Genomic DNA, 283014 nt, shown 5'->3' on the forward strand with positions numbered 1-283014 from the left:
CATCAGTCCAAGTGGCTTTACACTTGTCCCAACCAGGGCCGGATTTAAGTTTGATGAGGCCCTAAGCTACTGAAGATAATGGGGCCCTTTATATGTCTAGCTGTCCTTTGTCCACAACAAATTGTCACTGTTTTTTGTGTTGAATATATGCTATATGGTAATTTATGGACCTACCGGTAATAGGTATCTAAAGCCATTTGCACATAACAAAATATGTATTTTTTCAAATTAATTGTTGAACTGAAATCCGGAACGGATTAAGTTTGAGAACCAAGTTACCACTGTATATAGAAATGAGCAAACCACTGATATTTTAGGGAGCAGGCTAGCAGGCGGGGCCCATGACTTACATCATAGGAGCCTACACAACACAGAATACTGTTGCTGTATGTAGGGACGCAGGTGGTGCTGTGGTCTAAACCACAGAGCCTAGGGCTTGCCGATCAGAAGGTCGGCGGTTCGAATCCCTGCAACGGGCTGAGCTCCCGTTGTTCGGTCCCAGCTCCTGCCCACCTAGCAGTTCGAAAGCACACCAGTGCAAGTAGATAAATAGATACCGTTCTGCTGGGAAGGTAAAAAGTGTTTCCGTGCACTGCTCTGGTTTTGCCAGAAGTGGCTTAGTCATGCTAGCCACATAGAATCATAGAATCATAGAGTTGGAAGTGACCACAAGGGCCATCCAGTCCAACCCCCTGCCAAGCAGGAAACACCATCAAAGCATTCCTTTGGCTGATCGCCAAAGAATTGATGCTTTTGAATTATGGTGCTGGAGGAGACTCTTGAGAGTCCCATGGACTGCAAGAAGATCAAACCTATCCATTCTGTAGGGAATTAGCCCTGAGTGCTCACTGGAAGGACAGATCGTGAAGCTGAGGCTCCAATACTTTGGCCACCTCATGAGAAGAGAAGACTCCCTGGAAAATACCCTGATGTTGGGGAAGATGGAGGGCACAAGGAGAAGGGGACGACAGAGGACGAGATGGCTGGACAGTGTTCTTGAAGCTCCTAACATGAGTTTGACCAAACTGCGGGAGTGCAGTTTGACAGGAGTGCCTGGTGTGCTCTGGTCCATGGTGTGCTCTGGTCCATGGGGTCACGAAGAGTTGGACACGACTAAACGAATAAACAACAACAATAGAAAAATAGCAGAATAAAGTTAATAAAGACATTTCATAAAGCACAACTACACATTTCTCCCAACCCAGCATGGTGCTGATTCCTTTTACTATTTCTATCTATTTCCTTAGGGATCCTCCAGGCCTCTTCCTTCCTTCTGGGCACACACTCCGTTCACATCTGCATTTCAAACACAACTTTTACACACAGTGATTATCTGAGCAATTTTAACAAAGTATTAATAATTCACCAGTTCTGACCATGAGAAACGTGTAAAAAAGCACAATTTAGCAGCGTTACAATACCATTGCTGACTTGCAGGAAATATCCCTGCAGGAAAAGTAAACAGCCCCCATAGACCAAACCCCTCACCCACTCCTCCAGGCAGCTGCCTGCATGGTCCATTGGCCTGGGGTTTCCACAGAGTTTTTTGTTCAAGTAGCTTAGCACAGAATTCCTCTTTCATTGGATCTTCACCCCGTTCACAGTGGAAGCAAATTAAGAAGCGGATCAAAGCCCAGGCTGCGCCCCAGTCCCTGTTGGAGGGAAACTTCTTCCAACCCAATTGACCCAGACCACCCCACCCCACCCCCATCCTTGGAGGCCAGAAATTTCTCTCTCTGCCTACTCCAGGCATGTCCGAAGTCCTGGCCTGCTGGTCGGATTCATCCGGCCTCTGTAGCAGTTTATTTCCTGGGGTAAAATCCTAAAAACCTCAACAACAATTTCAGCCCTAGAGAAAGGTCGTCAACTTTGGTTGGCCCTTTGGTCAGCCCCCACGGCCCCTCACTGCATCAAATCTGGCCCTCTTTGAAAAAAGTTTGGACGCCACTGGCCTACTCACAGTCGTCTCTGGAACACTTCAGGGGGCCCAACCAGGGCCGGATTAAGGTTTGATGAGGCCCTAAGCTACTGAAGGTAATGGGGCCCTTTGTATGTCCTGCTGCCCTTTGTCAACAACAAATTGTGACTGTTTTTTGTGTTGAATATATGCTATATGGCAGGCATCCCCAAACTGCGGCCCTCCAGATGTTTTGGCCTACAACTCCCATGATCCCTAGCTAGCAGGACCAGTGGTCAAGGAAGATGGGAATTGTAGTCCAAAACATCTGGAGGGCCGAAGTTTAGGGATGCCTGCTATATGGTAATTTATGGACCCAATAGGTCCTTACACAACACAAAACACTGCTGCTGTATGTAGGTTTTATTTGTTTTTTATTTTGGAAATGTACACCCAATGTTTTCTTTTCCTTTAATTTTTTGGGGGGCCCCCAAAAGAGTGGGGCCCTAAGCTATAGCTTGTTTAGCTTATACGTAAATCCGGCACTGGGCCCAACCAAGGCAGGCAACTCTCCCAAGGACTCTTGCCCCCTTCCGCTCCCGGAAGGAGGTGGCTGCACTCATCACTAGGGCCATTCTCCACCCCACAAGGCCATCTTGGGGCAAAATCACTGGCGGTTTTTATTTCAGCCAGCTCTGCAGGCACAAAAGCGTAGCTCTGCTCCTGGGTGTTCCCTCCCATTAGGTAAAGCGCCAGCATGTTCCCAGGCACTTTCCTCTCCCATCACACTCTTCAACAGAAGCTTTGGTTCCCCTTTTCCTGGCACCCCCGCAGTCTCCCGCTGCTCTTCCTTGCACGCTCACATGCACCTCCAGCTCCCCGAGTGCAGGCAGCCTGTCCTTCTCCAAGGTGTGGTCTTGTCCCCCTCGCCTTCAACTGCAGACTGCTTCTCTTCACAGGGAGTCACTTTTCTCCCCCCAGGATGAACCACTTCTCACACCGCTTTCAGCAGCTTTATTTCTTGGAAGCTACATGCAGCCCTTTTTGTTACCGTATATTCCGGCGTATAAGATGACTGGGCGCACAAGATGACCCCAACGTTTCCAGTTAAAATATAGAGTTTGGGATATACTCACCGTGTAAGAAATATGACCTGGCATATAAAACGACCCCTGACTTTTGAGATTTTCCTGGGTTAGAAAGTAGTCTTGTACGCAGGAATATACAGTAATAGATTAAACCACATCACAGGCCAACATCACCAATCACAATATCATTTGAATGGCGAAGCTCATCAACTTTGGGTGGACTGGCCCCCTCAAATATTTTATTGGGGGGGGCAATGAGTCCTCTGCCCCTAGGACCTGTCTCCTATAATGGTCAACCGTGTTCTACTCAAGGGTTGTTGTTGTTGTTGTTCAGTCCTTTAGTTGTGTCTGAGCATGCCAGGCACTCCTGTCTTCCACTGCCTCCTGCAGTTTGGTCAGACTCATGTTGGTAGCTTCGAGAACACCGTCCAACCATCTTGTCCTCTGTCATCTCCTTCTCCTTGTGCCCTCAATCTTTCCCAACACCAGGGTCTTTCCCAGAAGTCTTCTCTTCTCATGAGGTGGCCAAAGTACGGTATTGGAGCCTCAGCTTCAGGATCTGCCCTTCCAGTGAGCACTCAGGGCTGATTTCCTTCAGAATGGATAGATTTGGTCCTGCGAAGGAACTGTGAGTTAGGAGACCCTTATTCCCGTCACAGAGCTACAATTCCCAGAGTTCCTTGGGAAGAGCAATTGATAGGTAAACCACTGTGGAAATTGTAGCTGCGTAAGGGGAATCGGGGTCTCTTAACAACTCCCTTAGCAAAGTACAGTTCTCAGAATTCTTTAGGGGAAGCCACAATTGTTTAAAGTTGTATAATATTGCTTCTAGGAAGCCCACAAGCCAGACATGGGCACAATAGCACCCTCCCCACCAGGGTTTCCCAAGCAGTTGGTGGTGGCCATCGTGACACCTTTATCTTGCAGGAGCCACACAAAGCGTGGGGGAAAACAATCTCTGGGGCTGGGGGGGGAGGGGGGTTGCGGACTTGGGACACCCTCCCTCTTCCAGCTCCGGCATGTGGTATCTCAGGTGATGCTCGAAGCTGAGCGATCCCTGACTCGTTGCAGAATGCATGCCCAACTTGCGTGCGCGCGTGTACCTGCGCGCTTCGCTCTGCGTGACTCACGAGGTCTTTGCTGTGCCTTTAAAAGCCGCCCGGCTCTCATCCCTCCTTTTTGCCTTTAGGTGGCTGCTGCTGCTGCTGTCTCCATTTATTTAGTCTCTCTCCGGTCGCAACGGCGCCTGCGCTCCCAGGGAAATAAATAAATAAGGCGGAGAGGCAGAGCTGAGCTCTCCTGCGCCCTGAGCCTCGCAGGTCTTTTGTCTGAAGCTGGAAACAGCAGCGGCTGCTCCGCGGATCCTCTCCTCCGCCAGCCAAGCCAGAAGGGAGCCTCTGCTTGGACCCCCACTTAATTCTCCTCCTTCTCCTGCGAGAGACAACAAAAAAGGGATTTCCCCCCTCCGCAAGAAGACTCCCAGAAGAAGGAAGGGCATCCCCGGCGCGCATCTGGGCAGCTGTTTGTACAAACAAAAAACTGGAAGAGGAAGGGGGGGGCAAAGAGGGATGAAAAAACACAACAACAACTCTTAAGGTGGACTTGGTCTTAAGGTGGAGGGTGGTCTTTTTGCTGGGTCCTTTTTTTAAGGTGGATTTGACGTCAAGGTTGGAGAGGCTGGTTTTGTTTTTTTGAGGTGGATTTACGCGTCTTGCATCAGCTCGCGTTTTTGAGCTCCGGATGGCCGGAGATGGGTCGGTGTTCGTAGCCGGGCGGCCCAACGGGACGAGCTCTTTCTAGTGCTGGGGCTCATTCACAAGGTCTTTTTATTTGGAGACTTGATACCTATTCTATCAACACATAATATATGTGTTTTAAATATTGGTTTTAATTCTCTCTTCCCCGCCACCCCACCCCCACTTTTTTCCTGGCGGCAATAAAAATGGGGAAAGTTTGGTAGCCAGGACTCGAACTCCCTCCCCTCCCGTCCCTTCGTAACAATGACTAAATCCCGGCCTTTTTACAGAAAAAGACAGCCGATGGCCGAAGAAGAGGTGGGAGTCCAAAGCCAGAAATTTAACTGCCGAGAGCTGGACAGGAGAGAAGTTTTGCTTTTTCAAGTTTCTAGTTCCTCTTGATTGTCCTTGAAAGAGAGGGCTTCGGTGTCTTTCAAAACTTTATTATTATTATTTTTATTGTGTGTGCGTAGGGTCCCACCCCCGCTTTAACAAAGAGGGTTTGGGGGAGGCCTTCGACTCGCCTTCCCACCCCCCTTTTCAACTATACATATATTGTTGCTATTGCTACCAAGCTCCTTCTCGCCATTCACACTTGAGGCCCAAACGTGGAAAGGCATGGAGACGGTTGGGAAATTTGAGTTCAGCAGGAAGGACTTGATCGGGCATGGAGCTTTCGCCGTCGTTTTCAAAGGGAGACACAAAGAGGTAAATACAATGTTTATACTTATTTCCAAACTTTATTTTAGTGGCTCTACTCATTTGTACTCGGGAGATAAGTAGCAGTTTAACACACACACAAACACACACACACACTCCCTCTCCCCCTCTCTGGGGTTTTGTATTTAAACTATTTTTTTCCTTTTTGTAATATGTATGCCACACACACTTTCCCTACTGCTCTCTTAGGCAATATATCTATTTTGGAAGAGCCTAAAAAAACACACACTTAACTGGATCACTTTGCTTGCTAGTCCTGTGGGTCCAACAGGCAACACTCTGTTGTAATAAATACCACTCTTGGCCCTGCAAATCGGGTCAGGATGAGACCAGTTCTAAACTAGTCAACTCAGAAGACGGAGTCACTTGACTTCAAGGGATGCACTTCCAAGAAAAGGAGCTTAGAAACTCCCAAGTTGTTGTTGCTGTTATTTTATTATTCTAACAATTTGATCTATTGCTACGTACTATGCTGCAAGTTAACTTTCGCAGGGAGTTGATCAGCTTTAGGTTTGATGCATTTTATTCTCAACATGCCAAGAAGAAATCCGAGGCTTTGGATAGGCAAAATGAAAACAGGCCTTATCTCGGAGGCTTGGCAGCCCTGCCTATCTAAAGCGGCCACAAGCTAACAAACACATTGCAGGACTGGAGGAACTATAAATACTCAGCTACCGTATGTGGCTCTGCAGCCTTGCATTTAAGGCACACTAGCCTGGTAGTCCATAGGCGACAGAGTAACTGCATTCAGGCTGGAATCCAAACAGGGTGAGAGAGGAGGGAAGGCTTTTCCTCTGCAGACTGGTAACCTTGTCCTCAGCTTTCTTTGACCAGGCCATTGTGCTACCTTGGTGAACAAGGGGGTGAAAGTTGCTGGGAAACTGGAATGACATCTGTGGCATGGTTGCTGTCTGACTTCCTTATCCCTAAAGATTAGCCCATGTCTCCAAAGTGTCCTCGGCATTGTTAAATGTCTCCTACATCACTTAATGATTAAACGAAAGAAACACACAGTCCATTGGTGGGCACTTTTAAAAATATCATCTGTAAAGCTGGGGATGAGCTTATACAATCCATATATTTGTATTGCTTAAATTAAGAGGATAATGGCAGCATAAAGAGCCATTTGAAATGAATATCTGTTCCCCCTCTTTCCGGTGCCTGACAAATGCAAATTCAATAAAAGGCAAGCCCGGACATGTGCTCTGTATGGTTTGGGATAGTCAAGCAGGGTTTTCTGAACACCTCTCTTGTGGTTTGAAGCATTTGGACTCATTAGAGAGACACGCATGTATGTTTCTGAGCATGTGAAAATAAAATGCAGCCTTCCCCACCTCCAACTTACATTCTTCATCTTTCTTTTTTATTATTATTAACTTTCAGAAACCTGAAGTGGAGGTAGCAATAAAATGCATCAACAAGAAAAACCTGGCAAAATCCCAAACTCTCTTGGGAAAGGAAATCAAAATACTCAAGGTAAGGGGGAGGGTGGGGAGAAAGAAATGTTTTTGCTGCTATTGACATTTTGATTTAAGGCGACTGTTTGCGATTTTATAAATGCTTATACCATCCTCCTCCCTCTTTCCTTCTAGGAACTGAAGCATGAAAATATCGTTGCCTTGTATGACTTCCAGGTATTAAGTTTACTTCTATCTTGGAAGGATGTTGTAGGGAGGGGGAGGGATTACGGTGTGATACTTTTAAAAAATTGCTGAGAGCTGTGGATTATTGGAGGTTTTTGGAGAGTGACGGGAGAAAAGTCTGTACACTTTGGAAAAAAAACTATTTATAACCCACTATGAGTAAGGGGGCACACAGGCTTAACTGCAGGGCAGAAAGCTTTAACTATAGGCCAGGATCCCATCAGTGCCTTGAAATGAAGGAGGGTCGTTCATCTTCAAAATGCGGACATTGAAATGGAGTGTGTGTCCAGTAGATGTGTTTTTCCTAAAGTCATCTCGTTTAGGCTGCCTGTTTGCTATTGCTCCCTTTGGCACGTTCTGCTGCTTAATTAGATCATATTTTGAATGTACAGTGTAAGCAGACCAAGGTTAGGAAGGCTTGGCTGAACCTCACTTTTGATCCATTTGGCCTTGTTGCTGTCAGTCAACAACTCATGCCGGCGGAATCTTTTCTGTCTTTGGGGTTTAACTTTTCCTCTTGGGATGCTCCACATACTGAGAACTAGCTGACTCTACAAAATCTGTAGGGACATTTGTCACTTTGCTGCTGAAATTAGCTAGCCCTCCTTCCCTACCCCCCACCATGAAATCCCCCTTTGATTTTTCAGGCAGGTTTTTATTAAAAATCTATTAACATGGCAATAGCACCACTAGGTTGTGGCAAACCAAAGTGTGTGCCCAGAATCAAATCCTGTTTTGAACTGGATCACTGTGCCAATTTCCCCCTTGGAGTCCTCTTGTTGTTTAGGTACGAAAAGCCTTCAGTTGTTTTTATAGCCACAGGAGGAGGAGGAGTTCCAGCTCTGAACCCTGGCTCTCCCTGTTGCTTATCTGAGCTTTGTTGCTGTCTGGTGTCATGTGGCCTCCAGACCTCCTTGTTTGTTGACATTCCCTCCTGCGCTCTGGGATTGGTTGAGTCAGGGCTTTGCATCATCAGTGCAAGCAAACTCCTGCCTGTGTGTTTGGCGCAGGCTGTGTGCAATGCTTTCTGGGAGCCGTAGTCTCTAGTTCTCCGCTTCTGTTTCCTTTCGGTTCTGTGCTTCTCGGGCGCAAGGACTCTTTTTCCCAGTGTACCTCTGGAGTCTCAAAAATAGGGGCTGGATGTGGCTGGGGGGTGGGGGGTGGGGTCACCTCAGGTCAAATAATCAGGAAGCAAATAGGTTTTGCACAAAGCAGCATGTTTCTCCCCCCCCCCCCCCCGCACCTCCAGTCTTTATTCTTTATTCTCCCCTCCCCCGCCCCAGTTGCCCTAGGGAAATGCTGCAAGGCCTTTTCTCTTGCAGAAGCAAAGGATTAATATTCTGATTTTGTTCCCACGAAAACCTTGGGAAGGTCATTGGGTCAACACCCTTGCTTTTGTTTTGTTGGTGTGGGTGGCAAAACACCATGTTATGCATGCAAATCCCAGAGGCCAGTTCTTGTTTGTAAAAAAATCTGCAAATGAGCGGCTTAGTGTTGATGAAACCTTGGGCACCCAGTTGCAGTCCAAAATTTACACTTTGTAGTAAGTGTAATAATTTATTGTTATTCATTTCATTTTGATAGATGCGCCCATGTGGACTAGGCAGATGGGGTAGTTGGGAACATAGGAATGTGACTTATACAAGGGGTCCATCCAGCTCAGTATCGTCAACACTGACTGGCAGCAGCTCTCTAGTACAGGCTTCCTCAACCTCCGCCCTCCAGCTGTTTTGGGACTATAATTCCCACCATCCTGGACCACTGGTCCTGCTAGCTAAGGATCATGGGAGTTGTAGGCCAAAAACATCTGGAGGGCCACAGGTTGAGGAAGCCTGCTGTAGGGTTTCAGGTGAAGTCTCTCCTGGAGATGATGATGATAATTTATTCCTTATACCCCATCCATTCAGGCTGGTTTCCAGAAACAGCACCTTGTGTGGTGCATAAAGTTTGGCTATTTCTGAGTCATCTACACCTGATATGGGATGCTGCCAAAATCTGCCCCCCAGGGGAGAACTTGGCTAGGTCCTCAGTGCCTCTAGCATTTAATTTGAATCTTAATTAAGCCCCATTGGATGGTGTTCAGTTAAATTTTACTCAGACCAGAACCATTGAAATTAATGAACTACAGTTAGTTATGTTTCTTGATTTCAGTGGGCCTACTCATAGAGTAGAGTTATTATCATTGAATACAACCCAAAGCATCTTCCTGAGTTAGTAAACATGTGTCTCTGGTACAAACGGACACGTTGGTTCTTTTGCACCAACAGTTAATCCTTGCATGTAGAAAATGAGCATGTCAGGGACGGTTCCAGCCCAGCTTGTTTTTCTCCCTGTCATGCTAATTCTCTAGTTTCAAGGATATCCTATAACTTAACTTGGCATGAAAGAGCATTCCATCATGCGAACTCTGGACTGCCACAGCCAAGATGCGTGCTTTCGTCGGCAGGAACTAAGCCCAAGTCTGTAGTCTTGGTTCAAGGTCCTTGGAGGTGGACAGCAATTTCTGCATCTTACCCCATTGAGTCCTGCTTAGCTTGTATCTTTCCCACACCGACTATGTTGTTTTACTAGACGAGGTGGGGGGTCATATTTCTCTGTGTGCATCTGATGAATGTCAAATCACAAGACGCGTGGATCTGCAACATCACGAGAGTCTCAGTTATCATTTTGGGGTAGGGGCTGGGGCTTGGTGGCACTTGGGTTTTGATTCCAGAAGGCCTTTCACACAGCAGGTGTTGTTATGTAATTCAAGACTCTGGTCTTTACACCACACCAGCTTAACGTGGTAACGAATATTACTTCAGAACGCAATAAGTATTTGTTTGTTTGTTTGTTTCACAAGTTTTATATGCTGCTTGATTGCAATGAAACCTCAAAGTTGGCTTGCAAAAAGAGCAATTATCAGTGAGAAACAGCTTAAATCCACTATGTTGTTTCAATTCAAAAAATAATAATTTATAATCAACAGAAAGCTTAAAAGCCAAACTGTATATTCCTGTGTATAAGACTACTTTTTAACCTAGGAAAATCTTCTCAAGAGTCGGGGGTCGTCTTATACGCCGGGTCGTATTTCTTATACGGCGAGTATATCCCAAACTCTATATTGTAACTGGAAAAGTTGGGGGTTGTCTTATACGCCCAGTCATCTTATACGCCGGAATATACGGTACATGTTGACATTCCAAATGCCTATGTCTGAACAAAAATGTTCTTAGAAGGCACCGAGAAGAATGCTGTGAAGGTGTCTGTCTGATGTCACTAATCAGGGAGTTCCGAAATGTAGGTTTGCTGTGTATCGTACTTTATAGAGGGCAGTCCTTTATTCAGGGGTGCAAAACCTTTTTTCTTTTTCTTTTTTGACCGAAGGGCCCTTATTATGGACAAACTTACCAGGGCCAGAGGCAAAAAGTAGGTAAAAGGATGGATACAGCTCTTGCCTTTCCACACCGGCCTGTATTTCAGTAATGGAAAAGCCAGAGGTCTCTTCATTCTGCATGCAGGCAAGCCAAAGGCACTACAGTGGTACCTTGGTTTGCAACCATAATCCATTCTGGAGGTCCATTTGTAAACCAAAACAGTTTGTAACCCAAGGTGCGCTTTCACCAATGGGGCCTCAGTGGTGAAGCCATTTTTTTTAAAAAAAAGAAATGAGTAAAGCAAGTAATAAATATTGAGAGTAACAAGTGTTTGAATTTCACAATACTGTAATCCAGAACAGGATTAAGTGGGCTGTGTACACACACACCCCTACCTTGAGCCTGAGGCCCTGCTGGACCACATTCTGACTCTCACCCCCCCCCCGCCCCCATGGCAACACGTGAGCCCTCCCACAAACCACACAAAGCCTGCATCAGTTGTGTTTTAGCATCTGAATGGGACTGCCTTGCAGCCATTGCACAGTGAGGACAAACCAATTTGAGGAAATTCTAATTCATTTCCTGCAGTCGGATCTGCCAGGGTGCTAAATGTGTCACCGGGTCTCCCCTTCAGCATCATAAAGCATCTGCCTGGGTGTGTCTATGTGACTTAAATCACTTTAATGGTTCTTGGCTTCCTTGTTGTTTGGAATTCCGGGAACTGTATCTCAGGAAGCTGATGGAATTACCCCTTTCGATTTTTCTTATTTAGTTGATAGTTTCCTGTGATATAGTCTTCTCTAGAGCGCCGCTTTTGGAATCCATAGGATTGCAATATAATTTAGGCAATCATGTCTATTAATCTCAGTGGGCCTACTCGGCCTCACATTTTGTACAACCCTTGTGCTTTTATTGTTTTGTTGCTGCGTTGTGATTTTTAAACATAAAGCTGCAGCCCCCTGCACCTTGAACTTGAAAGTAAGTTGCATTATATTTGGTGAGGTTTGGTGGCGCTGTGGGCTAAACCACTGAGCCTAGGGCTTGCCGATCAGAAGGTTGGCGGTTCAAATCCTCGCGACGGGGTGAGCCCCCATTGCTCGGTCCCACTTCCTGCCAACCTAGCAGTTCGAAAGCACCTCAAAGTGCAAGTAGATAAATTGGGACCACTACAGCAGGAAGGTAAACGGCGTTTCCGTGTGCTGCTCTGGTTCGCCAGAAGCGGCTTTGTCATGCTGGCCATATGACCTGGAAGCTATACGCCGGCTCCCTCGGCCAATAATGTGAGATGAGCGCCGCAACTCCAGAGTCGGTCACGACTGGACCTTTTTTTTAATTTTACCTTTACCTTACTCCCAACTGTGTGCGTAGAATTGCAGCATTAAATCTGTCTCTGATACACAGAGAGCTCTTACGGAGCAAATGATAAATAAACCTCAGTTATGCTGTGGTCTGCAGAAGTTCATCTCGTGCCAGTTTGAAGGGCCCTTTCCGTGGTGGCCCCCAGTCTGTGGACTGAACTAGGTATTTGCCAATGTGAGCTTCCATCAGCTGTTAAAAGCATATCTATGTACTGAAGCTTCCCCTTGGCCTCAGATACCAGTGGAGTGATACGTTCTTTTTTATTAGATTGGGGTTTCTCATATTTGGGATTGTTTGTTTTGAATTGTGTTATTGTACACGTCCTTGGTATTTTGAGAGGCAGTATATAAATTGGAGATGTTTTGAGCGCCCTCACATGACTGAAATTCTCAGGCTAGTTTGTGTGTTTGTTTTTGTCTGCTTGTATGTGCATGGTAGCTGCAGCAGTGTCAGCCCTGGTACTTAAATCGAAAGTGAACCGGTTGGAAACCGTAGGCCAGGGATGGACAATGTGTGTCAGGACAGATGTTGTCAGTCTACGGCTCCCATGGTCCCTGACGGTTGGCCATACTGGCAGGAGCTGTCGTGCTCTGGGACTAGGGTTGCCAGACTCAATAGAGGACAGGACTTCTGTGCCTTTAATTGCCCTGCTCTCTTTTGAGTCTGGAAACCTTAAAGAGAAACCAGCAGACCTTTTGTTTAATTTCCAAGCAAAGTTTCTCTTTAAGGTTTCCAGACTCAAAAGAGAGCAGGGCAATTAAAGGCACAGAAGTCCTGTCCTCTATTGAGTCTGGCAACCCTATCAGGGGACCCAGTGTCCTGCCACTTGCACCTTGATGCAAGCTGACAATCTCGGACAATCTGCGGGTCTATGAGACAGTCACTGTCTGCCAGGGCTAATTACCCCCATATCAGCCCTGCCAGGGCTAATTACCCCCATACCAGCCCTGAATTACTGGCACGGCTCTGATCGTGTGGGAGTCAGCCATTTCTCACTGCCGGAAACAGGAAGCCCCACATCTGAGCACATTCTGATCCTTGGAATTTGTTTTCAGTATCCGAATTGAGCTGAGCTTGCACTTCTTTTACACACCAGCCAAGCTAACCCGGTTAGCTTTCTTCCCCAGTTTAAGTGGGGGAAATGGTTTAGCTGTTGCTGTTGACCGTTAGGAAGTCAGCCTTTCAGATCTACCTCATATCAGCCAGCAATTCTCTCCATAGGTCCACAGGTACTTCTTGCCCTCCCATGCTTGTAGACCAGTCTCACCCCTGACTCCCAGCTTGCGTCATGGGGAGAGAGACCCATGAGTTGACCCAGACCTATTTCAAGTTAAAGGGAGTGAGGTGATCGTTATGGGGAATTCCTGCTCCCTCCAAGCACTCTCACGGCCATCACTAATCCCAGGACACCCTCATTGCTGCCCTGATGGGCAACCAAGCTAACCCTAACTAACCCATCGTAGCTGAAACTTCCGCATGCCAGTCTCCTCGGCAAAATTCCATTTAAGGAGAAGCCTAGAAAACGGTAGAAATAGACTCGAAAGTGCACAGAATGCCCCTGCTCCAGAGAGATCTCCCTTCCTACAGGCCTAGCTATAGGAACGTGGGGCATATGATTGATCAGAAATATGTATCCTATTGAAAAGGGCTCGTGCCTTTTCCCTGCCAAGTTGCAGCACTCATGGAAATAGACAAAAGGAGTGTCTCATCGGAAAAAGGCTTCTCAGCCCAGTAATGACATATGGTGCTCCTTTGGTCCAGTAAGCCTTAGCTAGAGAGCCATATGGTGTCAATAACTTGGCTGCAACCCACCTGGAATGGCCTTGTGACCTACTTGTTGAGGACCTATGCTGTAGACCACCACACAGCCACTACTTGCCTTGCATTTAATTTCTAAACAGAGAGTTTTTATCTATATATATAAAAATGTAAAAATCGTGAAAGTGTGTGTGCCACTTTTCTCCGTAACCGCTTGACCGATCGTCCTGAAATTTTGACACAACGATCCAGGCCACTCCCCGAGCGTTGTTGGATAAGAAAATCCCTCAAATCTCACACCTGGGTAGATATATACCTGGTTTTCCACCAAGTCAAACAGCGCCCTCAAGTGGCGTTATTCCCTGAGCTCCTCCTCCTACACGCCCTCCCTTCCTGTGAAATCTACACCACACCCACAAACCAAATAATGACATCATCAACCAAGCAACTGAAACCACCAAGGCGGCCATTATCAGACCCCTAGGCCCCTGCCAGGCTGCTGGGTCCCCACTAGGCCCGGGGGGGGGGAGAGGGCGAGCACCCGGATCGCAGGCCACAGCACGGCCCTTGTTTTATGTAGGAGGCTGCCAGGCCCCCACTAGGCCTGGGGGGGGGAGGACAAGCGCATGGATCGCAGGCCGCAGCACGGCCTTCGTTTTATGTAGGCCCCTGACAAGCCCCCACTAGGCCTGGGGGGGGAATAACCCACAGCAATGCACTTGGGGGCACGACAAGGGGTTTTTACTTTAAAATTTAGCACCACTACCCCACCAAAATCCCCCACCAAATAACCACAAGACAAAAATAAATACCATCCTTCAAAACATCATGAGATATGCCGGTCACGGAGGGGGAGGGGACAAACAGAATAGATCATGGATCGGGACACGTGGGGGCAGTCACAGGGATTAGCCACAACAACGTGCCACACCCACAAACCCTGCCTCCACCACGAGATCCTGTAAAACAGGGGGACTCTGGGGGATCTGAAGGGGGCCTATTACCCGCCATTTGACAGACTAACGCACAGCAATGCGTGCTGGGCCAGCTAGTTTGTTCATATGAATTATCTATTTTTTAAACAACCCAAGAACTGACATGATGCTAGATTTAATCCGGTAACAGAACATCGGAAGGAACAATACCCAATCTGTCATTCTGTTGAAATGTTGCTGTTCTGTGCCACAAGAAGTTGCTTCCTCTTTAATTCCTGGGAACAACAACAACAAAAGTTTTGTGTGTTTTCTTCCTCTATGTTGTAGTTTCTCTCTGTCAGAGAGAGTCTGTCTGAAAGTCAGACTCAGGCCATTGATCCATCTAGCTCATTATCATCTGCCAAGGATGGAGAAGCTATAGTCCTCTGTAGTCAGCCCCAGCCAGAATGGTCGCTGACCAGGGGTGATGGGAGTTGGAGTCCAACAGCTTCTGAATGGGCACATGTTGCCCAGTCCTGGCCTGTGTAGAAGCAGCTCATGCTCTCAGGGGTGGGAGCCTTTCCCAGCCCTATCTGGAGAAGTGGGTCTAAACCAGGCATCCCCAAACTTTGGCCCTCCAGATGTTTTGGACTACAATTCCCACCTTCCCCGACCACTGGTCCTGTTAGCTAGGGATCATGGGAGTTGTAGGCCAAAACATCTGGAGTTGTAGGCCAAAACATCTAAACCCAGCACCTTTTCCATGCACAGGATGTGCCCCTCTCCATTCCACCTGTCCACACAGCTTTGCAATATTGCAGAACTAGACCTGCAGCTTGACTTGTGGGTGGAGGGAGAAGGGGGTGGGTCATGTGCTTTGTCCACTCCTGTTAACCCTGTGCTACCCAGGTGTCCATATTATGTGCAATAAGTACAATTTAATAATCGGCAAGCTTTTACGCAAATGCCTTCAGCTGATTTGCGGCGATAAAGTGCCCTTACATGACAAAGGCATTATTAATCCAAACTTGTATTTGTTTAAGCGCAGGCTTGGTAGCCATAGGCAATAAGGAATTAGCATGTAGGTGAGTGTGCCCAGCGTAAAAAGCAGAGCGGGCTGTTGTTGAACGGACATGGTTCACTATCAGGCTAGTAACTTTTGTGGGCTTATTTGCAAGGCTGCAATACTCTGAGCACAATCTCTGCATGTTAGTTCTCCTTTTAAAGGATTTCTTAGAGCAGGGTTGGGGAACCCTTGTCGGATGTTGTCAAACTGCAACTCCCATCATCTTCACTGGTCAGTGGCCATGCTGGTTGGGGCTGATGGGAGTCAGCATCTCGAGTGGCACCTGAGAGGAGCGAATGACTTCATAGAAGGAAGCTATGTTTCAATTTCATGAGAGTTTACAAAATCTAAATAGTGTTGAATAGTGTTGAAACCAGGATGGCATGAGCTAGGTGTCCGCTCACCACAAATGACAGCAGCAACTTTACCGCTGCCAGAGATTGAACTAATCTTGAAACCAGAGAGCAATGCTATCGCAAGATCTCAAAGGAACTCTTCCCCTAGTGACCTGCCTGCTCCTAGCGTCTAGACTGTAAATTCTGTTACTTCCATGTCTACCTTGGTTCATTAGCTTACAAGACCCTTTCTACAGTTTCTTGCTTTCTTTCCCATCGTAAGTACTGTATTCATTCCTTTTTTTGTCCTTGAAGACGTTTGCAAAGTGGCTCTCTCTCGTCTTAAGTTGACCTTTCCCTTTCCTCACAGTTGCCGCTCTGTTTGTCAACATTCCATGGCCATTACTTTCAGCAGCTTGAGGGCTTATCCACACTTCCTCTGGTCTGCTGCTCTGCCCAGAGGAAAACTGCCCTTTAGTGCTCAATCGGAGCAAATGACAATTCTGGTTTTCTCCGGATTGACATTTGCTCCAGTTTAGAGCTTCAACAGTGGGCTTTCCTTGGGAAAGATGCTAGGCAAGGGGAAAACCACTAGGGCAGGCATAGGCAAACTCGGCCCTCCATATGTTTTGGGACTACAGCTCCCATCATCCCTGACCACTGGTCCTGTTAGCTGGGGATGATGGGAGTTGTAGTCCCAAAACATCTGGAGGGCTGAGTTTGCCTATGCCTGCCCTAGTGGTTTTCCCCTTGCCTGGCATCTTTCTAGGGCTTTTTAGGCACAAGAGAGCCAGAGTGTGGATGAGCCCTGAGCATCCAAATGGTCCCTTGTCATCAGAGGTTTTAAGCAAGCGACTCTAGGATAGCTGGTTGCCAGTGACAGAAACTCAGCTAACAGCTAAATGGCAGCTTAAACCAAGGTTATGGTCACCACAATGGAATGTCTAGGTATCTGTTCCCCCAATGGAAAGAATAAATAATAATAATAATAATAATATCTATACCACTTCACATTTTAAAGAACAATTCTCAAAGCTGTTTACAACACATTAAAACATAAAATAAGACAAGCCAGAATAAAATTAATCCTAACTTTAAAGTATATTTCAGATCCTTTTAAGCGCCATTTTGCTTTCCTCAATCTCCCAGCCCTGCCTGGGGATGGCTGCAGTGTGAATCTGGGACCTTCTACATGAGAAGCAGATTCTCTACCACTGAGCCGTGGCTTGTTAAAGTTGTGTTAAGGGGATGAGATACAAGAGCCAGCCCACCTGTGCCTTGTTTCCTATTGCAGTGGTACCTCCCGTTACGAACTTAATTCGTTCCGGAGGTCCGTTCTTAAGCCGAAACCGTTCTTAACATGAAGTGCGCTTTCGCTAATGACGCCTCTCTCTGCCGCCGTGCTGCCAGCGCGCAACTTCTGCTCGCATCCCGGGGCAAAGTTCGCAACAAGGGGCATCTACCTCTGGGTTAGAGGAGCTCGTAACCCAAAGCGTTCGCAAGGAGGACGGTTCGTAACACGAGGCTCCGCTGTAACAAGTCTCCATCATGATCTTGAATGGTGTTTCAAAAGCTTTGGAAATCTACCATGTCCCAGTTAGTTTGTAGCTATGTATTATTGAGCAGTGCTAATGGGGCCAGCAGTGCGCAGAAGACCTAGTGAGATTGACCCCGATGAGGGCGGAATCGAGTATTTTTAGAATACTGTTTTCAAGCTTGCTCTGAATGAGTTTGTGCTGCAAACCTGCATCAAGGGCAGGGTGGGAAAGAGAAGTGTTGAAGGTAAAGGGTTGTAACTCGGGGGTAGAGCGCCTGCTTTGAACTAGGAAGGTCTTAGAGCGAATCTCTGCTATTGCCAGATAGGGCTGGGAGAAACCTTGAAAAGCAGCTGCCACTCAGTGCAGACAGTACTGAGCTAGATGGACCATTGATGCGACTCTGTATAAGGCAGCTTCCCATTTTCCTAAGGGCTTAGGCTCCCACTTAATTTAATGGGACGTGACTTCTCAGTAGAAACTGTAATTTACTTTGGTCCAAACCATTGAAAGCACTGCAGATGCAAGGTGGTCTTCCATTAGGGCTGCCAACTGTGGTGGTCTGATGTAGCCCCTGAAATCCATGCATATCTGGTCTCAGTGCACCCGCCCCAGCTTTTTTTTATTGAGACATGCTTTTAAAAGTTGGCTGTGTTTCTCCTGCTATAAAGAAAAGAGAACTGTTTTGTCAGTCTGTAAAAGGGAGGGAGGGAGGAAGCGCTTTGGGTTTCCTGTGCGATACACTGTTTACAGGAAGGGCTGTAACTCTGTTGCAGAACATGTGCTTGGCATGAAGAAGGGTCCCTTCTTAGTTCCCAAGCATCTCCAGGTGGGGCTTGGAAAGACCTCCATCTCAAATTTTTGGCGAGCCGCTTAAGGTTTCGCACTAGATCCTAGAAAGAGTTCAGACTTGGTTTACTTAAATGAATGGGGGGTGGGGGAGAGAGAGACACACACACAACTTACACTGCTTCTGCAAAGCAGTGGTGATTTTGATGAACTCCTAATAGTGGCTACTTTCACACACAACATAAAACCAAATCATGGCTTAGCACTAATGCGCAAATGTGTTGGCTCTTGGAGATGAGATTGCAGGCTGCTTTGCTCTCTTCCCCCCCCCCTGGTTTTTTTTAGTTTGGTGTGTTGCAGCAGGTAAACTCTGTTTTGGCTTAGGGTGTTACCCAAGCAGTTAAAGCTTTTTCCTTCTTGACCAGAATCTGAGCTAAAAGGTCAGAGAAGGAAGAAAGTGGGTGTGACTCTTCCTTTGTGAGCTAGCATGTTCTTTTAGTCTCAGTAATCCAGATTTTTGGTTTACTGTTTACATCACGGGTAGGCAACCTAAGGCCCGTGGGCCAGATGTGGCCCAATCACCTACTCAATCCGGCCCGCGGACGGTCTGGGAATCAGTATGTTTTTACATCGCCATAGTCTGAGTTTTGTTTGATGCGGTCTGAGGCTTTCTTTACACACGAGGTGGCAAAATGGATATGTCATCACTTAAGACTGCAAGTGGAAGGGCAGTTTAAAAAAATGTTTTTCCTATTATGCCATGAATGGGCAACCTTTGGCACTGCCAGATGGTGTTGGACTCCAACTCCCATCAGCCCGAGCCAGAATGGCCAGTGATCAGGAATGCTGGGAGTTAGAGTCCAGCAACATCTGGAGGGCCACCTTTAGCACATCAAGGAGCAGGTGGCTTGAGCCCAGCCTTGTCCCTGTTTGCTGGTTTTCTCCTTGCGGGGAGAGGATGTTGGCGAGTTTGTGTCCCTGCAGAGCAGAGCACTATGTGTTCTCATGAATGAGTTGGGAGAGCCGTATTCAAATATTCTCTCTACCTAACCTCCCTCGCAGGGTTGTTGTAAATATAAAGTGTATGTATGGGAAGAACCATGTAAGCCATTTTGAATCCTTTGAGGAAACAAATAATGAAATGAAATTTATTATGGTCCCAGACCAGATTCACATACCGTACTAAGCGAACATAAAACAGAATAGAATTAAGTTTGAATTAACAATCGAATATGACAATAAACAATACGACTATGGCAGCCATTAGAAATGTGGTTTAGGTCTTAGTCTCTAAAACATTATCTAGAGTTCGCATCTGAGGCCTTAGTCTTTGTAATAGCACAGTTTGTTCCCTGAGTTTTATGGCAGCTGCGCAAAATTTGGCCACCCTTAGAGTGATTTCTGTATCCTTATCCTCTATCAGGGATTTTAAGCATTGAGGTTCAGACCCAATTGGAATTTCCTGTGTAACAGGGGTGATAAAGACCAAGCTTATATCCTCATAAGAACGACATCGTAGCAAGACACGAGAGACAGTTTCCACCTCTTATCAGGCTGCAGGGGCGGACTCACTCCGCATACAGTTTACCCACATATCTGCCCTGCAAAAATGCAGATGGCAGCACATTGAATCTAGCGAGGGTGAACGACAGATATATTGCTGGGGTAAAACCTCTCCCGTTGTCTTTGATTGCTGGTGCCTATTCATCTCACTCAAATGATACTGAAATCATGTGCCTATTCATCTCACTCACACGATACTGAGGAAACAAATAGCATAAGCAAAAATTAGGAAATGAATAAATCGATTTTGTGGGGTGTTTTGATTGTTTTGTTTTGTTAATATGATCACCCTACGGTCTGAAGTGCAACCCTTTATTCCATCTCCTCCCCACTGTAAAAATGTTTTTAAATATGTTGAAAATGAATGTCAAAAGCTTGAGCGAGGGAAGCATTCAAACGTCAGCTAAAGTCTCATTGAGTGAGCACGTCCTTCTAAAATCTAAATTATCTCACGAGGGCAACGTGACGTGATGATTTTGGAGGGCGTGTCCCATTTTGTCATTTTCAAAATGGTGATTGTGCTCTTAGTCAGGGTTGTGGATTTGTCACGTTTGCCTTAGAGGACGGGGTGGCAACATGGTTACCATCCTCTAAAACTTCCTTCTGGAGCCGAGGGCAGCATTACTCAGAGCTCTTAGTAAGGTGACTTCGTGGCTGTTTCCCAAGAGTAACTGGAGATTGGCATGTGGTTGTGCTTCTCTGAATGCAGCGGTGGATCATCTCCAGTTACTCGTGTGTTGTTCACATGACTCTTTTCTCCGGGCCCTGTCAACGTCTCCATTATGAAAATACCCACTTCAGAAGATATTTTATGACTTGCTTCTTGTCTCTCTCTGCCCAAAGCTGGTCTGCGTGGGGTTTTGAGGGATGACATTTGCCCACGGTGTACGGTTTCTGGCCTGGGGATTGAAAGAAGAAGAAGAAAAAGCTGGGGGGTTGCGGGTAGAAAGTTCACTCTTATTGAGATAGCCGTGAACTCATGTGCAGTCAGTCTCTCATGTCTTTTTTAAAAAATATATTTATTGGTTTTGCAATATAAAACATGCACCACACACAAAAAAACCATGCAGAATATACACAAAGACAAATTACAAACACTACACTAAAAAAAATCTTCTATCAAAAACTTCTATCTTTGTCAACTTCCTCCAATCCCTTCCCACTGCATTTCATTATGTTGCTTCCTTAGTACTTCCATATCTTGATTCCCATCTTCTTAATAATTATCTAAACATCACTTACTAACGTATCAATCTTATAATCTCTTATAATTATCTCAACATACAATTCTATTCTTATTAAATATTAAAAGCGCAATACAATAACAACACTTAACTAAATCTTAATATATAATAATAACTCAACTAATACTCTTCCACAACCTCTTTATACTTCCAAATCTTTTAATAAAAACTACTAATCTTACCATTCTTTTCTAAATAAACTTTAAATTTCTTCCAATCTTCTTCCACCGATTCTTCCCTCGTGTCTTTAATAGCATTTAACTCCTGCTTTCGTTGTGTCCGAATAGTATTTCCTCACCTCCCTATGCCACGGTCATGCAACTTCTGGTTGGTTCGCATCGAACGTGAAAATCATGGCTTGGCATTTGCATAAATAAACCCAGTCCTCGCATATTCCTGGCCTTCCACCTTCGGACGCTTGCTTCCTTAATGAGTTTCTTATCTTATGGATTTGCTGTTACGTGCAAACTAGCAAACTCTGGTTTTGCAGGCTTATTTTGCCAGTCGTTCGTTCACTGCTTCAGATATCATAGGAAAGTAGGATGGCAACGTAAACATTGCACACCCAAGAGAAGTAATACAAAGGGGGGTACGAGGTTGCACAATATCAGTCTATGGTGATTTAGATGTATAGGAGCAAAAGCAAGAATCATTGCTATGTTTTAAACAGAAATGCATTAAATTTCACTGTATAGTTGGCCGTAGTGTGACTTGTGTGGCTGCTCACTTTGTTTTTACGGCCCCACCTGCTGTCCCTTCTTCGGGTTTTTTGTCTTTAAATTGGACTTGGGCTGGACAGGCCTTCCAAGCAGAGGACTCTTAGAAACAGGAGACTGTCCTCCGGAAAACCGGACGGATGTCCCCCGCCCCCACTGTGGACTTTGGTGGTTTCTGTAACAGTGGAAGCAACTCAGAACAGTGAAAGAGGCTTGCTCACTTTGGTGTCTCTCTAGTGAGAGAAGAGGGACACAATCCAGTCAGAAGTCTCATGATAATGGGGGACAAGGAAAATGAAGATGTGGGAGGGAGACAGGCTGAGCACTTAAAGCAACAAAAGGGGAAAAGTGGAGAATGGTCTGGAATGGAGTGGCTTAGGGAGGGTGTGGGGTAAAAATGTATTTTTTTGTGAAGTATTATTTAAAGGACGGCTCATGAAGTTTAAGAATTGGAAAGGATTAAGGTTCAAGGTCTAAGGATTACCGATCTGGGGGTGGCTCTGAGGGAACTGCTACCCAGGAGAGGAAGGGGGAAGAATTAAGAAGTATTGTAAAACTTTATAAAGAGGGAGGATTTGGGAATACGATATATTTCTTAGAGAGAAACTAGAGGCTAAAGGATGTAATTAGAAGAAGTTAAGAGGGTTACCAAAGTTTGAACAAATAATAGTAGTGATGTAAGATTAAGAATTGTAATTGTTTAATTATTCGTGAGTATTGCGAAAGCTGTATAAGAGAGAGAGAGAAAAAAGAGTCGGGCAGGGGGGACGGGGAAGTCGATGATAAGATGTTAATAAGATTATGTGATGTTTTTATATTTTCTTTTTTCTTTTTCTTTTTTACATTCTTTTTATCGTTTTTGTACCTTTTTTTCTTATTTTTCTTTTTTAATGTATCTTTTATAAAATCAATAAAAATATTATTTAAAAAAAAGAGAGGCTTGCTCACCTGTGAGTTTTGTGTTGCCCGTGAATTCACTGTTTGTGCCAACTTGAGTTGGCAATGGCAAATGGTCGGGGATGATGGGGAATTTTAGTTCTGTAGCGCCGCAGGTTTGCAATCTCTGTGCTGCCCTATAGTTTGTAAGACAGGGGTGGGGAACATTGGGTCCAGGGGCCAAATGTGGCCCCGCAACCAGACTGGCCCCCCTGGGGGCTTTCCCTGCGCCAGGGCTTCCCAAACCGTGGTCCATGGACCACCAGTGGTCTGCGAACTTTATTTAACATGATCCGCCTCTCCTGGTATGCCCCACGGAGGACCTTAAGGTCCACAAATAACAACATTCTGGAGATTCCGAGCCATAAGGTGGTTAGATTGGTCTCGACTAGGGCCAGGGCCTTTTCAGTACTGGCCCCGACTTGGTGGAACGCTCTTTCACAGAAGACCAGGGCCCTGCGGGATTTGTCATCTTTCTGCGGGGCCTGCAAGACAGAGCTCTTCCGCCTGGCCTTTGGGTTGGATTCAGTCTGATCCCTGTGTTTTCCTCCCTCATGGTTTTGATTTATGGACTACTTAAAATGAGGCTGGATTTTAAATTTTAATATTGTATTTTAATCTGTATTTTAATTAATTGTTTTCTTTTCTCTTACGTCTTATTGTAATTTTATTGGTGTTAGCCGCCCTGAGCCCGGTTTTGACTGGGGAGGGTGGGGTATAAATAAAAATTTATTATTATTATTATTTCTAATTGTGTTTCAACTCTATGGAGTGTGGATTGTAATGCAGTAAAATGAAATGAAAGAAGCCATAGGGGTGCATAACTGAAAACCATGCAGTGTCTACTGCAGTTGCTGTAACCCGTGGAAAAATTCGTTGGTCCACCAAGACCACCAGCAATTTTCAGATGCGGAGAGAATATTTGGGAACCACTCCCAAACTGTTCTGCTCACTGGTCCAGCTCCATGTTGTCCTCAAGCGCTTTTTGTCGGCCTGAAATGTGCCTTAGAATGGTGAATGCCTTTTCTTTACTGGATGGATGTCTGTCTAATTTTCTGTGTGCACATGGAAACCAACTTGTTTTTGCATGGCCGGAACGTAGCCTACTGTGCAAAGGTAACAGTTGCATCCGTTGTGCCACCTGCCTTTGACTCTGCCCATCTCTGGATTGTGGCCGCCTGGAAGACACACCCCCCCCAAGGGAATTTGGCCCTCAGATTGAAAATGGGTTCCCCTCTTTTAAACTGATGTTCAAGCACAGCCTGTGTTTATCTGCCCTCTCCTTTCTTCTTTCCCAGGCCCTCCAGTCTCGCTGCAGTCCTTGTGTGTGGCAGGTGTAGATTAGATTAGCGGAGAAATCCTGGATGCCTTTCATGCAAATAGCTAGGTATTCCATATCTTGGAATATTGGGTTCTTTTCAGTCTGCTGTAATAAGGCACCTTTTACCTTATTTGGCTAAATGTAAAGCTAATCCACGGAATGCAGAATGCCTTGTGAGCCTAATCTAGGTCTTGCAAAGCAGGCAAGGTCATTCTGCCGCTGCTCTAAAAATATTTTTCTTTCTCCACCTCTCATAAGATTGACCTGCTTCCAGGCTTCATAATTGTGTAAAGAGCCTTCATTGTGTGGCCTACTGAAGGTTAAATATCCCTGTTTCTCTTTCCCCCCTTTGCTTTCACTAGAACCGCTTATGGTTTTAAAAATAGCCGCAGCCGTTTGTTTGTATTTCCCTGTGATCCCCGAAGAAACGCTGTGTTTGCAAAAAGCCAAACAGATGAAACGGAAGCACACAGGCACAGAAAGCAGACATCTCTGCTTCGGAACGATTTTTGGTTCCCTAGATAGAGCGGCAGGCGAGTTAACATCAGGACAACAGGCAGAATTAGGTCATCGGAGCTGGCAATCCCTCGATCAACCAGATGTTAAATATCACGCATAAATAGTGAGGGGAGCTGAATTTAATGCCTCCTGGGATCCAATTAGCAAAGCGTCTTATAACTCCCAAGAAAGGAAGACCTTTGCAAATCCACCTTGGTCTGTCTCTGTTGCTGTGAGATGCTGATGCCGTTTGTGCTGCAGGTGTTGAGGAGAGTAGATGTATTTTCACGAGCAAGGGAATACAGTAGTACCTCGCAAGATGAATGCCTCGCACAACGAAAAACTCGCAAGACAAAAGCATTTTGCGATGTTTTCGGCGCTTCGCAAGACGAAGTTTTCTATGACCGCGCTTCGCAAGACGAAGTTTTTCGGCGGTTTTTGTTTTGTTTTTGTTTTTTTGCCATGGCAAACCACGCTTTGCAAGACGAAAATCTTGCTAGACAAAGTGACTCGCGGAACGAATTACTTTCGTCTTGCGAGGCACCACTGTATGGCCTAAAACGTTTATGCCTTCACATGGCCGGTGGTTTGTTTCCAACAAAACAGGCATGTGTCATCTACTTACTTGTCCAGCAAGCTTGTCAAATATGCCACAGTTGTGTTTTCTTCTATATATAGTATCTTAATTAATAAATTGGGACCCAGGTGGCGCTGTGGGTTAAACCACAGAGCCTAGGGCTTGCCGATCAGAAGGTTGGCGGTTCGAATCCCTGCGACTGGGTGAGCTCCCGTTGCTCGGTCCCAGCTCCTGCCAACCTAGCAGTTCGAAAGCACGTCAAAGTGCAAGTAGATAAATAGGGACCGCTACAGCGGGAAGGTAAACGGCGTTTCCGTGTGCTGCTCTGGCTCTCCAGAAGTGGCTTTGTCATGCTGGCCACATGACCTGGAAGCTGTACGCCGGCTCCCTCGGCCAATAATGCGAGATGAGCGCGCAACCCCAGAGTCGGTCACGACTGGACCTAATGGTCAGGGGTCCCTTTACCTTTACCTAATTAATAAATTAAAAGAAGGGAAGCTGCCTTATGCCAGTTTGGACTATTTCAGTCTAGCACAGTATTGTCCGCTCTGACTGGTAGCAGCTCTCCAGGGCGTTGGGCAAAGTTCAGTATGTCCCCTTGCCTATCTGATTCCTCCGAAAAAGGAAACTAAACATGAAAATCTGTTTGCCTCTTGCTTTGGGACACAGCTGGAGATTGGAGCCCAACAGATTTAAGCGTCATCAACAACAGACCTGTGCTTAAAAAACTATTTCAATTATTGTTTTCTTATGGTTGTATACCTCCCTGGGGCTTCTACAGGAGGAAGGGCAGGATAAAAAAATAATTATTATTGATATTATTATTTGCTTTGTTGTTAATCGCAGTGTGTTCACTGAGGCTGACTTCCTGCAAATCAAAAGGCCTTTCCAATTATTTGGGCAGCACATTATGTAGAACGAAATGTTAATTTTTAAATATGATTATTTATAAAGAAAATTGCAGGCGGAGGCAGCGTGTTAGAAAAAGCATTCCGCCTTCGCTGTCACACAGAAGGTCATGGTTTTCTAAGCTTTGGGGCCTGCTATGACATCAGTAAACAGGAAGTGTTGAAATTAAAGCAATAGAAGTATCTTCTCTTCGCTTCCGGTATTATTCCTAAGCTTATTCTGAGTGGATCAAAACAGGCTGATTGAATATGCCTTATTTCACTGGGCAGCGTTGGAAAGGCATGCTTAAGAAACCCAACATGGTATCGGCAACACCCAACTTCTGTGACAACTGCTTTTCTTGGTTTACAGCAGGCATGGCCAAACTTGGCCCTCCAGATGTTTTGGGACTACAATTCCCATCATCCCTGACCACTGGTCCTGTTAGCTAGGGATGATGGGAGTTGTAGTCCCAAAGCAGCTGGAGGGCCAAGTTTGGCCATGCCTGGTTTACAGCATTAGGGCAGGGGTGACCTCCAGATACGGTAGCGTTGATCTTCCAATTCCCATCCAGCACTTGCCAGCGGTCAAGAATGATGAGAGCTGTCTTCCGATGACATTAGGAGAGCACCACATGGGCTACTGCTGGGCAGTGCTGTCAAGTGTGTTCAAAAAGCGCTTTGTATACATTACTGAGTTGGAATTCCTAGCAGCTCTCTTTTATGGCGAATAAGGATAGATTACCCCACCCATTGCAGTTGGGTTGGGAACAGAGGCTGAAAGACTGGCTTGCTCAAGCCCACCCAATGAGTTTGCGGTAGAGCCCAAGATACTGGGTTCTTCCTGAATTTCTTTAGCCCATCTCTTAGCCACTGTGTTTATACCAGTTCTCAATAAATAATGATGTCTGTCTCGCAGTGGTAGAGCATTTGCCTTGTAGCCAGAAGGCTGCAGGTCCAATCCCTAGCATTTCTGAAGTAGTGCCTGGCAAGGACCCTATCTGAAATCCTGCCAGTCAGTGTAGACAGCACAGAGCTAGATGGACCAGATATTTGAATCCCCTCCTCTCCCTATTGTTGGTAGAGTCAGCGCTTGTCCTGGGTCTATTCTATAGCCATAGGTGTTGAAAAAGTCTGGTTCCTGTTTGGCTTCAGTACATTTTCCCCACCCCCTCCACCCATCCTATTTACGTGGGTAGCAGAAGGCCTGAACGAGCAGTCAGGAATCAGGACGGCAACAATCATCTTGTTATAGGGAGCCCAGACAGGAAATGTTGCTTCGGTGTTGGGGGGGGGGGGGAGAGAGAAAAACAGGTTGGACCATCTTTGCTTATCGTCGCAGTCATAGCTCAGCAGCTAAGCACCTGCCTAGCAGCCAGATTGGTCACCACAGGCTTACTCACTGGCTAAAGTATTGGTGATGGGGAAAGAGCTCTGTCCCAAGATCAAAGAGAGTTATTGCCAATTGAATACTGGGTTAGATGGGTGAACAGTCTGTCCACAGAGCCTCTTGGGCTTGCTGATCAGAAGGTCGGCGGTTTGAATCCCTGCGATGGGGTGATCTCCCCTTGCTCTGTCCCAGCTTCTGCCAACCTAGCAGTTTGAAAGCATGCCAGTGCTTTCCGGGAATCAGCGTGTTTTTACATGAGTAGAATGTGTCCTTTTATTTAAAATGCATCTCTGGGTTATTTGTGGGGCCTGCCTGGTGTTTTTACATGAGTAGAAGGTGCGCTTTTATTTAAAATGCATCTCTGGGTTATTTGTGGGGCATAGGAATTCGTTCATTTTTTCCCTTCAAAATATAATCTGGCCCACCACATGGTCTGAGGGATGGTGGACCAGCCTACAGCTGAAAAAGGCTGCTGACCCCTGGCTAAAGTGCAGAAGGTTGGGTGAGTCAGACAAATCTGAATTGCATTTACTAACTGAAAATTGTGGGACCCAGGTGGCGCTGTGGGTTAAACCACAGAGCCTAGAGCTTGCTGATCAGAAGGTCAGCGGTTCGAATCCCTGCGACGGGGTGATCTCCCCTTGCTCTGTCCCAGCTCCTGCCAACCTAGCAGTTTGAAAGCATGCCAGTGCAAGTAGATAAATAGGTACCACTGTGGTGGGAAGGTTGATAAATAGGTACTGGCGCGGCGGGAAGGTAAACGGCATTTCCGTGCGCTCTGGCACTCGTCATGCTGTCCCGTTGCACCAGAAGCAGTTTAGTCATGCCCTGGAAAGCTGTCTGTGGACAAACGCCAGCTCCCTCAGCCTGAAAAGCGAGGTGAGCGCTGCAACCCCATAGTCACCTTTGACTGGACTTAACCATCCAGGGGTCCTTTACCTTTACCTACCTGTTCATAGGGCAGCTTCCAAAGGTCTCATAAGAAGAGCCCTGCTGGATGAGGCCAAAGCCTACCTAGTCCAGCATCCTGTTCTCACAGAGGCCGGCCAGATACCTATGGAAAGCCCATAAACAGCACCTGAGTACCAGGGATGCCGTGCCCGTTTTGCTGCTGCTGCACTGCCCTCGCCAAACCATTCTTGACCTTGGTTGTGCAGCGATGGTGGGTTCTGGCAGGATGCTTCTCCACTAGAGTTGGCAGGGTGCACAGTTCCCCCACAGGGGCTTCATCCTGCCTCAGGGGCTGGCCAGCCCCTGCTGTGTGTGTAACTGTGTTCTCCCCACTTGCGATTCCCAGCAGCCAGTATCCAAAGGCTATTGTTGCCTCCCGTGGGAGTGAGTTCCACAGTTTAGCTCAGTAATGTGTACTTGCTTTTATCCATCCTGAATACTCCCAACGTTTCAACTTCATTGGATATCCCCGAGTATTTCTATGAAGACCACAGAGGGGTTTGAAGTGTAAGAAGATAGCACCACATTAAGAGACATGTTGGAATGGATGAAGTTAGATAAAACGGAACCTTAAAACACAATTGTATGTGTTTTGGGTTATAAACATCGATGTTGGGTGAGCGGGAAGTCACTAGTTTTGTTGATTTGCAATACAGTCGGACCTTGGTTTTTGAACAGAATGCGTTCCAGAAGTCCGTTCGTCTTCCGAAACATTTGGAAACCAGGGAGCGGCTTCCAATTGGCTCCCAATTGGGCGGGTGCTCCGGAAACAATAGCGGAATCCACATCGGTCGTTCAGCTTCCAAAAGAACATTCGAAAACTGGAACACTCACTTCTGGGTTTCGATCGTTCGGGAGCCGAAACGTACGAGTACCAAGGCGTTTGACAACCAAATTGCGACTATAATGGTTGAGTAAAAAAAAGTAACTTTCTATACGGAGGAAAGAATAAAATAATATTATAAAAAGGGATATCCCTGAGTTCTAGTATTATGAGTAGGGGAGGAAACATTTCTCTACCCACACTTTCTTCACTTTGATAATAATTTACTCTGCATCCCCCGGGAAAGAATACTCAGTTTGGTGTTCGGAAATCATGTGACATTCGGGCATCTTGTCCATTGGGGTTTTGTTTCTTTGTGAGAAATGACAACCAACTCTGTCCCTGACGAATGAAGGTTTTGAAATAGAACTACTCAGTAAGGGTTATGAAATGAGCTTCTTTCTGCTACTCCCTTTATTATTAGTTCAGTCACGGACATCATCCGGAGGAGCGCCTGTCAGTTGCCCCCCCCCCCCTGCTACAGAAGAAGCCAAGAGATACCCTTGCCATTAACTTCCATGTGTCTCTCAAATACCTTTTTTCTCCAGACGGGCCTATTCAGTTTGAGATTAGACAGTTTAAGATTACGCAGCCACTGTAATGTTTATTTAATGTTGGTTTTATTATATGTTATGTTTTATGGTCCTGTATATCGCCTTGATAGTTCACATAAGATGGTATTATATAAATCCTTCAATAAAATAAATTATTGGTCTCTTTGAAGAAATCCAAATACTACAGTAGGGCAGTGCTTTTACAAGGACCACCCCGTAAGGTGGTGCTGGGATGCTATCTCCATGCTTAAAGAAAAACTGATTTGTCCAACCAAGTTGACCTGACCTGCTTTTATTTGGAATGCAAGCCAAACCGTTCTTGTCATATGAAGAAATTTGATAAAGGCTCTCTTGAAATCTCATGGGGCGAGGGGAATGACGCTGTGACTTAAACAAAAGGGATCCTTGTCTTCCTCTCCACATCTACCTTCAACAAGTAATGTTAACAGCTCCCAGAACTGCAGACTTTCAGAAACTTCACGATCTGGTTGAATGTTTTGTGTTTGGGGTGGTGATGGTTCCCATTTGAACACATACAGTACTGACAAGCTGTTCATTTCCTTGTATCGTTAATTTCCTCCTGCAAGAAGTGGGGAATCCTTGCTTCACCATCTGTGTACAGTGGTACCATGGTTCTCGAACTTAATCCGTTCCGGGAGTCCGTTCGACTCCTGAAACCGTTGGAAAACCAAGGCGCGGCTTCCGATTGGCTGCAGGAGCCGCGTCGGATGTTCAGCTTCCAGAAAATGTTCACAAACAGGAACACTTCTGGGTTTGCAGCATTCGGGAGCCGATTTGTTCGGGAACCAAGCTCTTCAAGTACAAATGCCCTGCAAGACTAATTTTTTGCTTAACAAAGAGATTTTTCGAGCGAAGTTTGCCTCGCTAGACGAATTCGTTTTATGAAAAATTTGCCTAGCAAATCACGGTTTCCCATAGGAATGCATTGAAATTCAATTAATGCGTTCCTATGGGCAAAAAATATTTTTTTTAAATGCATTCCTTTGGGATTCGCTAGATGAATTTTTCATTATACGAATTGACCCGTGGAACGAATTAAATTCGTCTAGTGAGGCACCACTGTAGTTCTATCAGCTCAGGTCTTTGCTTTAAATACCTGTAGGTCTTTGCTTTAAATACCTGATCATGCCATTGCTGTCTCCCAAAGAACCCTGGTGCCACCTGTACTTTTGGGAGAAAGGAAGAATTGTTATTATTTTTGCAGACTTCTTCCAATCTCTGCAGAAGAGGCAGGAAAAAAAATATATAAAGCCTCTTTCTCAGAGAGTGGAGATTTTCATGCATAAAATAAAACGAAGCAGGATTTGGCACAGCGTTTGTAGCGATGGGCATAATATGAGCAGTGACCCCTGCTGAGAAAGCACATTTGCCCTGCTTTGTCTAGATTCACAGAATATTATCTTCAGAAATTGGGAGAAAGTGATTGTGTGTGTGTGTTTACGGCAGAAGCTCTGTGCTCAGCAGTGAGTGGTGAGAAACAGTGATGTTACTAACCCACTTTCTGCATCGTCATCGAAACAGAGTTACAGTAGTTTAAAAACCTTTATTCTGCTTTTTTTAAAAAAATAATAATTGACTGGGGTGGGGGGTTGCTGGGAACTTGGCAGGGGTGGGGGTGAGTAGGGCAAGCCATGGTCCATTTGTCAGAGGAGAAACGAAGCCCCAAACTCTATGGATGTTTTGGATACACTCAAATCCCTTTCCTAGCCTCCTTCCCTATGAAACAGCAGCTGCAAGAGCTGAGCTGGCCAACAAACCATTTATTCACCTGATTATCAGCTCATCTTCCTCCTGTTTCTTTCTACCCCTTATCCACAATGTTTTCTAGAAGAATAGAGGAGAAAGCCTCTTCTAATTCTGTGCAATAGGCACCCTGGCTGATTAATTTTCAGTTAGTAAATGCAATTCAGATTTGTCTGACTCACCCAACCTTCTGCACTTTAGCCAGGGGTCAGCAACCTTTTTCAGCCGTGGGCCGGTCCACCACCCCTCAGACCATGTGGTGGGGCAGATTATATTTTGAAAGGAAAAAAATGAACGAATTCCTACGCCCCACAAATAACCCAGAGATGCATTTTAAATAAAAGGACACATTCTACTCATGTAAAAACACGCTGATTCCCGGACTGTCCGTGGGCCGGATTGAGAAGGCGATTGGGCCGCATCCGGCCCCCGGGCCTACCCATGCTTTAGCCCCATCTCAGGTTCCCTTGCCACAACCAAACAGAAGTACAGTGATTGCCAACATCCCATAACCCACATTTCCCTCTCAGCATCTGGATTGCTTTTGAACTTTCTGTGCTATCACAACAGCTTGGCTAATGGCTGGTGGAGGGTCTCTGGCTGCTAGCTGGCAAGTAGTCCATTATCCGTCTCCATCACCTGAGGTTCTTATTATATTTAATGGTCCATAAAAAATTGTGTTAATCTTTATGCAACATTCTCTTCCTGAGAGATGCCGCGGCTACTTGGGGGAAGATATAAGGAGCCATAAAGCTTAATGGCATGCAATTTTGGATTTGTCAGAATCCGTTGTATGCAAAGCAGTTGGCTTCCACATTTGCATAGTACTTTGACTGCATGCTGACAGTGTGGACTTTAGCTGGTCAGTGTGGAATGTGATATTTAAAGGATATGCACAATTCCTGCTCTGTGATGACGGCCACTCCATCAATAAATATTGAGCAATCATAAGCAAGCTACCTGCAGTTAAGGCATGATGTGATAGGTCCAGACATGCATAGAAGCAACTACCGGTCCCGGCGCTGCCCGATTTCCAGTGCCCAGACATGGGCAGAGTGGCACTGGAAGAAATCCAGGGGAATTACCTGATATTTCGCCATTCGGGATGACAGCGGAAAACAGCTTTAAAAACGGGGATTTCCTGGGGAAAACGGGATACTTGGCAGCTATGTAGTGGTTTGGTTTTTCTGTCTCTTCCCATGATCCATGGTTTGGTTTTTTAAAAATCTCCCATCCTCAGTTTCCAGCACACATGTTACTTTTACAGGAATTGTAGTTATGAAGCCTCGGAGGGCTGTGTTAAATTGGAAACAGCGAAGGCTTTTGATATTGCACTCAAGCAAGTATGTTTGTTAAATGTGCAGCTTAGGAGTACGCAGGAGCCTCCAAGGAATATGGAAGGGGTCCTAAATGATTCAGGTCTGTTAAAAGGGAAAGGCATGTAGAATTGAACACCTTGGTAAACTCTGTGTTAAATTCTCCGGCACCCACAATGTATTCTGCTTTGTTGACTGGATCCATACCTTTTCCTGAAAAATAACTGATTCTCCCCCCATCCCCTTTCTTTTCTTTTAGGAAATGGCCAACTCTGTTTACTTGGTTATGGAGGTGAGTAATTCTGAGCTCTTGTCAAAGGTGAAAGTTACTCTCAGGTCTCATCTGCACTAGACACCTAAAGCATCACCATTCCACTTTAAACTATAACGGCTTCGTCCAAGGAATCCTGGGTTCTGAGAGTTGCCAAGTGAATCATGTTCTGCTCAGAGATTCCCCTGGGAAATGGGATCGAGTGTTAAGCCATTCTGGGAATTTTGGCTCTGCGAGGGGAATAGGGGTCTCCTAACAACTCACAACACCCTCAACAAACTATGGTTCCCAGGATTCTTTGGGGGAAGCCATGACTGTTTACAACAATATGTCAGAAGCAACTGATGGAGGGCATTCAGAGTGCAAGAGCAAAGGAGGGAAATATAATTATTTTTTGGTCACCAGCGTGATACTCTGTAGGGTATGGTTCTGTAAGTAAAAATTCTCCAGGTGATCTAAGTTATCTCAGATGTCCATACAACATCCTGGGTTGTCCAGGTGTCATGGGAGTACCGTGTTTCTCATATTATAAGACATGTCTTATATTTATTTTTTCCTCAAAAAAACACACTATGGCTTATTTTCAAGGGATGTCTTATTTTTTTCCTCCTCCTCCTGCCGCGGCTGGCATTGCTGCTGCGCCTATCACTATGTCTTATTTTCGGGGTATGGCTTATATTCATTGAATGCTTAAAAATCCTGCTATGGCTTATTTTATGGGTATGTCTTAAAATATGAGAAACAGGGTACAATAATACATGGAGCGTCACAGTTTCCTATGCCTGCATGTAAATAATTAGTCAATGACATATATTTTAAGTGTAAGAGTAAAATATGCCTCTGGTTTTAATTCAGAAAACACAAGATGCACTCACATTAAAAAATCATATCGTTGCCTGCAAGGCTATTGTATTTAAAAAACGCTATTTGGGAAGGGAGAACAGTAAGCCAACCTATTGCCTGGGTTACTATCTTGGTGGCAGCATCTAAAATGAAATGCTTGGCTGTTGTTGGAAGGCTTCTGCTACTTTTGGTCTCAAGGGTCACTAAATTAGCCATGGACATCCTCTTGAAAGCAACGGTGGAGAAAGAACAGGATTTGCTCATATTAGCTGGACTATGTCAATGCGGCAGAACTTGGGATAATATATTTGCTGTAGAAGGGGGCTTTTGACTCGGTGGCAGGGGGAGAGGGATTGTGGCAGTGCCTGCTGGTTTCACCCCTAATCTTTGTGAATGTGTAGGCGTGCAGACTTTCTGTTCAGACCCCAGAAGTTGAGGGTGGGCTGGGGGGAAGGGATCCAGTGGAAACAGTGATCCACACTCACATGTGTCCAGAAAGCCCTAACCTGATATCCCAAACTCTCCCTCTATCTCTGACCATTGGCTATGCTGGCTAGAGCTGGTGGGATTTGGAGTCCAGCAAGATCTGGAGGGCACTGGCTGACTACTCCTGCCCAAATGTCTCCTGCATTTCAAGAATCAATACTTGTAAGCTGAAGAAATGAAGGAAACAAACCTACACTGCAGTTACCAGATCCTAAACTCTGGCATTTTGCAATTGTAAAAGGCCAATCTCTTTAGTTTCTGAAGTTGCCTGAGTTCTGTGAATTGCTGCTTAAGGCAGGAAACAACTATTGTTTCTGTGCTTTATTGTAGAGCCTTGGTGAGACAGAATTTTTTAACTAAACTCTTGCTTACAGACCTCTCTTTATCTCCCTTCCCTGATCTAGTACTGCAATGGTGGAGACCTGGCAGATTACTTGCACAGTAAGTACCATCCCTGATGTTTCTTGTCTTTTTGGCAGAACCTAACTAGCATGTTGAAATGTTTGCCGCTCCAGTGTGGCACCTGGAATATGTAATTTTAATTCTGCAAAACTTGTGCTTAGGGTTTTTGTGCTGTTGTCCCTGTTTTGGGGGAGTTCTGATCAACTTTCAGCTCTTCTAGGGGTTTAGGGAATTTGGAAGCATTGCTGTGATGTGCCAAGGTTGGCTCGGACCCTGCCCTGCCCCCTCATGAGGGGTGTGGCAAGACAAGCTCCTCCTGCCACTTTGCCTGGTGCATGGAGAAGTTCCATGCAACCGTGCTGACGTGAGCGGTAGGCTCAATGATAACAACTTGGAAGGTGTTGAACGCTCCTTCATTGGGTGTTTTAAAAGAGAGGTTGGGTGGGCATCTGTCAGGGATTATTTACCTGTGATTCCTGCATTGCAGGGGGCTAGATGACCCTTAGGGTCCCTTCCAACTGTGCAATTCTATGACTCCATGATCCCATCCACATGCCAGAAGTACTTTTCTATGGCTTTCATGTGGAGGCATGTAATGTTAGGAAGTACTCAGAGGCCTAATTCTCCCATAAGGGGGAGACTCCGTGTTTGCCCAACTTTCTCCACTGATGGACCATGCTTTGGCAACGTCACTGGACTGTGACTTGGGACTGACCCCAGATACCCTGGAGATTCTGCAGAAGCGGGGACCTAACCTTTCGGATCTTGACTTTGGACCTTGCTCGTTGTATTGGACCTGGACTGGTATTTCTGACCACTCTTGGGACCGTGTGTACCGTACTATTAGGACTTAACTTTGGGTACGCTAGGGTTCAGGACAATTAGAGGCCCAGTCTGTCATTAACAATGACCTTAAGGGAGGCGGTGGTCCTGCTTGGACAACTTTAACCTGATGACAACCCACCGCAAATCAAAACCTAGTTGTGGCCCCGCACCCTCCCACCCAAACACATAACTGTATGCAGGGTGAATGTGTTTAGGAGGAGTGAGTGGGTGACTTGGTGGGGGAACATAGGAAGCTGACACCTAAGATCCGTCTAGCTCCAGATTGTCTCCACGGACTGGTAGCCTCTTTCCAGGATTTCAGACAGGGTTCTCTTGCAGGCTTACCTGAAGTCGTCAGAGATTGAAACCTCCGCATGCAAGGAAGCCTCTGAGCCTCTGCCTCTGAGCTATGGCTTTCGCTTACAAAGGAGGTCCGCTAAAGTCTGAAATGGCCCCGGAAAAGTGCAGCATTTGTTGTTTTCTATTGTGAAAGCAAGGTCTGGAGGAATATGCTAATGACTAGTTTGCAGCCTGTCATCTCTGCTCCTTTGGACATTACTTCCTCATTGATAATCTCCAAGCCCTGAGCCCTCATTCACCCACTGGCTGTATATAATCTAGGTCAGTAATGACTGGTTTTGTTTGGACTACTTTTCAACAGTTGGTTTTCTGTTTACAAGACCATTGCAATTAAGTCCCGCCCCCCTTCCTTTTGCTGATTTTGTTGTTTGTTTTTAAATACTGCAAATGATTTGCCTGAAGCAAGGTTTAGCATTGAATGAAAGGAATTAGGAAATGTTTGTCTGCTCAACAACCACATCTTGCCCTTTAATCTCATGTTTTAACGTTTGAAAACCCCAAAACAAAACCCAGTTTTTATACCTCTTCCCCTACCCCATTTGGGGGAGGGGGAAGGAGATGTGACTCTAGGATATTTTCCCCCTTCTTGCAACAACTATTCCCCTTTTATTTATATTTTTAAAATCCTCTGTTGTTGTTGTTTAGTCGTGTCCGACTCTTCGTGACCCCATGGACCATAGCACGCCAGGCACTCCTGTCTTGCACTGCCTCCCGCAGTTTGGTCAAACTCATGTTCGTAGCTTCAAGAACACTGTCCAACCATCTCATCCTCTGTCGTCCCCTTCTCCTAGTGCCCTCAATCTTTCCCAACATCAAGGTCTTTTCCAAGGATTCTTCTCTTCTCATGAGGTGGCCAAAGTATTGGAGCCTCAGCTTCACAATCTGTCCTTCCAGTGAGCACTCAGGGCTGATTTCCTTCAGAATGGATAGGTTTGATCTTCTTGCAGTCCATGGGACTCTCAAGAGTCTCCTCCAGCACCATAATTCAAAAGCATCAATTCTCTGGCGATCAGCCTTCTTTATGGTCCAGCTCTCACTTCCATACATCACTACTGATGCATCACTAATCCTCTAGTATTAGCTAAAAGTCACAGTAAGTTACATGAACCCCAATGCAAAATAAAAAAAATTCCTTCAGTAGCACCTTAAAGACCAACTAAGTTTATATTTTGGTATGAGCTTTCGTGTGCATGCACACTTCTTCAGATACACACGAAAGCTCATACCAAAATATAAACTTAGTTGGTCTTTAAGGTGCTACTGAAGGAATTTTTTTATTTTGCTTCGACTCAGACCAACACGGCTACCTACCTGTAACATGAACCCCAATGGTCTCCCTTGCAAGCACCAGCCAGAGCCACATGCTGGATAGCCTGCTGTTTGACCCTAAAACGAGCCCGCAAAGTGACATATAATAACATATTGAACAAATATAGAATTAATATCCAGTAAAAGAGACATGCTGGATCATGCCAAAGGCCCATCTAGTCCAATATCCTGTTCTCAGAGTGGTCAACAAGATCCCTTTGGGAAATCTGCAGGCAAGACCTTGGGGGCAATAGCACTCTACCCGCTTGCCATTCCCAGGAACTAGCAAAATAAAGCCACATCATTGTGTTCTCCCACACCATCTGTGAGGCCATGTCCACATCTGCTTCCTCCGCCGCCTAGCTTTTAAGAAGCTTCTTCATGGTATGGGCAGTACGACAATATAACCCAGGGGTAGTCAACCTTTTTATACCTACCACCCGCAAATGCATCTTTCTTGATGGTAAAATTTCCTTACCGCCCACCAGTGCTCGATGGAAGGAGGATTCAGATTGTGTTGTAGAAACCAGTAGCGTCACAATGTGGGGGGGGGGTGCGCCCCAGGTTCCATGTCTGGGGGGGTGTGTGACAAGAAGGCACCCCACGGGGGCTTGCGGCGGCACGAGCAGCCATCGCGCTGCCGAGCACAGTTCAATGTGTTGGTGATGACCTTTAAAGCCCTAAATGGCCTCGGTCCAGTATACCTGAAGGAGCGTCTCCACTCCCATCGTTCTGCCTGGACACTAAAGTCCAGTACAGAGGGCCTTCTGGCGGTTCCCTCACTGCGAGAAGCCAAGTTGCAGGGAACCAGGCAGAGGGCCTTCTCGGTGGTGGCGCCCGCCCTGTGGAACGCCCTCCCATCAGATGTCAAAGAAAAAAAAACAGCTACCAGATTTTTAGAAGACATCTGAAGGCAGCCTTGTTTAGGGAGGCTTTTAATGTTTAATAGATTATTTTATTTCATTTTTCTGTTGGAAGCCGCCCAGAGTGGCTGGGGAAACCCAGCCAGATGGGCGGGGTATAAATAATAAATTATTATTATTATTATTATTATTATTATTATTATTATTATTATTATTATGTGGAGGATCCTCCATTTGCGTCTGCAGCCGTGAGCAGAGGACCCCAGCACCGTCTGTACGGCGCTGGAGCAGCGCCGCCGGCAGATCGCTATGTACAGCGCATGTGTGGCATCACTACATATGGCACATATGGCGTACGTAGCAACGCCGCACATAAGCCGTACATAGCGGTTTGCCACCCCGGGTGTCACAACGCCTTCATTTGCCCTGGTAGAACCCCCTACCGCCCACCTAGAATCTTGAAATGCCCACTAGTGGGCGGTAGGGACCAAGTTGGCAACCCCTGAAATAACCCTTTACTCAGTGGGCTGGTGGCCTCTTCCTTGTTGGAAATCTTCAAGAGGAGTGCAGGCAGCCATATGTTGGGGCTACTATGCATTTCCTGTGTAGGAACTTAGGAAGCTACCTACTAGCCTGAGACCTTCTGCATGCAAAGCCGGTGCTCTACTGCTGCGATAAAGTGCTTCCCAAACCCCACCTGCATGGAGAACCTACATGCGGAGGAAGCAGCCTTGTACCAAGTCAGACCCAGTTACCCCAAACGAGAAATGGGCCTATCTCCTGCTGTTCTCCTTCGTTCCAGTAATTCTCCCTTTAGCAGTAAAAGTTAAAAAAAAAACGCAAGCTAACACCAGATCTGCAAATGTTTGTGATGTCTTCCAAATGGAGACAGGCGTCTATATTTCTGGATTTTAAAGTAGCCACTCTTCTGAATGCACAGTGAATTTAGAATGTGTGTCTCTTGACTTGTTCCTCCTGCCGCTAAACACTCTTCCTTTTTAAAAAGCCTTTAGTCCCGCCTGCTAACTTAAAAGATTAAAGCTGTCTCTCCATGTTTAATCATCTCTCAGAATGTTTTTTTCCTCCATGTTTAAACAAACAACGTTAATCAAGGCTGTCATCCTCCTTTTTGTCAATTTGGTGCTAAGTTGATTCATGGCGGGGAGGGGAGGGGATGGGGGAAAATAATTATCCTACTCCAGCCCCACTGATCATGGCCGCTTAAACCTCTTTCGTGTTGAGCTGCTGGAACGGAAAGATTAAAAAAATGAATTCTTTTTCCCCCCTCCGGAGCTAGGGTTGTAATGTTTTATGAATCATGAGTTCAGATCATTTATTTGCGTTTTAGCAGCCGGAATGCGGAGGAGTCTTGACGGCAGAACTGTGCATACCACATGGCTTAAAAAATATAGATAAAATTATTACTTTTAAGATTGGGCCACTATGCTCCAAAATGTCTCAGCTGTGGCAAAAAACAAACAAAGGGAACAACACCTGTCAGACAGGGCCTTCTATATAGATTTGCCCAAGCCGTAAGGATAGTAGTCTCAGATGCCTTGCACTCTGGCATGTGCCCACTGCAAATACAGGGTCTCTCTGGTGGTGGTGCCCAAACTTTGGAATGCTTTCCCTATGAACATCAGTCAGGCAAGTTTCCAAAGCTCAGGTTAAGTAGAGGAGGCCTCTTTAGCTAGGGACTGAATTGTGTCTACGATCTCAAATGTCAGTATGGGATTACACATGTCCCAGGCAAGATGTATAGAGGTCTTGCAAAGTGAATTAACCATTGACAGCCTTCTTCTCCACAAATTTGCCCATTCCTCTTTTAAAGTTAGTCTATGCCAGGGGTCAGCAAACTTTTTCAGCAAACTGTCCCTCAGACCTTGTGGGGGGCTGGATTATATATATATATATTTTAAAATGAACTAATTCCTATGCCCCACAAATAACCCAGAGATGCATTTTAAATAGATGCACACATTCTACTCATGTAAAAACATCAGGCAGACCCCACAAATAACCCAGAGATGCATTTTACATAAAAGGACATATTCTACTCATGTAAAAACACTCTGATTCCCGGACCGTCCACGGACCGGATTAAGAAGGCGATTGGGCTGGATCCAGCCCCCGGGCCTTAGTTTGCCTATGTTCTTACTGCAAGCATGCATGCATGTAAACTCCTATGTGTGGACACTAAGGCACCTACCGTAGCAGTGCAAAACCTGCCACACACACGGCAGCTGTTGAGTTATTGCTGCCTCCCCCACCCCACCCCAGTAAATGACAGCAACAGGCAGAACTGAGCATTCAGTGGGTGTGAGGGAAGGACCTTGGGTAATGATCCTTGCGGGTGAGAATAGGGGTCTTAGTGTTCCCATTTCCATCTGTGAAAGTGGGAGGGTGTGCTTAATCTGCAAGGTGATTATTTACTGACACTTGATAATGTAGTTATTTTGGTTCCCCTTTCACATGGTTACTCTGGTACGCTACATCTAGCCCCAAATCTTTGTACCAAGAATGCCCAGATACAGTGACCTGGATAAATTATGTAAATTTGGTTACATTATTCAGCTTTTGCTTGTCAATAGGGGGAGTTGGGGGGGAATACCTCCCCTTTGTTGTTGTTGTTTAGTCGTGTCCGACTCTTCGTGACCCCATGGACTATAGCACTCCAGGCACTCCTGTCTTCCACTGCCTCCCGCAGTTTGGTCAAACTCATGTTCGTAGCTTCGAGAACACTGTCCAACCATCTTGTCCTCTGTCGTCCCCTTCTCCTAGTGCCCTCAATCTTTCCCAAAATCTGGGTCTTTTCCAAGGAGGTCTCCCTTGAAGGTAACCTCCTCTTGAAGGTTGGAATTCTTATTTTGGCTTTCTCTCTGGGTTCTGAAATCTCGACCAGTGTACCTTTAGACTTCTCTTTCAAGTTTATCTTTACACCAACAGGACTAGAAACTTCTTTTAAATTTGTTTTTAAAAAAGATGTTGTTCAGCCCAGTATCATATTTTGTGTGTTTTCTTCATGGGCATAGACACAGGGACACCATTCTGCAAGATTTTGGAAACATGTCACTGATAGAGGCATTTTGACAATTGTTTTTTTTTAAAAAAGTGGTTCCTAATTTGCTTACTGTTTTGTAATGCTCTTTTGTCTGCCCCCTCACTTTCTCCATTAGTTGGTAGCTAATCTTTGGTCTTAATGGAGTTATGTTTCCTAGAGCAGGAGCCAGCCAATCTGAATAATTGGTTCTGTTCTTGGAACTCCCCCCCCCTTAACAACAGAGAGCTTTTAAAGATTAAAATGCTACACTTCTTTGGTGTGGCATTTAAAATGACAGCTACTACCATCCAGATTGTGTTCCCTCTTTGAACCCTTTTAGTTAAGCTAAGCCCGCAGTTAGAAAGTTAGCATATGAGAATTGTAAAATATGCTGGAATGATAGATAAGTAAAATGAACCATGGAAGGAAAAGAAGGGAAGTCAACTGATATATAATTTGAAAATGTAATTAAAATTACAATAAAAAGTTACAATAGCAATAATAATAATTTATTATTTATATGCCCCCATCTGGCTGCTCCCAACAGAATATTAAAAACACAACAAAACATCAAACTTCCCTAAAAAGGGCTGCCCTGGAGCATATAAGGAAGTTTAGGGCCGGGGGGGGGGGAGTTGTTTTTGTGGAACAATAGTACCACAATAGTACCCTACAACAATTCTCTGATGACATTAGGGAGTTCTCCTCCTCCTCCCAAGGCTACTCGGGTGCCTTCCAAAATATATAAAAACATAATAAAACATTAAACATTAAAAAACTTCCCTGCCTTCAGATGGCTCCATACCCTCCAACATTTCTCTGCTGAAAATCGGAAACCGTGGCGGCTTTTGTAAATCCGGCACTGTCCCTGGAAAATAGAGACACTTGGAGGGCCTGCAATTCCAACACCTCAATCTGTATAAAAGATAGATCAACTGGGAATGATAAGAACATTACATACTTGTGTATAAGAAACAGAACAGATGCTCCTTGATGTTATTAGAAGGCAGGAAGGATAGAAATGAGCTGGGAAGTTGTGAGCCACCCTGAAGCTTGCTTCCAGTTCCCCAAATTTGCCAGTAGTTCTGCCACATAGAATCCTTCATTCTCATTTCCTGGCTTTCTCTCCGTAATGTTTGCTCTCTACCCGTTTTGAAGCTTCCCCCCCCCCCTGAATCAATGAGGACTAGAAACTTTTCTTTCCTTCTTTACAATGATACCAACACAGTGCAGCGAGGACCAGATTTTGAGCAACTGTGCTGCAAGACAACTCCAAATGTGGGACGGCATTGCTGCAGTGTGTGTTACAGTATTGTGTGTAACCTTGGTGCTCAGTGACTGTTTTGCCTCTAGATTTATTGCGCAGGGAGAATACAGGAGCAGCAAGCCCTAGTCTGGGCCTGGTGCCTGACATGTGCCGTAGTCAATCTCAGGTGCCTTAAACACCTAGCCTGTGCAGTGCAGGATTAAACCCAGAAGAAGCCTCTCGGCAGCCGAAATCTTGCCCCCCCCCCCCGTGCGAGTGCTCTAGTGGGAAAGCACTGAACTAAGAAAGCTTGATTCTAATTTTCTTTCGAGATCAAATTGATTATTTTGATCTGCTTTCGCAGGGCCCCTAAAAGGGCTGCCTTATGGGGGTGAAGTCCTCATAAAGCGGCATAAAATACAGTAAAATACAGGGCCCATCGTCCGATACCTACTCTACCCGTGCAGCAATTCTGTCTGTGAAATGGCAGCAATTCGGCTCGTGTAACTTTGCCCTGATTCCTAGATTCCACTCCTGGGTCTGCAAGCTCAGCGCTGCGTTCTGGACTCCCTTTACCCCTCAACTGCAGGGCAATGGCAGGTTTTGAATTGCCAAGGCACCTGTGTGTTTACTCCCTGGCCCAAATGTTGAGGATGAGCTCAGCTTGTCCCTCCACGTGGCGGAAGAGGAGAAGGGTTTGCTTCTTGCCAAAACGTTGTCACGGCATTAGTCAGCATGCCTTGGCATTGAATGTGCACATTGGCAAGCCCTCGAAAGAAGCACCCAGGGTTGGCATTGGCTGTGTGAACAGGTGAAGGGGTTGGCGATGTGCTGCTGACTAAGCTTGGTTTTTGATGGCCTCTGCCCGCTCCCCTTCCTCCTCCTGTGTTAAAAACCTATATATATAATAATTGTGAATCCCAAGCTTGTGCTGCGGTAAATTTCATCAGCAAAAGGTCCTGTGTGTTTTACCCAGTGGGAAGTACGTTTGTGTGTGTGATGGGCAGTCCAAAAGCAGAACCAAAGTCCATCTGCAGCTCCCAGCAAGTGGTATTGAGAGGAGTTTTGCCTCGATGAACCTGGTGGCCCTCCATATGTTGTTGGACTCCGACTCCCATCAGCCCCTGCCAGCTTGGCTGGTAGTCGGGGATGATGGGCATTGCAGTCCAGAAACATCGGTGCCTCTGTGTGTGTGCGCGCCCCACTTAATCCTGCTCTGGATTATTGTATTGTGGTTACTGTATTTTATACCGCTTTATGAGGAATTCACCCCCAGAAAGCAGCCCTAAGGAATTCGTTAAAACAGGGGTCAGCAACCATTTCCAGCCGTGGGCCGGTCCACCGTCCCTCAGACCATGTGGTGGGCCAGACTATATTTTGAAAAAGGATAATGAACGAATTCCTATGCCCCACAAATAACCCAGAGATGTATTTTAAATAAAAGGACACATTCTACTCATGTAAAAATACGCTGATTCCCGGACCATCCACGGGCCAGATTTAGAAGGCGATTGGGCCGGATGGGCCGGATCTGGTCCCCCGGGCCTTAGGTTGCCTACCCCTGTGTTAAAACAAAGAAAACAAAATCCTCTTAGGACAGGCACGTCCAACAGGTAGATCGTGATCTACCGGTAGATCACTGGATGTCTGTGGTAGATCACTGGCTCCCCCCCCCCAAATAAGCTCACCAACTTTGGCTCCCCTAAAAAAGCTCATCAACTTTGACTTGAACCCCTAAAAAACAGGCCTTCCTTCTCCCAAAAAGAAGCTCAATAACTTTGACCTGAACCCCCCAAAATGGGGTAGATCACTGCCAGTTTTTAACTCTGTGAGTAGATCACAGTCTCTTGGGAGTTGGCCACCCCTGTCTTAGGAGTCCTCGGGAACCGAATGATTAGGCGGCAGGCAGGCCATTAGGCTGTCCGGGACCACATCTTGAATGGTGTGAAAATAAGGCAAATGTTGGTTAATTTGACTTTTCCTGAGTGCAAGAGGCAACATTGTCAATCCGAGGGGATGGCGAGAGGGTGACTTGTGTCCGAGGAAGTGGCTAATTCCGCCCTGCTGCATTTTGTGTGTGTGTGTGAGTCTTATCTCACTCAGCTGCTCTGAGGTAAACGCAGCAAAAGCATGTCGTGTACGCACAGGCACACACCTCTCTAATAACTCTTGAGGTATTTTCTGACGCATCATGTCTCGTAACTCGTGCCCGGTTCCCTGAGGGCTTTGGAAAATGGGGCTCTGCTCACTTTTGTCACTTGATCTGAACTTGCGGCTCACAGCTTAGGACTGACCAAATTATAACAGATTCGCTGTCGATTCGTCAACTGCATTTAAGACAGTTACAAAAAAAATTAATGTGAATGTTCATTATGGAGCCGAGGTGGTGAGGTGGCCAGGAGTGTTGGATGGTGACTAGGAGACCCGGGTCCAAATATTTACTCAGTGGTGAAGCTTGGGCCAATCTCCGCCTCACAGCCTTAAGCCTACTTTGCAGGGTTGTTGTAAGGATAGAACACAGGGATAGAAGTGTTCATTCTCCTGAATTCTGAGCCTTTTTGGGGGGTAGGGGGACGTTCCTTGATAATATGGAAACCTATGTGTTTTTATTGCTGCTGCTGTTTGGGAGGGGGCTGTGATATGATGCTGCAATGGCTTTTGTAAATTGCATTGACTTTGGGAGCATAGCTGCCAAGTATCCCGTTTTCCCCGGGAAATCCCAGTTTCTAGCTGAAAAAACGGTTTTTTTTGTTTTTTCCCAGTTTATTCTGGTGCGGCGGCCATTTTGGAACTGGGCGGAGCATGCTCAGAAGCGACTTTTGATGTTGCTCTGCCCAGTTCCAAAATGGCTGCAGCGCGACTTCTGATGCGGCGGCCATTTTGGAACTGGGCAAAGCAGCATCAAAAGTCGCTTCTGAGCATGCTCCGCCCAGTTCCAAAATGGCGGCAGCGCTACTTCCGGTCTGCTATTTCCGGCCCAGTCCCTTATTTCTCTGACAGCAACTTGGCAGGTATGTTTGGGAGAAGCAACAATTTTAAATAAATTCTACCATGCCCCTATCCCTATTGGCCCTTGCGCCTCATATGTATTCGTTGCAGCACTAGATATTTATGGGTGATATTCGCTACTTATCATAGATGGTTATCAATTATTATAAAGTTGGTTTTGCAGCTATTAATCTCCCACTCCCCACCTTTCCCCCTCTCTAGGTATGAGGACCCTCAGCGAAGATACGATCAGACTCTTTCTGCAGCAAATTGCTGGCGCCATGAAGGTGCTACACAGCAAAGGGATTATCCACCGGGATCTGAAACCTCAAAACATCCTCCTTTCTTTTGTGGGGGGCAAAAAATCAAACCCCAATAACATTCGCATTAAGATCGGTAAGCCCCTGGAGTCGCCCATTGATTTCTTTCAAAAATAAATAAGGTTACAGGTAGGTAGCCGTGTTGGTTATGTTTGCTGGTAATACGTAACAGATACTGCAGTCAAAATATCTGGTTTTCTAAATATCACGAATGGAATTCCAAACCAGGCCAAGTAATTAACTAAAAAAAAAAAAAGCATGCCAATTATTTATTTTTGTCCGCTTCACTCGGTGGATGACTATGGATTGCTATGGTGCAGTTCTGTGTGAATTTACACATAAGTATTCAGCTTACTCTATAGCAAATGTGTTTGACAGCTGAGTGCAACAGTTTCCTTTGTTAAAATATATTCTGTGTTTTGGGGGCGATACAAATACTATCGTCTGCGCTCAACGACAATTGTTTTGGCAGACGCAAGAGCGCCTTTGTCGTCACCAAGTGGTGGTCACTCACGTACGTGTACTGTGTTTGTGAGCTGTCATTTATCTTAACCTTGCTCTGTTTTCCTTTCTTTTTGGCTTGTTTTGGTTCTGCGTGTAGCTGATTTTGGATTTGCACGATACCTGCAGAGCAATATGATGGCTGCGACTCTCTGTGGCTCCCCCATGTATATGGTAAGTGTCCATTTCCATCCTGGTTATTTTGCTCTCTGTAGGGACTATTCTTTACACTGCAGAATGTGGGGAGTTAAAAACAAGCATCAGTTAATGAAGCTTATTAAATGTGAATGTAAGGCTCTGTTCAATCGTGTCTCCTCTCACTTCCTGCTGCATGGTGTTCTCTGCCATCAGTCCCGTTTTGTATCTCTGCTGCCATGTGCCTTTAAATGCCTGATTAAAGCAAATGAGGCCTGCATTTTCCTGTCAATTCACCACAGTGGTAGTGAGCAGGGCAAAGAACAGTTCTTGTATTACAGCTCCCCGTTAAAGGGTGTGGTGTCTCTCTGTTGCTTTGCTTCTGGCAATCTCCCATGTTGTGGGGTCGCGAGAAGGTAGAACATAGGAAGTTACAGGGTCTGACCACTGGGCCATCTGCCTCACTATTGTGTAGGTGGCAATGGCTCTCTAGAGTTTCAGACAAGAATCTTCCCTATCTTTCCCTAAAGGTGCCAGGGATTGAACCCAGGACTCTGCTCCCCAGTCTTGCCTGTGCTTTGTACCATAGAACTTAATGGAAGCCATTGAGAATCGAACCTGTGCTTCTCTGCATTGCCCTGTTCCACCCTGTGTTTCTTTGCCTTCATTAAGTGTGATGAATTGTGCATTTGTGAGCGATTGATATTTACTGTAAGAATTCTGCACCCTCTGGGCAGCTCCCATTCAAAAGTGGGTCGTGTTGGTGAGGGGCTTTTGCACACTCCTTTGGCCCTCAGCCAATGCTTAACCGAGCTGATAGCTCGATCTGGGCCTGCGGGCTGTGACAGTTGAGTGTGGGTTGATGTATTGATTGTAGAATCCTAATTGTGAACGATGTATCTCCCCATAACTTATTATGCAAAGGGATGCTGTTCGGGGTCGTAAACCAATCTTCATTGCCGCTGCTGCTTTGTGTGAACACAGGTGGTCTTCTGTTGCTCTGGCCTATTGTGTTTTCTGCTGTTGTGCAGGCAAAAAGCCATAGAATAGTCTCATTCAGAAGTTAGCTTAGCCAGGGCTCAGCTCCAGGGCCTGTACTCCATGATAAGGCTTGGCTCTGAAAATATCAGTTGAGCTATGATTGTGTTTATTTACCTAGACCTCTCTCTCTTTTGTTGTGGAACTCAAGGTGACATGAACCAATTTCCAGGGGGGTCTTCCACCTAGGCACCAGATGCAGGCCTGCTTAGCTTCAGCAATATTGCAGTATCATGTACCTTCAGGCAGTGCTTTAAAGGGTGCCTTCCCAGGTGGCGCTGTGGTTAAACCACTGAGCCTAGGGCTTGCTGATCAGAAGGTCGGTGGTTTGAATCCCTGTGACGGGGTGAGCTCCCATTGTTTGGTCCCAGCTCCTGCCAACCTAGCAGTTCAAAAGCACATCAGAATGCAAGTAGATAAATAGGAACCGCTACAACGGGAAGGTAAACGCCGTTTCCATGTGCTGCTCTGGTTCGCCAGAAGCGGCTTTGTCATGCTGGCCACATGACCTGGAAGCTATACGCCGGCTCCCTCGGCCAATAATGCGAGATGAGCGCGCAACCCCAGAGTCGGTCACGACTGGACCTAATGGTCAGGGGTCCCTTTACCTTTACCTTCTGCCTGCTTATGGGGCTTATATGCAGCAGCAGCAGAAATTAACTTCAGTTAAATGAATCCTTACTTGGAGCACACCTTTAATTGAAAGGTATTGAGACTGACACTTGGTATAAAATAAGAAAGCTTATGTTAAAGGAAGTATATCATTGATAGGAAAGCGTTCTGTAGTCCTAGCTAACCATCCAGTTGGAAGAACAAAGAAGCCATGCTTGCCTCTTAGTACTCAGGAAAGGACAGGAGTGATTGAAATTTGCAGGCACAATAGCCCCTCCAGAGTGCAGAGAGCCTTCCACTTTACAGGCAAATAGGTCCAGGGGCTTTTCTGCTGGGCCCCATTTGAAGTTGATTTGGGGTGGGATGATATAAAAGGGAATCACTTTCTGACTAAAAGCATTCCTTCTGATCCGCTCATGAAGGAGCTCCCCCTCTCTACTCTGAATCCTGTCATGTTTTCAGCTAGAGACAGAAGTTTTGATTTTTGTAAAACTGCCCCTTCTCCTTTGGGACTCAACTGGATTCTTTGCAAACCTTTAATACAGTAAAAAAAAAAACAGCAATCTAGGAGAACAGCCAATGAAGTCTGAGATTGAAAGCAAGACGTCTGTCTCCTTGCTCTCTTTACTTTCCATTTGATGGTAGTGTTTTGCTATGAGACAGAAATACAGCATCCATTTGGTATTGCCTCCAGTTCTATCTCCTGTCATTAATTTATAATCCTGTTCCACAGTAATAGTGTTGCCTCTTCTAATGGAAATAAGGGAAGAGGGAGACAGAGACTGTCTGGTTTGAACTGAATTAAAAAAAAATTGGGGGTGGGGTGGGGGATATCTTTCCTCATTGCCATGAGATTGGCTACCAGGCTTATGTTAGAAAAGGCAGTTTGTCCCACCTGAAGAGTCTGCCTTAGGACCTTTATATGTTAAGTAACAGCAAGCTTGGTCTACTTCTGAAAGCACTTGACAGCCACATTCAGTCCCAGCTTCCCAGTTACTGTGACATGGTTCACAAGTTCTTGTTTTTCAGTTGTCAGTGAAGTGATGAATTGCAGGGCCGGCTCTAAGTAGAGTCCCGGTGGCGTGGGGCAGCAGGGCGCCGGGCTGGTAGGCAGGGTGCCGCGCGGCAAAGTCGCGCGGAAGCCATGCTGCGCCCTGCAAGGGCGCCGGAGCAATCTCCGCCCCTCAGCGCCAGGGCGTGCGACCTGCTCGAGACTGCCCTGATGAATTGCATGTGTGAATAGCCTATATCAGGTGTCAAGAACAAGGCATTGTCCAAACAAACCAAGTCATGATGACTTGGTTTGTTTGGACAATGCCTTGTTCTTGAGTCCTTCCTCCTTCCACTCTCTGATCTCCCTCCTTTTTCTTTTCCTGGCTCACAAGAGCTACAGTTGATTTCTCTGTGTATATGAATCGGGCAAACCAAACAGTGGTTTCCAATTCTGACTTGGTTTGCAGCGCTTTGTTTGTTTGTGTGAATCGGACATAATGACAAGCCTTGGTTACAGTGGACCTGGAAGTGAGGCTGGGTATCGGAGCATGCGAGGGGAGGAAGAGCATGAGTGATTGACTCAAATCATGGCTTGGTCATGACATCCAAACCTGGCTCTGCTTTTTCATAAATCCAGTTTGCACATCAAGCTGCGAATCACCAGGTGTACATTAATAAAATTACAAACACACACCAAGCCAATCATATATGTGCATGATGTGTGTGTAAATCCAGCCTCTTTGTGTACGATGAACACATCCTCAAAACTTCAAGTTTGTTGTCATGTGTAACTGCTAAAGACGTGTTAACAAAATGCTAACTCCCCCCCCCCGCCCCCACATATCCTTGTCTAGCTTACTTCCCTGTGGTGTGATCTTTAGCTCAGCCCTCGGGAGAGATGAATTCTTGTTCCATTATGCACTGCCTCATAAAGGGAGAGGTTCCTTGAGGTCTGCTGCTGCTGCTGCTGCTGCTGCTGCTGCTGCTGCTGCTGCTGCTGCCAAGGCCTCATTTTCAAAGGATAGCCTTTGATGGCATCTAATTCTTCTCTCTGGCCTCTTTGTTGTTATGACTAGGTTGCCTGCAGAGTGTTTGCTAAGATTGCAAAGATCAGCAGGGGGAGGGAAATCCTGGCGAAGGACCAAGCTTAGGGGATGCAACCACAGCTTGTTTGTATGAGGTTAGCAAACATGAAATAGCAGCTTGGTGTGCAACCCAAATAAAGAATAATGGGAATCGAGTCTCGGCGGCTCTTTACATGTGTGTTTTAGTTTCATGTGGCGGTTGAAAAGAAAACAGTTCACAATCTTCCCACGCAACTCTTGTCCCTCTGTTCCAGCTAATAAGAGGCCATATCTCAGTGGTACAACCCCTGTCTCTCGTGCAAAAGATCCCAGGTTCAATTCCTGCCACCTCCCAAGTTTTTGCTTGCTTGGTTGGTTTTATAGGATCAGGTAGTAGGTGGTGGTAGAGACTCCCTGTCTTAAACCCTAGAGAGATGCTGCCAGCATGAGCAGACAATACTGGACTACCTTATGTGGGCAAATAGTCTGAATGGATAGAAGTCAGCTTCCTAAGCTTCCACATTATTTGAGAGAGAGGCTTCTGAAGCAAGTTCCACTTGCTGACTACCTGAAGCTACAGGCACAAGTATGTCAGCTGGGCTAGACCACTTTGTTGTGTTTAATGCCCCCCACCCCACACAAAAAAACTTTCTGGTTCTCAGATTATCCTTTCTCACACCAGTGTTCTGCCAAGGAACTTCTAATAAAGCAAATAAAAACCCGGCACAGCTGCACACAGGAGATCTCTGCAGGTAACCTGGCAAATGAGCAGTTGCCTTTGACGTCTAATTCACCGAGGGCATTGGATAGACCTGTCATCATGGCTTCCAGTGTGAATCAAGACCTAATCGCTGCATGCATGGTAAAAGGCTGCCGTGTTAGAACGGACTGTTCCACTTTGCGTTGCAGGTGGCGGCAGCAAACTCCCAAGTCTCTTCTCTAAGGCATTTAAACACCTCAGTCTTCCTCAGAGGAACTCAGAGCATGGCTGTGAAGATAAATTGGCACTATGAGGGATGCAAGGCGGAGGGAGAGAGGGAGAGAGAGAACAGCTGAAGGGCTCCTGGCTGATGACCAAACTAGATGTGCTGTGTAAAACCAAAGGGTTAGATAGGCTCCAACATCATACACATTTCGTCTAATGCTAAAAACTCTTTATTTCTGCAGGCTTTCCGAGAAGGAAGGGGTTAGCATGCAGGCAGTATCTGATTGCTTTTGGGGAAACTGTTTCTGTCCATTTTATTCTGTTGCAGCCTACTGAGTTTGCTAGTGTTTACCTATGGCCCTTCTGGTGTTGCTGGGCCTTAGATCCCATTTGCCTTGACCGCTGGCCAATGAGGGTTGAAGTCCTATGCAGGTTCTTTACCCCAGATTAGTGTCAATTGTACAAATGTTGGAAATGGAAGCACTGGCTTTTGGTGGGAATAAAATGGCGAGGAATTATGTGCACTTCTCTGAGCTCCTTGGGACAAGGGTGGAGTAAAAGTATAAGAAATACAGTGGTACCTCCAGTTGCGAATGGGATCCGTTCCGGAGGTCTGGCCGCATCCCAAGAAATTTGCAGCTGGAGTAGAGCTTCTGCGTGTGGCGTGGTTTAGCGCTTCTGTGCATGTGTGTGGTACGTGCGTGGCGAAACCTAGAAAAATACTTCCAGTTTGCATTCCGAAGTTTATGTATCCAGAGGGACACGTAAGCGGAGGTACGACTGTATAAGGAAGGATGCCACCCACCCACCCAAAAAAACCACTGCAGCTTTTGACGCCTCCTACAGTTCCACACTTTCTCACAGCCAAGTTTGCTTGGGTCTTGTTTAAAGTGGGGAATATGCACGTGAGGAATTGCAAAGAGATTCTTCAGAGGGAGGGGGGGTTCTGTAATAAAAATTGGGCACACACACCCCCGTTATTATGTATGATCAGGACAAATCTAGGTTTATGCAAACCGGTCTGTTTGCCCTCCTCTGGTGTGGCCCTAAAGCAGGGAGCTGACTGGCTTTTCCACTGCCAAGGCTTAGGGATGGTTGCCAGACTTTGGGGAGCCTTCTCTGCCATTCCTGGAAGTTGTCTTCACGCTCTCCTTTGTAGTAGGCCATATTCTTGGGAAGCTTGTTGTAGATTGTCATTCAGGTTGTGAAGTCTGGTGTTACGTGTCCTGGCTTGATTCTTCTGTTCACCTGGGTGGCAGGTGGTAAAAGATGTTGCTGTTTTGCTTTAGTGTGGTGACTTGGGTGTGTATGCAATAGAACATGGGTTAGCCCACGTGGTGACCTCCAAATGTTGTTGTTAAACTACAACTCCCATCAGCCCCAACTAGCATTGCTCAAGGGTCAGGGATGAGGGGAGTTGTAGTCCAGCATCATCTGGAAAGCACCATGTTGGCTACCCTTGTAATATAGAATGCAGATACACATGGATGCAAGTACCGTACATATGACAAGAGTGAAAATAGGCTTTATTTCACCCAGGTCAAAAATCCTATTTGGCACCCACATTTGTGTACACACATACAGAGGCTGGGAGCATCAATAAGGCCCCTTCAGAGGCTTCACCCGGGACAAAAACCCCAGCTAGCATCCCCCACCCTCCGTAGCTATGGCTCTGTATATGCAAATGCGCATTATATATTCTCACAAACAGAAACATGCATGCATGAGAAGGGCATGGACCTTCTTTTCCATCTCCAGCAGGTCAGGAGATAAGGTGTTAGATGTGGGGTATTTGTGGCTTGTTTCTTTATCTCATTAAAGCAAAATCACGCCTGAATTAACCAGATTAGATTTATGAAATAACCTTCTCCATGCCTGTATTACTACATCATTCTAAGCTGGGAACAAAATCTCTAATCACTTTTGTGGAATCTTGGCCTCTCTCTCTCTCTCTCTCTGTGTGTGTGTGTGTGTGCATATATATATATATATATATATATATATATATATATATATATGTATATGTATATGTATATGTATATGTATATGTATATGTATATATGCATGCCAGTTGTAAAGGGAGACTCTGAAGGGACTCACTTTCTTTCACAGTTACCAACAAAATGTTTAAATAATAATAAAAAATCGGAAGCTGAGGCATTAAAACAAAATGTCACGCTCCCTTCTCCTATTGCAGGCCCCAGAAGTCATTATGTCCCAGCACTACGACGCCAAAGCTGACCTGTGGAGTATTGGCACCATCATTTACCAATGTCTGACTGGAAAAGCCCCCTTCCAGGTGAGTTAACGTTTGTGGTTTAGTTTCATGGCTGCCCATTAGGCCTTCTGGATTGCTCAGCTGCCTCTCCTCAGAGGTAGTTATCGTTGAAGAAAGGAATTCGGGCCTCCAACTTGAGCATCATCCAGGTCACATAGGGGAAGGCTTTGGGTATGGCCTCCTGAGGGACGCAAGCCATCTGTTACAAATGCCACAAGTCTCACACTGTTTTTCTTCCTTCATTTTATTTATTCTGTTTGTTGACTTTGTACTCCTCCCTCCACCCAAAGATCCCAGGGTGGTTCTTCCCTTGCTGTACTTGGAGGAAAATGGGTGTGCACTTGTGAACCCAAGTGTGAGGAGACTGGGGGCAAGTAGCTGCGATTAGTGCCCGTTTCCCAGTTTGCAGCTGTCTGGGCATGCCATTGGCCTGAGGGGAAGTTTCCTTGGGGATTAGCAACTGCATGGGGTAGACCCAGGGGTCAGCAGACTTTTTGAGAAGGGGGGTCGGTCCACTGTCCCTCCGACCTTGTGGGGGGCTGGACTATATTTTGAAGAGAGAAAAAATGAATGAATTCCTATGCCCCACAAATAACCCAGAGATGCATTTTAAATAAAAGGGCACATTCTACTCATGTAAAAACATGCTGATTCCCGGACAGTCCGCGGGCCAGATTTAGAAGGCGATTGGGCCGGATTCAGCCCCCAGGCCTTAGTTTTCCTATCCATGGGGTAGACTATAGAGCTTCCTGCCCAGTTAGGAGGCACCATCCGCTCTGCAAGGACTGAAACGAGACACTTTCTCTCTCCCACTCTTAACTTTTAATGCCATCCTCCTCCTCCTCCTCCTCACCGTTTTGTGAGAAAAGGTTTTAGAAAGCTTTTTCCCATTTAGACTCCCTCCACAGCTCCTTTGGATGATGAGGCTTTCCAGAGCGGCTTGTATCAGAATTTAAAAATTCAAAATGAAAACAAGCAAACCCCTAAAATCAATACCAGCTCCTCCTCCGCTCTCTGAGCCCAACCACTATTCCCTCAGATGTAGCAGCAGTGGAATGAATCGGTAGGTAAGAAATGTAGAGGGGGGAAACCCCACCTGCCTCCCACCAGCAGCTTTCATAAGCCTTTGAGATTTGGTGCCTCCCCAAAAAGATATGCTGGAATGCTGCCACGGTTAAAGCCTTCTCTGGTTGCCACCCACCTGTTTCTGAAGACAGGCCTTTTGATGTCCTCAGCAGGTTCCTACAGGAGAAGGCAAGCCTTCTGATAACCTTGCCTTGGGCATTGGAGCTTTTGTAGGTCAACACCAACACTGCCCAGAAACAAACCAGAAGTACTGAGTAATATCTCTTTAAGTAGTTTAGTAATCTGTTCAGTACAGAGGGCCAGCCCAACTATTAGGCAAAATGAGCCAGCTGCCTTAGGCAGTTGATTTTGGATGTCCGTTGCTTAAATTTATTTTGGCTTCCAGGAAGCGGGAGAGGCACCTGTGAATTTTCTGCCTCAGTTGCCAAAATAACTTGACTGGCTTTGACCCGTGTGATTGTGTGTTCATGTGCCATTGGCCTTTCTGCCTTTCTGGAGCAAAAGGTTTTGGGGTGTTCCAACAAGGTTTGCCTAACAACCTGGCCACTGTGTTCTGGATGTTTTCGAAAGGCAATGCTTGACTTTGCAATCAGATTATGCTCAGCTTTATGCTTGCATACTGTAGCTGACTTTACCAGCTACCTCTTATAACCGCGTATGGGATAGTTAACCAGGAAGTGTTACCAATTCTGCTCTGAGAGACTTAAGAATGGGTGTAGAGAATAATCAAGGGTGTGCAAGTTTTCTTTTGAGCATAGCAAGTTCAACCTCGAGGAGAATTGCTGTACTGCCGAGCATGGAGATTAGCAGGAAATCTGCCTGGTGGTATCCTAAGCACTTGGAAAGAGCATCAAGGCTACCTGTTGTGTTTTTTGAGACTCTGTGGAAGAGGGATGAGCCATCTTTCCCCCTGCTTTCTAGTACCCCAGCAGAGGAGGGGCAGGGGCTTCTTGCTCCCCATCACTTCAAGCTTCAAGCATGCCGTAGCATCGAGCACATCCTTTGCCCCTTTGTCTGCAGGCTGTGCATGTGGCAAGCGTACATTTTGGCTGGATCCCAAGGCCAGCTAAGATGTGTGGACCTCCGAATGTTTCGGCTTCAGCAAGCAAGCAAGCAGCAACAGCTGCCAGTATGATTGCCAGGCACACAAGTGACCTGGCTAGGAAGGATAAAACTGATTGACAAGCTTACTAGACAATCTAGCACGGCAGCAACCACGTTATAACATGCAGTACTGTACTTTTTAAAAAGCTGCTTCCTCCCTTAGATGACCCCCCCCCCAATGCTCCTTTTCCGTGGTGGGCAAAGCTCCAATAGTGACCACAAAGAATACTTCACTTTTCTAGTCTCCTTGTCTGTGTGTTCTTAACCCCTGGTTTTACAAAGATTATTGGGGTGTGCATATTTAAATGTGCTGGCTCCACCCTGGCCGGGGATTGATCGTGAGAGAGGTCATCTGGAGCAGGAGGGAGAGGAGGAAGTAGGATTTTGTGTGATTTTTCTTCAACTGTTTTTGTTAATTAAGTAGTAAAATGAGTCACAAGGGCCCCCTGGAGCATTCTAAACATAACAGGAGTTCTTCAAAGGTCTTCCTAAACAAATATTCTTTTTTATAAAACAAAAACAAAAAAGTAGTGCAGTCAGGTTTTTGCAGATCTTGAAGATGTTTTGACTTGCACAACAGCACTTCTCTTCCAGCCTTCAGAAACTAGAACTGGAGTTTTGCATTTTCACATACGGGCGTGATTTTTAATAATAACGGGGAGATGTCTGGGACCTTCTGGTCTGATATAATAATTAATTTGGGAGAACCAGATTGATTACGCCCATGCTAAGTGGTGATGCAACTTCCAGCCAGAGCACTTTTTGAGGTCTTTCCTTTCCTAGGTCAGTGGCTTCCCTTCTCTCCTTTCTAAGGCGAGATTTACGCTTGGGACTTCCTGGTTTGTACTCTTAATCCCACTTACTACACCAGCTCAGTATGTTCAAGTAATGACGACTGGTGCCAATTGGGACAGAAAGGAGGGGAGACCAACTGGATCTCTCAGCGGCTTTTGACACCATTGACCATAACATCCTTCTGGACCGTCTAGAGGGCTTGGGAGCTGGGGGCACTGTCATGCAGTGGTTCCGCTCCTTCCTCCTGGGCCGTGTTCAGAAAGTGGTGGTGGGGGATGAGTGTTCAGACCCCTGGGCGCTCACTTGTGGGGTGCCTCAGGGTTCTGTCCTCTCCCCCATGCTTTTTAACATCTATATGCAGCCGCTGGGAGAGATCATCAGGGGGTTTGGGCTGGGTGTCCATCAGTATGCTGATGATACCCAGCTCTACCTCTCTTTTAAATCAGAACCAGTGAAGGCGGTGAAGGTCCTGTGTGAGTGCTTGGAGGCGGTTGGAGGATGGATGGCGGCTAACAGATTGAGATTGAATCCTGACAAGACAGAAGTACTGTTTGTGGGGGACAGGAGGCGGGCGGGTGTGGAGGACTCCCTGGTCCTGAATGGGGTAACTGTGCCCCTGAAAGACCAGGTGCGCAGCCTGGGAGTCATTTTAGACTCACAGCTGTCCATGGAGGCACAGGTCAACTCCGTGTCCAGGGCAGCTGTTTATCAGCTCCATCTGGTACGCAGGCTGAGTCCCTACCTGCCCACTGACTGTCTCTCCAGAGTGGTGCATGCTCTAGTTATCTCTCGCTTGGACTACTGCAATGCGCTCTACGTGGGGCTACCTTTGAAGGTGACCCGGAAACTACAACTAATCCAGAATGCGGCAGCTAGACTGGTGACTGGGAGCGGCCGCCGAGATCACATAACACCGGTCCTAAAAGACCTACATTGGCTCCCAGTACGTTTCCGAGCACAATTCAAAGTGTTGGTGTTGACCTTTAAAGCCCTAAACGGCCTCGGTCCGGTATACCTGAAGGAGCGTCTCCACCCCCATCGTTCTGCCCGGACACTGAGGTCCAGCTCCGAGGGCCTTCTGGCGGTTCCCTCATTACGAGAAGCCAAGTTACAGGGAACCAGGCAGAGGGCCTTCTCGGTAGTGGCACCCACCCTGTGGAATGCCCTCCCACTAGAGGTCAAAGAGAACAATTACCAGACCTTTAGAAGGCATCTCAAGGCAGCCCTGTTTAGGGAAGCTTTTAATGTTTGATGGATTTCTGTATTTTAGAATTTCTGTTTTTTTGGAAGCCGCCCAGAGTGGCTGGGGGAACCCGGCCAGATGGGCGGGGTATAAATAATAAATTATTATTATTATTATTATTATTATTATTATTATTATTATTATTAACTGTAGTTGAGGCCTGACCCAACTAACTCCAGCTTTGGCCTCATCCTTCTCCCTACCGAGTTCTACAAGGACAACGCTGAAACTGAGCAGGAGGAAACTGATAAGCAGTCCTGTCCCCTTCTGCTTATAAGAAAGAGGGCAGGCAGGTGGGGGCTGGCTGGCTGAGGGGAGAATGAGGTTGATAGGTGAGTGCCCCCCCCAGCCTCCACTGTACACCATCCTTGGTGAGCTCTTGAAACAGCTCCATGTGAATATAACACACAATGGTTCTTGTTGTCACAGGTCAATTTTTCTACTGCTTTATGTTTACGCGTATTGCTGGCATTCCTTTTTGCCCAGGGCATTTGGAGTAGGTGTAGGCCCGTGGGTTGATAATCCTTCCATCTGTGTCAACACAGTTGGTGTCTGGAGAAGTGCTGATTAGACAAAACAGAAAATAGAAAGGGAGCAGAGTTGGGCTACTCAAAATTCTGTGCAAAGAAGCAGTGAGAGTGAAGTAAGGGGGGGTAATAACAATGCAAAGCTGAACGTCCTCACTTTGCTTCTTCATATGGTTATATTTTATTGCTTACTTTTTTTTTTTTTGCAAACATGCATACGCAAAAATATTCTATTTTAAAAACAAACAAACAAACCCCACAATGGACACTGAAAAGCACAAAACACTCATTATACTGAGAAGGGCACATCCAGATTCATCATCTTGATTTATCATTCCAGAATAATTTATTTATCATTCCAGAATAATAATACATTGAGAGTCTGTATTGGCTAAAAAGGGGGTATACCGGTAAATATTATGGGCATAAACTTCAGTTGTTTCCTTTATAAAGTTATTTTGTATATTATGCCTTTCCTGAGCTTTTATATAATGCTTGAGCTTTGTTATGTAGAACGATCCCCGTCTGTTTCTTCTGTCCAGATCTTATCCAGAACTATGTCCATTTTTGGCAATCTCTCATCGCTTAATTAGCCACTCTTGATTATAGGAGTAATTGTTCTGACCCCGCAGTGGAAAGCAGCAATCTTGGCAGCTAATAAAAGGGTTTGAAACAAGTTAATCCAGCAGCCCGTTGAAAATAGTTGTCTAAAAAGTTCAGCAAAGATGGCCAGTTGATCACGGGAGCAAAGCAAAAAAAAAACCCAGCCTGAGAGACGGTGTCCCTTCGATTAACAGGTGTTGGGGGACAAACAGACGGTGGCAGTGGTGTGGGGGGTGGGGGTTACTAAAGCTTATTGGAAACACTGCTTAGGCCACAGGTCACCAACCCAGTACCACGTTGTTCCTGGATCGGTGTCTCAGACTCTTGATCTTTCATTTTGACAAAAGTCTCTAGCTCTCCTAGAAAGAAAGATATGGAATAAAATATGCATTTACTTTCTAAGTAATTTCTGTGAAATGAGAGTGGTGATGGCGTCTTGTATATTTTTCCTGGTGCTGAATAACGCTTCCTGTTATGACAACAGCACACGTGTGTGTGTGTGTGTGTGTGTGAGAGAGAGAGAGAGAGAGAGAGAGAGAGAGAGAGAGAGAGAGAGAGAGAGAGAGAGAGATCTCAGTAGCCAGGACCAGTTGGATATAGCTGATTTTCCATGTTAAGCCTAAGGGTGTCATGGATAGCTATCCCTCTAATTTTTAAATTATGCCATGCTCCACCCCCCCTGGCAGCCATTTTGTGACTGGCACCCCCAGCTCACTCTCAAAATTCAAAATGTGCCCACTAGTCCAAAATGGTTGGTGACTCCTGGCTTAGCCAAGATTTGCTTGAAATGGGAAGCTGCAGTAGATGTACTTTAAGACTGTGAGCAGGCAGGGCTTCCCTTAAGTTCTCAAGGGAGAGCCTGCAAAAAAATCCCTTTTTGAAACTCCCCCCTCCCAATCTTAAGGATCAATAGGGAAATGTATTTGTATCTCGCTACATCCAGCACCCTCTGTATCAAGATATAGATTCCTTGCTCTCAAATGGTTCTCTTTGCATTTGAACTGGCACAAGGCTTCCTGGTGGCTTGTGGTGCTGTCTGGCAGGTGCAATATGTGTGCACAAAGATCCAGTTATCAGGGGGACGTGGGAGCGACGGCAGAGTGGCCTTTGCAAAACTATTGCAAGGGTGTGCCTGGCTTTTTGAAAGCCTGTCCTGTAAGTTGTGAGGGATGAGTTGCAGCTGTCTTTATCCTTCCAACGCATATGAAACCTGCTGGGAGTATTTTTCTATCTGAATGGATGTGAGCTGATGGTCTATCTCTCTTTAAAGCCCAAACTTAAAATCAACTAGAATAAATGTGCCCCTTCCCTTTTCCCTCTCTCTCTCCCACCTACCCAAGCAAGGCTCAGCCAGCTGTGACATTTTAAGTCCAGGACAGGCTCTCGCGACTGATAATCAACAGTTGAAAAAAGTACCTCACTTCTTTAATAATAATAATATTTATACCCCACCAATCTGGCTGGGTTTCCCCAGCAACTCTGGGAGGCTTCCAACAGAATATTAAAAACACAATAAAACATCAAACATTAAAAACTTTCCTAAACAGGGCTGCCTTCAGATGTCTTCTAAGTCAGATAGTTGTTTATTTGTTTGACATCTGATGGGAGGGCATTCCACAGGGCAGGTGCCACCACCAAGAAGGCCCTCTGCCTGGTTCCCTGTAACTTCGCTTCTCTCAGAGAGGGAACCGCCAGAAGGCCCTCAGAGCTGGACCTCAGTGTCCGGCCTGAACAATGGGGGTGGAGTCGGTCCCTCAGGTATACTGAGCCGAGGGCATTCAGGGCTTTAAAGGAAAGAGCACCGCTCGCTCCCATGGCTGCCACTGAAAATGGTCTTCATGAGCCGCATCCTTCTGCTCTCCCTGTAACATCTGCATCTGCTCAGTTACTCTTGATTTAGTGCAGTGATGGCGAACCTATGACACGTGTGTCAGACGTGACACGCAGAGCCCTCACTGCTGGCACGCGCCCCATCGGCCCATTCACGCTGTTCTTGTTGCCCCCCCCATTTGTTCTCCTGCTCCTCCTCACGCTACAGCTTGTCTCCGCTGTGTTAAAACCCGGATCCTTTTTTGTTGTTGTTGTTGCTGGTAGCCAGAGATTGGTTTTTTTAACTCTTTCTGTGCTGTTTTTTCTGGCGCTTTGGCAGACTATGATTGGGTGTAACAGCATTCATTTTTTAACCCGTTCTGTGCTGGTTTTTTGTTTTTTTGATGCTTTGGCAGACTATGTCGGTGCTGCATGTTAGTTCCAGCGAATGTATTATTCATCATTTAGCTCTGTTCTCTTTCCCCCCAAAAGTGCAGCAGCTTTGGGCACCCCCCCAAAAAAGCAAAGCAACTTTTGCACACACCCCCCAAGAACCTCCAAAACTTTGATCAGCAGCTCCCCCCAAAAAGCTCAACAACTCTGGGCACTTTGTGATAAATAAGGGTTTTTTGGTTTGGTTTGGTTAAATAATTAGTTTTTGGTTTATTAAATACAGTTATACGGTATATTACAATTATACATTTTTGTTATTTAAACTATAAATATCGCAAAATTATGGTTTTTTTCTCAAAGTGACACACCACCCGAGTTATGCTCGGTTTTTTGGCGAATTTTGACACACCAAGCTCAAAAGGTTGCCCATCACTGATTTAGTGTCATCAGGTTGGGTGTTTCCATGCTCTCTGTTGGCAGCTGACAATGTGACAGTGACAGCAAAAGGCACACATATATTCCACATTAATGGGAAGAGAGAAAAGAACATAGTCTGCTATGTTATAATGTGTAGCATGGTTCTCCCCCCCTTTTTTAAAAAAAATAAAGGAACACACTTCCAAACTTGTACTGCATGACACCCAGCAGGTTTACCACCCCCACCCCACCCTAAATAATAGCCAGATGTCTGACAGGTCATTTAATTTTAATTTTAAGGAGCTTCTTGTGCTCACCAAAGTCTCTAAATTAAAACAATGGACCCTAACAGAGGGATGAGATTAATGGGATCCATAATGCCTGTAAACAGATTGGATGACAGTTTATTGAATTGTTAATTCAATTCCCGACCCTGGCAAAAAAAAAAAAGCATGCCACTGAAGGGTTTTTTAATGACGATGAGGAACAGAAACATAGTTAACATCCTCATTCTAATATTTGTGTAAACATAGAAGCCATGTTTCTTGCCTTACAAACCGACTCCTTAATATCACTGGTTTTGCAGTTATAATTGGCCAACACTGGCATATTAGGGTGCAGGAGTTTATAATATAATTTTTTTATATTATAATTTTATAATTATAAAAATATAATATAAAATAATTTTTTTAAAGGAAAGATTCAGTATAACAACAGAACGTTACTGTGCAGATAGCCCCTGTTCTGGACTGTAGCCCAGTAAACTCTCCTTCCATTTCCTCCCATCCCAATAGACACTCTGCATCCTTTGCCAAGTAACCGTGTTAAGTCCTTACTGAGCAATTTATTTTTTGGTGGTAGAAAATTGCACCATTGAGGGTTTTTCGCTAAAAAAATTTTTTAGCATGTGTGCGAATGTGCACCTCTGTAAACATCTGAGTCCCTCCCTAGTTGCGTTTGGAGATGGCACTGCTTTAGCCACAGAAGAACCAGGCTTTTGGAGAATTGGGATTGCTTGTGCGTTATATATAGGGTTCCAGATGGCTGTATGAATTTGCTGATCACTCTTCTCCTCTTTCTCCCTCCTTCACAGGCAAGCAGCCCTCAAGACCTTCGGCTCTTCTATGAGAAAAACAAGATGCTCATGCCCAAGTAAGCATACTTTTGGTGCTGCTATTCTCTGCTTTCTCTCTCCCTCGAACTTCACTGCCACTTGCTCGACTCTTCTTAACACCTGTCCCTTTGTGCTCTCAGCTTGGGATGTTTAGAAATAACTTGGCAACCTGCCTCCTCCGTCTGTTAGCCTGGAATGACAGAGCCCAGAGGCTGGCAAGCTGAAACTTGGTTACCTCGGTTGACCCCGTCCAGGAGCACAAAAACAATCCAAGCAGATTCTTTTTCGCATTTGAACAGCTCTTACTGTCAGAAAGTTTTTCCGTATGCCTAGTCGGGATCTCCTTTCTTGTAACTGAAAGCCACTGATTCGAGTCCTACCCTCCAGAGCAGGAGAAAACAAGCTTGCTCCCTCTTCCATGTCCCCTCTCAGCCTCTGCTGTCTAGGAATGATAACTGTCTCCCTCGGGAGGTGGTGGACTCTCCTTCCTTGGAGGCTTTTAAGCAGAGGGTCGATGGCCATCTCTCATGGATGCTTTAGCTGGGATTCCTGCATTGCTGGGGGTTGGACTGGATGACCCTTGGGGTACCTTCCAACTCTATAATTCTATGAGACCAACTGTTTCCTCACTGGGAATTCCAGGGTTTAAACAGGGGCTGCCACCATCATTAGTATTATTACTATTCACTCATTAATTCACTCATTTTATGCTTATAGCGCCTAAACTGTTCTAATTGCTGTGCAGAGATTAAAAGGGTAACACATTGGACATCCATTGGAAGTCTTTAAACAGAGAGTGGATAGCTGCAATTCCTTCATTGCAGGAGTCAGGCTACTTTCTGAAGCAGCTGAGCTTCATTAATACTGCATAGGAGTTTGGATGCCTTCTAGTGTGATGGCTTTTATCACTGGAGAGCTGGATTTCCATTTATTCTAATTTTTTGGGCAGGGTTGGTGGTGGATCCACCTGCCATTTCCAGTAATTGGCTAAGAGAGTTTTATGAATGAATTAGTGTTTCTCAAACTTGGTTCCCCCCCAGCTGTTGTTGGGCTACAACTCCCATCATCCCTAGCTAGCAGGACCAGTGGTCAAGGATGATGGGAGCCGTAGTTGAACAACAGCAGGGAACCAAATTAGAGAAATGCTGAATTGGAAACTTGGAAACTAGACTGATTTCATCTATTTTGCTTGTTCGTTTCACATGGAATGGTGATCTGAGGAATCTGTTGGTTTTCATGATTGTAGGAGAAAGACAACTCTGCAGGATGTGCTCCAAGTAAGCAAGGATTTCCCAGCTATGTTGGAAACCCCCAACGCATTGCTATTCAAACTGTGTTTGTGAATCCTGGGGTTCCACAGCTCTCTGAAACCATGGTAGTAGTGAAGAAGTTTCCCTTTGCTATCATCTTCCTGGGTGTACACTCTTATCCAGGGGTAGGCAACCTAAGGCCCGTGGGCCGGATGCGGCCCAATCGCCTTCTGAATCCGGCTCATGGACAGTCTGGGAATCAGCATGTTTTTACATGAGTAGAATGTTTCCTTTTATTTAAAATGCATCTCTGGGTTATTTGTGGGGCATAGGAATTTGTTCATCTCCCCCCCCCAAAAAAAAACAGTTCGGCCCACCGCATGGTCTGAGGGACAGTGGACTGGCCCACGGCTGGAAAAGGTTGCTGACCTTTTCTCTTATCTCTTGTGAAGGTGACTGCCCAGTCTGTTTGGGCCTAGTCATTGTGTGTGAGCCAGAGTTCGCTGTAGGACACTTGCCAGAATCCTCTGCAAAGCTTAAGTGCTCCATAGTGGACGAACCACTGACAGAGTAAACCATGGGTTATTGTGACGCGAATGAGCCTCGGTGAGCTTTTTGTTCTCCTCCTTGACCGCAGGCACAAGGAAGAATGTACAAGCTTTCAGTTCCATTTTTAATTAACCCTGCAGCTCATCATGTCGTCCATACTTGACAAACTTAACTTGGTTTCTCTGAAGGAAGCCAGCTTCAGATGAAGCTCACCTGTTGGAGCAAGCCATAGTTACAATTAGCCACAGTTTGAAGTTTGGATGCCGTACTAAAGTGTGGTTACCAGAGTTGAAATTGGAAGCAAAAACTCCTGGGCATGTTACAACACTTCAGTTACAACATAGGGGCCCCTGACCATTAGGTCCAGTCGTGACCGACTCTGGGGTTGCGGCGCTCATCTCGCGTTGTTGGCCGAGGGAGCTGGTGTACAGCTTCCAGGTCATGTGGTCAGCATGAAAAAGCCGCTTCTGGCGAACCAGAGCAGCACACTGAAATGCCGTTTACCTTCCCGCGATAGCAGTACCTATTTATCTACTTGCAGTTTGACGTGTTTTCGAACTGCTAGGTTGGCAGGAGCTGGGACCAAGCCACGGGAGCTCACCCCGTTGCGGGGATTCGAACTGCCGACCTTCTGATCGGCAAGCCCTAGGCTGTGGTTTAACCCACAGCGCCACCCGCGTCCCGTCCAGTTACAACATAGCTCATCACAATGCCATAATTCAGGCAGTTCAAGGCTTGAACCTCCTTGAACCCATCCGATCTCTAGATTTGATTCCTCAGTGCCCCTTGTGAGGTGTGCAGGCCACGCTCCTTGCAGGATTCAATATACTTCTGAAGCCTAAAGGTTGGGAGAAGGAGCTTCTCTTAGTTTTAGCCACTTTAGCGCCGAGGGAATATATTGTGTGTGAGACACAGGGATACCACTGGCAAATTGCATCCCTGGGTTTGAGATATCCTCCTATGCCAGCCCACCACTGTGGCATCATCATGCTGCAAGTTTCATTTTCTTAACACAATTTCTGGCCTTAAACAGAGATAATCAGGCTTTTAATTTCACTATGGGCGTTTGATTCAGCTTCCCAGTGCCAGACCAGGATGTTTGTGTTAACGTCAACATTGCTTTGTGAATGAGCCACTGTGCTTATTTTACATACTATATTTATTTACATCCTGCATTTTTCCCAGACAGCGACTCAAGGCGGCTTACATATAAAATAGAAGCAGCCTAAAATGTAGAAAAAGCAGTCATTAAGAAGCAATTAAATAGTAATAGAATTAAAAGATGTATAAAACATACAGATAATTACAAAAAAAATGCATCACCAGCCCTTTGCATGCATTTAAGCTCTTTGCATTCATTTAAGATTTAATGTAATTAGCACAATCTATACTTCTTCTTTTTTTGCATCATTTCCTTCTGACCTCACGGCTTACAATTTCCTGCCCAACAATTTCCATACAATTTCCTTACAAACTACTTCTTGTATGCCTGCATACCTGTTTGTATACCTGCATAACTTGCACACACGCTTCTTTCAATAATCTTTCCTGCATTTGACTCTAGCCTATGGAAGCTGATGCCATTATAGGTGCTTTAAGTTTTCTGGGTTGCAGCTAGTAGCTTGAAGCATTATTGCTGCATTAAAGTGTTTGAAGCTTAACATCTGTCTCGCATGTCCGTGGACAGGATTAAATCTCTCTATACACTTTATTTACTGGCCCAGTTTGCACATAGCAGTAGAACATAGTTAATAGTTTCCTGCAAGCATGCCAGTCTTAGTCCCTCCCTGCTTGTACACTGAGCAAGCCAGCCCTAGGTTGGTGTTACTGGGGTGGGGGGCCTTGCCTCAAGACCCTGTGCTTTTTTCCTCCCCCAGCCCCACCCTAGGACTCTCATTTACATCACCATCCCCCTACAAGTGATGCTAAACTGTGTGGAGAAGCAGGAAGCCTCAACCTGGGGACACTATTTTGGTGGCACCCCCTTGTCTCACTGTAGCATGCCATTTCAAGCCTAAGATTTGCTGACAGTGCTGTTGGCTTTGATCCAAAAGGGCGTGCTATTTTAATCAGATGGTGTGAAATAGCTTGTGCTCGCCTCCTCCTTTCGAATAAGGAGGCGTGCTTTTGTTTGTAAATAAGGTGACTAGGAAACAGCACAGTTCAACAGAGACTGGAAATGTCAGATGAACAGGGTGTGGAACAGAGACAGCCTGTTCATCAGCTCTTTTTGAGGGCTTCCATGTGACCCTTGGGCTTGCTGTGGGCTCTCCCTGTTTCTTGGCTGCGCAATGCGCCTAGAAGCTGTATGGAGGAAGGGGCGGGGAGCAGCAGATAAACAAAGCTATTTATGTCCTCTGCAGTGAGAATAATTAAATTAGGGTTGCAAGTAGGAGCTGAATACATATCAAACAATCCAGAATTTGATGTCCGTGATCTATTTCAGATGTGCTTGGACAGGGAAAAATTTCCTTGCATTTTAGTCACTGGCCCAGTAAATTAGTTCTGACTACTTTGCTCCTTCCTGCTAGTACATGACTTAGCCTGATATCCAAACTGTTTAGCACCAATAAGCTGTGAGCAGTCAATTAAGAACAAATCATGGTTTGTTGGGAGCCAAACCAAACCATGATCCTAGGTTCAAGTGGATTGGGATTCATTTCTTGTGTGTGCTAGTGAAGAGGAGCAAAGTGGACAGTGAACTCAAGATCAGCTGTTACCTGTGTATTGATTTCATTTATAAATCCTTTTTCAATGAGAACTCCCAAAATGAATTACAATATAATAAAACTGTTACATATATGAATCAGTTAAAACAGTTGCCCATATAAAAACCAACACCTAACCATTTATACAATTCCCTATTGCAAAACATCAGGATGGTATATAGCAACATTAAAAAAAAATGCAGTACAGAACTATCTTTAAAAGGACCGGCCCCTCAAGAAAATTTTAAATAGCTGCATAGGCCTGATGTCTGGTTTAGAAAGATGTCTGGAAGTCAAAAGGAAGGGAGCTTGCCAAATTTTTCCTATAGAGGAGGTGCAGCACATCTTAGGGCTGGCAGCATTAAATGCATGATGTCTGGTTTACTTATTTCATAAAAAATTATATACGAACAAGCTTCAAAGCAGTTTAGGAAAAGAATAAAGCAATAAAATTATTTGTAACAACTGTTTAAAACGTTCAAAAAACTAAAAATGGCAGTAAACTAAAGACACATCAGGATTCTAGATATCTGGGTATCTAAACAAAAAAAGTTTTTATCAGGCGCTGAAAATGGTACAGTGGAGGTGCATTTCTGATAGCTATAGGTGAGGCGGACTTCCATAACACGGGGGACAGCCGGTATTCTGGTTTCAAGTTGTGCAAGGCTTTGTACACCAACACAGTTTAAAACAGCAGTAGCGCACACAGAGTCCGTTCAGATCCTATGCATGTTCCAACTGGGGAAAGGACCTAGATTTAGAAGGTTTGCTGAAAGAGGGACGTATGAACAAAGTCACTGCATGCTTGGGCTCCGGTTCAGGCATTGGTTTCACTGCATGGATAAAAAGTCCAAGTCTTCCTGTTTGGAACCCCAAGGGCTCCTATTCATCCACATTGGAAACTGTTAGCAGGACAGGATGCACAACATGTGTTCTCTTGGGAAGGAAAAAGGAGGAGGAGCCCCTGCTGTCTCCTCTCCTACATGTGTGCCTTTCCATTGTGAGCCATCGTGGCTAGTTTTTGCAGAGAAGATAACAATCCATGAAGCTACCGTCTTACACCAGTGTAGACTATTTGTCCCTCTAGCCAGCCTTCCCCTGGGTGCCTTCCAAATGTTGGTGGATTCCCCATCAGCCGCAGCCAGCCAGCATGGGTGATGGTCAGGGATGATGGGAATTGTAATCCAACAACCCATGGGGCGCCCCACATGTTCCTTACCTATGTCTTGCATCAGCCCTATAAGGCAGGCCAGGTATCCCTAAACTATTTATTGGTGGCTTGCATACAGCTACCAGAGAACTTGAGCAGGGGTAGAAATTTGAATTGGAGGCTTCCCGGTTTTGCATCTCGTGATCTTAATATATTTATGATCTTGGAGTGGACAGGAGAGGGTGAGATTATTATCGGCTTTCAACTATTTTTCACTGAAAGGAACATCCTCATTCAGTGGCAGTGTGCTTCTGCCATGCCCTGTTTGTGAAGGCAAGTCACAACAAAAAGGACCAGGCAGCTAGCGATGCAAAATACCTTTTTTGTCTGCCACTCAGAGTAAACCAGGGATGCGGGGGGGGGACTGGTGTCCTTTCATACATGGTTGGACTTCCACAAGCCCCAGCCAGTGTGGTCAGTGGTCAAGGATGATGGGAGCTGGGCTCTAGCAGCCTATGGAGGTTACTAGTTTTCCAATCCTGCAGTATTTGAGCTAGGTGGAGAAATAGTCCGAGTTGTGAAAAATGCAGCTTCTGTGTTCCTCCAATGTTGGACTTGATGAGATTTATTTTACCTGGTTTGGGAGACAGGTCTTAACCTGGCGTGTTTTTATGCAGCTGTCCTTAAGGAGGACCACGCAGCATTCAAAGTGCCCAGCACTTCCTGTCCGGACATTCCACGTGCCTGCAGCACTGCTTCTCACGTGAACATCCCAGCCAGCCAAGCTGGAAAATTCCTGTTTGTTGACCCGCCTGGTCAGACGTTACTTGCAGCTGGCGTTGCTTTATGGTTTCTAGGAAGTGCCTGCCTGTAAGAGAGGGCTGTGGATTTCGTAGAAAACCTAGATCATTTTTCAGAAGGTGCCCCTGCACAACAGCTCCTGTTTTGCACTGGGCAAGAGAGCTCTAAGGAATGTCCTGTAGTTTTCAATACTAGCCCTTTTCTTTCTTTCTTTCTTTCTTTCTTTCTTTCTTTCTTTCTTTCTTTCTTTCTTTCTTTCTTTCTTTCTTTCTTTCTTTCTTTCTTCGCTCCCTCCCTCCCTCCCTCCCTCCCTCCCTCTCGCATGTGTACCCCCACCTTCGATTTTTCTTTGTTTTCCCAGCATTGGAATTCAGCAGAAAGTTGATAAAGAGAGCAGTTTGGAAATGCTTCCCAAATATTAGCCCCTGGCACACAGTTGTTTACTTTGACATTTCTGAGTAGGCGTCCAATGTGGGGAGGGAGGGCAAGCCTGCAAGGGACCGAGCCATGCCAGGCTAAGTAAAGTAGTGTTAGTTTTAAAGATCTGGGGTGTTTGCCATGAATATGCCATTACCTGACCTGACCTCTCCAAGCAAGCCTGGCAGGCGGCAGGCACCAAGTTGTGTACGCAGCAAATGCCAAGACGGCCTGGTTTTGCCTGTGCAAGAATTTTAAAACTGCTCTGCCAGGTTTTTCTTTCCTCTGCCCCCTCCTTTCTCTCTTCTGAATGTGCCTCTGCCTGGTATATATTACCAGGATTGGCCGGGGGGGGGGGGGAATGGTCATTTTTGCTTTTTTCAAATTGCTGCTGCAAATGCTGTCATGAAAAGGAAAATGGGGGGCAAACACCTCACTTCGTGTTGAAATTGAACATGTTGGAAAGAAGGTTAGATGAAAACCTTTTCCTTGCAAAGCTAGTTTTGTGTGTGTGCAGGGACTAGTTCTGTTGACTGCAGGGAAGCTTAAGTTTTGGTACCTGAATTGGAAAAGTCCCTGTGGTTTCCAGTAGGGAAGGGTTAGCCAACATGGTGCCTCCAGATGATGTTGGGTTCCATCTCCCATCTCCCCCAGCCAGCATAGCTAATGGTCTGGGATGCTGGGAATTGTGGTCCAGCAACAACTGGAGGGCATAGTGTGCTATCCCTATAAGTAGGACCACTTCTAGCTGGGGGAAAAATGGCATTTCCCCTCAAGTTAGGTGACGGAGTAGCTTCTCTTCCATTTAGTTTTTCTATGGACAGCACTGAGCGAGATTCAGGCAACCAACTTGTTGGATCCATCCCCACAGCAGGATAGAATATCAGGTTTTCTAAGCCTTAGAGATCCTTCTCCCTAAAAAAGATAGAGCCAAGTGCTTTTTCTTGCGATTATTAAGCAGTTGTAAAAGCTAATGCTTCCATTAAGCTTTTGGCTAAACTGGTTTCTCCTCACCCCATCTTGTTGCCTTTGATTTTCCCGTTTTTAATTAGCACCTGTCATTTGTGTGTTGTTTTATGGCCATTCATCGTACTGCGTTTGATCTTGCAAAATACTTTGAATCTCTAGTAAGAGTAGTATAAAAGTAGCTGTTTTTTAAAAAAATAATAATAATAACAGCAACAACCCCTGTGTAGCACAATATAAGATACGAGCTTTATGTGATGCTGACATTTTCCCACTTCATTTCATTTCATCATTTCATTTCATCATTTCATTTCATTTTTTTCTTTTTTCTTTTTAAAGCATTCCAAGGGAGACATCAGCCCACTTGAGGCAGCTGCTGCTAGGACTCTTGCAACGGAATCACAAGGACCGCATGGACTTTGGTAAGGAATTTCACCTTCTGAGATATTTGGTAATCAAGTCAGACCAAAACCCCCACACCAAAGAAAGAGATGCCCTTTAATAAAATTGACTCTGCCCTTACACTTCAACTTTCACACTTTGGCTGTGCCCCCAGAGGGTTGACAATATCTCAGTGCACCCCTTTGCTTGAAGGAGGTTTGTGGACCCTGTTTTAAGGTATCAGCATCTTGTATGGCAAAGTTTTGCTGATTGTTCTCTTCATTCCAGTTTGATTCCCCCTCCCCCCAGCACCACTGATCCTTTGCAGACATCATGCTGTCAACCCGGTTTAATCCTAATTGGCTTGCCGTCTGTTATTCTTTCAGATTATAGTTGTCAATGAAACTGGGCTTTAGATAACACCCCCAAGCAGCTGGCCAAATCAAGGCCAGGGATTAACTGATCCCAGTTTTAATTGTTCATTTATAGATGAAGCATGGCCGGATTTAGCGAACCATTGTGATTTATTTTTGAGGTGGTGGGGTGGATATGGTCGTTGTACTTTAAACTAATAGGGTGACCTAATAATGCCATTTTGTTGGGCGGTGGGAAGCTTCTGTCAAACTAGCTGTCTGTGGGTTTTCCCAGGTGGCTGTAGGATGCCTCAAAGCAAGACACTCTGTGGTCTTGGAGGAGTAAAGACATGCCACTCCTGAATGTTGGTGCTGTGTTGCATTTAAGCCCTCCTTCGCCAACCTTGGGTCCACAGCTGAAGTTGGTCTACAACATCCATCATTCCTGACCATGGGTCATGCTTGCTGTGGCTGATGACAACTGTAGTCCAATCACATCCAGGGACCCAAGGCTGGGGAAGACTGAATTAAGGTCTAGCCTGGTAGCCACAGGCAAGAAGGAACTGCATGCAGTCAAGTGAGCAGGTTGGTAGAGGCGAAATACAGTGTTCAGTCCTCCCCAGATCAAGGTTGGGACCACAGAAGAGGGCAATAGGTTAAAAATTTCCTGTTCTCAGGGCCTTGTCCCTGCACCTGATAGCTTGGCTCTTGAAGAAGAATGCCAGGACTGTTTTAAATGTTCTCAGGCTAGACTTGGCACATTACCCAAGAGCCTTTTGAGGGCTCAAAAGCAGGATACAAATCCTGCTGAAACAAGTAAGATAATTAAACTTTTTTTTTTGCATGATTGAACTCAAACTTTATAAAACATTGATATTTACATTTTCTCCCTCTTTCTTTCCTCAGATGAATTTTTCCACCACCCTTTCTTGGATGCAAGTGCCTCTATGAAAAAATGTAAGTTCATTTCGTTATTTCAGTCTCTTTTTGCGATACATACACGGACCTACGCTGTAGATTTCAGCTTGCACTGTGCAAGCTTAGAAGCACGTTATTGGTGGTTCCCTCTTAGGCTCATTCGGGTGTGAGAAGAGGCAGCAGAACTTCCGCAGCCCAACCATTCCATTCTGTAGATGACTTGGCTTGCTCTGTGCTAGAAGACTGCCTCTCTTGGGAAGCAAATTGCACCTCCAAGTTTTCAGACTTGTATTAGTAACTTGACTAGGTGCTGACAAAATCTCAGCCTTCTAAAAACTGTGGGAGTAGCTTAGCTTTTTGGAGGGTGGGGTTTTTGTTACACTTCAAGACAAAAGTACATGTAAGTATCCTTTCAACTGTGATAGCCAGCAAGTCCTTAAGCATCTTTATGAATTGGCACATATCAGCTCTTGCAGTGCTTCAGAAACTGGCCATTTTAATCATGTAGCTGAAATAAGTAAATCCAATTCCCTTTGGTATTTTTTAAAGATATGTAAACACTGCAGAGGAACAATGTTTTGGAATTGAGTTTGTCACGTTTATTCTGTCTGGTTTTTTTACGATGATAAAGAGAGTCATGTCATCATGACTTTGTCTGGCCGCTTTAGATTTAATCTTTATAATGGTGGTTTCTGCTTTTTGTTGAGCTCATTTTTGTGCCTGAAGTTATGGGCTGTAGCACACACCTAAACAGGACAGCAATCCATTCACTTATGAGGTCTAAGGGATGGAGGATTTTGTAGCTGTGGAACAGTTTCAGAACTGAAAGTAAACAAAGGCTTTCTTACGTGTTGAGGATAGATCTAAATGGCACCTGAGAAGTTTCTTCTTAGGAGAGAGATGAAAAATTAAGAATTTCCCCCAAAAAAACATGCTGTGATTTTTGCGGTAGAATAGATGCTTTGTATGCAGAAGGTCAAGGTTGAGTTTCCCACATGTTTTCACTGCAAGAATCTTAGGGCACGAATCTGGGAGACCTTGGAAAGCCACTACCACTTTGAGCAGTATTTAGCAGTATTTCTAACCAGATGCCTTCCAGTTGTCCCGGAACTAACTATTGGCAATCGTGGGGCTAGATGGGGCTCATGGGAGCTATATGTATTCCTAAGCATGTGGAGGGCACCAGGTTGGGGAAGAGTAGGCTTGATGAACCAGTAATCTGACTCTGTGTATAAAGTGGCTTTATACAGTGAATTGCAGAACTTAAATAGGCATGGGGTACGCTATAGAATAATCCATCTGCGACAGGATTAGTTCCAGGGTGGAGCTAGACATTATCTCAGCAAATATGTGGGTTCTGATGTAATAAGAATGTGTGGGGTGAGAACCACGTGCAAGACTGGGTCAATGGGGGCTGGGGGCAGGGTGCTTTTACTTTTCCAATTCTCACCTGACAAAGTGCCCCTTCACTGGAACAGGTTCACCAAATAGTGTTTTCGGAACTAATAGTTGTAGCGTGTGTGTGTGTGTGTGTGTGTGTGTGTGTGTGTGTGTTTGTGTGTGTGTGTGTGTGTGTGTGTGTGTGTGTGTGTGTGAGAGAGAGAGAGAGAGAGAGAGAGAGAGAGAGAGAGAAATTGCTATCATTGATCAATTACCTTATCAAGTCAGCCAGTCAGTGAATGATGGGAGACACTGGGGACTTCTACATTTAGCTTTAAACCTGTCGTAAATCTGCCACAAGGTGACCTAACATTGGACGCCTGTAGGGAAACCTAAGCCTTGGGCCACCATTGCTGCAAAGCAGGAGAGTTACGATTTCATTCCCTGATCATAATTTTAAATAATACAATCCCCCCCCTTAACTATACTTAGGTGTCACTCCCACGGGCAGAAAAATATTCTCCTGGTTTAGGGGCGCTTCCAAGCCCTCCCGGTCCTTACCTACAACCGCAGTGTCACCCTGGGGGGAACGCCATCCTCGAAACCGGAAAGCGTTTTGCCGACACAAGGGCACTTACAGACCTGCAGACTTCCCTGCTCCCACCACGGTGCCCCTGTGGAGAAACGTTTCTACGAAGTCTGAGCCCCTTGCCAACCAGGAAGGATCTTCTGCCCCCCAGGCAGCCTGGCAGCCGCTGCGAACAATGCCGCCATCGGCTCCGGCGCTATGGAAGCCAAGCTGCAACCCGCGGGAATCCCTGCGGAAGCAAGAAAGGATTTTCTTGACTTGGCCTCCGTTTCCTTCGTTGCCAGCCTCCTCACAACCGCTGCGTAGGGCGACCCAGCCAAAACGGCCAAGCCAAGGGAGGCAGAGAATGGTTCCCATCTTCCGGCCACTGTCTGCCGCATCATCCAGCCCACTGCCTTGGGACACTGGTCCCATGAGACGTCCACGGCAACAGGCTCTTGCACGCCCCGGGTCACGGCACAGCTACATCTGGGTGTGAATCGGGAAGAAAGCTTGTCAGGTCACAGCCTCCAGCCAAAAAAGAAAACTATGCTGCACAACCAAACTGAGAAGAGAAGCTTGAATTTTTCATCTTTTGGTGCTTGGTATACAAGAGGGCTTTTGTCCGGAGGCTCATGATCATGTACTTCAGTCCTAATACTTGTCTGTAGGGACCTCGGGCCCAGTTCATAAACAATAATAATATGGTAGTCAGTTGAATACCAGAAGGCAGCTGATCATGTGACTCCAGCAGTGTTCAGTTGTGTCCAAGTTATTCTTGCTTAGGGTAGACATGACTAACTTGGGTCCATTAATTTCAGTGGGTCCACCCTAAAAGTTAGTTGGATGTAACCCACGTTCCCCCATTCCCTCATCATCACACCTGGATAGACCCTCCACAAGTGTTACGTTTGAAAGGCTCCAGATCCAGAGTGACTCTTGTGTGGTGAGTGGCTGCCATGTTGCTGCTTGTGTGTGTGTGCATTAATCGGGACACTCGAGAGGAGAACCAGCAAACTGAAGGTGCCTAGAGATCTCAGTGTTTAGGGGAACCATTTTGAGGAAAGAGGCGGCCTCTTCATCCTCTGATTTCTTGTTACCTGTGATGTGATGGATAAATCACAGGAGCAGCTCGCTTGTGCCTCTTTTAAGAGTCTTATTCATACGATTCCCTGAGCTCTTGGCTATTTGCCTGGTCTCCTGGTGGTGTTATTGGAAGACACCATAGCCATAGCTGCCAAGTTTTCCCTTTTCTCGCGAGGAAGCCTATTCAGCATAAGGGAAAATCCCTTTAAAAAAGGAATAACTTGGCAGCTATGACCATAGCTCAGAGTTAGTGCACAATGCAGACAGCTCTCTAGTTAGAAGGATGTCTGTCCTGACCTCTGTTAGACCTTGGAGAGGTATTTGTCAGGATAGATGCAATGCAGCTGGGTGAAACCAATGAGCTTGGCAATCGAGAATGTATTGCGTTGATCATGGACCTTCCACCAATATATGGTCAGTAGTTTCTGCCTACATAAAATTCTCTGTTTCCTTGGTTTTTTGGTTTTTTGTTTTTAATCTTCCTTGGCCTACCCAGTTAATGAAACTGGGCATGGTGCAAGTTCTTTATCTTTTCTCAGCACCACCGAGTCTTTTTTGATGCCTTCATTCTGTTATCTGGAAACTTGTTTTCTATATGTTTGTTCCAGTTTTATTTATAGCCTATTTATATGCTTTGTTCCTATTTTTTCTATTTATATATATCTGTAAAGTGAGACATCTGTATTTCTGAATTATGAAAAATAAATATTTTTCTAAAAATGAAACTGTATAACTTGGGTAGAAGTGTTTGTATTTTGCCATAAAAGTTGTGTGGTGGATTTCCTACCCCCCCCCCCAAATGATAACTAATGATATTGCCTGGCAACAATAACCTGTGTGGTGGCATTGTGTTGGGTCATGTTGGTGGCACCGGCAGTGGTAAGGCTAGAGCTGCAGCTCAAATAAGGAAGTGCCAGTTGCTAAATCATGAAAGTTTTAATTCAGTTTTATCAGTACTGTAAATCTATTCGGCAAAAACACTCTCTAAAGCACATGCCATGTTTCCTTTGTGTTCAGATGTATTGTAGCAGGCATCATCCTAGAGCAATGGCCATGAATGCTACAGCCCTTGTTATGATGCTGGACTTCAACTCCCACCATCCTTGATCATTGACTATGCTGGCTGAGGCTAATGGGAGTTGGAGTCCCACAACCTATGGAGCGATTCGGGTTCCCCGCCATTGTTGCTAGAAGTGTTCCCTACCATGCGTAAATAATGCCTCTTCCGTGATGATGCCTTCTATAAGTAGGGAGACTGCCTCTTTTAAGATAGTTCTTTCCACTTGCAGTTGTTGTTTTTACTAAACTCCTTTATATTTTTAAAAAACCTGCACTGCTGGTATAATATTTAGCACCATGTTAGTGGATTTTAAAGTTCTTAAATCAATTACAGTACTGTGTTTGGTGAAGTGTTGTGGCCCTCCCAGTATTTCACATGCAAGTTTTCTCAGTTTTCTAGCTCCCTGTCTCTGCACACAGTCAGTGGAGCATGAGACTCTTAATCCCAGGGTTCTGGGTTCAAGCCTTTGCATAGCAGGGGGTTGGACAAGAAGACCCTCATGGTCCCTTCCAACTCTACAATACTGTGATTCTACCTACCAGATAGGCTTCCATATTAAATCAGTAGAAAGTGCATTGGAACTGATTGGAACCCCTTTAAAATACCCACTATCACTTTATACATTCACCGATGTAATTGTTGCTTAATGCAGAGCCCTTCACTAGGCAAGAACCACTGCAGCTCAACAATTCAGCTGTAGTGTTGTTTGTCTAAGGAAGATTTCTCCCCCAAGTGAGCTGTGCTGCATTTTTAGAACAGACTGTGGTGGAGAGAGCTGGGACCTAATCTTTCTCAATTAAGCAAGGACTTGGAGACTCAGCAGGCCTCCATTTGCAAGGAGAGGAATTATATAGGTAATCTGAAGATTTGTGGGTGGGGACACCTAATTCAAGTTTAATATCACTGTCTCTCCAGGCTCAAGGTGAAATAATCAGGTTGGTGGAGCTAGTTTCTTTTAAAGGATGCCAGATCTTCACCTAGAGACCTTTTAAAGTGCTTTAAGGAATCAAGGCAGGAGACACCAGCTATCCCCTCTGTCTCATTGCTCTACCGATCCCTTTGCTCCCCTCTTCCCACACTTGCTTGGGGGTAAAAATAATAATCTTGTTCATCTCCTGTTCCAGCCTCTCTCCACATGCTACTTCCTTTGATTCACCAGGCACATTCCTGTTCTGCCCAGACTCTTGTTTTTGCTGAGTCCTACTTTTTGCCTCTTGCTTGGCACTGAATGCCCTGGACTACTTTCCTCAGCCTGGCAGAGGATTTTCCTTTGCAATCCTCTGCAGTGGTGCAGAGTCATATGCAACATGAATCCTCCAGTCCTAGGGAACCCTGGCAGGGGTCGAGTGTGTGTGAGCTCCTGCAGTTGTGCTTGTGAATGGCCCCTTCCCAGAGGAATATGTAACCCTGCTCATTCATACAAAAGCGGTTCCATGGATGGTGCCCATCCATATCCATATATACCTGCTGTGTAAATAGTTTGGCAGTCGTAATGAGCCAATCGTGAATGCTGTGTGGATTTGTGAGTCCTGGCTGAGATACCAGCAAGTCTATGCTGAATTCCCCATAAGATTTGGGTGGGAATAGCAAGATGATATTTTGTATAGACGTGGTTCGTCATGTACTGTCAGTGCTGCAGTTTGTGTAGCGGAGAGCTGGGCCTCCATTGCTCCATCATGCGCATGCGATGAGGCATGCGCTCCATGTGCAGTCATGCATGAAATCTTCAAACACTTGGTTCCCTACCACCACACATGAGTGTCACTGAAAGCAGAAGTTCTTGCCACCACATAGGAAGGAACTCACCCTATTAACTATTTTGGCCGTCTAGTCTAAGATTGTCTATTCGGTCCAGCAGTGGCTTTCTAGAGTCTCCAGAAGAGGCTGTTCTCATCACACAACACCTCATCTTTTTTTAACTAATGATTCCGGGGATTGGAGCTCAGGTGTTTGACATGCAAAGCATGAGCTCTACCTCGGAGCTCTGGCCCCCTCCCCTGTTCTCTTCTTTTAATTTAAAAAACAATAATTTTCCATTTCAAATTTTCACATTCAAGCCAAAAGATAACCATACGATAGTCATCGACTTCCCTTCCCCGCCCCGCTTCCATGGTTCATTTTAGTTACCCATTGCTGCTACATATCCTGATTAATCCCTCTTTCCATTTCTGAGCATATATCATCCAGGCTTGCATAGACAAAAAAGACCTGCTTTGTTTTCTCCTTCCCTTGCAGTGCACAAATAATTCCCTCCCTCTTTTTATTATTGGGCTATCCCATTGGTTTCCTCATACCAATCCAACCAGTGCCTTACCTCAGAATGGTGCTTCTCTGCCAAAATATGCTAAGTGCAGGCAGCCAAAACATGGTTTCACAGGGCAAATGAACACCTGGTGTTAAAACATCGGCAATATGATGTCATTTTATGGTAGTCCCCAGGGATGTTTTCATTAATTAAATGTTTTTATTTTACTGAGAACATTTTTCTTCTGTGTGCAACCACCATCATCTTAGCCTTCTTAGTTATCATCTGGAGAAAAGTACATCATCTCATTCTTTTGGAGTAATAGAAGCTATAGCCAGACAGTAATTTTCCTGTTGCTGTTGTACACAGAGAGAGAAAAAACAGCTGCAGCTGGGGTGTGTTAATTACTTACAGCTTTACACCCTTCAAAATTAATTATAGCCTTATACCCTTCAAAACAAATAGCAATGTTTTAAAACGTTTTTCACACATGATGTGAAAATTCAGAATCAATCCATTCCACTGTGCTCCAGGGCTCAGTTTTCTTTATATTTTCTCTTGCGCTTTATTTATTTAATTGAAAGTATTCCAGTTCTGTCTTTCTGCATCAATGTGAGGTACTCAAGGCAGCTCAGAAATGATTTAAAAAACATACAAACAAACCATCATTGAATGCCTACAAAACACAACCCAACACAGAAAGAGACCGGCAGATAATAAATTCTCCAAATTGAGTGAAGAACCAGACATAGTGCTTGAGATACCACTGAAATGTCTGACAATGGTAGGAAGCCTACCCGAAGAATATCTGTCTATCTTTCCCCCACCCCCTCATTTGCTTGGAATGTCATTGGGGGAGGAAGCCATACCGATAGCTCTAGGGCAGGGATGGAGAACTTCACCCCAGTTCTCCATGCACTGGTAACTTCATGGGTGGATACCTGCAATGCTCTCCATGTGGGGCTGACCCAGAGGGAGCAGGTGGGGCAGGACACCGTAGCCAGGCTGCTTGTGGAGGCAAGCTGCCACCAGGACGCAGCACCTCAAAGGCTGTAGGATTTGCACTGTCTGCCCGTCCTCTACTGGGCCAAGTTCAAGCATTTTGGTACTAAGACCCTAAACAGCTCAGGACCAGATTTCTTAAGAGACCACCTTATCCCTCACTGCAGTTTATGGAAGAGCTTCTCCTGCAACTTCCAAAGAAACTGGAAGCTCGCTCTGCAGTAACTTGGAAAAGTGCTTTTAGTGTTGCTGCCCTTGTTCTGTGTGGAACAGAATTCCTACCGAGATACAACAGATGTCCATTATCTGGCCTTTCTGGAAGCCACCGAAGGCATTTTTTTGTTGCAACAGCTTTCCCCGCTGTATGACTAGGTTTCTGCCGTGGGTATCTACTTGCTGATGTTTAGAAATTTATCTGTTGCTGTTTATTTTTTTTGGGTGGTGTTTAACTGTTTTCAGCTGGTTCTGCTGCATTCGGTACATTGCCTTGAGGCATGTGTGTAAGGTGATGGATGAATTAGAATAAGTTGGGACCCTCCAGATATTGCTGGATTCCAGCTCCCAGTAGTTGGGAGCGATGCGGGTTTGAATCCCAACAAGATGTGGAATCCCAAAGGGCATTAAGGGAAGGCTCTGTCAGGTGTACTTGACCACTGTCTGCATTATTTTTGACCCTGCTCTTTGGCTCTGAGGAGTATCGGAGCGGCTTCCAATTTAAAACCGCCAACCACATCCTAAAAAAATACTTAAAGCAACAACACTGCAAGAGTGTGCGCATAAGGATGGAGAAGGGACTCCTGGTTTTTTTGAGAAATATAGTACAGTGGTGCCTCGCTTAACGAATGCCCTGCTTAACGAAATTTCCGCTTAACGAAAGGTTTTTTTCTAGTGGAGTTTGCCTCGCTAGACGAATTCGTTTTACGAAAAATTCGTCTAGTGAATCGCGGTTTCCCATAGGAATGCATTGAAATTCAATTAATGCGTTCCTATGGGCAAAAAAAAATTCAAAAAAATTTCAATGCATTTCTATGGGATTCGCTCGCTAGACGAATTTTTCGTTATAAGAAAAGACCCGTGGAACGAATTAAATTCGTCTACCGAGGCACCACTGTAGCCCTGAGTCCTGTCACTGCTGAGGTGCTGCAACAAAAAAAGTTGTTTGCGTTCTAGAAGGCAGGCAGCAGGTTGGGCCAACTTTGTGCCCTCCAAATGTTGTTGGACTGCAACTCCCACTCCCCACCCCCTGACCATTGGCCATGCTAGCTGGGGCTGATGGGAGCTGGGACTCCACCGTCTGCATTGACTACCCCTGACAGAGACCAAAGGCATTTAGAAGCCAGGAAATGGTGCCTCCTTCAGAATCCGCTGCGGGGTGAAATAAATGACAGCTTCACAAACCGGGGTGGGGTGGGGGCGAAATAGCACCTGCCACATTTAGTTGCACTGAATGCCAACTTGTTTCTTCCTCTCCCCCCCCCCCGGCCTCAGTTCAGTGACGTTGCCTGGCACCTGAGGTAAATCCGTTAGCGTGAGGAAGCCAAGAAAGCTGTTCTAATCCCGCTGTTGACAACCTAGAAAGCTTGACCTTTCATTCTTCTCTCCCTTCCCCCTGCCCTCTTTCTTCAGCTGCTTCTGTGCCAATGCCTTCTTATCCGAGCTCTGGGTCTGGGAGTTCGTCCAGCAGCTCTTCCACATCCCATCTCGCATCTCCTCCCGTAAGTACAATGCACGCCTCTTGAGCGCTGTTGGTTTCCCTCCTCCCTCTTGTTTGCCGCCGGGTCGTTCTGGTGGCTGCTGACGACTTCCTCCTTCAGGTGCCCACCGTGCCGCCAGTCGGCCGTGCAGGGTGGCATTTTCAAGGGACAGAACCATCTTAAGCGATGTTGTGTGGCAGATCCCAAGTCAGCCCACGTAAGAAGCACTCAGATCGAAGGCTCGTCTAGTCCAGCATCCTGCTTCTTCACAATGACCAGCCCAGATGCCTCTCGAAAGCCCACAAGCAGGGCATGAGCATAGCAGCTCTCTGCCTACTTAGGATCCCCAGCAGTCTGTATTCAGATGCAGGCTGCCTCTGGATCCTGGAGGCAGCATATGGGTAGCCTTATCCTCTATGAATGTGTCTAATCCCCTTTTAAAGCCACCTTGGTTAGTGGGCTTCATCACATCTTATGGAAGTAGATTCCACAATATAACTATGCTCTGTGTGCTGGAGGGAGGGGGGGGGAGGAAGAGCCCCTCCTCTCTATCTCTTTGGTCTGCCCTGAATCTTGCTCTATTCAGTTTCATTGGGTGTTCAGTTTCATTGAGTGAACCTGGGTTCTGGAGAGAGGAAAAAAATAGTTTGGTTAATCCATTTTCTCTGTATTGTGTATCAGTTTCTAAACCTCTATCATGCCCTTCTTGCTCACTTCAAAAATAAACCCAAAAACTCCTCCTAAGGGAGTTCCTCCAGTCCTCTAATCATGTTATTGCACCTCTTCTGTAGCTTTTCCAGCTCTACAGTATCTTTTGCTTGAGATACAGTGAGCAGAACCATGTGCACTATATTCTAATTGTGGTTGCACCATCGGTTTCTATAAAGGCCTTGCATGGCACCCTCCGCCCGAAGGGGCTTAGTGTGTAAGGAATAAAGGAACAATGAACAACCCCAACTCAGAATATGGCTCTCATTTCCACCTGCAAATTTGAAGGTTTGTTCCTTCAACCCTTTAAATATTGTAAGAAAGCAGAGACTAAAAGCAAATTTGGTGGCAATTTTTGTATTGTCGCAACATCGCTAGCCCCATAAACAGGACTTCTGTAAGGTAATAATGGGATAACAGCCACCACATACTGGGGGACTTTCTGTGTCAAAGAACCATCCCAATTCCCTGCCAACTGCACCACTTGATAGCAGACACTCTATGTTTCTGGGGCCACTGAAATGGCATAGTTTTGTCTTGGGGGCCTTTGGAGAACTGCCTTGAAAGAAGCAGCTGTTCCATAGACACCGTGTGCTGGCAGAACCTCCTTTTCTGGGAGTGCTTTTTGGTGCGGAAGAGCCCGCAGAATGCAGAACAAGTTGCTTCCAAGGTTTGCGTTTTCACTCCTGTTTCTCCTTCCCCTTCCCTTGAACAGTCCCTTGGAGAGATGGCACATCTCCCCGAGAAGGCTTTAGCCTCTCCTACCCAGCCCGGCTTCCTTCATGGGTCGAAGGAGTCGGCTGGTGGCAGCAGCAAGAACTCCTCCTGCGACACCGACGACTTCGTCATGGTGCCAGCCCAGTTTGCAAGTAAGCAGTGTGGTTTCTTTTTGAAGCAGAGGCGTGGTGGAAGGGGGTGTGGACCTGTCTCAAAGTCAGGGGACAGAAGCAATAATCTCACGAGCCCTGTTAGTTGCCCATTTGTTTCTTGGCCGAATTCAAGATGCTCACCTTGGTGTTTAAAGCCCTAGGAGACTTGAGCCACAAATATCTGGATAACCACCTCCTTGCCCACAGTCTGTCTCTGCTGTTGAGATCAGCAATGGCGGCCTTTTGAGTAGTTCCACCGCTGTCAGAAGCTCAAGGCGGCAGCAGCCCAGGAGAGGACATTCTCTGCGGCAGCCACAAAGTTGCGGCATTCCCTCCCTGCAGAGGTGCATCTCTGCCATTTTTCTCATATGAGCTTTACCCCGGTGTATGTTTTTAGGACTCGTCCTATTCTTGCGGTTGCAATTTGTTCTTAAGCTGTTTTTAATGTTGCATTTCAAATTGCTGTGACTTCTACTGGGACCTTGTTGGGGGGGGTGAAAGGCGAGTACAGTGGAACCTCGGTTTACGAACACCTCGGTTTACGAATTGTTGGTTTACGAACGCCGCAGACCCATCTGGAATGGATTAATTCACTTTCCATTACTTTCAATGGGAAAGTTCGCTTCAGTTTATGAACGCTTCAGTTTATGAACAGACTTCCGGAACCAATTACACCCTTGCTTCGGGTTAAGTACGCTTCAGGTTGAGTACTCCGTGGACCCGTCTGGAACGGATTAATCCACTTTCCATTACTTTCAATGGGAAAGTTCGCTTCAGTTCATGAACGCTTCAGTTTAAGTACTCCGCGGACCGTCTGGAACAGATTAATCCACTTTCTATTACTTTCAATGAGAAAGTTCGCTTCAGTTTATGAATGCTTCAGCTTATGAACAGACGTCCGGAACTAATTGTTTTCATAAACCGAGGTACCACTGTAATATATCGTTATATTTAGGTATTCCTCTTCTGTGCTACAGCAGCACATGAGGGGCGGGAAGGAGCAGGGAAGAGTGAAAGAGCTCTGCCCCTCTGCATGGGTCCTTCCTCCCATTGTTGTGCAGGGAGGGTAACCCCAGCAGAGCAGGCAGCCTAGGGCAGGTGGCTGCACTCTAACTGCAGAGAGTAAATGGGGCCAAACTAGCATGGCTGGCCCCACTCTCTCCCCCTTTGCAAGCAGGTTTATTTGGGCAGATTAATGTCCAGGTAGGGTTGCATGCTTTGAACAGGGGAAGGGGAACAGCTTCCTGGTTCACAAGGCTGCTGAGACTTGAAGTCATTTGTTCTTCAGCTTGGGGTTTTCTGTAGCGAAAAGCCTTGGTGGGGAGATAGCTAAGCAGGCAGGCTTGTTGGGAATGAGTGTTTTAGGAATTTGACCATCCGTGTTTGCCATCCAATCACATTTCCAGGAAGTGGGAAAAGGCACGCTGGCAGGACCCACCATTCGTAGGCAGGTGCTGGGGACCCAGCTAATAGGGAGCACACTTCATGCTTGTCCAGCCCCCCACCCCACCCCAGTCCTTTTCCTGGTGGTGGGCCTCCATTTAAATTCCTCTCGTTGCCCCAGAATGATGCCATATTGGGGGTGTTGGGGGGGGATGAATATGGTGCCCCCCATGCCCACACTGATGATTCCCTGTCCCTCATTGGAGTGCCACTGTTCTCTTCCATTTGATCAGTTCCCAAGAGGGACCAGAGATGCAGGTGACCTTCCAGAGAACACTTTGCCCAGGGTCCCCTGAAACCGGCGCTGCCGGGGAAAGAGGCACTGCAAGTTGGTGCCCGTTTTAGATGTTTGAACCCTCAGTAATACTTATCCTCTGGGATGAGCCGCAGGCACCAGACAAAGGGAGCTGTGGTGTGCATATGTGTGTGTTTCAACCTTGATACATTTTCAAAGGGATGTGACCCAAGCACACCACGATGCCACAGAGTGCTGGAAAATCTCCTATTTTCTGCAAACGGAAATGAAAGCGCACCTGCATTAAAAAAACAACAACACGTGCATTTGCAAAACTGAAGTTGTTTCAAAAACACCCTACACAGGCTCCGAATAGGAAGCTCATTCTCTGAATGCCAATCTTTTATCTAGCCAAAATGAGACCCTCCTCCACACACAAAAGCGGGGAAGGTTGCAGCAGGCTTGGGGAAGTTCAAAATGCCATTGAGGGATTGTACAGCCCACCGAGGGCTGAATATGCTCAAAGCCATATGGAATGGGATCGGCTGTAGTATTGCAAGAAAGGGGCTTGTTTGGTGCCTTGAACAGGAGCACTCTGCACCTGCTGTGAGTCCAACTTTTCAGATATTACAAGGTTTGGGCCAGTGACATCTTTTGTGTTATTTGAACAATCGTGCCTCTCCGCATATAAGCAAAGTGTCTTCACTCTCATACTATCATGCAAATTTGTTCAGAAGGTCACACAAGACCTGGGTTTTGCATGGCTAAGGTCTAGCCAGCCTCCCACTGTGTGAATAATGGGGTCGCCGCAGGCATGAAGTCCGTACTGAACCTCTACTTGCAGCCTCCAGGTGTTGCCAAACAACAGGTCCCTTCTTCCCCCACCTTTGGCTAGGCTGGCTTAGGGCTGATGGGATTTGGAGTCCGGCCACAGGTTCCCCACCCTTTCTTTTTAACCTAATTGTAGAAAAGCTCACCTTGGTGGTGTTGAGAAGAAGCCGTCGTTCCCAAAGAGAGGAAGCAAGGGAGGCCTCCATGGCTTCAGTCTCTGTTCTAAAAAGAATTATATAAAAGCTCACACAACATTTGAGGTCCTTCAAAGACCTCTCCTTTATGTGCAGTTCTCACATGTCCGCAGACTTGGGGGGGGGTGTAATTGTGCATGCCCATGCTCTTTACGTAATTACTGCAGCATGGGACTGAAATTAATCTTTTCTGAACTTTTTGAAACTTAGGTGATATCGCTGTGGAGGCTGCAGGAGGAAAAACTATCCAGGACAGCCTGATGTGTAGTGGGTAAGGATCTTTAGTGTGCATTTTTATTTTATTTTATTTATACTTTTCAGATATATATATATATATATAGATTTCACTGATTTTACAGTCATTTTGACATTTTAAAACTTGACTTCCTTCCCTTACTTCCTCTCTGCAGTTCCTTAAATTTATTTTTAATATCTTCTGCATATCCAAATTAACTTACTCATTTATTTATCTATCTTCTTTAAATATATACTCATAAGTAACTGCAGGTTATTACAATAATCCTGCCAGTGTTTTTATCTGTTTACAATTTATCTGTAAATATTCAATAAACCATTTCCATTCTTTTATAAAAAGTTTGTTATCTTGATTTCTTATTATCCCAGTAAGTTTCACCATTTCTGCATATTCCATAAGTTTTTGTATCCATTCTTCTTTTGCTGGGACTTCTTCTTTACAATTGCTGGACAAGTAGCATTCTTGCCGCTGTAGTCGCATACATGGATAAGTTTCTATACAATTAAGGTAGTTTAAAGCTATAGGAGACTTGAGCCCTAGGGATAGAATTCCCCAGAATTATAGGGATAGAATTCCCAAGAGAAAGGTTCTGGGGTTTGTTTGTTTTTACAAACATTATTTTAAACCTCCTTTTCATTTCATTATATATCATTTCCCAGTAAGCCTTAACCTTACTACAAAAACACCATATATGATAAAAAGAACCATCTTTCTCTTTACATTTCCAGCAGTTATTTGATTTAGAATTATACATTTTTGCCAGTTTATTTTGTGTTAGATACCAACTGAGATTCATGACTAATCGCCATTGATAGTCTTACCCTCCACAATTTGCTGATCATCCTTTCAGGCTGTCCAAGCTGGTAGCTCTCGCTGCAACTTGTAGTGGGCTTGGCAAGGTTCACTGAAGCACTGGCGTCTCCCTCTACAGCAAATAATGTTGCTGTTGCCTTTTCTTGCCTTTTCCCAGGAGTTCCCTGGTGGCTTCAGCAGGCTTGGAAAGCCAAGGAAGAACCCCATCTCCTTCCCCTCCTTACAGCACTTCTCCGAGCCCCTCAGGGTAAGAGGAAAATCGGACGGGAGCATTGGTACTCCTCATCCCCCTAAAAAAGAGGAGTGTGTGGGTGTCTCTCTCTGTGTGTGCAGATTGTATTTAACTCTCATGGAATATCTCTGGGGCTTTACTGTACTTTCATGGAGCTTTTGCTACTGGAGGAAAGGGAGAATTGAATCCCCCTACCAGCAGCAAAGAGCAACCAGGGTTGTTGAGCTCACTGCTGCTTCTGTACACTTATAGGGGTAGAAAGAGGGCACTGAACAGAAACAAGCTGGAAAGCCAAACCTAGCAGAAGCCACATTTTTTTTCCTAGGGTTGGGTGGAGGAGACCTCATATTTTGATTTGGGGGAACAGTGGGTTCCTTCGGAAAACATTGGCAATCCTAATGCGCCACTTTCTACAACTTGCCTACCAAAATCCCTTCACTGGCACCACCACACCCTCCAGTTGCCAGCTTTCCGTCTCCCTCTCTGGGCCCAAACAGCTCTCCCACTGTGTCAGTTACTGTATTGTTCTCCAATATAACTTCGTTCTCCCAGGTCCAGCATCGGGGGTCAGTATTGGTGGGCATTTGACAACCCCCGGTAAGTTAGGAACCTAGGAAGCTGCCTTATGCAGAGTCAGACTGTTGATCTATTGAGCTCAATGGGACCTTCTTCTGCACGCGGAGCAGGGCTGCCACCCCAGAGCCTCCTGGCTGCTGTTGCCTCCTTCGGTGCCCTCTCTGAGCATGCAAGCAGCGATGCAGCAATCTCCACTTGCATGTGTGGATTAGGTCAAGAAGAAGAGATGGCAATTGGTGTCTGTATCAAGGGAGGAGTAGGAAGCCCACTGAACTTATCTTCCCTGTCCAAAACCTGCAGCCGGTGTTTCGTTTGCCAAAACATTTCCCAGCTTCCCCGCCCCACAGCCGTAAACATTTATGTGATCCAATTCTCCACTGCGCCCAGGCTCCTACCACCCATTTCCTACTGTTTCCTCCTCTCCCCCAACCCGTCAACTTTTCTGAGTAGCCGCCCTCCCCTAAAAGTGCTCTGTGCTTTTTGTCCTGCAGTCGGCCTGGGCAGTTTTCATCAGGCAGCAAGCATGGGCAGTCGGTCCCCATCCCAGTCCCCACACAGATCCACAACTACCGGCGGATTGAGCAGAACCTTCAGTCTCCTAATCAATACACTTCCCCACGGTGAGTACTAAGGCTTTGATAGGACTGATATGTCCGGGAGGCTGTATTCTTGTCTCGCTGCCAATGTTCTTTGGTATAATTGACTCGGCATCAGTCAGTGTCGAAAGGTAGCAACCCTGAGGGTTGTTCATGAGCAATCTAGAGAACACCTGGGTGCAGTCTAGAGAATGTCTGGTATGCCCCATTGAAATGGAGGAGGAGCGCCAGGCGGCAAGTTGCAGAATTGCACATCTCCAGCGGCATGCAATTAGCCTGTCTCCAACATCCTTTTCACAAGCTTGTTTGAAGGCTCATTATGATCTCACTGGGATTAAGAAATGGTCTTGCTCTGAAATAATTTACACACAGATTAGGGAAGCCTTGGGAACCTGTCTTGCAGTTTCCTCCATCTGTGGGATCTCATTTTGGTGGTATGTCACAAAAGAACTTTTTAGTAAATGACTATAAACATGCTCTCAAGGCTACTCTCTCTCACTCCAGCGAAAGCTCCTAGGTTGGTGTGTACCAGGTCAGAGCCTTTTCTGTGGTGACCCAGGATCTCTGGAATACCTACCTTCCGTCCCCTAGAAATGAGTGTGGCTCATTCTTAGTTGGATTTGGGTGACTTTATGTTGGCTTTGTTTTTAAGAACTGTTTGTTTGGGGTTTTCATACTATAGTGTACCAATAGGTTGCATCCTGCCTTAGGAGCATTAATGCACTAAAAGGCTAAAAGTGTGTGGAATACAAACATGGGCATTTTGATTGGCTTTTTGTTCTAGTTGGTTGAGGACATTCGGCCAGATAATGGTCCACTCTTGTAAACGACTCTGCACTTTGTTCATTGTTGTTCCTTGTGCTCAGACCTCCATCCCTCAGATCCCTCCATCTACGCCTTTCCTTTTTTCAATATGCATAACATGTTAGATTAACAATAAATGGTCCTTCTGGGAGGAAAGTGCCATCTAAAATTTGATACAGAGGAGACAGCAGGGAGAGGAAAGGGAGTCTTAATTGGGAAAACTGTGTTCGTTTCACTTATTTCCCCCCCTGATGCTTCAAACTTTGTCTCTCAGTCCTCTTCCTCCTCATGCAAAATGAGCCTTATGGTGCAATCCTGCCAGGTGAGTTGCATACAAAAGGGCAGCCTTAATTATTACACATCTACATTTGTCCACATAATTCCTTCATCCTCTGCCTCTTCTATTCCTGCCCTCTCTGTTTCTGTTATCTTCGCTCCTCTTTCTCCGTTGTCCTCAAAGGAAGCTGCCTTATACCATAGGCAGGCTTGGAGTCTGCTACAGACAGAATGGCAGTGGCTCTCCAGGGCTTTGCAATCAGTGGTCTTTTTGAGCCCTAGCTAGAGATGCGAGAGAGATGGCATGCACAAGGTCCCAGGCTCAAAGCTTGGGCTACTGAGGTACCTACCCTGCCAAAATTTGGATTGGGAGATCCTTGAGGCAGGGACTTCTTTTTAAAGTTGGTTTTAATCTGGGTTGCGCCGTTTAACGTGGTTCTTTTATCAAAGTTGTTGAGCTTCTCCCCCCCCCCCCATTTTGACTTGCCTAAGATCCCACCAAGATATTCTGCCTTTGAAATCCTGGCAATGTCCAGGAAGATCCGGATGTATGGCAACCCCTAGATATCATTCAATGAACCATATCAGATTTAGGATGCAATCCTAAACAATCTTATTGCAGAGTAACAACTATGGAGCTAAATAAAAAAATTCCTTCAGTAGCACCTTAAAGACCAACTAAGTTTTTATTTTGGTATGAGCTTTCGTGTGCATGCACACTTCTTCAGATACACTTGAAACAGAAGCAACCAGACCCTTATATATATTCAGAGGGTGGGGTGGGGGTGATGGGAATGGGTGATGGGCTGTAAGAGTGGTAAACCTGTTGATGGCTGTTAACGACTGCTGATGACTGCAATAGGTCCTGCGGGGGGGGGGGAAAGCAAGGGCTGAGGCTAAAGAAAGCTTGATCATGCATAATGAGATAAGAATCCTATGTCCTTATTCATCCCAGGTGGCTCCGTGGTTTTAAGCTTGGTAATGATTTCCAATTCAGCAATTTCTCTTTCCAGTCTGTTTCTGAAATTTTTCTGTAATAAAACAGCTGCTTTGAGATCTTGTATAGAATGTCCTGGGAGATTGAAGTATTCTCCTACTGGTTTCTCTGTCTTTCTTCTGTCTTGTGGTTCCTGATGTCAGATTTATGTCCAACTATGGAGCTGTGTAAGACAGTGCTTACTCAGAACAACTTGTTGGTTAATTTAATAGCCAAGTTAAATTCCTTGGAATTTGCATGTTAATGCAGCAGTATTTCTGAAGGGGAAACAAAGCATACTTTCTTTGGGGGGGGGGGTTAGATGGTGAATACGTGTGTCACGGCAGGTGCATTCTTAAGAGAGGCTTTCCCTCCTGTGCGTGCGTGGTGGATGAAACAGAGATCGAAGGAAGGCACAAAGACTTGTTTTCAGACTCTTGTTTGTCATTGGCATTTTATTTATTCATTTGCATCTGTGCATTGGAAAAGTTATAGGTATGGCTTCTTGGTGGAACAATGGCACTTTCCTAGTCAATCAAAAGGCTTTATGTTTATTTTGAACTCAGTTGGGGGTGAGACTCATCTGGCTTTCCCAATATTGCTGGACTCCAGCTTCCATCAACCCAGCTTGCCTGGTCACAACCATAAAGGATGCTGGGAATTGTAGTCCAAATACCCCTGGAGGGCCACCAACTTGCTCACCCCTGTTTCTGTCCTGTTCGCCTTCTGCCAACAGTAGCCAAGTGAAACTTTCTGTAGGCTAGTACGGCAACTTTTATGAGCCTATTTACAAGGCTGGATTAGTTGCCTGAATGCTGCGGCTGTAATTATTGTGCGATATCGTCCCTGCCAGAGTGCTCCTTTCTTTAATGTATGTGTTTATTTACATTTGCTTATGTGCTTAGTAAGGCATCTCAGCCGTGCGTCTTAGGCCTCTCTGCCACAGTCACATGATCCAATTGCCGCATGAGCAATCCCTGCCTGTGGCTTGGAACTTCAGCTGGGGAGCAGTCAAGTTCCACCGGATGTATGGCCCCAGGCTGTGTGACTGACTCTTTCCATCCTGTGCGGGCGGATCTTCCTCCTCTATGAAGTTGCTTGGCTCTCACACTCGCTGTTCTAGCAGCGGTACTCCGGGATTCCAGGCTCCATTTCCTCCTCCACGGGTTCTCCCAAAACACGAACAAGTGGGGATGGGGGAGTCATACGAGAAATACAGCATCTCTAAAAGAGTGGGACTGAATGATTTAGGGGCCAAGTGCCCATTGATAATTGGAAGCAAAGGAGAAAGCAAGGCTCCTCAAGGGTGCAGTCATTTGAAGAGGTGAGTTTCTCTTCAGACTTTCCATAATGTGTGCCTGCCCTCTAGTATCATGGTCAGCACTGGGTCTTGCTCAGGGGAGAGTAGGTGAAGCCAGGAATTAGGCCTTGGAATCAGCAGCCAGAAATTGAAACATGTCCAGGCAGATTCCTGGAAACCTTGATAGTTCTTCTAGGTCAGGGAAGCAATGGACCCCTTGAATAGGAAGAGTCACTTGTGTAAGTCTCCTTCCACCTGTTGCCCTCCTGAATTCTTTTTATTGCAGGTCCTCTTAGCCCCAGCCAGTACTGATTGTAGTCTGAAAATGTCTGTCCAGATGTCTTTTTAAGAAACCTTGTCCTACAACACAGGTCTTTTGATCGGCTAGCCTGTCGTTTATTTCCTGTGTTGTTGTTTTCATACCTTTATTTATTTGGTTTTTCAGATTAAAGCTTTACAGTCACATATTGAACATACAAGATTCCATGGAATCTCTAGGACTTCCCTCCTGCCCTTTGTGGGTCCTATTGTTAATCATTCCTCCTGCATCTTTTATGATAATCCAGATCTTTTACATCTCCATTGCGTCCAAAATTCACCATTAAACTACAAGTGATATTCCAGTCCTACTAAGGATTTTAACTGTTTACAATGGTTTTTAAGATTATAATGGTTTTTAAGGTTATAAATTTCCCCCATTCCTTATTAAAATTTTGGTCTTCCTGACTTCTGATTCTTCTGGTCATTTTAGCCATTTCGGCATAATCCATGAACTTGATCTGCCATTCTTCTCTGGTAGGGACTTTATCTTCTTTCCATCTCCGTGTTTACCATGTCAGCCCTCACATTCAACGCAGTCTTTCGCAGCTGTTGCATTGCTGGTGTCAGTGCCACGACGAAGGTCAGGGAAGCCACTGTGCACATTCCTGTGCTGCAAGCCACCAGTGCCTGGCAGCGATTGCCACCTGTGGTCATTTTGATACCGGAGGGGTGCGTGTGGCATCAATGCAACTCCAGTTCCAATCAACCTCCCCCCCCCCCCCATGCCCATCTGATTCTCATGTACCTGTCTGTGCACTTCCTTGCTGTGTGGATTCCTCCCCTGCTTTCTGGTTCAGCCTCTGAGCTCTGGACGCTGGTCTTCTCCTTAGAAGAGGTGGCAAGCAGTTAGGCCCCAGTCCATTGCCAGCCAACAGGCTCTTGATGGCCCCTGCTGGTGTGATGCTGCTATCCAAGTTGCCAATGGAGTTGGGTGGAGACAATGCGCAGCAGTCTGAGCCCGAATCACCAAAGGGGACCGCAGTATGCTAGCTGCATTTGAACAGCAGCTTTCTGAGGCTGCTTGGCTGTGGTCTGCCGTCTCAGTGCAACCATGGATGCTGCCAGCAGCACGATGCTTTTCTGCTCCGAGAATCTTTCTGTTCCGTTCTTTTGCTGCCGTTGTGTCCCCGCTCTGGCTGTTAAAGAGTGAAGAACTTGGAAAAACAACTGAGGTTTGTGCTGTTCCCTGAAGGATCTGGAGCAAAAGCTGTCAAGAAATGTAAACAAACAAACCAAAAGATAAACCTGTTGCAAAGAGCATCCTTTGGATTGTTCTTCCTGGTATCCTTTTCCCGAGACATCCGCTCAGAGGGCTTTCACCCTGATTCTTCTCCAGTCAGGCTGCTGCTGTTGCCACGGAACCCGTCCTGGCAGTTCCATCTTAGGTCTTCCACATCAGCCTTTATGAAAACCGTCTCATGCCGAGCAGCCGTGAAGTCTGGTATCACACGAGTGTTATAATATTTCAGTGACTGTCTTTCATCTGGAAATAAAGAACTAAGGTGGCATTTCTTGTGTCTCCTGCAAATGTCTCCATGTCATACCTGCCAAGTTCCTGTCTGAGAAATAAGGGATCGGACCGGAAGTAGCGCTGCCGCCATTTTGGAACTGGGCGGAGCATGCTCAGAAGCAACTTTTGATGCTGCTCTGCCCAGTTCCAAAATGGTCGTCGCGCCAGAGGTCGCACTGCAGCCATTTTGGAACTGGGCAAAGCAGCATCAAAAGTCGCTTCTGAGCATGCTCCGCCCAGTTCCAAAATGGCCGCCGCGCCAGAATAAACCGGGGGAAAACAAAAAATTTCCGTTTTTTCAGCTGGGAACAGCTGGAAAAATGGGGGTTTCCCGTGGAATACGGGAGACTTGGCAGCTATGCTCCATGTCCCCCTTTTTAAAGCCTCTTTTGCACCTCTCATTGGTCACGCCACTTTGTAGTGTTGCAGGTTCAATGGGTCTCAGGCCCATTTTCCCCATTGACTTGTGGATGTTATTGATATGATAGTGTAGGGGGCAAGACTCAGAGGTAGAGCACTTGCTTTGCATATTATTATTTATACCCCCCCTTTTCATCTGAAGTTCTCAAGGTGATTCACAGCATTAGAAGAGTATTCAGAAGCATTACTGTTTCTGGCTATGGAGACATGCATCCAATTGTGCAAAAGAACCCGGGTTCAGTCCCTTGCATCTCCAGGTAATGTCCCCTGCCTGAATCCCAGGAGACCTGATGCCAGTCAGTACAGAAATGAGTGAGCTAGATGAGTGAACTATTGGCCTGACTCTGTACCTTCCAATGTTTCTAAGCTTGTTCGCCATTTGCTTTTCTTAAAATCTTGTCTGCCCACTACATTTCCCCCTGGAATAATGGAGATCAAATCCTTTCCCATTAGGTCCGGAACAGTCAGAAGATCAAGCAGCAGCAACAGCCCACTTGGTTTCATGAAGGCCAGCCCTTCCCCTCCTTTTGCTGCTGCGGAGCACGGAGCTGTCCCAACCTCCAGAAGGTTCTCCTTTGGGGGCGCTAAGCCTTACACGCCATCCCCACAAGGTAAATTATTGGGTTTGCTTATTCCAAATTCTACAAACCTCAGTGTGTGTGTGTGTTCACTTTCCTTAATTCCAACCAGCATTTTGTGGGTGAATGCAGATGTAGTAGCATAATTAGAGCAGTGGCTCTGGTTTGGAAGTGTCCTAACTATATTCGGTCCCAGTCCTCCCCAGGACTGAAAGGGAACCGTTTGAAAATGACAGTGGGTTAAGGGAGGGATTACCAGTGAGAGGTACCATAATGCTCTCCATGTTGAGGGTCCAAAATTCAATACCTAGCATCTCAGTTAAAAGCATCTTGGGAGGAGAGCTCGGGAAAAGAAGAAGCCATCACAGCAGACTACGCTGAGCTATTGTTTATATTTATTTATTCCGGGGTTGGAGTCTGTCACCCCTCCGCATATTGCAGGACTCCATCTTCCATCGTCACTGACTGGGGCTGATGGGAGTTGGAGTCCAACACAAGTGGAGGGCCTCAGGCTCATATTCTGTTGTTGTTGTTTTAATGAATACAGACAGTGTTTTGTTAAAAGCAAATACAATCAATACTTGTGGATACACAATTTCACAGTTCTTGCCAGAGTTATTGGAGACTGATGGGAGGAGGGCAATCAAAATTAACTAACTAATTTAACTAATTAACTAATTTTACTAACACACACAGAGAGAGAGGGGGGGAGAGACAGACAGAGAACTTTTCCAGTTACTGAGTTGTTTGCTGTGAAATATAAAGAGATAAAAATAACACAAAATGCAGCAATATCAAAGTTCCACAATCAAATTAAACAGGTGTAAGAAGTCTTCAACTGACAGCTTGCTGGAAGAAATAAATCTTGCATCCCTTTAAAAAAGAAATCAAAGAGTGCAAGGTTTCTAACTCGATGTCCCAATGATTTGACTCCATATAAACCAGCTTTATTGTTTGCTTAGAGAACATCTGAAAGCACTCATAACCCAAGCAAGCTTGACTAATTGCATCTTGACAAAACCTCATTGTTACCTATGTAGGTTTCCAGAAGTTTGACTGGTATAACGGAGCCCCAATTTGATTTTAAAAAACAACAGCAATCTTGCTATAAGTAATCTAAATGAAATGTTTGCTATAGGGAGCATGCAATTTATTGTCTGTCAGTGCATTGATGTGCTTTTTAATTTTTCAGTTGGAACAATTCCAGAGCAGCCTGACCAGACCGTTCTCCCTTCTCCTCCCTTTGGAACAGAGATGAGAAGTCGGGTGCCCATACCTGGTAGGTTGACCTTGGCACTATCTTGAGATTCCTGCCTTTCCCTTGCCATTCTTTCTTACTGATGTGTAACTCTGGGCATCCTGCTTCCCCTCTCATCCCTCCAGGTGCCTCAGTGCCTGACCCTTCCCCCCGAGGGATGGGCTCCCGTCTCCACAGTGCTCCCAACCTGTCAGATTTGCATTCCTGCCGGCAGAAGGTTACAAAGCAGTACTCCGATCCTCTGGTTCCCCATTTCAACCAGGCCGCTGCTGGCCAGCCAGCACAGACGCACGGCCTGCAACCTTGCCGCCCGCTGAGGTCCTCGCCAAAGTTCTCCGAGTTTATGCAGAGGAGCCCCTTGCCAACCATAATGGGCTCTCCAACAAAGGTATTGTTTTCCCCCTGCCCTCAATGGGCTCTCGCTTGTGGTCCCCTAAACATACCTGCCAAGTTCCAGCCTGAAAAATAAGGGATCGGACCGGAAGTAGCGCTGCCGCCATTTTGGAACTGGGCGGAGCATGCTCAGAAGTGACTTTCGTTGCTGCTGTGCCCAGTTCCAAAATGGCTGCCACACCAGAAGTCACACTGCAGCCATTTTGGAACTGGGCAGAGCAGCATCAAAAGTCGCTTCTGAGCATGCTCCGCCCAGTTCCAAAATGGCCGCCACGCCAGAATAAACCGGGGAAAAACAAATAAATCCGTTATTTTCGGCTGGGAAGAGCTGGAAAAACGGGGGTTTCCCGGGGAATACGGGAGACTTGGCAGCTACGCTCCTAAAGCTGTAAATCTAGGACAGAGATTTGCAAATGAACATCAGGTGCAGGCATATTAAACAGTCACGTTTATTTTTAATAGCGGTTTTGCGTCCCATATTTATTGCATTGTGTTTCGCTATTGTATTTCAAATGATTTTCCATGGAATTCAAATTGCAATGCAATATAACGCAATATAAGAACTAAAAGACGCAATTAAGAATGCAGTTAAAAACCGCGTGTTATCTAGCGCAGCTCATGACAGTTGCCACAACAAGCAGGAAAATATATCTCCCAAGTTTTAAAGTGTGTGAGGGGAGAAGTTTGGGTGCCCACTGATCTTAGAAGGTTGTGTAGAGGGCAATGCTATGAAATGGTGGGGGTAGTAGACATAGCGGCCAACCCCCGGATTTGAAGATCAGGAATCCTATGGGGCTGTCACCTCCCTGATATGACATTAAGGGTGCTGAATAAGGGAATTTCCCGCAGAAATGGGGAAAGTTGACATCACTGGTAGTAGATGCAGTCCCTGTTTGTGATTAATGCCTGTTTATGTGTGTATGGGATGGGTGGGTGCTTTTTTTAATAGCGGCAGAGATAAGCCATGATGCGAACAATGACGCTCTCACACTGAGCACTGGAAATAGAAATAGGGGTTTCTGATGAACCACCTCTCTCCACTCCCCCCCCCCACTTTTTGTTTTTAATAATAATAATAAAAATAGGTCATGCCTCCTTTTGAGTTCAACAAAACCCCAAGCTCCCAAAACCTGCTCGCCCTCCTGGCACACCAGGGCGTCATGATCACCCCGACAAGGAACAAGACGCTGCCAGACTTGAAGGACATGGGTCATTTCCACTGCCAGCAGGCAGGCCTAGGATTGAGGCCTGTGGAAGAAGCCAAGGGCAGGTACGAAGCTGACCAGAAAGGCATTCACAATGCATGCAACAAGTTGTGCTGTTATGATGGGCCGGGCTTGGGGGGGTGTGCTGATTTGCCACTCTCCTTGTGTCAGAGGTTCTTGCGACTACTCTAGAGTAATGACGCTCCGCATGCTTGTCTTTAAATAGTTTTTATTAGTGCAGTCTATTTACAGTGAGACAGGTGTGTAAAACATGTCTGCTCAGTCCGATGCAGAATCCGGCACTGACCCGCCCCGTGACTTCCTCCAACATAAGAGTCTCGGGACAGCAAACCTCCTTCCCCTCTTTCTCCTGCGTAATTCCGGAACCAGAGGAAAGGGTCTACACTCCATGCTTTCCTTCTCCCCCCTTTCCCCCTCTCTCTCCTCCTCCCTCCTGTGTAGCCGGGGCTCTCCCGTGCTGCCAGAGCCCTGGCCCTCTCTCTCCACTTCCTGACTGGTTTCCTCAGCGCCCTCGCTACCATCACTGCTTGGGGAGGAGCTGCTTCTGATGCAAGGGGGAGGTTCTCTAGACTGTCTCTCCCTTACACCTTGCACCCACATAATTTTAATTTTGCATCAAGGAACCTTCAAAGCACCTCAAAATTTCCTGCGTTGGTTATTTCTCGGGCTAAATGTGATCCCCAGCAAACCATATTCATGGCCCCTTTCTAGGAGCTCCTTTGGCTCCACATGCCAGCAACCCTTTAATCTTCTCATCCCAAGGTCAGGTATAGCAGGGGCAGGTAGAAAACTGAGTCAGTCCATTGGTTCGCCTAGATCAGGCATCCCCAAACTGCGGCCCTCCAGATGTTTTGGCCTACAGCTCCCATGATCCCTAGCTAACAGGACCAGTGGTCGGGGAAGATGGGAATTGAATTGTAGTCCAAAACATCTGGAGGGCCGAAGTTTGGGGGTGCCTGGCCTACCGGTAGCTTCATAATTGTGTGCATTGGCCCTGCGTGGTGATGCTGAGCCTTGAACTTGGGACTTCCTGTGTGCCACTGCTGCCTGCTGCCTCCATGGCTATAGGCTCCCGTCTCTACGATTCACCTGCTTCAAACCACCGCCTTCATCTCCATCCTTGTCTCCACCATGGTCCCTTTTCCTGTGCCTCATGGCTTTTGTGGAAGCACTACACACACCAAGCTCCCACAACTGCCTCTGCTTTGCCCATGTGTCAAATAAGGTCCTGCGAAGCAACAGGATGAAGGCTCTTTTTATCAAATAACGGGGTGGGGGAAATGTCCTGCGCTGGACATGTGGGGCAAGGCAAGAAAGTGTGCTTCGGCCCACTACCCTATACCCAGCAACTGTGGTTGGTGACAAGAAGCTTTGGCAGCGGAGGAAGCCAGATTGTCAGTTACCAGGGATAAGGTGAGGGGAAGGAGATTCAGACCCCAGAGATCTGCTGGCAATCAGAGTGGGCAGTACTGAGCTAGCATGGCCCCAGTATAAGGCAGCTTTCCATATTCCTTAGGATGAGGAGCACAGGCTCAGCAGTTAGGCATGTGACAGACACTCCTTGTGCAGCAAGTGCACACAACAAGTGCTGTCTCAGGCAGGCTAAACAGGTGCATAGCTTAGTTTGCCAGGCTAGAGAGATGCCACACTTCTCCTGCTTTGGGTGTCCTATAACGGCTCAGAGATCCACACTAATGGCCAGCATCCAATGGAATGACTCCATAATTGCCCTCATCCTCCTCTCCTTCTCCTGTCATTTCCTCTGTTGATATCCTGGATTGCCCAATATGGGGAGGCTTGGTCCAGCGCCAGATCTAATCTATTTATGATTCTATTCCTTGGTATTCATCTAGGCCAGGCATAGGCAAACTGCGGCCCTCCAGATGTTTTGGGACTACAACTCCCACGATCCCTAGCTAACAGGGCCAGTGGTCAGGGATGATGGGAATTGTAGTCCCCAAACAGCTGGAGGGCCGAGTTTGCCTATGCCTGATCTAGGCTCTCGATTCTCAGACATTTCAGGGGATGGAAATTCTTTCCCTGAAGCCATGGGAAGTAAAACAAACATACATACATCACTTTTCATTTTTTTTAAAAAAAATATTTTTATTAAGTTTTACATAACAAATTTAAATTCGAACACATTATTAACCTCCTCATTTAGGATTCTCTTAATCCCTTGACTTCTCTCTGCCCTTCCGTGGTTACCATTATCAATATTTCTTTTTTCCCATCTGCTTACCTTATTTTCTCTTAATTTGTTAAAAAAAAATTCAACTCATTGTAAATCATTTCCCAGAATGCTTTAGTTATCTTGCACGTCCGCCACATATTTCCAGCAAACATTGGAAGCAGTTCTATACATTTTTGCTAGTTTTATAGGTGTTAAATTTTAAGTCTTCCCGCCATAATTTTTCCCAAGATGAATATTGTGCCCAGTTTCTTGTGCCCATTTTATCATTACTGATTTGACTTCTTTGTCCTTAGTATGCCACTCTAGCAACAATTTCTACATTCTAGAAAGTAACAACATTATTTTCCAATAATTCATTTTCAAACCTTGAAATTTCTGTACTAAATCCATTTTTCTTATCTATTTTGAACACATCATTTCCTTGGTGGTGTTGCAGCCAGTCTGTCACTAACTGTCTTATATCTTCAAAACTACATACATCAATTTTGTTTACTGTTATCGAAAAACTAAGTGACCAACTTTCTCCTTCCATTTGTTCTGAAAATACCCAGGAAAAATAGGTGGGGAGCAGTTTGTTTGTTTTTTGAAGCCAGGAACAGTAGAGAGGAATGGAGGAACTCTGATGGGACAGGAGAACGGGATGGTTTCAGGAGGACTTTTTTGGGGGGGGGTTGCCTAAAAGGAGGCTGCAGGTTGCCCACCTGTGCTCTAAGAAACCGGCTTTTTAAAAAACAATTGAGTGGTGTCTGAGCCAAATCTACCCTCTTGGGAGTTGAGGCCAAGTTCCATTCCAAACATGCAGTAGAGCTCTCCCCAGCTAGCCAGCCAGCTTGCATCTGGTCAGTTAAGGTGGGCTCCATTTTGCCTTACAGCCCTCCCAGCCTGCAGGCTTGATGTTCTAGAGGAGGCACAAAACTCAGTCCTCCAGCTGTTTTGGGACTACCAATTCTCATCATCCCTGACCACTGGTCCTATTAGCTAGGGATGATGGGAGTTGTAGTCCCAAAACAGCTGGAGGGACGAGTTTGGGGGTGCCTGTTCTAGAGAGGCCTTTTGTCCCTCTTTAAAGGCCACTGCGCTTTTCACTGCAACCAGCCGTTAGGGAGCAGAAATTCCATGACACCTGTGCGCCCCCTGCCCCCCCTCCTCACATTCACTTGTCTTGCTTCTCTTCTTCCTCCAGGTCACTCAGCACTGGTCGCCTCACTGATCTCCTCCTCAAAGCTGCTTTTGGAAGCAATGACAGTTTGAACAATGAGAAGCCCATGGAAATCACAGGTACGGGGAGATGGGAAACTCTGGGGTTCCTTTTTTGTTGTGCTCCTTTTTTTAGTTACTAGAACTGAAGGAGCTATACGGCAGGGGTCAGCAAACTTTTTCAAACCACTGTCCCTCAGACCTTGTGGGGGGTCGGAGTATATTTATTATTTGGGGGGGTGAACGAATTCCTATGCCCCACAAATAACCCAGAGATGCATTTTAAATAAAAGCACACATTCTACATTCTACTCATGTAGAAACACCAGGCAGGCCCTACAAATAAACCAGAGATGCATTTTAAATAAAAGGACACATTCTACTCATGTAAAAACACACTGATTCCCAGACTGTCCACGGGCCGGATTGAGAAGGCGATTGGGCCGGATCTGACCCCCGGGCCTTAATTTGCCTACCCATGCTATACACAGGGTTCTCCTCCCTCACCCTCTTCCACAAATCCATTTTATCCTCACAACAGCTCTTGAGAAGGTAGGCTAAGCTGAGAGACAGCGAGTGACTGGCTCAAGGACACTCAGTGAGCTTCATGGCTGAGTTGGGGGATTTGAACCTTAGTCCCAGCCCAACACTCTTAACTTCTAGGCCAGGCATCCCCAAACTGCGGCCCTCCAGATGTTTTGGCTTACAACTCCCATGATCCCTAGCTAACAGGACCAGTGGTCAGGGATGATGGGGATTGTAGTCCAAAACATCTGGAGGGCCGAAGTTTGGGGGTGCCTGTTCTAGGCCAACTGTGTTTCTGTCTTGATATCTTTTATGGCTCTCATGAAATCTTAACTCAAGCCTTTTTTTTGTGTGTGCCATTCTTTCCTTGCAGCGCCTTCTGCTGTCTGTGGAGGAAACTTACACTCTGGGGCCAGGGATGGCGGCTCTGCAAGCCCCTCCCCAGTGGTCTTTACTGTTGGTTCCCCTCCCAGTGGGACAACCCCACCGCAGACCACCAGGACCAGAATGTTTTCAGGTAATGAGCGCTCCCTGCCATCTTGATACCGCTGTCCAAAAGGCAATTGGAGTTATCTTCATAGTTACTGTCCTGGCTTTGTGTCCTGACTCAGGGATGTGTGTATTCTAGGAACAAGGAATCTAGTGTCTCACATGCACATAGGCATATTGTGAGCCACCTGACAGACTTGCTTCCCTGTTGTGTCACAGATCTTGAGCTAGCGATTATACAGACACCTTTCTTTTTTTAAAAAAAAATGTCAATTTCTAAGATCTAAGGAAGCTCAGGGGATTTGCCCCACCCAAAAGCTCCACTAGGTTCTGGGTACACACTGGAGTACTGGTGCACACAAGGAGACTACTTTTATTTCAGGAGGAGCACCATAAACGAGGAAGCTCCTGCTCACATGGAGCTCTGCTTGCAAGCACTGCTGTTCTCATTGTCATTTGGGATGATAGTCCTATGAAACAAGGCTGTGTTTGGACTTTGCTTGATGGAAAGGGATTAATAAAGGTAGCTGAGGATTAAAATGTCACAATTAAGGACTCATCCACACTTACCTTTCACCCTGCTTCAAAGCTCCTTGTCTGAGTGCACCCCATCTTAACTTTCCCCGGGAAAACCTGCTCTTTAATGCTGATTCGGAACAAGCGGAAATTCAGGTTTCCCCAAAATTCCTGAAATTCAGAAACATGGCACAAAGGGAAGCCTGGATGAGCCCTAAATTGGAGCTTAATCTCAATCAATAAATCAAACTGGGTTTGTTTGTTTGTTTTTCTCCTTTGGCCCGAAGAGTCATGTCTAAGTAACTTTTGCTTCTGTGTTTCAACCCTTTTAGTGGGATCTTCCAGCTCTCACAGTTCGGGAGGGTCTTTCAGTGGGCGGCACTTCATCATGAGCGCCGGCGGGGATGTGCTCGAAGCCCCATCGGGTGTCAGATATACTTTTGCCGACCCCATCACTGCCAACCTGGAGGGAGCAGTCACCTTTGAGGCCCCCGAGCTACCGGAGGAGACACTCATGGAGGTGAGTTGAAACCCACCTCCCCACCCACCCCAGAGACCCAAGATTAAAGCATGAGGCTGAATTCATTTGGTACTCCACAGATTCATCGGTTTTCCTTGCATTTCTCGCCTTGTCAGACACAGGTGCAATTTGGGTGCCTTTTGTGGAACGTAACATTCTTGGCCTCCCGGGTTTTATTGAGCAGAATGCTAATCCTTGCGACTGTTGGGAGGTAAAAGAACAAAAATACGTTGTAAGTGTTGTGGGGGGTTCAGCAGCGCTGAGGTGGGACTCCAGTCCCTTACGTAGCTCAACACAGCAACTCCCCATCCTGTCCCTGTTTGCTACTTCTGCACAAATCATGAGATATGGAGACAATTGCTGGGAAAAGATTCCAGCTACCCCACCTTAAGATGTTGCATTCTAAAGCTCTTCAGTGCCTGCACAGTGAAGCTTTTCAAGTGTCCCTGATCTAGATGGATATTTAGCATCTTTGCCCTCTGCGGTCTTGTTCAGTCCTTACAACCCTGTGAAGTAGGTTAAGGTAGGGGAGTTATTTGCCACTTAAAAGAGCTTCGTGTCCAAATGGGGATTTGAACCAAGATCTCCATGGTTCTATTCCAGTATTTGATCTGCTATGGCACACTCTCATTTAGGGCATCGTTTTATGGCTGCCAGTTTGTTTGTTAACAATCATTTTTTTTAATTAATGGACTTGTGCTTCCAGGGACTTGCAGGCAATACTTGTAGCTTAGAAATGTTAAATAAGGTCAAGTGGGAGGGAGTTCCAAAAGTCATTTAGGCACCACATCTGGGGATAATACTGTGTGTCTGTGTGTATAGAGCTGCAGTGTTAATTATCACTGAATGCTTTGTATTTGCGGTTTCTTTCCTTCCATTTGTCTTTGTGATATATGCTGCTGCCACTTGACTCCCAGCTGCTTCCTTTTCCAAGCAAAAGAGGCCTTTTTAAAACTTCCATCCTGTATTAATAGAAGGTTCTCCTCTGGCTCATTTGGTTGCTATGGACAGTGAAGGAAAGACAGCATCACATTGGGGCTTGTGTTCCTATGAATGGAGCGGAGGGTTGTTGTTGTTGTTGTTGTTGTTGTTGTTGTTGTTGTTTGGCTACAGGAAGCCTCTCAACTAAGCCAGGAACTCGCTGAGGAAAAAAGCCAGCCTCAGTTTTCCATCTGTATACAGGAAGAAGAGAATATCTTTAGAGGAAGCATGCGAATCTGGAAAGGAGAGTAGAATTGAAAGCTCTGAACCGTAAAAGTTGAGACCGTTGCTAGGTAATAAATACCTAGTGAAATGTTAGTCGAGTGTTGTCGGAATGCTGTCTCGTCAGTAGTGAAAGCTTGAATTAACCTGATATTTGGATCACGCAGGTGCTTTCTGAAGGAGACAGAATGTCGGGCTCTTTGAGTCACAGCAGCCTGACACCCCACCCCACCCCCAAAGAGACCAGGGTGTTGCGTTCTTACCATTTCCAGTTCTTGAGTCAGATCTGCCCTTTCACATTGTCTGCAAAGCTGCACGCGTGTTTAAAAATAACCAACGATCCTGGCCGAAGAGGTGGTTCTCCATGTTCCAAGCTGCTATCTCCTGAGTGTGCAAAGGAGTTGGGCTAGGGAGACAGATGAAAACAAAACCCATGTGGTTGGCTGTGTCGGTGCTCGGAGAGATGGGATTCCAACCCTTTAAAAAAAAAAAACCCCACTCAGTTCAGGTTGCTGTTGAGCTTGAAGGCTTCAAGCCCTCCCTCCCACTCCTTTTATATGTGAATTGAACGAAAACCTCTGGCAAATGTGCACCTAGATGAAAGCAAGGTGGATTTGCAATGGGAGAGAGAAGAGGGGGGGAGGGGCAGCGGAAGGAAAGTAGGTCACTGTTTCATCTCTATTTATAGACTCTCAGCAGTTTCTACAGAGCTGTGCAAACACAGGCTCTGCACAAGTCTCAATCGCAGCTTTTTAGTTTGTAAAGTCGTTAATTCTGTGAGTGGGCAAGCCTGCCAAGGCGGCGGCTGCTTTGACACCGGCTCCCTCTGAATGAGAACCACAGTGGGAGCCATGAGAATGTTCCTCACCTGTGGCTCCCTGTCAGGGGTTTCTGGTGACTGCTCTTGAGTAACGACGCTCCTCAGGTTACTTTTCCATAACGTGTTTATTGGTGCTGATATGTACAGTGAAGCAGGTGCAGAAACATGTCTCCTCAGTCCGATGCAGAATCCGGAAGTGCGCCTCGGCGCGAACGGCCCCAACATAAAAGGCGCGGGACACTGAATCTCTTTCCTTTTCTCCTCCTTCGTAATTCCGGAACCGGCGGAAAGGGTCTGCATTCCATGTTTTCCCTCTCCCCCTGTTCCCCTTCTCTCTCCTCCCGTCTGTGGAGTCTGGGCTCTTTCATCCTGCCTGAGCCCGGGCACTCTCTCTCCGTGTCCTGACTTCCCTCCCCGGAGTCTGTGTTTCCTTCGCTACTCTGTGAGGAGCTACTCTTGATGATGGGGGGGGTACTCTTTACTCCCTCCCCCTTACACTCCCCTTGAACTAGAGCTGCGTTGGGAGCCCTGGGAGTGTGCCTTCATGTTTTCCACCCATCCTGCCTCTTCCTTCCACCTTTCTTAACTGTGGCCAAGGAGAGTGTTGGCAAAGGCCTTACCCCCACAGCCATTCCTTCTCGGAGCTCAGAGGGGCATTCCTAACTCTCTCTCCCTTCCCCCAGACTTGCCTTCCCAATAGCCAGTGCTTTTTTTAAAGGGGGTACTCAAGGTTATGCAGGATTGGCACCTCTTTTTTTGCTTGTTAAAAAGTGTGACACTTGCCATAACAACTTCATGAGTGCCAGCACCTATTTTTCTAGAAAAAGTGCACTGCCAATAACCCTACGAAGCAGCAGAAACAACAGATATGTTTCTGGCATCTTAAATGCAAACCAGTTTATTAAAACAAGCCTGTGGACTGTATGGGACTCTGAGTGGGAGAGCAACTGGCTTGGTTACAGGCAATACAGTGTTGTTGTTTTAGAGCATTTGTATCCCTCTCTCTTCAGCCAAAAAGGCTCCCAGAGTGGCTTAAAGCAGGACAGTCCCCTGCCCTCAGGAGTGCAATCTTCAAAAAACAAACAAACAGAACTACACACAAAGGGAAATGCATGGGCAAGGAAGAGGCACAGGAAAGCAAATTATTAAATAATGACCATCTGTCATAGGAACATTTTAGGGGCAGAGGAAGTACCTGATGGAGCATGTCTTTCAATGGTGCTGATGGAAGGAGGCCCACTTCCCTGCTGTCCCAGTGAGGCAGCCTGCTGGAGCCGCCCCCCCCCCCCCAGTACTCCCAAGGGCATGCAGCCCTCGACAGGGGGAAGGTTACCCACCCATAGTGTAAAGCTCTCAGGTGTTGGTCTTTCCATGAATCTGCTGCTTTCTGCATTCTAGTGCTGGCTTGCTAACGAAACCTCGCCCCCCCTTTGTCTCCCCACTCACAGCAAGAGCACACGGACATCCTTCGCAGCCTGCAGTTCACCCTGGCCTTTGTCCACTACGTGATGGAGATAGCGGCCGTCAAAGGGAACACCAACGAGATGAGCAGCTCGGTGGCCTCCGAGTACCAGCTCCAGGAAAGCGTCGTGGCTGACCAGATCAGCCTGCTCAGCAAAGAATGGAGGTAAAGGGTGACATTTGGGGAGGTCCCCGAGAGAACGGCGATGGCCTGGCTTGGGCTCAAAGCAGCTTTGTGTGTCTTCCTCTGCAGCTGTGTGGACGGCAGCTCCATTAATCTGCTGGTGCTTCCTTTTTTCAGCTATGCAGAACAGTTGGTGCTGTACTTGAAAGTAGCAGAGTTGCTGTCCGCAGGCCTGCAGATGGCCATAGACCAGATCCGGGCAGGCAAGTTGTGCCTCTCCTCCACCGTCAAACAAAGTAAGTTCAAATGCACACACACAGGGGAATTCCTAATTGTGGGTTGTATCCCATGGTAGTCCTACTTAGGTTGCAATCACTAAAATTAGTATTAGCTATGAGTCAACTCCGATTAAGACTACCATAGGCTAAAACCCACTTATCTTTTTATTTATGCACTTTCACAGACTTAGTATACACATCTTACGTTTTCATTCTTTAATCTCACTTCTGTTAGCTTGCTGTGCCCCTATATTTTTAGCATCTATCTACTGTGATGCTGATAGAATTGTCCCTTTCTCTCACCTTTGCAGGGAACAATACCTGCTCAGAAAAAATAAGCCTTGCATCCAGTGATGGCATTGATCCATGACCAGTGCGCCCCCCCCCCAAGAGGTCCCGAGAGGCCTGGGCCACTTCCAGCTTTCAAAAACTTGAGCCATCATACAAATACAAAATGACAACTTGCCAAAACAAAATAAGGCATAAAACAGACAGACACCAAGAGAGAGAAAGTGGTTTGTTTGTATTGAGAGGACGTGTTCATCACTGTCAACTCTTGTGCCACCAGAACTGATGCATTCGTTACATACAATAAAACGCAAGTGTGTTGTCGTGCTGCAGTTTCCTTGGCCACAGACAGGTGGCGATGCCAACCACAGTGCGACAAGGGGTGTGTTTAGGTGGTCCAGGCTTTGCGTGCCGAAGGTCCCCGGCAAGTGAAATTAAAAGGATCCAGTTGCAGAGGATGAGAGACCCTTGCCTGAGACCCCAGAGAGGCATTGCCAGTTTTAGCTGTATTCGGGCAGTACCCAGAGAGTTTATAAGGCAACTTCTTGTGGTCCTCCTTCTTTCTCCCCCAGCCCCCCTGCTATTACATTCCAGGGTGAAGTGAAAATAGAGTTAGTCAAGCATACAAGATCAATCTGTCCTGTGCGTATTTTTATCTTCCTCTATCTCTCTCAAATTAGGGACAGCGCTATTTTGCTTTGTGTTTTGCACTCCTGTAAAATGTGATCGGTGCTACGGGTCTCCACATGTATTCTGGTTGCCCGCCTGGAAAACACGTCGCCTGATCTGAATGTTTCAGCTCTTAGCTATGTGCAAGGGCTTAACGATAATTGATGTGGGTGCAACTTAATAATTACATGTTGTGCCTCTGCTGTTAAATAACACACAGTCACTCAGCAGGCTGAATCATTTTGTTCCTTGGCACGGGATCCTCTGCGGGTACTGGAGGCAAAAGCAGAGTCCACAGAAAGGAATGATGTTTACATATTCTTAAGCATCGTATTACAGCACCATCTAGGGCACAAGACATGGGGTATTGGCGAGCTTGGGGAATTCAGTGCTTTGCATACGTACCAGAAGTCTTTGTGGAGGGCAGCCTTCAGTGGTAACCCTGAGTTGGCCCAATGAGGACAGGGCAAGCAAAGAACTCTGGCCACAGAATGCTGACTGGCTGTTAGGAGTGGGCAGAGGGACAAATCTTGGAAGAGGTTATGGCCGAAAAGGAGTATTCCTTGCTGCAACACTCTGGACTCTGCTGTGGAAGAAGATTCTGCTTCTGTGTACAAATAAAATGATGATGATGTTGTTGTTGATATTTCAAGATTGCACAGCCCTATTCTCAGTTTTAAATTATGTTTCCAAAGCTGCACACAAGAAAAGCTTAAGAAACCTCAAGTGGGGGTGGGAGCTTAGCAGCATTTTTATTTTTATTAGCAGCATTTTTAGCAGCTGCAGCAGAGGTAAGGTTTCAGATAATAAACCACAGCAAATAAAATGAACACCTGCTGTTAATAATCATCATCATCAAGTTGAAAGGCAAGTTGAAAGGTGCCTAAAATTTAACAGAGGAGACACCCAATGGACCAACCTCTTTATGGAAGGCATCTCATAAATAGGGTATTATTATTATTATTATCATTATCAATCATTATCATCATCATCATCATCATCATTGAAGTAGCCCTCTCCCCAGATGTCACATGCCGTACCTGGGACAGTGAGGTCACTCAAAGAAGGGCCTCTGAGGAACTCAGTGCTCAAATAGGCTCAGGTACCTGGGAATCCTTCGGATGCCCCAATCGGAAGCCATTCCTCCAATAAGCCAGTTCCCCAAATCTCAGTCGGTTGACAATGTTGGTGTTGGGCACCCTTTGCAAACACTGTGGCGAGAGACTGTTGGTGTGGATAAGGAGTGACCAGAAGCACAGGCCGTCCTGTAAAGTGGTGTCATCCACCCCTTCTTCTTCTTCTCCTTCTCCTAGTTGTGAGGAAGCTCAACGATCTGTATAAATCCAGTGTTTCCTCCTGCCATTGCCTGAACATGAGGTTGCAGAGGTGGTTATTGGACAAGCAAAAGCTCATGGATCGCATCAACAGCATCACGGCCGAGAAGCTCATCTTCAGCCACGCCGTGCAGATGGTAGGGTGAAATGCTTCTCATGTATACTGGGTTGCATGTGTGCAGTATTTGGGGGCTAGTATGGTGGCATTTGCTGAGCCCTAGGGATGGGCACAGGGACCCAGGTGGCGCTGTGGGTTAAACCACAGAGTCTAGGGCTTGCTGATCAGAAAGTCGGCGGTTCGAATCCCTGTGACTGGGTGAGCTCCCGTTGTTCGGTCCCAGCTCCTGCCCACCTAGCAGTTCGAAAGCACATCAAAGTGCAAGTAGATAAATAGGGACCGCTCCGGTGGGAAGGTAAACGGCATTTCCGTGCACTGCTCTGGTTCGCCAGAAGCAGCTTTGTCATGTTGGCCACATGGACCCGGAAGCTGTCTGCGGACAAATGCCGGCTCCCTCGGCCTATAGAGCGAGATGAGCGCCGCAACCCCAGAGTCTGACACGACTGGACCTGATGGTCAGGGGCCCCTTTACCTTTAGCTTTAGGGATGGGCTAGGGCTCAGCCCAACCCCCTGGCAAGCACCATTTCCCCTCACCTCTCTGCAGGATACAGAGGTTCCCTAATTAACACATATGCACCTTAAGTAGCAGTAGCAGCAAGGGCTGTGCAAACCGAAAGAGAACCCCACAGTTCTCTGGGAATGTGTTCTTTGCACCGAGCACAGCCCTTTTTGTGGGAACAAGTCTATTCATGGTGGTAGAATGCATGCAGACAGATCAATCCTGGGCACCCACAGGGACAAAAGGGTCTCCAGTAACTTGGGGAAACCTTGGAATGGGCACAGTAGATCTAGAACTAGCCTGGATGTACCAGTGACCTGATGAGATATAAGGCAGCACCAGATGGTCACTTTGCATCCCTCTGGTGTATCTTTGGGGGGTTTTGCACTCCCTCATGCCACAGAGTCCTCTATGCACAGAGGGAATGGAAGCAGAACTAGAAGGAAAACCTCCCTGGGTGCTCTGAGTGAAAATGGTCTTCAGGGACTTTTGCCAGCCTCTGGGCTTTGGCAGGTGCTCAACTGTACCAATCCCTAGTGCCAGCCATGCCTCCACAATCTCATCCCTCTGCTGCCTTCAGCCCATTTTTAAGCATCCTTTCTGGGTGCCTCTTCTGAACATCCTACCTTTTCTCCCCTGGCGGCCAAAACGAGAAGGACCTCCCCGCTATCGTCAGTCTCCTGCTTTCTGCCTAGACCTTTTGACAATGCTCTCCTTGGGCAAGATCCACATGAGAGGCACGTTCCTAGTCTGAAATAGTCGGGTGATGCTCCCCACGATATGTCAATGCACAGGATCTTCCTGCAGGAGTGCAGCAGAATCAGCCAGGCGCTGCAAGCCCCTTTTGCCCATCCCTGCTTCCAGCAAACTGGAGTCGGAAAGCCACAGCAGAGAGATGCGGGCTTATTAAGAGGGCGATGTGAAAATGCATTCTACGCTTTTCAGAAACCGTGCGATGCCGGGCAGGGTGTGTGTGTGTGTGTGTGTTGAATCTTTGCTTATGTGTGAATCCAGTCTGTTGAGGCAGAGTTGCACAAGCATTATATTTGTTGGCAGAATAACCACTGGAGGCGTTCTCTCTCCAGGTTCAGGCAGCAGCGCTGGATGAGATGTTTCATCACAGAGAAGATTGTGCGCAACGATACCACAAGGCACTGCTGCTCATGGAGGGGCTCTTGAACATCATCACTGAGCAAGGCGACATTGAGAACATTAATAAGTGTGAGGATCGGGAAATGCTTTTTTTCTTTTCTTTTTTGAGTAAAAAAGTATAGATGTGATGGCGCAATATGGCCTGATGCTAATTGGTAAAGCACTGCTCAGAAATCACCTTGCTTCTTTTCCTGCATATGGTTTTTTTAAAAAATAAAAAAGCAGTGCTTGTGCAGGTGCATCTGTAACAGAGGGGAGACTCTATGAGGAGCTGAAAAACTAAAAGGCACTGCAAACGATTCTACGTTAAATTCTCCTAACTTAAATGAGAATGCAGGGGGAGTGAGTGGATCATAGGCAGAGCAAACGGGAGGAACAATAAAAGAGCAGGACAGTAGAAAATCAAATTAACCGTAGAACTGTAGAGTTGGGAAGGGATCCCAAGGCTCATCCAACATTTTAAAAAAAAACCCCGGCAGAAGCCCAGGCGGCCTCTGCCTAAAAACCTCCAATGAAGGAGAATCTGTAATTCCCCAGCTGGAGGCACATCAGAGTTCAGGATAGTGTAGTGCAGGCACGTCCAATAAGTACAGTGGTACCTCTACTTACGAATAACTACTTACGAATGGAGCTCCGTCCGCCATCTTGGATGCGGTTTAGATAGGATTTTTTCTACTTACGAATTTTTAGATAGGCTTGCTTCGACTTACGAATTTTTTCTCCCAATGCATTCCTATGGGATTCGACTTACAAATTTTTTCTACTTACGGGTGTGCGTTTCGAACACATTAAATTTGTAAGTAGGGGTACCACTGTAGATCGTGATCTACCGGTAGATCACTGGGTGTCTGTGGTAGATCACTGCTAGATCACTGGCACCCCCCCAAAAAAAAGCTCACCCAACATTTTCCTCCTCCCTAAAAAAAGCTGAACAACTATGACCTGAAGCCCTAAACAAAAATGGGCCTCCCTCCCTCCTAAAAGAAGCTCAACAAGTTTGACCTAACCCCCCCCCAAACAGGGCTCCGCTTCCTTAAAAAAACTCAACAGCTTTGACCTGAACCCCCCAAAAGGGGGTAGATCACTCCCAGTTTTTAATTCTGTGAGTAGATCACAGTCTCTTGGGAGTTGGCCACCCCTGGTGTAGTGCAAGGAAATTTCATAACCTCGTAACACCTTTGCAGTGCAGTCCTCTACCTGCCTACTCGGAAGGCCCCTTGGACTTTATCCCAAGACAGGGTTATAGGAGTGCAGTCTTGGTTGCTACATTTCAGTTTCTGCTTTATTCTAATCAACTTCACACACCTTAGGGACTGATTTCTTCTGTTCCACCTCAATCACTGAGATCATCTGATGGAGCACTTCTAATGGTTCCCCACATTCCTGAGATTCTGTTGGCTGTCACTAGGGACCAAGCTTTTAACGTAGCAGGTTGTGCCCGTGAAACTCCCTGCCAGCAGTGATTCAGCAGGAACCAATCCCTGCTTTCATTGGAACACCTGTTTTTAGACAATCAGTAATCAGTATCTGTTGGTGTTTTATGCTGGTTTTATTCTTGTGTGTTGTACTCAATGTGTTGATGTTGGACATGGGTGGTGTTGTCTAAACCACTGAGCCTTTGGGGCTTGTCAATTGGAAGGTCGGCGGTTCGAATCCCCACGATGGGGTGAGCTCCCATTGCTCTGTCCCAGCTCCTGCCAACCTAGCAGTTCAAAAGCATACCAGTGCAAGTAGATAAATAGGTACTGCAGTAACAGGAAGGTAAACGGCGTTTCCGTGCACTCTGGTTTCCGTCACTGTGTCCCGTTGCGCCAGAAGTGGTTTAGTCATGCTGGTCACATGACCCAGAAAACTGCCTGTGGACAAACACCGGCTCCCTGGCCTGAAAGCGAGATGAGCGCCACAACTCATAGTCGCCTTTGAATGGACTTAACCATCCAGGGGTCCTTTACATTTACCTTTTACTCTGTCTTGAAGTATGTTTATAAAAGTGTTTATTATGCATACATACATACATATGCTTGCCTGATTCACCAATAATGCTAAACTCCCCACCCCCAACCTCTGTGCAGCTGAGACGAGGAGTAAAGCAGTTCTGTTTCACTTGTCTTGATTCCTCGCTTTATCATTAGATATGAACCAGGATTTCACGATTCCAAATGCATGCAATTGCAAAAGAAGCCACCTTCGAGCTATGGGTTACAAAGCTGTCTAATTCAGCAAACTAGAGTTTACCTTAAACTACAAGTCTTGGTTTGCACATCACGGCAAACCAGTAATTGGGGAAAGTGAAACTGAGAGTGCTCAAATCCAAACTTTTGCCCAGACTCCCAAAAGCTCTTGCAGATGATGCTCAAACCAGCCTTCCTCAGTGTGGTGCCCTCCTGATGTTCTACTTCGAGCTCCCGTTATTGCCAGCAAGCATGGCTAAAGGTCAAGGTAGATGGGGAGAGGACTCCAACCATGTCTGGGGGGCACAGAGACTGAGACAGCTGTGCCAAACCATGGTTTAGTGTTGTGTGTGAACAAGCACGATATTGGTGTTGCTGCAAGGAGAGCTGAGCCAAAAAAAACTCATTTCCCCCATTTTTTCCTTTCTCTTTCCAGGTAAAATGTGTATTGAACGCCGGCTGTCGGCTCTACTATCTGGCATCTGTGCATGAGGAAAATAGCCCTTAACTCCGCAGGTGATCATTTTCCATCTCTAAGCACCTGCTACCAAGATGACAAAGCACTGTATGAGCAAGCCCGTCGACAACGAATTTATCGGATGTCAATCCGGTTTCCCTGTTTTGGCGTCCTTCGAAGAGAACTTCCCCCGGGTCGGACATGGAATTGCTACAATCTTTGTGTGTGTGGCCACTATACAAACCGGGGAAAGATGATGGTCGATACAGAAGGCTTGTTCCCCTTGCCCCAACTCACCATCTGGTGGGAAACAGCTGGGTAAAAAAAGGAGGAGAAGGATCAAGCCTCCTTTCATGCCTGTTTTCGGAGAGCAGGATTGCTACTGAACTGGCCTTGCCTGGAGCATTGAGGTCCACTGCTGGCGGTGAATGATCCAGACGTTTCTGCTCTTGAAAGGAAAGAGGTTTCTCCGGAAGGGGGAATGTCCCTCTTGGCCAGTTCTGCAATCCAAGCCCTCGTCTGCTGATAGCCAATCACTTGGGAGCACTGCTCCTACTACGCCTCTCATTGCTCACCGTACAGGAAGAGCAACCGCGGTTATGCGGCAGGTGTGAAAGCCAGAAGCTCACCTTGCTCTGAGTAGTTGTGGCTTCTTATGTTATTCCCCCCCCCCCACTGCAGTGCTGGAAATCTTGAGTTCAGAGTCCCTTACCTACATGACGGGCAGAAGCAGGGTAGGTTGGGATGGGAAGCAGTTCTTCATTTCCTACGTGGACATGGACAGAGCTGAAGAGAGCTTGTATATACAGACTGGAGCACTGGGACTTGGACTCCAAGCTCTCTTGCTTTGGTCTCAAGCAGCCAAAATGTTTTTCTTCTTCGCCCAAAAGGGAGTCGTTCAGTAGATGCATGGTTGTAGCCCTCTCCTCCCATGGCCTGCGTCTAAGCATGAGAAGGCATCTGTGCTGTTTTTGGCTGTTGCCCAGATAAGCAATCCCTTCTCCCAGAGGGGTGGGAAGCAATATAAGAAAAACACACATAACACACTTACTAGCTTTGTGAATCAAAGGAGCACTTTACAGACAACATGAACCTGAGCTTTGGATACTTGGCAGCCCCGCAGTGATCCAAAAATGTCGCAACTTCTAGGAATGCTGTTCCCCTGCCTTTCGCCTGCCCTCCCATTGCCTCACGTGTTGTTGATTGTTTGTCTGTTGGGTGGTTGTTGTGGTTGTTTTAAAAGAAATTGCACTACAAGTGTGTATGTGTTTTTGTGCGCGCGTGTATACATATTCATATATATTACCAAGTTAATATATATTAATATGTGTATGGTATATAATATATAATGATGCTCTATGTGTTAACTGTACTGTATTTTATGCTTGTGAGGAGAAAAAGAAAATTAACAATCAAGCAGTCTATGTTCTTTTCATGACCAGCGGCGCTAGCGTGAAAAAAATCAGTACCATTTTTTGTCTTTTCCTTTTTTTAAAAAAAAACTGATGTGCTGTTTGGAGGTCCAGATTTTTTGAAAACTCAAGGATGAGATCTCAATATTGTGCATGCTTCATTCCTGCCCCCTCCATTGTTTATAAAACAAATGCCCCCCTTTTTTGGCTGTTGTTGTTAACCTCTTCAAAAGTTTTCTCTCTCTTCCCCACCTCGATTTAAGGCGACTAAGCAGCCAAAGAGAAAGAGGAGGCACACACTGTGTGTGTGTTTTGTGTAGGGCTGTGCTTTGTGTGTGTGCATTTAGGCTTGGGGATGTTGTGGCTGCGAGCAAATGCCTGATAGGGTACCTTGTGCACGGTTTTAATGCAACAGATCCGGTTTGCCGCTGTATTTTGTCCATGCTGGGCAAGAAAGCATCCTTGGCAAACAAAACCTGGATTTCAGGCTTTTTGTTTGTTTGTTTCTTTTTCAAAGAGTGGGTCAAGTATATCTATTTGCACATGGTTTGCTTTTCATCACTTGTGTGTATCCCCCCCCCCTTGAAAATATGTAAGGGACAGCCATAGCGACTTTGGATACCCTGTTTCAAAGCTCCTTGCAATAGGTGTCACCTTGCAATAGGTGCAATAGGTTTCACACACTCACCCCTGTGTGTGTTCAATCAGCACATTTTGATAGGATCTGTCGCTTGCCCCAGCCCCTTCAGCATAGCTTCTCTTATCTTCTGCTTCTATGGCAACTCAGCAGTACCTAGCACAAAGGAAAGATCCTCTGTCCTTCTGGTATGATAAAGGCTTGTCACTTGTAGTTATGGAGCCAGTGGTTGCTTGTGAAAGGGGTACTCTGCTGGTACGATTCACCCTGTAGTAATCCACACACACCCCGAGTTGGATTTGAAGTTCCTTAGGATGTTACTGTGCACCTACAAGTCTATGTGGCAATCCCACATAGTAGGAATCCTATGCGAAGCCTTTCAGGCCCTTTCCCTTTGTTATTAGTTACACATGCACAACTTAGGATGACCCTCTGTCCTCCTTTGCAGAGGACTGCCAGGGACAGAAGGGAGATCAGGGGCCTCAAAGTTGTCTCCCAACAGCAAACGGGCCACTTGGGCACCATCTTCCCTGTTATTGTGAGACCCGCATTGTATTTCTATTTAAATTGATCATTTCTAGTTTTCCATATATATTACCCCATGCAAATGTTATGTCCTCTATTGCCCTATTGGGTTTGGTACGGGTGGCAGTGCATTTTATCTTTCTGGCAATGCCACAGTGATCACCCCAGCATGCAAGTGTGTGTGTGTGTGTGTGTGTGTGTGTGTGTGTGTGCGCGCACACACACACACCCCTCTCGGGCACCATTCATTCTGACACCTGCCTGCCAAGCAAAATATTAACAAAACTGGTCACAAGTCCCTGCACAGTACCAGAGACAGAATTGGGGGGGACCAGTAGATAAAAGCAGAGACTCAAATCACCCCCACAATGTGTTTGTTTCTTCCTAAGTTCCTACTTTTATCATCTGTACCCTTTCCCAGGTCCTCATGTTTCCCCACTGCCTGATAATTCTGCTTTTCCTCGCAAAAACATAGGCTGCTTATCCTGGGCATTTCAAGTCGTTCCAAGCTGTTGCTTGATAAATTGAGTTTTAAACCATTCATCTGAGTTTGCATCTGTTTCCATATAAGTAGGGTGGCAGTTGTGTGTTTATGTGTGTTGCGATCAGCACCATCTTAGAAAATGCATGCTCTCCAAATTTTTAGAAGAACTTTTAATAATAATAATAACAACAACAACAACCCATGTTGCCCAGTGAATTTGAGGGTGCTTTTTCCCAGTTGATCAAGAGGTTTTAGCCGTGCATCTAGCTGCTTGACTAAACGCTGCATCCCTAATCAGCCGACCCTCTTACATACCTTGCAATGAGATCTCTGACAGCCTTGGAGTTGGTTCCGTAGAAAAAGGTTCACTGGACCCAGGTGAGAGCGAAACAGACAAGCGGAACCATAACAACATGGCAGCCTTAAGAGAAAGAAATTGGTTCACACCACTGGAGATGCTTGTGAACCAGGCCCAGTACCAGCGTGCAGGATCCTTGGGAAGCTGCTGTGGTCCTCGCAGCCCAGCAGGGATGCCTGCTCCCGTCTTTCCTCCAGTCAGTGCCAGGCACCCAGGCCCTTGTGGGGGCTGCCAAGCTTAATTCCATTGGGTTCACCCTCCTGCGTAGGGGCCCACAGACCTAGGAGAGGGTCCCATCACCCCAGCCATTGCTTCTTGCTCTTCCAGACTCCCCAGTACTCAAGCCAGTAGCTTTGCTCCAAGGTTCGCTTCACAAAGAAACTACCTTTTCCTTCCCAGCTGTTTCTGAAAGGCAGTTGTTTAGAAGCCAGCTTTCAAAAGCCGTGGGGTTTAATTCTGCCAGCTCTGCATTTAACTTCCCAGCTGTATGTAGTTACTTGAATGTATCAAAAGTTCTCCACAGCCATCCTAGTTGCTCTCCCCATGTCCCTCACGTCACACACACACACACAAAAGATTTGGTTTACAGAACTTCAATAGATAGATAGATAGATAGATAGATAGATAGATAGATAGATAGATAGATAGATAGATAGATAGATGATATAGATATATTTTCCTCAATACTTGAAATTTAGCCACTGCGCTTGGATTACACAGAGTAGAGGCAAGGTATCTCTTTTTGCCACCATGCGGGTGATTTTAATATTATTTTTCAATCTTAAAACTGCACGCAAGCATGAAACGTCAGGTAGGTGGGTTTGTGTTTGTTTGCTTTTGTTTTGCTTTTGGTGGGAAAACTAGTATTTATTGCTTTGTTTAAGGAATAGAAGAGAGGTTTGGGAAAGAGAGCAAGGAAACCAAGCAGAAGTGGCTAATCCAGTCTATTCACTCTCGTTCATGGATTTGTTACTGTCTCAGTGCCCCGTATGTAGCGTCCTGACTAGATTTCAAGGAACCTCAGCCCTGATAACGTGTATGTGAGAAAGTGTGCTGTATGGGGGGGGTTTTCCCACATGGTTATGCTTGATAACTTTTGTCCGTCGTTATTTTTTAAAAAAATTCATGTTGTGTGACTTTTTTTTGTTCGTTCTTGCTTTAAATTGTACAATGCTGACTTAAGAAAATAAACTGATTTTTAATTGTTCCTTCTTTGTGCAAGACCACTACTGTACCTTTCCATCATTTCACAAAAAAGGGATGTGTTATAAAACACTTATCCAACTAGCATGAGGACTTTGAGATGCCCAAAGGAACTAGCTAGCTCCCCTCTAAATCTGTTCTGGGAGGTTCCACCAAGCCTAGATCCTGGAAATGCTCATAAGCCATTGTTTCCTTTTTATATGCAGTCTTGTATAACCCCCCACCACCCCACCCCCATTAAAATTCTAAAGTGGTCTTAGATATGGGTGTATTATGCCAATAGCTTATCAGCAATTGCCTCTGAATATGGGAGCACCTCTGGTTTAAATGATGTCAATCGGATAACAGGTTTTTGGGTACTCCAGATGCAGCGTGTGTGTAAGGACGTATGGATCCAGAATTGGCCTCCACAGTCACTTACGGACCCATTGTTAAAACCGTGTTTATGGAAGACAATCTTACTCGGCTACAAGTGATCACCAAAGAAGAAGAAGAAGAAGTGTGTGTGTGTGTGTGTGTGTGTGTGGTCTTTTGGAAAAGTACTTTCCCTTGGCCAAGGCTGAATAAAACCAGTGAGAAATGTGTACAATTCAACCCCACACATTTCTGCAGACCAAAGCTGACGTACAATTTGACCTCTGGGGCAGCTTAGCTGCGCTGGAAGAGGCCTGAGAAGTTTGCCGGGATCTCAGAATGGGAGCCTGCTTGCCTTGAAAACCCTAAGCAGGCGTTTCCCCTTCAGAAGTGTGGGAAGAAATCTGGAGCAAAGGAGGGGCTTGTCGTTTCCGTGGGCTGCATCCCAGCAAAGAGTATTCTGTGGCAGACTAGTACTGGCAGCGGAGGCTTCATATGGAACGAGTGCCAGTTGCAATAGGTAGGTCTCCTTCCTGTGAATTTGTCTGGCCCCCCTTTCAAAGGACATCTACATGAGCGGCCATTACCACCACCTTTTTTTCTTTTCCAGAGCAGGAATGATGAGCAATAGCACCAGGGTAGTTACAGACCTTCCTCCTTGCTCTGCCCCATGCAAACGTTTCGAATTCACTTTGTGACAGATTAGCATAGTGGGGGATGTCAGAGAATCAGTGGCCGCCTTTTGCGTTCGTGTGGCTATGGGTTCTATCATCCTCACCTCCTGTGCTACAAATTTGACCACCGCACCATTGATTTGCCATGTTTTGTGGCAGCAAATACTATTAACTAAAATGAGAGAGAGAACACACACAAGAACTAGTAAGACCTTTCTAGATCAGGCCAAAGGCCCGTCTAGTCCAGCATTGTGTTCTGACAGTGGCCAACCAGTTGCCTGTGGGAAACTCGCAAGCAGGTTTCACGCACAAGAGCCCTTTCCCTTCCCATGGATTCCAGCAACTGGCGTTCTGAGCACTGCTGCTAGACAGAGCATAGTCATCGTGGCTTTTAGTCCTTGATACCTTCAGCCTCCTTTTCTAATCCTCAGTTGGCATCCATTACTGCCTCCTGTGGGAATGAGTTCCATCATTTGAAACTATGTCGCTGCATGAAGTTACCGTATTTTTCACTCCATAAGACGCACTTTTTCCCGTGCGTCCTATGGAGCGAAGGCGAGAGCCAGGGCCGCGCACAGCGGGAAACGGGCTCTCGGGCTGCTTCCGTGACAGTGGAGAGGGCTGCTTCCCTCTCTCTTCCTCTCTCTCTCTCTTTCACCCCTTCCTTCCTTGTCTCTCTTCCTTTCTCTCATCCCTTCCTTCCCTCCCTCCCTCTTCCAACTTGAATAAAATATTGGGGGGTGGGGCAAGTAAGCCCCACCTCACATACCGTATCAGCCTTTCTCAACCTGTGGGTCCCCAGATGTTGCTGAGCTACAACTCCCATCGCCCCTAGCTAGCAAGGCTCAGGGATGATGGGAGTTGTAGTCCAACAACATCTGGGGACCCACAGATTGATAACTGCTGCAATTGATCTCAAGACAAAGTGCATGCACACTATATGAATGACAATGTCCATCAACATTGGGGGGGGGGACTTCCTCAAATATTTAATGGGGGGCAAAGGCACTTAGGCCTCTAGAAGTTGGCTGCTATGCCTAGGACAATTCAAGAAAGCAAAATATATTTTTTCTTTTTTTCCTCCTTTATTTCTTTTTTATTATTATTAAGGGTTTTCTTGGTTTACAAGGAGATGTGCAATGTCTCTCTTAGCATTTTTACAAATCAGTTTCATTTGTTGAGACATTGGTGAGGAGAGGGGAAGGAAAGTAGGTGGGGGGAGGGTGGGGTCGGGTGACTAGGTGCGCCCTATGGTCAGGTGTGTCTTATGGAGCGAAAAATACAGGTATTTCCTATCTGTCCCAAAATTCATCTTCATTGGAGGCCCACGAGTTCTAGTGTAGGGGTCAGCAAACTAAGGTCCGTGGGCCCAATTGCCCTCTGGATCCGGCCAACGGACGGTCCTGGAATCGCTGCTTGGATCAGCATGATCGTTTGGCCTGCGCCATATTTTTTTGTGCAATTTTTTCCGGGCTCCATTTTCCCCACACACACACACACCATCGCAGCGCCTCCTCCCTCCTGGCTTCTCCCTGCCCCTACTCGCCACCTGCCTGCTGGCCTCTCCGTCCATGGCCACACTGTGGGCATTGTGACGGGCACGTTCTAGGGCTTCGGCTGGAGCTTGGTGTGCCTGCTGGCCCTGCGGCTGGTGCCCAGGAAAGCTGGCCCCGAAAGCAGAGGCGCCGCCACCGCTGCCGGCTCCCAACCGCAGGCAGAGCGGCGGAGGAGGTAGGAAAGCAGGGGGAGGGGAGGGGCTGGGAGAGAGAGATAAGCCCCCCTGTGGGCAGGATTCCTGCATTGCACGGGTTTGGACAAGATGACTCTTGGGTTCCCTCCCAAATTTGCAAGAGGGATTCCCCCCCTAGCCCCCCAGCTGTTTCTCTGTGTGCAAAAGCTGCATATCAATAGTGTACTTTTATAGCAAGGGTGTGAGGAACCTCAGTTTCAGGGTCCAAAGGTGGCCCTTCAGGCCTCCTAATCTGGCCCTTGAGACTCACCCCAGGGCATGCCCCTCCCCAGTCCTGCTTTGCACCCTCCTCGAGTGCTTTGCCAGGCTAGAATGAACCCTGATAATACCTGACTTGTCCGGATGGGGGTTAGAGAAGGGGTGCGTATAAACTATCCTAGTGTACAAAAGTAAATTTTGCAATCATAGTGAAGTAAAATTTAAGCTGGTTCCTATGAACCCAGAGAAATGGATCCTGACCCAGGGAGAGCCCAAGGATCCAGGCAAACAGACGAATTTAAGCGTCTCCTGCCCACCAAATAACAGAGACCAAACCAGGACGTACGAAGCAAGGCACTTTTATTTCGCTGTTGCAACAGGGTCCTTCCTCTCACGCAGGAGAACAAGGAAGGGACCCCAAACAAAGATGTCTTGCCCTTAAAAAGAAATTTGAAATTGGTTTCAGCCCACCCCCCAGAAGCATCATCCATATGTCACAGAAGGGGTGTAGCCCAAGACCGCTCTCCCTAGATTCATCATAGGTACATCATGAACGGGGAGGTCTGGTGGCAGTAATCTGAGCAGTCTGGACCCTGCCCCCTGCCCCCAAAACCTAATCAACAAAATTGAGAGATATTTACATTTCCCTGTTTCCCAGCCAAGTTAATCACACCCTTTTGTCTGGCACTCAGGTATCAGGATGCCAGGGTTATCACTTTAATTCCTGAGACAATGAGAAGGTTCCCCCCACCCCACTTCTTCCTTGCAGAGGAATGCCAGGTCTGAGAGAGTCAAAATGGTGTCAGTCAGGCCTGTTTTCCTGTGCTGCTTCAGACATGTTTCTGTACATTCATGTACATGTTTTATGAACAATTATTATATATATATATATGACCTCAAAATTCTTATAACAATAGCTTTACCCATGTTTGCCCCTGGCCTTGCCCCCTTCTGGCGTGTCACAGCTTGTGCAGAAGGGAAGGCACCCCTCAGGCTCAAAGGGGTTCCCCAGCCCTGGCCTGGTTCACAAAACAGGAAACGAGAGGGCATACTATCCATTTAAAGCATATCTCCCTCACCCACCTGCATTCTGGGAACTGTGGCTTACCCAGATAGCTACAATTCCACCACCCTTAAGCAAACTACAGTTCCCAGGATTCCCAGGATTCTAAACGCATGGTACCCATGGCAGGCTTTGCAATATCCCCTAAAAGCTTCCTCTTCCTGCAGTTCCACAGGTCGGTTTGGAGGTTGCAGGCTGCCCTCTGCTGCTCAGTCCTAGCACTTTGGGGAAAGAAGATAAGATTCTTGCAGTAGCAAAAAACCCGCTCCATCTAACAGCCTCTTTTTTCACTTGCTCCTTCAGTCTTCTCAGACGAACCATAGGATGTTTATGCTGATCGGATTACATGCTGATTACCAGGGGCGGCTTGCCCATTGACTCTAGTGGTGCGGGGCAGCAGGGCGGAAACCATGCTGTGCCCGCCCACCAGCCGCGGGAAGAAACAGGGCAGGGCGGGGGCGCCGGAGCGATCTGCGCGCCACGGCGCCTGACCTGCTTAAGACGGCCCTGCCAATTACATGAAAAATCCACCTTTCTACTAGCTGGCACAGTAAAGGTTTCACAACCAATTAGAATAGGTGCCGATTTTCTTGACCATATGCCTTTGGGGTTATGCAATTTCCCCCGTCTCTTAAGTGCACTTTTGTGGTGTTCCCCATGCCCCCTCCAGCTAGGGTAATCTGCCCTGCTTGCCTCGTTTCTTTTATGTTGCTGCTGTTGATAATTTCTGGGTGCAACTTTCTCTCCTATCTGAGGGCAATTTACTTGGAAGAAAGTCTCTTTGCACTTCGTGGGGTATGCTTCTGAGTTGGAGTGCCTGAGACTAAGGAATACAGGCTGGAATTCTGGGCTGCATCAATAGGAGTATAGCATCTAAATCAAGGGAAGTAATAGTACCACTGTATTCTGCTCTGGTGAGACCTCACCTGGCGTACTGTGTCCAGTTCTGGGCACCACAGTTCAAGAAGGATACTGACAAGCTGGAACGTGTCCAGAGGAGGGCAACCAAAATGGTCAAAGGCCTGGAAACGATGCCTTATGAGGAACAGCTTAGGGAGCTGGGTATGTTTAGCTTGGAGAAGAGAAGGTTAAGGGGTGATGTGATAGCCATGTTCAAATATATACCATAGAAGAGGGTGAAAGGTTGTTTTCTGCTGCTCCAGAGAAGCAGACACGGAGCAATGGATTCAAGCTACAAGAAAGAAGATTCCACCTAAACATTAGGAAGAACTTCCTGACAGTAAGAGCTGTTCGGCAGTGGAATTTGCTACCAAGGAGTGTGGTGGAGTCTCCTTCTTTGGAGGTCTTTAAGCAGAGGCTTGACAGGCATATGTCAAGAATGCTTTGATGCTGTTTCCTGCTTGGCAGGGGGTTGGACTGGATGGCCCTTGTGGTCTCTTCCAACTCTATGATTCTATGATTCTATATGCTTTATTCACTTGTAGGATCACTGATCGTCGAGGCGCATTGTTAGCTACATGCAGAAGTGAAGTTTATCTTGCAGTAGCAATCTAACGATGCCCCGAAACCACAGGCATTTCCCTTATTTTAAACAGGAAACAATGATAAAAGGATGCGTTAGCTGATTTTATGCAATATTTAAACATTGAACATGGGCTTTTTATAAAAAAAATGAGCATCATGACTCTAGATCTGAAATACAAATACTGTAGGTAGAATATGTGGTCCTGGTCTAATGATAGGTGAGAACAGTGAACAGGCCCTCCGTAGTTCTACACTTGAGGGTGTCTGAAGGCAAAACGGATTTCAAAAATGTGTATTTTCAGCTGTGGTGCAGACGTGCCTAAATTGATTGTGGATCAGGGGCGTAGCAACATGGGGGCGTGAGGAGCGCTGCGCTCCAGGTGTCATTCCTAAGGAGGGTGATAAAATCCCCCCCCCCCGGGCGGATCAGAGTTGCGGTGCTCACACCCCCGGAGGTCGTATTTTAGCAATCAGCATGATTGTCGCCGTGAAAATCTGCCCGCAATCGTGCAAATGCACGCGGCAGGTGATGCTTTCACCCCCTGGCGGTCGACACTTGCACCCACAGCGGGCGGGGGGCACTCCCCCGGCGCCACGCGAGGATGGCAGCGGCAGTCCCCAATCAAGAATCGTGGGGGCAGCCCCCGCCGCACTGGGTACCAGAGGAGCTAGCTATGCCCCTGGCTGGACATTTCCTCCCACTTCTGGTTACAGGTAGGTAGCCGTGTTGGTCTGAGTCGAAGCAAAATAGAAAAAAAATCCTTCAGTAGCACCTTAAAGACCAACTAAGTTTTTATTTTGGTATGAGCTTTCGTGTGCATGCACACTTCTTCAGATACTGAAGAAGTGTGCATGCACACGAAAGCTCATACCAAAATAAAAACTTAGTTGGTCTTTAAGGTGCTACTGAAGGATTTTTTTTCTATTTTGCTTCGACTTCTGGTGAGCCAGGGCGGCTCAGCATCGCAACTGGTTGTCTCAGTTCACAGAGCAGCCATCCTTCTAGGCGATGGGAGTCTGTGTCCGGCCCTGGGATTCTCTGAAAGGCTCTCAGCTTCCCCTCAATCCATTAACATGGCTCGTTAACATGGGTTCGAGGATCTCTCTTTGAGTTCTGTTTCTTCTTCCTGTCACCAGATCTAGCCTCACCAATGCCTCTCTGGAGAAGAGCGTTAAAAGCAAGGAGATCCACTCTATAGTCTCTGTGATGGGCAGGCAAGCTGGATGCCAGGGTAGGAACAGGAACCTGACCTGGAAAGGATGAGGGGAAGATTGGGTCAGGTAGGACCAGGAAAGGAAGGATTCAGGAAGGATGGAAAACCCATGGGGTCAAGAGCACCAAAGCAGACCAGCCTCCCTGAGAAAGAAAGGCTCTCAGGGATCATTCTGCATCCTTGTGGGCAGTGCTATTTTCTAAAAATATGTGGGGGGTACTCTCCTTTTCCTGCTCATATTGAAATATTGCCCCTCAATGAGGCCAAACTTAGATTCACAAAATGTTTAGGGGTATACGTGTCCCCCCCATGTGAGGGATTCCCTGTTTCCCACCCCTCACTGCTTTAGCTCTCCCTGTGCTTCTCTACAAACAGGAGAAAACCTCCAGTGTCCAAATTGGTCTTGTCTCCAGAGTACCTCAGGCACCGCGTTCGAAACCTACTGCCACCAGTGGGGTCTCCCTCCCATGGATCCCTACTGCTCCAGTTTGCCTCTCCCTTAGGCAACAAGGTGGCTCCCTTGGCTTCACTAACCAGCCCTTTGTATGACAGGAGAAAAAGCAAACAGTTTCCTTTTCCACAGGAAAGCTTTGTTCTCGCCTCTTTGTCACACCTCTGAAGGTACTGAAACACTGCCGAGTCAGTGAAGGTTTAAGCACATTTAACTTTATTATTTAACTTATAAACATGAATATCTCTGGTTCTTAGAAGCACATACAGTGGTGCCTCGCTTAACAAACGCCCCGTAAGACAAAATTTTCGCTTAAAGAAAGGATTTTTCTAGCGGAGGTTGCCTCGCTAGACAAATTCATTTTACGAAAAATTCGTCTAGCAAATCACGGTTTCCCATAGGAATGCATTGAAATTCAATTAATGCGTTCCTATGGGCAATTTTTTTTAAAAAAAAATATCAATGGCATTCCTATGGGATTCGCTAGACACATTTTTCGTTATAAGAATAGACCCGTGGAACGAATTAAATTCGTCTAGTGAGGCACCACTGTATCTTCTTTTCATATAACACAGACTTGTTAATACAGCTCCTGCATCCCTCTCTAACACTCTACTCCAACTGCCAACTCCCAACTGCCTTTCAACGGTTCTTCCCCCTCCATTTAGAATGCCATCTAGTTCCGCCTCCCAGGGACAGAGGGTGGAAAGAGGCCAAGGCACAAACAGCTTTCTCTAGATCTCATCCGCTCCATCTGCCGGAGCCTGTTCTCTGACAGAGGGGAAAGTCCCTCACTCACCGAGGGTTTGAGACCCTCCCCTGGTTCCCTGGCCTCTTCTCCCTCTGACTGCTCAGCCTTGTGCCCCCACCCCTTGGCCTCTGTCCCTACAAGGCAGCTTCCCCCTACCTGATCTGGGCCCACAGCCACTGCTTCCCTTCTGCCCCCACGAAAATATGGAAAAGGAGGTCCTGCTGCCATCATTCTGTCACCTGCAAGAGAAAAAAGGACGCCAGGAGTGCCTGCTTCTCTCACAAATGAAACAGGGCATCTCTAACTACAGATGGGCTTTTGAGAAAGTCCTACCTGCTGAAAGCCCGAAGTCCACACTACCTATAAGTCTTCGATGATGATGTCATCTGGATGGAAGAGAATGAGAATGAAAATGAGATTTTCCCACAGGCCTTTCCTGCCCCCATCCTTCAGTCAAAGGTCCCAGGTTGGAAATGTAGCTGGAGTCAGTCCGGACGCTGCCCTCCCAGGCCAGGTGGGAAAGGCCTGCCAGGTGGGCTTTTGAGAAAGTCTTACCTGCTGAGTTCATTTGGATGTTGGCCTCTCTCTGGTGTCTGCACTGCCTATAAATCCTCAATAACAATGTCATCTGGATGGAAGAGAATGAGAATGAAAATGAAAATGAGATTTTCCCACAGGCCTTCCCCCCCCCCTCCTTCAGTCAAAGGCGGGAAAGGCCTGCCAGGCAGGGAGCAGGTCCTGCAGGAGTCCCAGCAAGAAGACCTCAGAGGTGGGTCTTGGGCAAATAAAGGGACAAGGTAGTTTGCTGTCTCCAAGGTGTAGGGCTCACCTTCTTCCGGATTCTGTCGGAAGCAGGCCAGGTCCGGCCGAACTACCGTCATCTGCAGAGGAAAGAAAAATCAGGATCAGTTGGGAGCAAGAGAGCACAGAAGCAGCGCCAAGCCAGGAACGACAGGTCTCCCTCTGTCTTGGGCCCAATCCCTTGTTCCAGAGGACCTCCAGGGGCCCTGCAGCCTCCTGGGCAGAGGTGGAAGGGCAGCAGCAGGAAAGGGGGCAGGAAAAGCCTCTGGCCTCACCCTGGCCCCCAGGGACACACACCGCATCATCTGCGTTAAAGGTCTCTCACGGATGTGCTCTTGGAGGGATGGAAGAAAACAAAGGAAGGAATAGAAGAAGGCGAGCTACTTGCTCGGAGGCGGGGAATTTTCCGGGCAACGACCAGCAGCAATGAAATGCTGCTGGCCGCTAGTTTTTGAGCCTCCCCACTTTCCCCCAGGGCGTATCCTCGCAGGTCCTGCAGGAGGAAAGAGCGTCTCAGAGTCAGGGACCAGTCTGGGCCAAAGCGGCTCTCACTGTCCCCACCACAGAGTTCCTGGCACTTCTGGACCATGAGGGTTTGCCAGCTTTGGTCTTGGACCAAATTGAGGGCCAAACAGGCTCTGTGCCCCAGAAATGGGGCAGCCCATTGGGTAAGGGACGGGGGGGGGGCGAGCAACCCTAAAACCACCCCTGATGCCATCGGGACACTTATGCTTAAAAGTTGCAGGAGGGTGCCAGGATTGGGGGCTTCCATAAGGAGACTTCCAAGGAGGAGACGGAAGTGGCGCTTCAGCTCCTGCGTGAAAAGAGAGAAGAGAGTTTGAATGTTGGTGAAATATGATGATGATGAAGAAGAAAGAGCCATGCAAAGGGAATTCAAGACAAAGGACATACCTCTCTTTCCTCCTCCTTTTCTGGGCCCTGAAGAACTGCCTCCATGGTCCTATGGAGGATCGCACTGATCATGTCACAGCTGAATTTGGGCCTCATGGTACTGCAGAGATGAAAGCGAGAGGGTTAGACGCTTCCTCCTCCGAGTCTCCCCTGGAGTTCTGCCCCCCACCCACCCTCCATCCCAAAGACCCCACTCACCTTAGCTGGAGGAGGGCCTCCAAGGCAAGGGCCAGGGTCAGGGGGCGATCCCTGAAGTGCTCCAAGGGCCCCAAGATGTCCTGGAAGAGAACAGAGGAGGAAAATCAGCTCTTTCCGGGGCCTCCGGGGGACAGCTCCGACCCCAAACACCAGGCTTGGCTTTCCAGGGGACCCTAAGCCGGCAGGGTCCTCCTCTCCGCAGATGTACAACCCCTTCCCTAAAACCCCTCCTTCCCCCCACCTCCCCGCGGGGGTCCCTCACACCACCCCTCACTCACTAGAATGGCTTTGGCCGTCTCCTGCTTGGAGCACTTCAGGGTTCGCAGCCCCCTGAGCTCAGCTGCCTGGCAACTCTGGATGACCCCGAGGATTTATAATTGCTCATGATGATGAAGAAGAAAGAGCCATGCAAAGGGAATTCAAGACAAAGGACATACCTCTCTTTCCTCCTCCTTTTCTGGGCCCTGAAGAACTGCCTCCATGGTCCTATGGAGGATCGCACTGATCATGTCACAGCTGAATTTGGGCCTCATGGTACTGCAGAGATGAAAGGGAGAGGGTTAGACGCTTCCTCCTCCGAGTCTCCCCTGGAGTTCTGCCCCCCCACTGAGGGATCCAGTCCCTGTTCTTGTTTTCTGCAATACTCACCCCTGGGGAAGGGATGTGGAACCGCAGAACTGCAAAAAGAAGGACATGCGAACAGGTGAGTCCGTCCCTGAGCCCCTGGCAAGGCTATTCCAAGAGTTTTCTCCTGGATTCCAAGTCCTACTACAGAGGTGGGACACCCCAGGCCTTGGTGGCAAATTGTGGCTTCCCAGGGAAGGTGCCCCTCCCACTGACAATTGCCCCCCAGCCATGCCCCTCAGCCCAGCCCCCTGCTTCATTCATTGGACTCCACAAAATGGGTTGGCCGCTGGGGGGAGGGGATTCCAGCCACTGGCCCAATGGACCCAATGCACCATCTGGCTCTTTCCATCTTTTGACTAGCTCCCCCCCATGCCGATTCCTGCCCTCCTCTGTCCCAAAAAGGAGGGCCACTTGCTCACCTGGCACCACGGGCTGCTCTGGGCCTTGCTGGGGGGCCACCCTGTGGCAGCGCCTGAACAGGCGCCTTAAGCACCTCATCCTAGAAGAGATGAGCGGAGAGAGCTACTCAGATGCCGGCAGCCCCAATTCTTCGGGGGAATGTTTGTGTGTGTGGAGGGGTGTCTGGAGAAGACAGGGAACCACCGCTGCATTGGCAGAACAGAAATATGTATGTGGAGCCTAATCAATCCTTGCCAGCCCACTGTGACAAATTCCTTCCATCTCTCTGCAGTTCAGTGACCTGAAGGGGCATCACCAGAGCCCGGAAGAGGCAGCCCAGAACATGAAGGGCTGGCAGAGAGAGAAAGGAGCTCTGGGTTCAAGAGCTACGGCCATGCCAGGACCTAGAGAGCCAGACAGTTAGCCATCTCAAGGACAAGAGTGGATCCAACCTATATGGATTGGGGACTTGGCCAGGACAATAGGGGGCACTCAACTTGGCTAGGAAACAGGAACATATCTATATATATATATATATATATTCCTTTGTTTTACTTAATGGGTGTAAGGTGTAAGGTGGAGGTCAAGGGAGGGACTGGGACAAACCTGATACTCAGGTTTCCACCAGAAAAACCTCCCAGTTTGTGACACAAATGTGATGTATGTAGGGCGTTTTATTTAAAGGCATTGTGGAGACGAAGAGAAAGGGAAGGAATGCTACTTACAGCCTGCCCATTTCATCCACGAAAAGATCCCACCCTCCTCACTAAAGTAACTAACTATCTAAATTCGTGTGTGTGAGGAGGGGTGTCAGGAGAAGACAGGGAACCACCACCAAATGGGCAGAACAGAAATACGTATGTGGAGAGGGGAGAGCTTTGGGTCATTCATTAACAATGTTACCAGAATTTATGGAAAGGGGGGGGGGTTTGCCCTCCAACAGGAACCGTACCCCCCTCCAACTGTAGCCCAAATCAACAGCTTCACTTCTGCAAATGTCCCCACAAAACACATCATCCTGACACAGTCCTTTCCTTTTTCCATTCCAAAGGCTCCCGTAAATAAGGCGCTCAACCAATCTGCTCAGACTATCCAAGTAACTGTCCAATAGCAACCAAGGAGCGCCGCTAAACAGCGCCCCCCCAGCACAAAGCACACAGGCACTGCAACTGCCGACCAGCCGTGGCCTCTGCTCTACAAATAGGAATTCCCACTGGGAAAAGGGAAAAGTCAGAACCAGCCATGAAAACCGTTCTTGGTCCATTGAAACTAGTCTTTTGCGTTTCAGTCTAGGCTCTTGTACTACCAATCCAGCTGTAGGCTTCTGAAACATGAACCACTTATAAACGCCATCTCCAACGCCTTGAAAGATTCCATCAATGGTGTCCCCACGACTCACCCCCACCCCCACCCCCCGGAGATGAAGAGAAAAGGAAGGAATGCTACTTACAGCCTGCCCATTTCGTCCACGAAAAGATCCCACACTTCTCACTAAAGTAACTAGCTATCTAAAATGCCCACCCAAGCCTAAATCTGACCCCAACCCCAACCCCTGCCCTAAGTCTACACCTAACCCCCGCCCTAACCCTACACTTAACCCTAGCTACTCTATGTACAAAATATATACAAACTATGCACAGATGTGCACAAAAAACAAAGAACAAAAAATAATATAATAAAGAACAAAAAATAAAAGAAAATAAATAAATAAAAGTTAAAATCAAATCAAATCAAAATAAATCAAATAAAGGTAAGAAATCAAATAAAAGTAAGAAATCAAATCAAAATAAGAAACCGGAAAAATATCAACAAACCAAACTCCTCTCCTCTCCTATTCGCCACCAATCACCACCAACCACCACTAACTCCTCTGTCTCTCCTCGCCTCACTACAAACCCACAATGGCCGCCTGCAAGTCAGTGGCTTTTAAAGGAGAAGCAAGAGAAGTCACAAGGGAGGGCTGCACCAATATGAGATGAGGGACACCTGGTTTGCTGGTAGGGAAAAGGATGTAGGGATCTTAGTGGACCATAAGCTTAACATAAGTCAACCGGAAAGTGATGCAGCAGCAAAAAAATGCTAATGCTATTTTAGGCTACAACAACAAAAGTGTCCAGATCAATGGAAGACAATAACACAAGGAAATTCAAAACAGTAACAATTTATTGTGCAATTATTCAAAATCCATTAAAAAATATTTGTTTTTATTCCATGCTCTTCCGGTTCTCTTTCTTCTTTTCACCAATCGGTGAAATCCCGTCTCTGCCTTCAATCAGCTCAAGACTCAAGCACGTGGAGTTACACAGGGAGTAGATAATATATCCTAAGGAACGGGAAACCCAAAATTCCGTGAGATCTTTTGAGGCAAAATAATGTTAACAATTTTCGGATCTTTCTCTGTCCCCTGCCCTGCCCTGTCTTTTGCCTGGCCCCTCCTGAGTGGTGATGCTCCTCTGTCAGAACTCGGAGGCACCTGCTGTTCCGCCTGCAGCTGGGCTGCATCTTCCTTTCACATCCCTCTTCCTGCAGCCCCATTCCCCAAGGGAGACCACCCCCACATCCTTCAAGGCAGGCTAGGCATCTCTATAGCGCAGGATTGGACCATCTGCTTGGCATGCACGTCTTCCGTCCTGGGGGCTGGGAATGTGTCCCCCCCCCTGAAATCCTGGAGAGCTGCTGCCAGTCGGTGCAGGCTAGTGGAAGAAAGATATTGAGCAGCTGGAAAGTGAGCAGAGGAGGGTGGCCAGGATGATGAAGGGCCTGGAAACCAAGCCTTATGAGGAGCGGTTGAGGCAGTTAGAAACCAAGCCTGATCCATATTATAGATAACATTAAACAGAAGTGTGCGTGCAAAAGGAAAGAAAAAAGAAAAAGGGAGGGAAACTATTTTGCAAAAGGTTTATGATGGAAACGTAGAGCTGACTCTTCCCCATCCTTAGATAGATTCTTTATTGCGGCTAAAAGCCCACACAAGTGAAGTACATCAAACACAAAAAGTAAAAAACTGCAGTTCAGAAACAAAACAAAGACAAACAGAGGTAGCATCTCTGTAAAAGTTACACCACAACCATTTGGGGTGAACGCAGTCGAATATCTATATATGTGTGTAAAATTGCCGAGAAGTAATAGAATAAAATAATATATTAAAAGGTTTCAATAATCGTGCAGCATTCCGGTTCGTCTCTTGTGGGAAAGACCTGAGGTTACGAACCTTGCCACCGGCAGAGTTCTGTTTGAGTCATTCATTGTCTTGCAAAAGGGGTGCAAGATGGGACTCTGATGGTTTATCCGCAATTTCCTGAATTATTGAATTCAATATATTTGCACGGGCCACACTGTATAAGGGGCAGTGGAACATTATATGCTGGAGAGATTCTGTCGTTCTTTTGTCGCAACCACATAAAGCAGAGACATGACCTTTGGAAAATCTGTGACAAAACATTTGAGGGCAAAGCTCTTCCCCATCCTTTTATTATTTATGGAGTGAATATTGCAGTTGTTTTATAAAGGATTTTTTTTTACCTGAATGTAATTGAAATTCATAAGATTTTGGAACACAGAAATAAAATCGTCAACCATCAATTCTAGCACATGGGAGGCCACCTAAATTATAGAATTTTGTATTTGAACAATTGGTATTAGTAATTGTATTATAATTTGGTATTGTTATAATGAGGCTATTATTGGATTGAAACGGAAAATGAAAAAAAATTGAATATGTTAGTCCCTTTTATTGCTTTGCCAGTGCTTGCCATTTGCTAATCAGCATGCAAATCATATCCAATTGCGAATCATTCAATCAGTCCTATTTTACTGGATTTTGTGTGAATTACCATATATTCAAATTTCTATTTCCCCTTTTCTGTATACATTCTGTATTGTTTGTAATTCCATTTCATATCATCTCCATTTATCATTTCTATTAAGCTTTGTATAGCAACAGAGCCAAGAGATTTGTTTTTTCTGCAAACACACACACACCCCAGGCTGAAGGGGGGAGGGGCATCAAATTCCCCACAGATTGATTGGGGGGAACCCTGTGGATTTGTGCTTTTTATCAGATGTGCAGAATGCTCTAATCCCAAACTCTCTAGCCCTACGACTGGTTCTGCCATGATAAATCCATTGGTTTCTAAGGTGCTTGGTGGCTCTTTTTCTACGTTTGCTGCCGGGGGTGGGGGGTGGGGCTTAATAATATCACTACCCTTCTGCACTCTGTGAATTAAGCAGGGCATGGATTTGCAAGCATTTGTAACTTCTGCCACATGATTTTCAGGTGGAGCTCAAATTGGGAGAGAAAAGGGGAAATGCAGCCTGCTCTTTCTGCCGTATGTGGATGGGACATTTGGTCCTGCATGCAAGTTTAATGGTGGGCCATAACATTCAAAGCAGGCACGTGGGGGACCTGTCTGGCCTAAGTGGGGAAAGGAACCATCAAATTTGCTCAGCAGTGAAATTGACCTCATAAAACCTCTCTGGCATGGGAGCACATGAATTCCAGAGCCAGGGGCGCATGGGGCACATTAATGCTTCACAGTCTGTTGTTTTTCTGCTGAATTCACATTTGGAAATATGCCCAGTTGCAAAGAGCACATACCTGCTTGTTTCCAAAGGAGTGCTCAAATAAATTAACAAGTGCTCAAACAGGCAGGCCTTTTCCAGTCCCCACATCAGAGAGTCTCAAAGCGCGAGGAAGCCAGGGCAAATTTATCAGCAATTTCAGCAGAAGTGTCTAAAGAGTGCAGCAACTACCTTTTGGCTGACAAAAATTCTGGCAACTTGGCTGAGTGTCCTGGAGCATGCACAGAAATCCTTGACCTCCAAGGGGGGGTGTAGCCTTTCAAAGACCGCAGGAGAAATGTGTTCCTGAGCATATGCAGAATCCTTTTCCTCTAGTGAGGTGCTAGATTGCAACTCCTGTCAACTCCAGCAAGCAGGAGTTCAGCAACATCTGGAGAGCCAGAGGTTCCCCACACCTGAGCTAGAAACTGTGCAGGTATCTGTGGATTCTGGAGTCCCAGAATTTGCTTTAGGCCCCCCCCCCCGGATGTTAGTGACTTCACCTGGTTGATGCTCGGATGAGATGGCAGGCAGGTGCTCATGCTATGGCCTGGCTGACTTGCTTACACAGTAAACGGGAAATGAGTACTCAGTGTGTAATCTTATCGCAGTGAAGAACGGTAGCAGCTTCCCCAAATCTCTTGCTAAGCAGCAAAACTCTGTATTACTGTGTCTGCCTGCTGGCATTTACAGCAGAAAGCCATTCGTACTTCTGCCTCTCTTCTGGTCTCTGAATGGAAGCATGTTTCGTAAACTGGAATGGGTAACTTAGCATCATTTTAAACTGCTCTTGTAATGTTGGAAAGGACCGCAAGGGTCATCTAGCCCAACCCCCTGAAATGCAGGAATCCTTTCGCCCAACATGGGGCTTCCACCCTGGGATTAAGAGTCTCGTGCTCTACAAACTGAGGTGTATGATCTGGTTTAAAATTAAAATAAATTCAGCTGATCTTAAGAAAGACCCTCAGCTGTGGGTTGTTGGTTGACACTGCAGGGGTGTGTGTGAGAGAGTACAGGACCTCCAAGTGACTCTACTTTCCAGGGACAGTCCTGGATTTACAGGCGCCATTCTGGTTTCTGATTTAATCCCGGAACGTCCCGCTTCTCCTTACGATGGTCCCTATTTTCATCGGAGAAATGTTGGGAGGGCATGGAGCCAAGAAGAGCAAGTAACTCTGCAACCTTTAGAAAGCAGCTGAAGGCCGCCCTTTATAGGGAAGTGCGAAATGTTTATTGTTTTTATGTATGTTGGAAGCAGCCCAGAGTGGCTCCGGCAGCCTTAAGTCAGATGGGAGGGGTATAAATAAAATCATTATCATTATAACATCATCATCATAATTTATACCCCGACCATCTGGCTGAGTTTCCTCAACCACTTTGAGTGGCTTCCAACAAAATATTAAAATACAGTAATCCCTCAAACATTAAAAGCTTCCCTAAACAGGGCTGCCTTCAGATATCTTCTAAAAGTCTGGTAGTTGTTGTTCTTTGACATCTGGTGGGAGGGCGTTCCACAGGGTGGGTGCCACTAACGAGAAGGCCCTCTGCCTGGTTCCCTGTAACTTGGCTTTTCCCAGCGAGGGAACCGCCAGAAGGCCCTCGGCGCTAGACCTCAGAGTCCAGGCAGAACAATGAGGGTGGAGACGCTCCTTCAAGTATACTGGACCGAGGCCGTTTGGGGCTTTAAAGATCAGCACCAACACTTTGAATTCTGCTCGGAAACGTACTGGGAGCCCACGTAGGTCTTTACAGTGGTGCCTCCCTAGACGAATGCCCTGTTAGACGAATTTTCTGCTAGCAAGCGGCTAGCAAGCCTGCTGTTGCAAAGGGGGGCGGAGGGAGCAGTGCCCGAAAGGAGCCCTTTTGGGCCCTGCTCCCGCCGCCCACCCCCTCACCTGGGCAGGCTTTCTAGGCGCTGTTGGAACGGCGGCTAGCAAGCCTGCTTTTGCAGGAGGGGGGGCGGCGAAACAGAGCCGAAGCGCGCCGATGCGGGGATGTTTTCGCTGGCTGCCTTCCCCAAGCCAAGGGGAACGCAGCCTGCAAAACACCCCCGCACCGGCGGATCTGCGGGCGGGGGGAGGGAAGAATGGAGGATCCGATGGGTCCTCCGTTCTTCCCTCCCGCTGCCTGACAGAGCCAAAGGCCGGATCTGTCAGGCGGGGGGAAGCAAGAACGGAGGATCCGATGGGTCCTCCGTTCTTCCCTCCCGCTGCCCGACAGAGCCAAAGGCCGGATCTGCCAGGCGGGGGGAAGGAAGAACGGAGGATCCAAGACTTGCTTCGAATGGCAGCCTCAGAGAGAACTACACCCTACACCTTTTGCGGCAAGGAGGGCATCCTGAAGATTCACGGCGTAAGATTTGCAGCAAGGGACTCCCTTCTGCCTGTGATAGAACTGCCAGCTGAGGGATCAGAATGCTTGCCGTCTCTCCATCTCTCTCCATCTTCTCTCCATCTCTCTACTACCTCCATTCCGGTTAACATATTGAGTGTTTGCGCTCTGTGTGCTCTGATATGCAGATCAAGCACAAGTTCTGCGAGGACCTGGACCAGGATGTCAGGAGCCTGCAAACACTTTCTCGGTAGTGGTGCCCGCCCTGTGGAATGCCCTCCCAGCAAATGTCACAGAAATAAACAACTATCTGACATTTAGAAGGCATCTGAAGGCAGCCTTTTTTGGGGAAGTTTTTAATGTTTGCAGTTTTATTCTGTTTTTGTGCTCTGCGGGGAGCTGTCCAGAGTGTCTGTGGAAACCCAACCAGATGGGTGGGGTATAAATAATGAAATTATTACTATTACTATTCCTGCTGGGAGAGTTCATCACAGCTGGGATAACCGCAGAGGCCCCCTTGGAATCGGGAGCCTGAACAAGAATGGAGAAAGGCTACCTGAACTGTGCTCATACCACAGCCTCTGCGTCACGAACATGTTATGCTCTACCAAGGCAAAACACTCAGTGTCCTGGAGACATCTTAGATGTCAGGTCACTGGCACCAGCGGGACTGGATTGTCACCAGGCGATTGCACTGAACTGTGTTAATGCCACACGGAGGGACCACAGCACTGACTGCGATGTGGTCACTCCCTGGTGGCGAGCAAAGAGGACCTCTAGCCAATCGTTGGCAGTTAGAATCAGCTGCACCAATATGAGATGAGGGACACCTGGTTTGCTGGTAGGGAAAAGGATCTAGGGATCTTAGTGGACCATAATCTTAGTGGACCATGAACTGATGCAGCAGCAAAAAATGCTAATGCTATTTTAGGCTACAACAACAAAAGTGTCTAGATCAATGGAAGACAATAACACAAGGAAATTCAAAACAGTAACAATTTATAGTGCAATTATTCAAAATACATTAAAATATTTATTTTTATTCCATGCTCTTCCAGTTCTCTTTCTTCTTTTCACCAATTGGTGAAATCCCGTCTCTGCCTTCAATCAGCTCGAGACCGAGACACGTGGAGTTACACAGGGAGCAGATCATATATCCTAAGGAATGGGAAAACCCAAAATTCCGTGAGATCTTTTGAGGCAAAATAACGTTTACAATTTTCGGATCTTTCTCTGTCCCCTGCCCTGCCCTGTCTTTCGCCAAAACAAAGGTGGCCACCCTGTGCCCAGGCAGCAAGACAAGACCCCCCTCTCTCTCGGCCTCCCTGAGGTGGTCCAAAGGAAACAAGAGCAAGGCATAAGGCCCCAGCTTGGCTGCAGAAGGAGGTCTACAAAATGCCATCCAACCATCTTAGGGACTCCACACTGCCTCTGTGGAGGGTTTACTCTGGAGCCTTTCCTTCTCCTGAAGCCATCCCATGAGGCAGCAGAGGTTTAGAATCAGAGTTCTCCTCCATGGGCTCCCTTCTGGGGGGATGAGCCCCATCAAACCCATGTGAGGGATCCCCTGTTTCCCACCCCTCACTGCTTTAGCAACAGAGGCTCTCCCTGTGCTTCTCTACAAACAGGAGAAAAACCTCCAGTGTCCAAATTGGACTTGACTCCAGAGTACCTCAGGCACTGCGTTCGAAACCTACTGCCGCCAGTGGAGTCTCCCTCCCTGGGATCCCTACTGCTACAATGTGCCTCTCCCTTAGGCAACTATGTGGCTCCTCTGGCTTCGCTAACCAGCCCTTTCGCTAACCAGCCCAGGAGAAAAAGCAAACAGTTTCCTTTTCCACAGGAAAGCTTTGTTCTCGCCTCTTTGTCACACCTCTGAAGGTACTGAAACACTGCCGAGTCAGTGAAGGTTTAAGCACATTTAACTTTATTATTTAACTTATAAACATGAATTTCTCTGGTTCTTAGAAGCACATATCTTCTTTTCATATAACACAGACTTGTTAATACAGCTCCTGCATCCCTCTCTAACACTCTACTCCAACTGCCAACTCCCAACTGCCTTTCAACGGTTCTTCCCCCTCCATTTAGAATGCCATCTAGTTCCGCCTCCCAGGGACAGAGGGTGGAAAGAGGCCAAGGCACAAACAGCTTTCTCTAGATCTCATCCGCTCCATCTGCCGGAGCCTGTTCTCTGACAGAGGGGAAAGTCCCTCACTCACCGAGGGTTTGAGACCCTCCCCTGGTTCCCTGGCCTCTTCTCCCTCTGACTGCTCAGCCTTGTGCCCCCACCCCTTGGCCTCTGTCCCTACAAGGCAGCTTCCCCCTACCTGATCTGGGCCCACAGCCACTGCTTCACTTCTGCCCCCACGAAAATATGGAAAAGGAGGTCCTGCTGCCATCATTCTGTCACCTGCAAGAGAAAAAAGGACGCCAGGAGTACCTGCTTCACAAATGAAACAGGGCATCTCTAACTACAGGTGGGCTTTTGAGAAAGTCTTACCTGCTGAAAGCCCGAAGTCCACACTACCTATAAGTCTTCGATGATGATGTCATCTGGATGGAAGAGAATGAGAATGAAAATGAAAATGAGATTTTTCCAAAGGCCTTTCCCGCCCCCATCCTTCAGTCAAAGGTCCAAGGTTGGAAATGTAGCTGGAGTCAGTCCGGACGCTGCCCTCCCAGGGCAGGTGGGAAAGGCCTGCCAGGCAGGGAGCAGGTGCTGCAGGACTCCCAGAAAGAAGACCTTGGAGGTGGGTCTTGGGCAAATAAGGGATAAGGTAGTTCGCTGTCTCCAAGGTGTGGGGCTGACCTTCTTTCGGCTTCAGGCGGAAGCAGGCCAGGTCCGGACAAACTACCGTCATCTGCAGAGGAAAGAAAAATCAGGATCAGTTGGGAGCAAGAGAGCACAGAAGCAGCGCCAAGCCAGGAAGGACGGGTCTCCCTCTGTCTTGGGCCCAATCCCTTGTTCCAGAGAACTTCCCTGGGTCCTGCAGCCTCCTGGGCAAAGGTGGAAGGGCAGCAGCAGGAAAGGGGGCAAGAAAAGCCTCTGGCCTCACCCTGGCCCCCAGTGACACGCATCGCATCATCTGCGTTAAAGGTCTCTCACGGATGTGCTCTTGGAGGGATGGAAGAAAACAAAGGAAGGAATAGAAGAAGGCGAGCTACTTACTTGGAGGTGGGGAAATTTCCGGGCAACGGCCAGCAGCAACGAAATGCCGCTGGCCACTTGTTTTTGAGCCTCCCCACTTTCCCCCAGGGCGTATCCTCGCAAGTCCTGCAGGAGGAAAGAGCGTCTCAGAGTCAGGGGCCAGTCTGGTCTTGGACCAAATTGAGGGCCAAACAGGCTCTGTGCCCCAGAAATGGGGCAGCCCGTTGGGTAAGGGATGGGGGGGGGCAACCCTAAAACCACCCCTGATGCCATCGGGACACTTATGCTTAAAAGTTGCAGGAGGGTGCCAGGATTGGGGGCTTCCATAAGGAGACTTCCTAGGAGGAGACGGAAGTGGCGCTTCAGCTCCTGCGGGAAAAGAGAGAAGAGAGTTTGAATGTTGGTGAAATATGATGATGAAGAAGAAAGAGCCATGCAAAGGGAATTCAAGACAAAGGACATACCTCTCTTTCCTCCTCCTTTTCTGGGCCCTGAAGAACTGCCTCCATGGTCCTATGGAGGATCGCACTGATCATGTCACAGCTGAATTTGGGCCTCATGGTACTGCAGAGATGAAAGCGAGAGGGTTAGACGCTTCCTCCTCCGAGTCTCCCCTGGAGTTCTGCCCCCCACCCACCCTCCATCCCAAAGACCCCACTCACCTTAGCTGGAGGAGGGCCTCCAAGGCAAGGGCCAGGGTCAGGGGGCGATCCCTGAAGTGCTCCATGGGCCCCAAGATATCCTGGAAGAGAACAGAGGAAAATCAGCTCTTTCTGGGGCCTCCAGAGGACAACTCCGACCCCCAACACCAGGCTTGGCTTTCCAGGGGACCCTAAGGCGGCAGGGTCCTCCTCTCCGCAGATGAACAACCCCTTCCCTAAAGGCCCTCCTTCCCCCCACCTCCCTGCGGGGGTCCCTCACACCACCCCTCACTCACCAGAATGGCTTTGGCCGTCTCCTGCATGGAGCACTTCAGGGTTCGCAGCCCCCTGAGCTCAGCTGCCTGGCAGCTCTGGATGACCCCGAGGATGTATACTTGCTCATCCTCGAGCAGCTGAAATGCAAAAGTCAGGCTGTCAGTTCCTTGTGAGGGGAGGGCTTCTCTGCATCTGAGAGTGCAGAGTGGGGGGCAGGTCTGAGGGATCCAGTCCCTGTTCTGGTTTTCTGCAATACTCACCCCTGGGGAAGGGATGTGGAACCGCAGAACTGCAAAAAGAAGGACATGCGAACAGGTGAGTCTGTCCCTGAGCCCCTGGCAAGCCTATTCCAAGAGATTTCTCCTGGATTCCAAGTCCTACTGCAGAGGTGGGACATCCCCAGGCCTTGGGGGCCAATCCTGGCCTCTTTCCCCCAGAATGTGGCTCCCCAGGGAAGGTGCCCCTCCTGCTTTCAATTGCCCCCCAGCCATGCCCCCCAGCCCATCCCCCTGCTTCATTCATTGGACCCCACAAAATGGGTTGGCCGCTGGGGGGAGGGGGTTCCAGCCACTGGCCCAATGGAGCTTGGGTCAGATTCAGCCATCTGGCTATTTCCATCTTTTGACTAGCTCCCCCCCCATGCCAATTGCTGCCCTTCTCTGTCCAACAAAGGAGGGCCACTTGCTCACCTGGCGCCACGGGCTGCTCTGGGCTTTGCTGGGGGGCCACCCTGTGGCAGCGCCGAAACAGGCGCCTTAAGCACCTGATCCTAGAAGAGATGAGCGGAGAGAGAGACTCAGACGCCGGCAGCCCCAATTCTTGTGTGTGAGGAGGGGTGTCAGGAGAAGACAGGGAACCACCACCAAATGGGCAGAACAGAAATACGTATGTGGAGAGGGGAGAGCTTTGGGTCATTCATTAACAATGTTACCAGAATTTATGGAAAGGGGGGGGGTTGCCCTCCAACAGGAACCGTACCCCCCTCCAACTGTAGCCCAAATCAACAGCTTCACTTCCGCAAATGTCCCCACAAAACACATCATCCTGACACAGTCCTTTCCTTTTTCCATTCCAAAGGCTCCCGTAAATAAGGCGCTCAACCAATCTGCTCAGACTATCCAAGTAACTGTCCAATAGCAACCAAGGAGCGCCGCTAAACAGCGCCCCCCGCACAAAGCACACAGGCACTACAACTGCCGACCAGCCGTGGCCTCTGCTCTACAAATAGGAATTCCCACTGAGAAAAGGGAAAAGTCAGAACCAGCCATGAAAACCGTTCTTGGTCCATTGAAACTAGTCCTTTGCGTTTCAGTCTAGGCTCTTGTGCTACCAATCCAGCTGTAGGCTTCTGAAACAAGAACCACTTATAAACGCCATCTCCAACGCCTTGAAAGATTCCATCAATGGTGTCCCCAGGACTCACCCCCCCCCCCCCCGGAGATGAAGAGAAAGGGAAGGAATGCTACTTACAGCCTGCCCATTTCGTCCACGAAAATATCCCACCCTCCTCACTAAAGTAACTAGCTATCTAAAATGCCCACCCAAGCCTAAATCTGACCCCAACCCCAACCCCTGCCCTAAGTCTACACCTAACCCCCGCCCTAACGCTACACTTAACCCTAACTACTCTATGTACAAAATATATACAAACTATGCACAGATGTGCACAAAAAACAAAGAACAAAAAAATAATATAATAAAGAACAAAAAATAAAAGAAAATAAATAAATAAAAGTGTTAAAATCAAATAAAATCAAAATAAATCAAATAAATCAAATAAAGGTAAGAAATCAAATAAAAGTAAGAAATCAAATCAAAATAAGAAACCGGAAAAATAACAACAAACCAAACTCCTCTCCTCTCCTATTCGCCACCAATCACCACTAACTCCTCTCTCTCTCCTCGCCTCACTACAAACCCACAATGGCCGCCTGCAAGTCAGTGGCTTTTAAAGGAGAAGCAAGAGAAGTCACAAGGGAGGGCTGCACAAATATGAGATGAGGGACACCTGGTTTGCTGGTAGGGAAAAGGATGTAGGGATCTTAGTGGACCATAAGCTTAACATAAGTCAACCGGAAAGTGATGCAGCAGCAAAAAAAATGCTAATGCTATTTTAGGCTACAACAACAAAAGTGTCCAGATCAATGGAAGACAATAACACAAGGAAATTCAAAACAGTAACAATTTATTGTGCAATTATTCAAAATCCATTAAAAAATATTTGTTTTTATTCCATGCTCTTCCAGTTCTCTTTCTTCTTTTCACCAATCGGTGAAATCCCGTCTCTGCCTTCAATCAGCTCGAGACTCAAGCACGTGGAGTTACACAGGGAGTAGATCATATATCCTAAGGAACGGGAAACCCAAAATTCCGTGAGATCTTTTGAGGCAAAATAATGTTAACAATTTTCAGATCTTTCTCTGTCCCCTGCCCTGCCCTGTCTTTTGCCTGGCCCCTCCTGAGTGGTGATGCTCCTCTGTCAGAACTCGGAGGCACCTGCTGTTCCGCCTGCAGCTGGGCTGCATCTTCCTTTCACATCCCTCTTCCTGCAGCCCCATTCCCCAAGGGAGACCACCCCCACATCCTTCAAGGCAGGCTAGGCATCTCCATAGCGCAGGATTGGACCATCTGCTTGGCATGCAGGTCTTCCGTCCTGGGGGCTGGGAATGTGTCCCCTCCCCCCTGAAATCCTGGAGAGCTGCTGCCAGTCGGTGCAGGCTAGTGGAAGAAAGATATTGAGCAGCTGGAAAGTGAGCAGAGGAGGGTGACCAGGATGATGAAGGGTCTGGAAACCAAGCCTTATGAGGAACGGTTGAGGCAGTTGGAAACCAAGCCTGATCCATATTATCGATAACATTAAACAGAAGTGTGCGTGCAAAAAAAAGGAAAAAGGGAGGGAAACTATTTTGCAAAAGGTTTATGATGGAAACTTAGAGCTGACTCTTCCCATCCTTTCTTATTTATGGAGTGAATAGTGCAGTTGTTTTATAAGGGATTATTTTTTTGACCGGAATGTAATTGAAATTCATAAGATTTTGGAACACAGAAATCATCATCATCAACCATCAATTCTTGCACATGGGAGGCCACCTAAATTATAGAATTTTGTATTTGAACAATTGGTATTAGTAATTGTATTATAATTTGGTATTGTTATAATGAGGCTATTATTGGATTGAAACTGAAAATTAATAAAAAATTATTATCGAATATGTTAGTCCCTTTTATTGCTTTGCCAGTGCTTGCCATTTGCTAATCAGCATGCAAATCATATCCAATTGCGAATCATTCAATCAGTCCTATTTTACTGGATTTTGTGTGAATTACCATATATTCAAATTTCTATTTCCCCTTTTCTGTATACATTCTGTATTTGTAATTCCATTTCATATCATCTCCATTTATCATTTCTATTAAGCTTTGTATAGCAACAAAGCCAAGAGATTTGTTTTTTCTGCAAACACCCCCCCCCCCAGGCTGAAGGGGGGAGGGGCATCAAATTCCCCACAGATTGATTGGGGGGAACCCTGTGGATTTGTGCTTTTTATCAGATGTGCAGAATGCTCTAATCCCAAACTCTCTAGCCCTACGACTGGTTCTGCCATGATAAATCCATTGGTTTCTAAGGTGCTTGGTGGCTCTTTTTCTACGTTTGCTGCCGGGGGTGGGGCTTAATAATTTCACTACCCTTCTGCACTCTGTGAATTAAGCAGGGCATGGATTTGCAAGCATTTGTGACTTCTGCCACATGATTTTCAGGTGGAGCTCAAATTGGGAGAGAAAAGGGGAAATGCAGCCTGCTCTTTCTGCCGTATGTGGATGGGACATTTGGTCCTGCATGCAAGTTTAATGGTGGGCCATAACATTCAAAGCAGACACGTGGGGGACCTGTCTGGCCTAAGTGGGGAAAGGAACCATCAAATTTGCTCAGCAGTGAAATTGACCTCATCAAACCTCTCTGGCATGGGAGCACATGAATTCCAGAGCCAGGGGCGCATGGGGCACATTAATGCTTCACAGTCTGTTGTTTTTCTGCTGAATTCACATTTGGAAATATGCCCAGTTGCAAAGAGCACATACCTGCTTGTTTCCAAAGGAGTGCTCAAATAAATTAACAAGTGCTCAAACAGGCAGGCCTTTTCCAGTCCCCACATCAGAGAGTCTCAAAGCGCGAGGAAGCCAGGGCAAATTTATCAGCAATTTCAGCAGAAGTTGTGTCTAAAGAGTGCAGCAGCTACCTTTTGACTGACAAAAATTCTGGCAACTTGGCTGAGTGTCCTGGAGCATGCACAGAAATCCTTGACCTCCAAGGGGGGGTGTAGCCTTTCAAAGACCGCAGGAGAAATGTGTTCCTGAGCATATGCAGAATCCTTTTCCTCTAGTGAGGTGCTAGATTGCAACTCCTGTCAACTCCAGCAAGCAGGAGTTCAGCAACATCTGGAGAGCCAGAGGTTCCCCACACCTGAGCTAGAAACTGTGCAGGTATCTGTGGATTCTGGAGTCCCAGAATTTGCTTTAGGCCCCCCCCCCGGATGTTAGTGACTTCACCTGGTTGATGCTCGGATGAGATGGCAGGCAGGTGCTCATGCTATGGCCTGGCTGACTTGCTTACACAGTAAACGGGAAATGAGAGAACGGTAGCAGCTTCCCCAAATCTCTTGCTAAGCAGCAAAACTCTGTATTACTGTGTCTGCCTGCTGGCATTTACAGCAGAAAGCCATTCGTACTTCTGCCTCTCTTCTGGTCTCTGAATGGAAGCATGTTTCGTAAACTGGAATGGGTAACTTAGCATCATTTTAAACTGCTCTTGTAATGTTGGAAAGGACCGCAAGGGTCATCTAGCCCAACCCCCTGAAATGCAGGAATCCTTTCGCCCAACATGGGGCTTCCACCCTGGGATTAAGAGTCTCGTGCTCTACAAACTGAGGTGTATGATCTGGTTTAAAATTAAAATAAATCCAGCTGATCTTAAGAAAGACCCTCAGCTGTGGGTTGTTGGTTGACACTGCAGGGGTGTGTGTGAGAGAGTACAGGACCTCCAAGTGACTCTACTTTCCAGGGACAGTCCTGGATTTACAGACGCCATTCTGGTTTCTGATTTAATCCCGGAACGTCCCGCTTCTCCTTACGATGGTCCCTATTTTCATCGGAGAAATGTTGGGAGGGCATGGAGCCAAGAAGAGCAAGTAACTCTGCAACCTTTAGAAAGCAGCTGAAGGCCGCCCTTTATAGGGAAGTGTGAAATGTTTATTGTTTTTATGTATGTTGGAAGCAGCCCAGAGTGGCTCCGGCAGCCTTAAGTCAGATGGGAGGGGTATAAATAAAATCATTATCATCATAACATCATCATCATAATTTATACCCCGACCATCTGGCTGAGTTTCCTCAACCACTTTGAGTGGCTTCCAACAAAATATTAAAATACAGTAATCCCTCAAACATTAAAAGCTTCCCTAAACAGGGCTGCCTTCAGATATCTTCTAAAAGTCTGGTAGTTGTTGTTCTTTGACATCTGGTGGGAGGGCGTTCCACAGGGTGGGTGCCACTACCAAGAAGGCCCTCTGCCTGGTTCCTGTAACTGGCTTCTCCCAGCGAGGGAACCGCCAGAAGGCCCTCGGCACTAGACCTCAGAGTCCAGGCAGAACAATGAGGGTGGAGACGCTCCTTCAAGTATACTGGACCGAGGCTGTTTGGGGCTTTAAAGATCAGCACCAACACTTTGAATTCTGCTCGGAAACGTGCTGGGAGCCCACGTAGGTCTTTACAGTGGTGCCTCGCTAGACACATGCCCTGTTAGACGAATTTTCCGCTATACGAATAGGTTTTGTGATCGGAGGTTGCCTCGCAAGACGAGGTTTTTTTCTGTGGCCGCCGCTTCGTCTTGCGAAGCATGGCCATAAAAACCTTCAATCATAAAACCTACAGGGCATTCCTCTAGCGAAAGGGGAACGAGCTGCAGCACAGGAAGAAGGCAAAGGAAGATCAGCTGAGAGGCGCTGACAGCTGTCACTGCCTCTCAGCTGATCTTCCTTTGCCTTCTTCTTGCGCTGCAGCTCATTCCCCTTTGTGTTCTGCTGGTCTCTGCCGGTGAGGGGCAACCGGCAGAGACCAGCAGAACACCAAGGCTGTAGCGCGGGAAGAAGGGGGGGAGAAGTGGATTCTTCCTCCCTCCGCCTGGGGGGGGGGGAAACGGAGGATCCTCCGCTCCCCCCACCGCCCGACACTGCGAGGATGGGACAAGGCTTCTCCAGCCTCGTCCGATCCCCAGGCAGGGGGGGGGAGCGCAGGATCCTGCGCTCCCCCCGCCTGACAGGGGCTTGCTAGGCGCCATTGGAACGGCGCTGCTCCCGCCGCCCACCCCCTCACCTGGGCAGGCTTTCTAGGCGCTGTTGGAACGGCGGCTAGCAAGCCTGCTTTTGCGGGGGGGGGCGGTGAAACAGAGCCGAAGCGCACCAATGCGGGGATGTTTTCGCTGGCTGCCTTCCCCAAGCCAAGGGGAACGCAGAATGCAAAACACCCCCGCACCGGCGGATCTGCGGGCGGGGGGAGGGAAGAATGGAGGATCCGATGGGTCCTCCGTTCTTCCCTCCTGCTGCCCGACAGAGCCAAAGGCCGGATCTGTCAGGCGGGGGGAAGCAAGAACGGAGGATCCAATGGTCCTCCGTTCTTCCCTCCCACTGCCCGACAGAGCCAAAGGCCGGATCTGTCAGGCGGGGGGAAGGAAGGACGGAGGATCCAAGACTTGCTTCGAATGGCAGCCTCAGAGAGAACTACACCCTACACCTTTTGCGGCAAGGAGGGCATCCTGAAGATTCACGGCGTAGGATTTGCAGCAAGGGACTCCCTTCTGCCTGTGATAGAACTGCCAGCTGAGGGATCAGAATGCTTGCCTCCTCTCCATCTCTCTACTACCTCCATTCCGGTTAACATATTGAGTGTTTGCGCTCTGTGTGCTCTGATATGCAGATCAAGAACAAGTTCTGCGAGGACCTGGACCAGGATGTCAGGAGCCTGCAAACACTTTCTCGGTAGTGGTGCCCGCCCTGTGGAATACCCTCCCAGCAGATGTCAAAGACATAAACAACTATCTGACATTTGGAAGGCATCTGAAGGCAGCCTTTTTTGGGGAAGTTTTTAATGTTTGCAGTTTTATTCTGTTTTTGTGCTCTGCGGGGAGCTGTCCAGAGTGTCTGGGGAAACCCAACCAGATGGGTGGGGTATAAATAATAAAATTATTACTATTACTATTCCTGCTGGGAGAGTTCACACAGCTGGGATAACCGCAGAGGCCCCCTTGGTATCGGGAGCCTGAACAAGAATGGAGAAAGGCTACCTGAACTGTGCTCATACCACAGCCTCTGCGTCACGAACATGTTATGCTCTACCAAGGCAAAACACTCAGTGTCCTGGAGACATCTTAGATGTCAGGTCACTGGCACCAGCGGGTCTGGATTGTCACCAGGCGAGTGCACTGAACTGTGTTAATGCCACACGGTCGACCACAGCACTGACTGCGATGTGGTCGACCGTGTGGCGAGCAAAAAGGACCTCTAGCCAATTGTTGGCAGTTAGAATCAGCTGCACCAATATGAGATGAGGGACACCTGGTTTGCTGGTAGGGAAAAGGATCTAGGGATCTTAGTGGACCATAATCTTAGTGGACCATGAACTGATGCAGCAGCAAAAAATGCTAATGCTATTTTAGGCTACAACAACAAAAGTGTCTAGATCAATGGAAGACAATAACACAAGGAAATTCAAAACAGTAACAATTTATTGTGCAATTATTCAAAATACATTAAAATATTTATTTTTATTCCATGCTCTTCCAGTTCTCTTTCTTCTTTTCACCAATCGGTGAAATTCCGTCTCTGCCTTCAATCAGCTCGAGACCGAGACACGTGGAGTTACACAGGGAGCAGATCATATATCCTAAGGAATGGGAAAACCCAAAATTCCGTGAGATCTTTTGAGGCAAAATAACGTTTACAATTTTTGGATCTTTCTCTGTCCCCTGCCCTGCCCTGTCTTTCGCCAAAACAAAGGTGGCCACCCTGTGCCCAGGCAGCAAGACAAGACCCCCCTCTCTCTCGGCCTCCCTGAGGTGGTCCAAAGGAAACAAGAGCAAGGCATAAGGCCCCAGCTTGGCTGCAGGAGTTGCCAGAAGGAGGTCTACAAAATGCCATCCAACCATCTTAGGGACTCCACACTGCATCTGTGGAGGGTTTACTCTGGAGCCTTTCCTTCTCCTGAAGCCATCCCATGAGGCAGCAGAGGTTTAGAATCAGAGTTCTCCTCCATGGGCTCCCTTCTGGGGGGATGAGCCCCATCAAACCCATGTGAGGGATCCCCTGTTTCCCACCCCTCACTGCTTTAGCAACAGAGGCTCTCCCTGTGCTTCTCTACAAACAGGAGAAAAACCTCCAGTGTCCAAATTGGACTTGACTCCAGAGTACCTCAGGCACTGCGTTCGAAACCTACTGCCGCCAGTGGAGTCTCCCTCCCTGGGATCCCTACTGCTACAATGTGCCTCTCCCTTAGGCAACTATGTGGCTCCTCTGGCTTCGCTAACCAGCCCTTTCGCTAACCAGCCCAGGAGAAAAAGCAAACAGTTTCCTTTTCCACAGGAAAGCTTTGTTCTCGCCTCTTTGTCACACCTCTGAAGGTACTGAAACACTGCCGAGTCAGTGAAGGTTTAAGCACATTTAACTTTATTATTTAACTTATAAACATGAATTTCTCTGGTTCTTAGAAGCACATATCTTCTTTTCATATAACACAGACTTGTTAATACAGCTCCTGCATCCCTCTCTAACACTCTACTCCAACTGCCAACTCCCAACTGCCTTTCAACGGTTCTTCCCCCTCCATTTAGAATGCCATCTAGTTCCGCCTCCCAGGGACAGAGGGTGGAAAGAGGCCAAGGCACAAACAGCTTTCTCTAGATCTCATCCGCTCCATCTGCCGGAGCCTGTTCTCTGACAGAGGGGAAAGTCCCTCACTCACCGAGGGTTTGAGACCCTCCCCTGGTTCCCTGGCCTCTTCTCCCTCTGACTGCTCAGCCTTGTGCCCCCACCCCTTGGCCTCTGTCCCTACAAGGCAGCTTCCCCCTACCTGATCTGGGCCCACAGCCACTGCTTCACTTCTGCCCCCACGAAAATATGGAAAAGGAGGTCCTGCTGCCATCATTCTGTCACCTGCAAGAGAAAAAAGGACGCCAGGAGTACCTGCTTCACAAATGAAACAGGGCATCTCTAACTACAGGTGGGCTTTTGAGAAAGTCTTACCTGCTGAAAGCCCGAAGTCCACACTACCTATAAGTCTTCGATGATGATGTCATCTGGATGGAAGAGAATGAGAATGAAAATGAAAATGAGATTTTTCCAAAGGCCTTTCCCGCCCCCATCCTTCAGTCAAAGGTCCAAGGTTGGAAATGTAGCTGGAGTCAGTCCGGACGCTGCCCTCCCAGGGCAGGTGGGAAAGGCCTGCCAGGCAGGGAGCAGGTGCTGCAGGACTCCCAGAAAGAAGACCTTGGAGGTGGGTCTTGGGCAAATAAGGGATAAGGTAGTTCGCTGTCTCCAAGGTGTGGGGCTGACCTTCTTTCGGCTTCAGGCGGAAGCAGGCCAGGTCCGGACAAACTACCGTCATCTGCAGAGGAAAGAAAAATCAGGATCAGTTGGGAGCAAGAGAGCACAGAAGCAGCGCCAAGCCAGGAAGGACGGGTCTCCCTCTGTCTTGGGCCCAATCCCTTGTTCCAGAGAACTTCCCTGGGTCCTGCAGCCTCCTGGGCAAAGGTGGAAGGGCAGCAGCAGGAAAGGGGGCAAGAAAAGCCTCTGGCCTCACCCTGGCCCCCAGTGACACGCATCGCATCATCTGCGTTAAAGGTCTCTCACGGATGTGCTCTTGGAGGGATGGAAGAAAACAAAGGAAGGAATAGAAGAAGGCGAGCTACTTACTTGGAGGTGGGGAAATTTCCGGGCAACGGCCAGCAGCAACGAAATGCCGCTGGCCACTTGTTTTTGAGCCTCCCCACTTTCCCCCAGGGCGTATCCTCGCAAGTCCTGCAGGAGGAAAGAGCGTCTCAGAGTCAGGGGCCAGTCTGGTCTTGGACCAAATTGAGGGCCAAACAGGCTCTGTGCCCCAGAAATGGGGCAGCCCGTTGGGTAAGGGATGGGGGGGGCAACCCTAAAACCACCCCTGATGCCATCGGGACACTTATGCTTAAAAGTTGCAGGAGGGTGCCAGGATTGGGGGCTTCCATAAGGAGACTTCCTAGGAGGAGACGGAAGTGGCGCTTCAGCTCCTGCGGGAAAAGAGAGAAGAGAGTTTGAATGTTGGTGAAATATGATGATGAAGAAGAAAGAGCCATGCAAAGGGAATTCAAGACAAAGGACATACCTCTCTTTCCTCCTCCTTTTCTGGGCCCTGAAGAACTGCCTCCATGGTCCTATGGAGGATCGCACTGATCATGTCACAGCTGAATTTGGGCCTCATGGTACTGCAGAGATGAAAGCGAGAGGGTTAGACGCTTCCTCCTCCGAGTCTCCCCTGGAGTTCTGCCCCCCACCCACCCTCCATCCCAAAGACCCCACTCACCTTACCTGGAGGAGGGCCTCCAAGGCAAGGGCCAGGGTCAGGGGGCGATCCCTGAAGTGCTCCATGGGCCCCAAGATATCCTGGAAGAGAACAGAGGAAAATCAGCTCTTTCTGGGGCCTCCAGAGGACAACTCCGACCCCCAACACCAGGCTTGGCTTTCCAGGGGACCCTAAGGCGGCAGGGTCCTCCTCTCCGCAGATGAACAACCCCTTCCCTAAAGGCCCTCCTTCCCCCCACCTCCCTGCGGGGGTCCCTCACACCACCCCTCACTCACCAGAATGGCTTTGGCCGTCTCCTGCATGGAGCACTTCAGGGTTCGCAGCCCCCTGAGCTCAGCTGCCTGGCAGCTCTGGATGACCCCGAGGATGTATACTTGCTCATCCTCGAGCAGCTGAAATGCAAAAGTCAGGCTGTCAGTTCCTTGTGAGGGGAGGGCTTCTCTGCATCTGAGAGTGCAGAGTGGGGGGCAGGTCTGAGGGATCCAGTCCCTGTTCTGGTTTTCTGCAATACTCACCCCTGGGGAAGGGATGTGGAACCGCAGAACTGCAAAAAGAAGGACATGCGAACAGGTGAGTCTGTCCCTGAGCCCCTGGCAAGCCTATTCCAAGAGATTTCTCCTGGATTCCAAGTCCTACTGCAGAGGTGGGACATCCCCAGGCCTTGGGGGCCAATCCTGGCCTCTTTCCCCCAGAATGTGGCTCCCCAGGGAAGGTGCCCCTCCTGCTTTCAATTGCCCCCCAGCCATGCCCCCCAGCCCATCCCCCTGCTTCATTCATTGGACCCCACAAAATGGGTTGGCCGCTGGGGGGAGGGGGTTCCAGCCACTGGCCCAATGGAGCTTGGGTCAGATTCAGCCATCTGGCTATTTCCATCTTTTGACTAGCTCCCCCCCCATGCCAATTGCTGCCCTTCTCTGTCCAACAAAGGAGGGCCACTTGCTCACCTGGCGCCACGGGCTGCTCTGGGCTTTGCTGGGGGGCCACCCTGTGGCAGCGCCGAAACAGGCGCCTTAAGCACCTGATCCTAGAAGAGATGAGCGGAGAGAGAGACTCAGACGCCGGCAGCCCCAATTCTTGTGTGTGAGGAGGGGTGTCAGGAGAAGACAGGGAACCACCACCAAATGGGCAGAACAGAAATACGTATGTGGAGAGGGGAGAGCTTTGGGTCATTCATTAACAATGTTACCAGAATTTATGGAAAGGGGGGGGGTTGCCCTCCAACAGGAACCGTACCCCCCTCCAACTGTAGCCCAAATCAACAGCTTCACTTCCGCAAATGTCCCCACAAAACACATCATCCTGACACAGTCCTTTCCTTTTTCCATTCCAAAGGCTCCCGTAAATAAGGCGCTCAACCAATCTGCTCAGACTATCCAAGTAACTGTCCAATAGCAACCAAGGAGCGCCGCTAAACAGCGCCCCCCGCACAAAGCACACAGGCACTACAACTGCCGACCAGCCGTGGCCTCTGCTCTACAAATAGGAATTCCCACTGAGAAAAGGGAAAAGTCAGAACCAGCCATGAAAACCGTTCTTGGTCCATTGAAACTAGTCCTTTGCGTTTCAGTCTAGGCTCTTGTGCTACCAATCCAGCTGTAGGCTTCTGAAACAAGAACCACTTATAAACGCCATCTCCAACGCCTTGAAAGATTCCATCAATGGTGTCCCCAGGACTCACCCCCCCCCCCGGAGATGAAGAGAAAGGGAAGGAATGCTACTTACAGCCTGCCCATTTCGTCCACGAAAATATCCCACCCTCCTCACTAAAGTAACTAGCTATCTAAAATGCCCACCCAAGCCTAAATCTGACCCCAACCCCAACCCCTGCCCTAAGTCTACACCTAACCCCCGCCCTAACGCTACACTTAACCCTAACTACTCTATGTACAAAATATATACAAACTATGCACAGATGTGCACAAAAAACAAAGAACAAAAAAATAATATAATAAAGAACAAAAAATAAAAGAAAATAAATAAATAAAAGTGTTAAAATCAAATAAAATCAAAATAAATCAAATAAATCAAATAAAGGTAAGAAATCAAATAAAAGTAAGAAATCAAATCAAAATAAGAAACCGGAAAAATAACAACAAACCAAACTCCTCTCCTCTCCTATTCGCCACCAATCACCACTAACTCCTCTCTCTCTCCTCGCCTCACTACAAACCCACAATGGCCGCCTGCAAGTCAGTGGCTTTTAAAGGAGAAGCAAGAGAAGTCACAAGGGAGGGCTGCACAAATATGAGATGAGGGACACCTGGTTTGCTGGTAGGGAAAAGGATGTAGGGATCTTAGTGGACCATAAGCTTAACATAAGTCAACCGGAAAGTGATGCAGCAGCAAAAAAAATGCTAATGCTATTTTAGGCTACAACAACAAAAGTGTCCAGATCAATGGAAGACAATAACACAAGGAAATTCAAAACAGTAACAATTTATTGTGCAATTATTCAAAATCCATTAAAAAATATTTGTTTTTATTCCATGCTCTTCCAGTTCTCTTTCTTCTTTTCACCAATCGGTGAAATCCCGTCTCTGCCTTCAATCAGCTCGAGACTCAAGCACGTGGAGTTACACAGGGAGTAGATCATATATCCTAAGGAACGGGAAACCCAAAATTCCGTGAGATCTTTTGAGGCAAAATAATGTTAACAATTTTCAGATCTTTCTCTGTCCCCTGCCCTGCCCTGTCTTTTGCCTGGCCCCTCCTGAGTGGTGATGCTCCTCTGTCAGAACTCGGAGGCACCTGCTGTTCCGCCTGCAGCTGGGCTGCATCTTCCTTTCACATCCCTCTTCCTGCAGCCCCATTCCCCAAGGGAGACCACCCCCACATCCTTCAAGGCAGGCTAGGCATCTCCATAGCGCAGGATTGGACCATCTGCTTGGCATGCAGGTCTTCCGTCCTGGGGGCTGGGAATGTGTCCCCTCCCCCCTGAAATCCTGGAGAGCTGCTGCCAGTCGGTGCAGGCTAGTGGAAGAAAGATATTGAGCAGCTGGAAAGTGAGCAGAGGAGGGTGACCAGGATGATGAAGGGTCTGGAAACCAAGCCTTATGAGGAACGGTTGAGGCAGTTGGAAACCAAGCCTGATCCATATTATCGATAACATTAAACAGAAGTGTGCGTGCAAAAAAAAGGAAAAAGGGAGGGAAACTATTTTGCAAAAGGTTTATGATGGAAACTTAGAGCTGACTCTTCCCATCCTTTCTTATTTATGGAGTGAATAGTGCAGTTGTTTTATAAGGGATTATTTTTTTGACCGGAATGTAATTGAAATTCATAAGATTTTGGAACACAGAAATCATCATCATCAACCATCAATTCTTGCACATGGGAGGCCACCTAAATTATAGAATTTTGTATTTGAACAATTGGTATTAGTAATTGTATTATAATTTGGTATTGTTATAATGAGGCTATTATTGGATTGAAACTGAAAATTAATAAAAAATTATTATCGAATATGTTAGTCCCTTTTATTGCTTTGCCAGTGCTTGCCATTTGCTAATCAGCATGCAAATCATATCCAATTGCGAATCATTCAATCAGTCCTATTTTACTGGATTTTGTGTGAATTACCATATATTCAAATTTCTATTTCCCCTTTTCTGTATACATTCTGTATTTGTAATTCCATTTCATATCATCTCCATTTATCATTTCTATTAAGCTTTGTATAGCAACAAAGCCAAGAGATTTGTTTTTTCTGCAAACACCCCCCCCCCAGGCTGAAGGGGGGAGGGGCATCAAATTCCCCACAGATTGATTGGGGGGAACCCTGTGGATTTGTGCTTTTTATCAGATGTGCAGAATGCTCTAATCCCAAACTCTCTAGCCCTACGACTGGTTCTGCCATGATAAATCCATTGGTTTCTAAGGTGCTTGGTGGCTCTTTTTCTACGTTTGCTGCCGGGGGTGGGGCTTAATAATTTCACTACCCTTCTGCACTCTGTGAATTAAGCAGGGCATGGATTTGCAAGCATTTGTGACTTCTGCCACATGATTTTCAGGTGGAGCTCAAATTGGGAGAGAAAAGGGGAAATGCAGCCTGCTCTTTCTGCCGTATGTGGATGGGACATTTGGTCCTGCATGCAAGTTTAATGGTGGGCCATAACATTCAAAGCAGACACGTGGGGGACCTGTCTGGCCTAAGTGGGGAAAGGAACCATCAAATTTGCTCAGCAGTGAAATTGACCTCATCAAACCTCTCTGGCATGGGAGCACATGAATTCCAGAGCCAGGGGCGCATGGGGCACATTAATGCTTCACAGTCTGTTGTTTTTCTGCTGAATTCACATTTGGAAATATGCCCAGTTGCAAAGAGCACATACCTGCTTGTTTCCAAAGGAGTGCTCAAATAAATTAACAAGTGCTCAAACAGGCAGGCCTTTTCCAGTCCCCACATCAGAGAGTCTCAAAGCGCGAGGAAGCCAGGGCAAATTTATCAGCAATTTCAGCAGAAGTTGTGTCTAAAGAGTGCAGCAGCTACCTTTTGACTGACAAAAATTCTGGCAACTTGGCTGAGTGTCCTGGAGCATGCACAGAAATCCTTGACCTCCAAGGGGGGGTGTAGCCTTTCAAAGACCGCAGGAGAAATGTGTTCCTGAGCATATGCAGAATCCTTTTCCTCTAGTGAGGTGCTAGATTGCAACTCCTGTCAACTCCAGCAAGCAGGAGTTCAGCAACATCTGGAGAGCCAGAGGTTCCCCACACCTGAGCTAGAAACTGTGCAGGTATCTGTGGATTCTGGAGTCCCAGAATTTGCTTTAGGCCCCCCCCCCCGGATGTTAGTGACTTCACCTGGTTGATGCTCGGATGAGATGGCAGGCAGGTGCTCATGCTATGGCCTGGCTGACTTGCTTACACAGTAAACGGGAAATGAGAGAACGGTAGCAGCTTCCCCAAATCTCTTGCTAAGCAGCAAAACTCTGTATTACTGTGTCTGCCTGCTGGCATTTACAGCAGAAAGCCATTCGTACTTCTGCCTCTCTTCTGGTCTCTGAATGGAAGCATGTTTCGTAAACTGGAATGGGTAACTTAGCATCATTTTAAACTGCTCTTGTAATGTTGGAAAGGACCGCAAGGGTCATCTAGCCCAACCCCCTGAAATGCAGGAATCCTTTCGCCCAACATGGGGCTTCCACCCTGGGATTAAGAGTCTCGTGCTCTACAAACTGAGGTGTATGATCTGGTTTAAAATTAAAATAAATCCAGCTGATCTTAAGAAAGACCCTCAGCTGTGGGTTGTTGGTTGACACTGCAGGGGTGTGTGTGAGAGAGTACAGGACCTCCAAGTGACTCTACTTTCCAGGGACAGTCCTGGATTTACAGACGCCATTCTGGTTTCTGATTTAATCCCGGAACGTCCCGCTTCTCCTTACGATGGTCCCTATTTTCATCGGAGAAATGTTGGGAGGGCATGGAGCCAAGAAGAGCAAGTAACTCTGCAACCTTTAGAAAGCAGCTGAAGGCCGCCCTTTATAGGGAAGTGTGAAATGTTTATTGTTTTTATGTATGTTGGAAGCAGCCCAGAGTGGCTCCGGCAGCCTTAAGTCAGATGGGAGGGGTATAAATAAAATCATTATCATCATAACATCATCATCATAATTTATACCCCGACCATCTGGCTGAGTTTCCTCAACCACTTTGAGTGGCTTCCAACAAAATATTAAAATACAGTAATCCCTCAAACATTAAAAGCTTCCCTAAACAGGGCTGCCTTCAGATATCTTCTAAAAGTCTGGTAGTTGTTGTTCTTTGACATCTGGTGGGAGGGCGTTCCACAGGGTGGGTGCCACTACCAAGAAGGCCCTCTGCCTGGTTCCTGTAACTGGCTTCTCCCAGCGAGGGAACCGCCAGAAGGCCCTCGGCACTAGACCTCAGAGTCCAGGCAGAACAATGAGGGTGGAGACGCTCCTTCAAGTATACTGGACCGAGGCTGTTTGGGGCTTTAAAGATCAGCACCAACACTTTGAATTCTGCTCGGAAACGTGCTGGGAGCCCACGTAGGTCTTTACAGTGGTGCCTCGCTAGACACATGCCCTGTTAGACGAATTTTCCGCTATACGAATAGGTTTTGTGATCGGAGGTTGCCTCGCAAGACGAGGTTTTTTTCTGTGGCCGCCGCTTCGTCTTGCGAAGCATGGCCATAAAAACCTTCAATCATAAAACCTACAGGGCATTCCTCTAGCGAAAGGGGAACGAGCTGCAGCACAGGAAGAAGGCAAAGGAAGATCAGCTGAGAGGCGCTGACAGCTGTCACTGCCTCTCAGCTGATCTTCCTTTGCCTTCTTCTTGCGCTGCAGCTCATTCCCCTTTGTGTTCTGCTGGTCTCTGCCGGTGAGGGGCAACCGGCAGAGACCAGCAGAACACCAAGGCTGTAGCGCGGGAAGAAGGGGGGGAGAAGTGGATTCTTCCTCCCTCCGCCTGGGGGGGGGGGGAAACGGAGGATCCTCCGCTCCCCCCACCGCCCGACACTGCGAGGATGGGACAAGGCTTCTCCAGCCTCGTCCGATCCCCAGGCAGGGGGGGGGAGCGCAGGATCCTGCGCTCCCCCCGCCTGACAGGGGCTTGCTAGGCGCCATTGGAACGGCGCTGCTCCCGCCGCCCACCCCCTCACCTGGGCAGGCTTTCTAGGCGCTGTTGGAACGGCGGCTAGCAAGCCTGCTTTTGCGGGGGGGGGCGGTGAAACAGAGCCGAAGCGCACCAATGCGGGGATGTTTTCGCTGGCTGCCTTCCCCAAGCCAAGGGGAACGCAGAATGCAAAACACCCCCGCACCGGCGGATCTGCGGGCGGGGGGAGGGAAGAATGGAGGATCCGATGGGTCCTCCGTTCTTCCCTCCTGCTGCCCGACAGAGCCAAAGGCCGGATCTGTCAGGCGGGGGGAAGCAAGAACGGAGGATCCAATGGTCCTCCGTTCTTCCCTCCCACTGCCCGACAGAGCCAAAGGCCGGATCTGTCAGGCGGGGGGAAGGAAGGACGGAGGATCCAAGACTTGCTTCGAATGGCAGCCTCAGAGAGAACTACACCCTACACCTTTTGCGGCAAGGAGGGCATCCTGAAGATTCACGGCGTAGGATTTGCAGCAAGGGACTCCCTTCTGCCTGTGATAGAACTGCCAGCTGAGGGATCAGAATGCTTGCCTCCTCTCCATCTCTCTACTACCTCCATTCCGGTTAACATATTGAGTGTTTGCGCTCTGTGTGCTCTGATATGCAGATCAAGAACAAGTTCTGCGAGGACCTGGACCAGGATGTCAGGAGCCTGCAAACACTTTCTCGGTAGTGGTGCCCGCCCTGTGGAATACCCTCCCAGCAGATGTCAAAGACATAAACAACTATCTGACATTTGGAAGGCATCTGAAGGCAGCCTTTTTTGGGGAAGTTTTTAATGTTTGCAGTTTTATTCTGTTTTTGTGCTCTGCGGGGAGCTGTCCAGAGTGTCTGGGGAAACCCAACCAGATGGGTGGGGTATAAATAATAAAATTATTACTATTACTATTCCTGCTGGGAGAGTTCACACAGCTGGGATAACCGCAGAGGCCCCCTTGGTATCGGGAGCCTGAACAAGAATGGAGAAAGGCTACCTGAACTGTGCTCATACCACAGCCTCTGCGTCACGAACATGTTATGCTCTACCAAGGCAAAACACTCAGTGTCCTGGAGACATCTTAGATGTCAGGTCACTGGCACCAGCGGGTCTGGATTGTCACCAGGCGAGTGCACTGAACTGTGTTAATGCCACACGGTCGACCACAGCACTGACTGCGATGTGGTCGACCGTGTGGCGAGCAAAAAGGACCTCTAGCCAATTGTTGGCAGTTAGAATCAGCTGCACCAATATGAGATGAGGGACACCTGGTTTGCTGGTAGGGAAAAGGATCTAGGGATCTTAGTGGACCATAATCTTAGTGGACCATGAACTGATGCAGCAGCAAAAAATGCTAATGCTATTTTAGGCTACAACAACAAAAGTGTCTAGATCAATGGAAGACAATAACACAAGGAAATTCAAAACAGTAACAATTTATTGTGCAATTATTCAAAATACATTAAAATATTTATTTTTATTCCATGCTCTTCCAGTTCTCTTTCTTCTTTTCACCAATCGGTGAAATTCCGTCTCTGCCTTCAATCAGCTCGAGACCGAGACACGTGGAGTTACACAGGGAGCAGATCATATATCCTAAGGAATGGGAAAACCCAAAATTCCGTGAGATCTTTTGAGGCAAAATAACGTTTACAATTTTTGGATCTTTCTCTGTCCCCTGCCCTGCCCTGTCTTTCGCCAAAACAAAGGTGGCCACCCTGTGCCCAGGCAGCAAGACAAGACCCCCCTCTCTCTCGGCCTCCCTGAGGTGGTCCAAAGGAAACAAGAGCAAGGCATAAGGCCCCAGCTTGGCTGCAGGAGTTGCCAGAAGGAGGTCTACAAAATGCCATCCAACCATCTTAGGGACTCCACACTGCATCTGTGGAGGGTTTACTCTGGAGCCTTTCCTTCTCCTGAAGCCATCCCATGAGGCAGCAGAGGTTTAGAATCAGAGTTCTCCTCCATGGGCTCCCTTCTGGGGGGATGAGCCCCATCACACCCATGTGAGGGATCCCCTGTTTCCCACCCCTCACTGCTTTAGCAACAGAGGCTCTCCCTGTGCTTCTCTACAAACAGGAGAAAAACCTCCAGTGTCCAAATTGGACTTGACTCCAGAGTACCTCAGGCACTGCGTTCGAAACCTACTGCCACCAGTGGGGTCTCCCTCCCTGGGATCCCTACTGCTACAATGTGCCTCTCCCTTAGGCAACTATGTGGCTCCTCTGGCTTCGCTAACCAGCCCTTTCGCTAACCAGCCCAGGAGAAAAAGCAAACAGTTTCCTTTTCCACAGGAAAGCTTTGTTCTCGCCTCTTTGTCACACCTCTGAAGGTACTGAAACACTGCCGAGTCAGTGAAGGTTTAAGCACATTTAACTTTATTATTTAACTTATAAACATGAATTTCTCTGGTTCTTAGAAGCACATATCTTCTTTTCATATAACACAGACTTGTTAATACAGCTCCTGCATCCCTCTCTAACACTCTACTCCAACTGCCAACTCCCAACTGCCTTTCAACGGTTCTTCCCCCTCCATTTAGAATGCCATCTAGTTCCGCCTCCCAGGGACAGAGGGTGGAAAGAGGCCAAGGCACAAACAGCTTTCTCTAGATCTCATCCGCTCCATCTGCCGGAGCCTGTTCTCTGACAGAGGGGAAAGTCCCTCACTCACCGAGGGTTTGAGACCCTCCCCTGGTTCCCTGGCCTCTTCTCCCTCTGACTGCTCAGCCTTGTGCCCCCACCCCTTGGCCTCTGTCCCTACAAGGCAGCTTCCCCCTACCTGATCTGGGCCCACAGCCACTGCTTCACTTCTGCCCCCACGAAAATATGGAAAAGGAGGTCCTGCTGCCATCATTCTGTCACCTGCAAGAGAAAAAAGGACGCCAGGAGTGCCTGCTTCTCTCACAAATGAAACAGGGCATCTCTAACTACAGATGGGCTTTTGAGAAAGTCTTACCTGCTGAAAGCCCGAAGTCCACACTACCTATAAGTCTTCGATGATGATGTCATCTGGATGGAAGAGAATGAGAATGAAAATGAAAATGAGATTTTCCCAAAGGCCTTTCCCGCCCCCATCCTTCAGTCAAAGGTCCAAGGTTGGAAATGTAGCTGGAGTCAGTCCGGACGCTGCCCTCCCAGGCCAGGTGGGAAAGGCCTGCCAGGCAGGTGAGCTTTTGAGAAAGTCTTACCTGCTGAGTTCATTTGGATGTTGGCCTCTCTCTGGTGTCTGCACTGCCTATAAATCCTCAATGACAATGTCATCTGGATGGAAGAGAATGAGAATGAAAATGAAAATGAGATTTTCCCACAGGCCTCCCCCCCCCCTGCTTCAGTCAAAGGTGGGAAAGGCCTGCCAGGCAGGGAGCAGGACCTGCAGGACTCCCAGCAAGAAGACATTGGAGGTGGGTCTTGGGCAAATAAGGGACAAGGTAGTGTGCTGTCTCCAAGGTGTGGGGCTCACCTTTCGGCTTCAGGCGGAAGCAGGCCAGGTCCAGACGAACTACCGTCATCTGCAGAGGAAAGAAAAATCGGGGTCAGATGGCAGCAAGAGAGCACAGAAGCAGCGCCAAGCCAGGAAGGACGGGTCTCCCTCTGTCTTGGGCCCAATCCCTTGTTCCAGAGATCTTCCCTGGGTCCTGCAGCCTCCTGGGCAAAGGTGGAAGGGCAGCAGCAGGAAAGGGGGCAGGAAAAGCCTCTGGCCTCACCCTGGCCCCCAGTGACACGCATCGCATCATCTGCGTTAAAGGTCTCTCACGGATGTGCTCTTGGAGGGATGGAAGAAAACACAGGAAGGAATAGAAGAAGGTGAGCTACTTACTTGGAGGTGGGGAAATTTCCGGGCAACGGCCAGCAGCAACGAAATGCCGCTGGCCACTTGTTTTTGAGCCTCCCCACTTTCCCCCAGGGCGTATCCTCGCAAGTCCTGCAGGAGGAAAGAGCGTCTCAGAGTCAGGGGCCAGTCTGGTCTTGGACCAAATTGAGGGCCAAACAGGCTCTGTGCCCCAGAAATGGGGCAGCCCGTTGGGTAAGGGATGGGGGGGGCAACCCTAAAACCACCCCTGATGCCATCGGGACACTTATGCTTAAAAGTTGCAGGAGGGTGCCAGGATTGGGGGCTTCCATAAGGAGACTTCCTAGGAGGAGACGGAAGTGGCGCTTCAGCTCCTGCGGGAAAAGAGAGAAGAGAGTTTGAATGTTGGTGAAATATGATGATGAAGAAGAAAGAGCCATGCAAAGGGAATTCAAGACAAAGGACATACCTCTCTTTCCTCCTCCTTTTCTGGGCCCTGAAGAACTGCCTCCATGGTCCTATGGAGGATCGCACTGATCATGTCACAGCTGAATTTGGGCCTCATGGTACTGCAGAGATGAAAGCGAGAGGGTTAGACGCTTCCTCCTCCGAGTCTCCCCTGGAGTTCTGCCCCCCACCCACCCTCCATCCCAAAGACCCCACTCACCTTAGCTGGAGGAGGGCCTCCAAGGCAAGGGCCAGGGTCAGGGGGCGATCCCTGAAGTGCTCCAAGGGCCCCAAGATGTCCTGGAAGAGAACAGAGGAGGAAAACCAGCTCTTTCTGGGGCCTCCAGAGGACAGCTCCAACCCCCAAGAACAGGCTTGGCTGTCCAGGGGACCCTAAGGCGGCAGGGTCCTCCTCTCCGCAGATGAACAACCCCTTCCCTAAAGGCCCTCCTTCCCCCCACCTCCCTGCGGGGGTCCCTCACACCACCCCTCACTCACCAGAATGGCTTTGGCCGTCTCCTGCTTGGAGCACTTCAGGGTTCGCAGCCTCCTGAGCTCAGCTGCCTGGCAGCTCTGGATGACCCCGAGGATGTATACTTGCTCATCCACAAGCAGCTGAAATGCAAAAGTCAGACTGTCAGTTCCTTGTGAGGGGAGGGCTTCTCTGCATCTGAGAGTGCAGAGTGGGGGGCAGGTCTGAGGGATCCAGTCCCTGTTCTAGTTTTCTGCAATACTCACCCCTGGGGAAGGGATGTGGAACCGCAGAACTGCAAAAAGAAGGACATGCGAACAGGTGAGTCTGTCCCTGAGCCCCTGGCAAGCCTATTCCAAGAGATTTCTCCTGGATTCCAAGTCCTACTGCAGAGGTGGGACATCCCCAGGCCTTGGGGGCCAATCCTGGCCTCTTTTCCCCAGAATGTGGCTCCCCAGGGAAGGTGCCCCTCCTGCTTTCAATTGCCCCCCAGACATGCCCCCCAGCCCACCCCCCTGCTTCATTCATTGGACCCCACAAAATGGGTTGGCCGCTGGGGGGAGGGGGTTCCAGCCACTGGCCCAATGGAGCTTGGGTCAGATTCAGCCATCTGGCTCTTTCCATCTTTTGACTAGCTCCCCCCCCCCATGCCAATTCCTGCCCTTCTCTGTCCAACAAAGGAGGGCCACTTGCTCACCTGGTGCCACGGGCTGCTCTGGGCTTTGCTGGGGGGCCACCCTGTGGCAGCGCCGAAACAGGCGCCTTAAGCACCTGATCCTAGAAGAGATGAGCGGAGAGAGCGACTCAGACGCCGGCAGCCCCAATTCTTGTGTGTGAGGAGGGGTGTCAGGAGAAGACAGGGAACCACCACCAAATGGGCAGAACAGAAATACGTATGTGGAGAGGGGAGAGCGTTGGGTCATTCATTAACAATGTTACCAGAATTTATGGAAAGGGGGGGGGGGTTCACCCTCCAACAGGAACCGTACCCCCCTCCAACTGTAGCCCAAATCAACAGCTTCACTTCTGCAAATGTCCCCACAAAACACATCATCCTGACACAGCCCTTTCCTTTTTCCATTCCAAAGGCTCCTGTAAATAAGGCGCTCAACCAATCTGCTCAGACTATCCAAGTAACTGTCCAATAGCAACCAAGGAGCACCGCTAAACAGCGCCCCCCCCCCAGCACAAAGCACACAGGCACTGCAACTGCCGACCAGCCGTGGCCTCTGCTCTACAAATAGGAATTCCCACTGGGAAAAGGGAAAAGTCAGAACCAGCCATGAAAACCGTTCTTGGTCCATTGAAACTAGTCTTTTGTGTTTCAGTCTAGGCTCTTGTACTACCAATCCAGCTGTAGGCTTCTGAAACATGAACCACTTATAAACGCCATCTCCAACGCCTTGAAAGATTCCATCAATGGTGTCCCCACGACTCACCCCCACCCCCAGCCCCCGGAGATGAAGAGAAAGGGAAGGAATGCTACTTACAGCCTGCCCATTTCGTCCACGAAAAGATCCCACCCTCCTCACTAAAGTAACTAGCTATCTAAAATGCCCACCCAAGCCTAAATCTGACCCCAACCCCAACCCCTGCCCTAAGTCTACACCTAACCCCCGCCCTAACCCTACACTTAACCCTAACTACTCTATGTACAAAATATATACCAACTATGCACAGATGTGCACAAAAAACAAAGAACAAAAAAATAATATAATAAAGAACAAAAAATAAAAGAAAATAAATAAATAAAAGTGTTAAAATCAAATAAAATCAAAATAAATCAAATAAAGGTAAGAAATCAAATAAAAGTAAGAAATCAAATCAAAATAAGAAACCGGAAAAATAACAACAAACCAAACTCCTCTCCTCTCCTATTCGCCACCAATCACCACCAACCACCACTAACTCCTCTCTCTCTCCTCGCCTCACTACAAACCCACAATGGCCGCCTGCAAGTCAGTGGCTTTTAAAGGAGAAGCAAGAGAAGTCACAAGGGAGGGCTGCACCAATATGAGATGAGGGACACCTGGTTTGCTGGTAGGGAAAAGGATGTAGGGATCTTAGTGGACCATAAGCTTAACATAAGTCAACCTGAAAGTGATGCAGCAGCAAAAAATGCTAATGCTATTTTAGGGTACAACAACAAAAGTGTCCAGATCAATGGAAGACAATAACACAAGGAAATTCAAAACAGTAACAATTTATTGTGCAATTATTCAAAATCCATTAAAATATTTGTTTTTATTCCATGCTCTTCCAGTTCTCTTTCTTCTTTTCACCAATCGGTGAAATCCCGTCTCTGCCTTCAATCAGCTCAAGACTCAAGCACGTGGAGTTACACAGGGAGTAGATCATATATCCTGTTGTTGTTGTTGTTGTTTAGTCGTTTAGTCGTGTCCGACTCTTCGTGACCCCATGGACCATAGCACGCCAGGCACTCCTGTCTTGCACTGCCTCCCGCAGTTTGGTCAAACTCATGTTCGTAGCTTCGAGAACACTGTCCAACCATCTTGTCCTCTGACGTCCCCTTCTCCTAGTGCCCTCGATCTTTCCCAACATCAGGGTCTTTCCCAAGGATTCTTCTCTTCTCATGAGGTGGCCAAAGTATTGGAGCCTCAGCTTCACGATCTGTCCTTCCAGGGAGCACTCAGGGCGGATTTCCTTAAGAATGGATAGGTTTGATCTTCTTGCAGTCCATGGGACTCTCAAGAGTCTCCTCCAGCACCATAATTCAAAAGCATCAATTCTTCGGCGATCAGCCTTCTTTATGGTCCAGCTCTCACTTCCATACATCACTACTGGGAAAACCATAGCTTTAACTATACGGACCTTTGTCGGCAAGGTGATGTCTCTGCTTTTTAAGATGCTGTCTAGGTTTGTCATTGCTTTTCTCCCAAGAAGCAGGCGTCTTTTAATTTCGTGACTGCTGTCACCATCTGCAGTGATCAAGGAGCCCAAGAAGGTAAAATCTCTCACTGCCTCCATTTCTTCCCCTTCTATTTGCCAGGAGGTGATGGGACCAGTGGCCATGATCTTGGTTTTTTTGATGTTGAGCTTCAGACCATATTTTGCGCTCTCCTCTTTCACCCTCATTAAAAGGTTCTTTAATTCCTCCTCGCTTTCTGCCATCAAGGTTGTGTCATCTGCATATCTGAGGTTGTTGATATTTCTTCCGGCAATCTTAATTCCGGCTTGGGATTCATCTAGTCCAGCCTTTCGCATGATGAATTCTGCATATAAGTTAAATAAGCAGGGAGACAATATACAACCTTGTCGTACTCCTTTCCCAATTTTGAACCACTCAGTTGTTCCATATCCAGTTCTAACTGTAGCTTCTTGTCCCACATAGAGATTTCTCAGGAGACAGATGAGGTGATCAGGCACTCCCATTTCTTTAAGAACTTGCCATAGTTTGCTGTGGTCGACACAGTCAAAGGCTTTTGCATATATCCTAAGGAACGGGAAACCCAAAATTCCATGAGATCTTTTGAGGCAAAATAATGTTAACAATTTTCGGATCTTTCTCTGTCCCCTGCCCTGCCCTGTCTTTTGCCTGGCCCCTCCTGAGTGGTGATGCTCCTCTGTCAGAACTCGGAGGCACCTGCTGTTCCGCCTGCAGCTGGGCTGCATCTTCCTTTCACATCCCTCTTCCTGCAGCCCCATTCCCCAAGGGAGACCACCCCCACATCCTTCAAGGCAGGCTAGGCATCTCCATAGCGCAGGATTGGACCATCTGCTTGGCATGCACGTCTTCCGTCCGGGGGGCTGGGAATGTGTCCCCCCCCCCTGAAATCCTGGAGAGCTGCTGCCAGTCGGTGCAGGCTAGTGGAAGAAATATATTGAACAGCTGGAAAGTGAGCAGAGAAGGGTGACCAGGATGATGAAGGGTCTGGAAACCAAGCCTTATGAGGAACGGTTGAGGCAGTTAGAAACCAAGCCTGATCCATATTATCGATAACATTAAACAGAAGTGTGCGTGCAAAAAAAAAAGGGAAAAGGGAGGGAAACTATTTTGCAAAAAGTTTATGATGGAAACTTAGAGCTGACTCTTCCCATCCTTTATTATTTATGGAGTGAATAGTGCAGTTGTTTTATAAGGGATTATTTTTTTGACCGGAATGTAATTGAAATTCATATGATTTTGGAACGCAGAAATCATCATCATCAACCATCAATTCTTGCACATGGGAGGCCACCTAAATTATAGAATTTTGTATTTGAACAATTGGTATTAGTAATTGTATTATAATTTGGTATTGTTATAATGAGGCTATTATTGGATCGAAACTGAAAATTAATAAAAAATTATTATCGAATATGTTAGTCCCTTTTATTGCTTTGCCAGTGCTTGCCATTTGCTAATCAGCATGCAAATCATATCCAATTGTGAATCATTCAATCAGTCCTATTTTACTGGATTTTGTGTGAATTACCATATATTCAATTTTCTATTTCCCCTTTTCTGTATACATTCTGTATTGTTTGTAATTCCATTTCATATCATCTCCATTTATCATTTCTATTAAGCTTTGTATAGCAACAGAGCCAAGAGATTGGTTTTTTCTGCAAACCCCCCCCCCCCAGGCTGAAGGGGGAGGGGCATCAAATTCCCCACAGATTGATTGGGGGACGGGACCCTGTGGATTTGTGCTTTTTATCAGATGTGCAGAATGCTCTAATCCCAAACTCTCTAGCCCTACGACTGGTTCTGCCATGATAAATCCATTGGTTTCTAAGGTGCTTGGTGGCTCTTTTTCTACGTTTGCTGCCGGGGGTGGGGCTTAATAATTTCACTACCCTTCTGCACTCTGTGAATTAAGCAGGCCATGGATTTGCAAGCATTTGTAACTTCTGCCACATGATTTTCAGGTGGAGCTCAAATTGGGAGAGAAAGGGGGAAATGCAGCCTGCTCTTTCTACCGTATGTGGGTGGGACATTTGGTCCTGCATGCAAGTTTAATGGTGGGCCATAACATTCAAAGCAGGCACGTGGGGGACCTGTCTGGCCTAAGTGGGGAAAGGAACCATCAAATTTGCTCAGCAGTGAAATTGACCTCATAAAACCTCTCTGGCATGGGAGCACATGAATTCCAGAGCCAGGGGCGCATGGGGCACATTAATGCTTCACAGTCTGTTGTTTTTCTGCTGAATTCACATTTGGAAATATGCCCAGTTGCAAAGAGCACATACCTGCTTGTTTCCAAAGGAGTGCTCAAATAAATTAACAAGTCCTCAAACAGGCAGGCCTTTTCCAGTCCCCACCTCAGAGAGTCTCAAAGCGCGAGGAAGCCAGGGCAAATTCTGGCAACTTGGCTGAGTGTCCTGGAGCATGCACAGAAATCCTTGACCTCCAAGGGGGGGTGTAGCCTTACAAAGACCGCAGGAACCCGGAATCCCCTCCCCCCCCGCGGCGCGCTCCACCCCGCCAGCTGCGGGCTCCTCCCCTTTGCGAACCCGGCGCGCTGCTATGCTCTGGCAACGTTTCGTCCCTCCGCGGCTGCCGTAGTCGGGCGCCGCCCCTGCCGCCCCTTCCCTTCGCTCCCACGTGGTTCCAGGGCAGGAGCAGCTGCGGCGCCTGAGTAAGTGACCGGAGCGGAGGGCAGGCGTGGGGATCAGGGCGTCCCTCCTTCCTCCCTGCCTGCCTCCCTCGGTGGAGGAAGGAAGAGAGAGGGAGAGGGACCTCGGCTGCGCCAACCGGATGCATGCGTTGCTCAGTCGTATGCCTTCCTTAGCCTGGCTGGGGTCGGGGCGTCTGGCCGCTCATTCCCTCGGGAGACCAGCCAGGGGCTGGCGGCTGAACGGCATGGCTAGCGTAGGTATCTCTCTGGATCTTCGTCCCTTGGAGGTGGTGGCGGCGGCGGCGGCCCGGGAAAGCTTCCTTATAATAGGGCTTTTATCAGCTGGCGATTCTTAGGAAAGGAGTTAACTTCAGGGCGTTGGAAACGGCCTTGATGCGGAGCTAGCTCAGGACTGCCTCCTCTTGTAAGGTTTGAGAGAGGGGAGCTGGAGATGCCACGGGGGGGGGGGCGTTCTGCACCGTCGTCATCCTTCTTGTTGTTGTTCATTAAATTTCTATACCGCCCTTCCTCCGAAGATCACAGGGCGGTTTACGAAGATACAAATAGTCCTACCGCATAGCTGCCAAGTTATCCCTTTTTAAAAGGGATTTTCCCTCATGCTGAATAGGCTTCCTCGCGAGAAAAGGGAAAACTTGGCAGCTATGCTACCGTAATAACAAACCCAATCCATACAGGGGGGAAAAGATTCCGTACAGCTACAAAGATAACATGCATGCCAAGCAGATGCTCATGTCACTGGGCTAAGCTTTTGCCTATGCAACGTGGTGTTTCCGTTGGTTTATATTCAGTTCTTTTTTAAAAAAGTGTATTTTTAACTCTTCGTCCCCTGAATTGCAGGGATTCTTCTGTTGTTGGTGCATTACCTGATCTTCAGAGATGTGCATTGTGAGCTGCGCCAAAGTTGCTCGTTTTAGCTCGGCGTATGGCATTGCATTGAATGATGGTGTCTGTATACTGTACTGTACATATCTATATGTGAAGCAGAATTCAAACTCCACCAAGCAAAACTGGGGCTCTTGACACTGTTGGCTGCCAGGTCTGCGGAGCGAGCTTCATGGCAAAGTCAAGGATTCATTGCTCCAATATGGCCCTTAGGGATTCTTATTCTGAGCAATCTTTGCCAGATGAGAGGAAAAATCCAGCCAAGGGGGGAAATGTATTGATTTTGAGTGATTGATTCCATATCTGTGTAAACAAGGTTTCTATGGCTGACGTGCCCGTTAAATGAAGGACTTAGTGAGCTTTTGGGTGATCTCTTCTAGTGCTTTGCAATGGCCGAGGAGTTGAGGACCGTGGCCAGCAACCAAGCCAAGAGGCTGAAGAGCAGCTGCAGCAACAGCAACATAGAGGAGGCAGCGGAAGAAGTTGGGAAGCAGGAGGAAAACGGGCATGAAACGAAACGGTTCAAGACCAGTGGGGAGGAGGTGGAGGACGGGGTGAAGAGGTTCCCCAAAAGGAAGGTTGTGCTGCTGATGGCATATTCAGGGAAAGGCTATCATGGGATGCAGGTGAGTGGCTCAGGCACTTTTACCTGTGAAATGGCCTACCATAGGGTGTGTGTGTGTGTGGAGTTGCCAGGCTAATTTGTCATTGGCCTTTGCTTAGGCATGCATGTATGAGAAGAGGATGGGGATTGGTGGTCTTGCTGTTGCTGCTGCTCTGTTTTGTTCACCTATTTATTTATTTATTTATTTAAAGTGGTGGGGAGCCACTGGCCCTGCAGATCTTTGAGGCTGGTGGGAATCGTAGTCCAACGACATTTGGAGGGCCAAAGGCACCTCACCCCTGCCCTATGATTCACACAGGTGAATACCACTTGCTTCCCTCTGTGCTATAGAGGGAGCCTTCACTGCCTTTGTGACAGTAGAATTTGAACCCAAGGCTGCAGAGCGGAAGAGAAGCAGGGCCACTCCCATCTCGCCTCCCTTGGGAGACCATGTGCCTTTGGGTCCCCTCTCAGCCCCCACTTTTAAGACTTGGTGTCTCAGTTTGCTTTCCTCCCTTCTTCCTCTCCATTACTCTCCCCCCCCCCACGTGCCATGTCTTCTAGATTGCAAATCTGAGGGCAGGGACTAGCCCACTACTGATGTTTGCAAGTTCTTCTTTTTAGCGTAAGGGCAAGCTAAGGAAACCAGGCCACTTGCCACGTTAACTCTTTTCTTCGATCCATCCCAGGCGCTTGTACCTGGGCTGACGTCTTGATCCTTAGCTCATCCTTTGTAGCAGCCAGGCAGCTCCAGCTCTGGTGAGTGAGGTGCATTCAATCTTCTTTTTCATTCCAGCGCAATGTGGGGAATGCTCAGTTCAAGACGATTGAGGATGACTTGGTGTCAGCCCTCATTCGATCCGGCTGCATCCCGGAGAACCACGGTGAAGACATGAAAAAGATGTCTTTCCAGAGATGCGCCCGGACAGACAAGGTGATGCGGTTTTGCGTGTGCGAATGGGAGTTTCAACAGCAGGGAGTGTTGGCATTGTGGATTGCAGCCCTGGGAAGCTCCTGCCACACAGTGTAGAAAACACTGAGCTTGGTGGGCCAATGGTCTGACTCTGTATAAGGCAGCTTCTTATGTTTCTATATGTGGCACGCTAACGCATATGTAAGGTTCATGGTCCCCAGGTTATGGTTCGGCATAGAGACCCTTGCATTCTTCAACTCAGTTCCGTTTTGTTTGCTTTCAGATTATACTAACTTCCTGAATCCGTGCTTAGGACCATTAGTCCATCACTGTCTGATGGAGACTTTTCTGGTTTCCTCCCCCCTGTTGATTTTAATCCCTACCTGTTGATCCACGCAGGGTGTATCTGCAGCTGGGCAAATCGTGTCGCTGAAGGTCTGGTTGATAGAAGATATCTTGGAAAAGATAAACCACCATCTTCCTCCTCATATACGAATTCTAGGTAAGGGAGTAAATAACAGGAGCTGTTGGTTGTGGGCCTCAATCTTGGTGATCTCACCTTTCAATCCTTCATAAGCAGAGCAATAGGGATGAGTCCTTCTCGCCAGCTTTTAAATGGATAGGCGAGGTGGGCCTTAGTGTTGCGGGTGCTTTGAGTTAAGCTCTGTGACATCAGAAGACCCCCTCCTGTCCCCCAGGTGCAGGAGTAGCCAACCTGGAGCCCTGCAGATGTTGGACTCCAGTTTCTATCAGCCCCAGCCAACATAATCAGTGGTTAGGGATGATGGGAGCTCTCATCCAACTCCTTGACTACCTGGCTCTTCTGGAAAGACTTCAGAAGGGACCTAAAATTAATTAGGAACACCACGTTTCCTCATTGGTATCCACATGAGAACAGGGCATTTTAGAGCTCGTTAGATGACCAAAATCTTGCCAGCTTTCTTAAGAAATGCCTTTACTGAGTTGCGTTTCCAAGTGATGCTCGCTGCAGTCTTGGATGGCCGCTATAACTAAGTTCCCATACACAGACAGACTTTGTGTTTGTGGTCAACCACAGGTGGAAGACATCACTCATTCTCTGTTAACCTGCCCCCTTCTATAGGTTTCTGAAACCTTGGTTCTCAGGGACAGCTCAGTCGGTAGAGCATGAGGCTCTTAATGTCAGGGTCGTGCGTTTGAGCCCTCTGCTGGGCGAACAGTTGCTGCAATGCAGGGGGTTGGACTAGATGACCTTCGTGATCCCTTTCAACACTGAAAAAGCAGAAAAAAACCCATCATGGCAGAAAGGGTTTGGTTTCTTTTTAGTGACAGTAATATCTTCGTCAGCGACACAGGTGGCACTGTCTAAGCCACAGAACCTAAGGCTTGCCGATCAGAAGTTCGGCGGTTCGAACCTCCGCGATGGGTTGAGCTCCTGTTGTTCGGTCCCAGCTTCTGCCCACCTAGCAGTTCAAAAGCACGTGAAGTGCAAGTAGATAAATAGGTATCACTCCGGTGGGAAGGTTAACGCTGTTTCCATGTGCTGCTCTGGTTCGCCAGAAGCACCTTAGTCATGCTGGCCACATGACCCGGAAAAACTGTCTGTGGAGAAACGCCGGCTCCCTCGGCCTATAGAGCGAGATGAGCGCCGCAACCCCAGAGCCGTCCGCGACTGGACCTAATGGTCGGGGGTACCTTTACCTTTATATCTTTGTAACACACAAAGTAACCTTTTCTGCATTGTTTACAAAAAATATCAGGAAAAGGGGGTTAGATAAAATCGCTATAAATTGTTTTGATGATTCGGAGTTTCAATCTGAGATATAAGCCTCTCTCTTTTACATCATTGAATGTTTGTGTATGTATTGCATTATTTTATTAATCCTATTGCTGCAAGTTTGTCATGGCCTTTGGCTAGAACAATAAACTACTGAACTGAACTGGCTACCCATGGCCCTTGAAGGTTAGCAGAGGCAGGGTCTTTGGCAAGCAGTCTCTCCCCCCTCCCCCGCTTTCCCCCACCAGTACCAATGTTACCCATGACCTGGGGTGAGTTGGAATTTATAAGTAGGCCCTTCCACTTAGATGGGAGAAGCTTATTTGCCAGGCCAAAATGATAATTGTTGATTGTGAACAGCGCAGCAGCCAAGAGATGCCCAAAGTTGTGCCAAGCAGGATGCACTTCCTTGTGTAGTCAGTTCCACCCCCTCCTCCCCGCTAAAAATAAACCCCAAAGAAGCTGGAATGTGAAAAGGTTTGCCACCTGTACATTTTGAAGCCTCGGTGTACTGAGAAATTGCAGAGTTCCATTAAGCCGAAACTGTGGACCCCTGAACCTAAAGCAGGTCTGGGGGAGCCTGTGATCCTTCTGATGTTGGGACTCCAGCTCCCATCGTCCTCTGCAAGGATGGACAATGGTCAAGGATGATGGGAGCTGAGCTTCAGTGACATTCGGAGGATGACAAGTTCTGCCCCCCCATCCCCGTGCTTAGGTATCCTTGGTCCACGGTTCACCTACAGCTTGATGGGATTGTAAAGATTCTGTTAATAGAACATGCGTGTTTTAATCTAGGACTGAAACGGGTCACAGGAGGGTTCAATTCCAAGAACAAATGCGATGCCCGGACATACTCTTACATGTTGCCAACTTTTGCCTTGGCACACAAAGACTGTGACCTTCAGGACGACACGTACCGCCTGAGCACTAAGACGCTGGAGACTGTCAACAGCCTTCTGGCTTGCTACAAGGGGACGCACAACTTCCACAACTTCACCTCTCAGAAGGGACCCAAAGACCCCAGCGCCAAACGCTACATCATGGAAATGTACTGCGAGGAGCCCTTTGTGAGGGAAGGCATGGAGTTCGCCGTGATCAAGGTGAAAGGGCAAAGCTTCATGATGCATCAGATCCGGAAGATGATTGGGCTGGTGATCGCCATTGTGAAGGGCTTCGCTTCCGAGGCCATCATGGAGCGTTGCTGGGGGGAGGAGAAGGTGGACGTCCCCAAAGCCCCGGGGCTGGGCCTGGTTTTGGAGCGGGTTCACTTTGAAAAGTACAATAAACGTTTTGGGAACGATGGGCTCCACGAGGCCCTGGAGTGGGTGGAAGAAGAAGAAAAGATTGCTGCTTTTAAAGAGCAACACATCTACCCCACAATCATAAGCACGGAGAAGGAAGAGAAGTCCATGGGGAGGTGGGTGGAGACGCTCTCCAACCACGACTTCAATTCCACTGTCTCGAGGGCACCGGTGGACAACAGAGATTTGAAGGTAACCCCGTTGGTGGCCATCACTGCATTCCAAAGTTTAACAATGTGCAGTGTGAAGAAGTGTTTTTTTCCACCTGCCGTGTTTTACCATGAGTTCATTGTTTTTCCATGAGTTCAAGTTCTATGAGTGTGGGAGGAAAACCTCCCTGGATCCACTTTCTCCATGCATTCTGTAATTTTTAAATCCGTGTTTATGAACGCCACTGACAGTTGTGCTTACGCTGTTTCTTTCTCTCCCTTTTCCAGAGTGATGATCCTGAAGGCAGCGATGGATGCGGAGATGACTCGGACTGAACTGAAATCCGCTCCAGAGGGCAGAAATATACCGGCACGTGGGTTGCCCCACACCATTCTGGGAAACTTCTGCTCGATAACCTTGGGGTCATCTCTCAACTGGTGGTGCTCATCTGCTTGGTTGATGAGCATTGCCCATGACGGAACACCAGGTCAAGCTGTGAGAAGAGAAGAAAAAGGACCTTTAGAGCAACTCTGTCTACAGTTACTGGATGGGAAATAATGTCAGCTGGAGCCAATAGTGCATTAATTATGCTTTACAAAAGAATTATGTCATTTTTACTATGTCCAATGCACAATGGAAAGTAATTAATAATCGGACTCTTAAGACAATGGAAAGGTTTTTTAAATATCATTTCCCCCTCCTTTTTAAAATGAAGGCCAAAATTTCTTCCTTCTTTCTTTTGGGCTTTTTCTGATTGTACTTCATTCCAGCTCAGCTTGCGGAAGGGGAGACAACCCCTTCCCTTCCTTAGCTTGCTATGTCTTTGCCTCTGGTGTCCCAGGAGACAAAATAGATTCTCTGAACAAAATCTGACTGGAATATCAAAATTTTCTCTTTCTCTCCTTAAAAAAATGAGCTACTTGTGTCAGAGGGCTTTAAATTGTCTCTGGTTTTTGTTTCCTTTTTTGAAAATAAAATAAAGACTTCTCGTGGCACAATTAGAAAAGAAAAATCATCCCTATGTTTTCTGTGTATGAAATAAAAGACCTTAAGATTGTGAGAAGAGCCATCATCCTGTTCTCACTGTGGCCAGCCAGACTCTTGTGAGAAGCTTAAAACTAGGACCCGAATGCAACAATGCTCGCTCCACTTGTGATTCCTAAAAACTGGTACCCAGCAACACATTGCCTCTGACAATGGAGGGAGAACATTGACATGACATGTGTGTGTAATAATAGTAAGAATGGAAAGCTTTCCTGCCCTGATCCTAGGTCTGCAGTCATATAGTGCCTGGGTCAGTGACTTAGGGGTCAAAGTTCTGTGTAGATCTCCCCCTCCATGGGCAGAGAGGGGAAGTTGCATCTGGAGCGACAGGTGCCCCATCTTCCTTTATTTCATCACATGAACACCACACCAGCTTTAAAGTGGGATACGCGGTTCTCCTCCAAGTTAAATCGTTGCAACAATGCTGAGAGACAATGGCTGTCCCAAGGAGACTGTGAGCTTCCTGGCTTGAGTGCAAATTTGGACTCTGGTTTCATAGATCCTAGTTCAGCATCCTAACTGCTACACTGCACAGGCTCTCAGTGGGATCTTGCTTCAATACTGGCAATGGGGAAGCTTCCTCCTTGACACCTGAAGGCAGAAGGCTTTGCACAAACTTTGTGACTGTATCACTAACTGCTAAGCTGCAGTGGTCATATACACAAAGCACTCTTACACAACCTGAACAGTCACCCTAAGAAGAATACTAAGAACCAGTGGTTTCCCCCCCCCTTAAAAATGTTTAGGGCTACTCTCCTTTTCCTACTCGTATTGAAATATTGCCCCTCAATGAGGCCAAACTTAAGATTCACAAAATGTTTAGGGGTATGTGCCCCCCCCCAGAAAAAAAACAACTGCTGAGAACTGTAGTTTACTCCACAGTGCTACAGTTCCCAGGATTCTTTTGTAAGGCTTTAATATTGTGTGCTTTAAGATTGTGCTTTGCATGCAGCCAAAATATGTTTTCTCATTTATATGTGCGACTTTCACTTCAGAGGAGGTAGGGATCTGTGTCTGAAAGTGAAGTGTGGTGTCGAGGTTGAGGATAGGTTTGCAGAGGCCCACGTTTAAATTGTTCTTTGGCCAGCGACTCCACTGAATTTTTTGGGGTTGGTTGCTATTTCTCAGCCTGTCCTTCCTCACAGAGTTGTTGTGGAGGACAGCAGAGTAGTTAGTAGTAAAGTGGGTGGGTGGGGGATTAGTGGTCCACCTTCAAAGTTTGCTTTTCAAAGATTTCCCAAGCAGCCTCACAATAATTACAACTCCCATGATTCTTTCTCTCTGTGAAATAGCCCTGTCAGTTGTTTTTCATCTGAATATATACTGCAGCGGCATTCAATTGCTGCCAGGTTTGTTTATTATGCATTAAAGAGAATTATACCCCACCTTTCCTCTTAAGGAGCTCAAGACAACTTACATAGTTTTTAATAGATTATAACTATCTATATGGTTTCAATTGTATCAATGTCTGATACTTTTTTAAAAAAATTGTTCTGTGTTTTTAGCAGTTCTTATTTTTTTTGTCTGTAAGCAGCCTTGACTCTGTCAGGGTTCAAACAAACAAACAAACAAACAAACAAACATATGTATGTATGTATGTGATAATATGGTTCCTATTTCTTCCCTCACCCATTTTATCCTCACAAGAACCCTGCTAGGTAGGCTCAGGCTAACACTGAGAGAAAGCAGCTGGCTCAAGGTCACCTTAAGCCCAAAAGCCTTAATAGCTGCACCTCGTTGGTGTAAAAGCCAGTTCTGAGAGGGGGGATTTAGGGGGGGTGACTTGTGACGTAATACGACGTCCCAAACGTCATGGTTCATGGCTTCCGAACCGTCATGCATCTTGAGAAAGAGAACGCGCACCGCGCATGACCCTCCTTATTGCGTCCCTGCTGGGTTTCCGTACCCTTACTCGCGCGCCCGCCCCGCTATTTGACTGCTGAGCTTGTGATAGGCGGGCCTGTGTAACAGTCACTACCGCTTGTCCAATACCGCGAGAGCTCTCGCGCGGCGCCGGCCAGTGGCACCTTTAGGTCGCGCAGCCCCTCCTTCCCGAGTCAGTACCGTATATGTATTGTGGAAGGGGAGATCTTGCGCGCGCACCTCCCCATGGTGTCCTTCAAGTGGCGTCGCCCACCGTGGATCCTCCGCGCGGGGCGGTGGCAGGACAGACCAAATGCAATATTTCGAGAGGGGTGATCGTGTTTAATGGGTAGGTAGGCTTGGTGCAAGGGTGGGTGGGGTATTTAATGTTAGATACTGAGGTGGTATTAGCATATATTTGCATGACGGCCTTTTCTTTTCCCTCGGCAGGAAGGTGGGGGGACACGACGTCAGCAGTTGGTGTGGCGCAGGCTGAAGTTCCACTGGGAGAGTTTTCCCCCAGCCTTGCATTCACTACCCAGAGGACACGAAGTGACACAGAAGCGAAGACGTAACCTCTTCTGTCTTAATCAGGATCTCTGTTGGGCCTTCTGCGTGGAAAGCAGGTGCAATCCCACTGAGCTGCTTTCCTTTCTGCGTGGCGCTTTAAAAATGCAATAGGAGCAGGAGAGGTAAAGTGATTAAAGGAAGAGATCAAAGCCACATCTGTGTGCATGTGATGGTGGTCTCAGCATCTTTATTCCTTGCAGCATTCCAGTGTGGTGGTATCTAAACTAACAACGCTGAATTTTGAATTGCATTTTTAATGCTTGATGTTTTGTTATGTTTCTGTATATGCTGGAAGCCACCCAGAATGGCTGGGGCGACCCAGTCACATGGGCAGGGTACAAATAATAAAATTATTACTATTATGGTAATATAATCTACCAGTACTGTGGTGGGTAATTAGTCCTGAGCGCCTGTTTTAGCACTTGTTTTCCTCTACCTTACTCCAGAGGCTCTCTAACCCGTAGAGTGCTTTGGCATTGCCTGAGGATATAGTGAAATCATGCTCATTTCCCTCCCCAGTAGGGTGCTTGGTTCCCTTTGGGGTCTACAATTTGAGCAAACATTCATCTGATGGTAGGTACTTACAAGACTTTGGGCGCAGGCGCGCAGGCATGTATACAGATTGTATACAGTGGTACCTCGGTTTACGAACCTAATCCGTTCCGGAGGTCTGTTTTTACACCGAAGCCGTTCTTAAACCGAGGCACGCTTTCCCTAATGAGGCCTCCCACCACCGGTGCCCTTCCACTGTTTGTTGACCGAGGTAAAGTTCACAAACTGGAACAATACTTCTGGTTTTGCAGAGTTCATAACCTGAATAGTTCGTTAACAGGAGTGTTCGTAGACCGAGGTACCGCTCAATTGGCAAATTATGGCAATGGATTGCAGCTTTACAGCATGCCCAACCTCTCTGTGAGCAAAATTGGGGGATGGGGCATGAGATCTGGGGCTTAGCACAAAAGCACTCATTAATAATTATCCCACATCTCTGCAGTTGGTGGTGCTTGTAGTGGCGACCATGTTGGCTGACAGTGCCTTTGAGAGTGTGGCGGGTTTAAAAGTTGATTGATTTATTTGATGCAGCTTTGTAAGGAAGCGCAGGATAGCTGATTAGCTTAAAGGCTAGCAGAACAATCTGCAAATAGGCTACTGTTGTGTGTTTCCATACTGGCTGCAGAGGAACGTGACATCCAGCTAAGTCAAACTTGGATAAGAAGAACCATTGAAATAAATGTGCTTAAATGGGTCTACTCTGAGCATGAGTTACATCGTATACTGCAAGTGTCCCTGCCCAATCTGGTAGAGATGATATGATAGTGAAAAAGAAAAGAGGAGCACCAGAGTAGCAGGAAAATTCAGGCACTAATACTTCATAGAGTATTCCCCAGTATCAACCGTATTGGGTCCTAAGATTGGCAGGGGCCCCCCTGATGGTGCTGCTGACACTGGATGTTGCCCAGTTGGTGTTGACCTATGTCAGGGCCTTTTTGGTGGTGGTTTCCCATTTTGGAATGCCCTCCCTGGTGAAACACATCTGTATCCCTCACTATTCACTTTCATGAGGAATTTAAAGATCTTCTTGTTTACCCAGGCACTGGATGGCTGAAAGATACTGTTCCTGGCAACCATGAAAATGATTAGCTTCAAGAGTATGTGACTGCTTTTAGACAACTTTTTAAATTTACTTTTAATTGAACTGTTTTATCCCTTTTCTGTGTTCTGCTGCCCTAGGTCCCCATGGGAGATAAACTTAATAAACGAATACATAAAGTTAGTTATATATGTTTATTTTATTTATTAAATATCTATTCTTCCCTTCATTTGAGGATAAAATGTCAGTTTACAATATAAAAACACAAAAATACATACCATAGTAACAAAAAGAAACAATACCCCACAGTTTTAAAGATTTATTTTTATATGGCGACAAAAAGATGTGGCGTTTTGATTTTCTATTCATATATAGTTAATACTCTTCTGTTGTTTTTTAAATATTATTTCTTTAGGAACTTTGATCACAGCTGCGGTATCCATGCAGAAGAGAGATTGTGGCTCAGCATCATGTTCAGCCATAGCAACCCTATTTGTACGATTGGACTCATTCTGCAGTTAAGCCAAGTTTCCAACACACCTGCTAGAAATGGAACCTCCTGGAGGCATCTAAACTCTGAACTTTTTAAGTTTGTAAAAGGAACAAAGGTTTCGTTGAAGGAACCATTAGTGCTGTTCTTGTAATTAGCCACACAGCCGTGAATAATTTGTATGCATCTATGGCATTGCCTATTAATGTTCATATTTTTCATTCATCCACACTTTGTTAGATACAGTATTTATATAGATATAGATACATATATAATTTTTGAACTTTAAAGCTCTTTAATTTTTTAATGCTGTGTCTGATGTAATAGATTATTATTTGTTAATTGAATAAAAGTTAGATAGTTATTCATATTGAATATTATATTAATATATTATTAAATAAAGCATACCTTTGCACAATTCTTCTTGAGTCTTTGGTATTTTCCTCATCTCATCCTGTTTATTAATATAATCAATAAAGCAGAACCTGTTTCATAAAATGAATCCATTTCCTGTTTTTGTCTTTGATTTAGTTAAGTTTTTCTGCTGATATAAAAATCCAAACTTTATTATACCAAGCTTCTAACGATGGATCTTTAGAGTATTTCCAGCATTTTCCAGCCAGTCAATACCATGATACCCTGATAAAAATAAGAAAAAACATTTCCTTATACAGTATAGGATGTGGACATTTTGGCAATTAAAGATTTGATAATGATGCTAATTTTGGAGCCCTCTGTATTTCCTTCTTTACAATAAGACCATACAGTATTTTATTTTTTTAAAGATACCCTGTCAAAACCCATGCAGCATATGTAGGAAATATGCCTCCCATCCCTTGCATCTCCTCCAACAAGTTTTGTGCCCATTATTCTTTTAAACTTCGGGCTGTTCCCATTGTCCCATTGTAAATGTTTGATGCCAGAACTTTCATTGTACAGTGGTCCCTCGACTTACGAAGTACTCTACTTACGAAATTCCGAGTTAGGAATGGAGGGAAAATGGCCGCACGCTTACATTTTTTTTGACATCCAAAAGGAAAACCATTGCGGTTTAGATGGGGTTTTCTCGTCTTATGAATTTTAGATGCGGTTTACAGTACTCGACTTACAAATTTTTCCGTTTCCAATGCATTCCTATGGGAAACAGCTTTTTTCGACTTACAAACTTTTCGACCTACGAATGTGCATTCGGAACGGATTAAATCCGTAAGTCGAGGGACCACTGTAAAGTCAAAAGCATCAATTGCTCAAATGCTGTTAAAGTAGCCTGATTCCTGCCATTTTGGTTTGAGATAAAGAAAAGACTGATGTAACTGGGACCAGTTTGCTCATATTGTACCCAAGTTGACCTACAGTAATTTGGGAGCTGCCCCTTCAAACAGATCACGTATAGAAACTATGCCGCACATTTGCCACTGGCTTAAGTACTGAATTTTGCTCCTCCAAAAGAAAAAAAGTATTTAAAAGGGAGTAACCTTTTAAATAAGCATGTAACTGAGGTAGGGATTATCTGTAGTTTCTAGATCCCACCCCCCTAAATTTGTAAGGTAAACTGCACTGCCCAGTACTTAGTAAAACCCACAGGGAGACTCACCTGATACCATAATTGTATAGTGTACTTTTTTTCTGGGAAAAAGTGCTGGAAATACCATAGGTATCCTTCAGTACCCCTAGAAAAAAAAGCACTGATTATATACAGCTTTAGGTGCCAGGTTTTTGGCTCTGAATTCTGTGGCCTCCTTTTGAGTGGTTGTGAAGTTTCAATCTTGCCTTTTTTTAAAAAAAAAAGATTGCCTTTAAGATTTTTCTTTGTTTTTCTTCGATGCCGGTTTTGAGTTATAATAATGATAATAATTTTATTATTTATACCCCGCCCATCTGGCTGGGTTTCCCCAGCCACTCTGGGTGGCTTTGGGTTATCACAGTAAAAAAGAAAGATGAATAAATCCAATAAATAAAAATAATTGAGAATTTATTATTCTCCCTATTTTAGTGGATTGCTGTTTATTCATGTCCTTTCAAGTTGGATGGTTATTATGGATGATTACGTATTTTTGTATTTGATTGAAGTGGTGCACATCACACTCTTAAAAATTTCTGGCATTTATTGCTTGAGTTTACAATTAGGAATTATAGCAGATTTTAAAAATGGCTATTTCATAGCTGCCAAGTTATCCCTTTTTTACAGGGATTTTCCCTTATGCTGAATAGGCTTCCTCGCGAGAAAAGGAAAAACTTGGCAGCTATGCTATTTTAATTTTTAAACCCGAGTCTAAAATTATGCAGAAAATAACTAGTGCGCATGTACCAATTCAGATTCTCTCTCCCCACCCCTCTCCCCCCTTCACGTTCCTTTTTATATCTCACTTTGGCGCATGCGCCGTCAGGGCCGTCCCTTCCCTGCGCCTAGAGAACGTACTTTACGTTCACGTTGGGCGGAGCCTCTATTCGCATGCGCATTTCTCTGAACCGAAGCCAACTAGTGGAGCTGGGAGGACGAGGTTGGAGTAAGAGCGCTTACCCGGGTTGACAGGCGCGACGTTCCGCGAATTGACCCTCACCGGCGCCCGTACAAACAGCGGATGCGCACGCTTCTCTTTTTTTTTGTTTTGTTTCCCCCTCCTCTTCCTCCGCCAGTTTCCTGTCAGGAGGCGGATGGCAGAAGCAGGGCCCGGCTCGGAGCGGGAGGGACGAGTTGGGGAGGCGCCTTGACTGGAGCGCAGCGGCCTGACACCTCGCCGGAGAGACAAGGTAGAGCCGGCCGGTCGGGGGAGTGCTTGGCGGCTTGTGTACGAGGGCCGAGGTGCTTAGGCCGCTCTAGGCCCGGCCTGAGAAGCGAGCCAGGCCTCGAACTCGGACCTTCCTCCCCCCCTTTTTTCCTCTCCCGCGCGCCTGAGAGAGTTAACGGGCGCCGGGAAGGGCCAAGAAGGGCCGGTTCCGCCGGCAAGAGAACGCAGACGCCGCTCCAGGCTCCCGAGGGGGAGCTTTTTCTTTCCGTTCTGCAGCTCGGCGCTGCCGGCTGGGTTACTCGGGCGCTTCCGCGACAGGGTGACGGGACTTCGTTCGCCCTGCCGGATCGTGCCAGCGGCCCCTGTATCCCCAGCATCCTGGTCTCAACAGCGGTAGGGAGGGAAGGGTTGTGCCGGTCCGTGGCCCCCGGTTTTGGGCATCCGCTTTGCACTCAGGATCAATCCAGGTAGGCTGTGAGGAGAGGAGCCAAACTGAAACCCTGGAGAACCACTGCCAGTCATTGCATTTGTTTGTTTATTGCAGGCACCCCCAAACTCAGCCCTCCAGTTTTTTTGGGACTACAACTCCCATCATCCCTAGCTAACAGGACCAGTGGTCAGGGATGATGGGAATTGGTAGTCCCAAAACAGATGGAGGGCCGAGTTTGGGGGTGCCTGGTTTATTGCATTTACACCCCGCTTTTCTCTCCCCAAGGAGCTCAAGGTGACACATAGTTCTCATTTAACCCCCTGCAACAACCCTGCGAGGTAGGCTAAGCCGAGAGGCTGCAGTGGGCCAGGTTTCGTGACTGGGGATTAGACCGCTAACACTAACCACCACACCACACTGTAGAACAGCCTTTTTCAAGGCTAGGGTGTTGTTGGACTACGGCGCCCATCATCCCTGGTTAGCAGAACCGATAGTCAAGGATGATGGGAGTTGTAGTCCACAGACCCCAAGGTTGAGAGGTGCTGCTGTAGTTGTACCAAGCAAGATGAACCCAACTGTATGACTTGTTTAAGGGATTTTCTTGTGTTTCTATGCCTATTTTTTTGTACTGTATTGTTGTTAATATTGATATATTATGGGCACAGAGAGCTCTCGCTTTGGGTGTCATCACTTCTCACGGCCAAACCCTTACACAATGACTTGGAGAAATAAAAGTAATAGAACCATTCATACAAGAGTACAGATTTATGTGATTCATTTTAAAAGGATCATGAACTGCTTATTCAAATAGATCTTTTAAGTGCTATGCATAATAAAATTGTCAATAAAATACAACTAAACTCCACCAAAAAAGTATGCATAGAATAATTTTTAAAATTCAGATTTAATTTGTAAAATGTTTGAAACAAATGTAAGTAATTAAATTACATGTCTGGATAGACTTGTGGAAGTGCTACTTGGTGCAAAGAAAGAGATACTGTACTGGATTAAGACACCAATACTTTTTTCCTTAAGGAAAGGAAATTAGCAAAAATAAGGTTTTAATTCCTACAATGACATTTATTTTAAGTTTGTTGCAGCAAAAACCTACAGAGAATCTCGTGGCTCCAAATTTATTATGGCACAAGCTTTTGTGGGCTACAGTCATCTGTATCAGAAGCATGAGATTTTTAAGGCTTTCCTGAATATTAGAACTGATGTTAACTAGAAGGGAGTTCAATAGTTGCAGAGCCACCACCTGGAAATAACTTACTAATTAAATATTTAAGAATTATTTTATTTCTATTAGCACTTTGGGAACCTGCTGCTATTATTCAGAGGCAAGTGAATGTGGTTCTCCCTCTCCCACTTTTTAAAAACGCCCACAACAACCCTGTGAAGTAGCAAAACAACAAAACAATAACAGATGTATTATGACGTAAGCTTTCAAGGTCTGCTAGAGTCCTGTGCTTCGGATGTGTGAGGTGCTGCCCTGAGTTGAAGGGGAAAGCTTGTAGACATTGAGGTTAGAGAGAGAAAAAATGCTGAATAATTATGCTAACGGTGGCAGTTCCTAAACCCAAGTTATTAGTAACTTGCATAAGACTTCATGCATCATATTGTCCACATACATGAAAGTCATAATAAATGTGTTTGGTTTTAAGATGCCATTTCATGCTTCTATTTAAGTTTCACATCATAAAAATGAGACAGTAACTGCAGAAAACAATTTTAATCCTTCTATTGTGGTTCAGCATAAAACATTTAACAGAGCAGTATGCAGTACTATCCAGGAGAATATTAACCTTTCCTTTCTTGTCTTACACTTGAAAGGCGCAACTAGTCGTTATAGATCTAGTAGCAATCAGGTGGAGCACATCTGCTTAAATAATTTGGAAAAGTTGGAAAGAAATTAAATACATTTATTTCTATAGTTCCTTCAAGGTACATACGTGCATTTCCCAGGGTAACACAAAAAGCCTGGACTGGAAACTCGGGGAAATCTTTAAAAACCTCTCACAATCATTTAATCTCATAAGTGGTAGAGGGCACAAAGGGAGTGGAAAGACAAGCCTGACAAAACATTGGAGGAATGCTGTCTTTACTGTGTTGCTTAATGAACTTTTCTAAATTTCCCTTTAGGCACTGAGAATATTAAAAAGGTGATAATGCACCATGGCAATGGTCCTCAGAATGCCCAACGCCAGCTCCAAAGGTCCCGCTCCTTCACTGGCAGTGAGGGTGAAGACCAACAGGCGAACCTGCCCCAGTCCCCAGCACCTTCGTTTGCTCCTTCAGCAAGCCCATCAGCACCACAGTCTCCCAGTTACCAAATCCAGCAGTTTATAATGAGCAGAAGCCCAGTCACTGGGCAGAATGTGAACATCACCCTGCAGAATGTGGGACCGGTTGCGACAGGAAACCAGCAGATCACGCTTACTCCGTTGCCGATCCCGAGTCCGACCTCCCCGAGTTTCCAGTTCAGCCCTCAGCAAAGGAGGTTTGAGCATGGGTCCCCCTCCTACATTCAAGTTACTTCGCCGTTGCCACCACAGGCTCAGTCTCAGAGCCCCACACAGCCTAGCTCTATGCCAGTGCAGTCCATATCAAATGTTCGGGCGGGCACCCCAGGGCCTGGCTTGGGGATGTGCAGCCAGAGCCCAACACGAGGCTTTGTTGATGCAAGCGTTCTCGTGAGACAGATTAGTTTGAGCCCTTCAAATGGTGGACACTTTGTGTATCAGGAAGGCTCTGGCATCACCCAGATATCTCAAGGCACCACAGCTCAGGTGCAGCTTTCATCTTCTGGAGCACCTGCTGCGGTTAGAGAACGTAGGCTGTCACAGCCCCACTCGCAAACCGGTGGCACCATACACCACCTTGGACCACAAAGTCCCGTCGCTAGTGGAGCAAATATCCAACCTTTACCTAGCCCTGGTCACATTGCAACAAATAACCTGCCACCTCATATCAGCAACATCATCCAAGGGATGCAGCAACAGCAGCAGGTTCTCCAAGGTCAGCAGTTGAGCAGATCCCTGGGATATGACCGGACTTCTAGTGGGCTGATAGCTGGGGTTGGAGGAGCTTCTGCTTTTGGAATGACATCACCGCCACCTCCCACAAGCCCTTCCCGGGCCAGCATGCCCCAGGGCCTGACAAGCCTCCCTCTTGCTCCTTCAGTAAGTGCTGTGGTGAAAAAAACAAAGAAACTGGAAGAGATCCCCCCAGCCACTCAAGAAGCCGCTCAACTGAGAAAGCAATGTTTGGACCACCACCTCAAGGAAATGGAGGTGTTGAAAGATGCTTTCAAAGAGTATTTGATTGAGTTGTTTTTCCTGCAACACCTGCATGGAAATATGATGGATTTCTTAGCTTTCAAGAAGAAGCCTTGTGCGGCGTTGCAAGCATACCTCAGGCAGAATGACTTGGATTTGGAGGAAGAGGAGGAAGAGGAACAATCTGAGGTTATCAATGATGAGGTAGGAACTTGCTGTTCCAATAATTTAGAAACTTACTGAAGCCTAGAATTTATACCAGTTATTTGATTACTAATTCTGTAGTCTGTAGCGTGCATACTTGGAACTCAGTACATTTGAAATCAGTTAGATTTGCATTGGAGTACGAAGTATGAGTGGGTTGCAAGCTTTATTAGGCCAGTAGGTAGCACAGCATATCCTGCAGCATTCGTCTTTCAGGTTTGGTGTTTTGATGTTGAAAACAGATTTGCTGGACTTATGTTTAGGATCTTAAATTTAGCTGTTAGTTGTAATTCCATCTGATCTTATTTGTGGTTTTGTTCATGGATTGGTTATGGTGTAGCAGGTAGAATGTTCCTCTTTGATCAAGAAGATGCGAGTTCAAGTCCTGTTCTTACTTTAGCCATGAAGTCCAGTTGGTGACTCCAGACAAGTAGCCGTCTCTCAGCTTAACTTGTCTTGCAGTGTTGTTATGATAAAATTGGAAAGTGAGGGAAATGGAGAAAATTCCTATGCAATATTTATAGAGGAAGGGCAGGATACAAATACAAATATGAACATGATATAAAGCTATGATGTGCTGGCTTGCAGTGTTACAAAAATAATGGCATAATCCTTAGGGGACCCCTTAGGGAATTGTCACTTTATGATATAAATATTTTCTTCTAGTTGTAACCAAAGTGTGTCAGAAAAGCTGGTTTAACATGGAAGCAGAAGTTGTAGGGCATTTTTTTGTTTTTTGTTTGCTTGCTTTCTCACCAGGCATACTCACACAAGAATCTTAAACTTGAGTATAAATTTGCACAGTAGGTTTACTGGCACTCAGCTAAAATGGCAAACTTAGCTGTCAGCTAAAAGAAGGTTCAGCTCTGTAATTTGTGGTGAATCCAGTGTGTGGTTACTCAGAAGCAAGTCGCACTATGTTCATTGGGGCTTATACCCAGGTAAGCGTGCATAGGATTGCAGCCATAATTTTGTAATAACATCAAGTGAAAACTTAAAGCAGGCTTAATTTAGGACTCCACCAATTTCTCTAAGTTTCACTGTAGTGCAAAATAATGATAAAGGCTGTAATGATACAAAGAACCCCATAATTGTAAATAATGATACAAACTGTAAATAATGATACAAAGAACCCCATAACTCGTGCCACATGGGCAAATAATACACTCTGGGGCTATGTTTTTCAAATAGCTTCCTCCTTCTCTTGCTGCATAGCAGAGTTTGAAACTGAACTTCTCAAGCAGGCTCTGGTGTCTGCTGTTGAAAAATGTCCCCCCATGTGTCTAAATTTGTTAAATTTTTAAAAAGTGCAGTCCAAAATAATTTTAACCTCTTCATTATCTGTAACTATCTGGCACAAACACCACTTTCTGTTGTTGTCTTGCAAAAAACTGTCAAGCCTAAAGTCTGTGTCTTGTTTATAAAAAGCAAATTAATAACACAATCTTATACATGCATACTCAGAAGTCAATTCTATTGAGATTTGCAGCTTGAATGGTTTTGCAAGCTTAGCAGTAAATTGTCTAATACTTATACTGTACAAATGTTTACTGGTACAACTTAGGTATAGGATTTCTGGAGGTCCCATATTTTCAAAGGGGTTCATTCCAATTTATGATACTTTTGATTCTAAAGACGATGTTTACCTACTTTAAACTTCCAAATACTGTAATGTGTTTATTTTTTAATTTAAATAATTTATTTACCACTTAACTACAATAGTCTCTAAAGATACAAGACAAAGAATAAAAATCAGTCAAAATTATAAAATCAAACTTCAATTAAAATGACTGCTGGAATAAAAAAAGCCTTCAGTAGACACTGGAAGTTCAATAGGTGGCTCTTTACGTGATGCCAGATCCCCAAAGTGTTTCCTTTTGTGAAGGGTTGGAAGCCTTTGGAACTCCAGTTTGGAATAAATTGGTCACTCACATAATGGGAGCTTGTAATGTCATGAGTGAGGCATATAGCACTTGTATGCAGGGAATACCTCTGAAACAATTTCAGGACTGAGACCTTGTACAGTAATAGGTTGAAGGATGTATAGTTGCTGACTTGCAAACTACCATTTCCAAAGAGCCAGTCTCTTCTTCCAATTCAGTATTGTATATATATTGACATTTTCAATACTATCTTGATTACCTATTTAATGGCAGTTGTTAGTACTCAAATTACCTATTGCTTCCATCAAAATGGTGGGGGCTGTGTGGTCTCACAAAACCATAGGGTGGAAAGCAGGTGAACATCACTTTGAAATTCATTTTAATGAAAAGTGACATAATCAACAAAACAAAAAGGACAACAAATAAAAACAAACAAAAAGGACAACAGGTTCTTGACATAAAACTCCTTATCGCAGCTCAAGGGGTTTCAGAGTAAGATGCTCCTCCTTCAGGAGCTTGAAATGCTTGATAGTTCTTAAAATTCAAGAATATAATATAATTCTTAAATATAACCAGCTCAAGCTTGAAAAAATAGTACAACCAGGGCTTTTTTTCAGCCAGAAATCACTGAAACTCAGTTCCAGCACCTCTCAGGTGGGCACCATTGCCATTCTAATGAGAAACCTCGGCCCTCCAGATGTTTTGGACTACAATTCCCATTATCCCTGACCACTGGTTCTGTTAGCTAGGGATCATGGGAGTTGTAGGCCAAAACATCTGGAGGGCTGCAGTTTGGGGATGCCTGATGGTTAGTTTCAGTGCCTCTTTTTCTAGAAAAATAGCACTGAGTACAACTATGTTTATTTAATTCATAAAATTTATGTACTGCTTGACAGTAGAAGACCTCAACATGGTTGAACCTAATCAAAGTGATACTACTTAGGACCAGTGTTTCTATGTTTTACAGGAGTGCTTGTCAGGCATGATGAATACCCAGAACACTAAATGTGGAATCAACTCTTGCTTGTCAAACAAAATCAAATATGTTTCCCCTGCAGAATCAGTTCTAATGAAAAATAGAGCAAAAAGCTCTATCATTGGTGTTGTGCATCCCTTTGGTTTCAAACTTTTGCTATGAAGACAGAAGCTCCTAATTTTCAAAATAGTTACGTACTCTTCAGAAAGTCTTTCTGAAATTCATTATAGAGGTTGGGTAAAGGCATTTAAGCTCACCTGAGTAGGTCTGGTGGCATGGCACATAAAATAAAATGTATCACTTCTTAAATTTTGATAAAGTACATTCCTTTCTATAGACAATAATTTTTAAGGAGACTGATTTTAACCTATATCCCCCCCCCACAGTATATCATGCCCCCTTTTCTTTTTGAATGGTCAAAATGATTTATACCTGCTTAACCGGTCCTGTGTGACATGAATGGATGTTTAAAGCCTTTCACTTAAATTTATAACAGTTTTGTAGGTATGCCTATTTAACACTCAATTTAAGAAAACTTTTTTCCCCTTCGTAAAAAAATAAAATGGACTTATGGAAGACGTTTGAAGAAACAAGGAATAAACTTCTAGGAACATTGACAATGTTACATTTCCTTTTGAAAAACAAGGCACTTTGGGGGTACCTCCTTCTCTTCGTATTTTGTGCATTTCCTCACTCTTATTCCCCCTTCCTTTTATCACCTTCTGCTAAAGCAATGCAACTTCATCCCTTGCCTGGGTGGGCTGATTATTATGGGAGTTTGGGGGAGGGTGCGAGGAGGGGAGAGAATGCAGGCTATGCTCATTGCTTAATAAATGTTGGGGCTCTTCTGAGTGTGAACTGTCTGTCATGCTAATTTTGTTGTCTGCTAGAAAGCCAATATCTCAAGTTAACCCATGTTATTTGCCTATTCTAAATTTCAGTGGAGACTTTAGGTGGCGAGTGGTTGCAAGTAGCCTGTGCCTCGCCCCATTCTGCTGTCTATAAAGACAAAGCAGAACATCTTGCTACTTTTCTTTTTTCTTCTTAAAAAAAGTGGATTCAAGTCCCATCACACCTATGGGCCTTTTCCCTAAAATCCCCTCTTCAGCGAGGAACCATCAATGCAATGCAAAGTGGAGCGTGTTGATCAGATTTTTTTAAAACAGAAGAAAAGAAAATGATTTCCCTTTTTGTTTCCCCCCAAAATATCTTCTCTCAGGTAAAGGTTGTGACAGGAAAGGATGGGCAGACTGGTACTCCTGTTGCTATAGCAACCCAGCTTCCTCCAAATGTTTCTGCTGCTTTTTCATCCCAGCAGCAACCATTTCAGGTACTTTTTCAATGGTTCTAAACTTGTAGTTTCATCCCAGGTGATTATTACTATTCCTTTTTTTCTCATTCAGATTTGGTATTTGAAAATAGAACCTGCATTTCCCGACCCCACTCCCCGAGAGCCCATCCCTTTTCATCTAAAAAACAGAAATGAATAGTAAAACCTCTTAAAATTTCAGATGCATGAGTGTTATGGAGCTTTGAGCAAGTTACTTTTTCCCACCTCTTGTCTCAAAGTTGCTGGCTTATTTCATTAACTTTCAGCTTTTGATGTGTTCTGCTTTGGTTTGCTTGTCTTTGGTTCCCTTGTGCGTTCTGCCTAGTAACAGTGTGGGTCTCTGTGTCTGTGGAATATGACTGTGGATTCTTTCTGAAATTCTGTTATCTCTCCCCACCCCCCTTTTGTCCTTGATTTTGAAGGTTTTGAATACAGATACAAAAAAGGGGTAGAACTGCCACCGCACCTTTTCTCTTTCTGATGCAATTTAAGCTACCACACTTTACAAATGCATAATAAATGCCTTGCTGTTTAATAGTCAAATGTATGCACAACAGACCTTATGGATTGATGGATTAAATTGTGGGTGCCAGAAAATAGAGTGAAAGAGTTATCATGCCCTGCGCTGAAGGGTTGTGCTCGAAATAATGGTCTGGTTCAGATGTAATGGCAAACCATGATTGATTGTAAGGTGAGAGAGCCTAACTCACACACTGTTTTCTCTCTCTTTTTCTCCTGAGAGGACAGCTTCTGCTTTGAACTAAGCACAGTTGTGGGACTACCTGTGGTCTGCTGTAACTATAGCTTGTTATTCACAAATCAAGCTGTGGTTTGGTGTCTTGGTTTGTTAACTAACCGCAGTTAGAGCAAACCATAGCTCTCTGAGTTCAGAAATAATGGAATTGTGGCTTAGTTCAAAACTGAAAGGTTTTGATCATAGGAACATAGGAAGCTGCTTTATACTGAGTCAGGTCACTGATCCATCTAGCTCAGTATTGTTTACACTCCTGGGCAGCATCTCTCCTGGGTTTCAGGCAGAGAAATGGGGAGCTCATTCTAATAAAGACAAAATACTGTAGCTTTTTTTGTTTCTTAAGCAGGCCATTATGACTGACTAGGGTGCCTCCTAGGCAGAAAGGCAGTTCAAAAGATTGTGTACAGAAAATGTCAGTGTGTGTGGGACATAATTTTAATGATATTTTAATTGCATATATTCAAATATTAAGAACTTGTTTTGTGTTCCACATTGTTTCGAGAGAGGAACACTTTATTTGATATTACAGTTTCTTTTATTATTTTGTTCTAAACCATATCTTTATGGCAAGCATCAATTCTTTACACAGGGTGAGGTTTTTTCCCATCTTTGCCTGATACAGTATATCATATGTGCATCAGGTATTATCTCCTCTAAACAAAATGAAACAGAAACCTAATGTCTACAACTATATCTCAATCTGTAAATCTAAATTTCATATATACCTAAAGTGTACATTTTTAAAAATTGCAGCCTCTATTATAGTTATAATTCTGAAGCCATTTGGTAGACCTTGATGAAACTCTGCCGTCTTAGGCTGCTATGCCAACACACTTACCGGTATGCCAACACACACATTCAAAGGAGAATTCAAAGTAGGACTTGCTTCCAAATAAATGTGCTTAGGTACAGGTGCTAATGGTAATACACAATTTGTAGCAATGTTAGATCATAATCTTAGACACTCTTACCTGGGAATGAGGCTACAGTCCCATATCCCTTTATTTGTGAGTAAGCTCCTTGAATTCAATGGGACTTACCTCTGAGTAGGCATATGTAGTGTTGCACTGTTAGTTGGGTTCTTTCCATTTAACATTTTACACTATATTGACATTTTCATTGGAATCGAGATGAGCTCTCCGATGGCAGCAGTCTAATGACCAAGACAGTGGTGGCTATGCAGTTCCAGAGAACTAGAGACACTGACTACTGATATCTGCCCAACCTGCTGCCCTCCAAGCAGTTTGTACTTCATCTCCCATCAGCCCCAGCCAACATAGGCATGTTCAGGGGTGATGGGAGTTATAGTCTGAAACATTTGAAGGGCACCAGGTTGGGAGGAACCAATGGGGGAGGTTTCTTCTCCTGCCAGTGGGAACTACAAGCCCTCCCTCCAGTCAACAGGCCTATAATAATGATGGACTTTTTGGATTAATGAATCACTTTTACTGGTACCCACTTTGTTTTCAGATTTCTGCCTCCAGTATCTTGATGACTGGCCTGTCCTAGCATTGTTGTTTCTTGCAAACATTGGCACCTACTATTTTGGGGAAAGTGGATGGTCCCTGAAAACTAGGGGTGGCAGGAAGGGCACAGAATCTTGGTGGGATTGGTTGAGGTATTGAAAGCACAAAATTATTGGTGTCTCTATATGTGAAGTAAAAGAAGGTTATGATTTCATTCCAGGATCAAGCAAATGGATTTTTCAGTTGTGGGGGATAAACCTTTTACCTTAACTCTGCTTTGCTAGGAAAGAGAGAGAGAAAGCTGCGTAGATTTCCCTTTATGTAGCATTAACTGTGTCATATAAAAATATTTTTTTGTAAAATGGATTCAAAATCATCTTTAATAACAATCATTGAAAGCTAAGAGGTAAGTATATTGGAGTTGCTTTACATTCCTTCATTATAGACATGTTTTAAAAAATAGCCAGCAGCTCTTGGACAGATTTTCCCCTAGATTTTCTCACGCACCGTTTTTCTTATTTAAAAAGGGGTTCGTGCATATAAGGTTCTGTCAAAGAAGTTGGGGATTTAATTGAATTCTGACTGCTCTGTTTTTGTTTTATAATAGCAGGCGCATGCAGGGACTCCAGTAACAGGAACTGTGAATACCATAGAAATTGAAGCTTTTAAGAGACAACAGGTGCTTACATCAGCAGGTATGGTTCCTTTCAGTGGAACTTTGACCATCCCTTTCGGCTATTAACACCAGGACCATCTTAAGTCTAGTGCTTACTTCTTTTTAAAAAGCGTGCTTCAGTGTGACCACGTGGCCTGTTCATTGCGATGGGAGTTTTGGCTTGTGCCACGTGCTCCTCCCACAGCCAGTAAGCTGGACTTCACGTGGGCATGGTGTGCATTTGAGGCAACTTAACTGCTGTGATGCTGTACTTTTCCACAGTAGAGTTGTAGATAAACAGAAAGCCGAACTTAAAACTCACGGGGCATCTTTTTTAAATACTGTAACCTGAACCCCTTCCACTATACCCTGCCGTAAATGGAATTTGAATATCACCAGATTCGTCTAAGAGACCCCGAATTGAAGTGGGCCGTCATGGGATGGTTTTTCAGCATCCAGGTGTGACTTCAGGAGTCCCTCTTCAACAACTCATGCCAACAGCACAAGGTACTGTGTTGCCACATGCCAACTGCAGATTAATTTGGCAAGGGGGGGCCGTTGGCGCCCGAAGCAGAAACCTCACAAAACACAGTCCTTCTGAGATCTCTGGTTCTGCCCCATGCTTTCCCCTTGTAAATTAATATTTGGTGTGAAATGCCTCGTTCCCTTTGGAGGAGCTGTGTGGTGGGCTCCAGTAGTGCATGTGGGCCTGGAAAACGGTCACGCGAGTTGATGCAGAATCATTCCCTTGGGAGCTTTCCAGTTTGCAAGAAGGGTGGTTCTCTTGTAGACGTTTTTCATTTTAATTCCACATTAGTTCTTTCGCTTGTGTGTCCTTTGTTTTTTTTTGCTTACAGTTACTGTGTCAACAACATTTTAAAACCATAGGACATGTAGTTCACCATTTAATAAGTTCGTGTTGTGTTGTGTTGTGTGTACGTGACTCATGATTGGAAAAAAACCCATAGGTTTTTGTGCATGGTAGATTGACGTTGGCCGAATTTCTTATTGTGGTTTGCCAATGCTAATCTTATTTTAAGAGATGCTGTAGTGTGTCAAAGTAAGTACAGTTGAACCTCCGCTTACGTATCCCTCCGCTTACGTATCCCTCCGCTTACGTAAACTTCAGGAAGTATATTTCTGAATTTTTGCCACATGCGCAGAAGCGGTCCCTCCGGTTGCGGAAACCTCAGGATCCAACCGGAGCTCCGGAATGGATCCCATCCACAACCGGAGGTACCACTGTAAAGAGTTAACTTTTATCTCCTTGTCATGCTCCGGTGTCCTATGAGTCCAAAAGCCTTGCCTTTTGTAGTTCAGCTTTTCCCATTTTTCTTCTTGCTTGCAGGTGGAATGCCTCCCACCCCTCAAGCGGTACAGCTCACCGGGCAGAAGCAGAGCCAGCAACAGTATGACCCCTCCAAAGGGCCTCCTGTGCAGAATGCGGCAAGTCTCCACACTCCCCCACCTCAGCTGCCTGGGAGGCTGCAGTCAAGCAATGTCCCCCTCCCGCCTCTCCCAGCAGCCCTGCAGCTTACGCAGCCGCCACAGCCGCCGATCACAGACTCTCTGGCGCAACCTCAGATTCACGTGAAGGCCCAGCCGCAAAGTGTATCCGTTGCCGCTGCCATGCCGCATGGCCAAGTTCAAGTGCCGCTTCAGCAGCAGCTTCAGTCAGCGGCACTTGTACAAGGGCAGATAACAGCCCAGGTATCCCAAGCACAAGCTCCAGCACAGCAACAGGTATTTTGGGCGGGAGCATGTGAAAATGTAGCCTTGGTGAAAAGTATATCCCAGATGTTTATTTATCTATCTATCTATCCGTGCAATCTCAGGAACTTCAGCCTGCACTTCTACAGGCACCACACTGTTTCCGTTCTGCATTTGCAAGAAGTCATTCCTTTGGTGTGGTAGCACCTGTACTTTGCAACTCCCTGCCTATTGATATCAGGCAGGCACCACCACTGTACTCCTTTAGACTTGCCTGTTGAAAAAAAATCTCTCAGCAGGCCTGTTAGACACATGATTTCCTAAAAAATCAGATGTTTTATTGTGTTATTTTTAGACGCTTTTTACAGCTTTAAAATGTTTCAAATGTGCACTCATTTTATTTTTTTGCTGCTCTGAACCCCTTTGGGAGAAAGGGCTGGGTATAACCTGAATGAATGCACAGAAAAGTAAGGGGCTGGCAGGTCCCATCTAGAAATATATAACTGGCCAGTCGCATGTGTGTTTTGCAGCTGACCAGCTTGTTCCCTTTTATGGAGGGTAAGTGGTCATGCAAACAGGCTTCAACACAGGAGTACCACTAACAGAATTATTTTCTATTCAAGTGTGATACCAGGATACAAAATGCACAGGGTGCACACATGTGGAAATGCACACGTGTGATGTCAGCTGCTTGCCTTCTTAAAAACATATGCAAGATGGGCAGCTGATAATTGCCCAGTCACTCCTAACATCAGGAGAGAACTAGCTAAAATGCACAGGCATTCATATCGGATACAATATATAACTTGCATACTTTGTTCTTACACATCATAACCAATGCCTATCAAGGTGCTCATAGGTGGTCTAGATTTGAACATTCCTTGTGGTTTGCTTCCCCCCCCCCCATGTGAAAGCTGAAGTTTCTTAGAACCAGGAGATTTATTGGGATGTGTGTGTAACTGACATTGTCCCCCAACACTCCCCTGCTTTTCATGTTTTATGGTACAGTTTCAAATGTTAGAATCTAAGCCATGTAGTCTGAACCCCCGAATTAGCAGAGAGTTTCAGTTGCAATGCTTGTTGCACCTTAAAAAGCTATAAATGAATAAATTCATGAGAACAAATGTCTTTAAGGTGAATTGACATTTGATGTTTTATGATCTTTTATATTCTGCTGGAAGCCACCCAGGGTGGCTGGGGAAACCCAGCCAGATGGGCGGGGTATAAACAATATTATTATTATTATTATTATTATTATTATTATTATTATTATTATTAATTTTGCTTACATGTGTATATTTGTGCACCCAGAGTGAGGCTAATCAAGATTAAGGATGTCTCAGTTCTCAGTGGCTTCCATTGACTTCCATAGAACAAGGAAAAAGGATGAGATGGATGTTGCTTTTGGGGACGATGAATGCAAAGACTACCCTCAGTTTCTGACATTGGGTGGCATGGCCTTTACTTGTAGGTAAACTGTAGCTCTTCAAGCTTGGGATGGCGCTTGCTTGTGTGCTCATCTTTGCAATACAAAGGCATCACACCAGGCACCTCACAGGCTAAAACAGCTGGTGTTTCCTATGTGCTGTTGTAACTGGTTACAGTGGTATTTTCGTTGAAACAGCTTGGTTTGCATAATTAGGCCAATATTTGGTCGGTGTGTCTATGTATCATACTGTAATACAAATGGCAGCAGTGTCTCACTGCTGAACCCCTTTCATTTGGTCTTTTTAACATGGATGTGTGCCTTTAACAGGCAGTGACCACAGCACGACCTTCGGCAGACACCGTCCAAAATTCCCAGCGTCTTCCAGCAAGCGTGCTTCCTCCTACCTCATCCAACCCACCAGCAACTGTTTCCAGCATGGCACCACAGCCCGCTTACCCGGCACAAACCAGTCGAACTTCGCCAGCGACAAATAAAGCAACTTCTCCCATTGCTTCCAAGCCCCCAGGTTTGGCTGTGACAGCAGCACCAAAGATTCAGAGTCCGGCTCAAAATACAACAGTTCTAGCACAGGACAGCTCCCAAGAGAAGCTGGCAGAACAAGTTAAGCTGGTAAGAAAACTCACCGCACAATCCGATGCCAGAATTCCCAGTATGCACACAGATTATTCATTTTTTAAAAAATAGAATCTCTGAGGTGATGGCTGGATTCTTTTGCTGCTACATGAGAATATTTGCAATATCATGTGCCTTACGATTAGCGGTAATGAACAAGGAGCATCCTTTGTTAGCATTGTTGAGTTTCTCAGAACAACCATCCCTGATTGCAGATCAAAAACAGAACTTGGGTTTGTCCTCTAGCCGTGATTTGATTCCAGATAGTCCACAGGTTTCCTGATCTTTCAGATAGTGCCTAACCACAGGGCACCCATTCTCAATCCTGATAAACTGATAAGTCACCACAGATGCCAGTCTGATGCGATGGGGCATAAACTGCCTAGAATAGATCTTGCAGTGTGGGAGGTGTGTTCTTTCTAGGTATCCAGGCATAGCATCAGCTGACTGGAAGTCAGAGCAGTGAACCTTGGCCTATGTGCCTTTTAACTCTTTCTCTACTAATGCCATGTCCTGGTGAGGATAGACAATACAACAACCAAGGCCTGTGTGAACAGACAGCAATACCAGGCCCAACACCCTAAGCTTCCAGACCAAATCCTTTCTCATCTGAACAGAAGCCAACCTGTTACCCATCTTGGCACAGCTCATAGGACAAATTTTATTACTTGAGTTTCTAAACTATGGATCTAGGAAAGTGGGCCTTGCCTCAAGAGGTACTTCCGACCCTTAAAGTGTACTTCTGTCCTCCCCTCTTGATTTTTTTTTTCATCTCCAGAAAATGCAAAACCACCTTACTTTCCCATAGTACCTTTTCATTTGAGCATAGAGCATAGATGTGTTTCACTCTACTGGGCTGAGGGGCCTCCTGTATGTCTTTATACTCATCCTCTCCGCCTGTCCAGAGTGCTGAGAGATAAAAAGCTGGAAAGGGCTACACTGTGTTTCTGGTTGCCCCTCAATTGACTGAGGAGGTCTTAGTTTTCAGAAATCTCTGGGAGTGTGACATCTCCCCCAGTCCCACTTTCCTAGGGGCGAGTACTGCTCCCAGATCTCAACTGACTGCATCCTGGTGACTGAATAATAGGCTCTCCTCAACTTTGGAGGTGTATCCTGAAAGGTACATATAATGTTGTTCTCTAGGTAGCATTCCACTGATGAGACAACCTGGAAGGCCTTCATAAGGTGCTTCTGCTGAAAAAGCCTAGACTACTAAGATCTCTTCAGGGTGGCCTGGACCAGGGACTTGAGCCCAACAGCCTACATGGGCAGGCTTCATCTCCCTCTTCCATGCTGTGAAATCAAGGAATCCAGCCACATTTACAACTATTATGTAGTCCATAGGTTCTCATGGAGTCTTCAGAGGGTCCTTAAAGCTCTCACATTCACTTTCTTTGAACCTGATGAGGAGGCACCACGTGATAAGGAGGTGGCCAATAATTGCAGCTCACAGAATATATGAACTGGGGGGTCCTACCCGTGAGCAGTCTACACTTACGGAGCCATCCTGTGGATGTATTCCTGAGGTGACCTTGGCCATCCATTGCGTGTAGGAGCTGATTCTTCCATATATTGCACCTGATACATCATAGAGCTTTACAATATGGTTTATTCCCTACTTTTCCTGGGCAGAAGGATTACTTAACCCATTACCTACTGAAAGTCTTGTTCAATCCAAAACAGAAAGGTCAGACAAGTGCCCATTGTGCCTTTTTATTTAAGTGGGCCTTTTAATCCAACTTGTTTCCATTCTTGTTAGTGTTAAGTACTGCCCCCTTTTAGACTTTTGCAGTTTTCAGTTTCGTGTTAAAATTGGATGGTTTTCTTTATTTTACTCTTTGTGTTTTATTATTATCAACATCACAGACCCCGATGGGTTTTACTTCTCTGTGCTTCAGATTTTCCTGAACTTTTGCCTGCTGCATGTGGAGAAATAGAATGGGGGTGGGAGCAGCCTCTCTCTTGCTTCCTAACTCTTTATGTGTCTTAATCACATCCCTCCTCTTAAGCCACACCAGCATGTGTGTGGATTCAGTGAGCTGTAACCCCTCCACCCCCCTGAAATATATTATGTGACAGTGCTTCAGGTAGCTGAATTACCTTTTCACCTGTTGCTGTTGCTGTTTTCTTTGGCCTATTGGAAGTGCAACTTATTTCCAACAACACTCATTTTTATTGCTTGCTTGCTTCAATAAGGAAAACCAAGTCCATCAACGAATAGCAGAGCTGAGGAAGGAAGGTTTGTGGTCTCTGAGACGGCTGCCCAAACTTCAAGAGGCTCCCCGACCCAAATCTCAGTGGGATTATCTCCTGGAAGAAATGCAGTGGATGGCGACAGACTTTGCTCAAGAAAGGAGGTGGAAGATGGCCACTGCTAAGAAGGTATTGTTGTCTTTCATTTGTACTGTATTGGCAAAATGTTGTTAATTAAATTTATGTAACCCCCTTCATCTAAAGATCACAGGGCACATAAAAACTCAAAATAAAACCACAAACTACTTAACATTATAACCAAAACAATAACAACCCCAGACACATTTAAAAGGCCGTAGATCAGGGGTCGGCAAAGTTTTTGTGGCTTGGGCTGGTTCACGGTCCGGCAGATGCTGCGGTGGGCCGGAGTGTGCTTGTGTGTGCGCATGCATGCGCAAATGCTATTTTCGTTGCTCCTTCTGGCGTGGAGGAGGTATGCACAGTTTCCCAATGTCTGTAGGAGCCGTCTGAGTGGGAGGCAGGGGTCTATGGGCCGGTTAAATGACCTGTTAAATGACCCCCATGGGCCACTTGTGGCCCATGGGCCTTAGGTTGCCGACCCCTGCCGTGGGAGCGGATCCACTGTATAACAGTGCCCCCAGCTCCCAACCCCTCTAGACGGTCCAGAAGGATGTTATGGTCGAAGGTGTCAAAAGCCGCTGAGAGATCCAGCAGGACTAGGAAGCAGCTCTCACCTTTGTCTCTAGCCCGCCGGAGATCATCAACCAGTGCGACCAGGGCCGTTTCAGTCCCATGATGAGGCCTGAATCCTGACTGGAAGGGATCCAAATGGTCCGCTTCTTCCAGGCATGCCTGGAGTTGTTCAGCAACCACTCGCTCAATCACCTTGCCCAAGAATGGAAGATTTGAGACTGGGCGATAGTTGGCCAAATTAGCCGCATCTAAAGATGGTTTTTAAAGAAGCGGTTTAATGACAGCCTCTTTCAGCGCGTCTGGAAATACTCCCTCACAGAGGGAAGCATTTACTACCTCGCGGAGCCCATCGCCCAGCCCTTCCCGGCTCGCTTTTATTAGCCAGGATGGGCAAGGGTCAAGGAGACAGGTGGTTGGTTTCACTCGTCCAAGCAGCCTGTCCACATCCTCGGAGGTAACAGATTGAAATTGATCCCATGAAACGCGACTAGACAGGGCTCCAGCACTCTCCTGCCCCGGCCCTGCTCCCACGGTGGAGTCTACCTCCCTCTGAATCTGAGCGACTTTATTTGCAAAAGCATTACAGGAGATATTGGGGTCCCTACCAGGCCCCGATGACAAAGGTGGTTCAGATAGATTGTGAACCACCTGGAATAGTCTCCTGCTGCTGTTTTCTGCAGATGCGATAGAAACGGCGAAGAAGGTCCTCTTCGCCGTCACCATTGCCACTTGGTAGGCTCAAAGTTGAGCTCTAGCCCGTGTTCGGTTCTTAATGCTGGAAAAGCTTAAGTGACAAGGAGGGCTTGGTGTCCTCCATGCTAGGGAGCTTCTGTTACAATATCAGAAGTAACAGTAAAAAGTTTTGGTTTTTCCTTTTCCAGAAATGTCCTATTTCTGGCTTCACTTTTGACAGTTTGCTTTTCAGTCCCACAAAAGTGGAGTCCATTACCCACCCCCATTGTATATAAAAGCTCCCAGGTTCATTCCCTGACATTGCCAGTTTAATATATCGGGTAGCAGCTGGTGTGAAAACCTTGTGCTTGGGACCCTGGAGAGCCACTGCCAGCCACAGAAAACCAGCCTCCCCCAAATTGGTGCTCTCCAGATGTTGCTGCACTCTGAGCTCCCATCAGTCCCAGTCACTGTGGCTTATGGTCAGGAGTGATGGGAGCTGTGGCTCAACAACATCTGGAGGGCACCAGTTTAGGAAAGTCTGGAGCAGACAGTACTGAAATGGATGAACAAATAGGCTAACCTGCAATACAGCAGTTATCATGGAAGCTGGCTACTCGATAATTAGATATGCTAAAATGGTCACACAAGTAGTTGTAAAAAGCAAAATTGTATTGGCATGGAAGAATCCTTTCTCCTTGCCTGGTGATTTTATTTTTATTAGATGGTTCGGACTGTGGCTCGATACCATGAAGAAAAGAAGCTTAATGAAGAGAGGGCCAGGAAAGAAGAACAGAACAAGCTGAGGCGCATTGCTGCGACAATTGCGAGAGAAATAGAGTATTTCTGGTCTAATATTGAGCAGGTAGTGCTTTCCTTCTTTTCCTTTGCCCACTCAGCAATCAAACGGTATTGGTTTTTAAAGCCTTATGCCACAATCCTTCAAAATAAAACCTTGCCTGGAAGTAAGTCCTGTTGTGAACCCAGTGAAACTTAACTTCTGAGTAGACATGCAGTAGACATTGCATTGCATGTCATGTTTAATTATTGTGTATTTAAAATATAAAATACTTCATTTAAAGCATTTTAACCTCCTATTTGAAGGCTCTTTGAGTGGCTTCCAGCAATTAGCAGTAAGGCAGTCTCTCTTACTACCTTGGCTCTCTTAAATTTTCTCCATCTCTCGTTGTTTTCTTCACTGCCTCCTGAAGGGGGGGGGGAGCAGAGTGAGCTGCTGGCAGCTGCTCCATTGCTGGTATGGAGGGTTGCAATAGGTGGAGCACAAGTAAAAATCGGATGCCCTGAATTGTAGGATACAATCACCGTATCTCCACTAAGATACTGTAGTTTTATGATCTTCAATGTTAGTTGATTGTTCTGTCTGTCACATTTCATATACCCACCTTTAGGTTGTGGAAATAAAGCTTCAGATTGAATTTCAAGAGAAAAGGAGAAAAGCGTTAAATTTAAAGAGACGACATTCCAGGAGAGGTAAGAATTTCTACTTTTGGATTGCTTCGTGCAAACAAGGCCGCTGCATAAATTGCAGGATGTGTGTTGTTGCTCAAAGATAGAATGCCCATTGATAACTACCTGTAGTATACCGAGAATGGTGTAAAGACCTTTGCATTCTGCAGTGCATTTGGAGATGCCTTAACTAAACAACTACCCTAATCTTCTTGCTCTCCATGCTGGTCCTACTACTGCTGCTGTAATCTTTGTTTATTAAAGGGTTTTAAAAATGTTAATACAAGCTTTACAGGACAGGCGATGCTAAGTGTTTCACTTACATTGCAAGTTAAAAACAGTTTTTATTCTTCTATATTTATTTTAATATTTTATATTTATTGTATTTGCATTGTGAACTGCGAAAGGTTCACAGTGAACCCTGAAAACAGTACCTCCCTGTGATCTCTCCATGAATATTCACCTGTTCTTCTTTACTGTGCAAGAGTACGTAGCGTTGGATCCTTTATGATTTGATGTATTTATTTTCCCCTTGTTTCTAGGAAATATAAATGTTAGGCCAATAAATACAGGAAGTGTTTAGTGATTTATAAGAGGCATAACACCTAACCATTTTACAGGTAAAGATGCAAGACATTTAGAAGATATTCTTATGGACAAAGAAACAGACTTGGTAAGATTATAGGTTAATGGCTTTTGCAAATAACAAAATGTATCATAGAGTCCCCTAACTAAATCCCGTGGGATGCCAGGTGACACAGTTTTTGCACACTGTTTCCCAAGCACTGACAATCAGCTGATCATCAGTGCTGATGAAGCCCTGTGCACAACCCTTCTCACCCAAACGCTACCTTTAGTGAGCCAGTGTGGTGTAGTGGTTAAGAGCGGTAGACTCGTAATCTGGGGAACCGGGCAGCTGCTGGGTGACGTTGGGCTAGTCACACTTCTCTGAAGTCTCTCAGCCCCACTCACCTCACAGAGTCTGTTGTGGGGGATGAAGGGGAAAGGAGATTGTTAGCCTCTTTGAGACTCCTTTGGGTAGTGATAAAGCGGGATATCAAATCCAAACTCTTCTTCTTCATCTTCTTTACCTGCCCTGCATCTGATCATAAATTCCAACCCTGATTTATAGAGAGAGGTCCATATAGAAATATATCTTTTTTTATGTCATAGAATCATAGAGCATAGAGTTGGAAGAGACCACAAGGGCCATCCAGTCCAACCCCTGCCAAGTAGGAAACACCATCAAAGCATTCTTGACATATGCCTGTCAAGCCTCTGCTTAAAGACCTCCAAAGAAGGAGACTACCACACTCCTTGGTAGCAAATTCCTCTTGACCCATAGAAACAATGTGTTTCAATAACATGGTTAAGATCCTCACCAAGTTTGATTTGGAATAGTGAAATGTAGTAACCCCCAAGAAGCATGAGCTCTGTCCGTGGCTCTCTTAGTTTTCCACCTGTCATTCATGTCATGAAGTTGGCCCACTTTATGGATGGGGCTTGGATCTTACAAATACCAGGAAATATGCCTGGGTTGTAGGAATCTCTTTCTCTTCCCTTTGATGAAATGAGCAGGAGGAAGTAATTGCATTTTGACTTTAAACTTAGGGACCCTTGTTCCAAATAGGAAGTGTTAGATAAAGGTCTCCTCTAGATTTTACTGTGTGTTTGGCATGTATGCCAGTAATTCCCTTGCTGTTTTTAAAATTTATTGGAAACATTTATATGTATTTTCAGGGGCCATGGACATCTGGAAGAAAAAGAAAGGCAAGCACATCATTGACAGATGATGAAGGTTGGTCACTTAAAATAGTAATTTTCAGCTCCACTGCTTTAATCTTAGCTTATCTCACCCATTTCTCTGTAAATCTGATAAAACAGACGGGGCCCACACAAAATGGTGAGGTGTGGAAAGCTCCTGTTCACGATGCTTCATTGCATTCCCCTTATCTCTAGGTTCCCCACCACCCCACACAGGTGAGTCAGCGTTCTGTGGCTACTGAGCATGCTCAGCCCTCACTGGGCTCTTATAGGGGATGGGGATTGTCACCTCAAGGTATTCTCCCTAAAGATCTGTTGGTACTTCTGCAAACCTCGTGAGTTCCCTGACCCTGTTGATGCTTCCCACTTGTCCATGAATGGTGTCATTTTGGCGTTGTAAGGACTGGAACTCACATAAGCTGCTTTTCAGCCATACAGTTCCCAAGGGTGGCTTAGTACAGGGGTCGGCAAGCTTTACCGGATGATGGGCTGGGCCACGCTCCGTGCGCCGGAGGATGGGTTGGAGCCTGTGCGCACATGCGCTCTTCTGGGTCGGAGGAGCACCTGTGCGCATGCACACACGCTATTTCTGGCACTCGTCTGACCTGGATGTGCGCCGAAAATAGTGTGTGCGCATGTGCACAGGTGCTTCTCCACCCCACATGCGAACAGGTGCCATCAACCCATCAACCTGGAAGTTGGTCCCTGCGCTGTGCCACACCGTGCTGGGAAGAGCGGGCAGCAGGGGGCAGCAGGGGTCACCATGGGCCGGTTAGACGAGCCTGGGCCTTAGGTTGCCGACCCCTGGCTTAGTATAATTTAAATCACTATCACAATGGAAAAACCACGCCAGAAACCCAAAGGGATTAGTGAATTTTTAGAGTGGAGAGAAAAGTACAGCTTAAAAATACAGAAATTGGTTAAATGCCACTAAATTATTGCTTTGGAAACTTCAAGCGGTGCAGAATTCAGCGGCCAGTTCACAGGGGCAAGACGGTTTGAGCATATAACTCCAATCCTGGCTCTGCTGCGCTGGCTGCCAATTAGTTTCTGGGCCCAACTCAAAAGTGCTGGTTTGGACCTATAAAGCCTTAAACGGCTCAGGACTGCAATACCTCAAGGACCACCTCTCCCCGTATGCGTCATAACCCGATCCTTCTACACGTGCCCTCTCCACGAGAGAATGGGTGGTGGCTCCCCATTGTGGAATGCTTTCCCCAGGGAGGCTTGCCTGGCACCTTCATTACACCTCCTTAGGCGTGAAGCGAAAATGTTCCACTTCAAACAGGGCTTTGGCTGATTAAACAATCTGTGGCCTTTTAAACGGTGTGTGTGTGTGTGTGTGTGTGTGTGTGTGTGTGATTGTTTTGTTTGTTGTTATGGTATGGTTTTTTGTGTTTTTATATTTTAAACTGCCCTGGGATCTTTGGATGAAGGGTGGTATATAAATTTAATTAGATGATGGTGATGTAGTAGAAGATAGAATATGACCGTGAAAAAGGTCCTGTCATCTCTGGTAGCTGCCTGCCTCATCTCTGAAGGCACGAAGACCCAGATCAGGTCCTCTAGTGAAAGTCTTGATCCAGGTGCCCTCGCCCTTTTTGGGGCCTGGTGGCACATTAGGAAATAATGAGAAACTGTTATAGGCACCACACAATGCCCATTTCACTTAAAGGAATACTCCTCAGAGAGACACTCCTCAGCAGGCAAAATACCACATGCGCTCCCCCACATAACCACAGGCAACTCCCTTTGCAGCAGCTAACTCCTCTGAAACAAACCAACAATATACACACTACCACCACATTCTCAATTAAAATAGGCATACACAAAAAGCAGGAAGCATCCCTTCTTAAAAAGCAGCAAACGAAAGGTCAGGGAAAAATGCTACACCCTAGTTTTCCCTCCATTTCTCAAACTTACTGGGTAATGGCAGCATTACTAGGAGTTTAAGCAGGAGGGTGGAAAGCTCAGATGCCTCTCCAGCTGCCCCACTTTCTCCTTTTCCTTTTAAAAACGTGAAGGGAAGAAGGAAAGGCAGCTTAATGCCTACATATTGTTTTCTAGCCAGTGCAGTTGTTGCTCAAGTTTAAAAATAAAAAAGTTCCGAACTTTAAAAGGTTTCAGACTTAAAGAGAATATCAGCATCTTAGTTGGGACGAAGGGTAAGAGTGTGTATATATCTGGGGGTGCTGTGTGGACCCCAGCTCTTGGAGATGGAGCCTACAATAGATGCTGGTCCCTATTAATGGCAGCGCAACTTAGGTGAATGTATTATGAATGGGTGTATCTTTAGCACTATGTTTGATTTTTAGTTCTTTTTACAGGGGCAGGGTGGGAAAGCTTTATATTGTAATGCTAAAGGTGGCCAGCTGAATCTTACACCAGCAACATGCAGCTTCCTACACTCAACTTGATACATTGAATATGTGTTGTCTTCTAGTTGAAGATGAAGAGGAAACCATTGAAGAGCAGGAAGCTAAAGAAGGCAATGTCAACCATCAAAGTGAGCTATCCAATTTGGCAAAGGAAGGTGAGTCCAAAGATTTCTGAATAGAATTTCCACTGAATGACTGAGAATATATGTCTGGTTCTCCCCCCCCCCTTCTCTTTGCATACTGTTTTCAGCCGTAGCATCACTGATATTCTTGTTGACTTCATATATATTTGGAGAGGTGGTAGGTTAGACTCTTGGATTTCAAAATGCTTTCCAATTCATATGTTGGAACATGGCACAGATAAGAAATGCATGATGGTCTGGTTCACACATAGCGAATGGTTTACTGTGAACACACTGATATTTATGTTGTTTTATTCCTCCCTGCTAGTACACGGAGAAACAAACCACAATCCTTGGCTTAGTCTTCCATCTGTACCAGTGAATTCTGGTTTGTTTTGCTCCAAACAAACCATGACTGGCAAACCAAGAACAAACCTTGACTTGTCACTATGGTTTGTTTTGTCTGTGAAACAAACCATAACCTCCGGTTTGGACATAATGCGAAGTTATTGTGTGTGTAGCGAAGGAGGTTAGTCAGGATCAGGAGTCTTTCTCTCTACCCTCCCCCCTCCACTTCCCATCATCCATAGATGCTCCTTTGGTTAGACTTGGTCATACTACTCCATATTGGTTTGAGCACTGATGAGACCAGCTGTGGAAGGAGCATGGAGATCCAGTTGGAAAAACCCAAAAACCCAAGAGAGGTGATAGGGAAGGAGTGGTGTGACATACTCAGAATGCCCCTGTGGCTGGGAAAAAGAAATCCAAAAGGAGGCTGAACCACCTTCCCCCCTGGTGAGAGACTGCATCTGTGAATGAGTCCTCTTTTTCCTCTCCCAGCCCTCCCAATGCCTGTGGGAACTCTGCTCCCTGGTGAGCCTGGGCATATAATCTCATTTGTGATCTTAATTAAATGGAAGCTTGAGAATGCAGACACAAAAAAAAGGCCTTTTCTGCTCTAAAAACAAATACCTTCCAAAATGATACCGCTCCATCAATCTGCGAAACATTTTTTTTAAGTGCTCTGTTGATGTTAACATGAAAGCCTCGTGTGGATGTTAATTAGGAAGTACCCTTTTACAAATAACATTGTCCCGTCTGAAATGGTTTTCGGCGTGCTCTGCTTTGGTGCTAAGTAACTGCAGTGGCATCACACTTTGCTTTTTCAATCTCATTCAGCTGAACTGTCTTTGGATGATTTGGTGAAGATGTATGAAGGTGCCTTTGCCGATAATTTTCACTGGCCCCAGCCGAAGCTTGAAGAAGAGACTAGTGAAGAAGGTATATTTTGGTGGCCTTTCATTCCAGAATGCGACTGGGCTGCTCCCACCTTTTTAGGGAGAATGTTTTGCATCCACAGTACCACAGATGTTTTATTTATTTATTTATTTAAGTAGCCTACCTTTTTTTTGTTAAAGTTCTTTATTTCAATTATTAAAACATTACATACCATAACATCGCGCTCAAAGAAAGGAAATATAACATAAGATAATCTGAGAATATAAAAAGAATATCACAAAAGAAACATAACGTAATCAAATAATACATAACATAACATAACTTAACATAACACAACTCAAATATAACTCTGATAACTCAAATAACTCAACTAACAACCGAACACAAAAGAAAAGGTAAGGTAACCTTCATCCTGTGTCCCTGGGATGGTTAATATAATAATACTTCATATTTATGTAGATCTTTATAATTTTCAGAGGATGCTGTCGAGCAATCTGTGCAGCAGCTCTGTCACCATTATAATCCTCTTATCGCAGATGGTGGGTGGAATTAAAGCTGAGTAAGAGAGTCTTGTTTAAGGCCACCTAGTTGCAACCTTATAAATTTGAACTATAAGGGCATATTCATTCTTAAACTTCTACAATACACCAACAGTGTATTTGCTCATGCTTTAATGTTAGGAAGGTTGCAGGGGAGGAAGACAAAGGAGAGAACATAATTCAAAGCATGTGTAAACAATTAGCAGTATTTCCTCAGTTACGCATGCTAACAGGGATTGGACGTACTCATGTGCACAGGATCCCTACAGTCAGTGTGCATTTGTCCCATGCATTTTTGTATGGTTGGTGGCTGCCACAGGAGGCGATCAGGCTGCATTACTTAATAAAGCATGATTTCTTCCTCCCCCCCCCCCCCCAGCAGTAGGGCACTGTGGGGTGTCTGAATGCGCTGGCCTTTTCCAAAGACCCTTTCACAATTCTGCTGTTTAATTTTTATTTTGTTCTCTTGACTGTTTTGTTTAGAAGTGCAGCAACTTGTAAGAGGCGGGTTAGTCTGAGAAAGACTGACTTTCTCAAGGCCACCCAGTGAGCCTTGTGGAAGAGCGTGGATTTGAATCCAAGACCAAGCTCTACACTATATTTCCGGACAGTGGAACAGCTTCGTGCTGTCTCCTGAAAGCCTGCATGCTGAGATGGAATGCCATCTAAACCAGGTGGGGTAGATAACCTGTGGCCCACTTTTTGGGCTCCCAACTTCCACCAGCCCGGCCTATTGGCTGTGCTGGTTGAGCCATATATGGAAGTTGGTCTCTTCAAAACATCTGGAGGGCCACAGGTTACCCTTTCCTGATCTAGGTTATTCTTCTATTCTCACCTGGATTCGCTGTCTTGGATTCTAGTATGTGCAGAAATATTTTAACGTGTCAGGTTTTGCCTGTGCAAAATTGATTGTTTGGTCTTTCGTTTTGTCAGAGATGGAAGACCACACAGCTGAAAGGGAGAGTGTCCAGAAGGAAGTTATCCTGATCGACTCTCTCCTTAGCATTGATCAGTATAAGGGTGCCGAGAGAGCAGTTCCTACTAAGAAACACGGGAGGGACATTGCGGAGGTAGCGGCTGCAGCTGAAGCACTTTTGCCAAAAGGCAGCGCCCGAATCACAACTTCGGTAAGTATTTTCTGTTCCATTTGTGAGGAACGGTTAACTACATGTAGAGATGTCCCCACCGCATTCTTGCAGTGCAATTCTAAACTCATTGGCTCAGAAGTGAACTCTGCTATGTTTAACGACACTTTCCCCCCAGATAAGTATGCACAGGATTGCTGTCTTAACTGCTCCTATCTGCTGCCTTCTTCTTGCAAACCCTGCCCCCCACAATCCATAGTTTTACAAGTGATCTTTAGTTTGAGTGCTCAGCAATCTTACAAAACTGTTTCCTCTTTGGAAGCCTAAGAATTGATATGAAGGTGTCATTTTTGTTCAATTGACCATTTGAGTGCCCCTGGAATTCCTTTAACATTTGTATTATGAAAGGATTCTGCAATGGTGGGGGTAATGCTGCTAGATAGAAAGTGGCGGTGGGCTAAACAGAATTACCCCATACAGTATTTTTAAAAAAGAAATACCCACCGGCATCCGAGACAAGTTCTTTGTGAACTGCTCTGAGATCTGAGGATGAAGGGCGGTATACTACTACTAATTCTGTTTTGAGAAGGGGAAAACTTGTCTAGATCTATATAAATAAACTTTACTACATTAGTAAAAAGCTGCTGGTTGTCCTGTGAAGGAAACTTTGAAGTTTCTGAAGTGTGTGTCTGCATGTCATTTTGTTGCAGGTCAAATACAACACTCCTCCCCTCTTGTATGGCTCCCTTCGAGAGTATCAAAAGATCGGATTGGACTGGCTTGCCAAGCTGTACAAGAAGAATCTCAATGGCATTTTGGCAGATGAAGCTGGGCTTGGCAAAACAGTGCAAGTTATTGCTTTTTTTGCACATCTGGCGTGTAATGAGGGTAAGCCTGCCCTCTGCTTTGTGGCTACTAGTTACTGAAATTGGAAAAAATGGTCAAGGGCTGGCTTTAATGCCAGGGTTGGGCTCCTCAGAAGTGAACAGCTCTCCTACATCCTGCTGCTTCTCTTTCCTTTGCCAGGTGACTGGGGCCCTCATCTCATTGTTGTTCGGAGTTGTAATATACTGAAGTGGGAGCTTGAACTGAAGCGATGGTGCCCTGGGTTGAAAATCCTGCTCTACATTGGCAGCCAGCAAGAACTTCGAATGAAAAGAAAGGTACAGCACTCTGTAGATTTTTTTTTAAAAAAAAAAATAGTTCAACTTCTGACAGATCTGCAAAATTCCACCTATATTCATTATAGTGATGCCCCACCTTCCAGCTGAGATAGGCTTAGCAAGCAAGTGGTTTACAAAAATTTTAAACCCAAAATATATGTTCAATATATTAGGGATAGTGTATGTGCACGTCAGGGTCTTTTGGCCCCTGGAAGTTGGATGTCATACCCCAGGTTCCAGGCTTTTGCCTGTAAAGGAGGAGTGAGGGAGCATCAGACCTAGCAGACAAATGTGTCCCTTCAGGCCTCTAGCCTTTGGAAATCTCCGCAGGTCAGATCTCCTTCCCAGGGTTCAATCCTTAACTGGATCACTATGTAGTTTTCCTTAGCTGGAATGTCTCCTTGAACTCTGATAATGCCCCCTTGCTTGTCTGGATAGAGGCTACAGAGGGGTAAGTATGTGTAGAAACTAGCATGCTGTACAAAGGCAGAAATTCACATTCGTTGGCCACTTTTGCCTCTGGCCAGGCCCGCTGCATGCATTTTGCCCCCAGAGGATTGAAAAGAAGGAAAAGTAGCCCTTAGGCTGAGACAGGTTCCCTCCCCATGCAACAGAGGGGTGAGGCAGATTGACCTGCGCTGTTGGATGGCAAATGGTGCCAACTCAGAGATAACAGCCTTCCATTGACCTGAAGGCCTCTTCTGACCCCTGTCATGAGACACAGTCCACATTCCACAATCTGTGGCTACAGACAGTGTGGCCGTGAAGCTCACTGGGTGACCTTGGGTCAGCACTGCCCCTCAGCCTAACCTACTTTGCAGGGTTGTTGTTGGGGATTAAATGCGGAGCAGGAGAACCATGAGATCCTTGGAGAAAAAGTTGGGATATAAATGCAATAAGTAAATAAATTGGTTGCATTTATATCCCCTCCACCACCTTCCTTAGAGTTGCTCAGAGCAGCACTTACCGGTAATTCAGTATTGGAGGATTTGGCTCCTTGCAGGAGATCCCCTGTAATAGTTTAGACCAAGAGGAAGGGCCAGTAGTTCAGTTGTAGAATATGTACATTTCACGCATAAGGCCTGGAGTTCAATCCACAGCATCTCCAAGGAGGGTTAGGAAGGTCTGAAAACCCTGGGAGCCCCTGTGTGTCGGTATAGACAAGACTGAGCTGGATGGACCCAGCAGGGCCGTCTTAAGTGCCCCTGGTGCCGTGGAGTGACGGATCCCTCCGGCGCCCCCCCACCCCGTTTCCCAGCATGGTGGGCGCCGCGCGGCTGCCACAGGCGCTGCTGCACGGCGGGCGGGCAGGCAGGCACAGCGCAGTTGCCGGCGCAGCTGCGCGTCGAACCGGCGGACCGGCCGGCCAGCGGGTGGGCGCAGCTCGCGGCGCCCTCCTGGCGTCGAACCGGCGGACCGGCCGGCCAGCGGGTGGGCGCAGCTCGCGGCGCCCTCCTGGCGGGCTGGCACCGTGGTGCCCTGCGCCACCGGGGGTCTACCTAGAGCTGGCCCTGGGACCCAGTATAAGGCAGTTTGGTGTAAGGTATCTTCCCATGTTCCTGTTTTATCTATGGAGCTGCACACCTCACCAGGGACTTTGATTTGGGCTTACAAGCTTATTTAACAACAAATTATTTAGCCCTTGAGGTAGTCAAGACTCTTCCTTGCTTTCAAGTCAGAATCTTGAGAAGACAGGCAAGATGGGCATGATTTCTAGTCCCGAATCTGGATGTTTTTCGCTTTCCTTACATTCGTGTGAGGGTCCTTTGCAAGAAAATGCAATATGAACATATGAAGGCGTCATTATCTGTAAGACTTAGCAGTTCATTACTGTGATTGGCAGTAGCTCTCTTCAAGAGCCCCAGCAAAGGTCTTTCCTAGCCTTGCTGTCTGGTATCTTTTCAGCTAGGGAATCAATTTGCAATCAGTTCGCAAAACTTGTTCTCCTATCCCCGGGCTCAATGGCCCCCTTTGCCGGGCAGATCCTGCTTATTTGTTGTTGCCTGGAGAAGCTGCAGTTCATTGGGAAGGAGCTGCTGCTGCAAGAATTCCCCATCCCTTTGCAGAGTCTAAACAGGGTAAGGGGCAGGGACCTGCCTGAGGGAAGAAAGTGTCCTGTGTGCTGATGGGTATTTATTTAAATGAACATCCTCAAGGCAGCTTAGAACAGAGCAATAAAATGCAATAATAAAAACCAGTGAACATTGTTTATCGAATCCAAAGGGACCAGTAAAAATAGAAATAAAAAAACTGTTACTCTAATAAATGCTTAGTGGTTTAGCAAGTATGCTGTAAAGTGCCAGCAAAGCAGTGAGGTTTCTGGAAAGAACACGCCAGGGGAAATCCCCAAGTTGTCTCAAAGGAGGAGCAGCCAAGAGACTGATACTCACCACCCCCTTGCTCTTCATCCACCTTGCTTGCCTGCTGCCACACGTATAACTGTATGAATGCCCTTATTTTGAATAAAGCCATAGGCTTGGGAAGGTCTGTTTTCTGCCTGTAAGTTTTGACAAGTTTAGTCATCTCCCTCCCTCCCTTGTTTTTTTGCAGGAGTGGATGGAACCCAACAGCTTCAATGTGTGCATCACATCCTACAAGCAGCTCTTCAAAGGCCACCAAGCCTTCACAAAGATGCGATGGAAGTACCTCATTGTTGATGAGATGCAACAGATCAAAAACATGACGGAGAAACACTGGGAAGCACTTTTCAGTCTCCGCAGGTCTGACATATGTAGAAGTCTTGCACCTTGCACTTCGTAGTGCTTTATGTTGGTCTAGGCACAGTGGTTGGTAGCCTGTGGTTCTGCAGATATTGTCGAACACCTACAGTTCTCATTATTCTTGACAGTTGGCCTGGTGGCTGTGAGATCCTTGTTTGGACCAGGAAGAAATCTGTAGGTTGAAAGGGGGTGAAATTGCTAAATGGGACACCCCAAGTACAGGTGAACACAGCATTCAGTGGCAGATGGGCATAAGCTGAAGACTTGCTCCATCATACTGAGTTCTCAAAATAACACCAAAGGCCAGGGCCAGATTATATCTTTGCCATGTGATTGTCTGTTGTGAAGACAGCTGCAGGGAGATAGATCTGGATCACAGCATGCAGAGAGGGGGCGTGTTGGCACCTTTGCAGTCAAGTAGCAGCTGGGAAGTGTAATTTTTGCCAAGAAAATGGGGGTAGTTGTTGTGTTAGAATCATGCCCCCCCCCTTCAGTTCTAATTGGGGAACCCAATTGCAGTTGCTTTTCTAAGGGAAACCTAAGCCAGGCATAGATAATCACATGACCACTTTATTGTTAGTTCCTGGTCTTAACTGGGGCCTGAATGTGTTTCCTTTTTACTTGTGTGGGGTAACCTCTTGTGTGGGGTAACCTGTGTGGCTACGTTTTGATTTTATTTACTAGTTCTAGTAAATTGCTAGATGGACAGCAATGGGATGACTGTCCTTCATAGCATTTTTAACTATTCTTCACAGCCAGCACCGCTTGCTCCTAATTGATACACCTCTGCACAACACATTGATGGAATTGTGGACCATGGTGCACTTCCTGATTCCAGGAATCTCCAAACCTTACCTGGATTTCCCAGTAAAAGCAGCCAATGAGGAGAATCAGGATTACTGCCACAAACTTGTCATCAGGTTACACCGAGTGAGTGGCCTACTTTTGTTTGAGCGCATGCATGGCTCTCCCAGCTTCGCTTTGGTAATATGGTTTAATTTAATGAAGACAATATTTATATTAACTTTGGTTTCTCTATTTTCACCCCCCCAGATGATCCAGCCGTTTATTTTGCGAAGATCGAAAAGAGATGTTGAAAAGCAGTTAACCAAAAAATATGAGCACGTGCTCAAGTGTCGGCTTTCAAACAGACAAAAACTTATGTACGAAGATGTCATTCTGCAGCCGGGGTATGAGCTATGCAACTTGATGAACATGTCGGTTATGCAGTTCACAATGCAGAAATTTCAGATTGCGTTTAACATGCTAACCAACCCTTTAGCCACCTTCAAATAATAGGATGTAGTTTAGTTGTAGGCACCTGCACAAAAAGCACCTTGTTGCTGCTTTATTCCCGCTCCTGTGCAAGCTGCAAAATGAACCAGGAATCATAACTTCATGTTGGATTCAAACTAGGAAGTGTGGTTGAGGACTTCTAAATGAGCCAGATTCAGAACCATGGTTTAAAAATTGGCTTCTGAATCTTGCTTATTTGTGAAGCCTTAGTTTAACCAAACCTAGGTGGTTTGCATGTAGCAGGAAAGTATGGTTGACTAGTGGGTTCCTGTTACAGGTAGTGGGTTCCTGGTTTGCTTAGCTTCTTGCGTGAAAGGAGGAACAGACTGGCTGCAAAGACCACACATAACTCATGTATATTCTGGCATATTAAGTCAGGATTTAGTCAGTGTATTGTAGCAAGGGTTGGGGTGGGGGGAAAGAGGCCTAGCTACAATTTTAACGTAGCTTTTAGAACTAGAATTGAATTGTGTGAGTTCTGGTCAACACATGCTCAGAATGAGGTAGAATGGGTTGTATCTCTTCAGTCATCAGGTGTGGAGACTTGCAGTTTGGAATGTGTCCCTGTGTTAAAAATGCTTTCACTACTGATCTAGGAAGAGTGCCCACTGTTGCAGAATTGCTTAAGCTAAGCTGCTGTGGATCTGATTAGTGTTTTGATGGGAGGCTGCCTTGTGTCTCATGTAAGCTTCTTTGAGCTTTCCAAGGAAAAGTGGGATACAAGTACTGTATAATAATTTAACCTTTGAGAATTTGCACCACAGCACTGGTTCAAGCGACAAAGGATGTTTCATGCTTCTTTCCTTTGGCAGAACCCAAGATGCTCTAAAAAGTGGGCATTTTGTCAGCGTTCTTCATGTTCTGATGCAGCTGCAGAAGATCTGCAACCATCCTGATCTGATAAACCCTCGGCTCTCCAGTTCCTCCTATGTCTCAGAGACACTGCAGTATAGAACTGCTTCGCTGGTCTTCAGAGCACTTGAACGTGACCTTTGGAAGGTGAGTCTGTGGACAGGGATGGGGAAGCTGTGGCTCTGCAGATGTTCTTGGACTCCCACCAGTCCCTGCCAGCATGGGACAAGAATGATGGGAGTTGTTGTTCAGCAACATCTGGAGCAGGGTGGTCCAACTTTTCATACCAAGTGGACTGCAAAAGTACTTTGACATGGAACCTGCAGGCCACATACTGCCTTGTGTGCGCAGCAACGGGAGGGGAGAACAGCAAGGCCAAACTTTGACAAGCTTGTACATTGGTGCCTCGCTTAACGAATGCCCTGCTTAACGAAATTTCCGCTTAACGAAAGGTTTTTTCTAGTGGAGGTTGCCTCGCTAGACGAATTCGTTTTACGAAAAATTCGTCTAGCGAATCACGGTTTCCCATAGGAATGCATTGAAATTCAATTAATGCGTTCCTATGGGCAAAAAAATCCCCCCCAAAATCAATGCATTCCTATGGGATTCGCTAGACGAATTTTTCGTTATAAGAAAAGACCCGTGGAACGAATTAAATTTGTCTAGCGAGGCACCACTGTAACTCTATTTTAAAAGAGGAAGAAGATAGAGTCATCTGGCATGACTTGTTTTTGTGAAACCCATGCTGGATCTTGGTAATCTCAGCATCCTTTTTTTAAGTGCTCACAGGCTGGCCATTTAATTATCTGTTTTATGACCATTCCTGGTTTACTCCAAGGGCATTGTAGAGGGTGATATTTACAAGCCTGCTTCTATCTACACAGAACAGCATGGCATCTTCATCAGATAGTTAGTAGTACAATGTTGTGAACTGGCCTGATCTATAGAATTCAGTGGCAGCCACTCGGAGATCAGGATCCAGGACTCTCCCTGTGAAGATTCACAGTTGCTTTTCATACAGAAATTGAAAACAATTTTGATTCTGGCAGCCTGGATAATTTTAATTAGGCGCATCATTGACTGTTTGAATTTTTGAATGTGTGGAATTGTAATGGTTCTTCATATAATGTATGCTGCCTTGACAACTTTGTCTGGAAAGGTGCCACCCAAAATACTTGAAGTAACTAACTTGGTGGGTTTTTACCATATAAATTATTATTTCATTGTTGTTTCTTGGGTTTGTTTTGTTTTGTGAACAGAGGAGTAGGTTATAAACAATAACGATAGGATGAGTGGTGCTAATGCTTTAAATTTCTCTTTGTCTGCCTGTAGGATACGGACCTGAGTCTCTTTGATTTGATTGGGATTGAGAATAAAATGACTCTGTATGAGTCACAAGTGCTTCCAAAGCAAAAAGTGACCAGAAAGCTAATTGAGGAAATATACACCTCTCCTCTACCTCCCCCAAGGCCTAATCCAGTGAAGTTGAAGCCAAGCAGGTATGCAGCTTTTAAAACAAGCCTTGAAAACCCATTTACAGTGGTGCCTCGCTTAACGAATGCCCTGCTTAACGAAATTTCCGCTTAACAAAAGGATTTTTCGAGCGGAGCTTGCCTCGCTAGACGAATGCGTTTTACGAAAAATTCGTCTAGCGAATCACGGTTTCCCATAGGAATGCATTGAAATTCAATTGATGCGTTCCTATGGGCAAAAAAACATTCAAAAAAATTTCAATGCATTCCTATGGGATTCGCTAGACGAATTTTTTCGCTATAAGAAAAGACCCGTGGAACGAATTAATTTCGTCTAGCGAGGCACCACTGTAATTTGAGCAGCTATTCAGTTGAGGCATTGAGCTGGGCATTCAACTGTTTAATGACTTATGTTGCTGCTGGTTTGAAATTATTTCTGAAGGGAGAACCCCCCCCCTCCCGTGTGTGCCCCCAAAATGTACTCCAGAGTGCTGGGGGGGGGGAGTCTTGTGGAGCAGATGCAGAGGGTGAGATACAGATCGGAGGAGAAGAAAGGGAAGCTAACATTGGGAACAATCCAATTTGTTTACATAGGTTTTACTGAGCGTTCTGCAGGACTGTGACATGTTTTAGACTGCTGTTTCTAATGGTTTAGTTTTATTGGAATGAGGCTTTGGGTTTGTTTGTTTTTAATGTTTTATTTATGTTTGCAAGCTGACTTCAGAAGTGCTTTGCCCTACAAGGCAGTATGGAAAAATGTTCTAATAAACTGGGACTCAATTGCACATATTTTTCATTGAGAACGGTAAAGTGGCGTCTTTTCCGTTCTTTAAAGTTTATATGTTTCTTGCGCACTGCCTTGAGTGCCCTGTGGCTGAAAGGTGACTTGTAAAAGCTACTTTTAAAACATTCTATTTACTGTGATAATTACCACGCCCCATGTTGCACTTTGTTTCTGTTCTGTTGTCCAAAACTGTAATTCAGAATGAGGTTTTGCTCTGTTTTGTTAGTGTTGTGCTTGTGGGAGAAGGTAATAATGAAGTAACGCCCAACATTTTCAGGTTGTTCCAAGCCGTTCAATATGGGCAGAAGCCTGAAGGCAGAATTGCAGCTTTCCCCAGTGCTCAAGTGCAGCAACGCACAGTGACAACGGCTACAGTGGCTCAACAGGGGCAAGTGCGTGGAAGGTCGCCTGTAGCTACAGTGTCTGCAAATCAAGGTACGAAAGGTATTGCCACTCTAGTTTTCTTCTGGGTCTTAGATTGTCATATACCAGTCTGATAAATTGAAATTGTCCACCCATCTGACTACAAGTATGGCCATTTCTTTCAACTAAACTGCCAGGTTAAAGCTGTGCACTGAGTGGATCAGGGTGAAATTTAACACAGTTGTGATGGTGTAAGTGCTTTCTCTCTAACTCTGTTCATCGCTCTTACCTGTGTTTACCACGCCATCGGACAGCTGCCCAAAATAGGTTGACGGGGATTTTTTTGCGTGTGAAATGCGAAGTATTTTTGTGACTTAGTTTGCTGCCTTCCAACCTAAGCAGGGTCCTGTTTTAGCGGTTTGAAATTGGCCCTTAGTTGCATGCAGTTGTGGTCCTCAAAATGTGAGGTGAGCCTCCCTGAGAAGAGATTTAAGCTATGTCCTGACCACACCACTTTTTGTGGGTGCTGACCTTTTCTGCCACCTGAAAAATGCTGCACCGTAGGCGTTTGCCTACACAACAGTTCGTTTTGAGATCAAGCGGGGACCACTCCACAATTTTTCACGAGCTTCTCTCTGAAAGCTTTTGAACCAGTTAATGGGAAAAACATACTACTATGGTAACAGTTCTTTGGGGTCTATGCCAATATTAGGATATGGTTAGCGAACTGTGTTTTTTTTTAATGCTTTCCCATGGCAAGAGCTCCTTGTCACATTGAGAACAAGGATTCTAGCCTAGTTTGTTTGCTGATGTGCTTGTTTTCCATGTGCAAGGAAGCCTTGAGGTGGGAAGAACATTAAGGCCTCTGAATACCCGACGCTGGGAAAGGAGTTGTTGTGCTCAGGTCGTTCTTGTGGGTTTCCCATAGGCACCTGGATGGCTGCCACGAGAACAAGGTGTTGGACTAGATGGGCCTTTGGCCTAATCCTGCAGGGTTCTTCTTATGATGCTCATCTTAAGTGTGCTGTTTTCACCTTCACTGCCCTGGGAAGGATAATACCATATGCATTTTTTTTGGGGGGGGGAAGATTTCTAATGCGGGATATTCAAGCCAGCACTCTTTTTGCTTGCAATGTCCTTGCACCATATTCCTCCACTCCCCCAGCGTTTCCATCAGCTCGGAGAATGAGCATTGTAAGATTTTATCAGCCTTAGTTATGCTGGCAGGGGGACAGGGGCATTATCCCGATTTGTTCATCAGGATCTTTGATTTTTGTATTGGTTTTTGTCCGAGCAGCTAATCTTTGGCACAGCTCGAGAACCCCACGTCCTACAATACTAACGGCTGTGGAAACAAACTAATAGCCGGCTGATGATTTTGTGACCACCTAAAGTTGTGTGTGTGTGTGTGTATAATGAGCAGGCGAGCCTAATTGATAACACATGGAGTTTTTCCATGACTTCTGTGACACAGTTGGTATTTACGTTGCTGGTTGTTGTTGTTGTTATAGCCTGTGAAAACAAAGGGTTTTGCAGCACTTCTGTACCTATAGCTGTTTTTTTCCTTAATTAAAAAACAAACAAACTCCAATGCTATAACCCTTAAAAAGCGGACTGATTCTAACAGCTTGCACAACCCAACCTTATTGATTGCAGCCTCCGCAGCCGTCTCCTCCGCAGCTCCACAGTTTCAGACAACTCAGTCTTCCATCAGTGCTCCTCCAAGACAGCAGCCAGCAGTGACCTTCACAGCAGCAACTAGCCCAGCCAATCCTGCGAAACTGCGGGGTCAGACCACTGTGCAGGCCTTACAGCTAGGCCAGGCCCAGCCACAGGCCCCCCCGCACACCATCCAACAGAGTGTGCTGCCTCAGAGGCTGGTATTGACCTCTCAGGCACAGGCACGGTTGCCTAGTAAGTGCCCCACCTCCCCACCCCACCCCACCCCACCTCCCCTTTACAGGTTTCTCCCACTTTTTTATTTTTTATTTTGTTTTCAAAGCTTCCCTGAGGTTAAGTTATTAGGCACCCTAAAAAAAAATGTGTACAGAATGATTTTGTGGTGGTGGCTTGTTTTGTGGTTTTTTGTTTTAAACACAACTCCACCCCCCCTCACTCTGAGTAGCCTTGCTCACTGTTTCCCAAATTTGGATAAGGAAAAAAAAAATAGAAGAATTTTTTTTTTTTGCTGTGGACATAACATTAGCGGTGTCAACTTAATCTCGTCATTTCTGCATGTTTCCTTCGCTGGCCAGACTTCTTTTGGACCCGGAAACAACTTCTACTCCCCCTGCCTTTTTTCTTTCCTGCAAAGCTCTCCTCTTCCTAATTTGACTCTTTTCTTTCTTTTCTTTTTCTTTTTGAAAACACTAACTCCATCCTGCTAAGAAGGCCTCTCGACTTCCTTGGAGGCGAAAACTGCAACTGTTAGGTGGAATGGGGAGGGGAACGGTTCAGATTGTATGTGCACTGCCTACAAGCATGTCTAGAGATTATTGAGCACTGATATACTAATGTTTTCATCCCTGGGGGAATAAACTGCCTTTGCAAAAGTTCAAAGATCCATGGTGACTCGGATCCAGAAATTCAGGTGCAATTTTTATTTGAAGCTTTCTTAGTGCATTGAAGCACAGAGCTATGTTTTCAGGTTTTAAAAACCTGTTGCGAATATTTTTCCAGTTGACCTGAATTCTTCTATGATTGGTGTCATCATTACTTAAATCTGTTCTGAGACACCCTAATCAACTGCTAAAAAAACCCCCCAACAACCATACCTTAACAATGCAGTTTTTTGAATTAAGTAGATCGTGGAACTGATGTGAAACAAACTTAGCACATTTTGAAAATCCATTATAAAATGCTTTCAGTGGACGTTCTACCACAGGAACGATAGTGACTTATTATTCTTGATTTGCTACCTTCCTTCTTTCTGTCAAAAAAGGCTTACAGGCAGGGAGTACAGAAAACAAAATTGCTTCATTCAGGTCACTAAACACTGACAGTCCTGCTGAAATTCTTGGTGTCCCATGAATGTGTTTTGCTTTTGAAAAGGCAGTGGAGTCCCGCTTAATGACTTTCTACTCTCTGGTTTACAAAGTGTCACATGAGTTTTTTCAGGTTGCTGTTGTTTCCTGCAAAAATGGAAGGGTAACTTCTACACACCGCAACCCCCTGCATTGTTCTACATTAAAACAAAACAAAAGAAACATATTTGTCCACCCCCTGTATGCAAGCAGTACCTGTGGAACCTTTATATGACACTTTCCCCCTTCTGCACTATGTATAATTCTGCATGGGAGCAGCTTCAGCATCAGTTTTACTAACTGGAGTGAGGACAAAGACTGTTTGGAAGGCAGCCCCTCCCCTCAATGTGTGGTTCTGTTTCCTCCCCCTCCAGGTGGCGAAGTGGTAAAGATAGCCCAGTTGGCATCCATTGCAGGAGCACAGGGCAGAATTGCTCAGCCAGAGACTCCTGTGACGCTGCAGTTTCAGGGGAATAAATTTACTTTATCTCACAGTCAGCTTCGCCAGCTCACTGCAGGACAACCTCTGCAGCTGCAAGGTAGTGTACAAACCTAATTTCAGAAGAGCGCATCTCTCTCTCCCTTTCCAAATACACACTCTCTCATGCACACAATATATTCACGCTGGGTATGACGGCTTGCATCATCTCTGTCCATTCACTATGCTGTCTGGGGCTGTTGGGGTCCAAGAACTTGTGAAAGAGCCACAGCTTATGGCTCGTCCATGGGCTAAGAAAAGGAGTTGGATTTTTTCCCCGGGGGGAGGAGGCATTGTCACTTTTATTACCTGCATTTTAAGGATAACTTGAGATGTGGAAGGTTTAGGCTTGCCTGCTTTCGCGATGCATGGTGCAAAAAGAAAACCGGTGGTGGGTTTTTCCTTGTTAATTTTTGGATCTTTAAAAGTCAGTATATGACCTCTTATGTTTCAATTTCTACCAATGCAGGCAGCGTTCTACAAATTGTGTCAGCTCCTGGGCAGCAGTACTTGCGGCCTCAGGGCCCAGTAGTCATGCAGACAGTGTCTCCAGCTGGGACTGTTCAAAATGCTCTGAATGCTTTGGGAAACCAGCATCCAGCTGGCTTGCCAGCTCCGGCAGTAGCACAGCAAGGTAGGGGCTCTTTCCTGCATGTCTACTTCTGGGGCATTTTAAGAAGCAGATTTTTTTTTTAAGCATATGGGGATTTCCTGGCCTTTCTGCCTTCCTATATTCTCCCCCTACCCATCCCATAAGTAAGTAGAGGAAAGGATTTCAATTGGATGAAGCAGATGGGATTACTTCCCCATCCCTAGCCTTGCATCTGCAGCCTGCAGGGCTCTCAACTGGAGCTGTTCATCTGTGGCCAGCTTTTTACATCCCTTACTTGAACTCCTACACCCCAAAATTTAGGAGACAGTTGAGCCTCCCTGCACCCTTGCCCCGTTCTCCCTCCTTGGTGAATACCACCTCCCCCAGGTAATCATTTGCCCCCACCACAGAAACTGTGTTTGGAAATCGCCATAAACTATGGTTTACTCATGACAGGAGTGGTCTCCCAAGGGCTAGTACAAATAAAATAAAATAAAATTGCATGCTAGAAATGCAGTGGGCGGGCAGAGAAGTAGAGTATTTTGCACCTCTTATAGCAGCTCATTTAGTTTCCTACACCTGGTGTGCTGCAGGAACAGACCTTTTCTTCTCCCCAACACAGCGTCCAAACGAAGTAGGCTAGCTAACGGTAGAGGAGGCACAGAATGCTCTGTCCTCTCGTCTGCCGACCTGGACGGTCTACAAATCCTTGTCCCCTATGGCGACCGACCAGGCATGTGGTTAAATGCAAGGCTGGCCTTGGGATTGCCTTGGGTGGGGTGTGGCATGTTACCGCTTGTAGTAGCTTGAAGTCCTTTGTAAAGAGTGTATTTGGGATGTATAAACACATGGTTTATCTTTAAGTGTGTGTTCTAGGTAGAACAATGGGTGGTACTAATTTAGCTTCGGGGGACTCGGCGTCATCTTTAAAACCCGGCCTTATTCACGGAGGACACTCACAGGTACTCTTACTGATTTTTACTGTGTGCGTTCAGTTGTCAGATGAAATAGCTTCCCTTTCAATTCCTTTGAACACTGAAAAGTGAAAATAAATGAAGTTGCAATATTTAGCTCCTTGATTTTTTTACTTTATTTTGCTTGTCAACAAAGTTGTATGTTGTAGCTTCTACTCCCCAAGTGTGGTGTGTGTGTGTGTGTGTGTGTGTGTGTGTGTACACACACACACACACAGATACAGATGCCCTCTTGCAGGTGAATTACTTTTGATAATATTTAGGGCTTGTAAATAAGTGAACCCCACCTTTAATTATGTAGAAGCAACTTTTGGCACGTTGGAGAGGTTATGAACATATTTTAAATGTGGAGAAGGAAAAATGCTGCTTGGCTCACTTTCAAAAATTAAATGGTGAAATTTAATTTGTGAAAGAGGGACAATGAAAGGTATCCACAGAAATATGAAAGGGAAGCTATGTATTAAAAAAAGGAAAATATCTCCTGTCTGATTTGGAAGCTGTATAATGTTCAGTATGCAACAAAATAGATGATTGTAACAAGCTACCTTTTATACTGTACTGTTAGACAATCTGGCTCAGTATTGTCTACAGTACTCTGACTGGCAGCAGCTTTCTGGGGTCTCAGGAAGAGTTCTTTGCCCTTCCCTTTTTCCTATGACCTTTTTTTAATGGAAGGTGCTGGGAAACTGAATCTGGAAGCTTCAGTATGCTATGCATGTACACTGCTACATAACTATGCCCCCACCTGCTAAATTTATGCTTAAGACTAAAATGTAGACTACCGTATAACCTTACAGAATTTAATTTAATAGAAGTAGAGAAGAATGGGGGGATTTAATTGATTATTTTGGAACAGAATCTGCAGAGCGCTCTAGTAGTGATGCTAGCATATAGCTGTATGAATCAGAACTATTTTGTTGGATGTTGTGCAAAAAAAAGGGGGGGGGGAGGAAGGAAGGAAAAAAAGATCCCTTTGCCTTGGGCAAAGAATGCAGTTGCATTCTTATGCATCTTTACTTGGAATTAAGACCCATTGAATTCAGTAGAACTTACTCTGGGGTAAGTGATTTTAGGATTGTAGCCAAGTAACAGACTTTGAACTCTATATAGTTCTGACTTTAAAGCATTCTGCCCATGGGTATACACTTTTTCTCGTGTTTTTCCCCAATTTTTTATTGCAAAGGAGTCGTTTGAGGAAAAAAACAGGAATCTAAAGGAGCGCCTCGACCGGATCTTTTCTTGCAATGAGCGTCGCTGTTCCAGAGCACCAGTGTATGGCCAGGACCTTGTGAGAATTTGTTCTCTAGTTGGGGACAGAAAGATGAGCCCTCAGTTTTCCACTGGAGGCAGCAAATGGAGCTGGGCTGGTTTTGCAAACTGTCTCCTCTCGTCGAATCCCTCTTGGGACCACAGTGATCCACTGCAAGGGCTGACACGGACACTGGAGCAGCAGCAGGGCTCTCTGAGGGATGCTGTTAACAGGTGATCACTGGAATGTTTCCCTTGCTCTTGATCCTGAGGCTGCAGTTGGAGCAGAAGCCTGCCTTCAGCCACCTCTCATATTCCTCTTCCCCAGCCATGCCACCCCTTTGAAAGAGACCGGAATGAGAATCTAGGCTCTTTAAGGAGTGTCATTCCCAAGCTGCCGGTTCTGTAGTTAACATGGCCACCATGTAATGTTTAATACATCCAAGGTACTTATCCAGGTGTCTGCTTTTTGTTTCCCAGGCTGCTCTGTGTGCTGCCATCTGCAGTGGCTGCTTCTCCGTCTTTGCACATGGCGAGGCTTCCTCCTTTGTACAGCCATAGAATGAAACTACTCAGGCACCGTCTGAAAGAGGCGGCCTCACCTTACTTGAGTCAGCTGCAGCAGCTCACCACCCCACAATTGCTTCAGTTTCCTGATCTCCGACTTGTTCAGTACGATGCAGGTAGAGGAGAACCTTTTTTTTCTCTTCTCTTCTCTTCTCTTCTCTTCTCTTCTCTTCTCTTCTTATCGACTGGATTGCGTACAACCTGGAATCAGGCAAATGTTATGTGGGAAGGCTTTACACTTTTTTTATTTTCCAAAATTTAGGCAAGCTGGAAGCCCTGGCAGTCTTGCTTCAGAAGTTGAAGTCGGAAGGACGCCGGGTGCTGATCTTGTCCCAGATGATCCTCATGCTAGACATCTTGGAGCTCTTCTTGAATTTCCACTTCTTCACCTACGTGAGGATTGATGAGTGTGCTAATCAGGAAGAGCGGCAGGTAAACTTTACTTGGAGCAATCTCTCCATCTCATTCTTTATATGAGGGGTGACTAACCTGGTGCCCAATGGATGTTGCTGGACTCCCAACTTCCAGCCAGCATAGTGAATGGTCAGGGGCAATGGGAGTTAAGTGGGTTAAGTCCATTCCCACTTGCCCAAGAGAGACAATGAATCATGAGCTTTAGCATCTATCCTGCTCCGTGGTAGCTCCTCATCGGTTTAATGCTTTACCTTGCCCAGTAAAGAGCACTTCACTCCTTCTCTAAATTATTTGCTATCACTTTTGATTTCTTTCTTGCTTCTGATTTTCAGTTTGTTGTTCATTTGTTCTCAAAATCTACTGGGTGGGTCTGGGTACTTCATCATTTTTCCCACAGGGAGGAGGGGATCCTTGGATGGTTTGCCCCTCCCACTTGTTCCACTTGGCAGGTCCTATGTTAAGTGTACTTACTGTACATCTACCTGGGTGGGGAACCTATCTCCAGTTCCTTCCTGTCTAGCTCCCTGTGCAGGCCAGGTAAAAAGGGATCCCTGTATGCTCAGAAACTGAGAAGAGGCCTGGTTGTTTTTTGGGTTTGGAACGTCACATCCAATCAGATACGGTGGCCCAGCACTTGATCCCATGTGTGACAAAGGTGTCTGCTGTGAGAATGAGTAATGTGATACTTGCCATCTCAACCAGTGATTGCTATATGTCTTATGGTCTGTGATGCTTTTCCTCCCCACCCCTCTTTTCTGATCAAGGAACTGATGAAGACTTTCAACAGAGACAAGCGCCTCTTCTGTGCAATTCTGTCTTCACACAGCCGCTCCACAGGCGTCAACCTTGTGGAGGCTGACACCGTTGTGTTTTATGACAATGATTTAAATCCAGTGATGGATGCTAAGGCTCAGGAATGGTGTGACAGAATTGGCAGATGCAAAGACATCCATATCTACAGGTGATGCTTGCAAAGTAGCTGTTCTACAAATAGGAAATGGTTCCTCTAGTGAGTTTGGCAACATGCAGCCTTGGTTTTGTAGCCCATGGTAGGAGGCATGACAGAGGCTATTTGTGCTCCGGAGATTCCTGATACCATAACTTCATCATGTCGTCTGAAGAGGGCAGGCGTTGCCCATATTTTGTGAAAATCTTAACAGATTTGCACACACCATCACTTGGGAATTCTAAGGAAGGAAGGAAGCAGTGCCGTTTTGAAAGATTAGTCTGTCAGATTGATTCAATATGGCATCAGTTTGTATTCAAACAAAGAAGAGGACCTGCTTCTTGATCCCAATAATTATGATGCAAAATTTGGTTGTGAGGGGTGTCCATGGTGAACAAAGAACTTTTCAAAATATGTAGTAGATAAATGATGGTGTCCTAGTGCAGTCAACTTTGCTCTACTAACATGCCCAGCAATAAAACATTGCCTAAAAAGCATTTTCTGATATTGACTACTCAGTAAATTCAGCCTGTTCTAGCTATTCTCATTTTGCTCTCAGCTTTAAGGTTTTGGTACATCTCCTTGGTTTCTTCTCTAGGCTTGTCAGTGGAAATTCAGTAGAAGAGAAGCTCTTAAAAAATGGTACTAAGGATTTGATCCGAGAAGTAGCAGCTCAGGGAAACGACTATTCTATGGCCTTTTTAACACAGGTATATATAGTTTTAATAAGTATAATAATTTTATCAAGAAACCTTCCTTGTTTCCCCAAATACTTTATACCCTTTGTTTCAAAGCATCAGCTCCTGAGCCTTTATTGTTGTCTTGAGACACAATTAACAGGACTTCTAATTGGCTTTCATCATGGAGGTTATTTAGGATTGGGCTGCTCCAACTTGGCTTTAAAAGGTGGGAGGACTATGCAAATGTATTTGTGCTTGAGCCCTCCCAGTAGGAGGAGCCTCCTAGTCCTGCCAGCTTCAAAGCAACGGGGACTTCATAGCTGATTGGGTGGAGAGTGTTGATCATGGTGTCTGATGGCTACAGCTTTTCTACTCTTCACCCACATAGTTTAATCATAAGAAAGGAATTGGAGTAAAAGATGCACTTATTAGTTTGACCTCAATGAGGAGTGTTTCTGCTGATTGTGTGAATCCTTTGGAGGAGAAAAGGCTGAGGATACTTCGCACAGTGCCTCATAGCAAGGTGTCTCTGTGGTGTCAGGTTTCAAACCCACCCTCTCTGGTCCCCTCTGAACTGGTTTCCCAAATCCTGGCCAGTAGCAGCAGCAGCAGCAGCAGCAGCAGCTGTATTTTATTAATGAGTGAAGAAGGAGTAGGTGTGTCAATTTTCATTTCTTTTGGCCACAAATACCATCCCTTCAAAGAGAGCTGAAACTGTTCTGCAGAGTTAATGGAGTGCTGTGGGGTGGGAGGCATTCAACTTTTGTTCCTCCTTCGGATAGAAGTCTAGCCCTGAGATAAGTTAGATTGGGGGAAAAGCCCATAAATTGACACTTTTTCAGGAGCTTGATATGAGATGTATTTCCCCTCCTTCCACAGCAAACGATTCAGGAACTCTTTGAGGTTCATTCTCCAATGGAGGACTCTGGCTTCCGCGTGAAGGCTGAAGAATTTGTGATGCTTACACAGGAGCCCTCCCCAGCTGAAACCATATCTCCTAAGGTTGCAAGACCTTTTATAGAGGTAATTAAGCACAAATAATTTGAACAGAAATAAAAGAGGCAGGATATATAACTGTGCGGCAGAACTGTTGTGATTGCCTTTTGGAACTTTCCAAATGCTCCCTTCAGAATAATCATGCCTTTAAAAAAAAATTAAAAAAAATCTTCTGAATCATTTCTTTTAAAGGTTTCTTGAAAGCTTATAAACTATTCATATAGGTAATACACTACTTCCCCGAGAGCTATTTAAGCCTTTTAATAATACATACATTCTCTCCTTTTTCTCTGGGCGCAGTATTTCAGCACGTTTAGGAGATGAATAGGGTGAAGTATTTGCATGATGCAAATGTTTATTGGTTTTGCAACTATTTTGACAGAAACCTAACATGGGATGTACTAGTTAAACCACAGGTGGGCTGTCTGCAACTTGGCTGCATTTTATGCAGCCTCCTACACCTCTTGAAGCTGCCCCATTCTCCCATCCCATCAGAGTTCCTCCCTCGCTGATTTGTCATGCTTCTTTGATGTTTCTCTCCCCCCTTATATAGTTTGAGAACAACTGAATGCCATAGTATTTTATTAAATAAAAGCATACAGCTATTGATAACCGCCATCATCATCATTTAGCCGTTGATCTCTTTCTATACAATCGTCTTAAGGCAACGTACAATAACAACTGCAGGAACCAGTTGAAAGCTTAGAGACAGCAGATGCATTTAAGATAAAACGAAAACCCTATGGAATAGATACTCACAGCTAGGACTCATTTATCCAGCTGGGAAAGCCTGTGGGAACAAAAACGTCTTCCAGTTGTTTCCAGAAAGCCCAGATAGTGGGTGCCTCTCATATCTTGATATGGATTCTATTTCACAGATCAGGGGCAGCAGCAACACTAAAAACCCTGCTTTAGTTACTGCAAAGTGGGCTTCTGAGATTTTTCTAGTTGCGTTTTGGGTTTTTATAAATAAGATTATTTTTAATGGGGCTTAGTTTTGAGTAGACCTGCATCGTATTAGGAGTCTGAGGGAGCCATGGTGAAGGCTGAAATGGGCAGGTCTTTATCCTGGATTAATTATTCCAACTCCGGACAGATTACTCTCAAGGGAATGCAGCCCTTGACTAGGGTGGAGTTGGGGAGGTTGTATGCCCTTTAGTCAAAGCATCACATTCCCCCCCCCAATTTCCTCGTTATTACTGCAAAATCTAGAAGGCCCTTTCCATGCAACATGCTAAGAATACTTACAAAATAACCCAAGTGAATAGTTCACTATCCAACAAACAAGTGTCCTGTACATATCTACCTTGAGAGCCCATGTGGCACAGTGGTGAAGTGTTGGACCAGAATGCTGGAGACTTGGGTTCAGATTCTTCCTGAACCATGAGGCTTACTGAGTGACACTAGACCAGTCAATATCTCTCACCCCACCTACCTCACAGGTAAAGTGAATATGAGATTTCCATTGCTCCGAGTGGCGGGCTGAACAATGTCTTGCAACTTCCTTACCTATGAATAGCAGCAGAAATTGCCTTAATTTGCTCAGTTTATATAACTGATAGAAATTTGGTTTTCTCATCAGAATAACTTTTTTTAAAAAATGTGATGGATATGCTGCTGCATTTATTTTGTGTGTTTCAAAAAGGCTCTCAAAAGTACGGAGCGAGAAGAGGAGGAGGAGTTGAACACATGCATTCAGGTCTCAAAGACTGAATCAGCTTTGGAACCTCTCATTTCTGAAATCGGCAAGTCCCAGTATCTTGATGAGCCTTCTCAGCTGCAGGAGTTGGTTGCTGTTGTGGATCAGGTACACTTGCTTTATATTAACAGTTGAAGGTATCTTTAGAACATTGCAAGCCAACCTTCCACAATGTGGCGCTTCCCAGGTATAGTTCATTCCCAGCTCCCATCAGCCCCTGCCAGCATAGCCAGTGGTCAAGTGTGGTGGGATCCGACAGCATCTAGAGGGCACTAGGTTGGGGAAAGGCTAGTGTAGATAAAATCAGTTAGATGGATCAATAGCTTTGACTGTGTACGCAGTAGCTTCCTAGGGAAAATGCCAACTGTACCTAAGTTGTCTGAATTGCTTTGGAACTTATTATTATGGCTGTTAGTTAATTCAGGGAAATGACAGCTGATTGATTAATCATTTTCCAAATGAGCAGAAGCAACCGTTTTGAAGCAGGAAGCACACTTTAGTTTGTGAGATACACATTCGTCATCTAAAAACAAGAACAATCTTAGAAAAGCCTTCTGCCCTGGACAAGAGAGAAGGAGGAGGGGTTCCTTTTCTAAGATGATTCTCGCCATGTGCTTTTTCTTTCTTCATTTTTTAACAAACACATATGTTAAAAATAATGCATTTAAATCTGTTAGCTGGTCAATTGGATGTGCTTATCACATTTATGGTTTGGTAGTCCCTGGAAGAAGCATTGACGTACTCTTTGTCAGATAATTACTTCTTTGTATCTTCTCTCAGCTCACCCCAATTGAAAAGTACGCTTTGAATTACCTAGAGCTCTTCCATATTTCCACTGATGAGAATGAACTGAAGGAAAATGAGGTATGGCATGTATATGCAGTTACTGCCAAAGTAGTAACCTTTTGGGGGGTTGGGGGTGCATGCCCTTGTTGTGTGTGGCCAGACATACCGCGCTCCCCATCCAGGCAAGCAAGAGGTCTTACCGCAGTTCAAAGACACATTACAGCCTGGTAGGCGGGCGGCCACTGAGAGATCTGGCCTGAGCAGAATTCCTAAGGGCAGATAAAGTAATGTGGGAGGGTTTCCTCTGCTCTTACAGTATTATGCAGCAAAGTATCTGTAAGGACTTCATGTGAATGGAAGCAAAATCTACTGAAGATGCTTAGCAGACCCAGGATTTTTTTAAAAAAATAATAATCGTGGGAGGGTGACATTTCCCCCCCTGTAGCCCATGAAAGCTTATGGCATGGTACGTCTTGTGACACCTAGACCAATATATATAAAGGTAAAGGCAAAGGATCCCTGACAGTTAAGTCCAGTTGCAAATGACTCTGGGGTTGCGGCGCTCATCTCGCTTTACTGGCTGAGGGAGCCAACTTTTGTCCGCAGGCAGTTTTTCCGGGTCATGTGGCCAGCAGGACTAAGGCGCTTCTGGCGAAACCAAAGCAGCACATGGAAATGTTGTTTACCTTCCCTACCTATTTATCTACTTGCACTTTGACGTGCTTTCGAACTGCTAGGTTGGCAGGAGCTGGGACCGAGCAACAGGAGCTCACCCCGTCGCGGGGATTCAAACTGATTGGCAAGCCCTAGGCTCAGTGGTTTTTTAGACCACAGCGCCACCCGCGCCCCATATATATATAAATACACACACACACACATACTGTATATAAATAAAATAGTTATTTCCTCCCTGGAAATCATTGCCTCTGAAATAATTAGCTCAGGGGTGGGCAAATTTGGTGGATCTACTTCATTGGGCTTTATTGTGGCAGAACCTGGAGATCCACCAACTGGCCATTGGTGTTCTGAGCCCACAGGATTGTTTTGAATACCAGACTTTCAGTCTTTCCACACTAACGTCCCCTCCTAATTAATCCAGCCTAGTATAATTTAGAATGCAGGGCGGTCATTTTGTTGTTGCTATTGTTAAAGTAATATTTGGGGTCAGAGATCCTGATCAGTCTACTGCAAGTCACCCAGAGATTTATACCTTCTGCTGATTCCTGAGTTAGTTTTGTAATTGACCTTAATACATTAAGTTTTTCCTTTTAAATATATGTATATAAATATATCTTACCTAGATGGAAGTAAGAACTGCCAAAAAGGTGTGGGAAAATCATCACCTGAAGTCGCTGAAAGAACAAGAGGAGAAAATGCTTTTGGATGGGGAGGAGGAGGAACTTCTCACCTACACTCGGGAAGATGCATATAACAAAGTAATAATTTACCTGCCAGCTTTTATGAAGTTCTTAAAACATTTGAGGGAAACCTGCAGGAAAACAACACTATGTCCCTTCATCTCCAGCAGAGTGCCAGCTTAGCTTGCCTCCAGGATACTAGACGCTATAAGAACCTCAAGCAGGGCTGTCCATTTCTTCCATTCCATTCCATTCCAAAGTTTTTCCATTTTTCTGATATTTCATTGGGTGCTGATCCTTAGTTTTCATTGGACTTTTTTAAATTTAAGGGGGGGGGTATTACCTCCCCTTAGCTTTTTCCTTTTTTTAATGGGTTATATCCACTGTTAATCCTAGACGGATTGAAATTAATGGACCAAAGGTAGATACATCATTTCAATGAGTATACTCTTAAGTAGGACCACCGTGGGGATAAAACCCATAATGAATTGTGCTTCTCATAGATTCTTGTAGAGTTGGAAAGCATTCCGAAGATCGTCTAGTCCAGGGGCGGCCAACTCGCAAGAGACTGCGATCTACTTACAGAGTTAAAAACTGCCAGTGATCTACCCCCTTTCTTGAGGTTCAGGTCAATGTTGTTGAGCTTTTTTAGGGAGGGGGAAAGCCCCGTTTGTGTGTGTGTGCAGGACAAAAAAGTTGAGCTTTTTTTAGGGGAGCCAAAGTAGCTGAGCTTCTTTGGTGGGAGCCAGTGATCTACCAGTGATCTACCACAGACGTCCAGTGGATCACGATCTACCTGTTGGACATGCCTGGTCTAGTCCAACCCCCTGGAATGCAGGAATCTCAACTAAATCATACATGACAGGTGGCCACCCAACCTCTGCTTAAGAACCTCCAAGGAAGGAGAGCACACCACCCCTTGTGGAACAGCTCTTAACTATCAGAAAGTCCTTCCTGATGTTTAGTTGGAACCTCCTTTCTTGTAATTTGAATCCATTGGTTCAGGTCCTAGCCTCTGGAGCAGGAATAAACAAGCTTGCTCCATCCTCCATTTGATAGCCTTTTAGATATTTGAAGACAGCTACTTCATTCTCTGGTTTAATCAGAACTAAGTCAGTCTCTCTCTCCCTCTCCCTCCCCCCCCCCCGGCCTGACTCCAGGAATATATTTATGAAGGCCCAGATGGACAAACTGAAATAATGCCGGTAAGTCTGTATTGATTTTATTACCTCCTCGGCGTGGGGGTGGATGTGTGGTGGAGGCGAAGAAAACACATAGACACACACTGTATGCAGAGGGGCAGTATGCTCTTGAGTACCAGTTCGTGGAAACTGCAGGAGGAGAGATTGGTGTTGCACTCATGGTCCTGCTTGCAGGCTTCCCACAGGTAGCTTGTTGGCCACTGTGAGAATAGGATGCTGGACCAGATGGGCCATTGGCCTGATCCAGCGGTCCCTTCTTATGTTAGTACAGTCGTACCTCTGCTTGCGTATCCCTCTGGTTACGTAAACTTCGGGATGTGAACGCGGCAAACCTGGAAGTATTTTTCCAGGTTTCGCTGCTCACACATGCGCAGAGGTGGTCCACCAGGTTGCAAAAACCTCGGGATGTGGCTGGACCTCCGGAACTGATCCCATTCGCAACTGGAGGTACCACTGCACACACTCTTTTCTCTTTCTCTTCCACACGCACACACACCCTCTGCTTATCCAAGAGCACAAAGCGAGGTAACTCTCTTCTAATGCTTTGTACAGCTCTGGACTCCCCCAACCCCACCTCAGGATGACAACGACATCTATATCGACTCCGTCATGTGCCTGATGTATGAGAGCACCCCGATTCCGGAGTCCAAACTGCCTCCCGTGTATGTCAGGAAGGAGCGTAAGCGCCACAAAACGGATCCATCTGGTAAACATTGGGTTTTTATGTAGGATATACATTGCCAGCTTTGCCTCTGTGGGTATGGAACTCCTTTGTTGCAGGAAGCCCAAGCTGAGAATGTTGCTGTTATGGCTATGGGACCTGTCGTAGGCTTTCCAAGGATTATTTGAAATGTTGAGAAACCGGCTTTGCCTATATGGGAAGTGGGGTTGTGCTGTTGTCAGGCCCAGTAGGAGGAGGCTCCTCAGACAATTAGGTTGTGGGAGGGTGCTGGTGGTCAGGCCGAGGCAAGAGGCAGGCATGGATCAGATTCTGAGCATTCCAAGATAGGCAAGAGATAAAATCAGAACATGTGCTTTTCACGGTTCAACCTGTGGCATCTCCAGTTTGTTTGTTGAAGTAGCTGATGATGCAGAAGACCTCTCTCTGCGTAAGACTCTGGTCAGAAGACCAGGGATAGCCAGTGTAGTACTCTCTGGATATTTGTTGGACTACATCTCCCATCATCCCTGGCTGAGTCTGATGGGAACAACATCTGGAGCGCACCACATTGACTACCCCTGCAGTAGACAACCTTGGGCTGGGTGGACAAACAGTCTGACCTTACACAAGTTTCTTACGCAGAAGTCCCAGGGCCAGAGGCAGGGAGTGCAAACCAAGGCAGACAGGAGGAGGTGGTATTACAAAAGCCAGCAGTATAAGGGGATGGAGAAGGAGATTAGAGAGGTCAGGTTTTCTGAAATGAACAGGTGGGTCAGGTTGAGGAGTCTGTGGCCCTCCAGATGTTTGTGACCTTCAGCTCCTGTCAGCCCCAGATAGCATAGCCCAGTGTTTCTCAACCAGTGTGCCTCCAGATGTTTTGGGACTACAACTCCCATCATCCCTAGCTAGCAAGACCAGTGGTCAGGAATGATGGGAGTTGTAGTCCCAAAACATCTGGAGGCACACTGGTTGAGAAACACTGGCATAGCCCAGTGGTCAGAGATGATGAACCTGAAGTTGAACCCGAAGAGCCCCACTTTCCCCATCTCTGGGCTAGAGCTTTTGCGGGAGATGTTCAAGGATTGACTGTTACGGTCAGCTGACAAGGTGCTCAGGCAGGTGATGACACTTCTGGTACTGCAGCCCAGGGGGCACCTACGAAGCACAGAGCTCAGTCTGCCAGGTTTGTGGATGATACATCACATGAGTGGCAGAGGGGCTAAAGCATTAGAGCCTACTGGGTGTTTGCAGTGGCACAAGTGCTCTTTGCCCCTCATTTGTCTTATGGCTGTGGGTCTCCCCCTGCCCTCCATATTGGGACAACTAGTACCTGCCCAGACCACTGAATTTATGACCGTGTTTGGGATTTTGTTTTGTTTTTATTCCCCAGCAAACAGCTCAAAACCTCCCTGACGTGCCAGAGTACCATAGGCGTTGGGGTGGATCAACGCTTATTACGCTTTTGCGGGCTTTGGGAACTCTTTCATAACTTTTAACACCCTTGCGTAGTTTGTATGCCCATTGCCCCTTCCCACTCTCCCCCCCCCCATCAACTGCTTCACTGAGCCCAGCATCCCTCTTTCCAGCTGCAGGCAGGAAGAAGAAGCAGCGCCACGGGGAGACGGTTATCCCTCCCCGGTCACTCTTTGACCGAGCCACTCCGGGGATGCTGAAAATGAGGCGGGAAGGCAAAGAGCAGAAGAAGAACATCCTTCTGAAGCAGCAGACCCAGTTTGCAAAGCCACTCCCTACTCTTGTGAAGCCGGCTGCAGAGGCGGGCCAAGACAATCCCGAGTGGCTCATCAGCGAGGACTGGGCGCTCCTCCAGGTGAGATGGCGTCTGCAACACCGGGTTCACCGCAGATGCAACAAGTCTTTGGGTTACGCTCACCTCTGGCTTTTCTCTGAACAGACCCATTGAAACTGATGGGCATAACCAACGTAGGCCCGTTGATTTTCAGTGAGTCTGCTCTGAGTAGAACTTAGTTGGCTAGAACCCCATTGCTGAATAGCTGGATGTGCACTTTCTCCCAGTTTGTTGCCATCTGGCAGTCTGGAAAGTTTGATGCTTTCCCACTCCACTAGGTGCCAGGTATGTTCCAATAAAGGCTTGGCCAGAACTGGACTCAGGGGCGCCTCCCACTTCCAAGTTCTTCACCTGCCTCTGCAGCGAACAGACATGAGGTCTGGCGGGGTGTGTGCTCGCTGCTTATGTGTATTTATTGAGTCCCTTGTGCCTCCCCCAATAAGAGTATTCCCAGGGTGGTAGACATTGCTACATGAAGTCATTTAAAAGGCAAAGGCAACAGAATAAACCACTGCAAGAATAGGTGGATTTGGTTGCAGTATAAACCAGCACCCTCAGAAGTTTTAAAAGCCTTTGAAAAGAATAACTAAAAAAGTGCAACACTTTCATTTGATTGCCTTTCTTGGAATGTCCAAAACTACAACCGTTAGCCACTATTTTTCTTTATTTTCTGTGCAGCTACTAAGCTCTGTGTTCTTTGTATGGGTATGTTTCTTACCTGAAATTAAAAATCAGTTTAAAAGCTTAAAAATAATAATTGGTTGAGTTGGGATGCCAGGTAACCCTCCCAGGTGGGGGTATTCCATAGGCAGAGCTCCCCATTTTACCCCGCTTACCAGAGACACTCAGAGGGGTGTGTGCCCAAAGATGACCTTATATTGATTTATCTGGTATGTGTTGTGCCTTTTGGGATCGCGCTTGGTGGATATAATGGCCAACCAGTATTGAGCCAGTTTTGCTTCAACCACAATGACGGCCTTGCTAATTTTGGAGAAAGTTAAGGAGACACCAGTGGGGTGTTGACTAAACCTACCTCACTGACCTCAGTTAATATGGAGGAGTCAAGTTTTCACCGTTGTGTTGATTTTGTTTTGCAAAACTGCATCCCCACTCTGCATACCCCATTCTTTCATTTACATAGTCCTCACTTGCCACAATGGCAATCTTCTGCTTCCACTGTCAGAGGCAGTGCAGCTCTGATTACCATTTGATGGGGGTCAAAGGAGAGTGCTGTCTGTTGTGCTCATGCTCTGCTTGCAAGCTTCCCATGCGTATTGGCCACAGTGAGAATAGGATGCTGGACTAGATGAGCTTTCAGCCTACACAGGTCTCTTCTTACATTCAGTTTTGTGCTGATAAAGTGTGATAAAATATTGAGTTCTGCTTAACGTGCAACATACTAACCTGTAACATATTTTATTAAGCAAGTGGGGCCTGCAACAAAGTCTTGCAGCGTGGGGTGCTCTTGTTCAAGTACCCAGAAAGCAGCTCTGTCTCTCTGGTTACCTCATTCCATTCCCCTTCTCCAATCCTGTTTTTCCGGGTCCTCCACTCCAACAGATACTCCACATTCTGTGGCCACTGACAATGTGTAGTCCTGTTTTGTCACACACACCTCAGGTTTGCGTTGTTTTTTAAAAAATATTATTTCTGTTGTACTGCTGCGAACCTTGTGTTCCTCCCAAGGGCCTCCTCTTAGGGAGCCAGAACTGGACCACCCACACATCAGAATCAGCACTCACTCCCCCCAGATATTACTAGTGAAGAGGATAGCAATAGAGTCTTACTTCCTGTCTGTCCTCCCCCTTCTTTGCAGGCGGTCAAACAGTTGCTGGAGCTCCCTCTCAACCTTGCAGTCGTGTCCCCGGCTCACACGCCCAACTGGGATCTTGTCAGCGACGTAGTGAACTCCTGCAGCCGAGTTTACCGCTCCCCGAAACAGTGTCGCAACCGCTACGAAAACGTCGTCATTCCAAGAGAGGAAGGGAAGGTGGGTGTAAGCCGAAGTAGGCAGCTTTTTTGCACACGCTTTAGGGAGTCAGAAGCATAAGCAAATCCTTATGAAATTTGTAAAGAGAGGACCCGTACTTGTGATACTTTTCTCTTTTGGATCGTTTTACGTGGCACTCTTTTTCCTCCTTTTTTTTTTGTACTTGAAAATGAAATAAAATTCGGCAATGTGCTATAGAGTTCTCGCAACAGCCCTGTGAGTTAGGCCAGCATTTTGCCCGTTTTACCAATGGGGAGTTGAGACTGAGACATAGTGGCTTGTCCAAGGCCTCCCGGCATGCGTTCCCCCCTCCCCTCCCCCTTTTTTTGGGTTGATCAGGGTAATGACCTCTGATCTCCTGGGCCTTAAGCCTCACCCTCTGTCCACTTGTACCACACTGGCTCTTATAGAGACTTTCTATTTATGTCACTAATCTAAATCCAAACCCATCGCAGAAAGTCAAACTTTGCTTCTTATTTTACAGCTTATGTATGAAGCGAACCCTAAGAAGAAGACAAAAAGCATTTATAAGGTGTGCACTTACAAATTGTTGTTCCAATTCAGACAGTCTGGTATCTTAAGCATCAGCAGAGGTGGACACAAGATGAAGTAGGAGATCCATATTTGAGTCCTGATTTGAACGCTCAACCAGCCATTTAAAGCCTTCCCATCTATTTCGCGTTGACGCAATAGATTGTGGCGCCAGGCGACTTTTGTCTCAAAGATGTGATTTGAAGAGTGATTTCTCACACTTTAGCCAGCTTGAATTAAAAAAATTAAAAAGTGTTTTGTCCACCTCCCAGAAATGCCACCTCATTCCGCATGATTATTATAATTAGTACTTTTTTTTTTTGGTTTTTGGTTTTGAAAAAAATGTTTTGTTACTAGCTTTTTTTTACTTTTCATTTTGAAATCTGATTGCTTTGCAGACATTTAATGAATTAATCCCTGCAACGCCCCATCAGGTAATGTATCACCCCCAACTTAACAGCTGCAGAAGCATAGTTGTAAATCAGTTGTAGTAGTATTAGAGGTGATAGCAGCAAATATAAACAGCTTTCCAGAAACCAGACCGCAAAGGGGCAAAGTTGGGTGCCATGGAGGAAGAGCTTTTGGCCTCAAGTTACAGTTCCTGCTAAACTTCTTCTTCTGACCAAGATAATCAGATTTGAGGAAATATTTGGGATGTTGCCGATTAACATGGCATTTGTCGAGAGACCAGTATTACAGTGAGTGTGTGTGAGAATGCACATGTGCATGTTTTTATGTGCACCTGGTGAAGGAGCACCTGAGGAAGTAGCATCACTGAAGTCAAAGAGCAGGGTTAAGTAAGTACAGGAAGCAAATTAGTGCTAGCAAGTCCACCTGGCAGTGTGTGGCCGATATGGTCGGATGTGACGGTATGGCTGGTTAGGCAGAGTAACTGCACTAAGCTCTCTGACTTGACTGCTCTGATGTCTTAGGAGCCCTGGGTACGTGAGCTCCAAGGGGGGCGGGGACCAAAACGGGGGGAATGAGCCATTTTGTAAAACAAAAAACCCCGGCACCAAACCAAAACCTTTGGCTCTTAATCAAAGAAAGGGAGTTGTGGAGCACCCAGACAAGCTGCTTCTCAGTGGTGCAGTTTGACTGGTCAGGCCAGGTTCCTTGTTTCTGGTCCCAGTCAGCCCAGTGTTCCTACCTGCCCCATGGAATAGGGGGGGGGGGTCAATAAGGAGAGTTATTCAGCTCCTCAGCCTTAATCTTCTGGCAAGCGGGAGAGGCTTGTGGTGGGAATGGGGACGAGTGAGGGTGGGCTGGAGGAGGAGAGGGAAAGAGGAGAGTAATAAGAAAGGGGGTGGAGATGACACAGAATCATTTTGAGGGTGGGGGGATAAGAAGTAAGTTGTTTCAGGTTTGTGGGCACTTCAGAAATACTACCCACCAGTATCTCCCAAGTGTTCCTAGTTCTCCAGTCTCCATTTTCATGATCATATAAAATCATAGCTGCCAAGTTATCCCTTTTTTTAAGGGATTTTCCCTTATGCTGAATAGGCTTCCTCGCGAGAAAAGGGAAAACTTGGCAGCTATGTATAAAATGGGAAATTAATCTGGTATTATTTTTCTTTCCCTACATTTCTGACACTTGAATTGGCAGCTTATAAACTTGGTACTGATGCAGTGTTTTGCATAACCTGTTAGCCATGGTTATAAGAGGGAAAGCAAGCCTCATATCCCCCTTTGCCTCCTGCCCATCTCTTACACATGCTCTCTCTTCCTTTTCTCTTTCACGGCTGTTTATAGAGCAGGTTTATCTCTGCACTGATGACAGCGCTAACCATGGTTGGCTTTAACCAGGGTTGTAAGCCTCCTTCAATCTTTGCATACAAAGCTAGTTTGAAGCCAGCCATGCTGAGCAATAATACAGATACTCATTTGTTCATTCATTAAATACATCTGTACAGTGCCCTTAATTCAGTAGATTCCCAATAAAGCCAGGAACCATCTACCCACACCATGTTTCGCTCTGAAAAGCAAAGGAAGAGGGACAAATGTGAGAAATGGAACATTCAGATCCATGGATCACCCTGCTATTGGGATTAAGCTCTAGTAGTTTATAATTGTAGTTTGTGCTTTACTTAGTTTCCTAGTATTTGCATACTTAGTATACAGTAAGCCTGCAACTTACGTATTTATAACTTGTGCGCATTCAACTTTATGTGCTTGGCAAAAATAACAAATTAAAAGGAGAGCAGAAAGGCAGCGGACGTTGGCGGGGGGGGGGACCTTTGGCAGTCCCACCCGTCATTGAATCAAATGCGATTTTGGCTTTAGGCGCAATCCCCGAAACAGAACCCCTACGTAAGTTGCAAGCTTACTGTACCGGATCTCTTACATGGGTAGGAATACAGGCAGAAACATTACAGAGTCTTGTATTGCGCCTTGTAAAACTTTCTTGTTGTTTGTTCATATTTAGACAAAGAATAGCCGACCACTTCGAACGAATCAGCTGTATGCCCAGGATGAGGGCTCCACGCACACCCAGCTTTACACTAATCATTTTGAGATTATGAAAATCATTGCTGGGAAGAGAAGCCCACCTATCAAACCCTTGTAAGTTCATAGGGAAGACGCTCCTCTTGCAACCACTGCAAGCTTTTAATGTTTGATGGATTTCTGTATTTTAGAATTTCTGTTTTTTTGGAAGCCGCCCAGAGTGGCTGGGGGAACCCGGCCAGATGGGCGGGGTATAAATAATAAATTATTATTATTATTATTATTATTCTACTGTATATGAAAGCCATTTGCAACAGTTTCCAGAAGGGGAGCTATGCAAGTCCATTGCAACAAAAACAACAGAGGCTTGTGACACATTGCAAGTGGATTTTTATGGCATAACCTTTTTGTGGACCCTAGTCCAGTTCATCAGGTGCATGAAGTGCTATCCTTGAGTTAACAGGTGTTGAATTGGGTGGATGTGAATTAATAGCAATCACATGTGAAAGAAAAAACAAAATAAAAAAATCCTTCCAGTAGCACCTTAGAGACCAACTAAGTTTGTCATAAGTCATGTGAAAGAAACTTCATCCAGTGATTATTCCATATTTCATATGGTTAGTTCAGAAGACAGCTGTTGATAACACAAACATTGTGGCATCGGGAACCCAATTAACACATGTAGTTGACAAAAATTCCATGTGTTGATTCAGTCACTGAACATCTTAATGTATTGTAATTCAGCTAAAATGCCTGACCTAACCCTAAGCCAGGCCAAATTAAAACAAAATATTAATCTTTCTTCCTGGTGCCAGGTGAATCTCTCCAGAGAGCGCATTCCATACCAGTGCCAACACTGAAAAGGCCCTTCACCTGTTTAATACCCAGTTCATCTCTGAATACAGAAGTGTTGCGAGAAAGGCACATGGTGCTTATCTTAATTCCTGGGGTGGCTTGTACCCTGGTCCCAATCCATGTATGGCTTTAAAGTTTGATGACCAGCACTTGCAAATGTGCCCAGAAACAAAGAGGAAGCCAGTGGACCCATTTTAACACTGGTGACAAATTCCTGATAACTGGTTCCAGTTAATCATCTTGCCACTGCATTTTTCACCAGCTGGAAGTTTTCATATAGTCTTCAATGGCAGTTATTAATATACAATGTATTTCAGTAGCCTGATTGTAAACAATATAAATCTGAAGTCCACTATATAATTCCTCCTTGGGGTTCTTTGCCAAATGCAATTATGTTGTGTTTTCTTAAGGTCAAAAAGTGTTATGGTGAACCTGTCAGTGTATGTGTTGGTGCCGTGACTTTAGAATATACTTCACGGCTCCTCTCTTCAGGAGTATTCTCTCTCCCCTCCCCACCCTGGCCGCCTTTAAATAAAGGGGCATCCTGGAAATGTGTTGCTTTGACAACAAATGTCCTCTTGGGTTGTATTTCAGGCTTGGTATGAACCCTTTCCAGAAGAATCCGAAACATACTTCAGTACTCGCAGAAAGGTAAGAAACTTCAGGTGGGAGGGAGGGGTGTGACAGGGCAAGATTAGCACCCGCCCCCCTCTTCTTTCTCCAAGCACTTTAAGCAAAGAACAGGGAAAGGATGGAGTTGATCAGGGGTCAGCAAACGTTTTCAGCAGGGGGCCGGTCCACTCCCCCTTGGACCTTGTGAGGGGCCGGACTATATTTTGGAAAACAAATAATGAACGAATTCCTATGCCCCACAAATAACCCAGAGATACATTTTAAATAAAATCACACATTCTACTCATGTAAAAACACGCTGAATCCCGGACTGTCCACGGGCCGGATTTAGAAGGCGATTGGGCTGGATCCGGCCCCCGGGCCTTAGTTTGCCTACCCATGGAGTTGATCTTCTTTTTTGCAGAGACACGCACAGACACAGAGAGAGTCTCTGCATTGGGTGCAATCTAGCTGAAGTGAAATGCTTCTAAGTCATTGTTGATATTGCTGGAGGAGATTTTAAGCATGTGCTCAACTCTTCCATCAAAATCAGTAGGCCTTAATAAAAGCTCTGGACTTTTAACCAAATTGTGCCCCAGTTTTTCCCACTTCGTAATTTCTAATTTAGTTCGTTCCTCTTCATTCCCAGCGGCATCAACTACGACAAGCCACTTCCTCCCATTCAAGTTGCATCTCTCCGAGCGGAGCGTATCGCAAAGGAGAAGAAGGTACGTTGCGAAGGAGATTCCAGTTCCTGCGCCGAAACAGTGAGTCAGGGGATGTTGTTTGGTGATAGGTCCAGTCTCACCCCTCCCCCTCCATAATGGGGATGAGCTAATGTATACGGTATGCTGCAGCTAATTGAAATATGTGACATAAAGGCTTTGTATTGGCACTGTAGGGACTTTATTCACATTCTAATCTGGATTTAGTTCATTTATGAAAATTATTGTTTTACCAGCATGGCTGGTCTCTCATTGTGTTACTAGTTCGGGTTTTTTTAGGGCAGGTTCTCACGTTCATTTTGCCAGTGCGGCTGGGGCAGTAATATTGAAACTTGGGAATAGCATCATGAGTGTATCTTTCTAATGCTATAATATAATTATATTCCTGCTTCTTTTTTATTATTATTGATTTTTTATTCAATTTTCTTTTTCTATCATTACATACATCTCATGACCATAACATTTACATTACATTCCCTCTTCCCTCCCCTCCTGGGCTTCCCCCAACTTCCACTTCTGATTTGTTTTTCCTTTATTAGACACTGCTGTTTCTTAAAAATACACTATATTATTTCTTTATCTTCTACATATTTTTTGTTAGTAAAGGTGTGAGTGTTTATTTAAATCCTGCCATCAAGTCTATAGTCTTCCTTTGTTTCTGCAAGTACTATAAATGATTCCCATTCTCTTTCAAAGTCACTGTTGTCTTTTTCCTGAAGTCTGTCCATCAATTTTGCCAATTCTGCATAGTTCATCAGTTTTTCTTGCCATTGCTCTTTAGTTGGAATTTCTCCAGTCTTCCAATTTTGTGCTATCAAAATTCTCGCCGCTGTAGTAGCATACATGAATAGGGTCCTCTTCTCTTTTGATAGATCTGGGCCTAAAATACCTAGCAAGAAAGCTTCTGGTTGTTTAGCAAATGTTATTTTCAACATTTTCTTCAATTCATTATATATCATTTCCCAGTACATTTTTACCTTTTTGCAATCCCACCACATATGATAAAATGTACCTTCTGCCTCACATCTCCAACACTCTTTTCTATTCATTTTTATACATTTTTGCCAATTTAACCGGTGATACACACCATCTATACATCATTTTCATATAATTCTCTCTCAATAATATAAAATCGGCGAATTCCAAATTTCAATTTTTCGTTCCATAAGGCGCACCCAACCATAAGACGCACTTAAAGTTTTTACAGGAGGAAAACAAGAAAAAAAATATTCTGAATCAATGCCACTGTTGGTGGCGGTGGCAGAGGGAGGAACAGCCCGATTTCGGGCTGCTCACCCCTCCACCGTCGCTGGGAGCCATGGCTCCTGCGGCAGAGGCATCCCTCCACTCGAGGGATCCCGCTGCTGTCCAGCGCCTTCGCTCCATAAGACGCAAAGACATTTTCCCCTTCCTTTTTAGGAGGGAAAATGTGTGTCTTATGGAGTGAAAAATATGGTAAGTGCAGTTTAAAAAGTAACAAAAGACTGATATGTCTCCGAAAGTCTTTAATCCGATTCAAAAAGTCTATGCTGCAGAACCTGTCCTTCAAAAGACGGAAATTGGCTTCCTTTTTGAATTCCGTGTTTGCCAAATTTAATTTAATTTAAATCCAATAATTTTAGCTTTTAAAGTCCAAAATGTTTGGCAATAAATACCTTGTTTAGAAAGTCTGCTGCTTCAGGTGACGGTTCATGGTTTCAGCCTTTTTGAGCTGCGATAGAGCCGCAGGCAGAATCAAGCTGCTTCTCTCCCCCCCTCCACTCACTGCTGATGCAGCAGCAAGGATCCGCAAGCATAGCGAGTCTCTCTTTTTGCCCAGCTGGTCCCCTCGAGATCCCACTCATCCGTGGGGTTTTTTTTTAAGGGGGGGTGCCTAACCCTGGCACACACCCTGTCGCTCAAAATGCCCGGCAGCGGTCGTCTCCTAGTTGGACGATCCACGCCGTGCCGCCTTTCCCCTTCGCAGGCAAACGAAGGTGTATTTTTCATTCATCATGTGATAAGTGTCTCCCATGCTTCTTATTTTGTTTAGAAACAGAAGCTGAAGTTGGGTGGTGGTGTGAGGTTATGATCCAGATTGGGAGAGCAGTGCGTGGGGTTGATCCTGTCTCCCTGCACCATTATTTATTTAAATATTTGGAAACCACACTTCCATACATAATAATCAAAGGTGCCATGCAGGCTAAAGACACAGCATTGCAATAAAAATGCCAAACAGATTAGTAGTAGTAGTAGTAGTAATAATAATAATAATAATAATAATTTATTTATACCCCGCCCATCTGGCTGGGTTTCCTCAGCCACTCTGGGCGGCTTCCAACAGAAAAATAAAATAAAACAATCTATTAAACATTAAAAGCCTCCCTAAACAGGGCTGCTTTCAGATGTCTTCTAAAAATCTGGTAGTTGTTTTTCTCTTTGACATCTGATGGGAGGGCGTTCCCTGTAACTTGGCTTCTCGCAACGAGAGAACCGCCAGAAGGCCTTTGGCGCTGTACCTCAGTGTCCAGGCAGAACGATGGGGGTGGAGACGCTCCTTCAGTAAGAGCGGGTTGGCAGAGAATCTGAGATTTGAAAGCATGTGGGGGGCAGGCTTTATGGTTTTCTTGGGCAGAACTGAGTTATTATCTCTGACATGATTGGTCAAAGAAGTATTTTTTTATTATTTTCTTGAGGGGAGGGGGCAGCTGCCCCCCCTGCGCCCCCTGATTATGCCCATGTTTGAAAGGTCCGTCTGAATAATACAGTTTTTAGAAGACATAAAAAAAAATGAACAGGGATGTCTCCTGCCAAACTTCTATTGGCAAGGAGTTCCACGGGGCAAAACATGCCACACCAAAGACTTGGTCCCTGATTAGGGCAAGCTGAACCTCAGGGGCATGTGGGACCAACCAAAGTGTCCCAGGCCTCAGTGACCAAGGTGGAGCAGAAAGAATTTCTTGCGGTAAATCCCCCAAATCTCAGCTATTTACCCCTCAAGTAAATTCGTATTTTGGCGCAGCTCAGAGGAAAATTTTATTGGGAAATGGCACATAGAATTTTTCTGTACCACAGTCCCAAGCTGGATTGGTGGTTTCTCTGAGAGACTATCCTGTGACTAACCTGTTGCTTGTTTGGGGCCACTAGCGCTGCGGTATATAATGGGGTAGAAGAGGCACCTTAACAACTATTCCCAAGTCTTTATGTATTCTCCCCCCCCCCCCGCCCCCGCTTCTGCGTTGGGAAAGGTAATGTGAAGATCTGCCCTAAAGAACTGACATGAAATGAAGGGACTGGACCTTGTATATAAAGATGTCAAGTCTAGGCAAATTCAACATATCCACCTGTTCAGAGCCAATTGAAGAGAGGAACGTGAGAATGGCTTGCCTTGTTCGGGATGCTTTTATCTGCCCTTTGAATAGGAACCAACCGCTTTTTCTCCTTCCTTATTCTCCAGGCTCTGGCTGAGCAGCAACGGGCCCAGCAGCAAGCTGGACCTCAGCAGCAACAGCAGGCTGGCCAGCAACAAGCACAGCAGGCAGCAGTACAGCAAGCCCAGCCTCAGCCCCAGGCTCAAGCCCAGGTAGTCCAGCAGCCCCAGGCTGTGGTGCAGACGGCTGTCACCACTGTGGCAAACACTGCAGTGCTGGTAAGACACTCTTGAGGGGTTGCAAATAGCCACTGGCCCGGATGCCTGTGGGGAGTGGAGAGCGTGTCCGGATTGACGCTGCAGTTAAACTATGCGAGAGTCTCCTCTTATTTCTAAAAATCAAAGGACGCATAGCACCATCAAAGTGCGGGAGAGGCAGGCTAAGAAGTGTCACTTAGGCATGACAAGCCACCTTTGCAGTGGTTCTTGTGGGCTTGTAACTTTCACGGGCAAAACTGTGTGGCTGCATTCTTGTTTTAAGACCAGTATCCTGTAGCGCTACAGGCACAGGGAGTGACCACCCTTAACATCAGGCACATCCATTTATACGCTGACTGACTGTTTGACTGGTGGCAGCGAAGATGTTACCCATTATAGGCTGGAAACCGTAACCCTGATTTTCTGTAGGGAGGGAATCAGATGGTTATAGGCTAAATTCATGTTTTGTACTCTTCCCCCGCCCCCAAAAGAGGACCTGTTATTTTTAAAATAAGTTTTGGATTTATAAACAGTACAAACCCACTTCATTTTTATTTATTTTTTACTTTTTCACTTGTGCTTACATTTTTGGGTGTGTATTCTGCGCTAAATCCTTCTATCTTTCTATTTCCTTCTGAGGAAACTGTTAATCACAGTGAAACGAGGTTTGTAGCCAGCATCCCATCAAGGATTTTGATTATTACTTAAGTTATTTCTGCATCGTTTAGTTTTGCTCTAGTAGTTTTTGATATTCGTTTGTTTAAAAGGTTATTATTATTTTCAGTTAATCTCTATTATAGTCGATTACTTCTCGTTTCAGGGAATTTCACGGTTGATATTTAGTTTGTGTTTATTCCTATCCCTGTGACTGTCTTTCTTGCCATTGCTTCTGAAAATAGGGCTAATGTCTTCGAAACAAACCAGGGTATGAAGCCATCATTTAAACTTTGCATCATATACTTGCTTGTTTGGAAGGCGTCAACCATAGGTTTGGGGTTCATGTGCAAAGGGGAACTTTCATTAAAATGCCAGCTTTTTAATTAACTGCCAGCTTCAAAGGTTTGCGGAGAAGTTGTGTGCAGCTGCACACAGCTCGTGCCACATCCTGGCCAGCATTGCATGCCCAAACCCTTACACGTCCCGGTATGTTTCTCTCTTTAACCAAAATTATCTCTTGACCAGGCTGGCACAATGAAAACCTCGGTGACTGGGACAAGCATGCAGACAGGTAACTTGCACCTCCTGTAGTAAAGCATTGTGGGTGATGTGGGGGTGGAGAAATGACCATGCCCGCCTCCATTGCAGGCCCAGACTGACCTTTTGGTTTTGTTTCTCAGCTACAGTGAGCGGGAACGTTATTGTAAATACAGTGGCTGGAGTTCCTGCAACGACCTTTCAGCCAATCAACAAGCGGCTGGCTTCGCCCGTGATACCGGGATCACTGGCGGTGAGTATTTTCAGACGCCCAGTGTGGCACTTTCAGCCACCCTCCACATTCCATACACTGAAGCCGCTCTCCTAGACTAGAAAGTACTGTTCCTGCTTGTGGGTTTCCCATGGGCATCTAGCTCACCCCTGTGCAAAAAGGATACATTACTAGGTGGGCCTTTTGTTTGATACAACAGGCCTCTTCTCATAGTCTTATGTAAATTGAGAGTTTAATATCGCTTCAACTGTGGGGGCAGGATAATGCCCTCCAGGGCACCTTAAGACACATACCGGGTATCTGCACCCCAGCGTAGGGGAACGCTGTCTCATGCCACAGAATGGTAGGTCTGGATTTGAGCAGAGTCTTCTGCTGGTTGCCTTAGACTCCCTTTATATAGGGAGTCTGGCAAAGGTGCCAAATCAGTCATGTCATCCCCACTGATCACTTTCAGCTCCACTTTCACTGCCCGTGAGGCAAATGGAAATGGGATTCTTGGTTTGCCAAGAAGTCTGAATTTGAGCCATTTGGTCAAGGATAGCCTTAACTCGAAAGCTGCAACAATTTACACCTTTCTTCCTTTCCTTTAGACCACAGGAGGAACGGCTACAGCCCAGGTGGTACATACTCAACAGAGGGCAGCTGCCCCATCTGCTGCATCTGCCGAACTGGTGACCATCGCATCTACCCCAGGGGTCCGAGCAGTGACCTCGGTGACAGCGCCAGCGGTTGTCACTACTAACCTGACCCCGGTCCAGACCCAAGCAAGATCCTTAGTTACTCAGGTTACGCCAGGTAAACAGTGTACATTTTGCATAGTCTGATTTATTTATTTTAAAAAACACACACGTTTAAACCTTACCTATGGGATCCTTTCCCAAACTAGTAGTAATAACACCTGCTTATTGTTTCTAATCCTCTGCTGACTTGGCCTTGCATGGGTTTAATAATAATAATGCTGATGATGACTCAATATATGCCGTTGACTTGAAGTGACTTACGTATACAGGTTTTCAGCTTTTTAGAAATTTGTTTCTAATGTTATCATTTTTTATGATAATAATAATTTATAATTTATACTCCGCTTGTCTGGCTGGGTTTCCCCAGCCACTCTGGGCGGCTCCCAATAGAATAATAAAAACCACGATAAAACATCAAACATTGAAAACTTCCCTAAACAGGGCTGCCTTCAGATGTCTTCTAAAAGTCAGATACAGTGGTACCTTGACTTACGAAGGCGATCCGTTCCGCGGCGCTCTTAGTAAGTCGAATCCTTCGGTTGTCAAAGCGTCCATTTTGCGCATGCGTGAAGCGCGATTTTGCGCGTCTGCGCCGAACGTGCGTGCGGCAAAAAGACTTCCGGGTTTGCCGACTTCGTAAGTCGAAACCTTCGGAAGTTGAGGCATTCTGATGTCGAGGTACCACTGTAGTTGTTTATTTCCTTGGCATCTGCTGGGAGGGCGTTCTACAGGGCAGGCGCCACTACCGAGAAGGCCCTCTGCCTGGTTCCCTGTAACCTCAATTCTCACAGTGAGGGAACTGCAAGAATACCCTCGGAGCTGGACCTCAGTGTTCAGGCTGAACGATGGGGGTGGACATGCTCCTTCAGGTATAATGGGCCGAGTATATTATTTTTAGCCCATGGATGGGGAACCTGTGGCTCTCTAGATCAGGGGTCAGCAAACGTTTTTTGCAGGGGGCTGGTCCACTGTCCCTCAGACCTTGTGGGGGACCAGACTATATTTTGAAGGAACCCCCCCCACGACTCTCCCCTCCCTTCTCCACAGCACTGGACGAGCCCCAGTGCTGCTTAATGTGTCTTGCGAGTGGCAGGGGCTGGCAGTGGCGGTGGGACAATGAGCGGCACAAAAGGGCTGGCTCTGGAGAGGGGCTGCTTAAAATGGCACTCAGCCAACTGCGGCTCAACAAAGTCCAGCCCCCTTCCTCCTCTAGGCAGGGCAGGGAGAAGCCAGGAGGAGGGAGGGAGGAGGCACTGCCGCGGTGTGTGTGTGTGTGTGTGAGGAAGGGGAAATGGCACAGCCCAAATGATCAGAATTCCCACAGTGATCCACGCGGCGATTCCCGGAACGTCTGCGGGCCGGATCTAGAAGGCAGTTGTGCCGGATCCGGCCCCCGGGTCTTAGTTTGCCAACCCCCCATGCTCTAGATGGTTTTAGACTCCAGCACCCATCATGCCTGCCCACTGAGCATGCTGGCTGGGGCATCTGGAAGCCCAAAGGCTCCCTGCCCTCAGTTAAATCTGCGGGGACCTTTTCACCTGGAAGGGCAACCTCCCCATAGTGGGGATCACATGACAGAGTGGAGGCAGAGGCTAAAGAAGGGTACCAAGGTAAATGCTGCCTTTGTACTTTCTGCAAGTTTCTGTACCCACTCACACACCCCTCTCTATCCTCTATCCGGGCAAGCCAGAGGCTTTATCAGAGTTTAAGGACACGTTCTAGGCTCTCTCAGAAACTAGAAACTCTCAGGGAGGGTGTGAAACACGGCCAAGCAAGAGTGTGGCCTGGGAACAGGGGCGGGTGGGTGGGTGGGTGGGCGCCATAGCTGTCCACTTTCGGATTTGAAAATAAGGGATCAGCAGCCTCACCTGTCCTGGGGACAGTCTACGGTACATCTAACAATCCAGGATAGCAGCGGGAAACGGCGCTGGAATCAGGGAATTTCCAGCAAAAAAAGGGAAAGTTGACAGCTGTGGCTTGGAATAAGGGAGTTTCCCGCAAAAAAAGGGAGGGTTGGCAGCTATGGTGGGCACTGTTGTAAATTGTTCCACTGAAGCTTTTTGCTGCCTGTTACTGGGGATTGATTTGTGAAATCTTTATCTATTGCATGCTGCAGTTTTGTTTTTTTTTAAAAAAACTTACGTTCCTTAAAAATGTTGCAAGTCACTTGGAGGTAGTGACGAATGACCAGGAAGTGTAATAAATCTCATTTTCTTCTTCTCCCCCTGCGTCCAGCAGCTCCAGCAGGTGTGCAGCTGTCGGGGAAGGCTATCAGCCCGGCTCACTTCCAGCTCCTGCGGCAGCAGCAACAGCAGCAGGCGGCAGCAGGCCAGGTCCAAGTCTCACAGGCCCAGTCACCAGCCCAGATTAAAGCTGTGGGGAAGTTATCCCAGGTGAGGGAGAGGCTCCTCGATTTGTTAGCACTAGCGTCGGTCGGAGCGCTGCATTGCAGCCCATCTGCACTATGCATGGAAAGCAGCACCATGCTGCTTGAAGAGCCAGAAAACCCTCCAAGACCCACAGCAATTTTCAAGTGTCCGGGGAGTGGGGGTGGGAGTTTGAGGTACTCTATAGCTTGAGAAGAGTGGCATAAATTGGGCATATTTGCATCATGGAGTTGCAGGGAAGGGCAAGGAGTTTGCCTGAGTGCTGAAGCCCTGGCTCTCGACCCCTAGAGATTTAACCTGATCCCCTCTCACTTCTGAGATGCTTTGCCCATGCACACCTGTCAAGCATATCTTTACAGTCATGAGAACTGGAAACCTGCTCTTTGAAACCAAAAGATAAAAGCAGGGGCTCCGGGAAAGGAGGCTCCCGCTCTCAACACCAGATTCTGTATTTTTATCTCCGCCACTTCCATGGAATCCTAGCATACACATAGCGTTCATGTATTTTTGATAAGGTGGCATTTGATTTTACACGTGCACCTAATATAGCAGCCTTCTTCAACCTTGCAGTCCAAAGCATTTGGAGGGCGACATAAGAACCTGCCTTATACTGAGTTGGACCCTTGCCCTGTCTAACTCAGTTACTCCCTGTGTCTACTGGCAGTGTCTCTCCATGGTTTCAGGCACAGACTCTTTCCCAGCCCTACTTGGAGAAGCCGGGGATTGAACTTGGGACCTTCTGCACACAAGGCAGAGACTCTACCACTGAGAGCAACCCAGATGGGGGAAGGTGCAGTGCATTACGTAACATGCACTGTGTTTTGAGATCTATACACTCAGCTAGGGTGGATGAAAATAAATGATTTTTTTAAAAAAAAATAAACAAAAAAATCAGATTTTTAAAAATTGAAATCGGATTTTTAAAATAGAATGCTTTTGTAGGAGAAATCTTTCTAAAGATAGTTTTCTATTTAAGTTACATTACAGTCCAAAGGCTACTCATCAGGAACTAAGGATTTGTTTTACGTTTTTCCTGTGTGCTAAAACTCAGTTTTTTTTTAAAAAAAAAGCTATTTAATCACTTCAGTTAACAAACATGGATACATATGCTATAATGTTATTGTTTTAGTTAAATAAATTGTTTAAATTGGTATTAAGGAAATGATTATTTTTCTCCTTCCAATAAAGTACAGCAGAAAAGTTGTCCAAATATAAACAATAATTTCATAATTATCTGTCTATGTATTTCTAATAGTATAACCAAATCAGTAATTTTTATATAACTGTAAAAACTAATCTGAAAATTTATTATTCCAAAAATGAAACCTTCATCTGGTTGTAAATATTAAGATTATACCAGCAAGAATGAGTCTTTCTGTAAAAAAAATGATTTAAATCAAGTCTTACTGACTAGTGATTTAAATCATGATTTAAATCGATTTGATATAAATCGATTTGGTTTAAATCAAATCCACCTTGTGCTCAGTAAATCTTGGTACTGTATCAGAAAAGCAAAACTTTGGTTCCAATACTCTCCTGGTGTCAGAAGCCATTTAGCAGAGCCAAAAGTCGTGGTGGTGGTACGATGTTGTGTTTCTCTCTCTCTTTTCAGGAACAGCTCATCAAGTTACAGAAGCAAAAGATGCAGATTCCCCAACAGCAGGCTGCCCAGCAGCAGGCTCAGCCCGGAGCTCAGCAACAGGCCTCTCAGGTTCAAGTGCAGCAGCAGCAGACCCAGCAACTCACGGCTGTCGCAGCACCAAGGCCAGGGGCTGTCCTCACTGGCACCACCGTCACAAACCTCCAGGTTGCTCGCCTTGTAAGTCAGCCTTGGGGATCCCGCAGAGGCTAACAAGCCAGCAGAAATTTCAGCTAGCCTGGCACTGGTGGGGTGGTTGGCAAAGAGGAGAGACTGGGCACAAGCCTTTTCCTCTCTCTCTTTTGGCTTGGCTAAACGCTGCCTGCTGCAGAGGGGGTGGGGTGGGGGGTGGAGAGCTCCGCCCTTCCTCTGCTGGCTCATTCACTCTCCTGCATGAACTTCTGCACTGGCTGGTTGAGTTCTTTAAATGCATTTAAGCACTGGACTGGCAGCCGCAGAATTCTGCACAGTTAGAGCACTCTTCATTGTGAACGCAAGATGAAAAGTCTGCCTGGAACAGCTGCCTTCCTTCCCACAGACAGTATATATTTGGGAAGCAGACCGTTCCCCACTGTTGACCGCTAAGCAACTGGCCTTTAGAGCAGTGGTCCTCAACCTTGGGCCTCCAGATGTTTTGAGACTACAATTCCCATCATCCCTGACCACTGATCCTGCTAGCTAGGGATCATGGGAGTTGTAGGCCAAAAACATCTGGAGGCCCAAGGTTGAGGACCACTGCTTTAGAGGACACTGCTTCTGAACACCAGGGCTCCATTTAGCCCTCAATAGAGCCTGCCACTCCTCCATGGATTTGTCTTAAGCCCCATTTGAAGCCATCTGGACCAGCCTTCTCCAACCTGTTGTCCACCAGGTGTTTGGGACAACCACCATTCGTTCCTGTCCATTGGCCAGTTGGGCTGATGGGTGTCATAGTACAAAACCTCTGGAGGCTGCTGGTTGAGAGTTAGAGTGTGGCAACATCCTGAGAGCCACAGGTTCCCCACCCTGTTTTAATCCAGGGGTGGGGAACATTTTTAAAGCTGAGGGCTGCATTCCCTTGCAGAGAACCTTCAGGGGGCCACATGCTGGTGACGGGCAGGGCCAGGGGAGAAAGTGGCCGAAGCACTTCGTACGGACACTCACGAACCTTTCTCTGTTCTGCAAGCAGGGCAAGCAAGAGGCATCATCAGAGTTCAGGGAAACGTTGCAGACAGGCAGAGTGACTCGAAGAGGGTGTGAAGCAGGGGCCAGTGAGGGCCTGAGTAGAGTTCCAAGGGCCAGATAGGTTTCCCGTTCCTGCCTCATTGCGTTGCCGTTCTGTGGAGCAAGATTGCATTCCACCCGAAATAGGCATGTCTCCTCTCATGCTTGTGCAATAATCCCAATTCCTTACTGCTCAGACTCGTGTTCCTGCTTCCCAGCTTCAAGCGCAAGGCCAAATCCAGGCCCAGGCACCGCAAGCAGCCCAGGTGGCCTTGGCGAAGCCTCCGGTGGTGTCTGTTCCAGCTGCCGTGGTGTCATCTGCAGGGGTCACCACACTCCCTGTCACAGTCGCTGGGATTAGCGTCGCTATTGGACAACCACAGAAAGCAGCAGGTCTGTCAATCATTATCCTTAACCTCTGTGTGTGTGTGTGTGAGAGAGAGCGAAAGCAAGAGGGTGCATATCAAACTTTGGGGGGCGGGGCGGGACCCTGAACTTTCATTTTAAGCCTCTTTTTTCCCTTTCCCTCTCTGAGTGATGCCCAAGATGTCATTTTCTTTTTCTTTCTCTTTTTTTAAAATCAGAGACTTACTAATGCCTATACTGTACCATGCTTGTGACAGTGAATTCTCCAGTTGGCCAAGGACTTGGGAGATTCAGTGGGTCAGGGAATCAAACAGATTGTAGACTTGCTTCTCTGAAGCAGAAGGAAAGGTGTCGGTTTAGCTGTAGCACAGGAGCTGGTGGAGAACTGGCAAGAAGCTTTATTTATATATCAAAAACTTGCCCCTTGCTTCATCCCATGGTGATTTACGTCAAGATATGAAAACAGTAAGAGATAAAAACAAACAAACAAACAAAACACAGCAGTAGAATAAATACATCCCAGCAAGAACAAAAGAGCAGAATGAATGCAAGTCTTTGAAATGCAAGTCCTTTTCAAAGACTTTCCTGAGGAACTATATTTCATCTTGGCACCTGAGGGACCATAGCTTCCCAAAATAACCCTCCTCCTTCTCCCTCTCTCCAAAACCACCCCACTTTGTGTTGTGCTGCGTGCAGGCAAATTGCTGCCCAACACATTGCGTACAGTCATCCTGCTCCTGTCAGGTCAGCAAAGTTGTGGGGACGTGTTAGTGGAGGGCAGGAGCAGCAGTGCCAAGGAAAAGGAGGGTGCTCAGGTTTGCAGTGCTTCGGGAAAGCCCCTCCAAAGCACAGGTGCTCCAGAAACTTGGAAGGAGATGAGTAGGATCATCAATGGGCATCAGAGGCACTTGCCTCCAAAATTCAACAAGAACCCGGGTGAAGGCCTCATCCTTTTGGAAGCAGGCTTGTGTGGCTACCACAAATGTCAGGTTTGTTTAATAGACAGGACTACTGATAAAAGAGCAGTAGTGGGGAAATATATGTTGAAAGAGGAAGGTCTTCAGCAGGCACCGAAAACACAACAGTCTAATATTTAACAGGAAGGGATTCCAAAAAGGTATTGCGGAGCATCACTGTGAACAATGTCTCAGAACTTGCAGTGTCCAGTCTTTTAGTTCCGTCCTTCATATCCTGCACAGGAGGACAGACTGTGGTGGCTCAGCCACTGAATGTCCAGCAGCTCTTGAAACTCAAGCAGCATCACCAGGCAGCCCAGCAGCAGAAAGCCATCCAGCCTCAGGTTGCCCAAGGACAAGCTGCCGTTCAGCAAAAGGTACCCCTCTCTGTTCCTGTTACTGCCTTTGTAAACACTGCATTGCCATTAAGGTGGGATATGTTGGCCATTAGAAGCATGCTAAAGATGGAGGAATGGCCTGCTGTTATCACCAGTAAGTAAATTGTCGCATAGGGCAAAGATTTGCATGTACTTAGCCGTGTCCTGGATTCAGAGAACTCCACTGTTTGTTGCGTTCCATATCCCGCCTTTCCCCGGAGGTCAGGGCAATGCATGCTTCCACACACCCCTGTATCCTCTAAGCAAGCCTGTGAGGTAGTTTGGGAAGAGAGGTCGTGATTGGCAAAGGTCACCCAGTGATTTTCCTGGGGGAAATGGGGAATCGGAACCTGATTCTTCCAGTCTAATCTGACATTTTTAACCAGTGTGCTGACTCGAAGAGGTTGAATGCCCTATTTTGCCCTTTCAGATCAATGCCCAGCAAGTCACTGTCCAGGCCCAACAGCAGACATCACAGCAGCAGAAAGTCTACGCTACGCAACCGGCCATCAAGGCACAGTTCCTACCAACGCCGATTTCTCAGGCCCAGAAAGCTGGTGGAGCCCAACAAGTCCAGACCCAAATACAGGTAAGGCTGCTGTGCCTCTTCCCCTCTCTTTGACGAGGATCTGATATTGGTACTCACACAATAAGAGCCTCTCCCGTTTCCCTGCTGGTTGTTCGGTGACTGTTTCTACCCAGATCATCCCCAGATCAGTCGGGTGTGGAGCCCACAGACACCGGCTGAAGTCAAACATTGGCAGAATGCTGGATACTTTTTAAATGACAAACCCCTTCTCCCCCAATGTGTTGTTCTTAAAAGGTTGCAAAGCTCCCACAAGTGGTCTCGCAACAGGCAGCGGTAGCCAATATTCAGCAGGTGGTGTCTGTTTCCCAGCAGGTAAGGTTTGTGGAATTCCACGTTTCAAACTTGGATGCATTTTTTCAAAAATCTTAAGCGGGGAAGTGTGACTTCTGAAATTGCCTTTAGAAAGGATCGAACACTTAACAAAGTATGATGTTCACTAGCAAACATTTCTGTTGACCTCTTCCCCTTTTCCTCCCTTCCCGCACCCCCCCCCCCAGGTTCAAGCTCAGCCACAGACGGTGACTTTGTCCCAGACGACAGCAGGACAGCACCAGGTCCAAGTCATCCCTGCCACCACCGCCACTGCTCAGGTGGTTCCACAGAAACTGGTCCAGCAGCAGGTTGTCACAACAGCATCTCCCCAGATTCAGGCAGCCGGCGTACAGAACCCATCCCAGGTTCCGGCATCGTCTGACGGCCAGACACAGCAAGCAAAAGTGCAAATGAGGGCTCCGGTCAGGATAAAGGCACCCAACAAACCCAGCTGAGTCCATGGTGACCTCACAGCAGTGAGCAAAGGAGGACACGCTGTTTGTGCTTCCTGCAAATCTGGAGCCTGCAGACCTGTTTGCACAGGAAAAGCTTTGCCGGCAGTCCCTTCACCAGAGAGCCTCTCCCCAAAAAGCTGCAGGCGCACTTTCGTGACTCTGACCCTGTGTGAAGTTCCCAGGAAGGTTGCACGTTCAAACCATACGCCGTGTAAATATTTAAAGACTTGGATCTCTGCTTGTTTTCATAAGAGAGATAAGCGAAGAGGTTGCTCTCAAGTATTCCGTAGAAATCTGCATAGTCTAGCATATCACCATCACTGCCATAGGGAAATCCTCTTTGAGTGGGTTTCAAATGACTAAAAGGCAATGCGCAGTCAATGGCTGGCAGAGCAGGAGTCCTCTCCACTTGTTTTGAAGTTGAGTTGTGACAAGCCCTTCATAAGTTGGCTGGGAGTGGGGCTTTGATTGAAGCTCTCTCCAGAACATTTAGCCAATGCATGTGAAGGTTTGTAAGTATCTGTAATTATGAACCATATTTCAGTCTCCATTTTTGTAAGTCCTTTTTTAAAAAAGAAACATTTGCTAGCTGTGTGTCAAGTTGTGTGTCCTGTTCCCCTCCCCACCTGTACAGTTTTTTTTAAAGCACTCACCCATAGGCTTTCACTCTCATTTTTTTCCACTTTTAAGGTAATAATAATCCAAGCATGTGTCTTTTGGGGACATAAATACTACGTGATAGTATCCGTTTGTTTAATTATAACCCATTGTTTCTCTTCCTACCCCACTTAATTTGTAAAAAGAAAGGTTTCATTAACGATTGATAAGCAAAAACGGTTCATTGCCCTTATTTCTCTCATGGGGCAGCCAGACTGGGAGGATGCCCTGGTATTTTTTCCACTGTTGGGATCTGTTTTAATTGTCTCTGCTTTATAGGAAGAGGAACTAAAAAAATTCAGTCTAAATTCTTTAGTTGAGTAAAGAACTGGATCAAAATGTTTGGGGCTCTTGTTTTAGCAAACGATATGAAACGAAATCTTCTTGTGGGGCATTTGTGGGTTGCTAATTTTGCAAATTTCGCCTGCCTTACTAATTTTTGAGTTCCTGAGCAACTGTGAAACAATCAGGGACAGCAGCTTCTGACTCCCTCAACCCCCCCCCCCCAAAAAAAAATTCATGGCAAAATGTATTTGCCATGTGTTAAAAACCGACACTGCTTCTGGAACCTCAGATTGTCTGCTGTTTTGGCTACTATGCTGCACAATGTGCCATGAGAACAAAATGAGATATTATTAAATGGTAGAAAGAGGACCATGGTTTGCAGGGAAGTGATATATCTGCATGCTACACAACTGGGATCCCAGTTTTGGCAGGGTGGGGGTTCTGCCGTTCTTCTCAGACTGAAGAGCCAGCCCATGACTACAGAGTCTGCCCAAAGCTTGTGGGTCACAGTGGGCTCTGTGCTAAGCTCTCGTGGATTGGGGCCAACATAGATTCCTGTTCTGCATACAGTACATGAATTATTGGACTGCAACTGTTAGAGAGCACAGGCAATGTTTTGAACCTGCAGAGCCCTTAGCCCTTTCATTTAAATTCATTTCCCTATTGCAACATACCTGCTTTTCTTGGAGCCTCAGTTTTTACAATTGTCAGTTGTGTGTGTGTTTGTGTGTTTGTTTGTTTTTATAAAAAAATAAGTGTTTGTACATAAAAGAAGTAGAGACAGATCAACCCTCCCTCGATAGCTTTGTACTATTATGTTTGTTGGTTTGTGTTTGTGAGAGCTGCTATTACACAGGCAGCGGAAGAATTAAAATGCAAGCTGAAGGCAACGACAACACACACAAAAAAGATGGTTGGGAGCCACTTTGAATGTCTCTTGTGTTAGCAGAGGGCTTGCCAAACTAGTACCCTCCAGATGTTATGGACTACAACTCCCATGAGCCCTCACCCGCAGAGGTGGCTGGGAACCACCCAGAATATTTCTTGCGTTAGCCTCTGGAGATGAGTGGGTCATGCATAGACGCTGGTTCCTGGGAGATCATTGCGCCTATTTCATACCATATACTGATTTCCACCACCCCCCTCCAAAAAGTGTAGTTAGTTCTGGTTTTACTTCTGGAAAAAATGTTTATATCTTTATTATGTGTATAAATGCAGTGGGGTGTAAATGTAAACAAAAAAGAAAACGTAAAGGTCCCCCCCCCGCATTTTTTTTGACAGCCTCTGTGTTTGGTTTTGATTGTGTCAGCAGAAGCAATGTCTATTTCTACAGACAGTGAAGATGAAAATTAGACTCTTCCCCTCTGTCTCTCCCTCCTCTTCCCTCTCTCTCACAAAAAGTGTGTTAGAAAGCCAGTCTAATTTGTAAATATCTTTATGAACATAAAACATTTGTACTTGACCAGTAGGATTGTAAGGACTTGTGATGTATCCTACCTGAAGGTGTAATAAAGTGTACATTTTTATAACACACGGCTGCCATTATTTCTTGGGACTTTTGTATTTTGCATTGACCCCTTAGGATCTGCTTCCTTGCCACAAAATGTTAGTTCCTTCCCCCTTGGAAACCATGAGGGGAAGGGGAGGCTAATAAAACTCCATAAACTTTAAAACAGCTTTGCAGGTTCGACCTTTTATCAAGATGCATCATCCTAGAGGTGATAAACAGGAAGAAGCTGAAATTAGAACTCCGTGTGCACTAATGTCAAAACAGAGACACCTCCCCTGTCTCCAAAATAAATAGGGAGAGCGAGTCTTGAAACAAAAGGAACAGTTGCAGTATAGGCTAAGAGCAAGACTCTGACACTGATCTAGGCAAGAAGGAGAAGTTGCATTGGGTACTTAACCTGGGAGTAAACATCACTTGAGAGAGAGGAAGGCAGACCTTGCCTTGTCGAGGGGGGAGATGCTTCTGGAGGGGCAGTTGCCCAAAGAGCTGAGGGTTCTGGTATTTTGAATGTAGGTATAAAATAGGGTGGGGGGGCAGTATGTTTAGTTACCTAATTAATCACTGAGCAGGGCTTTGAACATGATTCACCCAAGTCAGAATCAATATTCTAGCCAAGGCACCAGAGTGCAGGGCAGATGGGGCTTGTCAACCTGGGAAGGGAGCCCACTTGGGAGGAGAAAAACTCTGACTCTAAACCTCCGCTTCCTTGAGGGATATCTTTGGGGGAGAAAAAGCTAAGGCGTAAAACTTACACATCTGGAGTGGAGTCCCTAAGATGGTTGGATGGCGCCTTGGTGCCAAACGTCCCCCCCCCCCGCCCCAGTTTTCAGGTTTTTTTTTTTTTACTATTATTAGCTTTTATTTTAAAAGATTTTCATGGATAACAAAGGTACACATAACATCTCTGTTTTCAGTTCATAGAGTCCTTTCTACATGTCAGTTACAATCTGTGTGAGACATTGCTGTCAAAGGGGAAGGTATCTACAATATAAGAAGTACTCCAAAAGTATTGTTCTGCTGTCCTTTGGACCTTCTTATCAGTGAAGTTGAGAGGGGGCTCTTGCCATCTGCACTTTTGAGTTGCTAACACAGCAGTTTGACTTCACCTCCAGAGGCTTACTCCATTGTCTCTGAGACACATGCCGAAATGATAGCCTCCTACCAGGCAGGGCTAGATCCCTTAACCCAGAGGAAAGTAATTCTAATCATGTGTGGCCATGTTTTTCCTATGCTTTTGGTGCCTAATGATGCCAAACCTCCAGGCTGCCTATGCAATGTCTCTCAACTTCTGTCAACACTTACTGTAGTAGCCCTGAACAACCTGAGAGCAGGATACCGGAAAGACCAGCTGAGTTCTTACATCCCAGCCTGGTCACAGAGGTCATCCTGGTCACAAAAGCCCAATTGGCTTCACTTTTTAAGCGTAGCTTGATAAATCTCCCCAAGTGCGACAGGGATGCATCCTGACACACTTTTATTTTTAGTACGTAAAAACTCTTATACAGCATATACTTCAGAACTGTGGAGTTGGAAGGGACATTGAGGGTCAGTCATCTGATCCAACCCCCTTATTGTTGGGGTTATAAGATAAAAGGGATGGGTTGGGGAACATTATTATTTTAGTACTATTTATTGAATTTATATACCGCCCTATACCCACAGGTCTCAGGGCAGTTCAAAGGATAAAATCAGAATTATAAAACCCCAAAGCACATAATCAAAATAAAAACAACCACCCAATAACACCCCCATAACACACACATTTTAAAAAGGGCATACCATTCCAGCTTAGGAAAACAAGTTCGCAACATTACTGTCCAGGCAAAAAAAAAATCTGATCAAAAAAACAAAGTGTAAAAATGCACGTGTTGAATCACTTTAGCATCGACCTGACCTCTATTGGCAAATCTTCCCCATGGCCACTTTATCTCTTCGGCATCCGGCGGATCCTCAACTCTTTACGCGCGCCTTGGCTTGGGGCGTTTCGCCGCGATTTGCGCTTGCATCTAATGGAACCTCGTGCGGCTTCCTCGCGAGGAAGGAAATAAAAGGAACATAAGGATACACACTGCCAAGACTGGCGTTCGCTGCCGCGGAGCCGGAGCCGGGCGGAGTCTCTTCCCCAACCCCGGGGGCGGAGGAGGAGGATCGGCTCTGGAAGGCGGCGCCTGGCCGGGTTTCCTTCCGCGCACGTGGGCTCCCGGCCGAGCCCCGGAGGAGAGCAGAGAGCCATGTCGGGCCGTGGGACCGGAGGGGAAGGCGCCGCCGCCGCCGAAGTCGCGCTGGGGGACTGCCTGGAAGCGGTGCTGGGCAACCGGAGCAGCGCCAACCGCGTCTTCGAGATCCTGGAGCTGCTGCAGGTGAGCTAGGCGCACGGGCGCCGGCGGGGGAACCGGGCGCCCCGGCACCTCTTTCTCTTTTTTGGGGGGGGGGAATCCCAGGAGCCGCACGGCCCGAACCAAAGAGGATGGAGAGAAGGAGCCATGTGCAGGAAAGGCGTTTGTATCTCCGGCCACGAGTGGCTAGATGGATGCTGGGTTTAAATCAAAGGAGAAGCACCACTGAGTTCGCAGGCGCTTACTTCCTAGCAAGTGTGGTTCACGTTGCAGTCTTTGGCAGGACACACACACAGGCACACATAAAGAGCCAGAAGCTCCCATAGTCCACCAGTGCCGTATGTACATATAAGATAAACAAGCTATAGTTTAGGGCCCCACTTTCTTGGGGGACCCCAAAAAATTAAAGGAAAAAAGCCCTGGATGTACATTTCCAAAATATACGGTAAAATGCAAACAAAACAAAACCTACGGTACATACAGCAACAGTGTTTTGTGTTGTGTAGCCTCCTATGATGTAAGTAATGGGCCCCGCCTGCTAGCCTGCTCCCTAAAACATGGGTGTAGGCAGGGGGGGGGCAGGAGGGGGCAGCTGCCCCCCCCAGAAGCAAAAAAATTAATGTATTTTACAGACCATAATCAGCACTTTTCCCCTCCAAAAACTGAAGTGGAAAGGGCTTTGCTTTAGCAAGAGCAGCTAAGTCTCCGCTTGCGGGGGGGGGGGGGGACACAGCAGTAACAAAAACACATCAAATAAATAAAGCAAAGTGGCTACCAGTAGTTAAGCAGTTAAGACAATGGAGCATATATCCCCAGGCAAGATTCGATAGCTGACCATTTCACCCTATTGTTCTTAAGTGGGAGCTGTTAATGAGCATTCAGGAGCATTAAGAGTTCTATTGGCGATTTAATGAGGGTGCAGACTCAGGGGATTCAATTTGACTAAGGTGGCTCTGCAAGGCTAAAAAGAAGTGAATAAGAAAGGGGGGGGCTGTAGCTTTGACAGACACAGTGATGTTTATAAAAAGCATTGGTGTTCCAGTCTGCCCCTCCTCCTGCATCTGTATACTGTAAATCAGGGGTGGCCACCTCCCAAGAGACTCTGATCTACTCAGAGTTTAAAACTGGGGGTGATCTACCCCCTTTTGGGGGGTTCAGGTCAAAGCTGTTGAGTTTTTTTAAAAGGAAGGGAAGCCCTGTTTTGGGGGGTTTAGGTCAAACTTGTTGAGCTTCTTTTAGGAGGGAGGGAGGAGGTCCATTTTTGTTTAGGGCTTCAGGTCATAGTTCAACTTTTTTGAGGGAGGAGGAAAATTTTGGGTGAGCTTTTTTTAGGGGTGCCAGTGACCTACCAGTGATCTACCACAGACATCCAGTGATCTACTGGTAGATCACAATCTACCTGTTGGACGTGCCTGCTGTAAATCAAGCAGAGAGAAAGCTGCTTACAAGGCTCCTGTACATGCAGAGTTCCAGCATCCCAGCGTCACCCAGAGGCACCCACAAATATGAGTTATCCCTCTCTCTATTTCTTCCTTCCTTCCCTCCCTCTTCCATCTTTAATAAAATACGGGGGGGGCAGATAAGCCCCACATAGAAAGCCCATCAACATGGGGGGATGACTCTTTCAAATACGGTATTTACCAGTAATTGGGGGGGGGGGGAGAGAGGCACCTAGGCCTCTAGGAGTTGGCTGCTATGCCTAGGAGTAGGGCAATTCAAGAAAGCAGAACGATGCATATGGTATGGTAATATATCAATAGAATCGTAGAATTGTAGTCGGAAGGGACCACAAGGGTCATCTAGTCCAACCCGCTGCAATGCAGGATTTTTTTTCCTAAGGTGGGGCTTGAACCATGGTTGAAATATTATGCTGATATGCAGCAACGCCTCGGAGCCGTCGTGGCTGCGGCCATGCCTTGCCCCGCCCTCGCCCGCCCTTCCACCCCCTCTCGCCTGCCCGACCCTCCTGTCCTCTTGCTGCAGAGTTCCAGCATCACAGCGTCATCCAGAGACACCCACAAATATGAGTTATCTCTCTCTCTATTTCTTCCTTCCTTCCCTCCCTCTTCCATCCTTAATAAAATACGGGGGGGGGGCAGATAAGCCCCACATAGAAAGCCCATCAACATGGGGGGATGACTCTTTCAAATACGGTATTTACCAGTAATTGGGGGGGGGGCACCTAGGCCTCTAGGAGTTGGATGCTATGCCTAGGAGTAGGACAATTCAAGAAAGCAGAATGATGCATATGCTATGGTAATATATCAATAGAATCATAGAATTGTAGTCGGAAGGGACCACAAGGGTCATCTAGTCCAACCACCTGCAATGCAGGATTTTTTCCTAAGGTGGGGCTTGAACCATGGTTGAAATATTATGCTGATATGCAGCAACGCCTCGGAGCCGTCGTGGCTGCGGCCGTGTCTTGCCTCGCCCTCGCCCGCCCTGCCACCCCCTCTCGCCTGCCCGACCCTCCCGTCCTCTCCAGCCAAGCAGGGTAGCCGCCAACGCTACCAGCCCCAGAAGCACAAGGTGGCCGCTGCTGCCACCGCCACGATGTCATCAGGCCCGTTGGCCCTTTAGCCCCGCCCACTTTGTGGCCCCTCCCCTTCTGTGCCTTGGCCCCGCCCTTGAATGACCATGGCTTGCCCCCCCCTAGTTTTGATCCTGGCTACGCCCCTGCCCTAAAATATCACTGGTTTGCTCATTTCTAGGGCTTGCCAATCAGAAGGTCGGTGGCAGTGGTGTTGCAACGTGGGGGCGGTGCACTCCCGATACCACGGCTCTGTGGGTGAAAAGGTGGCACCCCACTGTGGAGGTGCAAGCAGTGGTTTGCCAGCGCCACCGCTCCAGCGCTGTACGGACGGTGCCAGTGGAGCTGCCGGCAAACTGCTACGTAGCAACGCCCTGCCCCCAGCTTCACGCCGCTCTGTGTGCCCGAGCGGCTTTCTCCGCCACTGGTCGGCGGTTCGAATCCCTGCGACGGGGTGAGCTCCTGTTGCTTGGTTCCAGCTCCTGCCAACCTAGCAGTTCAAAAGCATGTCAAAGTGCAAGTAGATAAATAGGTACTGCTCTAGCGGGAAGGTAAATGGCGTTTCCGTGCTCTGCTCTGGTTTGCCAGAAGCAGCTTAGTCATGCTGGCCACATGACCTGGAAGCTGTACGCCGGCTCCCTCGGCCAATAATGCGAGATGAGCGCCGCAACCCCAGAGTCGGCCACGACTGGACCTAATGGTCAGGGGTCCCTTTACCTTTACCTTTATTTATTTATTGCTGTAAGTTGCTTTGAGTTACTGGTTGTAAAAGGTAATTTAAAAAGCAACTTAGGAAGTTTATTGCATAACAATGCCTAACTTTCTCTTTTTCAGTTGGGAACATTACACTACAATGGATTTAGTGTTGTGGCTAAACCAGGCTTTTGACCCACCCCCACTGTTTTTTTTAGAAAAATCTTACGTACGGATTTTTCACAAAAAAACACCTTTACAGGTTTTAACACAGATCGTACTTTAGCCATTGACTTCCAGTTCCTCCCCTTTCCATGGTTTGCATTTTTAACCTTAAACGCTTCATATTTCACATATAATATTCAGTGCATCCATTTTAACCTATTTATCTTAATAATTAGAGCTGTTGCTCTTATTTCAAGTCCTGCTCGCATTCTAATCTCACTGTAGTAGTTCTTTGAATACACACTCTTAATTCCCTGTTCCTTGCCCCTTTTCTTGCCCCACCTCCTTTGCTCATCACCCCAAACCCTCCTTCCCATTCCCTGTCTGTCTAATTTTTATGACATTTTCTGTTTTACAATTTAAAATACTCATTTTTAACATCCTTAAAATATCAATGACTTCCCTTCTTCTCTTTCCATGGTTCATTTTGCATATCATAAATCCCTGCATATTTTACAAAAGCTAAACCATGACGGGAACCCCAGGGGGGACGGGACGCAGAGCCCCCCGAACTCAGAAACCTCTTTGGTGTCTTCCCTCTGGAGTGCAGCACGGGACGTTCCGTAACTCTTCAGTCCCGGTGCGCAGCAGCGACACATATCTGAAAATATGTGCACACTCGGAACAGCAGAGTAAAGCTGGAAGCTGAGGTTGTGAGGTGTGGCATCTAAGTTTATTAAGTAATATACAGTGGTACCCCTACTTACGAATTTAATGTGTTCCGGACGCACATTTGTAAGTCGAAAAAATTGTAAGTCGAATCCCATAGGAATGCATTGGGAGAAAAAATTCGTAAGTTGAAAAAATCCTATCTAAACCGCATCCAAGATGGCGGACGGAGCTCCGTTCGTAAGTAGAAACATTTGTAAGTAGAGTTATTCGTAAGTGGAGGTACCACTGTATACAGGACAAAGCAATCATGACATCCCTTTCACATCTTCTCCAAGAGAGAGTGAGTACAAAAGTACAATACAACGGAAGAGATAGGACTGGCTTCCGTTTCCCACACTTTCCAAGCATGGAATGTAAACACAGACATGCAATGTAACAATCACACATCTAGCAATGGGAGAGAATGTAAATACTGACAAACGTTCATTATTCCATTATTGAAGGGGTGGCAAACTCCGAAGAGACTGCAATCTACTCACAGAGTTAAAAACTGGCAGTGATCTACCGCTTTTTGGGGGGTTCAGCTCAAAGTTGTTAAGCTTTTTTTAGGGAGGAGGAAAGCCCCGTTTTTTAGGGGTTCAGGTCAAAGTTGTTGAGGTTTTTTTTAGGAAGGAGGAAGGCCCATTTTGGGGGGTTCAGGTCAGAGTTCTGCTTTTCTGAGGCAGGAGGACAGCCCTGTTTTTTGGGGGGTGAAGGGTTAAAATGTTGAGCATTTTTTAGGGGAGCCAACGTTGAGCTTCTTTGGGGGGAGCAAGTGATCTACCACTGAAGAAGTGTGCATGCACACGAAAGCTCATACCAAAATATAAACTTAGTTGGTCTTTAAGGTGCTACTGAAGGAATTTTTTTATTTTGATCTACCACAGACGTCCAGTGATCTACTGGTAGATCACGATCTACCTGTTGGACGTGCCTGCATTATTGCATTCATCAAAACTTATTTACACTGTTGAATTTATCTTAATGCTGCTAGTGTTTTCAGCTGTACACAATTATGTCCCATATAAACGTTTCCCAATCTTCTCTAAACGTATGTCCTTCTTGTGTCGTTATTCTATATGTTAAGTTAGAAAGCTGAGCATTTTCTTCTTTGGTTGAGACCTTGCTCGTTTTCCATTTTTTCTCCTTCCCATTCCCGTACAGGATGAGCAGAAGGAGATTGTCCTGTGTGCCATCCGGACCTGCAGCCGCCTCTTTGGGTCTTTGCTTGAAAGGGGAGAGCTCTTTGTTGGGAACCTGCCTCTGGAAGAGCAATCTCTGCAAGGTAAGGATGAGTATCTGTGCAGGAAAGTGGTCTAGGGGGAAAATTGTGATGGGCACCACTGGTATTTATTTATTTATTGCTTGCCTGCCTGCCATTCACCCTAAGGTCCTAGGGCTTTGTTGTTGTTTAGTCGTTTAGTCGCTCTTCGTGACCCCATGGACCATAGCACGCCAGGCACTCCTGGTCACAACATTAAAACATAACATTTAAACCAGTTTAAAACAACTCTGCGGTTGATCCGCAACCAGCTGAAGACAAGTGACTCCTTCTAGTTCTGATATACAGGTGTGGGTGCCAATACAGTGGTGCCTCGCTTAACGAATGCCCTGCTTAACGAAATTTCCGCTTAACGAAAAGATTTTTCGAGCAGAGGTTGCCTCGCTAGACGAATTCGTTTTACGAGAAATTCATCTAGCGAATCGCGGTTTCCCATAGGAATGCATTGAAATTCAATTAATGCGTTCCTATGGGCAAAAAAAAAATCAAAAAAAAAATCAATGCATTCCTATGGGATTCGCTAGACGAATTTTTTCGCTATAAGAAAAGACCCGTGGAACGAATTAAATTCGTCTAGCGAGGCACCACTGTAGTTGTCATATGAAGCCAGTCTCCATGTACCCCCTCCCGGTACAGTGATGCCTCGCAAGACGAAATTAATTCGTTCCACAGGTCTTTTCTTATTGCGAAAATTTCGTCTTGCGGTTTTCCAATTTAAACAAAGCAAAGCAAAAAAAAAATCGTCTTGCGAAGCACGGCCATAGAAAAATTCGTCTTGCGAGTCAACAAAAAGATCACAAAACGCTTTCGTCTTGCGAGTTTTTCGTTGCGCGAGGCATTCGTCTTGCGAGGTCCCACTGTACTTTAGTTCTCAAACTTAATCCGTTCCGGAAGTCTGTTCCAAAACCAAGGTGTGCTTTCCCATAGAAAGCAATGCAAAATGGATCAATCCGTTCCATACTTTTAAAAACAATCCCTAAAACAGCAGTTTAACATGAATTTTACTATTCAATGAGACCATAAAATGAAAGCAATAAGCAATATACTGCAGTCACACAATCAATCAATCAATCAATCAGTAGCTGAACTGGGTTCCACACAGTCACAAAAAAAGAGCTGCAAAAACAAAAACACAAAATAAATAGCAAAAACAGACAGACCTCAGCATAACCTCAGCAAAACTTTCAAATCGGAAGCATAACACTCAAAACGGAGCACATTCGGCTTCTGAAAAATGTTCGCAAACCGAGCACTTACTGTATATTCCTGCATATAAGACTACTTTTTAACCCAGGAAAACCTTCTCAAAAGTCAGGGGTCGTCTTATACGCCGGGTCGTATTTCTTATATGGTGAGTATATCCCAAAACTCTATATTTTAACTGGAAAAGTTGGGGGTCGTCTTATACGCCCAGTCGTCTTATACGCCAGAAAATACAGTACTTCTGAGTTTGCAGTGTTTAGGTTCCAAGTTGTTTGAGTACCAAGGTGTTTGAGAACCAAGGTACCCGAGGAGTGGCAGACAAAAATGATGGACTATGCTGAACTGGCAAAGTTGACCTGTGGGATCCGAAACCAGGGAGAGACAAAGTTCCAGAGAGGATGGAGTAAATTCATTGACTATATGGAGAAAAACTGTACACGTTTAAAGACACTTGCAGGACTGAAATAAAACCTACGAAATTGGACTGAGTTTGCAAAAGGAACTGTGAGATAAGAGTGAAATAATAAAGCCGTATTATGGGAGGGAGGGAGGTCACAGCTTGGCAGAGCGAAAGGAGATGAGATGAGGAATATATGATGTAATTAATAAGTTTTATTTTTGTGCATGTCTGTGTGTATGTGTGATTTGTTTAATTGGAAAATTGAATAAAAATTATTATTATTTTTAAAAAAGAGAACCAAGGTACCACTGCACTTATGCAGTCAACACAACTCTATCTGAAATTTTCATCCATAAAGACAGTTGGGGATATAAAAGAAAATGTTGCAAGCATATTTAGGTTCTTGTCAATTAAACATCTTTGTGGTTTAGGTTTATTAAATTTCCATAATGCCTCCCTTTAGGAAAGTCTGGAAGGGATTTGCAGTCAGTGGGAAGTACTGTACGACAATAAAGTCACATCCATATCACACGTTTAAAGCACTTTTATGACACTTTTAAGAGCCATGAGGAATCCTGGGAGCTGTAGTTTGTTAATGGCACTGGGAACCATAGCTCTGTGAGGGTCAGCACCCTTCACAAACTACAGTTCCCAAGATTCTTTGGCAGAAGCCACCAGGTAAATGTGTGGTTTGGTTCTGACCATTACTAAATATCACCATCATAGCCGTTTATTGTGAGGACCAAGCCTTTACACAAATATCTACACGACAGTAATTACCATTACTAAATAAATAATTGCAATAAATTACTTACAAATAAATAGGTAAAATACAATGATAACTACCAAATCACATTGTAATGTGATTCTGTGTATCTGAAAAAGTGTGCATGCACACGAAAGCTCATACCTATGACAAACTTAGTTGGTCTCTAAGGTACTACCGGAAGTATTTTTTATTTTATTTTTTGTTTCGACTACGTCAGACCAACACGGCTACCTACCTGTCACATGTAATGGATATTGAATAACAGTATCCATGAGTTTTAAAAAAACATGTATAATTAAAGAATTCTCAGACTCATCTAATGTACAGTAAAATAGGTGGAGAACTCTTTCCCTCGGAGAAACACTCAAAAGTTGTTCAGCAAAATAAAATAACCAAACAAATTCCTAACAAGAGAGGTCATAGATAGAACGAGGTTGTTGAAAATCCTGACAAAAATCTGTTTGCTTATTTCTTTCTTTCTTGACTATAACCTGAACTTGGTTGACCAATAAACATTTGAATGACAAAAACCCCGTTCGTCATTCCCATCTGCCTTCTCTCTTTTCTCCCTTCCCGCTGGGCCCACATCACCATTTTCTCATCCTGCCCCACCCCAAGAGAGTTACAGTGCAGAAGACAAGTACAAAATTTGGATGAGGCATCGATACAACAGTTGCGTACATTGCTTGGGGGAACTGATGGGCCACGAGTCTTTCCAAGTCCAGGTGAGTTTTGCTGGGGTGATGAGTTTGGCTACATGACTCTACTGTCAGGGAGAAAGGTGCGGTAGAAATAAATATACAGGCAGCCCCCCCGTTTACACAAGTTTAATATGTGCACAACCGTGTATACGCTCATCGCTCCGAACCTGGAAGAGACTCGGGGATGTCATAAAGACATCACTGGAAAGGGTGGAGAGGGGTGTTTGCAGACTTTTTCAGTGGGTTTCAATTATACGTGATTTCACTGGTGCGTGGAATAGCCCCTGCATAAAGGGGGGGCTGCCTGTAATGAAAATGAAGAATGCTTGGGAAGGAGGCTGGGCAGAATGACCCCTGACATTGCCAAGGGTCTAGGGCAGCTGCTATCACGGCTTAGACTAGGCATCCCCAAACTGCGGCCCTCCAGATGTTTTGGCCTACAACTCCCATGATCCCTAGCTAAGAGGACCAGTGGTCAGGGATGATGGGAATTGTAGTCCAAAACATCTGGAGGGCCGAAGTTTGGGGATGCCTGGCTTAGACTGACTGCATTTGCACGTGGGGTTTATTGCATCAGTTTAACTGATTATAAGGCTAGCTCTTCCATCCTGTTTCCTAATGTTCTCTTTCCCTCTTCCCTCGTTTATTTAAAGGAATCTGCCCTCTGCACCCTGATGAAATTTGTTGAATTGGAAGCAAAGCACCCTCTGGTCAAGAACGAGTGGCGGTTTAACTTCCCGCGGGAACTTTTAAAAGTAAGTCGCACTTTTGATACCATTGACCGTGACATCCTTCTGGACCGTCCGGGGAGCTGGGGGCTCTGTTATGCAGCGGTTCCGCTCCTTCCTCCTGGGCCGTGTCCAGAAAGTGGTGTTGGGGGATGAGTGTTCAGACCCCATGGGCTCTCCCCGCCCCCATGATTTCCAACATCTGCATGAAGCTGCTGGGAGAGATCATCAGGGGGTTTGGGCCAGGGTGGATATGAAATCAAATCAATTTAAATCATGATTTAAGTCACTAGACAGTAAGACTTGATTTAAATAAAAAAATTTTTACAGAAAGACTCATTCTTGCTGGTACAATCTTAATATTTACAACCAGAAGAAGGTTTCATTTTTGGAATAATAAATTTTCAGAGTAGTTTTTGCAGTTACATCAAAAATTACTGATTTGGTTATACTATTAGAAATACAAAGACAGGTAATTATGAAATTATTGTTTATATTTGGACAACTTTTCTGCCGTACTTTAATGGAAGGAGAAAAATAATTTCCTTAATAACAATTTAAACAATTTAAACCCGTGGCCCTCCAGATGTTGCAGAACTCCTAACACCCATGCTGACAGGGACTGATAGGAGCTGGAATCCATCAACATTGTTGGATAGCCACACGTTTTGTGGCATAGGTAAAGGTCCATTGGGGCCAGCATTTTTGCTCCGGCTAACCAAATGGCATGTAGGAAGGCCTTGCTTTGCTTGGTTGCTTGTTTCCATAGTACATGGCATTCAGAGATACACTGCCTCTGAAAATGGAGGTTCTGTTTGAGCAAGAAACTGCATCTCGGTGAAATGGGGGGAGCATTGAGTGAAAAGATATGGGGAGGACGATGGTTCAGCTGATCTTGCCTGCTGGGCTCCTGGCTTCCTTTCCTTGTGTTTTTCTTTTTTAAAAACCATTTTCTAAAAATTATTTTTTTACTAGTTGGTTGTGGACGGCTTAATCCGGGTGGAAGATAATTCTTCGCTCTTGATTTCCCGCTTCCAAGAATACTTGGAACATGACGATGTCCGGTTCTTTCTGATGAAGTCAGTGGCTGAAAACGTGGGAGGCGTCATGCAGAAGACCAAAAAGGTACTGGAAAATGTCAACCGGCTACAACGAAGAAGCTGAGCCCAGGGTGGAGCCTTGTAAATGGTGAGGCATGTCTATATAGAACGGGTGGCGCTCATCAGATAAGGCCCAGTCTCCAAAGTCTGCTGTCTCCAGGAGCAGAGAAGAATTGCAGTTCCTTAAATCAGTGGTGTGTCCCCCGTCCCCCAGACGAACTGCAGTTCATCTGGATCAGGCCAATGGCCCATCTAGTCCAGGATCCGGCTCCCATAGTGGCCAACCAGATGCCTGTGGGAAACCTGAAACTACGACCCCCGAGCACCACAGCCCTCTCCTCCTGTGGTTTCCAGCAAATAACATTTGGAAGCATTGCAGTTGAAGACAGGATAATGGGTATCCTGGATCTTGTTGACAAGAGGGTGTACTGAAATGCATCTCTGTAGAGGCATCTTGCCATCCCTTCCAGCCCTTGCAATATTATTATTATTATTAGTAGTAGTAGTAGTAGTAGTAGGAGTACCCTACCCATCTGTCTGGGTTGCCCCAGTCTCTGAGCAACTTCCAACATATATAAAAACATAAGGTAAAGGTAAAGGGACCCCTGACCATTAGGTCCAGTCGTGACCGACTCTGGGGTTGCGGCACTCATCTTGCATTATTGGCCGAGGGAGCCGGCGTACAGCTTCCAGGTCATGTGGCCAGCATGACAAAGCCGCTTCTGGAGAACCAGAGCAGCACATGGAAACGCCGTTTACCTTCCCGCTGTAGCGGTTCCTATTTCTCTACTTGCATTTTGACGTGCTTTTGAACTGCTAGGTTGGCAGGAGCTGGGACCAAGCAACGGGAGCTCACCCCGTCACAGGGATTCAAACCGCCGACCTTCTGATCAGCAAGCCCTAGGCTCAGTGGTTTAACCCACAGTGCCACATTAAACATTAAAAACTTCCACATACAGGGCTGCCTTCAGATGTCTCCCAATGGATTTTTGTTTTGGCTTCTTTCTTTTTTACATGCACAGACTACTTATTATAATGATGGAAAAATTCAGCTTGGAGAAATGCGCTAGGAAAGCATGATTCTAAAGCAACGGTAGCATGAAATCATATTATTGCTCTTACTATTATTATTATTACTACTACTATTACCAGGGTTAATGGCTTCTAAGCAGTTCACAAATTTTTTTAAAAAAACAGTTGCAGATTGGAAAGACCCCTTCACCAAAACACCGGATGATTCTCGGCACATGGTAACATGGAGGCAGGCTTTTTACATCAAGAGAGGAAGATGTAGCCCTCTCTGAGCTAGGGAGAATTTTAACCACTCATTACAATAGATTGTGAGAAATGTTTTTGCCAGTTCAGTTAGAAATAACGAGGGGCATTTTGCTCGTTGCCGGGAAAAGATTCCACATCCTGCTTTTTGGTGCTTGTGATCACTGCCCAAAGCGGGGGACTTGCGCAACACCCTAACCTTGAAAGCGGAGGCTTCAAGTTGGGCGATATATATATTCTCCATTTTTAACAATATTATAACATCATATCACCTTTTACCAATTTTACCTCTGTAGAGCTTTTGACTTCCCTCCGTTCCATGATCTGGTTTTTATAGAACACAACTTAAATCCGCACATTTATACTGTCTAAATTCTACATTTATCTTAAATTATTTAAAACCTAAAGCACAAGTAGAAGGTTTCTTCTTTTAAACGTTGCAAGCTTTATCACAGCAGGCATCCCCAAACTTCGTCCCTCCAGATGTTTTGGGACTACAATTCCCATCATCCATGACCACTGGTCCTGTTAGCTAGGGATCATGGGAGTTGTAGGCCAAAACATCTGGAGGGCCGCAGTTTCGGGATGCCTGAGCTAGTGTCTTTATATGTTTACAATGATTGTCTATGTATTGAACAAATTTACTCCACTCTCCCTGGAACGCTTGGTCAATCTGGTTTCGGATTCTCCCCGTCAGCTTTGCCAATTCCGCATAGTCCATCATCTTCGTCTGCCATTCGTCTACTGTCCGTAATTCTTGCTTCTTCCCCTTCTGGGCTAATAAAATTCTAGCTGCTGTAGTGGCATACATAAACAATTTCTAGTCAAATTTTAATATTTCCACTACTGTCAGCCCCAACAGCAATGCTTCCGTTTTTTGGGGGGAAAGTATATCTAAACATTTTTTTTAACTCATTATAAATATTTCCACCACATATGATAAAAATCACCCACTTTTTCTTATTACTCATTTTATACATTTTAGCTAATTTAGTTGGTGTTAAATACCATATATGCATCATTTTCATTATATTTCCTTTCAATGCCATGCATGCAGTAGTAGTAGTAATAATAATAATAATAATAATAATAATAATAATAATTTATTTATACCCCACCCATCTGGCCGGGTTCCCCCAGCTACTCTGGGCGGCTTCCAACAAAACACTAAAATACAGAAATCCATCAAACATTAAAAGCTTCCCTAAACAGGCTGCCTTGAGATGCCTTCTAAAGGTCTGGTAATTGTTATTCTCTTTGACCTCTGGTGGGAGGGCATTCCACAGGGTGGGTGCCACTACCGAGATCGCCCTCTGCCTGGTTCCCTGTAACTTGGCTTCTCGTAATGAGGGAACCGCCAGAAGGCCCTCGGCGCTGGACCTCAGTGTCCGGGCAGAACGATGGGGGTGGAGACGCTCCTTCAGGTATACTGGACCAAGGCAGTGAATTTAATAACATCATTCCATAACTTTGACGGGGCTTAATATCGAATATTATGCCCTTCTCCCCCCCCCCCATAATCTCCTCTTTAACCCCTTCATCTTCTGTATGCCATTCTAATAGTCATACATTTTTGATAAGATTTTTATTTTTCCTCCCAACAATTCGGTTTCTAGCTTAGATCTAAAAGTTTCAAAGCCATTCTTCCTGTTATCTTTTTTAAATACATTTGATGATATTGCATTCAAGTTGGGTTCTTTGTGTGTCTTCCACATTACAACAATGTGGGGTTTTCTCTTCCTGCAGGCGCCACTTCCAGTGTACCAGAAAAACGCCTTTGCCCTCATGTCATCTATTTCCATGCCAAGCAAGGAGAGCGAGATGCAGAACTTCCTAGTGAGAAACAGTGAGTGAAATGGGACAGCTGCTCGTTCGGACATATTTTGCTTTAGGACTGGGGCGCTTTGACCCACGTGGCTCCCGTAAAGCGCTCAGCAACTCCGCCTGGTCAGTGTTGTGTTGGAGATTTCAGGGAGGCAGCCCCGAGGGCCACATTCCTTGTGAGCAGCTTTCTGGGGGCCGCAGGCAGGGTCAGAGGCAAAAGTGGTCAGCAAGCTGCATCCCATCCTCACGAATGTCGAGAGTTTTCTACCTGTACAGATGCCTCTCCTCTCTAAGCTCCCTGGCCTAGGAAGGGCCAGAGACAAATGTCTGCACTAGACATTTGAAACAATATCATGGTACTTTCAACAGCCATGGCTTCCCCCTGAGCATCCTGGACGGAGGGGGGGTGGCTGTCATAGCTGCCAAGTTTTCCCTTTTCTCGCGAGGAAGCCTATTCAGCATAAGGGGAAATCCCTGTAAAAAAGGGATAACTTGGCAGCTATGGTGGCTGTCATTTGCTAATGGTGTTAAAAGTTGTTGTTTGGGGGGGGGCAGTGGCCTCACAGAGCTAAAATTCCCAGACTTCTTTTTATTATGGCTTATTATTTATTAGATTTGTATACCGGCCTTCATCCATAGATCCCAGCATAAAGATACAGTGGTGCCTCGCAAGACGAATTTAATTCGTTCTGTGAGTTAATTCGTTTTGCGAAAAATTCGTCTTGCGAATCCCATAGGAATGCATTGAATTCCCCCCATAGGAACGCATTAATTGAATTTCAGTGCAGTCCTATGGGAAACCGCGATTCGCTAGACGATTTTTTCACAAAACGAATTCGTCTTGCGAGGCAACCTCTGATCGCAAAACCCATTCGTCTAGTGAAAAATTCGTCTAGCAGGGCTTTCGTTTAGCGAGGTACTACTGTACTAGATCAAAACGCAAAATGCATGATAAAAACCAAGAACGAAACAAAACAATAATCCTCCCTCCCACCTGGGGAGTTCCCTGGGAAGAGGTGTTGATTGCCAAACCACCTCCTCCTCTTCTTCTTCTTTCAATTTATATACCCTGTACCCAGGGTGGTGTACAACATTTATTGAAGCTCTGTGAGGGGAGTAACAGTTCACAGCACCCGTAACAAACTACACTTCCCAGAATTCTTTGGAGGCTGTTTAAAGTGGTATGATACCGCTTTAAACGTATAGTTCATACTGTACTATACCGAATTCTGTGTGTCCAAATGTGTACAAAACGGCACACATGTTTACTGAACGCACACAGGCGTCATCATATGAAAAGCACCATTATTCTCCCTGCCCATCAAGCCCTTTATTGTTTACTCTGGCATGGCAGGATGTATCTCATAGCTGTTGGCACAAGTCAGCAGTCCATCTAACCCAGTGTTGCTTGCTCTGACTGGCAGCAGTGCTTCCAGCACAGAGTCATCCCCACCAACTGCTCCCTGGGGTCCTTTGCTGGGGTTTGGACTTTCTGCAGCCTGAACGTGGGCTCCACTGCAGAGGTGGACTCGCAGACTTGCATTTTTGTTTACCTGACTCTTTCCTTCTTTTCCTCTCCCCCTGCAACAGCTAACCAGGAAGAATGGAAAGTCTCAAAGCTGAAGGTAGGCATTTTGAGGGAGCTGAATGGAATTCTGTTTCTGCTCTTGTCTTACATGTCCTGTTTTGTTTACAGCAAGGCGGGGAGGGTCGGCCCCAACTAGCACGTCCCGTGATTGGGGGTGGGGTGGAGGGCACCAGGTTGGCTAACTGGGTTCGGGGTTGCTCTCTGATGCAATCGTTTTGCACCTGTGGAGGTGGCTGTCTGGGTGTTTCTGTCATGAATTCATAGCTGCCAAGTCTCCCGTTTTCCCCGGGAAACCCCTGTTTTTACTTACCTTTTTCCGGTGGTCCCCTGTATCACTTTGTCTCCCATTTTTCTCCGTTATTTTCTCCTGCCGGCGGCCATTTTTTTCCTTTCTGATTTGCCCTTCTATGGGCACAAAAAATGGCCGCCGCCGGCTTCAAAAGTCGCATCTACGCATGACCGGAAGTGCGTTGATGTGACTTCCGGTGTCGGCGGCGGCCATTTTGGTGCCCATAGATGGGCGGGGCGACACCGGAAGTTGCGTCGACGCACTTCCGGTCATGCGTAGAAGCTACTTTTGAAGCCGGCGGTGGCCATTTTTGGTGCCCATAGAAGGGCAAAGCGACACCGGAAGTTACGTCGACGCAAGTTCCGGTGTCACACGGCTGCCGGTCCCGGTTTCTGCAGTCCGGGACTTGGAAGGTAAGCATGAATTCTACTCATATTGACCCAAAGCGGATTCCAACATGTAGTTAGCAGAGTAAAAAACTAAACACGTTGCAGGATTCCCAGAAAATAGAGCACAATTCAAAGTGTTGGTGCTGACCTTTAAAGCCCTAAACGGCCTCGGTCCAGTATACCTGTAGGAGCTTCTCCACCCCCATTGTTCAGCCCGGACACTGAGATCCAGTGCCGAGGGCCTTCTGGCGGTTCTCTCACTGCGAGAAGCAAAGCTACAGGGAACCAGGCAGAGGGCCTTCTCGGTAGTGGCGCCTGCCCTGTGGAACGCCCTTCCATCGGAGGTCAAGGAGATAAACAACTACCTGACATTTAGAAAACACCTAAAGGCAGCCCTGTTTAGGGAAGTTTTTAATCTGTGATATTTTAATGTATTTTGCAATTTGTTGGAAGCCGCCCAGAGTGGCGGGGGAAACCCAGCCAGATGGACGGGGTATAAATAAATAATAATAATAATCCAATTCATTCAGGATTGGCACTGCCCATAAGAAATCCAATTGCAGCAGACTTAACTTAAACTTACAATAACTTATAATAAGACTAAAACCTTAATGCTAAGCGTACTATATACAGAACACCACACCAGAAGGAAAGAGGAATAGAAAGTGAGGCCCAGGCTCCTTCTGGCCTTATCATTCTAGTTAGCATGACCTTGACAGGAAGAGATAACAGGACCAGTTTAAGCCAGCCGTACCCAGCTTCTCTGAAGGAATAACCCAAACATCATGAACCTTTTGCTTGGTTCCAGTTTGTATCACACAGAGAAGCTTCCAGAACCCTTTTGAATTAATTAGAATTGGGAAGATCTCTACACGCCAGATTGATACTTTCTGTACCAAGAAATGCAAACTGACAGTTTCTTCCCGGAAGTGACGAGGGAGCAGGGATGGTGGCCGTCATAGGCTCCTTTTGTGGTCTTGTGTCAGTAGCCACTGACCGAGGTCCAGGCTAGCCATTCTCAAACTCTCTTCCTTCAGAGGGACTGCTCTGCCTATATTCCTATCCTAGCCAACCCCTGAGCATCAGCTGTAGGACCGCCTGTTGCAAAGCAATCTGCAGAATGTTCTAGGGTCTTCCGGAATGTTCCGGAATGCGTTGTGGAATGCTCCTCCCGTGGTTGGAGGTTGCTGGGGAAGAAAATGTGCTTGCTCTTATAAATCCTCTTCCACTGATGAAATCCGAACCCCCTGAGAAGCTTTCAAAGGGTCTCCTGGGACGAGAGTGTGAAGACTGTAATGTTTGATCCATGAAGCCCCATTTGGCGTGAAAACGCTTTCCAACATGAGCCCACTAAAGCCCAATGAACGCAAGATGATTTCAGAGGAGACCTACTTCCTCCATGTTCTTTCTGCCCTTTCTGTTTACAGGAGCACAGACGAGCTTTTGAGAGGATGTGGCTCGTATTTCTCAAGTACAAGGTGAGTGGCTGGTGCTGTTGAAGGTTTTCATAGAATCGTAGAATTGTAGAGTTAGTTAGGGACCACTAGGGTCATCTAGCCCAACCCCTTGCAATGCAGGAATCTCAAATAAAGCATCCGTGCTTTTTGCTTTAATGCCACGCTAAAAAACAACAACTGCACTCTTCATTGCAGTAGGTTTTTTAATGATTTCTTCCAAGCGGTTTTACCGCAAAGCGGGCTCCCAGAGTGGTTTGCAGTGACCAAATATCGTACTGGCCCCTCAGGCTAAAAAGGGATAACGCAAAAGGGGACGGGGAAGGGGGAATAGGGAGGAAGGAACGGAAATGCAAAAGGTGGTTGCCAGTTCTGAAGTTCTTCATAAAGATCAGCTGGAATAAGAACGGTTCTGGGAGAGGAGGATAGCCATGTTCAAATATATAAAAGGATGTCATATAGAGGAGGGAGAAAGGTTGTTTTCTGCTGCTTCAGAGAAGCAGACACGGAGCAATGGATTCAAACTACAAGAAAGAAGATTCCACCTAAACATTAGGAAGAACTTCCTGACAGTAAGAGCTGTTCGGCAGTGGAATTTGCTACCAAGGAGTGTGGTGGAGTCTCCTTCTTTGGAGGTCTTTAAGCAGAGACTTGACAGGCATATGTCAAGAATGCTCTGATGGTGTTTCCTGCTCGGCAGGGGGTTGGACTGGATGGCCCTTGTGGTCTCTTCCAACTCTATGATTCTATGAGGAGCCGGAAGTTGTTATTCTTCCAGCAGAGCTGATGGTGTGGCCCTGCTCTGCTCTGCTTTCCTTCCTTTCCTCTTCCGCAGCCATATGGATAATCATCGATGGTGGATGATGCTGGAAGGAAAACCTGCTTGACTGTGGCCATCTGACTATCCTTCCTCTCTCCTCAGCTACCTGGCAGCCTCTACAAAAAAGTGCTGGTAATACTTCACGACTCGATCCTCCCTCATATGAATGAGCCAACCCTCATGATAGACTTCCTGACGGTCGCCTACGACGTAGGTAGGTCGAGAGGTTGCGTTCTCCAGGTGTTGGGGAGTGGCGATGCTGGGCTGGCAAGTCACCTGTGGGCCAAATGAGCTTAGGGCTGAACCTGAGTGGCCAACCTGGGGGCACAGGGGCTGTGAGAGGCCGGAGGAATCTGGGTCTTTTGCACACCTGGCTAGGGAGGGTCTCTGGCATGGCTCTGGCATATAACCAGTCTGGCCTACAGTGTTTTCTGCCTCTCTGCTAGCATGGAACTCTATGATGTTCTGTGTGGGCCTCTTGGTAGTCACCCTTCCATGCTGGGCTGCATGCAATGGGCTTGATGTAGGGCTGCCCCAGGAGACCGCCTGAAAGCTGCGGTGAACACAGGATTTGGCTGCTAAGTGGGGCGGAGGGCAAGAATAAAAACGGAATTAATAATGCAAAATATATAATGATAATAATGAGCTTCGGCAAGGCAGCTGCATCATGTGCCTTCATACTGTGACAACTTGGTAAAACATTCTGACTCCCACACAAGTGGACAAACGAGGATTTGTGAGCCGATATATGCTGTTGACTTATGTATATAGGTTTTCAAAATTTGTTTCTAATAATATAATATAATAATAATTTATTATTTATACAGGGACACAGGTGGCGCTGTGGGTTAAACCACAGAGCCTAGGGCTTGCTGATCAGAAGGTTGGCGGTTCGAATCCCTGCAACGGGGTGAGCTCCCGTTGCTCGGTCCCAGCTCCTGCCAACCTAGCAGTTTGAAAGCACATCAAAGTGCAAGTAGATAAATAGGAACCGCTACAGCGGGAAGGTAAACAGCGTTTCCGTGTGCTGCTCTGGTTTGCCAGAAGCGGCTTTGTCATGCTGGCCACATGACCTGGAAGCTGTACGCCGGCTCCCTCGGCCAATAACGCGAGATGAGCACGCAACCCCAGAGTCGGTCACGACTGGACCTAATGGTCAGGGGTCCCTTTACCTTTACCTTTATATGCTATTGACTTATGTATACAGGTTTTCAGCATTTTCAAAATTTGTTTCTAATATAATAATTTATTATAATAATTTATTATTTATACCCCAGCCACTCTGGGAGGCTCCCAACAGAATATTAAACACTGGATCAAACATTTAAAACTTCCCTAAACAGGGCTGCCATCAGATGTCTTCTAAAAGTCAGATAGTTGTTTATTTCCTTGACATCTGATGGGAGGGCATTCCACAGGGCGGGCGCCACTACCAAGAAGGCCCTCTGCCCGGTTCTCTGTAATCTCGCTTCTCGCAGTGAGGGAACTGCCAAAAGGCCCTTGGAGGAGGACCTCAGTGTCTGGGCTGAATGATGGGGATGGAGACATTCCTTCAGGTTTAAATAATACCATTAAGTCCACATGCATGGGTAGTCTTGTTCAGAGCCCAGTTCCTACCCATTTGTTGCTTCCACAATAATGTTTTCCCCAGGCTTTCCCTGATGCATACGATTGAACCCTATTATTACAGAATTCCTGCTTTTATAATATGTACTGTTTTCGGTTGTTGTTTTTCTGGTGGAAGGTGGTGGACTCTCTTTGCTGGAGGTTTTTTAAACAGGTTGCATGGCCATCTGTCGGGAATTCTTTTGCATTGCAGGGGGTTGGACTAGATGACCCTTGGGTCCCCTTCAAGCTCTACTACAATTCTGTAGTGTGCTCCTGTTTTTTATGGTTTTTTAAAAAATGGTGTATTTCTGCATATTGTGTAGAAAAAAATTAAGCAGTTTGGAATTGCTTTTACTTTAAGTAAACGAATGAATGCTTCTCTCACAGGTGGAGCAATCAGCCTCCTTGCCTTGAACGGCTTGTTTGTCCTGATTCTGCAGCATAACCTGTAAGTTTCCACGGCTCCCTGGGATGTGAGCCACTCTTGGGATGCCGCCAGTTGGGATAATCATGCATTGAACCGTATGCAGAATGGGCAGTGCTTGGCGGGTGAATCTTGGTGAAAGATCTTGGTTGTTGCCATCTCACACAGAGATAGGGAGGCCAGCTCAAGATGCTAAATGTACAGGGACATTGCGCAGGGAATGTGCAGGTCCCTCGCTCTGTATCTGTGTCAACCCCACGCAAAACTCCTCTTCTGCAAGCTGAGTTGCGCCCAAACATCTATCGACGACCATATTATAGAAGCACCATAAGTAAAACACAGAACAACACACTAAGCGACGCAATATAATCATTAAGTGATTGGCTGGCCAAGAGAGTTTTAGGCAGCTAGATAGGGGTGCCTGCATGTAAAAAGTCTCCTGGAAGACAAAGGCGAGAATTCCTACCAAATCTCTGCTGGAAGACTGTATTCCACAGCACGGGGAGCAGTGAGGCTAAATGTCCAATCTCTGTAGCACAGGGGACAACTAACAACCCTTATCCAAAATATTTTTGGTGATCGAGCTAGGCTTTATAAGAGCTCAGGCAATCCTCAAGAGCTTTGTGTATTTAGAGCCTTGATCCTGGCTGGGTAGGCATAGTTTATTTATTTTTTAAGAGATGACTTTGAGGTTGGCTTTCAACCAAAGAGCCACTTCTGGTTGTTCTTGCTGGAGCTCCTGCATGTTGCGCTAAACCGTGGTTTGGTGTGAAGTGCAAACGCAGCTGCTGTGTTAAATGAGAGTTTTCACCATCTTTGGAGTCAGTAGTCAGCTTGTCTGTCTGTTTTGGTCTCCATAGGGAATATCCGGATTTTTACAAGAAGCTCTACAGCCTTCTGGACCCATCCATCTTCCACGTGAAGTACCGTGCCAGGTTTTTCCGTTTATTGGATTTATTCCTGTCTTCCTCGTAAGTACGAACATGACCAAAATGCCACAAGGCTCTTTTGTCTCCTGCTTGTTTAGGCTTTGATCAAGTAACCTGAAGGCTCATTTCCACTTTGTCTGTTTTCAAAGGCTGGCCTAGCCCTCCTAAAACCTTCTTCGTTTTCTCTGGGAACAGAGATTAAATGAGACAGCTTTGTGGATATCTTTTCAGTAGGTTTTAAATGCAGAAAGAACCTCTGAAAACTCACCCACCTCCTCCAAAAAACTAAACACCCCCCCTTCAATTACTTTGATTTTAGGTGCTGGAGTACATTTGAAAGGCATGCTTTTCTCTGCAGCGTGCCTTAAACATAAATTGCAATAAGCAATTGGCAAGACAGGTGCTGAGATTCAGAGGCAGGGGAGAAAAATATATGCAACAAGGGAAGCTGTGTTCTGCATCATGTTTAAATTATGTCAATAAGCAGATTTGCATATTTGTTTTATTGGGTGAAATTTATACCGCGCTTGATTGTGGCAAAAAAATATATAACAACCCTTCAAAGTGGTTTACAATTTGAAGAGTTGCGTGCCCGAGTACAGTCATACCTTGGTTCTAGAACGGAATCCGTTCCGGAAGTCCACTCGACTTCTGAAAACATTTGAAAACAAAGCCACGGAAGCCCCGCCAGATGTTCAGGAACGTTTGCAAACCGGAACACTCACTTCTGGGTTTGCGGCGTTCAGGAGCCAAAAGGTTCGAGTTGCAAGCTGTTCGACAACCAAGGTACGACTGTACTGATATTCGGAAGCCTTTCTTTGAGTGACCTTGAACTGGGCTTGTGTGATGGTGGGGAAGAGAGGAAGAGAGTTTTCACCACCTTCTCTTCCCTTCCAATAGGCACTTGCCTGCATATCTGGTGGCCGCCTTCACAAAGCGACTCGCTCGCCTGGCACTCACAGCACCGCCTGACGGCTTACTGATCGTCATCCCCTTCATCTGCAACCTCTTGCGGAGGCATCCTGTGTGCAAGGTCCTCATCCACAGGCCCGAAGGCCCTGCAGGTAAGAGGAAGGTGGCACAACCTTGAACCACTTCTGGACAAAGGCAAAGGCAGGGCTGAGCTTTTCTCTGGGCAGTTTTTTTGTTTTGTTTTTTGTTTTGCCTCTGTCCAAAATTGTGGGACATGGACATGCACATAGCCTGCATCAAAGGGTCGCCAACCTTTTGAACCCTATGGAACAGGGGTCGGCTTACCAGGCATGAGCCGGATCACTCCAGCGGATCTCCAGCAATGTCTGCAGTGCTGGAAATCGTTTCTGTACATGCCAAGACGCTGAAATTCGCACCTGCGCAGAAGCGATTTTCAGCATCTGGGCATGCGCAAAAGTGATTTCTGCGCATTGCAGTCAGGCGCAGACACGATTTCCGGAGCCACGGAAGAGAGTCCCCGCGCCGTGCTGTGCCGGTTTAGCGATTTCCGCGCACCGCAGTCAGGCGCAGACTCGATTTCCAGAGCCACGGAAGAGAGTCCCCGTGCCGTGCTGTGCCGGTTTAGCGATTTCCGCGCTCTGCAGTCAGGCGCAGATGCGATTTCTGGAGCCACGGAAGAGAGTTTCCGCGCACCGCAGACAGGCGCAGATGCGATTTCCGGAGCCACGGAAGTGAGTCCCCCGCGCCGTGCCGTGCCGGTTTAGCGCAGCGCACGGGGACTCACCAAGCAGGCGGTTCGGTTTGGGGGCAGCTTGTGGGCTGGTTAAACGGCCTCCATGGGCCACTTCCAGCCCATGGGCCTTAGGTTGCTGACCCCTGCTATGAAAGTAGGAAAGCTTGGAGGTTTTTTTAAAGTACTGTTTATTTGATATTACTGACAACAAAAAAGCATTTTCAATCTTAATGCTTCCATGCCATGCATTCAGATATTCAACAAAAAAACTGCCCCACCTTTCCTCAAAATCAGCATTCCTTTTCTTCTTTGAAGGAGTGAACTTATCCATTTCGGCCACTTCCAAACGTTTTATTAGCTGCCAGAGCGTGTTGGCGCTTCTGTTTTCTAGGTACCTTTCAAGGGAGAAGAAGAGAACCCCTTTCACCACATCAGAAATAAGGGAGGCAGTTGGGGTGGGGACCTCAGAGGCTTTGTCGGCATCGGGAAAGACCTCAAGAGAGTTCTGTTGTGCCTGAGGGTACCAGGCCCTCTGGCCTAGATGAAATATATGCCAAATTGTCTGGGCAACCTCATTATGCCAGCTGGTGGTGACCATTGAGACTGGTAGGGTGGAAGGCAAGGAGCCCAACAACAGCAGGGAGAGCCAGAGTCGATGACACCTAAAGGTGTAAAGCAGGGAGGCCAACAGTAGGTGGCGCTAGAGCCGGTTCTGAGGTGTAGCCTCTTGTGACGCGGGCCTCACATTTTTGCTGGTAATGGCGTTCTGTGTTTCCTTGTAGAGATGTCAGAAGATCCCTACTTGATGAGTGAAGAAGAGCCTTCGGAAAGCAGAGCGTTGGAGAGCTCCCTTTGGGAGATACAGGTACGTTTCTGGGTATCTCAGTGACTCCCTTGTGTGCTGGTGCCAGGTTCCAATGAGGGAGCCTATCGTGGGGGGGCCTGGTCACA

The 283014-nt window shown here is 46.3% G+C and overlaps 8 protein-coding genes, 2 long non-coding RNA genes and 1 other non-coding gene across 41 annotated transcripts in view; 6 read left to right on the forward strand and 5 right to left on the reverse strand.

Annotated features, from left to right (window-relative positions):
* Window positions 1–4161: 4161 nt before the first annotated feature.
* ULK1 (unc-51 like autophagy activating kinase 1) lies at window positions 4162–117307 on the forward strand. 3 transcript variants are annotated; one of them, XM_088660038.1, is made up of 29 exons: window positions 4303–4581; window positions 5195–5429; window positions 6825–6917; window positions 7034–7075; window positions 32996–33028; window positions 34741–34777; window positions 45591–45764; window positions 46290–46363; window positions 53154–53255; window positions 62305–62363; window positions 70506–70588; window positions 71807–71857; window positions 80786–80874; window positions 82277–82430; window positions 85344–85404; window positions 86360–86449; window positions 87502–87630; window positions 93667–93824; window positions 94984–95070; window positions 95175–95437; window positions 96528–96712; window positions 100046–100140; window positions 100958–101101; window positions 101922–102109; window positions 105581–105759; window positions 105895–106013; window positions 108266–108423; window positions 109990–110125; window positions 112664–117307. In XM_088660038.1, exons 2-29 carry the CDS (start codon window positions 5340–5342, stop codon window positions 112717–112719), a joined length of 3129 nt encoding a protein of 1042 aa, XP_088516164.1. In that variant the 5' UTR covers window positions 4303–4581; window positions 5195–5339; the 3' UTR covers window positions 112720–117307. The 3 variants fall into 3 exon arrangements, with proteins under 3 accessions (XP_088516165.1, XP_034955327.2, XP_088516164.1); XM_035099436.3 differs by having other exon boundaries at window positions 4167–5429; XM_088660039.1 differs by lacking the exons at window positions 80786–80874; window positions 82277–82430 and having other exon boundaries at window positions 4162–5429.
* Window positions 117308–123733: 6426 nt separating this feature from the next.
* LOC118075723 (uncharacterized) lies at window positions 123734–143330 on the reverse strand. Of its 3 annotated transcripts, XM_088659594.1 has the most exons (12): window positions 143220–143330; window positions 139829–139908; window positions 139400–139428; window positions 139160–139276; window positions 138885–138964; window positions 138687–138786; window positions 138244–138591; window positions 137884–137935; window positions 125799–125871; window positions 125577–125629; window positions 125400–125482; window positions 123734–124078 (listed from the first exon to the last, which is right to left on the reverse strand). In XM_088659594.1, the coding sequence occupies exons 1-9, from the start codon at window positions 143291–143293 to the stop codon at window positions 125846–125848; spliced, it is 906 nt and encodes a 301-aa protein (XP_088515720.1). In that variant the 5' UTR covers window positions 143294–143330; the 3' UTR covers window positions 123734–124078; window positions 125400–125482; window positions 125577–125629; window positions 125799–125845. The 3 variants fall into 3 exon arrangements, with proteins under 3 accessions (XP_088515720.1, XP_060125789.2, XP_088515721.1); XM_060269806.2 differs by lacking the exon at window positions 123734–124078 and having other exon boundaries at window positions 124626–125482; XM_088659595.1 differs by lacking the exons at window positions 123734–124078; window positions 125400–125482; window positions 125577–125629; window positions 125799–125871 and adding exons at window positions 136054–136229; window positions 137402–137484; window positions 137575–137627.
* Window positions 125944–127953, reverse strand: LOC118078545 (uncharacterized). Its single transcript, XR_009556897.2, has 7 exons — window positions 127803–127953; window positions 127592–127691; window positions 127155–127234; window positions 126957–127056; window positions 126370–126858; window positions 126073–126124; window positions 125944–125981 (listed from the first exon to the last, which is right to left on the reverse strand). It is a non-coding gene; the product is annotated as an uncharacterized LOC118078545 (long non-coding RNA).
* Window positions 143331–146895: 3565 nt separating the features above from the next.
* LOC132591399 (uncharacterized) lies at window positions 146896–149609 on the reverse strand. Its single transcript, XM_088659891.1, has 6 exons — window positions 149603–149609; window positions 149096–149442; window positions 148736–148787; window positions 148427–148479; window positions 148254–148336; window positions 146896–147071 (listed from the first exon to the last, which is right to left on the reverse strand). Exons 1-4 carry the CDS (start codon window positions 149607–149609, stop codon window positions 148454–148456), a joined length of 432 nt encoding a protein of 143 aa, XP_088516017.1. The 3' UTR covers window positions 146896–147071; window positions 148254–148336; window positions 148427–148453.
* A 1-nt stretch (window position 149610) lies between these two features.
* Window positions 149611–154177, reverse strand: LOC132591345 (uncharacterized). Its single transcript, XM_088659892.1, has 6 exons — window positions 154067–154177; window positions 150680–150759; window positions 150251–150279; window positions 150011–150127; window positions 149741–149815; window positions 149611–149637 (listed from the first exon to the last, which is right to left on the reverse strand). Exons 1-6 carry the CDS (start codon window positions 154138–154140, stop codon window positions 149611–149613), a joined length of 402 nt encoding a protein of 133 aa, XP_088516018.1. The 5' UTR covers window positions 154141–154177.
* Window positions 154178–157744: 3567 nt separating this feature from the next.
* LOC148683082 (uncharacterized) lies at window positions 157745–166366 on the reverse strand. Its single transcript, XM_088659893.1, has 13 exons — window positions 166345–166366; window positions 166226–166307; window positions 161730–161809; window positions 161299–161327; window positions 161059–161175; window positions 160781–160860; window positions 160583–160682; window positions 160141–160487; window positions 159784–159832; window positions 159512–159584; window positions 159280–159332; window positions 159103–159185; window positions 157745–157920 (listed from the first exon to the last, which is right to left on the reverse strand). The coding sequence occupies exons 1-8, from the start codon at window positions 166364–166366 to the stop codon at window positions 160272–160274; spliced, it is 726 nt and encodes a 241-aa protein (XP_088516019.1). The 3' UTR covers window positions 157745–157920; window positions 159103–159185; window positions 159280–159332; window positions 159512–159584; window positions 159784–159832; window positions 160141–160271.
* Window positions 166367–166483: 117 nt separating this feature from the next.
* On the forward strand, window positions 166484–173232 carry PUS1 (pseudouridine synthase 1). Of its 3 annotated transcripts, none has more exons than XM_035099284.3 (6): window positions 166484–166614; window positions 167877–168122; window positions 168897–169034; window positions 169413–169515; window positions 171565–172262; window positions 172508–173232. In XM_035099284.3, the coding sequence occupies exons 2-6, from the start codon at window positions 167886–167888 to the stop codon at window positions 172553–172555; spliced, it is 1224 nt and encodes a 407-aa protein (XP_034955175.1). In that variant the 5' UTR covers window positions 166484–166614; window positions 167877–167885; the 3' UTR covers window positions 172556–173232. The 3 variants fall into 3 exon arrangements, with proteins under 3 accessions (XP_034955175.1, XP_034955174.1, XP_088515893.1); XM_035099283.3 differs by having other exon boundaries at window positions 166523–166847; XM_088659767.1 differs by having other exon boundaries at window positions 166581–166847; window positions 171565–171869.
* Window positions 173233–175374: 2142 nt separating this feature from the next.
* LOC118076559 (uncharacterized) lies at window positions 175375–178198 on the forward strand. The gene is made up of 4 exons (XR_015947502.1): window positions 175375–175476; window positions 175578–175819; window positions 177289–177346; window positions 177704–178198. It is a non-coding gene; the product is annotated as an uncharacterized LOC118076559 (long non-coding RNA).
* On the forward strand, window positions 176124–176261 carry LOC118076635 (small nucleolar RNA SNORA49). The gene has a single exon (XR_004691537.1). It is a non-coding gene; the product is annotated as a small nucleolar RNA SNORA49 (small nucleolar RNA).
* Window positions 178199–180237: 2039 nt separating the features above from the next.
* EP400 (E1A binding protein p400) lies at window positions 180238–257195 on the forward strand. Of its 25 annotated transcripts, none has more exons than XM_035097681.3 (56): window positions 180238–180529; window positions 183080–184419; window positions 188498–188608; window positions 191436–191523; window positions 191883–191990; window positions 192832–193226; window positions 194950–195252; window positions 197452–197637; window positions 199559–199699; window positions 200244–200325; window positions 200922–200974; window positions 202042–202099; window positions 204509–204598; window positions 205745–205846; window positions 207277–207470; window positions 208139–208316; window positions 208455–208591; window positions 211142–211311; window positions 212067–212241; window positions 212365–212501; window positions 213420–213606; window positions 214792–214958; window positions 215993–216159; window positions 217735–217992; window positions 219476–219640; window positions 220049–220213; window positions 221036–221133; window positions 222329–222627; window positions 222874–223076; window positions 223223–223392; window positions 224139–224335; window positions 224919–225030; window positions 225880–226023; window positions 227642–227803; window positions 228476–228559; window positions 229783–229917; window positions 231000–231044; window positions 231594–231747; window positions 233289–233530; window positions 235326–235499; window positions 235984–236031; window positions 236429–236464; window positions 238456–238592; window positions 239925–239981; window positions 240592–240709; window positions 244104–244295; window positions 245457–245502; window positions 245612–245721; window positions 246291–246495; window positions 248676–248833; window positions 250440–250646; window positions 251867–252062; window positions 253235–253368; window positions 253799–253957; window positions 254192–254269; window positions 254455–257195. In XM_035097681.3, exons 1-56 carry the CDS (start codon window positions 180361–180363, stop codon window positions 254722–254724), a joined length of 9696 nt encoding a protein of 3231 aa, XP_034953572.3. In that variant the 5' UTR covers window positions 180238–180360; the 3' UTR covers window positions 254725–257195. The 25 variants fall into 25 exon arrangements, with proteins under 25 accessions (XP_034953572.3, XP_034953576.3, XP_034953573.3 ...); XM_035097685.3 differs by having other exon boundaries at window positions 251888–252062; XM_035097682.3 differs by having other exon boundaries at window positions 248679–248833.
* A 2173-nt stretch (window positions 257196–259368) lies between these two features.
* The window catches only part of NOC4L (nucleolar complex associated 4 homolog), a 26468-nt gene continuing 2822 nt past the window's right edge, over window positions 259369–283014 (forward strand). Inside the window, exons 1-13 of the mRNA XM_035099242.3 lie at window positions 259369–259536; window positions 264779–264899; window positions 267887–267993; window positions 268623–268724; window positions 269673–269822; window positions 272819–272918; window positions 274487–274521; window positions 276590–276640; window positions 277539–277650; window positions 279432–279492; window positions 280329–280439; window positions 281298–281461; window positions 282846–282928. Of these exons, the coding sequence (XP_034955133.2) occupies window positions 259408–259536; window positions 264779–264899; window positions 267887–267993; window positions 268623–268724; window positions 269673–269822; window positions 272819–272918; window positions 274487–274521; window positions 276590–276640; window positions 277539–277650; window positions 279432–279492; window positions 280329–280439; window positions 281298–281461; window positions 282846–282928 (1326 nt within the window). The 5' untranslated portion in view covers window positions 259369–259407. The remainder of the gene's footprint in view (window positions 259537–264778; window positions 264900–267886; window positions 267994–268622; window positions 268725–269672; window positions 269823–272818; window positions 272919–274486; window positions 274522–276589; window positions 276641–277538; window positions 277651–279431; window positions 279493–280328; window positions 280440–281297; window positions 281462–282845; window positions 282929–283014) is intronic.

The sequence above is a fragment of the Zootoca vivipara genome, chromosome 16, assembly GCF_965207765.1.
Source record: "Zootoca vivipara chromosome 16, rZooViv2.hap1.1, whole genome shotgun sequence".
In the NCBI taxonomy this organism is placed as follows: domain Eukaryota; kingdom Metazoa; phylum Chordata; class Lepidosauria; order Squamata; family Lacertidae; genus Zootoca; species Zootoca vivipara.

Bases quoted from the DNA above. Each gene is read 5' to 3' on its own strand.
- LOC132591399 (XM_088659891.1), bottom strand. The intron at 148,788-149,095 runs GTAAGTAGCTCG...TTTCCTCTGCAG, and splicing joins GGAAATTTCCCCACCTCCAA to ATGACGGTAGTTTGTCCGGA. The intron at 148,480-148,735 runs GTCAGCCCCACA...TCTTCCATCCAG, and splicing joins CCGCCTGAAGCCGAAAGAAG to ATGACATCATCATCGAAGAC.
- ULK1 (XM_035099436.3), top strand. From the start codon at position 5,340: ATGGAGACGGTTGGGAAATTTGAGTTCAGCAGGAAGGACTTGATCGGG. The intron at 95,438-96,527 runs GTATTGTTTTCC...TAATAAAAATAG, and splicing joins TAATGGGCTCTCCAACAAAG to GTCATGCCTCCTTTTGAGTT. The intron at 108,424-109,989 runs GTAGGGTGAAAT...TTCTCTCTCCAG, and splicing joins TCAGCCACGCCGTGCAGATG to GTTCAGGCAGCAGCGCTGGA.
- LOC148683082 (XM_088659893.1), bottom strand. From the start codon at position 166,366: ATGCTCCAGGACACTCAGCCAA. The intron at 161,810-166,225 runs GTATGTGCTCTT...CATCTCTTCTAG, and splicing joins ACTCCTTTGGAAACAAGCAG to GATCAGGTGCTTAAGGCGCC. The intron at 161,176-161,298 runs GTGAGTATTGCA...TTTGCATTTCAG, and splicing joins TCCACATCCCTTCCCCAGGG to CTGCTTGTGGATGAGCAAGT.
- PUS1 (XM_035099283.3), top strand. From the start codon at position 166,734: ATGCATGCGTTGCTCAGTCGTATGCCTTCCTTAGCCTGGCTGGGGTCG. The intron at 166,848-167,876 runs GTAGGTATCTCT...GATCTCTTCTAG, and splicing joins GGCTGAACGGCATGGCTAGC to TGCTTTGCAATGGCCGAGGA. The intron at 169,035-169,412 runs GTGATGCGGTTT...TGATCCACGCAG, and splicing joins GATGCGCCCGGACAGACAAG to GGTGTATCTGCAGCTGGGCA.
- LOC118075723 (XM_088659594.1), bottom strand. From the start codon at position 143,293: ATGTGGGGACTGGAAAAGGCCTGCCTGTTTGAGCACTTGTTAATTTAT. The intron at 139,277-139,399 runs GTGAGTATTGCA...TTTGCATTTCAG, and splicing joins TCCACATCCCTTCCCCAGGG to CTGCTCGAGGATGAGCAAGT. The intron at 137,936-138,243 runs GTAAGTAGCTCG...TTTCCTCTGCAG, and splicing joins GGAAATTTCCCCACCTCCAA to ATGACGGTAGTTTGTCCGGA.
- LOC132591345 (XM_088659892.1), bottom strand. From the start codon at position 154,140: ATGTGGGGACTGGAAAAGGCCTGCCTGTTTGAGCACTTGTTAATTTAT. The intron at 150,280-150,679 runs GTGAGCAAGTGG...TTCTTTTTGCAG, and splicing joins AGAGCAGCCCGTGGCGCCAG to TTCTGCGGTTCCACATCCCT. The intron at 150,128-150,250 runs GTGAGTATTGCA...TTTGCATTTCAG, and splicing joins TCCACATCCCTTCCCCAGGG to CTGCTCGAGGATGAGCAAGT.
- EP400 (XM_035097681.3), top strand. From the start codon at position 180,361: ATGCGCACGCTTCTCTTTTTTTTTGTTTTGTTTCCCCCTCCTCTTCCT. The intron at 197,638-199,558 runs GTATTGTTGTCT...TATTTTTATTAG, and splicing joins AGATGGCCACTGCTAAGAAG to ATGGTTCGGACTGTGGCTCG. The intron at 246,496-248,675 runs GTAAACAGTGTA...CCCTGCGTCCAG, and splicing joins AGTTACTCAGGTTACGCCAG to CAGCTCCAGCAGGTGTGCAG.